The following is a 288358-nucleotide window of genomic DNA, read 5'->3' on the forward strand; positions in this document are numbered from 1 at the left end:
TGAGATTTTGGATGGCCAAGGAAGACCAGTACTGCATCCCTGATGCAAAATATGCCAGGCGCGACTTTGTACCCAAGCCTCCAAGTTAACCAGTCTCCCTCAGTCTGTTTCGACGATACGAGAAGTCGTAAAAACAACTTTTAATTTGCAGCAGAGGTATTTGCCAAAAAAAACCAGTACTTTTGGAACAGTGCAAAGCAACGGTGCCAGAACACCCCCGTCACACTAAGCCATCAAATCTGAAATTAGTTCAATTTTAATCGGGGCCGTTTCACGGAGTAATCATCTAGGTCGTTGTGGTGAGACCTAGTGAGTCTCGTTTCTCGTTAGCGAGACGTTTTCTTATTTTGATTCGTTAGAGAAATTTAATTCCTCCCACCGGGCTGCTTTTTTATATCAAAAATCTCAGCTCCACTTCACGATCAGAAACCGCAAGCTTTCGAGCCAGTTACAAAGATTTCACTACACGCCTGGCTCCGCGCGCGCCAACATTGAGCAAAAATCCTATGGGGCCTCCTTAAAACTTGTTATTTTTTTACAAACTCTAGCAATGTGGAAAATATCTTGTTTGATTCAAAATTTTATTAAAACTTTGTTTGACCGAATACCTGTGGTTTTGAACAAGTCCTAAGCGCTATCTAAGTCAAGTGTTCTTATCCACACTGGCCAAAGTGACGTCAGAATTCATCTTTACTCTCATTAGTCAGGTGTGAAGGACCCAATGCTGGAACTGTGTGAATATTATCAAAACAAACATGCTTTGACGTTTGGCTCCAAAGAACATTCAGATGTTGAAGAGAATCAAACAAGAACAGCAACGTCAAAAGAGTAAGCACGATTAAGGAAGAGACTCTTAGTTTCTGCCGCTGCAAACTCGAGAAGTTATGAACCATCAGAATCTAGCTCATCAGCCCACATGTCTGTGCACAAATCAAGGATTTTCTCCGCAGTGCGCGAAGACATTCCTTCGTTTTTAGAAGAGGGATGCACTGATTTACCAAAAGTAAGGGCTCGCAAAGTTAAAATAGCAGCGGTTAATGGTGGAAAAGATGGCAATGATAAATACCCCTCTTTTCACAGTCCAGAAAGTACGAGTAATAAAAGCGTTCAAATGGCCTTGTGGTACACAAAGACCTCCAACACTAAACAGGACAAAGGTATGGTGGTACATTCAGGCGGTAGGGCCAACATAAATGTATACAGGAACTTGCAAGAACAACAACGACGGCAGGCCACAACAGGAGTGAGGTGTGCTGGCTGCATTCTCCCGCCGACCCAGCCACCCACTGCGGTGTCACCAATGTCTCTACCCCCGGTAAAACCAGGGCCACAAAACAAACTGCCTGCCAGTACAGGCCGTCGATTTGGTCGACTAGAAATTTATCAAGAACCAAGAAGTCAAGAAAATCGACGGCAGGGTGTTTGTGAGAGCAAAGATGGCAGTGGCGTTGAACGAAATTTCGTTAGAGTTTTGAACAAAAGATTTTAGTCGATTGTTTCCGTGTTTCGTTTCTAACGAAGATACGTATACGTTGATATTCTAAGTCGATGTCTAATATTGATATCTCTCCTTAGAAAAATTTAAATAAGAAATCGATCGTTTTTTGATCATATTTGAACACATTTTAAAACTACATGATCTATATTGATATAACAGTCGACAGTGTGGCTGAATTTAGACTGTGAATTAATAACTGTGGTTGGTATCAACCGTGAAACTGTAAATAGAAAAATCAATTGTTAACATTCCCGGAGTAAAACATTAAAAAAAGGTTCAAAGATGCAGCGCTACTACTGCTGCTCAAAGGTAAGTCGTAAAAAGTCATGGTGATAAGTGAAAGTGTTGTTTGCAGAAATGAAAGAGCTAAATCCAAAAGCTATAATATGTAATCAGAGTATGAAAACAAAAATGAAACAAAACTAATGCAAAAATGACACAGAACAAAGCAAAGCCAAGAAATTTTTCTTTCAATATCCTTCGTATGCATCAGCATATAACCCATATTCATTTTTAAGAGGTTATGTCCAAGAATTTTCGCCTGCCAGACTATTACTCAAATTCCCCCGACCTCTCTTTATTGCGACCAACCTATTTCGTGCTTATAGCGCAAGAATTTCAATGTGAGAATGAGACTAATTATCCAATTCGTTACGTAACTGACCTAGTAAACGCCATCTTGAATTCCCCCCCCGCTACACATGCGTTTGCGGGGCGCTTACGAAGCGACGTCACACTACACAACCGGCCCACTATAATTGAGGAGAGCGGTTATAAAGTGCTTAAATTTTTAGCCTAGTGATTGTGGCTTAGATCTTCACCCACATTTTTTTTACATAAGACTGCTACACCATATGCTGTTATGAGGCCAGTTAGTCCACCATCTCCTTCCGTTCACTTTGTCCTATTCCTATAGCTTGTACAGCGTGTACACTTCTGTACATGACATACTAGATAGAACATCTTCAAACCTACATCTCATGCATCTTGTTTGATTCTACATTTGACTTTATTTCAAACTTGTTTTATCTGACCGAACTCCTGTGGTTTTGAACAAGTCCTAAGCGCTATCTAAGTCAAGCGTTCTTATCCACACTGGCCAAAGTGACGTCAGAATTCATCTTTACTCTCATTAGTCAGGTGAGAAGGAGCCAATTACAAGTCTTATAAGCGGTCGCGGTCAGTCACAGACTAAAAGTTAGCTGGTAATTGATTTATCAATTATTACATAACGATTAAAAAAACCAAAAAACAACCACAACACCAACGACAACAATAGCATAACGAAAATGATTACATTATGACCAAAACGATTGGAGAGCGATCTACGGAAGATTTAGGCGGGACAGTTTTTGATACCTCTCACTATAAGTAAGGAGTGAATCTGCCCTGCACTGGTGAAAATCCAGTATTTTCTTTTTTTGAACTCGTTATTTTTTTACAAACTCTGACCTTAAATTGCCACAAGATCACGTATTGTTCATCTTTGGCGGAAGATCAGTCAGCTCATTTTGAGAGTGCCAAAATGTTTTATTGTTCCATATACATATATATAGTACAAATATATTACTGTTTCATATACACATACAGCACTATTTCCACTATGCTATAGCTATGTACTACAAACCGTTAGCCGTAAGAGCCATCACCCAATTGAGACCCTCGTTGTTTCTCCACCCCTAATTTACAAAGACACTTTGAATGCTTCAAGACCTATGGCATTCCTGTTTTTCGAAAATACGTCGACAAACATATGGGTTACGTGAGAAAACGCAAATACCAATATTGGTCCCCTGCTTTCGAGGTCCGCTGGCGTGCGTTCCATGATAAGACTGAGTGACTTAGTAAGTCCGTAAGGCTTATTGCATATGTTTTGAAATAAATGTGGGTAAAGGGAAAATAACGAATGGATAAACGTAGAGTCTTCGAATGAGATAACTTTAAAATGCCAGAGATGAGCGAGGAAAATTTTTTTTCTAGTTAACATTATTGTTCCTAAGTAAACAGAGCTCACGTTTGAATTTCCAATTCATAAAGAAATTTAATTTGTAAGCCACATCTTGAGAATTATCGCACTGTTACGCTCACAAAAGGATGTTTAAGTTTAAAGTTTGGTTCTGTAAAGCAAATTAATTTCAAAATGCAACCGAACTATAATTTTTTTACCTCTTACACTACTTCTCATGTGAGTTGTTGCCCCGGCCAAATTTGTGTTATTTTTACACATACGAAATTTCAGTTTCGTCATTTAAGTTTCCGTTCAATTTAGTCTGCCCGCTTTTCTTATTCAATTTGCAAATGAATTAATTTATATTCCACTTACGAAATAACAGAAAAGGACAACATCAACATCAACCACAGTGTGAAACACAACGTTTGGCAAACATTACACTTTTTTGTGCTAAGGGGACCCCTGTTAGCCGATCGACCAACTGCAACCCGTGGAATGTTCGCAACAATACTCAATAACAGGAATTTTGGAATCACTAAACACTGTGAAATATGGCTAATATCGTTACTGTGGTTTGCTAGATGGTAATACTGGTAGAAATTGCTGATTGAGATCATTAAAGTTGTGCCATGAGGGGAATTTTGTTGGAAAGTTTTGGCGCGTAATTTTGTAGTGCTGGACGCTGATAGTGGGGTGTTATGGCGTCACGGAATCGAACCTCACTCTCCTCGACCGCTCGTAATTCTTCGTCGGACAAATCTTTGAGATCAGCGACGCCACCGCTTTTGGCATCGACAGGGAAATTAGCAGCTTCTTTATCAGGTAAAGTTTCTACGTAAAAACAACCGTTCAAAGGTCTAAAGTACACAGCTACGACACAACAGTTCCTCCATATCGTAAATTGTTAGTTAGAACAACTTCTTCAGTCTCGGAACCCTAACCAAACGAGGTCTTTCCAAACAGAAAGAGCCGGTTTTTGCCAAAACAAAGGGTCACTCATTGAATAGACTGGTGTACGAGATGTGCTTTCTGATATTTCATTAATGCCAGAAAGAATTTGATCATTTCGCATTATCTGAAACCTAAACCTCTTTACACCCTAACATCAGTATCTATATTCTCCATACTTTTCTCTGTACAATTCCTCTGGTACTGACAAGGAGAATTTGTTTGACAATCAAAGCTTCTAAAGTTGGTGATAATTTGCCTTATTCTCATTATCTCAATGAATGACTCAGCAGTATTATTGTAAGGAGAAATTAAATACTAATCACTCTCAGGGTTCAAAGGTTACAAACACAAATATCTCACAGTCTCCACGCCAGGTGAATTGTCAGTGAAAAGGCGCTCGGTTCAAACATTAGATTAACGTTCCACAAATAAAAGATTGTCCTGCGCTTCGTCTAATAGAAATCCTAGGTAAATCGGCCAACGAAAAGCGGACAAACTCAATAGGTAATTGATAACAGTTAAAAGACCTTATCCACAGGCGCTTACGTTTGGCCGTCATGTTCAGCGGGCCATACAGTCCAACAGATTCAGCGTAAGAGATAGACAACCAAATTTTTATTGGCTGCCTGATGTGACTGACGTATGACGTGTGTTGGAAAAAACTCAAAGGACGAAAAGAGATGTTTAAAAATATTTTCAAAGCAGGGCACTGAAGGCTACAGGTTATGGTAAGTACTGTCTGCGAAAACATCTGATTCACTACCATCAATTTGCCTAAACTGCATCAAACCTCTTTCAGTTATGAATTATGTGATAAATGACTTGGCGGAAGAGAATTCTGATATGTGCGATAGAAATTGATAGAAATTCATAAACGGCAAAGTCGCTTTTGACGTTTTTAACCCCACCTTGACCTACCAAACATTGACTAAATTCGACGAATTAACTGGTATTTTAACCGGCATTGGACATGATGATTTCTTTCAAGCTACTTTCTCTTAAAATTAAATTCCGACATCCTCTGAGTTCGCGGAAAGACTATCTATTTACACACTAACCTCGCGCAGAATTCCAACCGTTATGTGAAAAACATGAATTCATAATGCCCATTACAATAGCTTAAATGATATTCATTTTGTTCCTTGCACTGAAGGAAAGATAAGGACAGACGGATGTTTGTTATCCTACTTTTGAAGCGCCATCTGATGAAAATATATTTCGGTTTTTTACGTCTAACTTTTTTTACCGATGATGGATGTGAGCATGCAAAAATGAAACAATTTACTTTGGTTACAGGTGACATCCGGTCTCAGTATAAATTGTTTTGCAAGAACCGTTGGATTCTTAATCCAAAATTACAATCAAGACTTGTTACAGTGCTGAATTGGAGCTTCTGTCTTGAAACGGTAAGCTATTCGTGCTCGATGACTATCTCTTCATGAGCTGTTGATTTTTCAGTAAGTGCGATTTGCGTCATCGAAGGCAAACTCGGTAAATAAGAATAACGGCTGGGTTGATCAGTGTTGTACCCTTAAAGAACAACACATTGCTATTTGCGTTTATTTCTTAAGGGTGTTTATCTAAATAAGACGGAAATATTGTAACAATCACCTGATATCATGTTCGAGGGGCTCTCGTTTCATATAAGTGAGGATCAGCAAATAATATGTCTTTTAGGGAGGGGAGGGAAAGGGGAATAATGACCCTGGACTACTCTTGCAAAGCAGAATTTTCTTAAGAATGAACATCATCGGTCATCTATTTGAGTTTACGCATTCTCTTCAATCGAGCAAACGATTTAAGGTTGAAAAGTAGTGCACCGAGCGATTAGCCGAGTCAGTCAAAAGTTTAAAATCCCATGTGAGAGCCGAGGTTAATAATTATGCTCGAAAACTTGGTGAACGAATTTAACTTGAAAAGCCTCTTCCTGAATAGGTCAAGTTTTTTTCCACAGATTCTTTTCCTGAAACTCAACGAAACTTTCTTCAAAGAACGGGTGATTTTTCCTCAGGAACTCCCAATTACTCGGAATTTTCCGGAAGTTTCACTTTCCAATAGTTATTGGGGTGGGCATATTCTTAATGGGGAAGGGGGCAGGGAGGAGCTTTATAGCAGCATCCAACAAAGATTTAGGAGCAAACCGTGATGTTTCATTATCATTACTGATGGGGGAGCTAGTTACAAGCAACCGAAGATCCTTTTGGTTACCCTCCCGAGTAGTCTAAGCAGGTGAAGCCGTTGTTACCAATTTTTGATAACTTGAAGGAAAAATGAGAACTGTGATCAAAGATATTTAACTAAAACAGTGAAAACAGGAACTTATTGAGTATAATATAATATTTTAAGCAATTGGGGTTTTTTTTATCATGAAACTAATCCGTGACGTACGGGCCATTAATAAGAATACAACAAAGCTGGACACGATTTAAAAATCAAATATGTCTCTTACACTCAACGGATGATTCCCTCTCAGTTTTCGCTTGACCCTACAAAATCCAAAATTAAAAATATTAGGGTGTACAAGAGTATTGCCTTTTTACCCTGAAAGGAAAAAACCTGTGAAAAGTGGAACTTTTCGCTAGTCGTAAACATGACCTCCAATGATATTTCTAAATATTAATATGGCTGGTTGAGGAAGATATCATGAATGTATAAATATGTCAGCATCGAGAGATTGTTTGTCTCCGAGTCGTCAAATAATTCTTTGCCAGAACGCAACGGGTAACTTATCATTTCTACGGCGAACAAATTGGCCCCCCAAACTACATCCCATCAATTTTTGTCCGAAATTTGGGCGATCAACTATTCAGTGGAAAATATTTGACTCTGAAAGAAAGACTTTGCCAGATTGAAATAAATTTTCTCGATGATTCTTGGCTTTAAGCCGATTCAGTCCGTTTACATTCAGTTTAATAGCGTGACAATAAACAAAAAAAATGTTAATAAATTCCCGACTTTTCACCATCTTTTTTTCTTTTTTTTCCCTAGGAAAAAGTTGTCCTTCGAAAGATCTCATACAAGTCCCTTTACCTTCATCAAAATGAATAAGGAACGTTTCTAACTTCAAAAGGTAATTTGCATCGATGCTGACTGTTTTAGAAATCCAAACAACACTAGTATTGTTATGAAAGCTAAAAAAGAAAATTATAAGAATAACAACATTAACAGCATATAGAAATCTCACTGTCCTCCCCCCCTCCCCCGTTTTTGAAAAGAAACTACGACTTCTTCCATTGAATGAGATATATAAAGGAAATAACATCATTGAGTAGGTAAGGTTGTTGTTACCAATTTTTGATAACTTGAAGGAAAAATGAGAACTGTGATCAAAGATATTTAACTAAAACAGTGAAAACAGGAACTTATAAAGTATCATATAATATTTTAAGCAATTAGAGTTTTTTATTCTAAACGAATCCGTGACGTACGGGCCATCAATACGAATACAACAGAGCTGGACACGATTTGAAAATTAAATTTCTCTTACACTCAACGGATGATTCCCTCTTAGTTTTCGCTTGACCCTATAAAATCCAAAATTAAAAATATTACGGTGTACAAGAGTATTGACTTTTTACCTCGAAAGGAAAAAAACCTATGAAAAGTAAAACTTTTCGCTAATCGTAAACAACATATTTCTTAATATTAAAATGGCTGGGGAAGATATCATGAATGTATAAATGTCGGTATCGAGTGATTGTTTGTCTCCGAGTCGTCAAATAATTTTTTGCCAGAACGCAACGGGTAACTTATCATTTTTATGGCGAACAAAATTAGCCCCCCAAACTACATCCCGTCAATTTTTGTCCGAAATTTGGGCGATCGCCTATTCAGTGGAAAATATTTGACTCTGAAAGAAAGACTTTGCCAGATTGGTATAAATTTTCTCGATGATTCTTGGCTTTAAGCCGATTGAGTCCGTTTTGTTTTTCAGTTTAATGGCGTGACAAGGAACAAAAAAATAATGTAGATAAATTCCCGACTTTTTTGACCATTGTTTTTTCTTTTTATTTCCGGGAAAAAGTTGACCTCTTTCGGAAGATCTCATACAAGTCCCTTTACTTTCATCAAAACGAATAAGGAACGTTTCTAACTTCAAAAGGTAATTTGCATCAATGCTCCCCCCCCCCCCCCGTTTTTGAAAAGAAACTACGACTTCTTCCATTGAATAAGATATATAAAGGAAATAACATCATTGTTTATATTTCGGTTCCCTATAATACTTTTTCAAAAACATCGACAAATGATGCGCCTTTTACAACGATTTCCACAATCAAAATGCAAAATCATCAAATAAAGTTCATACCGCCTATTTACGGATAATTATAACAAACACTCTATAGAATACAGGACCTTCATTCAGAGGTAGCTAATATGGAACATTCTCCCAACACATGCAAAACCTATGAGTAATAAAATATTTTTAATTTAGGAAGCAGATCAAAGAAAACCTACTTTCTGATTTAATTTCTAGAAACGCGAACTCCTTGTAACGAAATGCGATTATTATTAAGATATGAGCTGGGCAGTTTAGAATTAGCAGTAAATAGGATGATGCAACACGAGCTCCCTTGAAAGTCCAGTAAATCGGTTTCGTTAAGAGCATTGCTCCTTCTTACACAATTGAACTGATTTACTGTCAACTAAATACGAATCAGCAGGTCAAATGAAACTTGTTGTGTTCTCTTGGTCTCTGATTTGCGTGACTGGCGTGACAGTGTAACGAATACTCCAGTAGAACAGGCGGCAAAGGTGTGTTCCTCTTTGACGGACAGTGTAAAAATCTGTAGACGAAAAAATAGGCTAGAGTCCAAACTCCGTAGAAAATATGTATTAAACTTGTTAAATAAACCACAACATTTAACTAAAATAAAAACTCCGAAACTTCTTAAGAACGTGTCCATATGAGATCCAAGCAATATCAAAATTTGAGTCCAAATGGTACCCTCCAGAATATGATACTATTCTGTGTACATACTGGTATTAGTCCAAGTTAAAAGCCCGCCGAATATTTTTGCCAAAGTTCGAACAGTTCACCAGATACAGTGGTTCGAGTAAAATGACACGCAATTTCAAGTAAAACCGTGGTAAATTCGCCCATGAAGTTTACAACTTGCTCAGAGACGATGGGGTGCAGATGTAATAAAGAATCTTTGCCAATTTCAAATGAATAGTATACTTATTCGATGCAACTAAATTTGAAGAGGATGCGATAACTATGTTCAAAAGTATTAATGTATTCAAGAAAACCTTCAAAAATCGAGATTTTTCATGACTCGAATTTTTAGTGAAAATCGCTTGAAATATCTCGGATGCGGCCATGTTTCTGCTCATAATTACTCCATTTCCATAAAGTTAATTTGCTTAGGAGTATATAGAGGTGATAAGATCCGTGTGAAGTTACGTACGCATAACCATGCGAAACATATATTTTGCATCGGTATTTCGCTCACGACGACGAGCGAATGACAAATGGGGATTATGACTGTGATCTGTTGACATCTAGTAAAACATGCTAATGATGCTGTTGAAGACATTCTGGGCTCATTTCATATTTGAATACACAATATTAGGTTTAAAAAATGCACCTGATGAAATAAATCTCATTTAGAGTGCTAATAAAAGTACACTTGCCAAGCTTGGTGTACGCGGGAAACAACCGGCCGGTCACTGACTTTATACACCCAACCGTATGCAATATTTTAGAATAATGGCTGCGGCTGGAAACTGCTCAGATATTCTTCAAGACTCACACTGGCCACTTGTTTGAATGATCAGTCGTTTGCATAGAGAAGATAAAATGCTTTACAGGGGGTCTTTACACATCGAAAACGATCTGTACCATCTGCACCTTTTGAGAGTAATAGTACCACAGGGTACCCAAGGTATCAGGGTATTATTATCAGAGGATTATCCCCTTTCTGGACCAGAAATGCTGATTTGATTTTATTGTTTTGTTTGAGTTGGGGGATATTATATCTATTTCTTTACATCTGGTTCATCCCAAACCCTTTCCAAAGAGTCTAGATCAAAAACGCTATATTCTAGTCCGCTACCCGTGCGCCTCTCCCTAAAGTCACTTCCAATCCAGCCTTACCACTCGGCAGGTTTTTTTAATGAAAAGGGAGGAACCACTGCACAAAAAGGCATACGATTTGAAGGACCAGACTGAAGACACCCCTTCCCAGAAAGTCCTGCATGCGAGGGTTCGCGATTCTGTAGTTTAAAGCGTGTTCACAGAGTTAGCTGATGTTTCACCCTCTCGCGGAGATTATACCGCCGAATCTCTCTTTCCAGTGGTTCTAGATCTTGGTGACCAATGTTGATGTCACTGGCCTGCGGCAATTTTCCGGTATTCTTTAAAATCGCCAGTCTAAAATAATAGCTTGAAATCTGCTGAGCTCTGAGCCTCTCCTCTTTGTCGAACAAGCGTTCGCCAGTACCCTCCCGACATAGTGTACGTATTCGTTTTAAAGCATCAGGCGGGGTCACCTTGCGCCCAGTCTCTTCACCAACAAGAAATAGTTCGAGAAGGAAGTTCTTCGCCTGTTCCGTAAGTCTACTGCACTTCCTTGCCTTGAGGGCCCAGCCACGAGGCACGCTGTTGGAGCTGTTGGCGGTAGAAGTACTGGAGGTCTTGTGGGTCTCTGGTATTTTTGCTTTCAGAGAGGAGCATTTCGCCGCCCATTGTCGTCTGATGTGATCGTACTGCATCTCCCGGTGAAGTTTGTACTGGCGCTTGCCGAAGTCGAGATGGCTGACAAGGTAGTGGTTAGAGCGCCAGACTTAAGTACACCCTTCTGTAGGACATGAAAACAAGGCGCTCGCAGTTTCTTCGCAGTTACGTTCCCTCACATCTTTCGCTGATGGTGGATTTCTCCACCAAGTAGCTGGCCTTTTCAACGCGCCTTTTGCAGTGTCTGGTGTCTAAAAGGCTTCAAAACCTTTATACCTGTCACTTGCTGCGTTGAATCCATGGGAATAGCCCTTTTCCGAGATCCTACTCCCACACGAAATGCGCGCCACACCTTGATACTACCACACTCGTACTAGGAATTATTTAGCTGACTTATGCCCGCCTACTTTACGGGTGTTAACATTTGCTTTGCTTGGTCGAGCCCCCGTACGAGTCAATAGCCTCCTTCAGCTGCGCTGCATTAGTAACATCATGACCTGCAAACCAATATCCACAGGCATGAGTAAGTACATGTTTGAAGCTTTAGGTGCTGTGGCCTATATGGGAAGTGCGCGAAGCATGCTGGATCTTCGAACATGGGCTTTATACTACGAGGCGCAATGTTGTACCTGTTACCACTGTTGCTTTATTTTCGATTTTTAGACTCCATTGCAGTTTTATTGATAATTGTAACCACGGACAGACAATATCGAATTTGTTTGCGTGGCGCATCAATGTGGCGATCTTACCTTCGTTGACATATCTATCAACGTGCGCCTTGAGTGGTGCGATCTTTCGGTCGCACACATCATTGCCACTGTTTGCCTCACTGAAGCTGTGGTCCTTCAACACAAGCCCCTGACGTGCGATAATAACGGCGGCCCTAAAAAGGAGAGCGGAAGCGCGAACCAATCTTGATAGCAGGCGTCAAAAATGTGGACCAGTGTACACACCTAATATAATGCAGGTAAAAAGCACAATTTTTAGTTGCCTGAAACAACTGTGCAAATCCGATATTGTCATGGTCCAAAATTTCCTTTTCCTGTAGATTTGAATAATACATCATACTATATACAGCTTTATAGAGGTAATTGACAAGTGCTGGCGATAATTTCTTCCTGACCGCTCCTGACCACAGTCTTTCTGAAAATTCAAATACCAATTGCCTCAAATTCCATATCCGTATTTTCTGTGCACGAAATTTAGAAAACTTTTATTTTGACCTCAGCAAGTGCAAAAAAAAGCCTGTATTGCTGAGCTTGGTGCCCACTACTGATTCGACATCGAAGGAAATGTCGATAACCTTTGCTCCTGGTTCATCAATTATTTGTTTTTTTGGACTCGATTTCTTCCCATAGCTGCCTTTCACGTTCTCCTGAAACACGTTTCAGCTCACGACCTCTGGCTCTCTCGTCTCGCTTGGCGGTAACTTTAAGATCGGCTTGAAGCTTTTCGACAGAACCACATTTCTGATGACCTAGATTTTCAGGTCGGAACCAAATCTGGATCGTAACGATCCCACAGTTTAGCCGCTTTTCCGGAGATAAAATGTTTACCACAGACACGGTCGTGGAAAGTTTCCGTACTTCTTCTCGTTGACTAGTAATGATTGGAGGTATTTTGCCATATTAATTCCTTATCACGACCACTTCGGGTCCCACGGCTACAAATCGCGCATAAAACAATTTTTTTATCATAAATACAACTTCTGGTCATATGTTTACAGGCAAGTGATGTGCACCAATATGGCGGCCAATTAAAATGACATCACGTGACTGAAAACCATCTATCGGTCGAGGGCTTGCTCTTTAGGTATGTCAGTCAAACACGTCGCGATCTTAACCTATCTGCATGTTTTATCGCATGCGCTTACTCAGTCTGACGTGTGAAGTCCATATGTGCCTTACTTCAAAGCCTTATTGGCTCGTTGTAGTTGTTATAAGTCTTTCTTTTTACTTGCGCCCAGTTTTTCGACGGTCATTTGAAATCTGCTTTGTTGCAGACAAACAAATAACTGTACGCGAGCTAAATGACTAACTCTGTGCATATAAGATATAAGTTACTGGTAGGGCCATGAAATCGCTGCTGAATAGCTGACTAGTAGTCACCTGATGCAGTTGATCGTATCCTCGCGTCTTTCACATATAATGTTATGCTGGTGCGTACAAGTGGCGTGGAAGTCTTTCTCGTCGGAAGACAGCGCATAAGCCTGGAAGTGATCTGCGCAAGGGCTTTCCTCGGTAACATGCAGCTTGTAATCGGTCTTAAGGTATACCTTAGCTGATCGGAGCTTTTTAACGGTGCTGTTAATCCATTCAGTAGAAATGCCTGCGAAAGAAATTATGACCAATATTAATCAAACCTAATGACTACTATGCACGTTTGGTCACTTTCATAAAAAATGACAAATTTGAGCAATTGCACCAACCTAGTGACTCGATAGTATGAAAGGCGGCTTCCTTCACTTGTCACGCTATCCAGGCCTGAGAGGCTCTTCTTTTCGATGCGACACACACCTGTTGAAAGATTGCATAGAACGATACGGTATCTTTTATTGAAAAGGCTAATCTACATATGTTAGTCATACCTGTCAACGCTGTGAGAGAATAATAAACAAGCAGATTGTACAGGGTTACTTATTTTAAGCACAGCGAAAAGGGTTGATCTTGTGAGAGGTTAAAACTCCACGTGGTGCGCACAGTGTGCACCACGTTTGGGATCTGTAACACCTCACCAGTTGACATTTGTAGCTTTTTGGTGCTGTACGCCACATCTTGGGCAACTGATGAAGCCCAGGAAGTGATCAAGTTTTTGGCTGTCGAGCCTGTAGCGATCCACAGATTGCCGCTCTTCAGTCACACCGACTCCAACCACTGCCGCGTGCTTCCTTGCGTGGTCTATCCGCCATATGGTTAAGCCTGATATCATCTGCTGTAGCTGCGATTTCGTGTAATGCTTAACGAAAACGGAAAGTACTGTCATCTTTGTGTATCACGAGGTCGATTCTTCATAAAGGGAAATCAGCTCCTTTATCACCTTGTTTCCAGGACTTTCGTCTTCTGGTCGTGCGGTCTGAACGGTAACAAGATCAAACAACTCTTCCGAATGCAGTAAAGGCTGGCGGTGATAGCTTCTGCCACTTTACGCTTTATGTAATACTGCGTACTCTTTTCGCACTCAGCTAGTGGTTGAGTAAGCTGGAATCGGATTGAGCCGATCCTTCCATCTGTTAACATGCTAATATTTCTATTTACTGCTTCTAAACCTGAGTGCCCTCTTCGCGTAGAGGTAGGCATGTAATCCGACTCTTCATCCTCCTCAACAACCAGCTGCGACATTTCGTCTTCTAGCACAGAAAGGTCAGGAAGCTCCAGTTCCTCCCTATACATACCCGGTCGGTTCTTAAAATACAAGAAAGCTATTTATATATTAGAGACGGATCGTTATCTTGCTGGCAGGGGGATGAAAAAGTTTTGATTGCAAACAATTTATTTGGTTTGTCGCTTGTGCAAATAATTTATTTCAGTGATTAAGGCTCTGTAAACAACTTATTTCAAAAGTTTTCAGCTCCCCCCCTCCACCCCCCCCAAACTTTGGGGGTGAATAATGGACCGTTGGGGAAGAATTTCGGGTGCCCTACAAGACTAGAGATATGTACATCCGGCATTGTCTCGGTCATACTAATATTGGATATAATCAAACAACGCAGGAACATTTTTCAATTATCGATAGTTTGACGGAAATAAGTCCGCTTTTATTCCAATCACGCCTTCCTAAAAAGTACATCCATAATGCTTTGACACTGTCGATGTTCTCATGTTTTTAAATTGTTTTATATTTATTTAGCCGGTCGTACGTAATCAATTTATTTTTGCAGGTGCAGCAGTCAAAATACTCACTTGTAATCTTGTGGATCTCTTTAGGGGTATATCCTCCACCTGGTGTTTTTCAGAACGCTCGATAGTAGGAGTCCCCTATAAAAATGAAATTTCTACAGTTTCTTTTGAGCGCACAAATATAAGCTATTAGGGACGGACCATTATTTCTCTGACGGGGGCGAGGGGGGATAGACAAAACTGATTATTCTGCATGGAAACAACTTATTATTTCCTTTTTGCAGCGGCAAACAATTTATTTGGGGGTTGCAAACAATTTACTTCAAATTTTCCATTTCCCCACCCCACTTGCAAATAGAGTATACATTCGACTTGCACTCGCTGCTAGGACTTTTCGAAATGAGAACTGTATGTGAAATGTTGCCTTATTGTTGCATTAAAGCCTAAAACTAAATTTATTGGGATGACTACCGGTTTACAAAAGCACTAATCTTTTAATTTCACAGTATTTTACCAGTGTATCACTAGTTATCTCCTTGGAGCAGCGCTCAGTCTCGCTGTAGTTAAATAAACATTTGCTACATATCCCTTGAAAACCAAACAAATAATGCTATCTTAACTCGGAAGCATGATAAAACTTATATTTTATCTCATGCTGTGTTCATTTTAAATGTAGCCGGTATTCCGAGACAACATTAAATTATTACAATGAGTTACCTTGTCCAGTCTCGCGAAGTACACCGAAGTGTAATCAAATTTTTCTCGACATCTCCTTGGAAATCCATCTGTACGGTTTCTGTTTGCTCTGATGCTCAGGATATTTACAAACTTTACTTGGCCGTCATCCGAAGCCAAATTCGTTCCTGTGCTCGGGACAAATTGTGAGATCTTCTTCGCACTCGTCGAACAATCCAAAGCGGGCCAAACATAGTTTACCGTCTTCCTCTACTCCTTCCCGGGGAGGCTTGAAAAACAACCATACAAGTGCTCTTTTGTGCTACTTGTACAATTCTTCACAATAAAAATGGATCTAGCGCTCTTTTTTCGAGTATAAAGGTTACATTCTTTCTTAGAATATTTCTGAAAAGAATCGAAAAGACACATTTAAAATCGCCCGTCTTTACGAAATGTCTGCTGGTATGGTTATACATGGAAAGCGTAGGAAATGTCGGTGTCTGGTGCGTGCCAAGCAATCCTCTCAGCGCGTTACCAAAAGAATGCCGTTGGAAAACAAAAACAGTTTAATTTATACTGATTGAATTCGTATTTTCGATATATTAGATGATTACTTTGCTTTTACTGCAAACAAATAAGTACTTTTTCATCTGTAACCGAGGTAGTATAAAAGGGCCTAAAAGTTGCGGTGCAATAAAAAATAACAATCAAATAAAAAGCGGCCTGGCTTCCCATATGATTTTTAGATAAGATAAAACTGGAATGAAACATGAAAATGGTTTTTCAAAATACTCCTAAAGATCTTCTCGAAGCTTTCCTTGCGTTATGGAGACTTATAAACAAACGGACTCTATATTACGATACTCTGGCACGTGTCACGTGACCCTCCAAGGCACGCTGGATTGCTGTATATCAAGAGCAAATTCTTCATCTAAAATGTAACATAACACACTGTTATTATTATCATTGCTTAGATCATCAATTACTCAAGCTGGAAAAAGCATTGAAATGAATCAAAACATGGCCGCTTGTTTGCTTTTTCTCGCTATTTTAGGGGTATTTTCCGTTATTTCGCAAAATGTTGAAAATTGTCAAGTTTGATTGATGGCTCACAAATATAAAACAGGACAATCATCTATATTTATATTTTGTACATAAAGAGCTAGGTTTCTACTTTCACTTAAGGAAATATCTTTTTGGCTTGAGATTTTGGAGAGACACCCACATCATGAATTCACTGCATTTTTGGCAAGGATTTTTGCACATTTTTTAACAAAAACTGAAAACTCGTACAGCCCTCTTAATATAAGTATATAGATAAACCGTTTGGTCTAGATTGTAGGTTCATTGTGGGCAACAAGTGAGCCAAATTTGAACTAAATCAGGGGAAGGAGGGGTCGTGTAGACTCGGCTACATGGCTGTCGGGTGGAGACAAAAAAAACACGGGGTTAGATAAACTGCGCGAACGAAAGCTCAAAAACAATTAACTAAACTCCGCTACTACGAGCAACAAAAGTACGCGAAAAATGTCCATGTCAGTTTTCCAATTCTTTGACGCAATTTTCTAACTGTGAAATCACGCGCGCCGCGCTGTGAACACAAAAGACTACAATGTAGGGAGGGGAAAATAAAAATTGTAATTTGAAATTTAAAACTAAAAGATTTTTTACAAACAGTCCGTGTATAAGTTTTGACTAATTTCTCTTTTTCTTTCAAACTGAGAAGAAACAGGGTCAAGATGGACAGCATAAAAGAAGCTATATCAGCTATCTCCATAGGTATAGCGGTCGCCGAGTTCCTTCGCAAAACTGGTCGCGTGTTGCAAGCCATCGAGGTGTACAGGGAGTGTTTGATCATATTACACAGTCAGGCGCAGGCTATTGATAGTTCATTGGCAAACTTTACGTTCCGAGCCATCTACAAAAAAATAATCTGTGCTTCCGTTTACATAAAGGATTACACAAGTACAGAAAAGTACATCAGGGAACTCCTCCTATACCTAGACTATAATGACACCGCTGAAAAAGGATGGCTACATTTAAACCTGGCAGAAATACTTCAGGTACAAAGCAAATTTATGGAGGCCTGGAAATTTTACGAATCAGCAATCAATATCATGACAACGATTGGAAACACACATGGCCAGGTACTATGCTACTCAATGCTCGGATTAATGTTCCGATCACTCGGTCAACATGACAAGGCCCGAGAATATCAGGAGAAGGCACTCGCTATCAGAATAGAAATTGGTGACAGAGAGGGAGAAGCAGCAAGCTACGGAAACCTAGGAACTTTGTTCGAATCACTCGGTCAATATGACAAGGCCCGAGAATATCAGGAGAAAGCACTCGCTATCAGAATAGAAATTGGTGACAGAGAGGGAGAAGCAACAAGCTACGGAACCTAGGAGCATTTTTCCGATCACTCGGTCAATATGACAAGGCCCAAGAATATCAGGAGAAAGCACTCCCTATCACAATAGAAATTGGTGACAGAGAGGGAGAAGCAACAAGCTACGGAAACCTAGGAGCTTTGTTCCGATCACTCGGTCAATATGACAAGGCCCGAGAATATCAGGAGAAAGCACTCGCTATCAGAATAGAATTGGTGACAGAGAGGGAGAAGCAACAAGCTACGGAAACCTAGGAGCTTTGTTCCGATCACTCGGTCAATATGACAAGGCCCGAGAATATCAGGAGAAAGCACTCGCTATCACAATAGAAATTGGTGACAGAGAGGGAGAAGCAACAAGCTACGGAAACCTAGGAGCTTTGTTCCAATCACTCGGTCAATATGACAAGGCCCAAGAATATCAGGAGAAAGCACTCCCTATCACAATAGAAATTGGTGACAGAGAGGGAGAAGCAACAAGCTACGGAAACCTAGGAACTTTGTTCCAATCACTCGGTCAATATGACAAGGCCCGAGAATATCAGGAGAAAGCACTCGCTATCAGAATAGAAATAGGTGACAGAGAAGGAGAAGCAACAAGCTACGGAAACCTAGGAACTTTGTTCCGATCAGTCGGTCAATATGACAAGGCCCGAGAATATCAGGAGAAAGCACTCGCTATCAGAATAGAAATAGGTGACAGAGAAGGAGAAGCAACAAGCTACGGAAACCTAGGAACTTTGTTCCAATCACTCGGTCAATATGCCAAGGCCCGAGAATATCAGGAGAAAGCACTCACTATCAAAATAAAAATTGGTGACAAGGATGGAGAAGCAACAAGCTACGGAAACCTAGGAACTTTGTTCCAATCACTCGGTCAATATGACAAGGCCCGAGAATATCAGGAGAAAGCACTCGCTATCAGAATAGAAATTGGTGACAAGAATGGAGAAGCAACAAGCTACGGAAACCTAGGAACTTTGTTCCAATCACTCAGTCAATATGACAAGGCCCGAGAATATCAGGAGAAAGCACTCGCTATCAGAATAGAAATGGGTGACAAGGATGGAGAAGCAAAAAGCTACGGAAACCTAGGAACTTTGTTCCAATCACTCGGTCAATATGACAGGGCCCAAGAATATCAGGAGAAAGCACTCGCTATCGAAGTAGAAATTGGTGCCAGACAGGGAGAAGCAGCAAGCTACGGAAACCTAGGAACTTTGTTCGAATCACTCGGTCAATATGACAAGGCCCGAGAATATCAGGAGAAAGCACTAGCTATCAGAATAGAAATTGGTGACAGAGAGGGAGAAGCAACAAACTACGGAAACCTAGGAACTTTATTCCAATCACTCGGTCAATATGACAAGGCCCGAGAATATCAGGAGAAAGCACTCGCTATCAAAATAGAAATTGGTGACAGGATGGAGAAGCAACAAGCTACGGAAACCTAGGAACTTTGTTCCAATCACTCGGTCAATATGACAAGGCCCGAGAATATCAGGAGAAAGCACTCGCTATCAGAATAGAAATGGGTGACAAGGATGGAGAAGCAAAAAGCTACGGAAACCTAGGAACTTTGTTCCGATCACTCGGTCAATATGACAAGGCCCGAGAATATCAGGAGAAAGCACTCGCTACCAATATAGAAATTGGTGACAGGGATGGAGAAGCAGCAAGCTACGGAAACCTAGGAACTTTGTTCCAATCACTCGGTCAATATGACAAGGCCCGAGAATATCAGGAGAAAGCACTCGCTATCAGAATAGAAATTGGTGACAGGGATGGAGAAGCAACAAGCTACGGAAACCTAGGAACTTTTGTTCCAATTCACTTCGGGCAATATGACAAGGCCCGAGAATATCAGGAGAAACCACTCGCTATCAGAATAGAAATTGGTGACAGAGAGGGAGAAGCAAAAAGCTACGGAAACCTAGATACTTTATTACAATCACTAGGTCAATATGACAAGGCCCGAGAATATTTGGAGAAAGCACTCGCTATCAGCATAGAAATTGGTGACAGAGAGGGAGAAGCAACACAGCTACGGAAACCTAGGAAACTTTGTTTCAATCACTCGGTCAATATGACAAGGCCCGAGAATATCAGGAGAAAGCACTCGCTATCAGAATAGAGATTGGTGACAGGGATGGAGAAGCAGCAAGCTATGGAAACCTAGGAACTTTGTTCGAATCACTCGGTCAATATGACAAGGCCCGAGAATATCAGGAGAAAGCACTCGCTATCAGAATAGAAATTGGTGGCAGAGAGGGAGACGGAACAAGCTACGGAAACCTAGGGAAACTTTGTTCCAATCACTCGTCAATATGGACAAGGCCCGAGAATATCAGGAGAAAGCACTCGCTATCAGAATAGAAATTGGTGGCCAGAAAGGGAGAAGCAACAAGCTACGGAAACCTAGGAACTTTGTTCCAATCACTCGGTCAATATGACAAGGCCCGAGAATATCAGGAGAAAGCCCTCGCTATCAAGAAGAGAAATTGGTGGCAGAGAGGGAGAAGCAACAAGCTACGGAAATCTAGGAACTTTGTTCCAATCACTCGGTCAATATGACAAGGCCCGAGAATATCAGGAGAAAGCACTCGCTATCAAATAGAAATTGGGTGGACAGGGATGGAGAAGCAGCAAGCTACGGAAACCTAGGAAACTTTGTTCGAATCACTCGGTCAATATGACAAGGCCCGAGAATATCAGGAGAAAGCACTCGCTATCAGAAATAGAAACTGGTGACAGGAATGGAGAAGCAACAAGCTACGGAAACCTAGGAACTTTGTTCCAATCACTCGGTCAATATGACAAGGCCCGAGAATATCACGAGAAAGCACTCGCTATCAAAATAGGAATTGGTGATAGGCTGGAGAAGCAACAATCTAACAAACGTCACTGCTTTGTTTCTCTCACTCGGCAAGTATGCAAAGGCTGACGACTATTTAAAGAAGGCAATGGCAGTTAGAAAGGGTATCGATGATAGAAGTGGAGAAGCAACAGTTTACAGTCACCTTGGTAGAATTTGTTTTAAGCGTGGTGAATATGACAAGGCTCAAGACTATTACGAGAAAGCCCTTACAATTGTCATGGAAATCGTGAGAGAGAAGGAGTAGTAGTCCACTACAACAATTTAGCAGTATGTTTCCAATCGCTTATTAAATATGACATGGCCGAAGAATACCTTAAGACGGCTCTTCTTTTAAGTAGGAATATTGGACACAACCTGGACGAGTTTTACTGCCTTTGTAATCTATCGGTGTTAAAGGTGTCACAATGTCATCTTGAAGAGGCTTGTTCGTATCTTTTCAAGGCATCCAAAAGTTCGACACTTTGAGAGGTTTTCCTTAAGAAAACGATCAGTTTCAAATAGCTCTTTTAGAACAGCACGGCACCTTTTCCTACAAGTTGTTCAGTAGGTTGCTGTCTTCCACTGGAAAACCTCAGGACGCCCTTTACGTCGAAGAGCTGAGAAGGGCAAGAGGCCTGGCCGACTTGATGGCAGCTCGATACTCTCTTCAAGAGCAGATCTCAAGCGATCCACAATCTTGGTGTGGCATTCAAAGGATCATCACAAAAGAAGCAGACTGTGCATGCCTGTACATTTCGGTTGGTGAAGATGAGGTACGGTTTTGGATATTTACAGCAACGGGAGCTATTCATTTTTTAGAAAAGAAAGTGAGCCTGGACAAAACAAGGTCACCGTAATAGTCCCTGAGTTAGATGAGTTTTTGAAAGAAGTCTTCCGCAGCCACGTCATTTTACCCGAACAGAATTGCGAAGATCGATCTTTAGATGACACCGAACTGATGTCACTTCACTATGATAACCGCTCAGTGCCTCGTGACCATGATACCGAAGATTTCAAAACAAGCCTTGAATTGTGTTACAAGATAATCATTGCTCTGTGGCCAGTTACTAAAGCAGCCCGAGATCATAATTGTCCCTGATTGCTGTGTGTACCAGGTGCCATTTGCAGCCTTGGCTGACGAAGGAGGCAAGTATTTATCAGAGACATGCAGGATTCGGATAATTCCCTCCCTGACGACTCTCAAGCTTGTTCAAGACAGTCCTCCAGACTATCACAGTCAGACCGGGGCACTGATAGTGGGTTGCCCCAGTGGTTGGAACGGTGATTTACATGGGAAGGTGCAGAAATATTACACCAACAATACGCAGGCAATGAAAGAAGCAGAGATGATTGGAGGACTTCTTGGCATTTTTAAGGCCCTTTGATAGGAGATTCCGCAACAAACACATTCTGTACTCCCAAGCGATAAGTTCAAGTGAAGCCTGATAACACATTGCTGCCCATGGTGATGCCGAAAGAGGGGAAATTGCTCTTTCGCCTATGCAACCCTACCCTACTCCACCTTTCCCTCGACGAAGAAGATTATCTTTTGACGATGGCGCGATATTTCAAACACTCAGTTGCGAGCTAAACTAGTGGTGCTTAGTTTGTTGTCACAGTTGCTCGTGGACAGATTAGAACCGAGGAGTTATTGGACTTGCTCGAGCGTTTCTTAGGATCGTGAGCTCGTTTCAGTGGGTTAGCGGCCAACGATGGGTCCCTGGATGACAGTAGCCACAGAGAAGTTCATGACTTGTTTCTACAAACATTTTTTTCCGCGAGTTGAAAAAAGCGCCCAGTGAAATCTCTCCACAAGGCCAGGAAAGTGGTGAGAAATAACGGCTTTGATAAAGTTTCTCAATGGGCGCCATTTAATGATCATGGGCGACAACGTGACATTTTTGAGTTTGGAAATTGGCCTGTGTGCCTAGCGCACCTTAAGAGCCAAGACTTTGATAAAACCTCTGTAGCAGAATGAATGAGACTTAGTAAAGCTTTGGAACTATTTAATTACTAGCCTGTACGAAAGAGGACACCCATCTGCGAAGGGGACCACTCGGATCGATACACAGAGGAGGGCAACTTCTGTAATATGCTCATCAGACATCTAAGTTTAATAATCCGAAATAAGATCAGCAATATAGTGTTATAATTCTTATAAGAGTCCCGTAAACTAAACAAACTTCCAACTTTTTTTAAGTCATCAGTCAGTGAATGAGCCAACCAAAAGTGGATAATTTTAGTTTTCGAACGACGATTAGTTCGTCAAGGAAAGAAAAATTTAATCCTTTTCCAAAGTTGATTGAGTTTGTCAAGTTTCAAGAGACTTTTGAAACAAATGTGTGACGTTTTGGAAAAGAAGTTTTTCTTTTTTGGAAATTTTCTTGCAAAGCTTTTGATAAGAAATATTGTGGTTTTGTAACAATTTGCTAAAATAAAGACATTAAAAAAAAGAAAAAGAGATACACTTGATATAGTAATGCAAACCCTTGTATTCTCATATGGATACCCCAGTAGTAACTTTATCAATTTAACCCCAAAGGAGAGACAAGCATCTAATTTCTCCTTTAAAGTGTCATGTTTTTTTCCATGAATTTAGGCATTAACCGTTATGAGAATAATGGAAATGATCAACACCTTGCGTATAGGAGCTCTTGACTTTATTAAGCAAAATCTCCTTATCAGCACCTTGGGAACAATGTATAGAAAACATTATGGAGAATAAGCATACTGATCATAGGATGTAAAAAAGGGTAATTGATACCCTGCTATGCGTAGATAACGGTGGTATCCTCACACAGGACCTCTTATTGCTTATAGATACTTTTGTATCCTCATTATTCTTCACTTTCCCTCTCTGGCCGCTACTATTTCACTCTGTTTTATCCAACTGAACGTCTCTCGAAAAAGGTTACTTTATTATAAAAGGACAATTTATGTAGATGGTATTATTTGAGATCAATATCAGTAGCGGGAACAGACCCTTATATAAAAAACTAACAAACCCAAGAAAGAAAGGTACAATTTTAACAAAACACACCCTTATATAAACTCGGCATTGTACATAGCGACTATTCAAGAGGTACAATTACAAAACCCCTGGATGTAAGATACGAATCTAAGACCCTGGATGTAACGAAAGCCATTCACGATCGATGTCCACATCTGTGCGCAGACCCCTAGATGTAAGAAGAAGCAGAGAAGCGTCTGGTAGAGTGCACCGGACTACAAAAAGTCCTTCAGATGCGCGAGTTTGAATTACTCTTAACATGTCCGAAATGTAAAGGGTTCTGGATGTAATTTTGCAAGGGACAGAACAACTGAGAGATTGGACTTTTAAGATTGCCAACAGATCATGGGTGGCAATTAAACACAAAAAGCTCCTTAAGTCAAAAACGAGAGGGAGGCCAAATTACCCGAACCTCTGCCAGGCTCTCGGGTTAATTGGAAATGAGCAAAAGAACGAAAATGGCGGGTTCATGCAGCCGTTTCCCTTAAACAAACACAAACAGTCGTTCATCGCTCGCCCGCCAGTGAGTTAGAGCCTGAAACAAGCTAAAATAACTCACACCTGATTAATCACTCAAAGGCAAAATAACATGTTCATCAAAATCTATTGATGAGTTACTAGTATAAACATAAATGTACAAAAGATTCGGCCCCGGCGATCACTAAACAGCAACATTATTGGATTTCTTTTATTTGACAAACAGCAAATCATAACGCCTAACGCTTATTTCTGCCACAGACGTGTAAAGGCTTCACTAATTCCATTTTTATCATGAATGGCCTCCACCGATTTTCTTCCGGTCAAAGAAACCATCGAAGTGCTTCGCCTTCTTTGAGGATCATAAATCCTCCAGGGAGTGATCTCCCTATAGGCCATCAGATTATCTGTTCATCAGTAATATGACAGCGAAGCTGTGGAAGGAGGAAACCAATCTTTATTTATTTCATTACTTTTCGCGGACGTTTAACAGCGGTGCCATTATGTGTTACGAGGCAATCCGGTGACCTAGTATTTTGTTTAGGGTATTGCGATTATCTGGTTTCCAAGACACAACATAACCAAGTTTCCTCCTAAACAGGTTTTATGAGACCATGGGTTCAGCGTTTTTATGATCTCTTTTAGTTCGGGTTTTGTGGTCTTTTTTTTCGGTTTTTCTTATTTCAAAGGCTTGGATATCCGGTTTCAACTGAAACATTCCGAAACCTTAGGTTGTTAGAGATTTTATCACGCGGTTTTCAAAGACAATTCCATGGCTCGTTCTTCAGGCGCTTTAATCTGATTTTCAAGTTTTCACTCTATCTTGAATGCGGATCGCCCCCCCCCGAAAAAATACGTATTTTTCAGCGATCTAACAATGTCACAGGAATACATTTCATTGTAGTGCCTACGCGCGGATGGTTACACGGTTTTTACACAGGAGATTATTCCGTTTCACTCAGCACTCTGTGAAATTTGGAAGGAAAAACTATCTATGAACCTGTTTTCACTTTCCGGATCTTCATCCAAATCCACATATTTTCCCAATCGTAAAATTTTAATTCAACAAACATTTTACCTTGCTAGCAAGTGAAATGGGGATCCACCTACCTGTGGGATGTCTTAGCAGCTGCCTCTAACCAATATTTGTTAAGTTGTGGATCCTCCGTTAAGTGTCCTTTGGAATTAAAGGAACATCCTTTAATAAGAGACCATAACGAGACTAGAGATGTACATATTGATATATTGGAAAATTACTAGACAGTCAAGGGGCCCAGCCCTCACTAAAGTTTGTGTTTTAAGTAGAGAAAAAGAAAGAAAGAAAAATTTACATTTATTCATTCTCTGTGAATAGAAATTTTCACAAGAGGTAGGATTATTTTTCACATAATTTAAGCTAAAAAATTAACTACATTGTACTTCGGCATGTTCTGTTTCAGGGCACTTTTAAGAACAATTTTTTACTTTGTTGATAATTTTAGCCCAACCTGATGAAATTGACACTCTCATCACTCCTCATCAAACAAGACGCACCACAAGTGCTGTCAGGGGTCTTGGTGGCTCTGTACAACAGCCTAAACAAATCAAAGAAAGTGGTTAAAAAGAACACTGCAAGATAAAAACAACCATGCACAGATCAACACATTTCATATTTTTAATTGAAATTTAAAGGCTACCTGGAAAAATTTTGCCACTGGTCAAATGTAAATGTGGCCCACATACATCTTCCTCCCCAAGGAGGAAGGTACAGCTAGTTGGACCTGCTGTAAGGGTCCTTCAATATCTGAAAACAATTTTTCAACCTGGTCAATCAGGGACCTTTACAAATGAGAACAACCTCTAATCATGATCTATGGTGACATTCAGTTATTACTATGAAGGGATAATTTAACAGATAGTTAGTGAAAATTAGTAGAGATGAAGGTTAGAGATAAACAGCCATTAACAGAAAATTATTAAATGCATACAACAGCTTGGAAGCCACTCACAGTCACAAGTGACACAGTAGCTATGAAATCCTGACTGAACACCCTAAATCTGTTTTCATTTAATTGTTGCTAGCCTGGACAAACTTGGTATCTACTAGCTTCTACTTTTCATAGAATGCAAAAAAGTGCTGAATGAGAGATCAAATTACATCTGGTGACATTTGTTTTAACCAAGCGTATAATACAAAAAAAAATGTAACAAACTGTCACTCACCAAATAGACTTCCAGCATCTCTCTATGTCACGCTTTTTGGCCAACTCACTTCTCCTCCTAGCAAGATTGAAAAAACAGATTAACAACCAAGGTGATAATTGTAATAACCCTACATATTTTAATAATCTAGGATTAAATAATATAAGTTGCAAAAACATTTGCCATAAACAACGTAATTGAAATAGCCATATAGGAATGTATAAACTAGCAGTCTTACAAACAGCTTGTAGCACTCACAGTTCACAAGCTGTGAACCAGTATTTAATGTGTATTTATACTACTATTTTGAGGGGTTTCATGGATTTTGTAGCTTGTAGCCTTTTTTTCAGTTTTCTTGGAATATAACTTTTCAATTTTAGTGATAAACTCTGTTGCTGAATTGGTCTGAATAACAGATTTTCTGGGATCCCAGGAGACCAATAAAATAGGCAGTTGCTCAGATTCTACCTTGCCAAACAGGACCCTTCAATGTTGTTATTGAAAGTCCCAAAACTTTAAGTGACGTAAATAAGAGACAGTACTGTATATTGTGTCAACAGAGGGAAATATTTTCCATTAGGTAAATTTGTATCCATACCAGACTGGATGTTCTCTCACTTATTTCCCGGGTTTGTGCCTTTGGTTGAGATTATATCTGTAAAAGGGTATCATTAAGTCAAAGCACGATTTCTAACTTCAGTTGCACATTAGATTCTTGGAACTTCCAAACCTTTCTAAACCACAACAGCCCGGGTTCGCCCAAAGCTAAAGAAAGGACAAAACCCGGTCTTCACAATGTCCCCCAGTACCGGTGGGCCTGCACCCCACAACAGCCTTATCAACTAAGGCCCCCCACCCCGTCTCCCTCAACGCAAACCCACGCTGAACCATGGAGCATACCCCATGCCCCCAACAAAGCAGGGAGACTATGTTTACAGGTGCAACTCCAGGATGTGCATTAAAAAATCAGGTTCTTGCAAAAAACAATTCACTCTTCAACAAAGTTTCCTTTATTTGAAGTGGAATGGTCAAAAACAATAAAATTCAACTACGTTTGAATGCTGCTTAAAGAGATACTTTCACAATTTTGGGCTTATGAACTTAAGACTTATCTGTTTTTTGCCATATAACTGTTCATACCTTTCAATACATCCATGATAAAAATTAATGTCTGGGCTGCAACAGAACAAAAAAACTGTCAGTTGTCAATTGCTCAGTTACTAGAGACATAGATCACATGCAAATTACTCAGTAATATTTGGAATCATTCATATTTAAAAGTAAGTATTTTTGGCATTGAATTTCTCATTAATTGCAAGAAATATATACCTTTTGAGGAAATTTATCACTTATGCGGAAACGCAAGACAAGGTACACTTGTAAGTATTTCTTGCACCTATTCATGCACAGACAAAATGTTTAAAGTAATGCACCAGTCTGATTGTTAAAACTGTAATATGATTGCGAAGCCATCAATCATAACAGAAATGCCTAGAATGCAAGCGTAAAGCTGTAAGCTCCCATGTAAACACCTTTTTACTTCTAAATAAATGCTACACAGTGTACAATGTAAAAAAAAAGACACTTGCCCACTTTTCATACCAGGCAGTTGGTTATGAGATCTAACAGACACTATTTGCAGATCTTGGGAATTGCTTTTGTGGCTGAGACCCACACCCTGTCCTGCAGACATCAATATAGACAACAGCATAATGCATTTAATAATCATAATTACAAATAATAATAAAAATACAAATTTTATAATTCTCTAAACAGATGGCCCATTTCACAACATGGTTTTCAACAGGGGGCCATAAAAATGAAATAAAATAACATGAATGAAAATAAAGTACAATACATATGACTTAATGGTAAATTGAAAACCTACTTTTTTATCTTAGTCTATCATAAAATGGTTTGGCACCAAACTGTAATAGCTGAAGTAGCTGCATGCATTTGTTAACATAATCTCTCGAAGAATTTGTACTACATTTTGTAAGTACAGTACATGCAGTTACAAGTCTGTGGATCAGTCTTGACAGTTTTTAACAATACCCATATATAAGTATGAGAGGGTTTGGAAAAAACCACAAAAAAATTCATTGTGTTGCACTTGCGTTTTATTGTTGATGTTTTACATGTAACTCCAAAATTTTGGAATCTAAAAACTCTGTCATAATTGGTATAATATTTCTGATTGCATGAGAGACCAAGGTAGGATTTCTCCTCACAGTATCAATAAGATGGCAAGTGATCAGAGTAAAGATGAATATAACTTAAGGGATAACTAGTTGATCAAATACCAAATTCTCTGAACTAACCTCATAAGAATTATACAGCAGACAGTAGGGAGATCTTGGGGTTGAGAAGGTTAATTGATAAGATTTTGAGGCTAGGTCACAAGAGAGGAGTTTGAGTAAATCAATACTATCAAACCTTGATTATCCAGATTATTTGATTATCTGTACTTGATTCTCTGGTCTTAAAGAAATAGTCCCTCTTGAGATCTGTGACAATGTTTTCCCATCAAACAAAGCTGAATTACTGAAACAATTTGATGACAATGACAGCATGAGATAGCACTTTAGGTGGTAAAAACAGTTTTGTAAATACTTTTGGCAAATATTAACAGTGAAGTACATTCATTAAAGAATGTACTTTTATTTCTTCTGTGGTATAAATCAAGTCATTATGATACATATAGGCTCATTAATATGTTCACAAATGTTTCCTCACCTCCACGATTCCTTCCCATTGATACGAAATACGTAAACCAGGTTTTGCTAATTTTGTCATGCACTGAGCGAGAAGCACAGAGTCGTCCGCTGAATAAAGGCATTCTGCAGCGAGAATGAGATTGAAATAGACCATCTTTTGTGAAATCTTCTGTGCTTTTCCCCCAACAATATTCCACAACCTTAATTCTACTCCGACCAACTCCAGTCACATTTGCTGCCATGTTGTCTTTAAGAGTTTTTACACAACATTTCTGATCAGTTAGAACGGTCATTTTCGCACCTAACAAACACAGATAATTCCCACTAAACTGCAGCCAGCTCCAAGCTCTAAAACTCGACATTCCTGCAAATAATGTAAAGGAAATAGATCTCGATTATCGAACATCTTAGCGAGTGCAATACTTCCATCCCAAACAGTTGTTCCAAGAGCTGTGTAGCTCTGTCGAAGTTTTATGAGAGAAATGCTATTGTAGAGTCCGTTGTCCCCTTCTCCTGATCGATCAGCGTCAGAACCCCTGTCAACTTCAAGTTCAAATGGATTTTCAAACCTTTGTTTTTCAGGTTTGTACTCTTGTCGAAGCCACATGATTAATGGGAATGACTAAGATTTTGGATGGCCAAGGAAGACCAGTACTGCATCCCTGATGCAAAATATGCCAGGCGCGACTTTGTACCCAAGCCTCCAAGTTAACCAGTCTCCCTCAGTCTGTTTCGACGATACGAGAAGTCGTAAAAACAACTTTTAATTTGCAGCAGAGGTATTTGCAAAAAAAAAAACCAGTACTTTTGGAACAGTGCAAAGCAACGGTGCCAGAACACCCCCGTCACACTAAGCCATCAAATCTGAAATTAGTTCAATTTTAATCGGGGCCGTTTCACGGAGTAATCATCTAGGTCGTTGTGGTGAGACCTAGTGAGTCTCGTTTCTCGTTAGCGAGACGTTTTCTTATTTTGATTCGTTAGAGAAATTTAATTCCTCCCACCGGGCTGCTTTTTTATATCAAAAATCTCAGCTCCACTTCACGATCAGAAACCGCAAGCTTTCGAGCCAGTTACAAAGATTTCACTACACGCCTGGCTCCGCGCGCGCCAACATTGAGCAAAAACCCTATGGGGCCTCCTTAAAACTTGTTATTTTTTTACAAACTCTAGCAATGTGGGAAAATATCTTGTTTGATTCAAAATTTTATTAAAACTTTGTTTGACCGAATACCTGTGGTTTTGAACAAGTCCTAAGCGCTATCTAAGTCAAGTGTTCTTATCCACACTGGCCAAAGTGACGTCAGAATTCATCTTTACTCTCATTAGTCAGGTGTGAAGGACCCAATGCTGGAACTGTGTGAATATTATCAAAACAAACAACATGCTGACTCGTTATTTTTTACAAAACCTTGCGGCAAGGACGTCAATTTAAAATGATCAGAAGAAGCAGCGTAAATAACATTTGAACGCGTAGGTACTGAGATGAGGCAAAATTAAGATGCGAGCGAGAAGAACTTGACGTTTGGCTCCAAAGAACATTCAGATGTTGAAGAGAATCAAACAAGAACAGCAACGTCAAAAGAGTAAGCACGATTAAGGAAGAGACTCTTAGTTTCTGCCGCTGCAAACTCGAGAAGTTATGAACCATCAGAATCTAGCTCATCAGCCCACATGTCTGTGCACAAATCAAGGATTTTCTCCGCAGTGCGCGAAGACATTCCTTCGTTTTTAGAAGAGGGATGCACTGATTTACCAAAAGTAAGGGCTCGCAAAGTTAAAATAGCAGCGGTTAATGGTGGAAAAGATGGCAGATGATAAATACCCCTCTTTTCACAGTCCAGAAAGTACGAGTAATAAAAGCGTTCAAATGGCCTTGTGGTACACAAAGACCTCCAACACTAAACAGGACAAAGGTATGGTGGTACATTCAGGCGGTAGGGCCAACATAAATGTATACAGGAACTTGCAAGAACAACAACGACGGCAGGCCACAACAGGAGTGAGGTGTGCTGGCTGCATTCTCCCGCCGACCCAGCCACCCACTGCGGTGTCACCAATGTCTCTACCCCCGGTAAAACCAGGGCCACAAAACAAACTGCCTGCCAGCACAGGCCGTCGATTTGGTCGACTAGAAATTTATCAAGAACCAAGAAGTCAAGAAAATCGACGGCAGGGTGTTTGTGAGAGCAAAGATGGCAGTGGCGTTGAACGAAATTTCGTTAGAGTTTTGAACAAAAGATTTTAGTCGATTGTTTCCGTGTTTCGTTTCTAACGAAGATACGTATACGTTGATATTCTAAGTCGATGTCTAATATTGATATCTCTCCTTAGAAAAATTTAAATAAAAATCGATCGTTTTTTGATCATATTTGAACACATTTTAAACTACATGATCTATATTGATATAACAGTCGACAGTGTGGCTGAATTTAGACTGTGAATTAATAACTGTGGTTGGTATCAACCGTGAAACTGTAAATAGAAAAATCAATTGTTAACATTCCCGGAGTAAAACATGCAAAAAAAGGTTCAAAGATGCAGCGCTACTACTGCTGCTCAAAGATAAGTCGTAAAAAGTCATGGTGATAAGTGAAAGTGTTGTTTGCAGAAATGAAAGAGCTAAATCCAAAAGCTATAATATGTAATGGAGTATGAAAACAAAAATGAAACAAAACTAATACAAAATGACACAGAACAAAGCAAAGCCAAGAAATTTTTCTTTCAATATCCTTCGTATGCATCAGCATATAACCCATATTCATTTTTAAGAGGTTATGTCCAAGAATTTTCGCCTGCCAGACTATTACTCAAATTCCCCCGACCTCTCTTTATTGCGACCAACCTATTTCGTGCTTATAGCGCAAGAATTTCAATGTGAGAATGAGACTAATTATCCAATTCGTTACGTAACTGACCTAGTAAACGCCATCTTGAATTCCCCCCCCCCCGCTACACATGCGTTTGCGGGGCGCTTACGAAGCGACGTCACACTACACAACCGGCCCACTATAATTGAGGAGAGCGGTGGTTATAAAGTGCTTAAATTTTAAGCCTAGTGATTGTGGCTTAGATCTTCACCCACATTTTTTTTACATAAGACTGCTACACCATATGCTGTTATGAGGCCAGTTAGTCCACCATCTCCTTCCGTTCACTTTGTCCTATTCCTATAGCTTGTACAGCGTGTACACTTCTGTACATGACATACTAGATAGAACATCTTCAACCTACATCTCATGCATCTTGTTTGATTCTACATTTGACTTTATTTCAAACTTGTTTTATCTGACCGAACTCCTGTGGTTTTGAACAAGTCCTAAGCGCTATCTAAGTCAAGCGTTCTTATCCACACTGGCCAAAGTGACGTCAGAATTCATCTTTACTCTCATTAGTCAGGTGAGAAGGAGCCAATTACAGTCTTATAAGCGGTCGCGGTCAGTCACAGACTAAAAGTTAGCTGGTAATTGATTTATCAATTATTACATAACGATTAAAAAAAAAAAAAACAACCACAACACAACGACAACAATAGCATAACGAAAATGATTACATTATGACCAAAACGATTGGAGAGCGATCTACGGAAGATTTAGGCGGGACAGTTTTTGATACCTCTCACTATAAGTAAGGAGTGAATCTGCCCTGCACTGGTGAAAAATCCAGTATTTTTTACTTTTAAATTGAACACTTATTGTTATTTTTTCAAACTCTGACCTTAAATTGCCACAAGATCACAATATATGTTCATCTTTGGCGGAAGAGTTTCAGTCAGCTCATTTTGAGAGTACTATCAAAATGTGCAAAATTTATTGTTCCATAGGCGCTGAACAGGTCATATATATAGTACAAAATATTACTGTTTCATATACACATACAGCACTATTTCCACTATGCTATAGCTATGTTTTACTACAAACCGTTAGCCGTAAGAGCCATCACCCAATTGAGACCCTCAATTTGTTTCTCCACTCCTAATTTACAAAGACACTTTGAATGCTTCAAGACCTAAGGCATTCCTGTTTTTCGAAAATACGTCGACAAACATATGGGTTACGTGAGAAAACGCAAATACCAATATTGGTCCCCTGCTTTCGAGCTCCGCTGGCGTGCGTTCCATGATAAGACTGAGTGACTTAGTAAGTCCGTAAGGCTTATTGCATATGTTTTGAAATAAATGTTGGTAAAGAAAATAAAAATAACGAATGGATAAACGTAGAGAGTCTTCGAATGAGATAACTTTAAAATGCCAGAGATGAGCGAGGAAAATTTTTTTTTCTAGTTTAACATTATTGTTCCTAAGTAAACAGAGCTCACGTTTGAATTTCCAATTCATAAAGAAATTTAATTTGTAAGCCCACATCTGAGAATTATCGCACTGTTACGTTCACAAAAGGATGTTTAAGTTTAAAGTTTGGTTCTGTAAAGCAAATTAATTTCAAAATGCAACCGAACTATAATTTTTTTACCTCTTACACTACTTCTCATGTGAGTTGTTGCCCCGGCCAAATTTGTGTTATTTTTACACATACGAAATTTCAGTTTCGTCATTTAAGTTTCCGTTCAATTTAGTCTGCCCGCTTTTCTTATTCAATTTGCAAAATTAATTTATATTCCATTTACGAACTAACGAAAAGGACAACATCAACATCAACCACAGTGTGAAACACAACGTTTGGCAAACATTACACTTTTTTGTGCTAAGGGGACCCCTGCTAGCCGATCGACCAACTGCAACCCTTGGAATGTTCGCAACAATACTCAATAACAGGATTTTGGAATCACTAACACTGTGAAACATGGCTAATATCGTTACTGTGGTTTGCTAGATGGTAATACTGGTAGAAATTGCTGATTGAGATCATTAAAGTTGTGCCATGAGGGGAATTTTGTTTGAAAGTTTTGGCGCGTACTTTTGTAGTGCTGGACGCTGATAGTGGGGTGTTATGGCGTCACGGAATCGAACCTCACTCTCCTCGACCGCTCGTAATTCTTCGTCGGACAAATCTTTGAGATCAGCGACGCCACCGCTTTTGGCATCGACAGGGAAATTAGCAGCTTCTTTATCAGGTAAAGTTTTTCTCCGTAAAAACAACCGTTCAAAGGTCTAAAGTACACAGCTACGACACAACAGTTCCTCCATATCGTAAATTGTTAGTTAGAACAACTTCTTCAGTCTCGGAACCCTATCCAAACGAGGTCTTTCCAAACAGAAAGAGCCGGTTTTTGCCAAAAAAAAGGGTCACTCATTGAATAGACTGGTGTGCGAGATGTGCTTTCTGATATTTCATTAATGCCAGAAAGAATTTGATCATTTCGCATTATCTGAAACCTAAACCTCTTTACACCCTAACATCAGTATCTATATTCTCCATACTTTTCTCTGTACAATTCCTCTGGTACTGACAAGGAGAATTTGTTGACAATCAAAGCTTCTAAAGTTGGTGATCATTTGCCTTCTCTCATTATCCTCAATGAATGACTCGCAGTATTATTGTAAGGAAATTAAAGACTAAGCACTCTCAGGTTCAAGGTTACAAACACAATATCTCACCGTCCCTCCACGCCCCAGGTGAATTGTCATGAAAAGGCGCTCGGATTCAAACATTAGTATTAACGTTCCACAAATAAAAAGATTGTCCTGCGCTTCGTCTAATAGAAATCCTAGGTAATCGGCCAACGAAAAGCGGACAAACTCAATAGGTAATTGATAACAGTTTAAAAGACCTGTATCCCCACAGCGCTTATACGTTTGGGCCGTCATGTTCAGCGGGCCATACAGTCCAACATATTCAAGCGTATAGGATAGACAACCAAATTGTTTATTGGCTGCCTGATGTGACTGACGTCATGACGTGTGTTGGAAAAAACCATCAAAGGACGAAAAGGAGATGTTTAAAAATATTTTCACTAGCGGGGCACTGAACGGCTACAGGTTATGGGTAAGTACTGGTCTGCGAAAACCATCTGATTCCCTAACCATCAATTTGCCGTAGAACTGCAATCCAAACCTCTTTCAGGTATGAATTATGTGATAACAGGACTTGGCGGAAGAGAATTCTGATATGTCGATAGAAATGATAAGAATATTCAATAAACCGGCAAAGTCGCTTTTGTGACGTTTTTTAACCCCACTTTGACCTACCAAACATTGACTAAATTCTGGCGACTCATACACTGGTATTTTTAACCGGCATTGGACATTTCATTTCTTTCAAGCTACTTTTCCTCTTAAATTAAATTTCCGACATCCTCTGAGTTCGCGAAAGACTATCTATTTACAACATCTACCTCACCTCGCGCCAGAATTCCAACCGTTATGTGAAAAACATGAATTCATAATGCCCATTACAATAGCATAAAATGATATTCATTTTGTTCCTTGTCCACTGAAGGATAAAGATAAGGACAGACGGATGTTTGTTATCCTACTTTTGAAGCGCCATCTGATGAAAATATTTTCGGTTTTTTGACGTCGAACTTTTTTTAACCCGATGATGGATGTGAGCATGCAAAAATGAAACATTTTACTTTGGTTTACAGGTGACAATCCGGTCTCAGTATAAATTGTTTTGCAAGAACCGTTGGAACTCTTCTTAATCCAAAATTAACAATCAATACGTGTTACAGTGCTGAATTGGGCCCAGCTATCTGTCTTGAAACGGTAAGCTATTCGTGCTCGATGACTATCTCTCATGAGCTGTTGATTTTTCAGTAAGTGCGATTTGCGTCATCGAAGGCAAACATCGGTAACTAATAATCACGGCTTGGGTTGATCAGTGTTGATACCCTTAAAGAACAACACATTGTCTATTTGCGTTTTATTGTTCTTAAGGGTGTTTATCTAAATAAGACGGAAATATTTGTAACAATCACCGGAATATCAATGTTCGAGGGGCTCTCGTTTCATATAAGTGAGGATCAGCCAATAATATGTTACGTTTAGGGAGGGGAGGGAAAGGGGAAAATTAATTGACCCTGGACTACTCTTGCAAAGCAGAATAATTCGTAAGAATGAACATCATCGGTCATCTATTTGAGTTTATACCGTCCTCTCGTTCAATCGAGCAAACGATTTAAGGTTGAAAAGTAGTGCACCGAGCGATTAGCCGAGTCAGTCAAAAGTTTAAAATCCCATGTGAGAGCCGAGGTTAATAATTATGCTCGAAAACATTGGTGAACGAATGTTAACTTGAAAAGCCTCTTTCCTGAATAGTCCAGTTTTTTTCCACAGGTTCTTTTTCCTGAAAACTCAACGAAACTTTCTTCAAAGAACGGGAGTGATTTTTTCCTCATGAACTCTCGCCAATTACTCGGAATTTTCCGGAAGTTTTCACTTTTCCCATAGTTATTGGGGTGGGCATATTCTTAATGGGGAAGGGGCAGGGAGGAGCTTTATAGCAGCCTCCAACAAAGATTTAGGAGCAAACCGTGATGTTTCATTATCATTACTGATGGGGAAGCTAGTTACAATAAAAAAAAAAAAAAAAACAACCGACAGATCCTTTTGGTTACCCCTCCCGAGTAGTCCTAAGCAGGGGAAGCCGTATGTTACCACTTTTTTTGATAACTTGAAGGAAAAATGAGAACTGTGATCAAAGATATTATAAGCTAAAACAGTGAAAACAGGAAACTTCTTGAGTATAATATAATATTTTAAGCAATTGGGGTTTTTTTTATCATGAAATCCTAATCCGTGACGTACGGGCCATTTAAAAGAATGACCAACAAAGGCTGGACACGATTTAAAAATCAAATATGTCGTCTTTACACCTCAACGGATGACTTCCCTCTCATTTTCGCTTGACCCTACAAAATCCAAAATTAAAAATATTATGTGTACAAGAGTATTGCCTTTTTACCCTGAAAGGAAAAACCTGTGAAAAGTGGAACTTTCGCTAGTCGTAAACATGACCTCCACTGATATTCTAAATATTAATATGGCTGGTTGAGGAGAAATCATGAATGTATAAATATGTCAGCATCGAGAGATTGTTTGTCTCCGAGTCGTCAAATAATTCTTTGCCAGAACGCACTGGGTAACTTATCCTTTCTACGGCGAACAAATTGGCCCCCAAAACTACATCCCATCCTTTTTGTCCGAAATTTGGGCGATCAACTATTCAGTGGAAAATATTTGACTCTGAAAGAAAGACTTTGCCAGATTGAAATAAATTTTCTCGATGATTCTTGGCTTTAAGCCGATTCATTCCGGTTACATTCAGGTTAATAGCGTGACAATAAACAAAAAAATGTTAATAAATTCCCGACTTTTCACCATCTTTTTTCTTTTTTTCCCTAGGACAAAGTTGTCCTTCGAAAGATCTCAGACAAGTCCCTTTACCTTCATCAAAATGAATAAGGAACGTTTCTAACTTCAAAAGGAATTTGCATCGATGCTGACTGTTTTCGAAATCCAAACAACACTAGTATTGTTATGAAAGCTAAAAAAGAAAATTATAAAAGAACAACATTAACAGCATATAGAAATCTCACTGTCCTCCCCCCCTCCCCCGTTTTTGAAAAAGACTACGACTTCTTCCATTGAATGAGATATATAAAGAAATAACATCCTTGAGTATGTAAGGTTGTTGTTACCAATTTTTGATACTTGAAGGAAAAATGAGAACTGTGATCAAAGATATTTAACTAAAACAGTGAAACAGGAACTTATACAGTATCATATAATATGTTTAAGCAATTAGAGTTTTTTATTCTAAACGAATCCGTGACGTACGGGCCATCAATACGAATCCAACAGAGCTGGACACGAGTTGAAAATTAAATTTCTCTTACACTCAACGGATGATTCCCTCTTAGTTTTCGCTTGACCCCTAAAATCCAAAATTAAAAATATTACGGTGTACAAGAGTATTGACTTTTTACCTCGAAGGAAAAAAACTATGAAAAGTAAAACTTTTCGCTAATCGTAAACAACATATTTCTTAATATTAAAATGGCTGGGGAAGATATCATGAATGTATAAATGTCGGTATCGAGTGATTGTTTGTCTCCGAATCGTCAAATAATTTTTTGCCAAAACGCAACGGGTAACTTATCATTTTTATGGCGAACAAATTAGCCCCCCAAACTTACATCCCGTCAATTTTTGTCCGAAATTTGGGCGATCGCCTATTCAGTGGAAAATATGTGACTCTGAAAGAAAGACTTTGCCAGATTGGTATAAATTTTCTCGATGATTCTTGGCTTTAAGCCGAGTGAGTCCGTTTTTGTTTTTCAGTTTAATGCGTGACAAGGAACAAAAAAATAATGTAGATAAATTCCCGACTTTTTTGACCATTGTTTTTTCTTTTTATTTCCGGAAAAAGTTGACCTCTTTCGGAAGATCTCATACAAGTCCTTTACTTTCATCAAACGAATAAGGAACGTTTCTAACTTCAAAGGTAATTTGCATCAATGCTCCCCCCCCCCCCCGTTTTTTGAAAAGAAACTACGACTTCTTCCATTGAATAAGAGATATAAAGGAAATAACATCATTGTTTATATTTCGGTTCCCTAAATACTTTTTCAAAAACATCGACAAATGATGCGCCTTTTACAACGATTTCCACAATCAAAATGCAAAATCATCAAATAAAGTTCATACCGCCTATTTACGGATAATTATAACAAACACTCTATAGAATACAGGACCTTCATTCAGAGGTAGCTAATATGGAACATTCTCCCAACACATGCAAAACCTATGAGTAATAAAATATTTTTAATTTAGGAAGCAGATCAAAGAAAACCTACTTTCTGATTTAATTTCTAGAAACGCGAACTCCTTGTAACGAAATGCTATTATTATTAAGATATGAGCTGGGCAGTTTAGAATTAGCAGTAATAGGCTGATGCAACACGAGCTCCCTTGAAAGTCCAGTAAATCGGTTTCGTTAAGAGCATTGCTCCTTCTTACACAATTGAACTGATTTACTGTCAACTAAATACGAATCAGCAGGTCAAAATGAAACTTGTTGTGTTCTCTTGGTCTCTGATTTGCGTGACTGGCGTGACAGTGGTAACGAATACTCCAGTAGAACAGGCGGCAAAGGTGTGTTCCTCTTTGACGGACAGTGTAAAAACTGTAGACGAAAAAATAGGCTAGAGTCCAAACTCCGTAGAAATATGTATTAAACTTGTTAAATAAACCACAACATTTAACTAAAATAAAAACTCCGAAACTTCTTAAGAACGTGTCCATATGAGATCCAAGCAATCAAAATTTGAGTCCAAATGGTACCCTCCAGAATATGATACTATTCTGTGTACATCCTGGTATTAGTCCAAGTTAAAAGCCCGCCGAATATTTTGCCAAAGTTCGAACAGTTCACCAGATACAGTGTTTCGAGTAAAATGAACACTCAATTTCAAGTAAAACCGTGGTAAATTCGCCCATGAAGTTTACAACTTGCTCAGTAGACGATGGGGTGCAGATGTAATAAAGAATCTTTGCCAATTTCAAATGATAGTATACTTATTCGATGCAACTAAATTTGAAGAGGATGCGATAACTATGTTCAAAAGTATTAATGTAGTCAAGAAAACCTTCAAAAATCGAGATTTTTTCATGACTCGAATTTTTAGTGAAAATCGCTTGAAATATCTCGGATGCGGCCATGTTTCTGCTCATAATTACTCCATTTCCATAAAGTTAATTTGCTTAGGAGTATATAGAGGTGATAAGATCCGTGTGAAGTTACGTACGCATAACCATGCGAAACATATATTTTGCATCGGTATTTCGCTCACGACGACGAGCGAATGACAAATGGGGATTATGACTGTGATTCTGTTGACATCTAGTAAAACATGCTAATGATGCTGTTGAAGACATTCTGGGCTCATTTCATATTTGGAATACACAATATTAGGTTTAAAAATGCACCTGATGAAATAAATCTCATTTAGAGTGCTAATAAAAGTACACTTGCCAAGCTTGGTGTACGCGGGAACACCGGCCGGTCACTGACTTTATACACCCAACCGTATGCAATATTTTAGAATAATGGCTGCGGCTGGAAACTGCTCAGATATTCTTCAAGACTCACACTGGCCACTTGTTTGAATGATCAGATCGTTTGCATAGAGAAGATAAAATGCTTTACCAGGGGTCTTTACACATCGAAACGATCTGTACCATCTGCACCTTTTGAGAGTAATAGTACCACAGTGTACCCAAGGTACAGGGTATTATTATCAGAGGATTATCCCCTTTCTGGACCAAAATGCTGATTTGATTTTATTGTTTTGTTTGAGTTGGGGGATATTATATCTATTTCTTTACATCTGGTGCATCCCAAAACCCTTTCCAAAGAGTCTAGATCAAAAACGCTATATTCTAGTCCGCTACCCGTGCGCCTCTCCCTAAAGTCACTTCCAATCCAGCTTACCACTCGGCCGGTTTTTTTAATGAAAAGGGAGGAACCACTGCAACAAAAAGGCATACGATTTGAAGGACCAGACTGAAGACACCCCTTCCCAGAAAGTCCTGCATGCGAGGGTTCGCGATTCTGTAGTTTAAAGCGTGTTCACAGAGTTAGCTGATGTTTCACCCTCTCGCGGAGATTATACCGCCGAATCTCTCTTTCCAGTGGTTCTAGATCTTGGTGACCACTGTTGATTCACTGGCCTGCGGCAATTTTCCGGTATTCTTTAAAATCGCCAGTCTAAAATAATAGCTTGAAATCTGCTGAGCTCTGAGCCTCTCCTCTTTGTCGAACAAGCGTTCGCCAGTACCCTCCCGACATAGTGTACGTATTCGTTTTAAAGCATCAGGCGGGGTCACCTTGCGCCCAGATCTCTTCACCAACAAGAATAGTTCGAGAAGGAAGTTCTTCGCCTGTTCCGTAAGTCTACTGCACTTCCTTGCCTTGAGGGCCCAGCCACGAGGCACGCTGTTGGAGCTGTTGGCGGTAGAAGTACTGGAGGGTCTTGTGGGTCTCTGGTATTTTTGCTTTCAGAGAGGAGCATTTCGCCGCCCATTGTCGTCTGATGTGATCGTACTGCATCTCCCGGTGAAGTTTGTACTGGCGCTTGCCGAAGTCGAGATGGCTGACAAGGAGTGGTTAGAGCGCCAGACTTAAGTACACCCTTCTGTAGGACATGAAAACAAGGCGCTCGCAGTTTCTTCGCAGTTACGTTCCCTCACATCTTTCGCTGATGGTGGATTTCTCCACCAAGTAGCTGCCTTTTCAACGCGCCTTTTGCAGTGTCTGGTGTCTAAAAGGCTTCAAAACCTTTATACCTGTCACTTGCTGCGTTGAATCCATGGGAATAGCCCTTTTCCGAGATCCTACTCCCACACGAAATGCGCGCCACACCTTGATACTACCACACTCGTACTAGGAATTATTTAGCTGACTTATGCCCGCCTACTTTACGGGTGTTAACATTTGCTTTGCTTGGTCGAGCCCCCGTACGAGTCAATAGCCTCCTTCAGCTGCGCTGCATTAGTAACATCATGACCTGCAAACCAATATCCACAGGCATGAGTAAGTACATGTTTGAAGCTTTAGGTGCTGTGGCCTATATGGGAAGTGCGCGAAGCATGCTGGATCTTCGAACATGGGCTTTATACTACGAGGCGCAATGTTGTACCTGTTACCACTGTTGCTTTATTTTCGATTTTTAGACTCCATTGCAGTTTTATTGATAATTGTAACCACGGACAGACAATATCGAATTTGTTTGCGTGGCGCATCAATGTGGCGATCTTACCTTCGTTGACATATCTATCAACGTGCGCCTTGAGTGGTGCGATCTTTCGGTCGCACACATCATTGCCACTGTTTGCCTCACTGAAGCTGTGGTCCTTCAACACAAGCCCCTGACGTGCGATAATAACGGCGGCCCTAAAAAGGAGAGCGGAAGCGCGAACCAATCTTGATAGCAGGCGTCAAAATGTGGACCAGTGTACACACCTAATATAATGCAGGTAAAAAGCACAATTTTTAGTTGCCTGAAACAACTGTGCAAATCCGATATTGTCATGGTCCAAAATTTCCTTTTCCTGTAGATTTGAATAATACATCATACTATATACAGCTTTATAGAGGTAATTGACAATGCTGGCGATAATTTCTTCCTGACCGCTCCTGACCACAGTCTTTCTGAAAATTCAAATACCAATTGCCTCAAATTCCATATCCGTATTTTCTGTGCACGAAATTTAGAAAACTTTTATTTTGACCTCAGCAAGTGCAAAAAAAAGCCTGTATTGCTGAGCTTGGTGCCCACTACTGATTCGACATCGAAGGAAATGTCGATAACCTTTGCTCCTGGTTCATCAATTATTTGTTTTTTTTGGACTCGATTTCTTCCCATAGCTGCCTTTCACGTTCTCCTGAAACACGTTTCAGCTCACGACCTCTGGCTCTCTCGTCTCGCTTGGCGGTAACTTTAAGATCGGCTTGAAGCTTTCGACAGAACCACATTTCTGATGACCTAGATTTTCAGGTCGGAACCAAATCTGGATCGTAACGATCCCACAGTTTAGCCGCTTTTCCGGAGATAAAATGTTTACCACAGACACGGTCGTGGAAAGTTTCCGTACTTCTTCTCGTTGACTAGTAATGATTGGAGGTATTTTGCCATATTAATTCCTTATCACGACCACTTCGGGTCCCACGGCTACAAATCGCGCATAAAACCATTTTTTTATCATAAATACAACTTCTGGTCATATGTTTACAGGCAAGTGATGTGCACCAATATGGCGGCCAATTAAAATGACATCACGTGACTGAAAACCATCTATCGGTCGAGGGCTTGCTCTTTAGGTATGTCAGTCAAACACGTCGCGATCTTAACCTATCTGCATGTTTTATCGCATGCGCTTACTCAGTCTGACGTGTGAAGTCCATATGTGCCTTACTTCAAAGCTTATTGGCTCGTTGTAGTTGTTATAAGTCTTTCTTTTTACTTGCGCCCAGTTTTTCGACGGTCATTTGAAATCTGCTTTGTTGCAGACAAACAAATAACTGTACGCGAGCTAAATGACTAACTCTGTGCATATAAGATATAAGTTACTGGTAGGGCCATGAAATCGCTGCTGAATAGCTGACTAGTAGTCACCTGATGCAGTTGATCGTATCCTCGCGTCTTTCACATATAATGTTATGCTGGTGCGTACAAGTGGCGTGGAAGTCTTTCTCGTCGGAAGACAGCGCATAAGCCTGGAAGTGATCTGCGCAAGGGCTTTCCTCGTAACATGCAGCTTGTAATCGGTCTTAAGGTATACCTTAGCTGATCGGAGCTTTTTAAAACGGTGCTGTTAATCCATTCAGTAGAAATGCCTGCGAAAGAAATTATGACCAATATTAATCAAACCTAATGACTACTATGCACGTGTTGGTCACTTTCATAAAAAATGACAAATTTGAGCAATTGCACCAACCTAGTGACTCGATAGTATGAAAGGCGGCTTCCTTCACTTGTCACGCTATCCAGGCCTGAGAGGCTCTTCTTTTCGATGCGACACACACCTGTTGAAAGATTGCATAGAACGATACGGTATCTTTTATTGAAAAGGCTAATCTACATATGTTAGTCATACCTGTCAACGCTGTGAGAGAATAATAAACAAGCAGATTGTACAGGGTTACTTATTTTAAGCACAGCGAAAAGGGTTGATCTTGTGAGAGGTTAAAACTCCACGTGGTGCGCACAGTGTGCACCACGTTTGGGATCTGTAACACCTCACCAGTTGACATTTGTAGCTTTTTGGTGCTGTACGCCACATCTTGGGCAACTGATGAAGCCCAGGAAGTGATCAAGTTTTTGGCTGTCGAGCCTGTAGCGATCCACAGATTGCCGCTCTTCAGTCACACCGACTCCAACCACTGCCGCGTGCTTCCTTGCGTGGTCTATCCGCCATATGGTTAAGCCTGATATCATCTGCTGTAGCTGCGATTTCGTGTAATGCTTAACGAAAACGGAAAGTACTGTCATCTTTGTGTATCACGAGGTCGATTCTTCATAAAGGGAAATCAGCTCCTTTATCACCTTGTTTCCAGGACTTTCGTCTTCTGGTCGTGCGGTCTGAACGGTAACAAGATCAAACAACTCTTCCGAATGCAGTAAAGGCTGGCGGTGATAGCTTCTGCCACTTTACGCTTTATGTAATACTGCGTACTCTTTTCGCACTCAGCTAGTGGTTGAGTAAGCTGGAATCGGATTGAGCCGATCCTTCCATCTGTTAACATGCTAATATTTCTATTTACTGCTTCTAAACCTGAGTGCCCTCTTCGCGTAGAGGTAGGCATGTAATCCGACTCTTCATCCTCCTCAACAACCAGCTGCGACATTTCGTCTTCTAGCACAGAAAGGTCAGGAAGCTCCAGTTCCTCCCTATACATACCCGGTCGGTTCTTAAAATACAAGAAAGCTATTTATATATTAGAGACGGATCGTTATCTTGCTGGCAGGGGGATGAAAAAGTTTTTGATTGCAAACAATTTATTTTGGTTTGTCGCTTGTGCAAATAATTTATTTCAGTGATTAAGGCTCTGTAAACAACTTATTTCAAAAGTTTTCAGCTCCCCCCCTCCACCCCCCCCAAACTTTGGGGGTGAATAATGGACCGTTGGGGAATTTCGGGTGCCCTACAAGACTAGAGATATGTACATCCGGCATTGTCTCGGTCATACTAATATTGGATATAATCAAACAACGCAGGAACATTTTTCAATTATCGATAGTTTGACGGAAATAAGTCCGCTTTTATTCCAATCACGCCTTCCTAAAAAGTACATCCATAATGCTTTGACACTGTCGATGTTCTCATGTTTTTAAATTGTTTTATATTTATTTAGCCGGTCGTACGTAATCAATTTATTTTTGCAGGTGCAGCAGTCAAAATACTCACTTGTAATCTTGTGGATCTCTTTAGGGGTATATCCTCCACCTGGTGTTTTTCAGAACGCTCGATAGTAGGAGTCCCCTATAAAAATGAAATTTCTACAGTTTCTTTTGAGCGCACAAATATAAGCTATTAGGGACGGACCATTATTTCTCTGACGGGGGCGAGGGGGGAATAGACAAAACTGATTATTCTGCATGGAAACAACTTATTATTTCCTTTTTGCAGCGGCAAACAATTTATTTGGGGTTGCAAACAATTTACTTCAAATTTTCCATTTCCCCACCCCACTTGCAAATAGAGTATACATTCGACTTGCACTCGCTGCTAGGACTTTTCGAAATGAGAACTGTATGTGAAATGTTGCCTTATTGTTGCATTAAAGCCTAAAACTAAATTTATTGGGATGACTACCGGTTTACAAAAGCACTAATCTTTTAATTTCACAGTATTTTACCAGTGTATCACTAGTTATCTCCTTGGAGCAGCGCTCAGTCTCGCTGTAGTTAAATAAACATTTGCTACATATCCCTTGAAAACCAAACAAATAATGCTATCTTAACTCGGAAGCATGATAAAACTTATATTTTATCTCATGCTGTGTTCATTTTAAAATGTAGCCGGTATTCCGAGACAACATTAAATTATTACAATGAGTTACCTTGTCCAGTCTCGCGAAGTACACCGAAGTGTAATCAAATTTTTCTCGACATCTCCTTGGAAATCCATCTGTACGGTTTCTGTTTGCTCTGATGCTCAGGATATTTACAAACTTTACTTGGCCGTCATCCGAAGCCAAATTCGTTCCTGTGCTCGGGACAAATTGTGAGATCTTCTTCGCACTCGTCGAACAATCCAAAGCGGGCCAAACATAGTTTACCGTCTTCCTCTACTCCTTCCCGGGGAGGCTTGAAAAACAACCATACAAGTGCTCTTTTGTGCTACTTGTACAATTCTTCACAATAAAAATGGATCTAGCGCTCTTTTTTCGAGTATAAAGGTTACATTCTTTCTTAGAATATTTCTGAAAAGAATCGAAAAGACACATTTAAAATCGCCCGTCTTTACGAAATGTCTGCTGGTATGGTTATACATGGAAAGCGTAGGAAATGTCGGTGTCTGGTGCGTGCCAAGCAATCCTCTCAGCGCGTTACCAAAAGAATGCCGTTGGAAAACAAAAACAGTTTAATTTATACTGATTGAATTCGTATTTTCGATATATTAGATGATTACTTTGCTTTTACTGCAAACAAATAAGTACTTTTTCATCTGTAACCGAGGTAGTATAAAAGGGCCTAAAAGTTGCGGTGCAATAAAAAATAACAATCAAATAAAAAGCGGCCTGGCTTCCCATATGATTTTTAGATAAGATAAAACTGGAATGAAACATGAAAATGGTTTTTCAAAATACTCCTAAAGATCTTCTCGAAGCTTTCCTTGCGTTATGGAGACTTATAAACAAACGGACTCTATATTACGATACTCTGGCACGTGTCACGTGACCCTCCAAGGCACGCTGGATTGCTGTATATCAAGAGCAAATTCTTCATCTAAAATGTAAACATAACACACTGTTATTATTATCATTGCTTAGATCATCAATTACTCAAGCTGGAAAAAGCATTGAAATGAATCAAAACATGGCCGCTTGTTTGCTTTTTCTCGCTATTTTAGGGGTATTTTCCGTTATTTCGCAAAATGTTGAAAATTGTCAAGTTTGATTGATGGCTCACAAATATAAAAACAGGACAATCATCTATATTTATATTTGTACATAAAGAGCTAGGTTTCTACTTTCACTTAAGGAAATATCTTTTTGGCTTGAGATTTTGGAGAGACACCCACATCATGAATTCACTGCATTTTTGGCAAGGATTTTTGCACATTTTTTAACAAAAACTGAAAACTCGTACAGCCCTCTTAAATATAAGTATATAGATAAACCGTTTGGTCTAGATTGTAGGTTCATTGTGGGCAACAAGTGAGCCAAATTTGAACTAAATCAGGGGAAGGAGGGGTCGTGTAGACTCGGCTACATGGCTGTCGGGTGGAGACAAAAAAAACACGGGGTTAGATAAACTGCGCGAACGAAAGCTCAAAAACAATTAACTAAACTCCGCTAATACGAGCAACAAAAGTACGCGAAAAATGTCCATGTCAGTTTTCCAATTCTTTGACGCAATTTTCTAACTGTGAAATCACGCGCGCCGCGCATGTGAACACAAAAAGACTACAATGTAGGGAGGGGAAAATAAAAATTGTAATTTGAAATTTAAAACTAAAAAGATTTTTTACAAACAGTCCGTGTATAAGTTTTGACTAATTTCTCTTTTTCTTTCAAACTGAGAAGAAACAGGGTCAAGATGGACAGCATAAAAGAAGCTATATCAGCTATCTCCATAGGTATAGCGGTCGCCGAGTTCCTTCGCAAAACTGGTCGCGTGTTGCAAGCCATCGAGGTGTACAGGGAGTGTTTGATCATATTACACAGTCAGGCGCAGGCTATTGATAGTTCATTGGCAAACTTTACGTTCCGAGCCATCTACAAAAAAATAATCTGTGCTTCCGTTTACATAAAGGATTACACAAGTACAGAAAAGTACATCAGGGAACTCCTCCTATACCTAGACTATAATGACACCGCTGAAAAAGGATGGCTACATTTAAACCTGGCAGAAATACTTCAGGTACAAAGCAAATTTATGGAGGCCTGGAAATTTTACGAATCAGCAATCAATATCATGACAACGATTGGAAACACACATGGCCAGGTACTATGCTACTCAATGCTCGGATTAATGTTCCGATCACTCGGTCAACATGACAAGGCCCGAGAATATCAGGAGAAGGCACTCGCTATCAGAATAGAAATTGGTGACAGAGAGGGAGAAGCAGCAAGCTACGGAAACCTAGGAACTTTGTTCGAATCACTCGGTCAATATGACAAGGCCCGAGAATATCAGGAGAAAGCACTCGCTATCAGAATAGAAATTGGTGACAGAGAGGGAGAAGCAGCAAGCTACGGAAACCTAGGAGCTTTGTTCCGATCACTCGGTCAATATGACAAGGCCCAAGAATATCAGGAGAAAGCACTCCCTATCACAATAGAAATTGGTGACAGAGAGGGAGAAGCAACAAGCTACGGAAACCTAGGAGCTTTGTTCCGATCACTCGGTCAATATGACAAGGCCCGAGAATATCAGGAGAAAGCACTCGCTATCAGAATAGAAATTGGTGACAGAGAGGGAGAAGCAACAAGCTACGGAAACCTAGGAGCTTTGTTCCGATCACTCGGTCAATATGACAAGGCCCGAGAATATCAGGAGAAAGCACTCGCTATCACAATAGAAATTGGTGACAGAGAGGGAGAAGCAACAAGCTACGGAAACCTAGGAGCTTTGTTCCAATCACTCGGTCAATATGACAAGGCCCAAGAATATCAGGAGAAAGCACTCCCTATCACAATAGAAATTGGTGACAGAGAGGGAGAAGCAACAAGCTACGGAAACCTAGGAACTTTGTTCCAATCACTCGGTCAATATGACAAGGCCCGAGAATATCAGGAGAAAGCACTCGCTATCAGAATAGAAATAGGTGACAGAGAAGGAGAAGCAACAAGCTACGGAAACCTAGGAACTTTGTTCCGATCAGTCGGTCAATATGACAAGGCCCGAGAATATCAGGAGAAAGCACTCGCTATCAGAATAGAAATAGGTGACAGAGAAGGAGAAGCAACAAGCTACGGAAACCTAGGAACTTTGTTCCAATCACTCGGTCAATATGCCAAGGCCCGAGAATATCAGGAGAAAGCACTCACTATCAAAATACAAATTGGTGACAAGGATGGAGAAGCAACAAGCTACGGAAACCTAGGAACTTTGTTCCAATCACTCGGTCAATATGACAAGGCCCGAGAATATCAGGAGAAAGCACTCGCTATCAGAATAGAAATTGGTGACAAGAATGGAGAAGCAACAAGCTACGGAAACCTAGGAACTTTGTTCCAATCACTCAGTCAATATGACAAGGCCCGAGAATATCAGGAGAAAGCACTCGCTATCAGAATAGAAATGGGTGACAAGGATGGAGAAGCAAAAAGCTACGGAAACCTAGGAACTTTGTTCCAATCACTCGGTCAATATGACAGGGCCCAAGAATATCAGGAGAAAGCACTCGCTATCGAAGTAGAAATTGGTGCCAGACAGGGAGAAGCAGCAAGCTACGGAAACCTAGGAACTTTGTTCGAATCACTCGGTCAATATGACAAGGCCCGAGAATATCAGGAGAAAGCACTAGCTATCAGAATAGAAATTGGTGACAGAGAGGGAGAAGCAACAAACTACGGAAACCTAGGAACTTTATTCCAATCACTCGGTCAATATGACAAGGCCCGAGAATATCAGGAGAAAGCACTCGCTATCAAAATAGAAATTGGTGACAGGGATGGAGAAGCAACAAGCTACGGAAACCTAGGAACTTTGTTCCAATCACTCGGTCAATATGACAAGGCCCGAGAATATCAGGAGAAAGCACTCGCTATCAGAATAGAAATGGGTGACAAGGATGGAGAAGCAAAAAGCTACGGAAACCTAGGAACTTTGTTCCGATCACTCGGTCAATATGACAAGGCCCGAGAATATCAGGAGAAAGCACTCGCTACCAATATAGAAATTGGTGACAGGGATGGAGAAGCAGCAAGCTACGGAAACCTAGGAACTTTGTTCCAATCACTCGGTCAATATGACAAGGCCCGAGAATATCAGGAGAAAGCACTCGCTATCAGAATAGAAATTGGTGACAGGGATGGAGAAGCAACAAGCTACGGAAACCTAGGAACTTTGTTCCAATCACTCGGTCAATATGACAAGGCCCGAGAATATCAGGAGAAAGCACTCGCTATCAGAATAGAAATTGGTGACAGAGAGGGAGAAGCAAAAAGCTACGGAAACCTAGATACTTTATTACAATCACTAGGTCAATATGACAAGGCCCGAGAATATTTGGAGAAAGCACTCGCTATCAGCATAGAAATTGGTGACAGAGAGGGAGAAGCAACAAGCTACGGAAACCTAGGAACTTTGTTTCAATCACTCGGTCAATATGACAAGGCCCGAGAATATCAGGAGAAAGCACTCGCTATCAGAATAGAGATTGGTGACAGGGATGGAGAAGCAGCAAGCTATGGAAACCTAGGAACTTTGTTCGAATCACTCGGTCAATATGACAAGGCCCGAGAATATCAGGAGAAAGCACTCGCTATCAGAATAGAAATTGGTGGCAGAGAGGGAGAAGGAACAAGCTACGGAAACCTAGGAACTTTGTTCCAATCACTCGGTCAATATGACAAGGCCCGAGAATATCAGGAGAAAGCACTCGCTATCAGAATAGAAATTGGTGGCAGAAAGGGAGAAGCAACAAGCTACGGAAACCTAGGAACTTTGTTCCAATCACTCGGTCAATATGACAAGGCCCGAGAATATCAGGAGAAAGCACTCGCTATCAGAATAGAAATTGGTGGCAGAGAGGGAGAAGCAACAAGCTACGGAAATCTAGGAACTTTGTTCCAATCACTCGGTCAATATGACAAGGCCCGAGAATATCAGGAGAAAGCACTCGCTATCAAAATAGAAATTGGTGACAGGGATGGAGAAGCAGCAAGCTACGGAAACCTAGGAACTTTGTTCGAATCACTCGGTCAATATGACAAGGCCCGAGAATATCAGGAGAAAGCACTCGCTATCAGAATAGAAACTGGTGACAGGAATGGAGAAGCAACAAGCTACGGAAACCTAGGAACTTTGTTCCAATCACTCGGTCAATATGACAAGGCCCGAGAATATCACGAGAAAGCACTCGCTATCAAAATAGGAATTGGTGATAGGCATGGAGAAGCAACAATCTATACAAACGTCACTGCTTTGTTTCTCTCACTCGGCAAGTATGCAAAGGCTGACGACTATTTAAAGAAGGCAATGGCAGTTAGAAAGGGTATCGATGATAGAAGTGGAGAAGCAACAGTTTACAGTCACCTTGGTAGAATTTGTTTTAAGCGTGGTGAATATGACAAGGCTCAAGAATATTACGAGAAAGCCCTTACAATTGTCATGGAAATCGGTGAGAGAGAAGGAGTAGTAGTCCACTACAACAATTTAGCATTATGTTTCCAATCGCTTATTAAATATGACATGGCCGAAGAATACCTTAAGAAGGCTCTTCTTTTAAGTAGGAATATTGGACACAACCTGGACGAGTTTTACTGCCTTTGTAATCTATCGGTGTTAAAGGTGTCACAATGTCATCTTGAAGAGGCTTGTTCGTATCTTTTTCAAGGCATCCAAAAGTTCGACACTTTGAGAGGTTTTCTTAAAGAAAACGATCAGTTTCAAATAGCTCTTTTAGAACAGCACGGCACCTTTTCCTACAAGTTGTTCAGTAGGTTGCTGTCTTCCACTGGAAAACCTCAGGACGCCCTTTACGTCGAAGAGCTGAGAAGGGCAAGAGGCCTGGCCGACTTGATGGCAGCTCGATACTCTCTTCAAGAGCAGATCTCAAGCGATCCACAATCTTGGTGTGGCATTCAAAGGATCATCACAAAAGAAGCAGACTGTGCATGCCTGTACATTTCGGTTGGTGAAGATGAGGTACGGTTTTGGATAATTACAGCAACGGGAGCTATTCATTTTTTAGAAAAGAAAGTGAGCCTGGACAAAAACAAGGTCACCGGAATAGTCCCTGAGTTAGATGAGTTTTTGAAAGAAGTCTTCCGCAGCCACGTCATTTTACCCGAACAGAATTGCGAAGATCGATCTTTAGATGACACCGAACTGATGTCACTTCACTATGATAACCGCTCAGTGCCTCGTGACCATGATACCGAAGATTTCAAAACAAGCCTTGAATTGTGTTACAAGATAATCATTGCTCCTGTGGCCAGTTTACTAAAGCAGCCCGAGATCATAATTGTCCCTGATTGCTGTGTGTACCAGGTGCCATTTGCAGCCTTGGCTGACGAAGGAGGCAAGTATTTATCAGAGACATGCAGGATTCGGATAATTCCCTCCCTGACGACTCTCAAGCTTGTTCAAGACAGTCCTCCAGACTATCACAGTCAGACCGGGGCACTGATAGTGGGTGACCCAGTGGTTGGAACGGTGATTTACATGGGAAGGTGCAGAAATATGACACCATTACCGCATGCAAGAAAGGAAGCAGAGATGATTGGAGGACTTCTTGGCATAAGGCCTTTGATAGGAGATTCCGCAACAAAACATTCTGTACTCCAAGCGATAAGTTCAGTGAGCCTGATACACATTGCTGCCCATGGTGATGCCGAAAGAGGGGAAATTGCTCTTTCTCCTATGCACCCTACCCTACTCCCACCTTTCCCTCGAGAAGAAGATTATCTTTTGACGATGGCCGATATTTCAAAAACTCAGTTGCGAGCTAAACTAGTGGTGCTTAGTTGTTGTCACAGTGCTCGTGGACAGATTAGAACCGAGGGAGTTATTGGACTTGCTCGAGCGTTCTTAGGATCGGGAGCTCGTTCAGTGTTAGCGGCACGATGGGCCCTGGATGACAGAGCCACAGAGAAGTTCATGACTTGTTTCTACAAACATTTGTTCCGCGGTGAAAGCGCCAGTGAATCTCTCCACAAGGCCAGGAAGTGGATGAGAAATAACGGCTTTGATAAAGTTTCTCAATGGGCGCCATTTATGATCATGGGCGACAACGTGACATTTGAGTTTGGAAATTGGCCGGTGCCTAGCGCACCTTAAGAGCCAAGACTTTGATAAAACCTCTGTAGCAGAATGAATTAGACTTAGTAAAGCTTGGAACTATTTAATTACTAGCCTGTAGAAAGAGGACACCATCTGCGAAGGACAACTCGGATCGATACACAGAGGAGGGCACTTCTGTAATATGCTCATCAGACATCTAAGTTTAATAATCCGAAATAAGACAGCATATAGTGTTATATCTTTATAAGAGTCCCGTAACTAAAAAAACTCCAACTTTTTTTAAGTCATCAGTTCAGTGAATGAGCCAACCAAAGTGTGATAATTTTAGTTTTCGAACGCGATTAGTTCGTCAAGGAAAGAAAAATTTAATCCTTTTCCAAAGTTGATGAGTTTGTCAATTCAAGAGACTTTTAAACAAATGTGTGACGTTTTGGAAAAGAAGTTTTTTCTTTTTGGAAATTTCTTGCAAAGCTTTTGATAAGAAATATTGTGGTTTAACATGCTAAAATAAAGACATTAAAAAAAAGAAAAAAGAGATACACTTGTATAGTAATGCAAACCCTTGTATTCTCATAGATACCCCAGTAACTTTATCAATTTAACCCCAAAGAGAGACAAGCATCTAATTTCTCCTTAAAGTGTCAGTCCTGAATTAGGCATTAACGTTATGAGAATAATGGAAATGATCAACACGTATAGGAGCTCTTGATTATTAAGCAAAATCTCCTTATCAGCACCTTGGGAAATGTATAGAAAACATTATGGAGAATAAGCATACTGATCATAGGATGTAAAGGGTTAATTGATACCCCTATGCGTAGATACGGTTGTATCCTCACACAGACTCTTGTATGCTTATAGATACTTTTGTATACTCATTATTCTTCACTTTCCCTCTGCCGCTACTATTTCACTCTGTTTTATCAACTGAACGTCTCTCGAAAAGGTTACTTTATTATAAAAGGACAATTTATGTAGATGTAATTATTTGAGATCAATATCAGTAGCTGGGAACAGACCCTTATATAAAACTACCGTACAATTTTAACAAAACACCCCCTTATATAACTCGGCATTGTTACATAGCGACTATTCAAGAGGTACAATTAAAAACCCCTGGATGTAAGATACGAATCTAAGACCCCTGGATGTAACGAAAGCATTCACGATCGATGTCCACATCTGTGCGCAGACCCCTAGATGTAAGAAGAAGCAGAGAAGCGTCTGGTAGAGTGCACGACTACAAAAAGTCCTTCAGATGCGCGAGTTTGAATTACTCTTAAAATGCCGAATGTAAAGGGTTCTGGATGTAATTTGCAGGGACAGAACAACTGAGAGATTGGATTTAAGATTGCAACAGATCATGGGTGGCAATTAAACACAAAAAGCTCCTTAGTCAAAACGAGAGGGAGCCAAATAACCCTAACCTCTGCCAGGCTCTCGGTTAATGGAAATGAGCAAAAGAACGAAAATGGCGGGTTCATGCAGCCGTTTCCCTTAAACAAACACAACAGTCGTTCATCGCTCGCCTGCCCAGTGAGTTAGAGCCTGAAACAAGCTAAAATAACTCAACCTGATTAATCACTCAAAGGCAAAAATAACATGTTCATCAAAATCTATTGATGAGTTACTAGTATAAAACATAAATGTACAAAAGATTCGGCCCCGCGACTAAACAGCAACATTATTGATTTCTTTTATTTACAAACAGCAAAACATAACGCCTAACGCTTATTTCTGCCACAGACGTGTAGCTTCACTACTTCCATTTTTATCATGATGGCCTCCACCGATTTTCTTCCGGTCAAAGAAACCATCGAAGTGCTCGCCTTCTTTGAGATAAATCCTCCAGGGAGTGATCTCCCTATAGGCCTCGATTATCTGTTCATCAGTAAAGACAGCGAAGCTGTTGAAGGAGGAAACAATCTTTATTTTATTTCATTACTTTTCGGGACGTTTAACAGCTGTGCCATTATGTGTTATGAGGCATCCGGTGACCTAGTATTTTTTTAGGGTATTGCGATTATCTGGTTTCCAAGACACAACATAACCAAGTTTCTCCTAAAAGGTTTTATGAGCCATGGGTTCAGCGTTTTTATGATCTCTTTTAGTTCGGGTTTTTGTCTTTTTTTCGGTTTTTCTTATTTCAAAGCTTGGATATCCCGGTTCACTGAAACATTCGAAACCTTAGTTGTTAGAGATTTTATCACGCGGTTTTCAAGACATTCCATGGCTCGGTTCTCAGGCGCTTTAATCTGATTTTCAAGTTTCACTCTATCTTATGCGGAGCGAAAAACGTATTTTTCAGCGATCTAACAAGTCAGGAATACATTTCATTGTAGTGCCTACGCGAGGATGGTTACACGGTTTACACAGGAGATTATTCCGTTTCACTCAGCACTCTGTGAAATTTGGAAGGAAAAACTTATGACATGTTTTCACTTTCGATCTTCATCCAAATCCACATATTTTCCCAATCGTAAAATTTTAATTCAAAACAGTTACCTTGCTAGCAATGAAATGGGATCCACCCCTTGGATGTAGTAGCAGCTGTCTAAAATATTTGTTAGTTGTGTATCCTCGTTAAGTGTCCTTTGGAATTAAAGGAACATCCTTTAATAAGAGACAATACGAGACTAGAGATGTACATATTAATATTTGGAAAATTACTAGACAGTCAGGGGCCCAGCCCTCACTAAAGTTTGTGTTTTAAGTAGGAAAAAAAGAAAGAAACATTTACATTATTCATCTGTGAATAGAAATTTTCACAAGAGGTGGAGTATTTTTCACATAATTTAAGCTAAAAATAACTACATTTACTTCTGGCATGTTCTGTTTAGGGCACTTTTAAGAACAATTTTTTACTTTGTTTGATAATTTTTAGCCCACCTGATGAAATTGACACTCTCATCACTCTCATCAAACAAGACCACCACAATTGCTGTCAGGTCTTGGTGGCTCTGTACAACAGCCTAAACAAATCAAAGAAAGGTGGTTAAAAAGAACACTGCAAGATAAAAACAACCATGCACAGATCAACACTTTCATATTTTTAATTGAAATTTAAAGGCTACCTGGAAAATTTGCCTGGTCAAATGTAAATGGGGCCCACATACATCTTCTCCCAAGGAGGAGGTACAGCAGTTGGACCTGCTGTAAGGGTCCTTCAATATCTGAAAACAATTTTTCAACCTGTCAATCAGGGACCTTTACAAATGAGAACAACCTCTAATCATGATCTATGGTGACATTCAGTTATTACTATGAAGGTATAATTTAACAGAGTTAGTAAAATTATAGAGATGCAGGTAGAGATAAACAGCCATTAACAGAAAATTATTAAATTCATACAACAGCTTGAAGCACTCACAGTTCACAAGTGAACAGTATCTATGAAATCCTGACTGAACACCCTAAATCTGTTTCATTTAATTGTTGCTAGCTGGACAACTTGGTATCTACTAGCTTCTACTTTTCATAGAATGCAAAAAGTGCTGAATGAGAGATCAAATTACATCTGGTGACATTTGTTTTAAGCAAGCTTATAATACTAAAAAAAATATTAAAAATGTCCTCACCAAAGACTTCAGCACTCTCTATGGCTTTTTGGCAACTCACTTCTCCTCCTATCAAGATTGAAAAACAGATAACAACCAAGGTGATAATTGTAATAACCTACATATTGTAATAATCTAGGATTAAATAATATAAGTTGCAAAAACATTGCCATAAAAAAGTAATTGAAATAGCCATATAGGAATGTATAACTAGCATTCTTACAACAGCTTGTAGCACTCACAGTTCACAAGTGAACAGTATTTAATGTGTATTTACTACTATTTTGAGGGGTTTCATGGATTTGTAGCTTGTAGCCTTTTTTCAGTTTTCTGAATATAACTTTTCAAATTTAGTGATAAACTCTTTGCTGATTGGTCTGAATACAGATTTTCTGGGAGAGACCAATAAAAATAGGCAGTTGCTCAGATTCTACCTTGCCAAACAGACCCTTCAATGTTGTTATTGAAAGTCCCAAAACTTTAAGTGACTTAAATAAGAGAAAGTACTGTATATTGTGTCAACAGAGGGAAATATTTTCCATTAGGTAAATTTGTATCCATACCAGACTGGATGTTCTCACTTATTTCCAGGGTTGTGCCTTTGGTTGAGATTATATCTGTAAAGGTATAATTAAGTAAACAGATTTCTAACTTCAGTTGCACATTAGATTCTTGGAAAATTCAAACCTTCTAAACCCACAGCCCTGGTAGAACAAGCTAAAGAAGAAAAACAGTATTCATTGTCAAAAGCTACAGGTGTGCTGAAACAACAAAAGCCTTTACAACTAAGACAAAAACAGTATCAAATAAAGAAAACCAAGCTGAACAATGGAGCATACACCTGCCCCCAAACAAAGCAGGGAACTATTTTACAGTTCAACTCAAGGATGTGCATTTAAAAAATCAGGTTCTTGCAAAAAACAATTCACTCTTCAACAAAGTTTACCTTTATTTGAATTGGAATGGTCAAAAACAATAAAATTCAACTACGTTTGAATTCTGCTGAAAGAGATACTTTCACAATTTTGGGCCTTTGAACTTAAGACTTATCTGTTTTGCCAATATAACTGTTCATACCTTTCAATACATCCATGATAAAAATTAATGTCTGGGCTGCAACAGAACAAAAAAACTGTCAGTTGTCAATTGCTCAGTTACTAGAGACATATATCACATGCAAATTACTCAGTAATATTTGGAATCATTCATATTTAAAAGTAAGGATATTTGGCATTGAATTTCTCATTAATTGCAAGAAATATATACCTTTTGAGGAAATTTATTACTTGTGCAGAAACACAAGACAAGGTACACTTGTAAGTATTTCTTGTACATTTTCATGCACAGACAAAATGATTAAAGTAATGTACCAGTCTGATTGTTAAAACTGTAATATGATTGCAAAGCCATCAATCATAACAGAAATGTCTAGAATGCAAGCGTTAAGCTGTACCTCCCGTGTAAGCACCTTTTTACTTCTAAATAAATGCTACACAGTGCACAATGTAAAAAAAAAGACACTTGCCCACTTTTCATACCAGGCAGTTGGTTATGAGATCTGACAGACACTATTTGCAGATCTTGGGAATTGCTTTTGTGGCTGAGACCCACACCCTGTCCTGCAGACATCAATACAGACAACACCATAATGCATTTAATAATCATAATTACTACTAATAATAAAAATATAAATTTCATAATTCTCTAAACAGATGGCCCATTTCACAACATGGTTTTCAACAGGGCGCCATAAAAATGAAATAAAATAACACAAATGAATGAAAATAAAGTACAATACAAATGACTGAACGGTAAATTGAAAACCTACTTTTTTTATCTTATGCCCCATTCACACCAAAGCTTAAACATGTTTAAAAGTTGTTTTGTTAAACACAGTTTAATTTTTTTTTTCTTCATAGAAACTATTTAGCCGAATATTTTTGACTTGAATGTAGCACATTGGAAATGCAAGTTAGCAAGTACTTGAATCCAATGGAAAATCAAGTTTTTCAGTTCTCTGTTTATAATTTTCATTCAATGAAAACCAGTTTAACAAAACATGTTTTGCTGGTGTGAATGGGGTATTAGTCTATCATAAAATGGTTTGGCACCAAACTGTAATAGCTGAAGTAGCTGCATGCATTTGTCAACATAATCTCTTAAAGAATTTGTACTACATTTTGTAAGTACAGTACATGCAGTTGCAAGTCTGTTGGATCAGTCTTGAGAGTTTTTAACAAAATACCCATAATTATATAAGTATGAGAGGGTGTGGAAAAAACCACAAAAAAATTCATTGTGTTGTGCTTGTGTTTTATTATTGATGTTTTACATGTAACTCCAAAATTTTGGAGTCTAAAAACACTGTCATAATTGGTATAATATTTCTGATTGCATGAGAGACCAAGGTAGGATTTCTCCTCACAGTATCAATAAGATGGCGAGTGATCAGAGTAAAGATGAATATAACTTAAGGGATAACTAGTTGATCAAATACCAAATTCTCTGAACTAACCTCATAAGAATTATACAGAAGACAGTAGGGAGATCTTGGGGTTGAGAAGGTTAATTGATAAGATTTTGAGGCTAGGTCACAAGAGAGCAGTTTGAGTAAATCAATACTATCAAACCTTGATTATCCAGATTATTTGATTATCTGTACTTGATTCTCTGGTCTTAAAGAAATAGTCCCTCTTGAGATCTGTGACAATGTTTTCCCATCAAACAAAGCTGAATTACTGAAACAATTTGATGACAATGACAGCATGAGATAGCACTTTAGGTGGTAAAAACAGTTTTGTAAATACTTTTGGCAAATGTTAACAGTGAAGTACATTCATTAGAGAATGTACTTTTATTTCTTCTGTGGTATAAATCAAGTCATTATGATACATATAGGCTCATTAATATGTTTCACAAATGTTTCCTCACCTCCACGATTCCTTCCCATTGATACGAAAATACGTAAACCAGGTTTTGCTAATTTTGTCATGCACTGAGCGAGAAGCACAGAGTCGTCCGCTGAATAAAAGCATTCTGCAGCGAGAATGAGATGAAACAGACCATCTTTTGTCAAATCTTCTGTGCTTTTCCCCCAACAATATTCCACAACCTTAATTCTACTCCGACCAACTCCAGTCACATTTGCTGCCATGTTGTCTTTAAGAGTTTTTACACAACATTTCTGATCAGTTAGAACGGTCATTTTCGCACCTAACAAACACAGATAAATTCCCACTAAACTGCAGCCAGCTCCAAGCTCTAAAACTCGACATTCCTGCAAATAATGTAAAGGAAATAGATCTCGATTATCGAACATCTTAGCGAGTGCAATACTTCAATCCCAAACAGTTGTTCCAAGAGCTGTGTAGCTCTGTCGAAGTTTTATGAGAGAAATGCTATTGCAGAGTCCGTTGTCCCCTTCTCCAGATCGATCAGCGTTAGAACTCCTGTCAACTTCAAGTTCAAATGGATTTTCGAACCGTTGTTTTTCAGGTTTGTACTCTTGTCGAAGCCTCATGATTCACGAGAATGACAAAGATTTTGGATGACCAAGGAAGACCAGTACTGCATCCCTGCTGCAAAACATGGCAGGCGCAATTTTGTACCCAAGCCTCAAAGTTTACCAGTCTCCTTCAGTCTGTTTCGACGATACGAGAAGTCGTCAATTCAAGTTTTAATTTGCAGCAGAGGAATTTGCCAAAAAAACCCAGTACTTTTGGAACAGTGCAAAGCAACGGTGCCAGAACACCCTCGTCACACTAAGCCATCAAACCTGTAATTAGTTCAATTTTGATCAAGGCCGTTTCACGGAGTAATCATCTAGGTCGTTATGGTGAGACCTAGTGAGTCTTGTTTCTTGTTAGCGAGACGTTTTCTAATTTTGATTCGTTAGAGAAATTTAATTCCTCCCACCGGTCTAATTTTCTATATCAAAAATCTCCGCTCCACTTCACGATCAGAAAACGCAAGCTTTCGAGCCAGTTACAAAGATTTCACCACACGCCTGGCTCCGCGCGCGCCAACATTGAGCAAAAACCCCATGGTAGGCCCTTCCTGATTATGCTAGCATTTTTTTGGTATTATGTGACTAAAAAAGCATTTTTTTCCATACTTTTTCTGTAAAAAGAATTGCTATATGATATTTAGCATTTTGCATAACTTTGATCTAGATTTCAGCACTCAAAAGAGTTTTAATGCTAAATTTAGAATTCAAAAGCATTGTGATGATTTGCCTATGTGTTTTAGAGAATGATTTCAGTAACTGTATGAACTGAGTGCAGCTGGTCAGTGGTTAACTTTCAGAGGCCGTTCACGCGCAGGTACAAACAAGATGGCATCGGCTAGTGCCACCCCATGTTCTCGATACTTGCAGCTCATAGAAGGAAATTCTGAAGGAGAACATAGACCAGTTCTTTCAACGATAGCTCGAGATCGATCTTTAGAATCAACCAGTGGAAATTACAAGCGGAGAGGAAACAGCGATACAACGAAAGTGACGTTATATGAGTGAGTTAAGCAGTTCCCAGGCGAGAATTTGATTGTCAGAGAAGGACTGAAGTTGTTTTGCAGTGGATGTAGAGAACTTGATAATTTCCTCCCAGAAAAGTGTTCTGAAAATCCATATTTTATCCAAGAAGCATCAAAACGGTAAAGAGAAGTTGAAAAAGTCGAAATTGAAAGACCAGACCATAATGGAGGCATTCAGAAGAGAAGGAATTTCAAAAGATAGCACGTTACCCGTGGAAGAATGTGCCTACAGACTCGAAGTTTTCAGTGAGTTTTTGAAGGCGGGTATCCCGATCGGTAAAGTAGACATGCTACGGTCTCTGTTGGAGAAGAACAGCTATCGACTCACTGGAAGCTCTCATATAGGGCAGTATGTTTCCATGACTTGTGAGAATTGATGTTTGCTCTAAGTCAGCCAATGCCAACGAACTAGCACAAGTTCTTAATCAGTGCCTGTCTGTTGATTATGGGGTTTACTGCAAATTCCTTGCTCGCAGCCATGAGAGACGGTGCAAGCGTTAACCAAGTAGCAGTGGACAGAATAGCATTTATATTCCCTAAGATGCTGAATGACGTGTGCTTCTCTCATACACTTGATAACGTGGGAAACTATTTAGTGATCCCAACACTGGTAGAGTTCGGAAGCCTTCGGATTAGAATGTTTCGCTGTAGTTGTAAAGCCAAGCCGTTATGGAAGGATCTAATAGGTCAAACACCAAGATCATACAGCGAGACTAGATAGTGGTCCAAATGAGAGGTGTATCATCAGTTGATGGTACAGTTTGGAGATGTCGCAAGGCTCATAGGAGAGGCAAAGGACGGAAATTTTGCCCACAGCACAACTTCAAGCAATACTTTCTGACCCACAGCGACTAATGAGCTTGAAGCTTGAGCTTGCCGCTACTATTGATGTTGGCGAACATTTTGTGAAAGCCACGTATTTTTTGGAAGGGGATGGTCCTTTGGTTTTTGCTTGTCATGAGAAACTAAGCGCCGTTTCCCAACTTTGTCAAGCTCCTTGTTTCCTTAACGTCCGTGCAATTGCAACTACAATTTCGGAAGACCCATGTCAGAACGTAACAGCACTTGAACGGAGTGCGAAGGCTTGTGTTGAGCCGGCAATTACGTGGTTTCTGAGAAAGTTCAATGTCGATCTTTATGATGTAGTGGTAGCATTCAAGGCTGCCAGACCATTCTGCCCTGTTACGATCTAGTGGCTTAAGCCCACAAATGCATTAGTAGAGACTCTGAGAGCATTTCCTTTCCTGGATAGTGATACTACCATCGACGGTCTCAAAACCGAGCTTCCTGCCTATTTGGCTTCCGCTGAAGATGTTGTTATCCCGATTGAAGAGAAGAAAGTCGAATTGTGGTGTGAGCACGAGGAGCAACTTCCTCGTTGGGCTTCCGCAGTGAAGCAAGTTCTCCTTGTCCAACCATCGTCTGCTACGGCAGACAGAGTATTTCAATACTGAAGGCGTCCTTCAACGAGCAACAGAATTGTGCTCTTCTTGACTACCTCCGAGCCAGCGTCATGTCACAGTACAACAAGCGCTAAGGACTTCGAACATTAATTAACTGTTTATCGTTGGACAAGTTTGACTGTACCAGTATTTATAAACAAACAATTAAAACACTTTTCACTTTATTCAGTTGCTGATACACACATGATGCCTGAGTTTCTACGTTTTGCTTGAAATTAAACAAAGCATTTTCTGAAATCGAAGTAGCATTATTTTGGGAATCGAGCATAATTTGAGCATTTTTTTTGGCGCAAAGCGGAATTTCTAGGAGCATAAAATGCCAGTTTTAGTATTATAATCGGGAAAGGCCTACCCTATGGAACCTCCTTAAAACTTGTTATTTTTTACAAACTCTGACAATGTGGCAAACATCTTGTTTGATTAAACATTCGATTTTATTAAAAGTTTGTTTGACCGAACTCCTGACATCAGAATTCATCTTTACTCTCATTAGTCAGGTGAGAAGGAGCCAATTACAAGTCTTATTAGCGGTCAGCGGTCGGTCACGAACACCAATGATCACATCATGACCAAAACGATTGGAGAGAGGTCTACGGAAGATTTGGGCGGGACAGTTTTTGAAACTTCTCACTGTAAGTAAGGAGTGAATCTGCACTGCGTTGGTGAAAATGCAGCATTTTCATTTTTTGAACTCGTTATTTTTTACAAACTCTGACCTTGCGGCAAGATTACTTATTGTTCACCTTTAGCGGAAGATCAGTCAGCTCTTTCCTATGACGTCTATTGAAATGATCTGAAGAAAGCAGCGCCAAAAGACTGAAAAACAACAACAACAACAACAAAACGGTTAATGGGAACAAGAAGTCAAAGAAACCGACGATAGATTGTTTGTCAGGGCAGGTATGGCAGTCGTGATGAATGAAACTCAAGTGATCATAAACTGTTCTTTTGCGAAACTTCACAAGAATTTTGGACAAAACATTTTCGTCAATTGACTTGTTTCTTTTTTTTTGTTTTTTAACAACCTTATGTCTATATCTATTTGAGGGTCTCAGTTGGTGTGGGGTGGGGAGTGGGGGCGGGGTAGCTTTGACTGCTGAGTTTAATCTGAGTTGATGGTTAATTTTTTCCGATTTTGACGGCTGAAGGTTAAATTCTAGGGCTGATGATAGAGGATATTTCTTAGATGATTTTAATTATTTAGCTATTTATTATTTTGGAACCTATTCACTCTTCCTTTGACGAATTAGGGTGAGTCGTACTTCTTGCAATAATGTATGATAAGTTTCAAGAATAACTTACTTCCACTGTTACACCTGCAAACCAAATAGATAAAATGTTATAGACCTCAAGCTGGATTAGACAAGGCGGTTTTCCGCAGCTGTTACCTCTTGCGGTCGATGTAACCATATTTGAGAACGTACGCCTGTTTATCACGCCAGTTTGTTGAAATTTTACTCAACATTAGTGCCTTCAGTGAGCTGTTGTCACCCATCCTGATGTCCAAAACTGCGAAGTCTTCTCCATTTTCTTTTCTTTTCCTCTTAATTCCACACTAGGTAATCCAAAAACTACTTCATTGCTCACGTAGTGATTCCACCTGATCTGAAAAAACGGCAGGAAATATTGTGATTACTTTGTGTTTTAAATCACAATTTTACGGAAGAAGGGTAATTTCCGGGAAATTTCCGTCGAAACGAAACGAACCTTTCCCTTTTCAATGAAATGCTAGGCGTTGAACAGGTCTGAATAGAATAGAATAGAATAGATGGTCTCAGGTAAACTGCTAACCGTAAAACGGCCAAAATTTAGCTGAGAGGCGTGAAAATTGACAAATTTTAACCCCTAGTCGTAAAAAAACTTTAGCCGTCAAAATTTTCCTATCTACGATTTATCATTTTGAGAGTGCCAAAATATATATTACTGTTTCATATACATACATTACATATATTACTGTTTCATATACATACATTACATATATTACTGTTTCATATACATACACAGCACTATTTTCACTATGCTATATTCCTGTGTATTACTTTGTGTTTGTATTTTTGTCGTCCTAGAATTGACTTAAGAAACTAACCGCCAACCGAAAAATGCCCAAAATTTTTAACCGTTAACCGTAAGAGCCATCCACCCCAGTGAGATCCTCATTGTTTCTCCACTCTAAATTAACAAAGACATTTTGAATGCTTAAAGACCTAAGGCATTCCTTTTTTTCGAAAATACGTGTACAAACATATGGGCTACGTGAGAAAACGCAAGTACTAATATTGGCCCTCGCTTTCGAGCTCCGTTGGCGTGAGTTCCATGATACGACTGAGTGACTTAGTAAGTCCGTAAGGCTCGTTGCATGTGTTTTGAAATTGATGTTAGTAAAGGGAAAATAACAAAAGCCCCCTCCCCGTTTTGAGCAGGAATGGATAAGCGTAGAGTAGATAACTTTAAAATGCCGGAAATGAGCGAGGAAAAATATTTTTAGTAGTTAACATTATTGTTCCTAAGTAGCCATCCTTAGAGATCAGTGCTCGCGTTTGAATATCCAATCCATAAAGAAATTTGTAAGCCACATCTTGAGAATTATCCCTCAGTTGTGTTCAAAAAAGGATGTTTAAGTTTAAAGTTTGGTTTTGTAAAGCGATTGGCGACGTCCAATCAACTTCGGACGAATCAGATAAACTACGGTTTTACAAACAATCGAAACAATAGAAAATATCCGAACAAAACAATCACACAAATAGTTATTTTGTTAATGATGGGCCCTTGGATAAGTCAAGAAACTAAGAAGGGAGTAAGTATCGATGAAATGATAAACTCCACCCCAAAGACATTTGAAATTCAGTTTTGTTTTAGCGTTCTTGATAACGAATTGAAAGATATTTTCAGAACCTGGCTTTTGTTGAAACAAAATGATACGCTAAACAATGGGATTATGACCTTTGCATTCCTTTTATTTTACAACTTGTTATGGCTTCCTTTAATTTACGCTTGATTGGAATAATTTTACGTGATGTGCTTTTGAGAGAATATCCACACTTTGCGATCACTATTAATTTCAAAATGCAACCGAACTGCAATTTTTTTACCTCATACACTATCTTTCATGCGAGTTGTTGCCCCGGCCAAATTTGTGTTATTTTTACACGTACGAAATTTCAGTTTCGCCATTTAAGTTTCCGTTCAATTTAGTCTGCCCGCTTTTCTTAATCAATTTACAAATTAAGCAATTTAAAGTCCATTTATGAACTAATCGGGAAGGAAAACATCAGCTACACTGGGACACAAAAACATTACTCTGTTTTTCGTGCCTAAGGGGACCCCTGCTAGTCGACCAACTGTGACCCGTGGAATGTTTACAACAATTCACAGTAACACGAATTGTGGAATCACCAAACACTGTGAAACATGGCTAATATCGTTACTGTGATTTGCTAGATGGTAATACTGGTAGAAATTGCTGATTGAGATCATTGAAGTGGTGCCATGAGGGGAATTTTGTTTGAAAGTTTTGGCGCGTACTTTTGTAGTGCTGGACGCTGATAGTGAGGTGTTATGGCGTCACGGAATCGAACCTCACTCTCCTCGACCACTCGTAGTTCTTCGCCGGACAAATCTTTGGGATCAACAACGCCATCGCCTTTGGCGTCGACAGAGAAATTAGCAGCTTCTTTATCAGGTAGAATTTCTCCGTTAAAATAACTGTTCAAAGGTCTGAAGTACAGAGCTATGACACAACAGCTCCTCCGCGAATCAATTATCATAAGCTGTTGTAAGCCTAGTTTGAATTATTTCGGTCGCTGTTTTTTTATTTTATTGATTACATAGTAAAAATAAGCTTAGTTAGCCTCAGTGATCCTGCAAAACCTGAAACATTTAGAAAGAAATAAACTTGTATCAGGAATTTTACAGGTTTAATCTGATTATCCGAAACACGAATGTGCCTAAGCCGTTTTAAGCTCGATGAGCACGTGAAATACGATGTGAAACTTTATTTCCGTTTCGCATACCGTACTTTCGGAATGAATGCAAAATTCGTGCGTTTTCATGTCGGGGCCGAATGTTTCGTCCTTATAACTCGTTTGTTGTGGCTTAAAGGAGTGTTAAAACTTCGTCAGCTGCAGAAGATCATTCAGTTCAAGAACGTTTATGGTTACTATGGATTCCAACATGGCTGCCGGACTCTTGGTTACTCTCTTAGGATTAAGTTAAGTTTGCTTTGTTAAAATCTTTTTCGTTTTAATAGAGGAACAATTATTGATACAGAAGAGGACATTTACAAGATGGATTAATCACTTTCTTCAAAAGGTAAGGGTTATTTGGTAATCCTCTTCCAATTTGTTAAGCTGAGTTAAATTTAAGTCAATTTGATAAGCATCAAAGGCAGTTTCAGGATTGTTATTTTGTTCATTAGATTATGACAAGACATCATTTTGTTAATTGTGTCAATTAGTCAAACTCATTCTGAAAGAATGAAGTCAGTTGGGAAGTCAGGAATGGAACCAGGCTCCTGGCTGTCCTTAGAAGCTAAGCACCTGCTTTCAGCTTTTCCTCGGTTGTCTTTGAATTTTCTTTCTGCTATCTATTCAGTCAGAGGCAGATGGACAGTCTGCTTTTTGGTCAGTTGGCAGGCAGTCAGTCAGTCATACTAGTATCCTGTTTGGTAGTTGTCAGCTTGTTAACTGATCTGTCAAACAGTCAGTTACTCATTCAGTCTATCTATGATTGTTTATTTTGTCTGTTGTTTCCTCCATTATTTCTTGTTTTGCATGTGTGTACCACACTTGAAAGATGTTTCTAATGTTGTTCTTAACTCTTACATTCTTCCATTATCTTGACATTGCTGATTCTAGTATTTAGCATGCACAATACTTTCCAGATATGAACTCTCCTGCTTCCCTGTAGCTCAGTTTGTAGAGCATCTGTTTACAAAGTCACAAATGATGCAGGTTTGATTCCTCACAGGGTACACAGATGTTTTCTTTGTCTCTTACTTACAACAAGTAATTAATGTCTTTCTTTTTATGAATATTTTGGTTGCTTGTGTAGCCAGTGGGGTGTTTGGCCAATTTATTTGTCTCTGTCAGTGTCCATATATCTACAACCACTAGTGAAAGTGATACTTCTTATTCAATGACTTATTTGGTGACAGTCATCATAAAATCAGCTGATTACTCAGTAATATCAATTTTGACACAATGAGAGACCAACTGATAAGTCTTCTAAGGAATTCTAAGATCCTTGTATTTTAGACAACTAGTTTTTAGTCATTCTCTTCTTGTTTGACAGTTTATCTAGTTTACATTTGAACTATCAAATTCATTTGCTTTCAAAACAGCACAAGCCTCCATTACATATTGATGAGTTAATTGAGGAGCTTAAAGATGGCACAAAGTTACTGGCTCTGTTAGAAGTGTTGTCAGGAGAAAACTTGGTGAGAATAACAACTGCAATAGTTATCTTGTTCCCATAAGTCTTGAAGAATGAGCCAAATAGGTTATAACCTAGCACATAACGGGGTAAAAGGGACAAGGTTTTTAAAGAGGCTGTGGTGTTGCATAGTTTTATCAACTAAGTTGATCATTGAATTGGCCACCATGAAGAGATTATAAAGTTAACCTGATGTTCGGAAGCATTAGCCCTGATTCACTTTGATGAGGGGCCAACACTTAAGCTCATGACACATTATTTCTAAACAACATTTCAACTGATCTCAGTGTGCATGTATGACTGTAATATTTGCACTTTCAGCCCAAAGAAAAAGGAAATAAGAGACCACATCACCTTGCAAATGTTGGAGCTGCCTTGAAATTTTTGACAACCAAAAATGTAAGCATATGTAATATAGAGAAGTGAAACTAAATGTATCAGTCATGAATATTAACTTTATTAAAATGTACTGCTCGTGGTTATAGGTAAAAAATATAGTTAAAAAGACTTTTAAGTTGTGTAAAGAAGGAAGTTAGGAGAACACCGATAGGTAAGATCAATAAACATTTTCTCAAGAGGTACAGTACATTTGTTAGTTATTAGTTAATGTTCATTTTTCTATGATGCTGAGGTCACAATTTTTTGGTGGTTTCGGCAGGCATATTCTGAGTAGTCTTTACTAACAGAGATGGTCTTAATAATCCAGTGATTGTGAAATGAACTCAAAAACCTTTTGCCTAACTTGAATGTATGGATTACAATCCCCTCTTTCCATATGTTCTTTTCAGGGATTAGAGAATAGTAACTAAGAATAACTGTTATTCTTACAAGAATTGTAATGTATAGGCACAGAGACAAATGTGTAAATTATGGTGAGATGTACACAGATATGGTTAGAGAACTTACATGTCAATTTTTGCATGTACTAGGTGAAAATTGTAAGCATCCACAGAGAATCTGTAGTTGATGGAAACCAAACATTTGTTCTTCTATTGATCTGGGCCATTATTAACCATTATCAGGTAAGCAAAGTCATGCTCACCCAAGTGGGGAGAGGTTTGGATTCAACAGGCATAGTTCGTTTGAAAGATAATTGGGTTGTGGCCACCTTCTGTTGATGACATCCTGTGTGTGTAAAATTTTTTCAGACTTAGTGTATGTCATGAGGAGGCAGTGTGGCTGAGTGTTAGAGACCCTACTGGCTAGGCTTGTAATCAGGTGGTCCTGGGGTCTGACAAGTCCTCCACTCACAGGGGGGCCAAGCTATCTATTAGAAGATAATATTATAAAGCTTTGTATGGGGGTTTAGGCTCTGCTGGAACCAAATAAATAATATAGCATATGAACTCCGACTCCTTGGCTGCACTTTGTGTATTGTCAACTGGTCTGCATCCTACTAGTTTGGATTTTTAACCTGGATGTTCATTTATTTATTCATTCATTCATTCTTCTGTATTATCCTTGAAAAGCTCCCTTGGGGGAGTGGTCAATTAACCTAATATCACTCCCAAGATCTCATGAGCAATTCTCCTTACTGCCTGTCATTAAATACTTATGATGTCAGTTTGGAGAATTTGGTATTGGATCAACTTGTAGTTCCTTAATGGAGTTTTCTTCTTTATTCTCAACACTTGTGTGCTTGAGAAGGAGAAATTCTTTCTTAATCACTCTTGGGAGTTAAAGGTTTAAGTATACATCTCAACATGACTATGGCTTGCCATTCTTAGCGAAGGACCTTTTTTTCTACACAATTAGTGTTTTTGTCTATGGAAACTTTTATTAATCAACTCAGCAACTCATTACTAAGATTAGACAGTATGTTGTCTGATAAACATTTATATTGTGTACCAGGTGGAAGGATTTTATGCAAACAAAAAGAAGTCTAGGACAAAGAAATCTCTCCTGGAATGGTCTCAGAAAGCTATCCAAAAAGCTACAGGGTAACTTCCATTTCATCTTCATTGTAATTTAGAGCAAAGATACTTATTAATATATTAGAGCAGTTTTCAAATAAGTAACCAAAGCCAAAGTAATCACAACTACCAGTCAGGACAAAGGTTACCAGTGTATATCTGGCCCCTGATGAAGACTAGCAGAGTATACTCATTGCAGTAGTCATGAATGCATTTGATAGCCTGACTCTAAATCAAGTGACATTAATGATTTTACAGATGTTTCATGTATTATGTAACTTCAGTTATCATATCGCCACAGGATTAGTGAAGCTGTGAAAAACTTTAACACCAGCTGGAAGAATGGCATGGCATTCCTGCAGATTATTCATGCATTTAGGTAAGATTGTACGTACAGCCAAAATTTATCATACAACCAGCCCTATCAATTAAAACTTATCAGTGAAATACTAGTTTAGTGATGTTCCCTGTGGAGATATTAGACATAACTGACATAATAACTGAACCTCATTAATGTATCTCAGTATTTCACGAAATTTGAGGTCGAATCTGCTCTGCCACCTGGCTATGTGTTCAGACATTTCACAGCCTCAACATTATTCTCCCAGAATGCACTAGGTAATGACAAGCACCCCGCGAGCAAAGTGAGTGCAAAGTTTGTTGTTTGTCGCGTGTTTGACGTTTCCGCTGTGTCTTTTAATGATCACCTGCTTCATCCTCCGCCATTTGGGAATTAAATGTTGGTAGAAATTTCTAGTTTAGTCGTTCTGATATTTGGAGGGACTGAATAAGCACAGAACTCTAAACTGCATGAACACTTGAATGAAGTTGCGTATTCGTGCTGTATGCTTATTTTTTTCCAAAATAAAACGATAATGAGGACAAAATGTACGATTTTTGAGGCATTTTTGGGCATATTTTAGTGATGGTGACTCGTTATGTAAAGGAGAGTTAAGTAATCAGGACAGTCTAATATCACTGAGTCAAGACGAACCACTTACTAAAAATCTTTCCTATCTTTTTACATACATGACGTTGTGCAGGGTACCTGTCACCTATCAACCATAGTACATGTACCTCAGCGATAGAAAAAAAGAGCATCTTTTTTTAGGGTTCTTTTTTGTTCAAGTCTGGGGTGTAAATTTTAACACATCAAGAGATCATGTGGAGTAGCCAGAAAGGTTTTCAATGCGTACAAAAAGCGCTCATTTTTTTTGTGTGTGCGTATGAAGTAGATGTATATATGAAATTTTCAAATTACGCACATTTTTAATGGCACGAATCGCTCTGCGTAAAGGGGTTTGGAAATGAAGATTAAACCTCATTTAAATACACTTATGGATCTGCAAGTAAATTAATTTGCAGGTGGTTTTGTTTTAATAGATGAAGTTATTTAATTAGTGCCGTGTTTGGAAAACATGGTTGTTTTCGCAACATTTCCCTTTTTGTCAAGTGTTGCGCTTGAAGCTTTAAACTCGAAATCTTTCGTTCTAACTGCAACCTGGAAATGGGCGGTTGTACAAGTTTGGTCAGTTGTTTACGAAGGCGGATTGGAAAGCGGTAAATTGGGCTAAAATTAACAATTAAAGAATGCATTCACACGAGAGGCATGAGGCTAGTCAATACCGATTCTTAGCTTTGGTCGACTGTCTCGAAGTGAAGCAGGCGCCGTGAGAATTGTTGCTCCTCTTTAGGAGGGTGCTAGCTCTCGTAAAATCATCACAACAAGGATGGTTGTCTCCCTGCTCGCTACAATTTACCTCAGAGTTTGATTTTGTTATATGATCAGCAGAAAAAACGTGGTCAGAAACGTAACGTCTTATGATATGCAACAGTGTTCGAACCCTAAACTTTCCATGTGTAGCATAGAGTCGTGTCTTTTTGGACTGCCGTACAATTGTGTGTATAACTCATTGAAGTTCTAACTTGCATATGCATTACTGTGGTTTGAATTTTTAGGCCTGATTTGGTGGATATCGGCTCAATGCAAGGTCGCAGCGACGTTACAAATCTGAAGGAAGCGTTCGATGTGGCTGAGACACATCTTAAAGTGCCCAAACTTTTGGATCCAGAAGGTGTGGGAATATTCCGTTAACTTACCTATGGTGAACAGTTTCAAATAAACTTCGGTAGGGTTAAGTGTAGCCCAGTAATGGAACGATTTTTCTGCGCAGTGAAATAATTGTCTCTGGGTCCACAACACAAGTGTTTTCTTTTCGTTGAAAACAGTGAAAAAAAAAACAACAAATTATGTTCTTCAAGAAAGATTTCTTAGTAAAAACCTTGCACTAAATTAGACACAGTCTTCAAACTAAACAAACACCAAATAGGATTTAATCTTGGAATCGATATGAGAGGAATCTTTTCGTAAATGGTTATGTTTTGAGAGCAAGCTTAATATCAACGTTGGTTATTCGTAGGCTCTTCTGTCAGATTCACACCTCCAACAGGTTCAATGGGTCGCGTGACTTTTCGCGTGACTTTCGTGCGACTTTCGTGCGCCTGGTACTGGCTTCGCCTTCCTTCTTTGTTCTCTGATTGGTCCGAGAGACCAGATACCGTTTCGAGATTGATAAAGTTAATCAATAGTTTAAATTTTGAGTTTTAGGACATTCTTTCAAGCGTGTGACGTTTTCTTCACAGACCTTACTGTGGAAAAACCTGATGACAGATCTGTCATGACATATGTGGCGACACTCTGTGACACTCTTGAGGCACAGAAAACGAAGTCCCCAAAACGACCTGCCTCACCGTCGAAAACCACACCAAAAAGACCGTCCTCGAGCTCTCCGAGCCCCTCTTCAAAAGGAGTCGGGACTAGAACTCTTAGTCCCGAACCCAGCTCTCCCGGGTCGCCGACAGAGCAAGCCAGAAGGAGCCCCTCTCCGGCAAGAACAAAATCAACAGGAACAACTTCTCCAACGAAGGGAGGTAACGAAAAGGCAGTTACCTCCTCACCTACCCCTCCCATAAAAACAAACGAACAGACTAGAAGAAGTTCATTGCCTCTGAAATCCAAAGATCAGAAAACTTCCTCCGCGGGAAATGAAACAGTCCGAGGAAAGCTGACTACACCCAACTTAAGCTCAGCTGCCAAGGAAAGCTTTAGAAACGGAACCCCAAGTCCTAAAACGTCTACTGTGGAGGAACCCATGGACATCTCTCCCACTAGAGAAACGAATCCCTCGCCGCCGAAGAGACGCGAAACTCGATCGCCTAGCCCTTCGCCAACTTCGGCTGCACCGAAAAAGCCTCGGGTAAGCCATGGGAAACTGTCAGTGGCATCGGATCATGCTGATAGGTTGAAGAACAAGAGGCATTCACTCGCTGTGGAAAGCAAGAAGCTGTCTGCAGCCGGCGATTCCGGCCGCAAGAAGAGGGCAAGCTTTGCCGGGTCGCTCAGTTCGGTGCGTAAGCTTAGCTCAACGGGACCTGCGCCGATGGATGTTGATTCCTCTTCGAGTGATTTGGAAGAGTCCGAGGTGAGATCACTTTTTCGATATTTTATTTTTGTTGTACTTGTGCGCCTGATAGTAGTTCAGTGAAACAATACGTGAGCGCACCAATCATCGGAAAGAACTAGCAAAGAACCATAAAAAGAGGAAAAAAGAAAGACAAACACACAGACAAACAGACAAGGGTTAAGAAAAGACACTGAAAGATGTGAGATTTCGCAAAAAAACATGCAGTTATACAAGTTTTGTGTAATTAATACTAGGGTCGCGGCGCACAACGACGGTCGGTTGAATTTTATCATAACAATAACAAAAGCAATGATAGTAGCAAAAAGGGGAATAACCCCGATTATTGAATTGAATTGGCAGCAAGAGTAAACTACCGCATCATACTCACAACACTGATGAAAAAAATATTGAAAATGAAGAAGTTAATAGATAAATGAAGATGGGAAAAAACAACAGCGGGCTCAAAAGCAATCATGACACCAACCTTTCAGCTGTCGTTTCCCTACCGCTAAAATTATGTAAGCGGTTATTAAGAATTTTTTCCTGGTTGTGTAAAATAGAATTTTATGCACGCTGCATTTTGAATTGCAAGCTTCTCCAGTGTAAAAGTTGCCGTTTAAGATGAAATTCGCGGCATATTCCTAGAGTTCATCTTTTCCTTCGTTTAAACGTGGTGTATTAGTTTTCTGTTAGACTTTGGTGCCGTTGATTTCAAATCTTTCGTGAATTATTTCATTCCCATCATCGTTTCTATGATACCACTCATCACGTCAAAATATCCCAGCTCTTATTAATATTTATGCTTCAAGAAAATCCTTCGTAATTATTGTGTTTATGCTGATGAATATACAACAGACATTCAAAATGTCTGCCTGCGGTGAGAACATTTGACGCGAAATCAGTTCCACAATTTGTGGCGATTTGGAGCAGATTTACAGCCTTCTTTTGCTAGAGAATGACGAAGTACGTTTTTCTTAGATATCTGCTGATAATATTAAGTGCACACGTTAAAGTTTGTTTTATTATATTATAGTTATATGCCTTGGAGTGTTGGCACAGTACATATTAATTGCGTTATAAAATTTAGTAAATCTTCCTCCAGTCGCGGGAAATTTCAGTCGATTGAATCAGTTATCGTAAAAGAGATTAATTTTAGTGTTTTGGAATGAAAACTTCCTCGTTAACATTCCTAATCGCGGTAGTAAGAAGTCAGATTCATCTCATTGGTGTCCATTAAAACTTGCGTTAAGCTTATTTTTATACAAATGCCGAGTGTTTTGTTTTGTTTTAATTATTTAAAGGCCAAATTCGTCCAAGATAGGCAAGATTAATTTAGAGGAACTGCTTCAGCTGAATATTGAATTGCGGTATTACGTAGACTGTTAAGTACCTTTAGCTGCACCTGAGTTAGAAAAACAGTTTTATTTTTAGACGTAAGCTTGTGATGTCCATGTTGTGACTGTTTCAGTTCTGTTTTGGTTATGTTTATGATTTATCATGGATGAAGTGGTGTTAACTTGCAATTGCAGTCTACCTACGATCTTGCTTTCAAATGCAAATACCGTGGAATATGCTGTAAGCTTTTCGCACAACCACTGGCAGTGAATTGCCTTCCTGAAGATGAGCCCTCCAGTTCGTTATGTAGCTTTGTGCAAAGACTTAATCCGTTCAAGACGAATGTGAAACGTCAGAAGAACAAACTTAACTTTACATTTGATTCGGAGAATATACTCACTTTTTTCTAACTTCGATTTTACGGACTAACTGCGGAGAAAATCTAGCAAAACATCAACTGGTGCGTTGGAAACGTGCGAACTTTTATAAAGCAGCCTATTCGAATATTGATCTTTTTCTCAATGAAAATACGATGATTCACGTTCATTGTTCTCGATACATTCCTGATGGAGTTATTATTTCTTATGAACTTCCATTCATTCTGAAATTTATATATCCAGTTGAATCCTATTTAGGATGCAAATCAGCTAATCTTTTCTCAGTTTTATTGCTGCTTCAAAGCGATATCCATTTTTTTTTATGCTTTTTGTCGAACAATGTGGTTTACATTCTAATTTACAAAGTCCTCCTCACCTCCCAAGGTTCGCATTTTGTTTTGATACGGAATATATATTATATCTGTATTGAATCGTTATTATGTGTCACGCGTCACAGCACGCGACGAGTCTTAAAAATCAGGTTCGGATATTCTCATTGTCACGTAATGTACAATTGACTATGCCATATTATTTACGTGACCTATGTGTTTTGACTGCCAGTTCACTTCGGACAAAGCTTAAGCCTGTACAATAGTTCGATGAAGTTACAAGGACATTTTTTTGTTACATGTTGAGCATTTTTTAATGATACTCCTCTCTCATTTGAAACTCTGTCAATTAACTTAGGATAGTCGTCGCCATGGCAAGGAATATTCCTTAAACTTGCATGTTCATTTATTAGCTGTTGATTTAACTTGAATTTGGAGAGATGAGTCTCCGCATGCTATCGTAATTATTTTTTTGTGATATTATTTATTTGAGGTATAAATGGTTCTTCAGTTCAAAATTCGCTACACGATCATTTCTGATCTCTTGTTCAACAAAGAACTGTGAAGTAAAGTTCACATTATCTCTTAGATTGGAGAAAGGAAATTTAAACAAGGTTTTGAAATTAAAATATATATATATATATATATAAGTGATTGACTTCATTCAAAGGCAGTCAGGGTCCCGCTATACTTCCGGCAAGAAATGAAGTGTCATTAAGTGGTGTAACATGTCTATTTTTTTTTCTCGGTCTTTCCGCATGTCAAATGTGAATTTCCAATGTAGACGTTGCAATGTTGAGGACAAAACCTTTTGTTTTTCTTTGGCCAAGGTTTGGGAAGAAAACAATTTTAAGATCAAAGCGACGTGTAAAATTTTCAAGCAAAAAAAATCGTTTAGTTTTAAAGTTATATTTTCTTAAGATTGTGCATTTGTAGATAGGCAAATCAGCGATAGGCATCGCTGATTTAAAAGGGTGTAGTTATTTCGTTCGATTTGAAATGCTGAAACAATATTTAATGTATAGTTCTTTGGTAATAGGGTTAAAAGTATGCCTCAGGCAACATCCTTGAATGGTTCAACACTTTAAAAGATTAATTGAGGATCTTCTGTCGTCTATTGAACGTTATTCAAGATATCGCCGAGAGAAAAAACATTTGAGCTATAAAATGTAGAATTCATTGAATTGACATTTTCGTCTAAGCTCTGTCATCTGTTCCTTTTTTGTCTTCAATAATTTTCTCCGCTAGACAGATGTTCAGACTTAAGCCTGATGAATATTCATGTATCGAGTACAATATCAAAACCAAGATGGCTCCTTCGTCAGGATAATGTTGACATTAGTATTTGGTTTGCATTTTATATTCAGAGGTGGGTATTAACTCATCAGATAAGGACTCTTGTGTAAGATATATAGGTTTTTAACTGTTTCTGTGATTGCTTTTCCTCCGACATAAGGAAATAGAGATTTATCAAATGGAAATGGAAATTCGAAGGTGAGAATGACAGTAACGCATTAAAAATTTTGGTAGAAATGTAAATTTTAGAGTTCAACTTTAATTTATACATAGCTTTGAAAGGGTACTTTATTTCAGTTACCTATTTTTTAAAAGAAGTCGCGATTAATTTTAAAGGCTGGCTCTTTTACCGTAAGAATATATACTGAAGTATTAAGGACATAATGAATTTTTGGTTAAATTTACGATGCAAATTAATCGTCAATGAAGTGACGATTGCCTATCGAGTTTTGACTTTCGTTTCTTGTCTGAAAGATTGAAAATATTTCTGATTATTTTAAAGTAAATATGGAAGAAAAGCGAGATGTGATCAAACACCGTTAAAACAGTTAAACTGTAAGAACCTTCATCTTGTCGTTTGAATATTAAGGTAAGGACAGACTGAAAAATAATTGAACGGGAAACTCAATTTCAGCGACCTAATCTTTACACTGTCATTCTATTGTATAAGATGTAGTTTCCGGGAACAGACTGAAACAAAGCTGCCATGACCTTACACATACATCGAACAAACTGTTGAGTATTTTTTACAATTTATGTGCGACAACTTCTTGGAATAATTTGTAATGTTGCCCTCATTGCTTTTGCTGTGGACAGCAGTATAATTCTGTAGCGAAGGTATGGAAATTTTTTTATCAACATCTGTGCCGTACAGAGAATAGCAAAGAGTAAGAAATGTTTACATATGAAGTATTGTACAAACTATTTTAGTAGGCTAATTTTTCGCTTCTTTTTAATACACTTTTATTAGGGTCGTCACAGTAAAAACACAAAATATATATACTTTCCGCCCAAATACTGACATAAACGATATAACTTCTTAATTGTTTTAAGAGCAGTTGAATTTGGAGTACTTAGGTTAAGCATTTCAGTAAAAGTACATTTAGTTTCAAGCAGGTTATGAACCGTGGTTCTAGAAGTGACAAATTCAAAAAACGATAGCGAACAACCAATACACACAAGCATATAACATTAACATTTTTTTTTTAACGTAAGACTGATATCGATACAAAAGCGAGCTGTAAGTCCATCGTCCTTACCATCATAGTGATGCGGTGTACAAGCTACATCTGATTACTCTTCTACCCTGAACTGTCATACTATGGCCCAATAGTATAATCTATATTATAATTACTTACCAATTTCAGCTTTTGAGATGCAGCAAGTAAATCTTGTCGTATAGGGTTCCATCCTTGGATACCGCAACTCGTTTCTAATTGCCCTCTTAGTCCCAAGCAGTGCAGGCTTCAACACTTACTGACTGCCCTGTCAGTTTACAGCGTAAGTGTAGATTGCGTACATCACGAGGAAATGATTCAAAGTCCTAAGTGTTTATTGATAGCACTCCAGGGTCTATCGACGGTTGTCAGTAGCTTGTGCTACAGTTTTTTAAAATCTTAAACTTCCAGAGATGGTTCGTTGCCGCTCTACTTAGACTATGATCGCTTTCCGTTACTATAGGTGGTGGTTTTTGTTCTGCTTGTTTGCTCAATTGGTTTGATTCCCGATTTCCGCAATTATTTCTTTGGCATTAAAGTTCTCTCCAGCAAAAATTTCTCAAAATCATCGAAACTGCAAAGGATGGTGGTTACCCAAGGAGGACAATTTGTTTACCATGTGGCGTGACGTCAAGCATGAGCTTCTGATTAAGAACGAGGTTTTTTTTCTTACTTTTTTCGCATGCTCTAGGTAACGAGTTAATTGTAATTAAGTTTAGTAATCCAGCTAGTGTGGTTTTGGAGTAGACATGCTAGTCTCAAGATTGGTTAATGAAACTTTTATACTTGCTGAAGAAAGGTTTTTAACCACTTAGTTTTGTGTGGCGAAAGTTTTTTCTCATGTTTTGACGTTAAAACGATTGTTTAAGTTCCATGTTTTCTTTATCTGTTTTAAGGGTTCACGACTCTGCCCTTGAAGTAAACTTAGACAGGTGCGCTTTTCATAAAAACTGTTTTCTAAATTTGCTTGAAACTTTGTGACTCTAAGATAATCCTGTGTACAAATGCTTCTTAAGTCCCCGTCAAAAATTAATTTTCTGGATGAAAGAGCACAATTTGATCAGCAGGTGAATTTTGACGTATTGTTTGATAGATCGTGTTTTTGCGAATGAAACCGATACGATCTCTTTTGTTAGCCTTTGTTGTTGTTTTCCATTTTCGCCGATGTACAACACAGCGTACCTCGTGTGCAAGGTACGCACCATTGTAACCAGTTTTCCAATTACTTTGGAGGATACTTAAGAACAATGCAACGGAATTTAATCTTCTTAAAGAATTCCCAGGAGAAATCTGGCCTGAAAACAACGCTGTGTCAAGGGTTAGGTAGGTTTGAGGTAGTGTCTGTTTTCGTGTCACTATCAGCAATCATCTTTCACGAACAAAGTTCAAGCGTAGCGATTGATCGAAGTGAACGTGTAATTTTTCCTCGCTTGAGTTTAGTATCAGCCACTCATGTTTAAAACGCATTATCATCAGCGTCTTTCTGCTGTAAAAGGTCTAAAAGCTCTTGAACGTTTAAGAAACAAACGAACAGAAAACGCTCTAGTCAAGGAAAGGAAAAGATTTCTCCATGATTACCTTATCAGAAAGTATCGCCATGGTAAGGAGTGTTGGGAGTTTTATTGTTACACTAGTCTAGTATTATGTGTACTCGTACAATGGGATAAACTGCGAACAACAAGAGGACATTAGTTACGCTCAGAAGCCTCGGTATAGAGCTTCCTACCGCACTGTTGTTTTTCTTATGTCGTTTAAATGGCGAAAGGTTTTCTACACTTGCAACGTTTAAGGAAAATCTTGTTATAGTGATAAAATACGCATTCTATCGCATGTGTTTTTTACACATCAAGCAAAACTTCTTCCAATTTCACATCTTATATTTAATTTTCCTGAAATTAGTTTCCTTACTCAACCGAAGCGATAAGCTCAAGGAAATACCTCACGCTTTAAATCACACAATTGCGTGACCGCTGAGAAGCGTCCAAGACATGGAAATGACTTTATCGTCACCTTTTGAGAGGATATTTTCACCTAAGGAAATAAATACCCAAAAAAACTCGCTCAATTTGAACTATGAATTGTCAATCCAAATAAAAGAGGAAAAAAAATTTTTTTTCTTGGGTGTTACGCAATTTTACACATTTCTTTATTAGAAGTGAAAGAAAGCTAGACATTTATTTCAATAGTAGCTAAGAGTCAAGGGTGCTCCGTAAATTTGGGATTTTAATTAAAATTTTTCACACGAACTGCACTCAAGCAGTAGATAAAGTTTTAGTGCGGCACAGAACATCAAAGAACACAGATATCGAGGATAACAAGGACAACAAGAACGCTTCCAATAAATGGAAAAAAATTCGCTTGTTGGGTTTGCAATATTGTAAATTGTCTTTCGCCAGCAAAATCAGTTGCTGAGAGTTAAGGCTATTGTAGGTATTCTTTTTTTTTTTTTTTTTTATCTTTTCCCCTTGACAAGAGGTGTACCTAAATCTTTCATTGGTGGGAGGTCGGTATATTTTCTTAAAAGTGCTCTGTGTTTTTTCTTTTGATGCTAAAGATAGGTGATGCATATCACTGGAAAAACTGGTTAGGTGTAGCTTCGGAAGATAGTGAATGGCTTTCATTATGAAAACGAAACCATTTTTCTACTTTACGTTTTCAGGATGATGGTGACGAGTTTGAGGTTGGATGCGAAAAGAGAGACGTTGAGCATGAATATAAGGAGATCATAGATTGGTTAAACGATGTGGAAAGTCGAGCTTCTCTGATGGAACAACAATGGAGCGAGGAAGGCGAAGAAGATGAATCCAAAAAGAAACGTAAAGGGGTGAGATTGAAATGTTCATCTGACTCAGCTAGCAGCATTTAAGTTGACGATAATTCAAACAAAACGAGAAAAACAAAACAAAAAAAACAAGCAAAAAAGTTCATGTTGATATCGCTCCGTGATGTTGTCGTTGTTTAGTGTTGAACTGTCATACGCAATTAGCAACAAATAAGGGGAAAAAGACGCTTAGGGTTGATTTAGATGTTAACAGAAACTGCATGGTTATCTTATCATACCCTTTTACTCTAAAGATCTCATTACTATTTTCCTCTCTGTCTTTCATACATTCTTATAATTTCAGCTTTGGGAATTTTATGCTAGAGCAGCTCAATCGAGCAATACCTCCTTGTTGAAAAATTTTCTTTGTTCTCATTACCTTACCGGCTGGTATTGTATTTCCATGCCCCTTCCTACAGTGAAGGGTGAATCTTCCACTTGCATTTAGATGGCATGCTCGATGCAGTTTTTGCCGAGATTCTGATAACAATCGCCAACATCCTGTCGGATCGTAAGTAAATGGGTGAAGAAGTTATCAGTGCACCTCTGTCTTACGAAGCAATCATCTGATCAATTTAATTCTGACATCTATAAGCATACGTGACTCACGGTTCTGTCTAATCAAGCTTTTAGTGGCATACGCTGAGTTGGTAGTCTGTTCAATGTGGTCCATCCCCTCCCTCAGCGCAATTTTTGTTGAGTTGTCTTGAAGTTCTTTCTAACATTTGTGCACTTAGCTCTGGTTTTCTGTCAGGTAACCAACCATAATCATAGATCAAATGTTGTCGATTATTCGATTTATTACACAGTCACACAAATGTCAATTTTTCTGTGGGTTTTACGTTGGGTGGCAGTGAAACACAAATTTTGAGGACACGAACATATAGAAAACACAGTGAAATTATCTCTTCGCATTATTGACCTTTAACAGAACTTAAATCAAACATAATCAATTATCTATCTGGCGATTTGAAATTTATGACGTGACGCGTAGGCGATTGACCGTATCCCCCTTACAAGGATGATGCAGTCAAAACGTGACGAACTACATCATTTGTGATTACGTGAGCCAAACGGTTCGGCTTTGTCACACTCCAGCGGTAATTTTACCAAGCTGACCGCCCGAACCTGACCTTTACTGAAATCTTAACAAAACTATTCAGGCACATCATGAAAAAGTAAAGAATTACACCGTTCGACAAGATTTAAAGATAAGACTAATGACTATACAATACAATTTGAAATTTCGTGGGTGAGTAGAAAAGGTCAATTCAGAGGCAGACACCACAAAAACAACTGTCTACCACATGACCCTTTTCCAGGCCCCAACGAATTGTATGGAAGACATTTTCCATTTATTTTATTTCACACTGGTACTGGAAAATAACACTTTTATATGTGATAACCAATCCGTAGCATACAGACAGAAAGATCAGGGCTTTTTGTTCATTTTTTACTGCTTTCCTTTTGTGAAGAAATTTGAAATTCGTATCAGTCAGCTTGTTTAGGATTTAAAATGTGCAGCATTTCATGCATTCACTCAAGCGTAGTATCTGTAATCACTGATCCGTTTAACAGAGCTATAATTACCAAAAACAACGCTTGCAATTTTCCACCTTTAGCGTCGCTTTTTAATGTTTTTCTGTTGAGTGATGTGTCTAAGCAACTGTTAATCCATTGTTTAATTTCAAGCTATTTTACTCACACAATAGGTAAAAACTTAGAAAAACAATTGCGACTTATCTTTTCACGTAATTTGCATTGATAAAATCTTCGACCATTTATGCACTAACATCGAAGAAAACGACAATGAGCCTGCTGTAAGCTGCCTTTATGACTCAAAATTACGATCGTCGTCGTTCAATGTACGTTTTTCTGGGCACATTTACTTTTTACGAACATGGCGCTCTGACTTCTGGTTACTGGATCGCTGCACGTCGCTGTTGCGATAATTTGTCGACAAACACTCTCGAGGTACGTTAAATAACTTACTTAGTCAACGAGGAACATTTAAACAACCTACTTAATCAAGTGAAGAGCGAAGCTCCGTCTTCACTCCACTTGACCAGACAAATTTCAAAACGTAACGGTATTCCTACTTTCACACAAACCCGAATGAATTTTCCGAAGAGAAAGGCGCTTTACGAAAACGCTCGTCATGGTATTAAAATTTGAATGTAGTGGATGTGAATGTACGGAATGTTCCAGCGTCTTTTTTTTGTTTTCCTTTTCAAAAATCTACCTTCGTTACATAACCAGAGGGCAATGGCAAACTTATGGCAAAATTATCAGGAAAGTTATACGGGCCACTTGAAGTCGTGACTGCACTTGTTAATTGAGGGTTAGATTGAAATCCAGAGCTCTCTTTCTGCTGATTGTTTGCTTGCAAAAAAGGCGAAAGATACCGACAACGATCACTTTGCCGCTTAAGTTGTTCACCGTAAAACACCGATTATACATAGATATTTTTGTTGTTATGGACATCGTTTCGACTACAATGCAACGGCAATCGCTGCATACATCGAGGGCATTGATGCTGATCAGGCGATAGGCTTGTAGCCAATTTTATTATGATAACCGTTAATCACTGTGTTATTTTGACACAAGTTGTAGTCGTCATACCACGATTAAATGTTAACACAGATTCTCTTAACTGCTTAATAGCTTGGAATGTTTGTCGCTTACCAATTTATACAAAAGGAAAACTGTAAAAAGTTCAGGTTACGTAAATAAGAAATTTGAAAGAAGTTATCCATGGATTGTTTTTGTGATAAATAACGTAATTCTGCTGGGTCGTTACATTGGGTCACGCTAAGAGATAATTAGGGGACCATTGTTTTCTCTTGGTCACGCACATGAAGCCACGCACTTTGGGACACCCAGCTTTCCGCGAAATGTGTAAGTGGAGAAATGAGTCGCGCTACATTCCCACATAATTCTAATGTATGTAGAAACCCACTGCTTGACCTTTGTCAGAAAGGCAGTTCGTATTGATCCAAGATTAAAAGTTTAACTTCCGGTACAGTAATTCCTCTTGAGGAAAAGTTTATAGTTTGGAGGGATTTTACAATGAAGTTCTTAACTTGGAAGGCATTATCATTTAGAATGTTTTATTTCTTCAACAGAAACAGATACAAATCTTTCGACAGCAAATTCAGCGCCGTGAGTATCACATTAGTCGGATTGTAGAGAAAAAATACCCCGAGTTCACCCTTGCTGAAGACAAACTTAAGGTGCTGGTCACAAAGTGGGAAATAGTCAAACAGAAAGTAACCGTGTTGGAAGAGAGGATCTGGGAAGTAGGACGTTACGTGAAGAAAGATGGCAAGCTTGGTAACCTGCTGTTGTGGTTACACGAAGCCGAGGCCCTTCTTAACTATTATGAATCGGACGAGAGCTGGCTTTGCGAGGTTCCCGCAAAATTTCTACTGAAGCAGCACGAGGTTAGCCTTAATAGGTGGCTTGAGGGTCTTTCTTTCGTATATTTGGAAAAAGAATAGGACGATTTTTATTCGACAGCTTTCTTGAGTGACATTGATGACATTGATCGTCTGCGAGGTAGTTTTATCAAAAATTTGCTTCACTCTTTAATTACTAAGAGTGACAAGGTTCTAATTTCTCTTCACAATCTATACCTTGAATCAAATGTTTAAGTCACGAGAATAAAGGAAATGATCAGAAACTAACGAAGCTCTCTATGGTTGTACAAATTCTCCTCGTTAGAACCTAGGAAATGTATAGAGAACAGTATGGAGAATATGCCTACTGATGTTAGGGTGTAAAGGGTTAAGGGCTGGACGAACTGGTAACGGTTGGGACTGGTAACACATTCATTAACATGTCCTGCGTTCACATTTCGTTTAAGTTCTTGTTCTGAGCAGTATGGCGAGCTTCCAAGATGAGACACTATGCCTTTTTTGTGATTTCTTGATGATAGAATTCGTGCTCGAGGCTACCAAGTTCACGTATAGAATATACACTCGAATGCAAAAGCGTTGAGACCCAACGGCATCATGGGAAGCTACATAATTAGTGGTTCACCTCTCTCACTATTTACTTTTAAAAAATATTTTTCTATGATGATCCTTTCTTTCAAGAAAGCTTTGATAGCTTTCGTGCAAATTATGGCAGTTTTCATCTTTATTTGACCTTCAAGGCCGTAAGGTCTCACCGTTCATTGTAAACGCTTTTAAGGTGTCAGTGATTTTGAAATCGAGCGTAGACAATTGCGCTAAATTTTAATCCTCCCCTTAATTGGTGAGGTTTTGCTTAGGGGACCTAGGCCTTAAGGGGTTTTTAACGGACGTAGAAATGATAAGCAATAATCTGACTTCCTCGGTGGCTATTTGTTTGTGATGAGTAACCGGCCTTGTCTTATTTCTATCCAGACTTTCTTCAAGGACTTAGATGAACACTGCAAGGGCCTGGATGCAATTCTTCAATCTGGCGTCGACGACGATGTTATGGTGGACGCATCTTTACTGAAAGAAGTCGACATGCGCATCAAAGCAGTCCAAGAGAAGTCCGCTGACAGGTTGTTGAGGCTCGCTTATGAGAAATCCAGGTCGAAAATCTTAGGACAGCTTGATGCTGGACGGAAGCAAATGAACTGTCAACCAATCAAGTACGCCTCGCAGGGTCACGTGGAGAAGGCTCTGAAAGAATACACGGTGAGTTAAGGAGATTACTGCCCCGAAGTTAAGAGACAAATCCTCCTTACTTCGTTACATAGTACTCGATTGTGTTTGTAAGGAGAACTACTTAGAAGCTGTAAGGATAATTCCTTCCCAAAATTACGTTAAAATTGTTAAGATGTGGTCTTCACAACAACTAGTCTTTCGAACTATTTGCTGATTTTGCCATGACAGTTTGCTAAAGCGGCATCTCGCCAGTTGACGTTTTCCAACCCTTTCAAGATGTGAAAGCTAACTGGTGAAGACACATTTCATTGTCTCGAGAGCATGGTGTCATATTCTAAGGGCATACTGCATCCTACTTTTGATAATTTTCCTAATTCCCATGAGCTGTCTGTGCGGAGAGCTAGGGAATTCAAACCTTATCACAGACGAGAGTGGAAGAATTAATTGACGATCCCAAAGCTATCAAATAAACCACCATTTTGTCGAAGTTCCTAGGCTTCTCATGAAAAAAATCCCCTTTTCTCTCTCTACAGATGTTTTTTGTCGACAAAAACATCCTCAAGAAATGCAAGAAACATCGGCGAGATCTTCATCACACTGCCGAGGCGTACATGAACATCCTTCCCGAGTCGCGCACGACGGAAGTCAAAAGCCTGGTATGGAACGTAGATCAACAGGTGGATAAGATCATGGAAGAGGCCAGTTCGCGACATAGACACCTTGAAGATGTTAACAAGAAGTGGAAAACGTTCGATACGTTGATTGAGTCTGTTTGCAAATGGATGGAGGATGCTGAAACGCTAATCACAAACGGAACTCTCAAAGCTTGTAAGGTGCGTACCTTATGTAACATCGTGCGGAATAGCGAAGTCCTAAGATTTGTGCATTAGACTATTTTCATGGAAGGTAGCAGTTAGAACAGCAGCAGTTAGAACAAGGAACCGAAGGAAAGCGACTTGTTTTGTTCTCATAGCATGTAGGTTAATGACCTGGGTTACTCTAAAGTAGTATATTTTATAGTTTATGCCTTGCCTCCAAGACTTTTACATAAAACGAGAGAATCAGTTCAGGGAAATCGACTGAAAGCGATTTTAATTCGCCCTGGTCATGAATTTTAAAGCCAACTATGCGAACATTTTCATGGAACTTCTCATCATTCTAAACTATAGGAATACTTGAAAGATATCGAGAAAATTCAAGCAGACGCGTCAACGGTGCAGGATTGTAGTAAAACAATCACAGTGTACTGCCAAGACCGGGTAAAAATTGAAATAAACCAGAGGCTCCGTGACATGGATCGACGTCTAAACCGGATCATCAGACGAAATTCGCGAATCATGAAATGCGACAAGCGTAACTCTAAACTGGAGCGGTTCGAAGAAACAGTCGACGGGGTGATGGACTGGATTTACGACGCCGAGCTTTTTGTGTCTTCTGCTGTAGAGGGGACATATGAGGCCGTCAGAGAACGGACTCACAGACTTGAGGTAATGCTTGTTTTTTGGCCTCTGTTTTGGTCGTATGTTTGTTTTTTGTTGGGGTGCGAGAGAACCGTGGACAGGCGTTAAATAAAATGTACTTTGCATGTGAAGGTGTCGGCGTGAACCCTTGCCTGGGTTATCGATATGTTCTTGAAAAACTCTCGGCATAGGGCTATAGTTGGGTGAATCTGGAGGTTTTGCTCCAACTAATTGAAAGATTTGGGGGTGAACCGGTAAAGGGAGGGGCACCAACTCGTTTTACTACAAGTGACAAACTCGTGCTCTTTAAATTGTCTTTGATTTAAATATGTAACTGATATCTATAGCTAAAAAGGACAATGTGTTCCTGCTTTTGGATACGAATTTATCTTCTGATGTCCATAAAATTGATAACCGCGCGCGGCCATGAAATATCCTCTGTTTCTCATGGCTTTAGGTGACACAGAGAGAAATCGGAGAATGTGAGTCAAATGTGAACTCGTTAAACAGACTCACTAAAGGCATACTCAAAGACTTCAAAACAGATATGGCTTCCTCCATAAATGCAACTCTGTCGAACATCAACAGAAGATTTGATAAAATTAAAGCTTCAGTTCCCCATAGGTGAGTTAACAGTGAACCTTCTTTAGTCTTAATGTGCAAAGTGAATATTTTGTTCAGAATGCACCTCAGCGTCCATATTGTGTGATCGAAGTAAAAACCATCAATGTATAGTACCCCTTGCGTCTTCTGAAACCTTACATGCTTCTCGATCGCGCGTAAGTCCACAAAAGTGCGTGTAAATATTTTTTTGAGATTTTGAAATCTTTTTTGATGACACTGCATTCTTCTTCTTCTTCAAAAAAAAGTACATTAAACGAAAAGTTCACATGTATGAAAGCTTTTCGTCGTGGTCACAGCAAATTTGAAACATTTATTTGACTCGGAACATTGTTTGGTTCTGGGTGTTTTCAGGTATCACACATTGAAGCAGATCCTACCCCAGCTGGAACTCTTTGAAACTGGTTTCGATGACGAATTAAAATGGTTGGATGAAGCAGTGGTGGGGTTGGAAGCGTATAAAAATGTGAGCACTTTGGAGGAAGTCGGAAGAGAACTTGGAAGACATACGGTTGGTGGAGTGCTAAGTCACCTTTAGTCCCATGTTTATAGATCATATAGTATCCGGAATGATTCAAGTTCGCTTTTCAAAATCCAAGCTAAGCTTCTTCATCCGTAACCATCCTCGTAGTGATTCAGTTTGCTTTGAGTTTGCTTGACAATTTTTAAGGTGAAATGGAATTGTACCGTGAAGTATGAAAAGCAAACGGAAAATCGTGTAAGCGTTACAAAATGGCCGTCATAGGTCAGGGAACGGTTAGAGAAAAACACAATTCTCCAAGCTCTAAAGAAAGAAAGCCAGACACTATTGTTTTGAGAGAGCAAAAATTCTTGTCCTGTGGAAACGTGTTCAAAATCGGAGGACCAAGATGCTGAGTGTTAAGCTCGATCGTTATGACAAGAAAGATGTTCTTCTTTTAATGAACTTTATACGGCTATCCAATCGGGAGAATCTGAGTTACTGAGTACTGGACCGCGAAATTTAGAGGTGTCGGGTCTCATTATTCGTGGAGGATTATTTCACGCTCCAAGCAAAGCGAATAACCATAACCTTTCCATTCTCTTTTTCTTCGGGGCATTTGATAACTTGTGTTCCTGGCGACTTTGGATAAACAACCGAACCCCATCATCTTACACTTAATATGAATACAATTTCTTTTTTTTGCACGTAGGAACTCTTCGAAGACATTGACCAGCATAGTAACTATGTGGAGTCCAGAAACCACCTGTACCTCCAGCTTCGAAACTCTGTGGCCGAAAATGTTGACTTCTCAAAGCCACAAGAGAAACTTCATTCCCTCAACACTAAGTGGAAAATAGTGCAAGGGGGAAGAGAAACACATTCTCAAAATCTAGAAGAATGTTATAAGCTGTTGAAACAGTTTGAAGAGGACGCCAAAAAAATGCGGTCGTGGACTCTGGAAGCAGATTTATCGAAGGTAATCCAAGTCCGCCAGGACTTTTAAAGAAAACAAAATGTAAATTTCGAAATGATATATGTGCAGCAATTGATGAAATCGAGGCTATGAATATGAAAAAAGGTATCTTTGTTTTTTTATGACTGAAACAGATTATTATATTTTCTTCCTTAACAGGCATCACACGACGAGCTAGAAGACGCACAGGCAACATACGAAGACCTTTTAAAAACACATGAACAACTCCGAACCATCATTCCCAATGAACAAGTCAAGCGACGTTTGGAGGGTGAAGCTTCCTTTATCACACAGGAGTGGGGTGAAGTGTACAATCGCGAGAAATCGCGAATGGTAAGAGGCCATGTTGAGGAGTTACGATCATCTTTAGATAGGAACATTCAGGCTCTTGATAAAGAGTGGGCTGAAGTGAATGAACAATTTAGCAGCCAAGGCTACACTGCGGACCTTCATGAGCGTTACCAGGTAAATATTTCCTTTAAGTTAAATTTTTCGGTGAGATTAAGTCCATAAGCTTTTTGGTCTTTTTTGCAAGGAACAATTCTGGAAGTTTTGCGTGTTTTTATTCTTACATAGAACAGTATTTGGATATCATGTATATATCCTCTTTATGCAAAAAAGTAGTCCCTAGAAGTTTTTGTCTTTACAGTTTTCCTTGAGGAAGAAGCTGCCTTTAAAAAAAATTGTCTGAATAGGGACATCGCCAAGGAAACTTTTTTTTGCAAATGATAGCTCTGAAAAACGCAACGCAATCTTAAGAATGTTCCAAACTCTGTGAAAAAATTACGAAGAACTTAATAGGGAGTTGACATCGAAGCCTTTTTGGGGGTAGCGGACTTATTAGTTCCAGAGTTCAACTTAAACTGTTCACGTAATTTTTGTAACGCATTTTCGTCCTTTCAGCGAGTGCTGTCTTCCCCAGAAGCTTTTCGTCGCATCGAGGAAGACTTCGATAACCTTCAGGAAACTAAGTCCAAGGTGAAGTCCCCACAAGAAGAGGATCAGTTTGAGGCAATAATGCAACAACTTCGATCTAGCTGGGAAGATGTGCAGGGCAAGATCAAAGAACTGCACCCCAAGGTCCAGGTTATGGCAGATGCCTACTCTGAATACAAGGAGAATCTACGGTTACTGACGGATTGGGTAGACAAGGTAGAAGAAGCCTGTGAAGCCTTGGAATGCGTGGAAGATTACAGTGAATTTCAACCTCTCATGGAGAAATTTCAGGTTAGTTTAAGCCTCATGGTGGAAAGAAATGAGATGAGCAAATGAATTTTATTAGGAAACATTAGGAATAGGAATATTAGGAATAAGTCTCATTATTTCTTAATGGAAAATGATCTTTATAAGGTATAATGTTACATCCTAAAAAGTGCGGAAGGCCACGCTCTTTTGTTCTCGTACTGCAGAATACACAACAGCCCGCATAAATTAGGGTCGCGTCAGGCCTGTGAATTTATTGATCAGCTTTACAGTTAAGCAATAAGCACAAATCGGTGTTAATTAGTGTTGATGTGAGAGCCATTGACTGCACATGAGCTCACGCTATCTGCCCTAAACTTGCAGACTATGTGAGGCGATATTCAATTAAAAATCTGCCAGTAATGTCTCGAAACCTTCTATTTGTTGCACAGTTTTTTCTTTTTTGTCGGAGAAACAGTTTAAGTCGCAAAACTCCTTGAAAAAAATTCAATCTGTTGCTTAACTTTCATTGGATTGATAAACTTATTTCGAGTATGATGATGCGCCAGTATCATACAACCAGGGACCGCGCAGAGGGAGGGGCTGGGGGGGGCTTTAGCCCCCCCACTTTTTTGCAAGAATAAAAATAAATTAAACAAAAAATAATTTAACAAAAAAATTTTCCTTTACGCATTCTTCTTTAGCCCCCCACTCGAAAACTTGCTGCGCGGTCCCTGACAACGACAAATTCTGCTGTAAATTCACCTCAGCCCGAATGGCGACTCAGCACGGCTATAAGTTTAATTGCCAGGTTTGGATTGGTATTGAGCTCTCCTAACTGCTCAACTTTTTTTTTTAAATGGAAATTGATGCTTTGTCTTTGTCTCCGCATCTGTTTGCTTGGTGATATGTTGATACTGATAGAAGACGTTACATTTCCTTTGTGTGCGCAGGCTCTCTCGTCTGAAATTGACGAAAAAATTCAATCACTACAAAGACTGAATGAGCTGTCACAAAATCTTGGGAGATCCTCGAATAATCAAGGGTTCACCGATGAGGTTCAAGGCGTTACACGGCGAGTACATGCTTCGTTACCTACCGTGCGTGACAAAAGTAACAGACTCTCTACCATGCTCCGGTGCTTTGAACATCAGCAGTGTACTCAAAAACATATCACGTTTCTCAAGGAGGTAAAAAGTCGCCTCGAGGTTGAGTTTTGTGTTGATGGCGTAGTGGATGCAGAGAACGAACTTGAGAATATTAAGGTGAGGAGTCTGGGTCGTAGAATGTCACTTCCTCGGGGCTATTATGGGACCAGGAATAAGTAGGAATAAAGAAATAACGATGAGAGGGAAAGTAACTGAAATAATAAAGTAGATAAAACGTTTGCAGGGGGTCCTGAAAATGTAAAGAGATCTTTGATCTTTGAATCCGTGGAACCAGTCAAATACTGTCGAACACATCTCTCTCATTGTCACGAATAGTATCTGTCATTTCGAATTTTTGCCTTGAAAATGTAACTCTCTTGGGTAAATCTTGACTTGGTGTTGCTAAATTCGAATCTCGGGTTGCGCTGCCTGTCTAGCGATTAGCGCTTTCTTTTAAAGCACACTAGAAGCTCACAGTGTCCCTTGCTATTTAAAGATTACACGATATGATCGAGCTATCAGAGAAACCTGTTGGGTTGACCTGGGATGAATAAGCATTCACTCTGGGAAAAATTTTAATGCCTTCATACCGTGTATGGTATGGCTCCGGAAGTTGTGAGCAAAAGATTTAATAAAATTTATCTTCATGCCGCAGGACATTATCAAATCTTTAGACTCTCACCAAACCCAAATCGAAGAGGAGATCGCCAAAGGCAAAGAACTCAGTCAAGTGGATGGCGTTCTGGATATGGTGCAGGCCAATGTGGCTAGGCTGGAATCTCTCTCAAGAGAGGTATCCCATGACTGTCAACAGAGGAACGAGGAATTGGAGACTGCGTTGAAGAACTGGACCCGCTATAATGCGGCTTTGGAGAGCTTTAAAGAGGCTCTCGCCAATGGGGAAGTGGAACTTATGCGAAGGAAGACATTGATTGTCACTGGGATCGAGACAGTTGAAGAACAGAAGCAAGAAATTCAGGTATGAAAATTTAAAAAAAAGATGAACACACCAACTCGTATAAGAGTTTCAACTAAATGTGAGTTGCTGGAGAAGAAAAACGAATAAAAAGCATTGATAAGTTGAGGATACGTGAGACTGCTCCCCGAGTGTGGTGATCCTGGCCACCGAACAATTGAGCAGGTGATGGGAAATGCACCCGTCAAAATGGAAAACGTTCGGATAACTAAACTCTTTTAGATGTTATTTAACCGCATATTTATAAGACAACGAAATCGAGTCACGAACACGTGCGAGGCAATTACACCATGTGGATACGATTGTAAAGCGCGCACAGTTAGGTGCAACTATCTCACATCCAACGAAAACGATTGGATGATTATTTTTATTGAACACATTCTAAAGAAATTATTCAACATTTGCTTAAAAGAGGGAATGTTTTGTTTATTCCGAGAAAACGTTCCATGGTATTCGAACTCCGATACATGATTAAAAAAGAAATGAAATTTCATTATGAAATAGCATGGCAAAAACATTATTCCTTAGCACATTTTCTCCAGGTCGTGCATTTTATACTAAATAAGCAAAGCGAAAGATAGGCACATAACCAAACAGACAGACTAAAAACAAAATCTAAAGGTTTTTTGTTTTGTTTACTAAGAGCCATCAAACTGCGGCTTGCGTGTCTTCTTATTTATCTTGTAGGACTTTCAACGAGATCTCCAAACTCAATTAGCGGAATTCAACTTCATTTTTTCTCTCGGAACTACGATCAAAATGAAAGCCAGTGAGGATTGCAAAGCGAGAATCGAGGACCAACTGAACAGCATTTCATCACTTAAAAAGTCACTCTTCGACGAAATAGCAGCTTTTCATGAAAACCTGGACAACAAAGCCAAACAGTGGGAAGGGTTTCAGGAACAGATGGACAAATTTGAGGAGTACATGGACAAGGTGGATTCCCGTTTGGAAAGGAGTCGCAAAGACAGCAGAGTGTCACAGGAATGGCTTGCTCAAGTCAAGGTAGGAGGAGATAATGTACCTTCTAAATCATGAGGAGCTTCGAAATTTTTATTCTGACGGAACTATGAAGAGGTCACGCGTCATCACTCTATGTTACCACATACCTGTAGTTTATGAATACACCTAAAGAGTGGTTATTATTTTAGTCATTTATTCATCTTCTTAGCATCTGCACGTTTCAATTGAAAGACCTAAAAAAGTCTTTGTTTTTCTTTTCTTGTTTTCTTTCCTCTTGACAGGGAGTATCAAATGAATTATTTCAACGTCGGCAAAGTTTCACCGTCTTCCAGGAAGAAGCCCGCAAGCTTTCCGAAGGTGTGAATGATGCGGGAACGATGCACTTCAAAGCAAAGTTGTGCAGTTTGAGAGAGCGATGGAATGAACTGTTCGAGAAGGCGAGGATGTCTGAAAGCAACGCAGAACAGGGTCTGAAGCCACTAAATGAGTATCAAAAAGTGTTTGAAGAATTCACTTCTCGGTTTGAAGAACTGGAAGAGAAACTGGCTTCCCAGGTTCCCTATTTTGGAAGTTCGGAAGAGGTCGCTACTTTCATAGAAGGAGATAAGGTATGAAGTAAAAGCTATTTGAAATGCGTCGAGCGTGTAAATTTTTACTGAGTGACGAAAATTATCCAGAAAACAGACACCACTAAGATGCTTTTTTAAAACCGATTGCGACTGGCTCACTTGCGTTCTTTTTGTCATCTTGTCCCCTTTTGGTTTTCTTAGACAATTTCCGACCCTGCCGATAATTTAGAATTATCACGTCGAAAATATCTCTTTTGTTGTTGTTGTTGTTGCTGGTTTTTTTTTTTTACGGCATTGATTTCGTTGAAATAATTGGAAAACTATGGACCAAAGGTTTTCATGCGGTTCATAATCGGCGAATCTATTAATAATATGTTCAATCTTTGTCAAGAGCTTTCACTATGAGGACTCGAACCCTAACTGCTTCCGATTCAAGGGTCGAATGTGCGCTAATAGTTATGAGGGTAAGCGTGACCAGGTATTAATTTATCATAGTAATGTCCTGATCCTCCAACCATTTTGGTGGCCATTTGTTTCAGATACTTCTCGCAGATCTGCGTGAATTAAGAGGTGTCCTCGACAACTTAATCTGGAAAGGTTCCGAGCTTTCGGCCAGCATGAAAGTCAAGGATCTTGATATCAAAGACACTCTGAAGCAACTAGAAGAGAAATGGAGCCAGGCCGTGCAAAATGCCGAGAAAAAGCTTGAAGACTTGGACGACCTCAGAATGGAGTGGGTGGACAAGGAAGAGATGCTGGTCAATATGGAATCTTGGGTAGTCCAAGCTGAAGACAAACTGGAGAGTGAAAGAGGATTGTCGAGTAGGGACGAACAAAGCTTGAGAGAGGCACTAGAATGTTACGAGGTAAGATAGTGAAAAGTTCTCACGAGCGTGGGAATGAAGCTGCATTAGAGATTCCAAACCCTTCTTTTCGGTTGCGATTTTGCGTTTTGCTTGGGACCTCCTTGATGAGCAAGGGGATAAACAAGGTTATTGTGTGACGGAAACTTGCATAGTACTGTTAGGGTAGAAAAGTGTTTATAATTTTTTAACATTTGGTTCTCTTCAGGTCTGGGCTAAATGTTCGAACCAAGCATGCAAAATAGTTAGGTACGGTATTTAGTGTTCGATCACGGAGAGGTGCTTGCAGAATGATACTGTGTACTCCCTGAAAATTGCAAGCGATCCTAAGTAATTACGAAGAACGAGGTGTTGAATGTCACTGTAAAACGTATATTTCTTCAGGCCATAAAACAAGAGATGGAAACCTGTGAAGGTGACTTCAAGTCAGCCGTTGAAAATTATCAAGAGTTGTCAAACACCAGCAAGTACATGTTTTACATCCAAGACAGGCTCGTGGACGAGAAGTGTGATTCATTGCGTAAAAAATGGGACACCCTCACAAACGGCATTCCAGAGAGAGTAGAATCTCTCAAGGAGGAACTGAGCGATTGGAGAAGCTTCCATGAGAAGTTGGATGCATTTATAGCTTGGGTCGAGGAAATGGAGGGGTTTACTAAGATTGAAAAACCACGTGATGAGACGGAGGCCATGCAACAACTGAAGGGACTGGAGGTAAGTACTGTTCCATGTGAACAATCGTGCTATGAGGAACTTCAGAAGAGTGCTTTTTTATTCAATGTCACAGAGTCAAATCCAAGTAAAGTAAGAAATACTGTCAATCAAAACAAACACAATGACAACAAATGACCATGTGGATTTTTAAGTAAGCGTTAGTGATTATGTCTCGATCGGTTTAAGGTTTGTTTCCGTTGGGTGAAGGTGGAAAAAATTTTTAAGACAGATTAAGAGAGATGTTAAAACAAAAACAAAAAACAGCACACTCCCGAAATGCTGGAACGCAGAATTGAAAATTGACCATAGGTCAAAATCTTATCTCGTATAGTTTTTCTTTTTAAGCAGTTGCAACTATAGTCACGTATTAAGAAACGTTTCAAAAATAATCCTGTATACGTTTCTGTTATTGCTTATGTAGTAAGTCATTGAGAACAATCTTCGCCTTATCTTGCCAGGAATTTCAGTCCAGTTTCAGAAGTCGTCAGGACTCCTTTGAATCGCTCGTGAAAGAAGGACGCGAAGTGCGACTTCAAGCTAGTAAAGGTGAAGAAGCCGAAAGACTTGGCGAGAAACTCACGAACTTAACCGATCGTTGGGACGAAATGTTGAGATGGGCTGCTGGAAGATACCAATTGCTTGTTCTTTCACGTCACTACTTAGATACGTCTAAGCATGTGGTGCAATATCTGGAAAAGATCGAGGAGAAGCTAAGTACCGCTAAAGACATACCTCCCGCAGTGCTGGAAAAAATAAAGGAAGAGTCAAGAAAAGCAAAGGTGAGAATGAAATGTTATTGGTGTTTTAAGTTGGGTCAAGGTAAACTCTGCTATACAGAAGCTCAAAATATCTATTTGTGGTCCCTCCCTCCTCTTACCCAACGCCTCTTCGTCGACCCTTAACTGGCATGGTTAAAGATCGTTGGATCTGTAAACTCTGGCTTTGTGGAAAATTTCCCTACAAGGGTAGTATTTTGAGCAGATGATAAAACTTTTTTTTCTCAATTTGTTAACGTGTGTTTTTCGACTGATTGATGCTAGATGTAGTCACTACCATATGTCTGAGAAATGATAGGATTGACCACGATTACGCAAACAGCACTTTGTGAAAGGAAGAAATGTGAATGAGTTTGCTGTGATTGAAAGCTATCTCAGATTGTGAAGAAAAATATGATTGCATGAAGCGCCTTGTGGACCTTAATTCGGCGAACTTCGACAAACCAAATTATTTGTTGTTTAAATGTTCATGCAGGCCAAGGTTGATATTTGGAAGCAGCAATGTCTTGATCTGGACGTGGTGGTGAAGGAAGGACATCTGATGCTGCAGCAAGAGTCAGGTGAAGCCGTTGCTTTCGACGAGAAGCTCAATAATCTCAACAGTGAGTGGCACACAGTCATACAGGATGTGGAGGAGAAGAAGAAAAGCATCGAGAAAACAGCCAAGAAGTGGTGGGACTTTACCAGAAATAAACTCAAAATGATTCGGTGGCTGAAAAAGAAAGAGGGGGACGCGGAGATACAGAACGCTGCTAGCTATCGCATCGATAGTGCCCAGGATCAGCTGACTGCTTATCAGGTATAACCAAATGCTTTTTTTTTCCGTTACCTCGAGATTAACATACAACTTAAACTGCTAATGCTGAAAACAAAAGTTGCGTAAAGGCACATTTCAAAAACCTATTTAGGCCTAAGTTCAGCTATACTGCTACGTTCAAGTATTTCCACTATGATACGAGCCGGTTGATTTTTTCATTGTTTTCTTCTTAGCGTAGTCGGGGTTTAATTTGATATGGTTGTCCTTTATTTTATTGTTGTTCACATTGATGCTTATTGTGTTCTTCTGTCATTATGTCGGCATTTTATTTTTTTTTACTCTTCCTCTGAGGTGCTGTTTGTGTCATCCTTGATATATTCATATTGATTAGTTGCCCTCCCCCATCTCCCTCCTCCCCTGCCGCAGTGAGTCACGTTCACCTCTAGTTCAATTGATTGTGCAATATGATATATAACATAGCTTGTAAACTCTGCTTCCTTAAGATTTAGATGGAATGTTGCTGTTGTCGTATTTCAGGCCATTCTTGACCGATTGAATGCACATAAGCGTGACCTAGAAGCACTGAACAAAGCGGCACAGGATATGATGGAGGTCGACGCAGACGGGAACGCAATGAAGGAGATCCAGGAGCTGATCGAGCGATTTGAAGCTTTGCAAAAAAACATCACGGAGAGGAGAGAGTTCTTTCAAAGGGTAACAGGAAAATGGCACAGGTTTGCTCAACAGAAGCACAAGATGAACGCGTTCTTTAAGAACACGCAAGGGATTGTTTCAAGGAGGCAAGTTAGGAACGCTGACGATTGCAAAAAGCAGATTGAAGAGTGCAAGGTACTGTTAGGCCTTTAACAGGAAATTTTCTTTTTATCATATGAGTCGTTTTATGCTAACTTCAATGAGGAGCATTGTGAAAGGACAGCAAGAGTGTAAACAAACAAACAAAAAAAAGTTTGGGGTGTTTCATTTGATAAACATGGAAGGCCCTCAGAAAATGAAATGGAAATACGCCATATCGCGTGATGTCTCAGCGCTGGAACTCTGATTCGGTCAATAACTGAGACAAACCACTTGCTCTTTGTTTTGTTGCCTTGAAATTTCTCTGGCAACTCTTTTGGAAGTAATAACGACCCTTGTAAGGAGAAACAAGCTACAATTGGATTTTGTGTGTCTGTCTGTCTGTGGTTTCCCTTAAATAGTAATTAACATGAAAGCAAACGTTTCTTTATGGCTGTGTTAACACGTGCAGTGGAACCCTACCTTTCATTGCGTTGCCAAGTATGCTAACTTTACCTGCCTTACATGGGAAGAAATGAATAAAAGGGGGAAGTTTCTCAAAAAACTGGTGCAGCGTCAGTGGGGAAGTATAACAAGACATTTTAGTCTCATCAACTGAGTTTATTATGTAAATTGGCCGCCGTGTATCAGAAAAGTCTGGTGAAGGTGCTGTGCATATCAGGAGTTTTGACTCTCTGTTTGCTGCTGTTTTTAATGTATTATTTTTTATGTCGTTTTCTCAGGCTGTAGGACAAGATTTGGTGGACAACGAGTTGGTTCTGGAAGCCGTGAATCAGGAAGCATTTGAATTACTGGAAGAACTGAAACAAGGACAGGGACTGGTAGATATGCAGGGATTCGAGGAACAGCTCAGATTGGTGAACGCCAAGTGGAATGAGGCCAAAGTTAAGGTAGAACATGAGTATCATTCACTTTTTTCGTTTTCTAGATTTGTTATCCTTCCTGTGACAAATATTGCTCGATATCTCTTGATTTTTCGCCTTGTATTCCTCAAGGTGGAGTCCCATAATTAAGAGAATAGAGTAACTCTTAAGTAGAAATAAATGGTTATCAGGTACTTACGTTTGCGTGAGAAGTTAACCTCAAATGTAACGAAGGCAGGTATAGATGACCCGCTAGAGGTCCGGTTTTAGGCTTCGTTAAAACAGTGTTTTAGGATGTACATTTTTTAAATTAAGTTTAAGGGACAGGTGTAGCCATGTGGCAAACAGAAAAAATCAAGGAATGGGTATTTATCATCCCAATAGGTTGGAGCTAGGCAGCAGGCGTTGGAACAAGTGGCTACTGAATTCGAAGTTCTGGAGAAAGACACACAGGAACTTCAACAGTGGATAATTGACGTCAAGAAGGAACTGGGCACAACCGCTGATCAAGAGGACCAGAATCCTGATGTTGTTATGCGAAGGCGCAAACTTAAGGTTTGTTCATAGTTAAAGTTGCCGAAATAACGTTGAACACGATATTAAATGAAATAGCAATGACCGTTGCTTGATTTAGCCTTCGAGTAGAATTGAATGATATTTCATTCTTCGTTTATCATAGGATTGATAATATTCACCTATATTTGTGTTGCAAGAGGGAAAGGGGTGCTGATTTTTAAGTTGCATGGATCAATTTTGGCTCAGAAATTTACCTGGCTTAAATCAATGACGAGCTTGTTACATGAGAAGATTTATGGGTAGAAGGCAAATTTGACGGAACTTGTGGGGAACAATTGACAATTGCTTTGCTTATTTTTTTTAGGATGAAGTAGCTTCACGCGAGAAACAGCTGAAAAGGCTCAGTCTTCAAGCCTTAAAGATAGTCGAAGAGTTTTCTGATAATGTCGATGTCGACGTAAGCGAGTCCTTCCAACCCTTCTTTCAAGAATGGGGCAGTGTACAAGAACTTGCCGGCATCCCGTTAGACGAGCAACAGAAGGAAACACTAGAAAAACTTAGACGTCCTGCTTCCGTCCCGCCGCAACTCAGTATCCAAGACGATAGTGAGGAGGAATTCCTTCCGGATAAACCCAACAGTGCTCCGTTGCACAGATTAGGAATTCGGAGTTTTTCATTCGGAAGTGAAAACTCTTTGGATGTTCGTGATCGTAAGAGTTCTTATGAATGCTCGATGGACACGCTCTGGAGCTCGAGTAGCACTTTCTCGATCAACATAGAAAACAAAGATGACGAGTTCGATGAAAACGTTGGAGTCTTCATCGAGAACGCTCTTCGAGGCAACCAGGTATTTGTTGGAGGCAGCGAACCGAATTTGTTAGATAGTCGCTCGAGAGAAGGCACTTTATCGGATCAAGACTATACTAAGGTGGGAGCTTCAAAATCAATGGACCATTCATTGGAGGTAGAGGAATGCTCCAAAGAGAGTATGGAGACAGTCACTGGTGAAGAGACATCAAGGCCTGACAGGACAGAGGACGAGATTAAATCCCTGCTGGATGACCTTCTAGAAAGGATTGTAGATACTTGTAAGAAACTCTCAGTGTGTGCTTACACGCCCGATGATTCTGTGGATGAAGTTCAGCGAAAACTTCGAGAGGGCAAGGTTTGCTCAAGTTCTTTCTTATTAAGCAATCTTTGATTGAATGTCAAAAACAGAAAAGAAAAAAATGGGATTGCATTCATTTAGCCGGACTCGATTTTTGTGATGATTTAAATAAGGCTCACCCTCATTTTAACCTATCAAATAGAAATCAAATGTGCTTCAGTCTGGCTACATCTCCTTTCTTGCAAGGCTACAATTAAACTGGTAGAAGAATAGTTGAATATATCCTTTGTAAATGTAAATATTCGCCGATTATGCAAACGGCTTGCAGAGGCAACACATTCTTTTTCAAATAAACGATTTCTCAAATATTCCGTGTTTGCTATTCTCTTTCTAAAATCCTCTCATTTTTCCCTAGATGTTAGAAGACGACTTGCAAAGTCAAAAAGTGGAGCTCGACGACTTAAAGGAGGACATGCTCAAGAAGAACTTAGACGTAGCGTCTGTTGACAAAACTTTAGCAGAAGCTGGAGTTAAACTTGAGCAGGCCATTCTACCCGCCCCAGAAATGGATGTGGAAATAGACGATGTAGTTGAGCAGTTTACCGGGTACATTGTTGCCGTGCAGGAGTGGGGTGCGTGGTTTGGTCCTGCTAAGGCCACACTGGAAAATTGCACAGAACCATACAAGAACAGGGAGAGTTTGGAGGATTTAAACGATCAGTTACAGGTTGGTGCGTCGAAAACAGTGTAGCCCAACTTTTTTAGTTCGCCATTCGAATTTCCTTTTCATTGTTCTTGTGTCTAACCCATCTTCAGTCCTCCTTAGTTTGTTATTACCCCTTTTTTGTTTCAACTTTATTCATGGCTCAAAAATCTAGTTTATCTTGTTCCTGGTTATTGCATATCACAATGAATTAAACTGACTAGAAATAGAGAATTTTGCCACGACATAAAAAATTATCTGTGTAACTGTCAAGCAGTGATTATCTTTTTTTCGTTTCAAGGTACTTCTAGACGAAATGGACAAAAACGACCAACTTATCGGTGAAGTTTACAGCAAGGGCGACACTGTGCTCCAGGTCATCTCGGGTCATAGTAAGGCCACCGTGGAAAGCGAGTTGAACCAGTTAGAAGAAGACTGGGCAGCGTTCTGTCAGGACACGTTGTCAATCAAAGGCGTGATCGAGGAGACCATTCAAATGTGGAACGAGTTTGAAGAGAACAGAGACAAACTGGCCGAGTGGCTGGGAGAATTGGAGCGAACGCATACAGGGTTGTTTACTGGACCGGCAAATCTTGAAGCGCTTAAGGAAAAGTTGGAGGAGAAAGAGGTAATTAACATGTGCATACTTGATAGTCAGTTAAGGCTAAAATGTATTTCGAGTGATTTAAATCTGTTTAAAGCACAATAATATTTTAGAGAGTTAAGATATCTGTAGATTATCCTCTTCTAGACAAATGTCAAAAAACGGCATGTCTTTGCATGTCGAGCCCTGGATCAATTTTTAGTAATGTCATATTATCTATCACATGGCTAGTTAAATCTTAAGTGTCGTTCTAGAATTCTTCCCTGTACCTTGTATTGCTGTTGTTAAGATAGATCGATAGACAGCCAAGGAAAATTAGGAGATATCGTTTCGTGAAGTTTATTTTCGAGAGGCTTTCTCTGGCGCGTGTATGTTGGGGCAGAAGCCTATTTGATAACTACAGTCGAACCCGTATGAAGTGGTCATCCACGGGGAATGGCGCTCAATACAGGTTGACCGCTTATTACAGGTTCCACAGATTAGGGATATTACCAAAAAAATCGATAACAATGTCAGTTTATGCCATAATTAAACCACTAAATGTACAGATTCTCGCTCTAAAATACTACTTACTTTGATTTTGGGAGAAAAACATGGATTAAAAACAACGTGAAAGATTATTCTTAATTTTATTTGAGTAGTCCCACTTTCAATGACCTTTCAATACAGGTAAAAGACAATAAAACAGGCCGTTGGAACTAAGTAAAGTGTGACTGCGACAGTGATTAAGGGAAAACAAATTCGGAACTTCGACAACTTACCGTTTAATACAGAGTGACCGCATAATACGGTGCCCCTTCACACAGGCTCGACTATACTATTTTACCAAATATTTTTTTTCAGAATTTACGCAAGGAAATGGACATCCAAGAACTTGGACTGGACTTCGTGAACGTGAAAGGCCAAGAACTGAGCAATAAAGTTGAAGAGAATCAATCCATAGAAGCTGATCTTCAGCAAATTAACGACATGTGGAACAACGTACAAGAGCTGGTTACAGAACGAACCGAAGATCTCAGAAGTATGGTAGCCGAGCTGAGTGAATTTGAAGAGGACCTTGGTCGTCTCGAAGATGTACTGAACTACACAGAAGTGTGCCTTCATGAGAGCGAGAGCTCTAAAGTTCCAGGTTACAATGGACTTCAAAATCAACTTGCTAAACTGAAGGTAAATTTACAATTTTAATTCTAGACTAATTGCAGAAGGGTCTATATTTATGAAATTAAAAAGAAAAAATTAAAAAGAGAACTATAAAGCAATAATAAATGCCAGCTGCTTCATTTTCTCTGATTTCGACTATTTTCATTTTTAAGCAATCGAAGTTTCTTATGCTTTTCCATCTGAATTTGATCTGCTGCTCGAAGTAAGATCAAAGAACGGGGACATAATGTTTGAAAAGGCACTTGGCAACTAATTTCCAAGTTTTCTTTAAAATGACTGCGCATACAGTGTAGAAGAGTTTAAAAGTAGCCTTAAAAGTAAACTCTGCGTTTTTCTTCAATCTAGAAGAAAGCGTTTTCTTGAGAAACTAAAAAGTAAAGGGGTGGATCTCAAAAGAAACTTGGTGCAGCGTCGGTGGGGGAGTAAAATAAGCTAATTAGCTTCTATCAACTGAGTTTATTCGCTCTGACGAGGGGCTAACGCTTGAAACGTCAGCTTTGAAGCTCTTTACGGTGGCCAATTTATATTAACAACTCAGGTGATGAAACCGAATTATCTTCTCTAAAAATGTTTTCTTTTCTTAAGATTTTGCCTTTCGCTTGTTTCTAGGCCGTTGCAAACAGTTTTGAGGGCCACGTGGCACAGTTCTCCGATGTACACGAGCGAGGCAACCGCCTCAGGGAACGCTGCAACAGCGAGGGAAGGGTGACAATCGACGGTAAACTTCAGACACTTCAACGCCGCTGGTCAGATGTAAGGGAAAAGATCTCCAGCAAAGTTCAGGACGTTGAAGGCGAGATTTGCGAATGGTCGAATTTTACAAAGGAGCTGGATCAACGGTTAACTGAACTGCGCAACTCAGACATAAGTCTGGGAGTAGCAGTTATCAGCACAGCGGAACTCAAAGTGTTAGAGGAGCAACTTGCTTCGGTTAAGGTTTGGCGCCAAAAAAATTGATTTTCTCTACCTGTTTCTCGTTGTTTGGTTGTGGTTTTTTTTGTTTGTTTTTTCATTGTTATGACAATATCACGTCTTAGAGATAAGATCTCTGTTCACGGTAGTGTGTTGACTTTTTTTACGCGTAGGCCCTTTGTGACCAACTTGAACAAACCCAGCCTGAAATCGGACAACTATTGACCAATGGCCGCCTTCTGTTGGACAAGGTCCCGAATGAAGACCGCGCCTTCCTAGAGAGCCAATTAAATGCTCTTGAAGAGTTGCAAGCCAGCGTAATTCGAAAGTCCTTAACAAAGCAAGAAGAACTTATAAAGTGTATCGTTCAGCAACAAGATTTTCAGACGCAAGTCCAGAGTTGTATGCATGTGCTGGAGGAGGTGGAAACATCTTTGGGAGAGTGGGAGCTTGGGATAGCTTCTGGACTGGATGAAATGAAGGAAAAGTTGTCTCTTTGTGAGGTAGGGAAGTGAACAAACCCTTTTACAGGAAGTGAGCAAGCCCTCTTACAGGAGCTATAGCATATGCTATAGTGTTTGAAAGTGTTGTTTTAAAAAAGAAAAAACTAATTAAAAAACTAGAGGCATTTTTTCATTTTGCCGTCTTTTCATCAATCGAGGATAATTTTGGTGCAATGATCAGAGAGAGCGTTTTTTTTAAGTACCCGTTTGTGTTGAAAGCAAAGTTTCATCAGATAAGTAAAAAATTATTTTCCCTGCTTTATTATTTTTTCAGCCTTTACTTGCGGAATTGCAGACGCAGAAAGAATTTGTCAACAATCTCAGCGACAAGGGAAAGAAAATCGTTCAAGATAATCCTCAAAAGAAACGAGAAACGTTAGAAAAACTGAGAGCTGTTGGCGATAAGTGGAAAAGGGTCCATAGGCTGGCCACTGAGAAAAAGGATTACCTGATCAAATGTATTGCAGAGGTGGAGACATTCGAGGTGAAATACAATGAATGTATGGAAGTTCTTGAGAAATTCTCAAACGATGCGACGGAAATGAATGATACAGATAAAGACTTATCGCACGTCGAGTCTTCGGTAGATGAAGTGCTTCGCGTTGGACTTCGAATCTCGTATCTTCTCCCGGAAAGTGAGCGGGAAATCTTGGAGGCGCGGCTTGAGAAGCTGCGTGTAACTTGGAAAGAGATGTGTGGCGTTCGCGAGGAATCTACGCGTGTGCAGGAACGTGAAGTCATAAAGAAGGAGAAGGCTAAAAGTTTAAATCAAGAAAATCAAGACTTTTTGCTTGAAGTGAGTGAATTTAGCTCGTGGCTAAAAGAAGCAGAGAGCACTTTACAGATAGACATGTTTTCTGTTCCTGAAGAAGAGCAGATGGACGTCATTCGGAAACAGGAGAAGCTGTATAACGAAATCCAACAACATAGTTTGCTTGTGAACGACATAATGACCAAAGGCAAAAAGATATCTGCTCGAATGAACGAGGAGGAGAGAGCCAGTATCAAAGAGCAACTTGAAGACCTGTCTGCACGATGGGACAAAGTTCGAACGCTATCCGATTTACAGGGTGATGAAATTGAACGGTGCATCGGAGAACAGACAGATTATTACGAACAATTAGAAACGTGTGTTCTTTGGATGCAAGAAGCAAGCGCCACCATAGCAGCCGACGGAGCTCATCCTAGTGATATAGAGGGTATTAAGGCCGAGCTGGGGAAGCACAGAGAGCTTTGTCAGGAATTAACACGCAGAGAGGAAATGGTGCAGGCGGTAATGGAAAAAGGAAAGAACCTTTGCGAAAAAATCCCTCCCGAGGAGAGAGCAGCTGTAATGGAACAACTGACTCGTGTTAAAGATGAATGGTCAAAGCTGCAATATGAATCTAAAGAAAAGGAAAAAGAGTTGAGGCGGTGTCTCGGGGAAACAGTCGAAGATGTGGAAGAGGATGATGAGAATATGGTGGAAGATGTGAAATCCTTTTGCCGAGAAGTAGGTAAATGGTCAGAGTGGGTAGAAGCATTAATGACTCGCGCCGAAAATTCAGAGGAAATGGTGGTGATGCTTTCCGAAATAGAAAACCATTACAATGATCTGGAGGCAACCATCGTTAAAGGAGAAGAAATGCTGGATAAAATGACTGCAACACCAGACAGAGAGCGGCTGGAGACCTTTCTATTGCAGCTTAAACAGGGCTGGAAGTCTCTAAAAATGAAGGCCGGATGCAAGAGACGTCGACAGGGTAGGTTGGGTAGTGAGCTTGAGAGAAAGAATGTCTTGTTTGTAGTAACCATGAGTGAGTTAAAGGGCTGGCTTATGGAGGCGCGCGAGAGAGCCAATCAAATTCATCCAACGTCAGTTCAAAGTATTGAGGGGTTGGAAGAAGCTTTGAAAGTATGTTGCGGAGTGAAGAATGAATTCCTTGAAAAGAAAGCCGCGTTTGAAGAACTGATGTTGACAGGAAAAGAAATAGCAGCCAGGTGGGAGAGCGAAAATCTGGGAAATGAGGAGGTCGTTACAGGCCAGATGGACGGACTAAAAACGGAATGGGGAAACTTCCGAGAAAGTATGGAAAAGCAAGCTAACGTACTTCAAGATGCTATTACTCAGGCTCAACAATTAGAATCGGATTTCGGAAAAGCGGAACGGAGTTTGGTGGATGCCCAGTTCAGGCTGAACAATATCTCGAATGAGGACGAATTCGAAGCCGTTGAATCGGAGTTGCAGAGCTTGCAAGGACTTTTATGTGATGTTGAAATGTGCGAAGCCGAAATTGCATCTATTGAGGCAGGGAGCCAGATGATGCCTTCAAGCTGTCAAGCAATACAGGATGCGTTCAACACCCGCGTTTGCGAATTGACAGAAAAACTTCTGAACGTCAAGGAGAGTATCTCAAGAAAGATTCAGCAAGACCAAGAGACGCTAGACCAGAGAGAGCAGTTAGTGACAGAGTTGCTTGAATGTAAAGGGTTGATTAATAAGGTGGAAAATTCCGCAAACGAAGAGTTAAAAATGGAAAACATACCGTTGTTGGAAGAAGGAGTTGTGTTCACAAAAGAAGCTTTGTCTTCTACAGAGAACGCGTTGGCTTCTGTTCACACCAAGACCGGAGAAGTTCTCAGTAAATTGAAACCAGCGGAGCAGTCTGCGTTACAAGCAGAAGTGAATGATTTGAGGTCACAGTGGGAGTACGTTGGAGAAAATACCTGTAAAAGGGTCGAGAATCTTGAAAAGCGTATTGCATCTTGTAAAGATTTTGGCCGAGAGTTGGAAAATTGCAACGAGTGGATCGTTAAAGCAACAGACGAAATTTCGCGGTCAGAGTTTGTTTCCGGCGATGTTGCCTCTCTGGAAGAGCATGTTGCAAGTTTGAAGACCATCATTGGTGAGAGTAAATCCTCCGAGAATGTAGTGAATGTACTGCTGGCGAAGAGCGACGTGTTTTTAAAAGATATCGACGATATGGATAAGGAAATGTACGAATCGCAAGTGGCTAAATTGAAAAGTTCTGTCAAAGAAGTAGAAGAGCGATCGGCAATGGAAATTGCTAAGCTGCAGGAGAGAATTAACGAAAGTAAAACTTTCCAAGAGGCTTATCAGGAACTGAAGTCGTGGGTTGAGAGTGAGTTGATTGAAACTTGCTCGGAAGAGGTCCAAAGTTCCTCCGTAGAGGAAAGACTGAAAGAACTTGAATTACGACGACAGTTGGTCTTGTCAAAGGAGAGCGAACTCAAACTTTTACTTGAAAAGGCAGAGAAACTATTGAACAACGCTGACGAAGCTGAAAACGAAACGTTTCAGTATCAGTTGTCAAACTTGCAGAGCTCCTATAAAGAGCTAAAACGCAAGGTGGATGTCAATCTGTCCTCACTGCAAGGTGAACATGAAAAAGGGAAAGAATTTGAAGCAGAGTTGAGACAGTGCAGAAATATCGTGCAGGAAATTGAAAACACCGTGTTGTCCGAGACGCCATGTTTTACTGACATTGAGGAAATGGAGGCTTACGTTGAAGAACTGAAGAAGAAATTTGAAGACGCTTTGTCTCAAAGATCTTTGATTTTTAGTCTTAGCGAGAAAAAAGATCAAATTTCGACATCAAAAGATGCCACAGATGGTTACTCAGAAGTTGTAGATAAATGGAAAATGTCACTCGCTCGCTTCTCAGAAAAGATAGCGGATACTGAACGTCGAATTGCTTTAGAGAAGGAACTTAATGACAGCTGTGAAGATGTTATCAGTTGGATAGATAATGTCGAAAAGGAAATATCTTGTGTGTCCGACCATGCTCAAGAAAAGGAGGAGGTCGTTGAACAAGTTGAGAGACTTAAAAGTTTAAGCAACGAGTGCGCCTCTTATGAACAGATGATGGAAAGCTTACGAGGTAAGGTAGAAAATTCGCCACTTGAATCAAACGAGGGTTTTCAATCAGCACAAGAAGGTCGACTTAGTTCGTTAGAGGCCAGGTTCGAAGAAATGCACAGGCGTTTGGCGGCAAAGCTCGGAGATGTAGAACACTGCGTGACCGATCTTAGTGACGTTACAGAGCAAATATCTTCATGTAAAGAGTGGTTATTGCAGAAAAAGGAATTGATAGCCAATGACGAACAAGTTTACGAGCTTGGAAACGTACCGCAGCTAGAAGAAAAGCTTTTCAAATACCAAAATTTAAGTAACGAGTCAGCCACAGCACTTCATGGTATTACGCAAGCCAAAGTGAAGGTTGGCCAAGGCATTGGGAAAGTTTCGACTGCAATAGAAGATTCGCTATCGAAAGAACTTAACAGCTTGTGCGACACTTTGACGGGATTACATGAGGAGTCGTCCGCCAAGTGCGTGGAATTGGAGAAGCATCTAAGAGAAGCAAAGGAATTTCAAGACAAAGTGACGCATTATGAAAATTGGTTGCACCAAGCAAATGATGTCTTGCAAAAGCCATTAGAGAGTCCAGTGAGTTTGAACACCTTGGCTGAGCATCTGAATGAGTTGCGTTATTTGCAAACTGATATGGATGATAAACAAGAGGAGTTCCGCAGTTTTCTTGAGAGGAATAAAGACCTTGTTGCACGTAGCGGAGTTCAAGTCAGGCTGGTAAAAGCAAGTGAGAAGTTTGAATATCTTAATAAAGAACTGCCCCAGCTTCTGAAGGAAACAGAGGCAAAGATCAACGAATACACAGAAAGCAAAAAACAATTAGAGGAATCGCAAGAATGGTTAAACAGTGCCGCCCAAATAGTTGATTCTGATATTATGTACTCTTTGGACGATACAAGAGCGGAAAAACAGTATGCTGAGCTTAAAGATTTGCTGCCCAAAATTGAATCATTTGAGGCTGTATTAACCTCGATGGAAGAGAAAAAAAGTAGTTCGGATGTTGTTGAAGAGAGAGATGACAGCAATCTTCAGGGAAAACTTGATTCCCTCAGAAAGAAATGGGAAACACTTAGAGAGGTTGCAGTTGATAAGGAGGAAACCTTACTGGCATTTCTTCAAGCGAGAGACAATTACCAAGCTTGCTCAGAACGTTGTCAGGTAGCTTTGGACGAGTTAAAGAACTTTTCTGTCGATGGTTGTCAATATTCAGCTGATAAAGACAACTCAAACGTCCAGCTCGAAAAACAGAGACAGCAAGTTAAGAAATGCCAGGAACTTGAAGAACAGATTCGTTTATTAGAAGAGGAAGGTGATCATGTGAGCAGCAGGTGCGAGGAACTGAGGGGAGCGTTGCAAGACAAGTTGAAGGAAGTTAAGGATGAATGGCAGAATATCAGTGCAGATGCTCGTATTAGGTATGAACAACTTGAATCCTGGATCTGCGAAGTGGGTGACATTCATTGTGATGTTGACGTTTGCTTAGCTCGCGTTAAAGCGCTGCATGAATCGCTTCAGAACTGTGATTCGGAGGGAACTGATATTCAAACTGCAAACGAAATCCTCGGTCAACTTAAGCAAGCGGCTTCAGAACTTGAATCAGAGAAGGCAAATGTGGACAGCCTTGTTGAAAAATGGGATGTGCTTTTGACAAGGGTCGATTCCAGGGAAAAGCCACAGCTGGAGAATTCGATTCGGGAGCTTCAAACAGCGATGAATGAGGCAGCAAAATATTCAAAAGAAAGAGTCCATCGAGCAGAAGAACGCATAACTAATATCATCGAGTTAGATAAAGAATCAGCTCGCTGTGAAAGCTTGCTAACCATTTACCAAGCGGCTGTCCCTGTTGATGTTTCTTGTACAGTGGAAACCTTGGAAGATCAAATGGAAAAGCTCAAAAGACTCTATGGAGACATGGAGTCACGTGACAATCACATGACAGCTTTGCAGGAGAAGGAAGCGAAACTGTTATCTGACGAAATCAATCAAAGCGGTGGCAGTAACCCTGATGCAAAAATCGGACATCTGCAGGGAGATTGGGGCAAGCTCAAGGCCTCAGTAGGAGAAAAGCTACGCGAACTTGAGCGTTTAGCTCAGACAAAGAAAGATTTCGAAGACGACTACAACACTTGCCAAGAAGGTATTAAGGAACTTGAAGCTGCAATCATAGCAAGGGATAATGATAGAGGATCTGTGGAGGAACGAGTGGAGAGAATGCAAGAACTCTGCTCTAGGATCAAGTCCTACCGTAACAAGCTTGATCTTCTTACAGATAGATGCGATGAGCTTCCAAACGTCGCTTATGATCAAAAAGATCTTGATCCTAGACGAAAGCTGGCTGCCGTTGTTAGGAGATGGGAAGAGGTTAAAGCCGAGGCCTTGGGAAAACTAAACGCTCTAGAGAAAGAGAAGGCCGAGATACAAAAACTTGCGCAAGATACCTCGAATTTGCAATGTTGGGTGCGGGATGTGTGTACTTCTTTTATCCACAAAGACCTTCCACCAGTAGTTCAGATGAACGAATTAGAAAGCGCTCTTATGGCTAACACTGAATTACGTTCAATTCTGGAGGCTAAGTACAAAATGTTTCAAGAATTGTTGGCTCAGTGTAGCAAGATCAAAGGGGAAGGACAGCGTAAAGAGACGGTGCTGACAAATCTTCAAGAGATATCCAGCAGTTTGAAAGGTTTGAAAGAAAAATTCGCAGACAGGGATGCTGAGATTAAAAGCCGCTGTAAGCAACATGCCAAACTGGTAACAGATCTAGACCGCACAAGGGACTTGTTGATGGAAGTAAAAAGCCAATATAACCCTGAGTCAGTTGATCTTGAAAGTGAAAACTGGATTGAAGAAGGCATTACATCACGGAGAGTTGCGTTGGTAAAACTTGATTCTTGTAAGCTGCTGTTGGTTTCTATGACCGATCAAATTGCTAAAGAAAGCCCAGAGCGAAAAGAAATCGGCGAAAATGCGATAGCAAAAGATATACGTGAGTTGACGGAAGATGTACATGTAACACAACAGCAGCTTGGTGAAGAAATAATACAGCTGGAAAAACTGCAGGACTTTGATAACGAGTGCATAGAACAAGTGACACTGTACAAAAACCTTTTAGTGAAGCTTGGTAACATTGACTTAGACGTTATTGCCAAAAAAGGCGAGATTGAGCAGACCGAGCAAGAACTCGTTGTGTGCCAGGCAGTTGATCAAGAGGTTTCGGAGAGGGAAAGAGATTACGAAGCACTGATTGGGAATGAGGATGTGGCGTTGAGTTTTGCTCCTCAAGAAAGGAAAGAAGAAATAAGAACACGATTTCGTCAGATGAATGACACGAGAATTAGTTTGAAAGAGTTGATTTCCAAACAAATAGACGAATTACGAAATCTGGTTGCCGAACAGCAGACCTTGGAAGGCTGGCTTAAAACGGCGGGAAATTTAGTCGCTGATGCGGTAATAGTGCTGGAGGAAAACCAGTGTAGCCAAACTCTTGACAGCTCCCAAATGTCCGAGAGGTTGGAGACTCTTGCCGCCCACATTGCCAAGATTGATGAATATCTCAAATATGGCGGAAGCTTTCAAGGTTGGGTTAAGGCACCCGAGGTTGCAAAAGCGAAAGCACGAATGTCTGAACTGAAGCAACAATTACAAAATGCCGATAATGATTGCAAGCATTTTAAGGAAAACTGTGAGCTGTTTGAAAGCGAGGCTAGGGAAGCCGCGGTGACGTTCGAACGATGTGCCACTGAACACCAAGTTCCTGTATCTCTACAAGAGGCTCAAGAAAAACTGGAAAATTTAAAGGTAAGCAAATATAAAATAAAATCAATAGTAAATAAAAGTTCAATTTCCCAATCTAGTTGCTCGCCAAAAGGCATTTACCTCAACAGAATTAATTAATCTTTGAAATAGAAGGTGAAGGAACAATGAGAAATGCCGCTTATTACACCATAGGAAACCGTTTATGGAAAAAGTTACTGAAACTCCTGCTGATAGTGATTTTTAAAAGCGAAGTCTAGGCTTGATTTTAAGTTAATTTCCTTTATATGAGTATCACTTTCAATAGTAGTCTAGTCTAAGATTTTAAAAAAGATCTTTAAAGAAGAGTCGGTTTTTCTTTTTTCTTTTTTTTTTCTTTTTTTTTTCGAGCTGAGCTGAACTGAGAACAACGGAGATTTTTCTTTCTCCTCATTCCTCTCGTAACACGGCCTCACAGCGCCTCAAACCGCCCTCTGAGCGAGTGATATAAGCTAACGCAATTTCTATCGCTGTTGCTGATGAAATGACAGGACGCGTGAGTTTTCAACGTGAAAAATAATCAACCACATTGTTTGAATTTCAAATGAAGTCCACCGCTTCCTCTTTGTTTTCAAAACAATAGCACATGCGATTGATCATTTTATGACTGCGAGTAAACTGCGAAACGACTACCAACCCCATGGACCGAAGATAAAGACTTGTTATCGCCTTTTCAACATGACTATGATCCCAGATATTTTTTATTTTATTTACCTTGAAGGAAATGCGGTGAGTGAACACGTTTTGTAATTCCGGTTGACATTTTGCTTTTGACGAGGACGATTGTCCAAGGGAAGCAAAACGGTAGCGGTCGTTGCTATGGCTTGAAAGATTGTCACAAAATATTTGCATCATCTTATCTTCAATAAACACTTTTAACTCGTTCTAAGCAGGGCAAAGAAAAATTTGAATATTGAACGTACTCGGAGGCCTTCTTTAATGTTATTACATGATCTTGCGTTTACTACGACAACGGTAGATCAAACCAGGAAACGACGGTGAATTCGTTAATTATTTTTTGTGTTCTTCAGCTGTTTCAGTGGATTTTGAGAAAACGTAGGACTTTTTTTGCCCTAAGATAGGGTAATTATTTCGTAAATTTACTTTCCATGTCGTTGAAGCTAAAAATTACAATGATCCCCATAGGCAGGTTAGTCAAGTGTTAAATGAATCCCGGTTCATTATTTCTGCGGTGTCGGATGTTTTCCCTCAAGTTTTTATTATCTTTTTGCCAATGCCCACTTTATGACCTTGTCATATAACATCGTTTAAAATGTTTAATTTAAAAATAGCTTCATTGTTGCCGACTGAAAGTCGGTTGCAGAGAAGAGAGTGTACTGATGACATCGTTTCCTTATTGCTTTTTTCGATGGCCGTCGTGTCTTCCTTCCCTGTTCCTCCTTCAAGTGTGTTTGTATTATGTTTGGTATGAGATATGACCATTTCAGTGGGAGCGCTGAACGATCTCGACTGTTCTTTTTCGAATGGAAGTGAATTAATTTTGTGTCAGTGTAGATTTGGAACTCCTCTGCTAGACAACAGGTTGTACAATATTTACCGGCAATGTTTACGCTTGTCAAGAGAGAGGTTTTATTAAGGCCTTGTTTTTTTGTGACGTGCGAGCAGGTACCTACAGTTCACTGCACTCGTCTGATCTCCAATTTTGTTTTAATAAATGGCGTGGGCAAAGGTTTTGAGAGCTACAGAGACCGCGCCAGATTAAAACCTGTGTGTCATTGGAGACCAAACCCGTTACGGATACGTTGAAGTAGTCTTAATTCTAATATCATATTTATACGATAACCTTGCATAAAAACAGGTAGCAAAGAGAATTTTGAGTTTGCTTTTACTTCTTATTTCTGTTTTGTAGGCAACGTAGTTTTAAGCTTGTTTTTATTTCAAGAAACTTTATTCAAAGTGTCCCTACGTGTCTGGTTTTCGCGTTGCGCACTGGAGGAAAAATAGACGCACTAGACTGATTTCTATTAGCCGCTATCTGTTTTGTTTTGGTGTACTTTGCTTGGTTGGTTTTGCTGTGCTTTGTTATATGGTTTATTGTGGTTGTTGTGGTCGTCATTGTTTTGTATTTTTATGTCACGCAGTATTCGTCATGTCAGGTCACCGTATGTCCTCTGAACACCGACAGAAATAACAAACCATCAAAAACGCTTCCTCTTGTAAAATGTGCATTGATAAGGATTTTTCCTTACCTATTTCTGTTTTTTATTGTGTTCCAAGGAGTTACAAAAAGACGTCGAAACCAGACAAAAATCCTTGAACACACGAGGTGAACAGGTCAGCGGAAAGTTGAAGAAGGTTGAGCAGAAAGAGTTCATGGACAGACTTCGAACGCTGAACGAAGAATGGCAGAAAGCGAAAGATCAGTTAGATGAACAACGTAAACATCTCGAAGATGGAATATCCAGCTGTATGAAGCATCTTGATATGCTGGAGCAAGCAAAGTCAAAAGCGAAAGAAATTGACGGACTGCTCGATGAGATAAACTCTAGTACGGAGGCAGACATATCAGCTTTGGAGTCGAAAACTCAGGTAATTTATACCTCAGAAATATATTAAAGGTAATTTTATTTAAATCCTTGTGGCTTAAACATTAGAAATACCTCTACTCAAGAACCGTCGACAATCTGTTGTCAAAGTTAAACAGTAATCACAGTAGTTTTCCACAAAGAAATCGTCTCCTTGAAGGAAACTTGGCAATTATTTTACAAGAAGGAAAAATTTACCCAAAATGATTGTTTTCTTTGAAACATTCTCTTGATCTCGGTGATCTTCATTATCATTACTCGTTCATCTTGAATCAGCGTTTGATTTTTTTAATGGCTAAATGTCTGTGTAGTTTTCGCCAAATCGTGTGAGCCTTCATTAGTTAGCATATTCAAATCCACAATGTTCCGCCAACCTCCTTGAGGTCATTTTTCCGGTTTTTATCGCGAACATAGCGAATTTTTCAATTTTTATAACCCATATGTAACCACTCGAGAATTTTACATTTACTTCGATCATATTCCTTACAATATATGCTGAACGTTGGCGAGGCGACCTTTTTCACCAGGTGAAGTTAGGTTTTGTTTACTCGCTCGTAAAACACAAAAATTTGCATTGGAAGCCAAAAAAACCCATACTCATTTCGTGCTGATATAAATATCGTTGTTTGACACAAGCATTGTTTAAAATAACAGACCGTGCGACGAAAGAAAGAAATTTATTTCAATACAAGCGTTTGGAAACGCTGAATACGTTTGAATTTACTTTAATATTAGCGTCTGGATACTGATATTCACAAAATGTTCTAAAATAAGAATTTACTTATCATTCGACAACCAACTGCGAATCTTCCGACACAGTTGATTGCCCCAGGATGAAGAAATGATAAATTGCTTCGTTATTTCCCGTTTTTTTAATGATCTCATTAGCCTACCCTACCCCTTGCCGTGACTGCATAGAATTTTTTTTATTAATTAAACGAGATTGGGGCAATATCCCGGGAATAAAAGATTTTGTACTTTGTGCATGTCTTATAAATCTTCCTGGGTATTTCTTCTGTAAATTGTCATTGAAAGAGTGGTCCTTCAATTAACTACCTAACACGCGAGATGTTAAGCAAGTTGGACAGTTTTAAGGCTTCTCTCTATAATCGCCGCATTTACAACAGGAAGATGGCGAAATATGTAACGTCAATATTCGGAAGTACATATAAACAAAAGAGAGCTAAAGTTGTGTCACGAAGAAACGCTAAGCGCAGCTTCCCCGTAAAAAAAATGCGTCCTTAACGCTTCAAGTTGTACTGAGCGGCAAAAACATTTACAGTAATGGACTGGTGTACTGATCGTGTACTGATCGTTTACTGAACTGGCCCGTGTACTGAATTAGAGCTTGAGAGAAACTTGTATCGAACTGGGTTAAATTTCAGCTGGATGTGTGACACATCTGTCCTTTCTGCTAGTATCAGTTTCGTCTTAAGCGTGCCACGTGCTCCTTGCAGTGAAAAAGGTTTTCAAGAGTGAAGAACTATTCCAAAATATGAGACTTCAATAAAGATTTGACCCCATCGTTGTCCATTTTCCTCCACTAAACTACAGGACGTTTCTTAGCGAGCTAAATCCTTTAATGATCAGGAAACGCGATCTAACCTGCGCCTAAGTTAAAACTGGCTCCGATCTGCCTCATTAAATTACCAGCGGCTGACATGAGAAAACATGCTCTACAGTGACTTGCTGAAGTCTTGTTTAGTACTCTGTAAGAATGATAAGTCGCTCGTGCTGGCCCTTTTCGAACTAAGTACAACTGAACAAATTCTGCTACATCATCCCGTTGGTGTTGGTGTTATGTATTTTATGTGTGTAGATATGTTATGACTAATATTTATTACACTCTCAACAATGCAAATACTTAACGCGGAGCACTTCATTAAGAAGACTAAAAGATTAGGAATGGTCGCTTGAGTCTAAAGCACCTTCAGTTATGACCAAAGTTCTTCCCATCAATGTTATATACGTGAAACCAAGAAATCTTTTGATTAATCAGTCAACTATCTCGGTGATCTTTATTGGGATATTTTCTCTGCACATTTAACTGTCATTTTGCTTTCTTTTTTTTTTTTTTTTTTGGAGGGGGAGGGAGGAGGGGGGCTTTAGGACATTTATGGGGGTTATCTTGGGTTTAATTATTCCCTGCTACTTTTTTAAGATATCCACTTTTTTTTCCTTTTCTGTAAGTTTGTGACAATCTGTTTATGAATGAACACCATTTGCTCTTTTTTTTTTTTTTTCAGAATCTCTAATTGTAAATATGAGTTTTTTTTTCCTCTAGGATTTAAGAGGGAAACTAGAGATTTTTGAATCTCTTATGGGAAGCATGACAGATGTTGCCTCAACAATACCATGGAAGGAGTCGATTGATCAAGAGTCCGCTGTGGTTAGTTTTGAAGCACTCCGGAACGACGCCAGAAAGAAACAACAAGAACTGCATGAGACTATTTCGTTTCACAAACAGTACCGCGAGGCAGTAGTTAAAGCAAATGATTGTCTGCGTGAAATAGAAGAGAAGCTCGAGGATGAAACGCGAAACAGATCCGACTTTGAGGTAAAATCTCGATTGTGTGGTATTTTTCCTCTGGAAAGTATCTCATAATGTTATGACCCATGCCGTTGATGCTTGATATTTTAGCCTCGCTCATTAATGAGCCCTTTAGTGCGGGTTAAAATTTACTCAAGCAAGAACCCTTTTCAGGCTAAGAAAATTATACTGTTTTTGCGAAAATAAATCAGTACCGTTCCGTGGTTTGTTTGTCCTTCAGCTCAATTCTGTTTTCATAGACATTGCTGTTATAGTTGCGCTCAAAGTTCAAGTTGATGAAGTTGTTAATATATCACTTAAAACTTCGGCGAAACCCTGCCAAGAAGAAAAATTCGTCGTTACTAATGTATGCATGCTAAACACGTATAAGATTATGCGAAGGATGTAGCTTTAGAATGACTTCAAGTATTCTTTGTCTGACCGTTGCGTCCAGGAATGCCGGCAACAGTTAGATGATGTCGCTCCCCTACTTCAGACAGCGAGAGAAAAAGCCAAAGTTCTCACCATGATGGAACCGTATGGATCGCAGGGAAGAGATGATGTACAGTTTAAAGTCGACGAGTTAGCTGAGATATGGGAGGCATTGCAGACAAAACTCCAGTACAAAATAGCGGAGACAGAGCAGTGTCAAGCAGTAAATGCTCTAAATGACGAGATGGAGACAGTTGCCAGAAGGTTAGACGAATTGGCAGCGTCAACAGAAGACCTAACAGCATCCAGTTATGATTGCACAAGAGTTTTAGAGCAAAGGGAGAATTATGAGGTAAGAGCTGGAATGTTCAGTTTAAACCCTTTGTGAGAGGGGAATTTTTTAAGAAACTTTCTTTCCTTTGAAAATGCTTCACCTGAAATTTGCTGTAAGTGAATCATTTGGGAAACACTCGATGTACTTAGGATGGCCACGATACCCAGCTTCCAGATCGCATTAGAAATGAATAAACAGAACCCGCGGGAAGAGTGCTTTTCCAAGCGCAAGGAATAGTCAGAACTCATTAAGTTAATCCACTTTTAGTCCATCAGCAAAGAAGTTTCTGATCTTCATGGTTCAGTCGAAGACCTGGATAGCAGGTGTCAACAACTTATGAACTCCGTTCCCCTGAAAGAAAGCGAGGAGCTTGGAGAACAGCTTGTCACGCTTAAAGCCAAATGCGAACATCTTGAAGATCACGTGGCCGAGAAAGAGGAGGAGTTTGAAGAGACACTTTGGAAGTGGCAGGAATTCCAGAGCGACATGGACACATGCTTTCGCAATTTGGCCATGATCGAAAAGTCTTTGGATTTCCAGTCCATTGATGATGGAGAATTGGAGGATCGAAGAGAGACACATCAGGTTAGGACGAGCTTTGATCGCGTTAGAACTAGTCAAGGCCTTAGTAAAAAGGTTCCAAGCGCGGGAAAACTTCAGAGCCTTATCTAACAATGCTCATTGTGTCCAATCGTGAAAACGTCATTCAGCAATTTTTTGCGGTTCGACTTGCAAGGTTTGACTGCCGAGAGAACCTTGAAAGCGAGGGGAAAGGGGCTTGGCTGATCATGCTATTGGCGAAATATTATCATTTTGCAATATTGTCAGGTCTCACAACTTTTAAATGCCGATACACCGGCGAGCCGTGTGGAAGGGTTTTATTGATTTAGCTTGAAAAGGGATCGTTTTCTTTTGTTATTATTCGTAGAGCTTAATTATACATTGATAACTTCTTCTTACATTTTTCGCATAGCTTGTTTGTATTTGATGATCTAAAGAACGGCTGTTGTAAATATTCATCTGTTTTTGTGCGTCCTCTCATGGTAAAACTTCACTTTCTTACCTTTTGCACATCATATTTTCAGATGCTCTCAGACAATTTGGACTTCCAGGAGTCTATTCTTCTTGAAATCAAAGACAAAGCAAGTGACGTCTTAGAGCTTTTCCCTCTCGCAGACGTCGATAAAGCTAAAGTCAAATTGATTTCCCTTGATCAGCGGTTTCTTCTTGTCAAAGAACGCCTTCAGAGAAGACAAGAGGAGATGCTGAAGTCTTCCGTCGACTGGCACGAGTTTGAGTGCGGGCTCAAGAGCTGTTTGGAATGGGCACTAAGGGCAGAAGATCGCTTATCGGGCGAGTTAAATTTGCTTGAAAGCGAGGTTGATGTTGAAAGGCTCAAGGTTAGTGAAGTAGGGTCTTTCGTTACGAAATCTAAACTAGGAAAAGCTAAGCTCTCGACTAAACCAAAAGAAGGGAGAGAGGCCAGAATGTTTTAAATTTTAGAATTTCCCAAGTTGTGTTTTACATCAGTAAGTTGACTTCGCGGCGGTATTTTAATACATAATTTTCCAAGCGAATACAAGCCAAAACAAATAAATTAATTTTAAAAAAATAGGAAAAAAAAACGAATTAAAAGTTTCTCAAATCTCACACACGCATACCTTTAATAGCCCACCTTTCCTGAAGTCTTATTGTGACCGCTTATGTAAGTGAAATTTAAATAACGTTAGTCGGCGAGGTATTTTTTCGCGCCTCTCTTCAATCCCAAGCAAGTATTTACGCTCTCCTCAGACTCTATCTTACAACGCGCTGACGTTTTTTCTTTCAAGTCACGAACAAAGCAACCCTTGTACAAAGTATTCGAAAAAGACTGTGGTTATGGGTCACTATTTACAGAGTTCAGCGCGCAGAAATCCGCGCTTGTTATTTAAAGTGTGATTAATGGCCCTACTTTCGATGTAGTAGAGTATTTCGACAAGTATTGCATAAATTACCGCGTTAAAGCAAACACAAGCAGGTGTCTCAATTCATATCCCTATGGCGGTACTGATGCATTTATTTTTCTTAAGAAGTCTTTAAATTCACCCGTTTTCCTCGAATTCTGAGTTCCCAGAGTTTTTACCTCGCCGTAACAGGTACAATAATGCGTGAATTATCAGTTAGAAGTGATATCGATAAAATTGTCTCTCTCTCAGCCAAAAGGAAAGTCTAGAGAATATAAGCTGTCTTGATCTTTGAAAACAATTTCTTCCATTTTCTCTTTGAGAAATGCATTGCTGGAATACTAGAAGTAATGAGATTTTTCATGTGAATAAACTCACAGTTACTATTTAGCATATTGATCGCCCTGTATGGGGTTAAATAAATCTTCCTTTACCTTTCACCGCAGCTCTAAAATGAACTTTTTATCAATTTTGATTGTTTATTTCACCTTTCAAGGTCGTTTTGGTGATATTTTTTGTCTCAAACACTGAGCGTGGAAATTTCTTTTGAACACGCCGGTATTAGGTGATATCTGAAGAAGAATTGCATTTATTAATTTAAGTCACACAATTTGTGAATCGCACCGATTAATATTAAATTCACTGAAAGCGCAAATCGAGGCTAAATCGGCATATTTACGCCTCTTTAGGTAAGTTTGATGTTGTGAGTGTACTAAGTTGTTGATTTTCTTCATTTGAATGGTGAATTCTGGCTTGTGAAAATATCTTTATTTTATATTTCAAAGCGCTTTTGGCGCGCCACGTTGCCTACGAGAATCGCGAAGCTTGAATTAATTAACGCATTGCGTTGGTTAATGTATGCGGATGAGTGTTAGCCATGTTTTCCTGGTTGTACAACAGCCATTTTAACTTCTTTGCTGTCGAAAATATGGTTTCTTAGCAGCAGAATTGACTTTAGACCGGTGGAGTATCAAATCTTTTATGGCTCATCGCGGTTTATTGCTTTTGAAACGGCGATCTCAATTTTTGGTCGATTACTAACAACAGTGGCTGGCCGAGCTTTAAACAGAATGGAATACTATATTGTTAGATCCTGCAGATCTTTTAGGACAAGAAAACGTGAACGATGAAGGCGACAGTGGCTGACTGAGAAATCTCATGGCGAGCAACAGTTCAGATTTGTACTTGCACTATTTTTATTTTCAGGCGTTTAGCGATGAATTGGATGTGCGGCAGGGTGATTTCGAGAGCATTCGCAGCCAAGGCGACCGATTGGTTTGCCAGCTCAGCGATCAGTCCGAACGAGAGGTGCTTCAAAAGCAGATGGATGACATTTCGGATCGACTGGATCGTATCCAGAATCTGGTAAATGACAGAGGACAGAGAATCGGCGAGAGAAGTCATTACGGAGTCGTAGAGTTTGAAGAGTCATTGAGAGTTTGCTACGATAGAATGGACCAGTTTAAAAGCAAGTTGCGGGAAATGGAGAATTTGGAATCGAACAACGAAGGGAAAAATAAGTCACAGGTGGGTCAGTTACAGGTAAACCACAGGTTAAAGTTTTGTTTCGATATTTTTCCGAGTCATTATTTATCACACCGCAAACCTTGTTTGCTGTAAACTGATCCGAAATAAGGAGAGGGAAGCAGCTGCGAATAATTTGGTGAAATTAATATGAGAAAGATTGAGTCTTATGATATGCATGATGTGCGTACACACCGACGGAATAGATTGTTTGAAAAACAACATTTTTTTTCGTTAAAGCGGTATCCTTGCTTCGCCCTTCAAACTATTTAAAGCGATCTAACGGGCGCTACAGGCTCAATATGGGAAAGTCGTATGTTACTGAAGACGAATCGATTAATTATGAGACCATGCTGCGAGATAACCGTCGCAATGGTTGAAATCAGAGAACTCAAAACATTCACGCACTTCTCGCTTTTGCGTCTTTAACCGCAATTGTTCTCTCGACCAAAGCCTTATTTCCTTTATTATCTTTTCATTCTCTTCTTAGTAATGACTAAGATTAACAGAACTTGCCCGACACGCTTCATTGAAGCGAATTTAAATACATTGTCACGCTCTGAGCCTTTGAGAACTCGTTAGGAACAAAATCCTTTCCCTGCATAGAGGGCGAATATTTGTTTATTATTTAATAGGTGTATACTTCTTTTGTTTCCATGTGAATCGCTAGGAGCTCAAATGGAGTTAATCTCTTTCTTTTGCTTTCAATTATTTTTTTTCTGTTTGTTGTCAAAATCACGCTCAATATGCTCTCGAAGTGTCCTCCTCATCAAGTGAAAATGTCTTCTCGATAATTCTCTTTCCCGATCATCAGCAAGTTAAAGCTGAGTACGTTTATTTTTCGATGGAACAGTTGCTTGAAGTCTCCAATGCGATGAGATTTGACTGCTCTTTATATCTCCTTTTTTGTTTACCGTTTGGGATTTATTATAGTTGTTTAAAGGAAAAGGTAATGAAGCGGAGTCTCTAAAACCAGAACCAGAATACCTTAATCGACTTGAAACAGTCATGTCTGCTGCACGAGGACTGGACTCTGATTTTGTTTTACTTCATTTTGCTAGTTATAGAATTGATTGAATTTATAAAAAAATGTCATTTACAACAAAAAAATCTTCAAGAAAATGGAAATACTTTTTGTGCAATTTTTTAATAATTTAACTTCCTGATTTTTTAATTTTTTTTAATGGATTCTTTGTCAAATCTCTACAATATTCTCTTCGGAGAGATAACTCATCCGCCTTTTTTTAAGTTAGCTCCAAAGACCGAGACACCGCTTAAGATGAAATTTCCTACCGAAACTATCTCTTCTATGAGTCTCACGAATTCAGACTCGTTTGACTTAAATTTCGTGGCGTCGTGTAGCTTTGAATTCAGCACATACGGAGCAGTTTTGTCTCCGTCGACAGTGACTACTCTCCTCTTGTGTCAGCCGCTACACCTAGCAGTAATAATTATACTTAAACATTGTCAGCATAACAGATAAAGTGCAAGGTAGAATATTTTAAGTAAAACCGTGAAACACAGCTTTCCTGTCTTCTGATAGGCGGTATTTTGGTGTGATATGAAGTAGCGGACCTAAATTGGATCACCACGGTGTAAAAGGTTCTTACTGTTATGTTGAAGTACGTTCTGCAGTGCGCATGACTTGCTTTTGGCTTTTATCGAATATGAGCATGCGTAAAGAGCAAGCAACCTTAATACACCAGTTTGTTTCTCAGAATAGGGCAGCTTGTGACGGAAGTTTGGCAATGAAATGTAATGATGCACCAAACAAACGGCCGTTCGTATGAAATTTTGACGACTTCCCCAATACAGGTCTAGTTTATAAAATATCAGGTGAATCAGTCTGATATGAAACTGCACAAACCAGAGGGTTTGGCATTTTTTTCCATGGGAAAGGCGTACACAGCAAATAATGCTCAAGAGAATTTCTATGCCTCTCTAAACAATTTCTTACTACAACCAAATAACGAGTTTTGGTTGACAATTGATCATCTCTGTCTGCTGAAGAAATAACCTTGGGTGGCAGTAATAACAGGCAGATTAGGGGTATTATGCGAAGGTGAATATCACAATTTATTTAGCCATAGATACGTTTAAGGAGTCCCTAGTAATTTTACAGTTGTTGATGTTTGGTAAACATAAGTGAAAAAGTACGGTTCGTTATTTATTTTTTACGTCCCTGTGTCATATGAATTGACACAACTCGGTTTACATTCCTACAAATTTTTTAATTTACCTATGGAGGATTAAAATTTAATTAAAGACAAACAACAGTTGAAATTGCCCTCAGAAGATTAGTTTGTACGGATTGTGTAGAATCGTCTTCTGATTCATTGAGTTAAACGTGCTATTATATCTCGATCTTGTTGCTTTGTTATTTATACCAATGTTTTACTTTTGATACAAAATGAGATCGAAGTGCGTCCCACGACTGGCAGTTAGAAATGCAACAAACCAATTTTTCTTCTTTAGATATTATACTTGCGTAATATTTTGAATTTCATAGTCACTATACTATTATTCTTGGATTGTTATGTTTATAGGATCTTCATTCAGAGGTTGAATTCCTCCAAAGTATGGCAAGAAATATACACGAACAAGGCCAAGCATTACTCTCAGAAATAACCGACGTAGAAAAAGACGCTGTGATAGAAAAGCTGGAAAGATTACAACGAGACATTGTTGCTCTTGGAGAGATTCCTGTTCTGTTGGTGTCTCAGCCTGGTTACGGAGAACCCCTAGGGGGTGAGGGTGCGTCATCTCTCGTTGGTCCGATGAATGTGCATGACATGGCAGAAAATGGAGATTCTGATTTAGGAGACTCAGAAAGCGGTGTCTCATCGATGGAATCCTTTGAAGTCCCACTTCGCAAAGAAAACGGACGGGCTTCGAACGAAAACGGATTGCAAGAAAACGGCGTTTCAAACTATCACCTTGAAAACGTAGATTTGGACGATAATGAAATTCTTGAAGGCGGGATCTCTGTTTCACCGGACGAGTATCAGCGAATACGAATGAGTAAAAGCGGGGAATCAAACGAGGAAATTATGGCTTCTTTTGAATCTGTCGGTTTGGAAAACGGCTTTCACGCACAGAATGTTAAAGAAATTTTACTTTCTGAGTCACGGAGATCAGAAGTTAACCTGCCCATCCTGACCGTTACAGACGAGAATGGGACACCTGCAGAGGTAGAATTTGCTGAGAACGCGACGGAGAAAAGTCTAGGTAAAGAAGGATTTGGTGATCAGGCGGGTGACTTCTTCTTTGATGATTTTGATGTCTATTATGGAGATCGCCCTTCGGTAGCTGTTGATAATATAGACGAGGTATCTGAGCGTTACCGCATGGCCAATGAAGAGATTGAAGGAGATCTACCAAAAAGTGATGCTGTTACAAACAAGGAGAGTAATTCGGACTCTTCACTCACAGATGGAGCTGTTGATCTTTCACAAACTGGTGGAAATTCTGGCAGTCATGTGAATGACATTTCAGAAGTTGCACTCACACCGAGAGTTAGTAAATTAAAAGATGATTTTGACATTTCCGATGACTCTGAACTTGAAAAGGACGTTTTGCGACATAGCACTCCTACTGAGCTTGTCGCGACAACCGCGGATAATGTGAACACCACTCCAGATCTATTGGAAAGAACTACTGATTCTACTGAGGTGTTTGCTAATGTTACTGAAACTTGTGTGCCCCCGTTGATTGAGAAGAAAATGAAAGGAGATACCTCTCTTGATAGAGATCTACATGCGGATTCCCAAAATCGTAATTCGACCGCAGACACAATTCCAACGAATCCACGCGACCCGGCTCCTCGATCCGATCTAGAACCAAGTTTTGTGAGTTTGGGGCCAAACGAAGAAATGGATCAACTCGACAAACTACTGAATATCAACGGGAATACCTCCGAGGACGACGTTAGAAACACTGAAGGGGAAAAACCACAAGACAAAATCGCCTCCATTTTATCACAGCGTCGTAAGGCGGAGGAGGCTGAAAGGCTCCGATTTGCAGAGAACTCGGTTAGAGACGCTGACTATGAGCTTTTCACCTCTCGGCCCTTAGACCTTATTGATAGAAGCTCCCCATTAAAGGATCTTGATGAGTCGGAAAATATTCTGCATGAAAACATGTCTTTGGATGCATTTCTTGTGGAGGTTGAAAAGTTATTGGAAAAGTTGCACTCCATTGAGGAACTGATTACGACTGACTTGGAGGATGAGGACAATGTGAAAGATGAGCTGGCTAAGCATGTGGTAATTTCAAGTTTCAAGTTTAATTCTTTTCAGAGTTTGGAGTATGATTAGTACCTTTCCGTGCTTGTGATTGATATTACAACTTTCCTCAAACGATGTGTACACATTTGGGAATACCCCATTTTACAGTTGTTTACTTAGTTGCCAAGCCTTTTACTTGGAGTGAGGCTGAAAACAAGCTTGTTGTGGTAGAGACCAGCATCTAGTTAGCATGATAACAAAGTAATTTACATTTGAAAAGCAGTATCATAACAAGGTCACCTTAGCCTCACTCCTGTTCATAGGCTTGGAAACCAAGCACGCAACTGTAAAATGGACTAGTGCTGTCCTTACCCTATCGCTTCCACTCCTAAAATATTTTGGGCTTTAATTGCATTTTGTATTTTTTTTTTCACATACATGTTTAGCCGCCTGAATTCCAATGTTTGCCCCTTTAAATATTGACGGTGGATGGCGCAGAAATATTCTCCGGTTACTGCACTGAAATATAAAACACTTGTGCTTATATTTATTCCCGCCTTCACGTTATTCTTTTTTTTTTCTTTTTCTTTTTTTTTTATTTTTAGGCTCTGTGTGTTCTTATGTCGAAGCAACAAGATCGTGTTGATCAAATGAACATATTGTCTAACAGTTTCCTTCATGGTAGTGCCAGTATGAATATCATTCTTGAAGAGCGACTTCGAGAGATAAACGCTCTTTGGAAAGAGGTTCAAATGCGGGCGTCATCGAAGCAAGAAGTTCTAGAACGCTGCGTCCAAGAGCAAACGCAGAACTTAGAGAGCACTCGACAGAAAGAAGTGACCGCGTTCACTGAAAACTTCTCATTTTTGAGGTCGCTTTATCTAACTGTCAACTGCTGCGATGAAGATTGTGATAGTAGGCGGGCTGATGCTCTTGAAGTAGAGACGCTTGAAGAGGTTTACGATCAGGAACTAAGTAATCAAATTGAACTTCATGAATTGTTCGAGGAATTGGCGTCCTTGGAGGAATGTGCTGTGTCCGAATTGGTAGTTGAAGGTGATTTAACGAAGTACCAGGAGCAGCTGACACGATTACAGGTGGGTGTAAATCAACTTTGTCTACTCATGATATTTTCTTTGCTTAGCAATGTTTTGGCATTGTTTGGAGAGACATAAGGTCTCTTACTGCGAGGGTGAAGAGTTGAATTCATCGGCGCACCAGGTGTTTATCCCTGTAATTGGGTGGTCTGTAAATGGGTGGTTATTTATGGAGAACTTCACGTGTGTTTATTCCTCAACTCCTGTTCCCTCAAACAGTTTTGCGAATACCAATGTAGGTTTGTTTTTCTTATTTATCATAAAGGAACTCATAGTGAACCTTACGCAATTAAAGCATAAGTTGGATGGCGTCTCGCGACGATTGTCTTCATCTACACCTAAAGACGAAAATCTCCGGCAGCAAGTTTCGGACCTTAACAGTTTAATGAAAGGCGTTATCAAGCTAGTCCTGTCCAAACAACAACACCTGCGGTCAGCAGTGGAAAAGATGGTGAAAGTTGAGACATCGTTACTGAATAGAAGAGATTTCGAAGCGAAGCTTCAGGAATGGTCACAGCTTTTGGGTGAAATGGAAAACTTTGTGGAACACTTTGGGCCTTTTAACGAGGATGACAAAGATTTGGAGTTTCTTTACTTCGAGGTAACAAAGTGCAAAGTTAAATTGGGGCAATTGTTTTGTTGCAATGACTACTTAAATGTCACTGTTTCTTCTGCGTTGAATTCCCGATCTAAATAGAAAATCGTGTCTTTTTTATGTACAGAAACCTATCACGGGGTAAAATGATTGCTAGCAAGTCAAATATCATGGAAAGTTCTCTCCTCATCAAAATATATTCCAGAACTTCAAGAAATTTAAATAGCCTGACCTATGGAAATATTATTGTTGGTTTACGGTTGGTTGTGGTCACCGTTTGTTTGCAATGCATCGTGGCTACATCATGACTTTGGAGTATAGTATTTCTTTAAAAGGAAGAATCTTTTATTTACACAAAAATGATCAAAAACCCTCGAAAAAGGAAACACATGTATAGAGACCCACAAAATCCTCGTGATGTAATTACAATTTTTTGGGCCTAAGAGAACTCTAAACCAAGGTAATTGGAATTCAACAACTCTTTTTTTTTTTGCATTTTGAATGCAAACATACCACAATATCTTGTACAGAAGCTTAATGTTGCTTAAGACTAAAGTAGAGTAGACCTAAGCTGCCGTGTAGAGTCAACCGATTTTTCTCCTTGTGTTCATAATTTCACAGTTCTTGCAGAGTCACGCGGTAATCCAAGAGTCCCTTCATGACTTTTTAAACAAAGAGTCCTCTGGAGGCGCCAGTCCTCACAAGAAGGCACGTCTCGCTGAACTGAATAAACGCTGGAGCAGAATACGCACCATTCTGCAAAATCGAGAGAGGAAATTAAAGGCTTTAGGTATGTTAATCTCCGAGGTGAAGACCCCTCCGAGACAACCTCTACAGGACGCTATCGTTCCTGAGAAGGAGGAAGTAGTTTTGGATTCACCGCCCAGAGAAATGAAAACGCCAGAGGCTAATGACCCAAGGGTCACTACCCCACGGAGCAAATCTACTTCTCCCGCCCGGGAAATAAAGACGCCCCCAAGCGTGGAAAAGAAGTCTCCAAGGACAAAAAGGAAACAATACGAAGAAGAATTGCGGGAATTTTCCGTGTGGTTGACAAGTCAAGAGAAAGCATTTCATGATCTCGTTGGTGATGAGAGTTTGCCGCCTACAATGGAAGCTTTAAAGGGAAGACTGCAGCAGTTCCAGGTAATCGAACGTAGAAGGAAGTTGTACTTTAATAATTGATTTCTTTTCTTGGTTAGAATATTTAAAGCAAAAAAAACCATGGTGGGTATCCTAGTTTTTAGACACGATACTTACTGGGAAAACAGAAAAAATCATGTTGAAATATTTCGTTGTTTTCGCTTCGTGAATAGTTAGTTTTCTGAGACTGCAAAACTAAAACGGCTGAAAACATTCAAGTTTTACTCTCTTTCTCAAAAGATATCGAGTTATCAGTATCTCTTGTTTTTTTTTTTTTTTTGGTATCATGGGGTCGTTGTTTCTCTACACTCTATTTTAGAAGGAAGTTGAATTAATAAAAAAAGGAGAGACCCGAAAAAAAGGTACTTTTGAGAAATAAGCATGATAAAATTGGTAACATTTCTCAGTTTTCCTGGGTTAAAGTATCCGTGTCTCCCAATTTTAAGTATCGAAAAGAGTTCAAAATTTGATCTCGATTAAAGCATCGCAGCTTTAAAGAAATTAAATGCTCAGGATTGATCTGTTGGGGTACTCAACCCAAACTCAATCTAAGCAACTTTACTGGGGAATCGTGTATTTTCTAGGGCTTTTCCCGAAGCATTCAGAGCCAAAAGTCGAGGGTGGATATGATGCGACACTATGCGACACAAAGCGGAGAACACGTAGATGTTGATGTCGTCGGCCCTAGGTACGAAGATGTTGCGAAGATTGCTGATAGCATGTGCGAAGTTTGCGAGGAGAGCGCCGAGTGGCTAAAGTCGGTATTAATCCAGTGGCATTCTTTTGAGGAGTCCTCGAGAAAGTTCAACTCTTGGTTGGACAACTTATCTCGGAAATCATTTGCTCTCGCGAGAGAAATGCGTGAAGATCATATTGATGCTGTATTGATCAAAATGATGAAGTATCGTGAACTAGATCGAAAACTTACGGAGCGACAGCCGAGTAAGGATGGTTTGGTGTATGAGGCTGAACAGGTTCTTACTGCAACAGGTAAAGGAGAATGTAGATGTATTGTTGGTTGTACTGGATTGGTTGGAAGAACTTTTTGGCAATCAAGTAGAACCATGTGATATCAGCAGAGTATATGTAACATAGCAGTGTAAGAAATGATAAAAATTAAATGAATTGGACGCGTCTATTTTACTACTGATACCAAGTCGAATTGGAATTCTAGTGTGGGTCAAGTCATAGAAAGGGGGTAAACATTCTGAGCAAGAAGGAAACTAACAGCAAATTTAACCCAATTGTGACACCAGCTACCAGAATCCAACACCAGTTATATAGCAGGAGGCGAGAGTTCTTACCTCTACGCTGTCACAGTTCTTCTTGAATTCTCCTCTTTATTATCCTTGTATCCCTTATTTGATTTGTTATCTTCATAGGCAATGCAGATGTCCAGGCTTCTCTTACTCAGTTCCGAGAGAGATGGCGCGCCCTCCGTCAAGAAACCCGTAGCGAGCGACAACGCATGGAACGGCTCCTGCAGCTTTGGCGGGAATATCAGACTGGTGTCGATGAACTGGTCGACTGGCTTATGTCCATACTTAGTCTGATGAGGAACGATGAGATCTGCGATGACAGTTTGGATATGTTAGAGGCGCAGTTGGAACAACTAAGGGTAAGTTATTTCTCTATGGCAACCTCCCGAAGATGTACAATTTTTTTGGCTTTGTTGTTGTCAAAAAAATATTGAGCAGAGCGCTCTTCGAGTGAGTGTCGTATAAACAAAACCAAATTATTTTATCTGATGTTATGCTAACGGGTACAGCTAAAGCGAGTTGTATTCACAAATAGATGAATTACATGTAAGTCATTTTTTTTTTATTTATGAATGAGTTTTGCGCCATTTTCTGCCAAGATCTCAAGGTAAATCACGGACACAGCCTGTTTATTCTGCACTTAAGCGAAAAAGTATTCCTTTAAGTTAGCATGGGCACTTCTTAACCTTTTAACCCCTAGGAGTGACTAGCATCTAAATTCTCCTTACAATATCACCCCCAAATGACACATTCAAGGTAATGAGAATAAAGGAAATGGTCACCAACTAGAGAAGCTCTGGATTATGAAACAAATTCTCATCACCACCTTAGGGAATGTATAGGGAGCAGTATGGAGACTATGCATACTGATGTTAGGGGGGGGGAGGGTTAAGAAATCATTAAAAATGCACGAGGAAACGCAAACCCCTGAAAAGTGCCACCTACTTCACAGCTCTAAGAAATTTCGTTTTAACAAGTCTCTCTGTTCAAAACTAGTGCCACAGTATTCTTTGTCAGGATGAGTTTAGCAAGGGACCTTGCTAGCTTCAATGTGGCCTTCATAAGCAGTTACACACTTGTTTTCTTTCGTTTTATTTAGCATTATCAAAGTGAAGTGGAGCGTCAACGGTCCATCAAAGACAACTTGGATCAAATTGCGTCGCAGTTGGAAGAAACAACTCGTGGACATGCGGAAGATTTGATAGAAAGTCAGTCCCGACTGAACGAGAACTGGTCGGAATTGTGTGCCTTACTTGAGGACCGTGAAAATGAGCTTCAAGGAGCACAAACCGATCTGCTAATCCTGAAGTGCCAAGACGATGTTGAGCAATTGGAGGCGTGGTTTAAAAGCGCCTTGGACACAATCGAGAAGCCAGTTTTGGTTCTCAGCAGCGCCACGTTTGAAGATGCTAAAGAACAGTTAGGGAAATATAGGGTGAGTATCATTAGACCATTTAGTGTTAGCGTGTATTAGGTATTTCATTCGAACACATAAAGCAATCTTGTTGATAAACGTTTACAAAGTAACAGAGGTAGAAGGAACTCAAGAAACATCAGGGTTAAAATTGTTTTTTTATTAACAGTGGCCTGAGAAGTACTTTCATTTCCGTCGTATTTCGTGAATTTTGTTTTGCAAATTGTCTGTCTACGGTAGGTATGTATCATTATCAGTAGCGTTTTGGGATTAAAAAATGAAAATGGCACTGATTATGATTTCTCTATAATTCAGACAATCGAAAAGGAATTCGACAGCAAACGGGAAATTCTGGAATTACTTAACAAGAGGGTAGACCAGTCACTAAACGAGAGGAGAAACGCGTCTGTAAGGAACGTCATCGGAGGATTGCGGCGGCTTAACGCGCAGAAAACACAACTCATGACCTTTTTGTCGGAAAAGGAGAAACAGCTTAAGCAGGCACTCAACCGTTGGGTGGACTTCCAGAAACTTTACAAGGAGCTAAAAAATATCAATGAATGGTTTGAACAAAGAGAAGAGACGCTGAGCAAGTACCAGAGGATTGTGACTCAGAGGGAATTCGAGATCGCTTTGGAAGATGTCAAGGTGGGTAGCTATATTCGTATCTTGATACTGCCAGAGTTCCCTGCACACGCTTTACCATGCTTCAGATGATGAGTCATCCAGAGGAATAGTCCTACCTTCTTGCTGATTGATAAAGGAAACATAGAAAGGATTAAGTTCACAGTCGCGTGGTTCCTTAAGGAAAATTTTAGATTTTTAAGCAAAGGGACCTCGTCGGCATTTGCTTCCGAAGATAACTTGACAAGATAAGATATTATTTTTCTTTGGTAAAATGAATTACGAATCAAGTCTTCCTGGGCAAGGTGCACACAATAGTCATTTCAAAGCAATTTAAACTTGCTTGTTGAAAGCGGTTCGGTATGGTATTGATTTTGCTTGACTTTGCTCAGTGATTGGTCCAGCTTACGCACTCCATACTTTCAGCCAATCATATTCAATACTGAAAACAATCGCCACCGGTCACTCGCTTTTTGAGGCACCCGAAATGAATTTTTTTGCAAGCTCTGAGTGGCAACCGGAATTAATTAAGTTTTTATTTTTCTCGTTACCAAGGCAATGAAAGGATTCTTAGTAACGCAACAAGAGGCCGTGAAGAACGTTGTGAGAGCGGCTGAACGTCTGCGTGGAGATACCGCTTTCGACCAGGAGGAAGTACAAGAGACTATTAAAACAGTTCAGGAGAGATGGTCCGAACTGACTACTAAAGTTGACGAATATGAGGTGTGGCTGGAAAGTTCTGTACAGGCATGTAAACAGTACGAAGCTTCTATTGAGTACATCAAGAACGTACTGGGCGATACCGAAGGGATATTGGAAAGAACAAACGATGGAAGTTTTCAAGAACTGAAGGCACAAATCGAACAGCTACAAGTAAGAAAATTTGTAACTTGTTTACGGCTTCCTAACTATTCTTTGTTAGCTATGTACGATTAACAACTGAATTCGTACAACTGTGACACAACCTTGATACTTAACAAATATGTAATGAAACTAAACGGTTAACACAGCCAGACCAAGGGAACTGAAATATCCCAGAGAAGCATGCAAGCACTTGCAGCTACAGTATACTCGAAAGAAAAGATGAGTTTTTTGTTCTTGTGTCGTTTTTACGTGTGTGGGCATTGTTATCATGAAGATCAAAGGATGTGATTATTTGTCATATCGTAGCTTTGCCACAGTCTTTCTGGAAATTCACCCTAAAAACATATGTGACGACAATTAAATACCTTTTCAGCGTCTTAAAAAATAACTCTATTAATTTGGGTTCGGTATCAACACTGCTAACGAACAATTCGTTTCTTTCAGCAAGCGTACCAAAAGCATTGTCATATGTTGATTCGAGAGAGTTCTTTGCTCCAAATAAAAGACGGAAATTTGCGTTAACACTTGCGAATATTACAGGAGCAAAATATTTGTCGTAAGGTCAGGTTGAAGTCATATGCAGGGGCTCTCCAGTTTCAGACTGGCGATTTCCTCCAATTGACGCAACCTCTTGAGCAGATTCGTTGTGAAGATGAAGATTTTTTAATGACTTTTTGACTTTTCCTTAAAGGCATTGCGAGTTGACATTGGGGAAATCAGTGGACGAGTGAGCGAAGTAACCGAATTAGCGACAGACTGGGCACAAAACAGTGAGCCTTCGGCGTCGCAACGCCTGACGAATGAAATCACGTCACTGACAGATCGTCATGGCTCAGTATCTTCTCGTCTTATCAAGAAAGAAAAGGAACTGGAAGACGTTTTGTTGAAGTGGCAGAGGTTTGAGACATCGTGCGCGGACATCCTTGCATGGATCGAGAGTCAAACAGCTGTGCTGAATGAGTCTGTTACAGTAGACGTGTCACTCACCGAACAGTTAGAACAGCTGGCTATTTGTCAAGTAGGGAAAATTCAACTTATTTTTGAAATAACCTTTTAAGCTCTCGAGATTGATAATGCAAATAAATGCAAACAATTAAGCCTAGTGAATGATACTTTAAAACAAAGAAACCCCCGCTAAGGTAAACTCCCCTCTCTATGAAACAGAAAAAAGGAGTCAAGAAAATTGACTTTCACAAATGCAATGCTCCATGAGAAAATAATTTCCTTAAGTCTTCAGTGCATTCGATTTTTTTTTCCTTTCTCAAATGTTCTGGGGAGGCTTCCTTCACCTTCGATGGCCTGTTCTTCATACCTTTACGTTGGCGCACGAAGTTAGCCTTGGCCAATCAACGCCAACAAACAATCTGTCTTTCAGAGAAAGAATTAATTTTATATAGAACTAATGTTTCCTATGCCCTTGATTGATTTTAGCAAGTGCGGCAGGATTTGGAACTTCACCGTGATTGGCTGACATCGATTAACACAATGGCAGACTCACTGAGAGAAAAGATCCAATCTGGAGCCAATCACATCACCCCGCTTAGGAATGAAGTCAATCAGTCATTTTCCTCGTTTGAAGAACAGCTTCGAACCAAACACGAGCAGTGCGTATTATTATTACTATTATTATTATTATTATTATTATTATTATCATTTTTACTATTTTTATGTTATGATTATTATTTCTAAATGCCACCTCTACTTTTCTATCTTAAGAAAAAAGCTTGATTATTACTAGTGCTATGATAACAAAATAAATCAGCAAATGCGTTTACAAGATCGAAAAACACGGCGATAAACCGTTTAAGTAAGGACGACAACCAGATGAACCTAAGCCACATACGGCCACATCTTCTCTGTTCTTATATATCCAGTTGCCCCTCCCCCTCCATGTACGCTCACTAAAACAAGGTTTGAGGAATGTTCCTTTTTTTATCCATACTTTATCTGCGTCAGATTTTATTCAGTAAGTATTCATCACTCTTCTTTCGATCCCATTCACAGGATTGCGTTAGCCACGCGCAGCTTCACGCAACTACAAGAGTCGGTTAACAGCCTTATCACTTGGCTTGATGACGCTGAAACAAGAGCCGTAAACGAGAGAGATTTGGAAAATTCTGAGAAACTGGAGCTACAAGAGGTGAGATTGCCTTACTCCTGCTCAAAAACTCTGTGATCTCACAAATTTCTTTTAATTCCACTTCTTGAATAATTTAAGAAACCAGGAAAAAGCAATAAAATAAGGAAAAGGGAAGAAGTTGAACTTCTATGATACCCATGTGTGTGGGTTGTTGACAGCTACCAAAATAATATTTCAATGTTTCAAATGTAGAATTCGCCTTCTTTCAAGGTCTTAGAATAAGTAAAATAATACTGATCCTTTACTAATGAAAGGGGCCTATGTCATGATAGTCTTTTGAGCTACAAAAAAGAAAATACAGAGATGTACTTACAAATCTGAACTTTTTAAATTTTCTTGGTTTGATTAGGAACTTTTGAAAGATCTCGACGAATCGAATCATAGACTGGAGTCCTTGAACAACGGCATCGATGATATGATAAATGGAACTCACCAGAAAGAATTTCAAGAGATGAAAGATCAGGTAGCACAGCTTGAAGAACGCTGGGATCAATTCAGAAGGAAACTCTCGTCTTCTATTGAAGATAACAAACGGGCGATCAGGAGACAAGTGGAATTTGATCAAGAACACCAGAAAATTTGTGCAGTCCTACAAAATGTTCTGCAAGGAACGGAGAATTCGAGCCTTGATCAGACAGATGTGGCTGTGAATCATGATCGTGTAGAGGTGGGTATTTTATCTGTCCATATTCTGCTACTACTGCTGTCGTCGTTGTTATTGTTATTGCTATTTATAATTAATATTTTCGTTGATTCAGACGTTTATGTTCACTTGTCCCAGTATTGGAAGCAAGTTAAGGATATTCTCCGAGTTTTCAAGTTTTAATCCCTTTTCCGTTTTGGTTTATTGTTTTTTTATTCTTGTTTTATTGTTTAGTTTTTTTGTGGTTTTTGCCGTCATTGTTGTTATCATTATGATTTGCTGGTTAGCAAAGATCGTAGGCTTCATGCAGTTGCTTGTATTTTAATTTCTTCAGTCGAACGTCACTTTTTTATTTACTTACTTTGTTTTGTCTTTTTGTGAAGGATTTCCAATCCAACTTCGAAAGATACCGTGTGGATTTCGACTCTCTGCTTCGTCAGTCAGAAGATCTTGATCAAGATGCGCACACAGGGAGTAATTACAAGACACGCCTTGATGATAACATGTCGCGCGTTCGTCAGTTATGGAGCTCTGTGCTGAAGAGAGCAGATGAACACAAAGAGCAAGTTGGTCGGCAGAATGAAAGGTTGAAAGAATTTCAAGGTCTGAGTTCAGCGTTGATAAAGTGGATGGATGGAATTGAAACGCACAGCGGATTCACAGTTCCATCGTCTGCGAGCATTCAACAGATGAAGGTCCACTTTGAACATGTTAAGGTAATAATGTTGAAAAACAAATCTTCAAGTTCATTATTTGGAATTCATACCAAACTTTGCCACACTTCTCCCTTTTTTTTACTCATTTTTTCATACCCCTCAGGCTTTTGCTCCCAGGACAAACAAATAGATCGTAATGAAATAAAATAAGACTGTTATTTTAACTTTAAGCTGATAACAGGTAACAAAATTATCCCATAAGGTCAACTACAATTAAGGAAATTTCTGATTTTTTTTTTAATTGCATTTCACTTCCGAGGATCATTCCGTTACCTCTCTAGCGCTATTCTGTTTTAGCAACCCTTAATGTTTACCCTATACTGAATGGAAATAACCACGACGCCAAATAACTACTGGATATGTCATGAAGTAATTATCAGCGGCATAACGTACATAGTCAGAGAAAAGTAGTGAACTCTATCTGGATACCATCCCTCTACTCTTGTTTGCTGGCTCAGCGCGTCATCGTTCTTAACACTTAAAGTGAGAGTATGAAAATAGGTGTTATAGTTTTGCCAGGAATAGTTGATTTTTTCTACTAGATGTGCCAAAAAGAGATCCATGCTCACAGACCGGAGTACAACAACTTCTGCTCTACTGGTCAGCGAATAATCGAAGAAGCACCAGGAAATTTAGGTAACAAAGCCACCAGTGAACTCGACAAGGTAACGAGGCAATGGGTAATGATAACAAATCGTGTGACAGGCAACCAGCAGCAATTGGAGCTTTCACTAAAAGATTGGCAGGAGTACACGTCACTCAGTGAGAACCTGATGGTGTGGTTGAGGGAGAAGGAAAAAATACTTAGAGCGCAGTCCAAGGCCCTAACGGTTCGTGACGTTGAGAGGGAGCTAGGCACCATGAAGGTACCTTGCTTCTTAGTGTTATATTTTTCGATTGAACGTTGATGCGTATTTCGACATGCGTTTTCAGTTTGCTCTGGTGAAAAGAAAACAAGCTTAATCTTGACAGAACCTATCAGTGAAAGCGAATTTCGAACTAGTACTTCTAATTGTATAAAACAAAGAACATATGAATTTCAGTGACCAGTCAAACTGAGGGAAATAGTAGATGCTATCAGCAGTGTATTACTTGGAGGAAGTTCCCCTCATACTCCACCGATGATCGAGCGTTTTCTTGGACCAACCTTATCTCTCATATCAGTCGTGTGGAAAATTTCCATCTATTTATTATTTATTTATTTATTGGCAACATCATACATTAATTCCAATATATAAATTATCTAACAAAAAATTACTTACAGCGCATAACTTACTAAGAAACTTCCTCGCAGACTCCGAGTGCCAGTTTAAACGATAGGTGAAATTATCTCGCTCTGTCCCTTTTTTGAAATGCAGGTTGTCAGGGAAACCAACACTCTGTTGGTGAGAAAGGTCATAGGAAAGGCTGCATCAATAATTTATCACAAATACCGAGCGCGGACGGTGGATTCTTGATGGATATGAACGTATTTCTTTATTAGCTTTTTTTTTATTCTGTTAGTCCTATGATCTGAATACCCCTTCTAGTTGCGAAAATTTTTCTTTGCAAGAGAATTTGATGTTTCTTCGGGATAGCTTTAGCTGATGAATCTGCATAATATCCTTACATGTTTGCTGTATGATTAAATGATGTTGTGAAGAGCAGCTATAAGTAAATATTTATTTGGGAGTTAAAGGATAAGTAAGTTTGCGGTTAAAAATTCTATTTACCATCCATAGGCTATCGCTGGAGAGATCGATGAACGGAAACCTCAGCTGGATAAAATCGCCTGGCGGGCGGAGGAGCTTTCGAAATCAACGGACCAATACGACTCAGAACGGATCAAGAAACAAGTTTCCTCCATGACCACCCTATGGGGAAGCGTTTGTCACCTGTTGTCAAGTTCCATGCAGTCCTTGGCTGAGATCATAAGACATTTCCAACTGTTTAGTCAACTACATGGATCCCTCTCTGATTGGTTGGTTAATGTTGAGTCGTCGGTAACACGTGATCTTGAAGAGTCGTTTCTCAGTATACCGGATGATCAAGGAGATACTGTCTTTCAGGTTTGATGTTTTAGATCTTTGGCTTGTTTGTCTGTTTGTCTGCACCGTTGATAATGTCGCAGATTCCAGTCGGAAACATATTTACTTGCATGCATGTAGTGGTTGTGTAGTTATTTTTCTTCAAAATGTTATTCGGTATACTTTTTTATTACGCAGGGATATTATTTCAAAAAGCTTTAATTAACACTTTTGGAGCTGTATCCACCTTTTTGTCACCACAGAAATCACCTAAGGAAAGCTCTTCAAGAGAAACATGGTGAAACTGTGGCATATTTCCTTCGCATGGAAGTTAACCGTCGTATTTATTTTCACGCAGGTTTATGTAGCTGACATAGAAGGTCACGAGAACACTAGGTCGACTCTGAACGAAAGTGCGTACTACGTCATTAGCAAGGCGGGTGGTACGCCTTACGCAGGTGCAGTTGCTGAGAAACAGAAACACCTGAATGACCGTTGGCGCGCTTTGTGTCAGCAGTTGGGAATCACATACAAGAAGGCAGAGGAAACTAGATACGGATTGAAACTATTGGAGATTCAACTGAAGCAACTAAATACATGGATGGCCGAGGTGGAGACGAAATTGAGGGAGTTTTCTGTCGTGGGCTCGTGTATTCTTCCTGAGCTTCAAAGGAAAGTGAAGGAAATGAAGGTAATTATCAAAATGTCGGAACACACCTTTTCTCTGTTCTTGCTGATCGTCATTTCATTGTGTCGTTCATTTAATACTCACTCCTTTGTATTCCGAAAACAAGCTGAAATGAAGTCGTATTTGAACTAGTACAATTTTGGCAGGCGGTACGGTTTAAAAACTTGTGAGAAGTTTTTCCTTCCCATACTTTTCAAGAAGTTTTCGCTTGGCAACCTTTCTATCGCAGTGCAGTTGTAAATTTGATTGTTTTGGCATGTTTTCGTTTGGCAATATGAAAGAGGGAACTACCGCAGGGAAATTTCTCTTCGACAATTGTTACCTTGTGCGGAACATGCCAAGTTTTGAACACCAATGCTTGTCACGGAAAAACGTTTTTTAGGGGACAAAATTTGCCCAAAACTTGGCAAGTCAGGTTGAAACGTAGTGACTTGACCAACACACTTATCATAGAACTTTTGAGGGGCTTGAATGAAATTCCACTTTATTGTGTAGTACGTGTAAAGGTAAACTTGTGCTTTTAAGGGAAACATGTCAGCTTAAAATCTGACCAACTGACCTGAGTTCACTTAAGGATGTGCTAATGAACTGTTTATGTGAATCTAGGATACTGAATCAGATGTAGAGCGACGCGCCGTTGACGTACAAACGGTTCTTCGATTGTGCGAGGTATTCTTTAAGTGAAGAAGCATTTATTATTCAGTAATAACTTTTATCATATAAACTACGGTGTTACTCATGGAGTTTACTACACTCTTTTTTTAAGTACACTTGTGTACTTTCTTGTTTTGATGTTAATTTTTCTCTGGCCTTGAATATTTAATTTCGGTCGCCACTATTACATTTGTAAATTTTTGCTAATCCACTCGATTAATCAGGAAGCCTATTCGGCGGCGTGACTCATTCGCAAGTGTTCGGATATTTCTATAAGATGACAAGGATCAGCATTTCACCTTTACACCCTTAAATAATATTTCATATTCTCCACTCTGTTTTCTCTACTTTTTCTATGGTAATGACAAAGAGAATGTGTTTGACAATCAGGAGCTTCTTAAGTTGGGGATCATTTCCTTTATTCTCATGCCCTGTAAATTTTATTAGAGAGTGATGCTGTGAGGAAAAATAAGAAGTCAGTCACAGTTAGGGATTAAAGAATTAACAACAATGTCGGTGATTTATAACAAAATGTATGTCTGATTCATTTCTAGAAACTTCGCCGGGATCGCATGGCGTGCCCTTCAGAAGAGGATCGTCAAAGTCTGCAAAGGACTAAGGAGAGTTTTGAAAACCGCTGGATAAATGTTCGTCGCACTGTCTCAGCGAAGAGAAGGCAAGCGGAAGAAAGAATGGTGCTGTGCAGAGAGTTTTGGAACGAGTACGAGAAGTTTGTGGAGTGGATTGACGAGACGGAAACCGCTGTCAAGAAATCCGAGGCAGCAATGTCATCAGACTTGGAGGTCTCAAAGAGTAAATTGAAAAGATTTGAGGTGAGGCTGACCTAATAGTTGGAATCCTGATTATTCTGCACGATTATAATCAGCCATTTTTTTTTAGCTCGGTTTTTTTTGGGGGGGAAGATTTTGACCCGACTTAGAGTGTCCATTGTTTTGAAACTTATCATTTCTACGACAAATTAGGATACGCAAATAATTCTGTCTCTGATTTTCCTCTAGGAGTTTCTGGAAGACATAAACTCTCATCGTTCGCAGCTGGAACGTATCATCAAGCGGAGTAAATATCTGCAGCTGGAAGCCAATACTACTTCTGCTTCCGATATCAGACTTGGAGTGGAGTCAATACAGAGCCGGTGGGGAGCGATTCGTAGTCGCGTAGAAAATCTTGTCCACCGCCACAGCAAGTTGTCAGATAAAGCGGAGAAATTCGAGGTTCTTCGTCAAGAGGTGTACAGCTTTTTAACAGAAGCGGAACTCAAGCTGATTACCCTCGATCCTTATACTTCAGAGGTGGAACCAAGAGTTCAGCTGGAGAAACTTAAGGTACTAAGGCTCTGTTAACCCTTTAGCTTCCAGAAGTGATTGACAAGTAACTTCTCCTTACAATATCCATAGAGCTGACGCTTGGTTCCGAATGTCATACAGAGCTGTGTATTAGCTCGTCCTGACTTTGACGTCATTTGCTGAATAATAGATCTTGCATAGCTTCAAAAATCCGAACGCGGGCTTTCTAAAAATGAGAAGAATGTACTAGACATCATGATCCATGTTTTTATCTCAAGTTGACATTTATTCCCTCTCAGGGCTTACAAAGACTCATCAATATGAACTATGCGAAGCTTAAAACTTTGCTTCAAGAAGGAAAAGCCATGCGAGAGTATTGTTCACCGTCGGAATTCCAACCAGTACAACAGACGATGGACGAACTTAACTCCAGATGGCAACAGGTACCGTTTAAATCTTGATCAGGGCTGTCACTAATTTTGAACATGGAAGGTGCATAAGAAGAAGAAGGCGGTCGACGGTGCTGAGTAACGTTCGCGCATTGTCACAAATACGCTTATAAATCCGCAGCAACAGATACGTTGATAAGTATGGGGGTAATTTTTAAAATGTCGAAATCCTTGATATCCCTCATCCATTAAGACATCTATTAAGCATACTTAAACATACTACTGTTGAGGACTGTCCAGCTCTCGTATCGATGTTGTTGTAGCCCAACCTACCCTAAAGTATTGTCTCATTGGATTGTCATTTCTGTAACAAATATGGTTTTTAATTCTCTCTATTTGTGTTTGTTCAGGCCCTCCACTGCTGCATGACGTGGATCTTGGATCTAGCAATTCCCAGTCCTCGCTCCAGTGCTGCGGCAGCAGCTGAAACGAATTAATTCGTCCCGGAATAACATGTTCAATGTTTGTGAGTTTTGACTTTAATTGTCCTTTTTGAAATCTTGGAAAAGATGGCAGACAATGATTTCCCCGCTAAACTCCACCTCGTTTGTGCCTTTTTATTTTTCTTGAGCGTGACATTGAGCTCTTTCTGTACCCCGCACAGTACCCCTCTACTCTAACTTAGGATAATCAATGGGTACTGGTGAACTTTCGGGAAACTTGACGAAACTGCTGGAGGGCGGGAAAGAGGGTAGGGGGGATTAAACCGAACGCCATCCAGGAAGGTTCTTCGCAATGCGATTTTGCGGAAACCGGAATACTCTCTTTCCATTTTTAGCCACTAAGCTTGTGCGAGTTAGTATGTTTTTGGAATCATTTGTCGTGTGAGACCATAATCATGCTACCCGTCTTGAGATATTTCTTGTTATAAAATTAATGAGATTAAACGTGCGCCCTTCTAGGTTGATAGCTTTGTTTTGATTGGAGAATAGTCGCTCTGTTGCGAGGCGTAAGATCCACGCCCATTTATAAAAGGCCTGGGGGTTGGGAAAACCCGTAACAGATATGCGAACCCTCGAGTGTGGGTCGCGTGGGGGTTTGGAAAACCCGTGACAGATATGCGAACCCTCGAGTGCGGGTCGTGTTTGCATAACTATCGTTAATTCTTGCTACAACTCAGCTGATTAGTTGAAGCTATCTGAAGGCAGAAAAAATCATGTGGCTGAAATCTTTTTCACAAGCAGCATCCACGATGATTTGCTGCCGGCCAAAGGAAGCTGAGCTGTACTGAATTTTTTTTCTCTCTTTTGTTTTAGGTTATACTTGCAATTAAAGGAAAAAGGTCATGATTATCTCCGTTTGGAAAGTACTTTTTATGACTATATTTTTTTCGACGAATGATCTTGTACATAGAGATCAATACTTGGTTTATAATTGTGTATATAAACTCCCTCCCCCCCCCCCCTACTCACGCAATACGTTGACAACACTTTGTTATTTCTACGACTGGCCATTTCTATACAGCAATGTGCTTGTTAGGTTATCTTAGAGTTTTTAAAGGATATTCATATTATTATTTTCAGTGTATTCGGCTCGGCTTTAATCAGAGGTAATAGATTTTCTTCCTTCACTGAACGAGTGTAGGTGAAGTATTTTTACAGGACTCTGTACTTAATATGACATAGTGTCCTCAGATACGTGTATATTAGTTAATAGTTTAAGAAATGCAAAGTTATTTTTATAGACTTGTCTAAAATATTGTTGACTCAGAAGAGTAACCTTTATATCAAACGATGTTTGTTCATTAAAGACACAAGAGACTAGTATTTGTTTGCAATGTGCCTTTTGCTGCGTCAATTATTCAGCTTAAATTATTGGGGACTGCTAAAGCCCTCTTCCACATTCCAGAGACTTTTAGAAAACAATAACGACTTTGCGTCAACACTTCCATTGTAAAATGATTGAATCTTCAAACTATCATATCTTGAGCATAAAATCTCGCGGGTCGTTAAGTGTGCGCGAAGATTTTTTCCAAGGTTAGACTAATCCAGGGTCAGGCTGAGTACAGGCTTCACCAAATAAACAAATTTCAATATAAAACTTTGGGGCCCTGTTTACCGAGTGCTTTGAGGAGCTACGTGTTTTTTGTACATGATTATTCGCTTTTTTTGATCGAATCCATAGGTAACGAAATGCAACGGGTTAAATGAACTTACGTCTGAGACCACTTGTAAACCAAATAATAAATTTTGACGGTTAATTTGCATATTGTAGATAAAACTATAATTTTGGATCAAAAGCCTAAGAACTGAATGCTGCAGAAATACTTAACAGATTTTCACTTTAGAGTGAATAGTTCTTCATCGCCTGAAGAAGATTAGCAGTCGAAAGTGACCACATAGTGAGAAACGGTTACATTTCTCTTATGAAAGTGTTATTTACCGCGATGACTTACAAAAACGTATTTTACTTTATAAGCGAGTAGTTGTCTGGGATCATCCAAGCTTGTTTTATCGATTAGTATTGGACATGCCTGCATACATTATTTCCATTGTCGACTAATAATGGAAATTCCTTCACATATTATTGAAATTACATTGACGTCTGATGTCATCATCAAACTGATTGTCTGAAACATCGCACAAGTATACATTGATGAATAGATCACTTTATTCTACCTGAAGTACTCATCAAACAGGCAGGTTAAATGAGATACAATGTGTTTGGTGTATGTCGGGGGAAAATGAGATATAGGTATGTTATTTTTATTGTATTCAATTGTTTTGAGATGTTTAGGCTTGGATATACATGAGCACCAGTGTAAGAGAGTGGAGTAGGGTGGAGTGAACGGGCCGCCCAACCATCCTAATTTAGCTGTTAACCAATCAGAAAGCGGTAATCAGACCTAACCCAGTCTGACCGGTTCTGCTCTCTGAAACTTTGCATAGTGACAGACTTGCGAGTTATCGAAAATGGCGGACATATCTTTTGAGCGACACCGTCAAAACTTGTTTTGAGGAGATTACAGTTTAAACTAACGGAAAAAAGATTTTTTAAATATATTATTAAACAACAAAATAAAGAGTGGATCAAAAGAGTTAGAATGATAGATCTTCGCTTTGGATATGGGTGCTGAACATCATTTTGAAATCCTTACAATTGAAAGACAAAGTCACAACTTTCATTATTTGAACCTTGGTAAACTTTGATAAATTGTGCATGAATAAACCAGATCACTACGAAGTCGAAATCTTGATCGAATAAGATGCCATTTACTTTATGAACAAGCAGAAATTTTCGCGTCAGCTGATTTTTAATTTTAAAGTTATTCGTATAGTCAGAAGATTGGCTCGGGAGAATGAGTCGGTAACACTTTGTCCACGACTAGAATAATGAAACCTTTACGCCGTGGTATTGGAGCAAAAGGTGAATTCATAAAAAGTTACCACTAAGAATTTATCCAATAGAGCCTTATTGGGTTGACGGACCTGTCACTAAGTTCTTTACTAAAGCAGAGTTCTAAAATGAATAAGCACAATCTACATCCCTTTCAGTGAAGTTTATTTCAAGAAAGCCAGTCCCTTTAGAGAATTACTCGTACACATAAATATCCCATCGTTCCCTTCAACTCCATTGACATTTCTGTTATCCTTTTTTCTCCTTTTCAGCCCAAAATTTATCTCTTTTCTACACTATCAGTGAATATATGTCCCTTGTTACTTTTCGTTACGGAGGAAGGGCAAAGAGACGCGACAAGGCGCGGCGACGGCGCTTCTTCTTCATTTCCATGATCTCACCATTTTGGTTCACAAATTCTTCATTTGCGTGTGAAGGTGTTGATTCGCATGCCTGTCTCCCGCATCCACATTCCGTGATGATATCCAAGTCGGCCGTTTTTCTCGTTGTTTCATTTCCATTTTTGCAGATCAAATTGATTGTCACAATGGTATTATTAGACGGCTTGCAACACTTGCAGTTTTTACTTCCGTAGCCTTCTGGCAGAGTTTTTGCGATAGTGCTCGACTCACAATTACCTCTGCATTCAGTGAGACTAACCTCGGATTCTGATTCACAGCCGTCAGGGAATTTAAGGATACTTGGCGCCCTATGGCCGAGTTTGCAGATGTTCTCATCGTCTTCCGTTTTTACTATAAAATAAATTAAACATATCGTCTTTATACGAGCCATTATTGTAAACTAAATCAGCGTCCTTTAAAACGTCGGGCCTGCAAAACCACTGTAAAAAAAAAGATTATTTCTAGATTGTTTTAATAGGTTATGAATGATACTACACTGGAAGGTTTGAAAGAGAATGGCACTTCGTTGCCAACAAAACAGTGAATTCGGTTTATATTTTGAGTTGCTGGTTCGAAAGAGAAATCCATGTACACGACCGATCATGTTAATCCCACCCTTTCCCCTCCCCCCCTACTTAGAAATAATTGTATGAAGAATAGAAATACAAACCGCATTGTGGACAGCATTGATCCTTTGATGGTGGTCGTTCGTATCCCTTCAAAGAGGAGAAAATGTTTGTTTTTAATTTTTACTCTAAGCTGCATTTCTCAAACGTGAATGACTTTCGAAATTTTGTCAATGAAACACTTTTTCGTAATGTGGCGCTCTGAAAAACTTAGCTCCCAGCGATATCTACCTTAGTGACCAGCATTAAGACATTTATGTAGAAATGATATGTGTGGTTTGGTTAGGTGCAACTGTAGCACAACATGAACGCAGACCGGTTGATCGGAGGCTTCAGATGATGAATTCGAGCTGGGTTCGGCTAATCAAAAGCTTAACTTTGTTAAATCAAACTAAAGTTACTATTTACTTGGCTTTGAATGTAATGGACTGAAGTAACCATAGTAAACCAACGGTCAGCTACTGCTATAATTGAGACTACTTTTAAAGAGTAGGAATTAAAATCTCGAGCTCCGATACTTGAAGAATATTGTATATTATCGCTGATGGGTGTCGTAATGGACTAGTGGTGGCTAATAATTAAAGCTCTATCTAGGTGTTTAGCCAGGCAACATTTCGACAGATCTACAAACTATCTTGACAAAGTAAAAAATAGAAATGCATTCAATTTTAATAGCAATCCACTTACCTTAGGACACTCAGAACATTCCTTTATGTAGACTTCTATTTGAGCGACTTGGTTGTTTTCAAAGCAATCATTAAAAACCATTTTACATTTGACAGTCTTGCAAGGCCCATCCGTCCAGGTTTCTCCCTCCTATAAGCAAACGAAAAATGCTTTAAAATAAGTTACCAATGCAATCGTAAATTGAAGAAAGTGCTATTCTTGAAAACAGTCAGTCGTGAAACCAATGTATAACACACATTCTTAATGTGTGAGTTTGGTGGGTAAGGATCAGCAGAATCTCAATTTTACGAAGTAACGACTGATACTCCTCTCATAATACCGATTTCACTCCTTTCACCCTTTAACTCCCAGAAGCATTAACTTGTTGCTTCTCTCTGTCACATTCATGCATCACCTAGCACTTTGGTATTAAGAATACTCAAACTTATCAAGTAGATTTTATCGTGATCCAACACAAAATTCTTGTGACTAATTAACAAGGAAATGAGTAGCTGAGTAGCAGCCAGAAGGAGAATTGATCAGATCTTAGGAGAGGGAGGTTGACTCAGTCACGCTTGGCTCAAAAGTTGGTTGAGTATTCGAGAGCCCGATGCTCTTATATCAGCATTATGTATCAGAATGTTGTCATGGATTCACATGTTATGACCACCTGACTAACAAGGAGGTTCATGGAGTATACAGGAACAAATAATCTTTTTCAAAAGTGCGAGAAATATGTGGTAACAGTTATAAAAAGATCGGGATCTCAGTCTCGACTTACGTGATGCTTTTCAGTTTCATTGAATCTATTTGTGTATACACAAATCGGACAGATCGAACCTGGAAGCCAAAGAAAAAGTGAAACAAAATTACTTCCAAAAAGTGTGGGAATTCTGCATTTCAGAAATTGTGACGTGCGTACACGACAAAACTAGACACCTTGAGAGAATTACCTCCTAATTTGTTCAAAAAAGGTCAGTTGTGGTTAGAAAAGAACCTCTTTTTTTGGTATGGGTACTTTTCAATTTTTAATCACAAGTGCAAATGTAGCTAAAGGGGTTTTTAAGGCGGCATGCCGTGACAATGGGATGTGAAAAACATTTAGTTCGATCTAGATTTGTAACATTTCAGCAAGTGTTGTTGCTAAAAAAATAACGCCCCGACAAGAAAGCTTTCACAATAAAAAAGTCGAAAGTTATTTAAAACCATTGATTAACGCGAATAATTTTTCATACATAGGGCTTTAAGCTTTATGAGGTGGGAGGGGGGAGAATTTGAAGGGAAGTGTGATACTCAAGAAAATTCCTCTAAATAAAGATTAACGATTGCTAAAATATTTGAAGCACTTACTACTTGAGACAGATGTCGAAACTGACGAGGATGTAGTCGGTGAGATTGAAGAAGAAATTGAGGAGCTAATACTCGAGCTGCGAGGAGACAATTACATCAAACTGTTAAAAGCTATTTCTTTCAAAGCATAACTAAGAATACGTTTGGTTTGTGAGTTTTTGACCACTAAAAATCTGAATAAGTTTCAGGTAACAACGGTTGAAAGAATGAAACGTACCTTGATGACGTACTAAGAGAAGTTGAGGTCGGCGTTTTACTTTATGAAATAAAAAAAAATGAGTTAAGATTATCAAAAGCTGCGTATTTCTTAAATGTTTTCATTTACTGAGTTGCAACAAAAGCTTATGGCGCAGATCACCGATTCCTGTTAAATTCCTCTCCAAGATCACTGCAATTACTCACTGAAGAGAAAGTGAAGGTTCAATATATTACTCCCCTTTAAGCGAGATCGCAGTCGGGTTCATTTTAAACCACAAAGTTCGTTCCCGATAACAAAATAATACTCTAAAGCACCCAAAACAAGCTTTGGGAATCATCATACCTTGACGAGGTCGACAGGCTCGATGAGCTTGAGATTGATGATGAAGTCGACAAAGAACTTGATGTCGAGACAGAGCTAGATGTGGATGCTGAACTTGATGTCGAGGCAGAGCTGGATGTAGAAGCTGAGCTGGATGTCGAAGCAGAGCTGGACGTCGACACTGAGCTCGATGTCGAGACAGAGCTAGATGTGGATGCTGAACTTGATGTCGAGGCAGAGCTGGATGTCGAAGCTGAGCTGGATGTCGAAGCAGAGCTGGACGTCGACACTGAGCTCGATGTCGAAGCAGAGCTGGAAGTTGACACCGACGACGAAGTTGAAACACTCGAAGACGTCGAAGCAGAACTTGATGTAGAGACACTAAAATGTGTCACAATTTATTCAAAATGATGACTGGTTATTTAAAAATCTTTTGAATAAAAAGTAAACTCTCGCTTCATGAAACTATATATCTGAAGGGCAACTTAACTTCATCATAGAATTAGCAAACAAAGAACAAGACAAAGATGTTGAAACTCACGACGGAGTGAAGAAAGGCTACTTTTATACAAAGTTTGAGACAAAAGTCTATATATCCCTTTCGTGATGATTATGTTAAGCCGTAAAAAGAATAATCAAAATAAAATAAACACCTTAAGAGATCCAGGAGAAAGGTCACTAAAATGTCATTCATACCTTGTCGTTGTTGGTGTCGAAACACTCGATGACGTCGATGATGATGTTGACGCAGAACTTGAAGTTGAAGCGCTGATTAAAAAATACAACGTTCACCGATAAATTTATACCATCTACTATAAATTACGAAAAAAAGAATAAAGTAACAGTGATCAAAATAGTCCTCCATAGAATGATGGATAATTTGCTGATACCTTGAAGAGGTTGACACACTTGATGAGGTTGATGCAGAACTTGAAGTCGATACACTAGAGGAGAATTAAACGATCTCAGGCGTCAGAAAGGCAGATAAATACGGCCTTGAAAAACATATAATAATATCTGTTTTTCATAAACATGAAAATTTTTGACCAATCTTCAATACCTTGAGGAAGTTGACACACTTGATGAACTTGACGTGGACACACTGAAAAAGAAAATCGATCAGTTCCTTGTGTAAACTGTACACGCTTAATTCTTTGAAAACTTACCAAAATTTTTACAAACAAAACTTGCTTTGTACGGAGTTTTACAATCATTAGAATGGCGCATAAGAGTTTTTCAATTGCAGGAATAACGAGACCCTCGGCTTATTGCTTGAAAGTGTAAGCGTACGGTCTCGACTTGTGATAAAATGAAATCTTGCGAAACAGAAGACGTCGACACTGACTATGATATTGAAGCGCTTGAGGATGTTGATGCCGACGACGATGTCGAGAATCTCAATGAGGTCGAAATTGATTACGATGTTGAAACGCTAGATGATGTGGACATCGACAACGATGTTGAAGTGCTTGATGATGTTGTTGCCGAAGAAGAAGAGGACGCATTATATCTACACTTCAAGAACTTTAAAAAAGTTTACAGTATATAAATTATTTTATTCCCATCGATGGAATTGTTTACTTCTAAATGCCTAACTTAGATTTTTTTCGATCAAAACTTTAGTTTCAATATCATAATATCATATTATTGAAAACTAAAGAAGATTAAGTCCTTACCTCGTCGTAGTTGGTGTCGAAACAGAGGAGGATGTCGACACTGACGATGATGTTGAAGCGCTTGATGAAGTTGATGCCGATGATGATGTCGAAATGCTCGATGAAGTCGAAATTGACGACGATGTTGACACACTTGAGGAGGTCGACACTGATGATGATGTGGAAGCACTTGATGATGTCGACGCTGATGACGATGTTGAGACAGTTGATGATGTCGACGCTGACGACGATGTAGAAGCACTTGATGATGTCGATGCTGACGATGACGTTGAAACGCTTGATGATGTTGACACAGAACTTGATGTAGAAGCACTTCAAAAAAGCCATGAGAAAATATTAAAGGGAACAGTAACTTTCAAACAAAGCTTCATTTGAAAAGATTAAAAGAACAAATAGGTTAAACTCCTACAATTTATCTCTAGACATAAAAACATTATATAGATATCTGAACATTAACGTCTACAGGCCAGAAATAGACACTTTGACATAAAATTAGAATAACGAATGACGAATAAAAAAAAAGGTTGACTTCGTCCACAGATATTAAAATTAAAGTGATTTGAAACAAAAAAGGTTTCTTCTTAAAAACTAAATGAAAAAAAGTAAAAGGTTGCTTCAAAATATTAATAGTAACCTGTAAGAAGCGGATGTACAAGGTAATGATAACGTAAGGAAGCAAAAGTATAATTTATACCTCGTTGTTGTTGGTGTTGAAACACTCGATGACGTAGACGCCGAAGATGATGTTGACGCAGAACTTGAAGATGAAGCACTGATTGGAAAGTAAAATTCACCAAAATATATAAAGGCAATGATCTAATGGGTCCTCATACTAATAATTATTGACACAATGGATTATTTTCAATTAAAATAAAGATCTAAAGTTTTTTCTGTTCTTCTTACCTTGACGATGTTGAGACACTTGACGAAGTTGACGCAGAACTTGATGTCGACACACTACGGGGAGATAAAAAGATTCCAAGTGTTGAAAAGGCTAGTAGAAATAGTCTATCTTTAAAAAGATTCCAAGTGTTGAAAAGGCTAGTAGAAATAGTCTATCTTTAAAATCTTTAAATCAACCTGATGCAATCTGTGTCTGATGCATTTCAACTTTGAAAAAAAATTTAAATACCTTGAAGAAGTTGACACACTTGATGAACTTGAAGTAGAAACACTGAAATAAAATCACGGATTAAAATTTCAATCAAACCTTGTACGTCTTTCAACAAACCATGATCATTTTGGTTACAGTGAAAAAAGCTTTCAACCTGCCTAGAAGTTGTATGGTATCATCTAAGATATACTAGAAACAAAAGCACACCGGTCAAAGTTTCAATTGTATTGCTACTACCTCGAAATGTGAAAATATTAGTGCGAGTCTCATACGAGATTGAACTGAATCCACGCAGCGCATACCTCGTTGTAGTTGGTGTCGACACAGAAGATGATGTCGACACTGATGATGAAGTTGAAGCGCTCGATGAAGTTGAAGCCGATGACGATGTCGAAATGCTCGATGAAGTGGAAATTGACGACGACGTTGAAACGCTTGATGAAGTCGATACTGACGATGATGTCGAAGCACTTGATGATGTCGACAATGAGGAAGATGTTGAAGCGCTCGATGATGTCGATATTGACGAAGATGTCGAAGCACTTGATGATGTTGATACTGACGACGATGTTGAAGCGCTTGATGATGTTGATGCAGAACTTGATGTAGAGATACTATAAAGAGATTTTAATCATTCTTTAAGAAAAGTCTCTTTCTTAAAAGTTTAATTTAAAAAACCATACTGTCAAAGAAAAAAAAAGATGTCAAGGCTTTAACTACTTCTACTTCTTAACTATAAACGTAAAGAAAATTTATAGATTCTTGGAAACCAAAAATCCAGAATAATGCAGTAGACATCAATGAGTACCGAGTATTTAACTTCAGTAAATAATAGAGATATTAAAAGTGACGTTGATCTCAAAAAAATCATATTTACTCTTACAAAGAAGTTGAAGAGAAAAAAGTTGACATGTTGCATTAAATTAGACTCTGTAAAGCAATATAAAAAACATCAACAATCACCTTGAAGAAGTAGATGCACTAGATGATGACGAAATCGACGATGATGTGGACGCGGAACTCGAAGTAGATACACTAAAAACCAACACGTTTACTTTTACAAGAAGTTAAGGGATATAATCTATGTATCTATTTTTCAATGTCTAAGATAAGTCGAGAACAAAAACATATTCACCTCCGGAAATATTGTCTCAAATATATCATTTATACCTTGTTGTTGTTGGAGTTGAAACACTCGATGAAGTCGACGCCGAGGATGATGTTGTCGCGTAACTTGAGGTTGAAGCGCTGATTATAAAGTAAAACACAACAAAATGTAGGTAATATTTTACAAATAAGGTGCAAAAACAAATTAAAACAAGGACAACATCTACAGCAGTCCACTAACTATACACTAATCAAACTATGGATCGATAAATGATACGATCGACTATTTGCAGTTAACATAACGATCTCACGTGAAACCATCATGGTTTTTCCTACCTTGACGATGTCGAGACACTTGACGAAGTTGATGCAGAACTCGATGTCGACACACTACAAGAAAATTAACAAAATTGAAGTGTTGGAAATTTAAGAAAGGTAGTTAATCGTTACATATTTTAAAGATGTTACCACAATTAAATCTGTGTTTGATGCGCTTTAACTTAAACACAACTTCTAAATACCTTGAGGAAGTTGATACGCTCGACGAACTTGAAGTAGACACACTAAAAAGAAAAACATGGAATAAGATTATGGCTCAGAATGTATACAAACAACTCAGCTTTAGACATAAGTCCTTTAAAAACCCATCCAGGGGGGTTCCTAGGGGTCTTTCAAGAATTATGTTAGACTACAATAATAGTTTGGTTAGAGGGAAAAACTGATTTAGAAAGTGTAAAATATTAACCAACATATAATAGAAACAAGAGCAAGCTGTTTATGGTAATAATTGTATTGCTATTGTCTCGAAATGTGGCGATATGAGATTTGAGTATCATATCGTCCTGTGAGATTTAACTAAATCATAGTGGTGTATACCTCGTTGTAGTTGGTGTTGAGACCGAAGATGATGTCGAAACTGATGATGTTGAAGCGCTTGATGAAGTTGACGCAGACGACGATGTCGAAATGCTTGATGATGTCGAAATTGACGACGATGTTGACACACTTGATGAAGTCGACACTGATGATGATGTTGAAGCACTAGATGATGTCGACGCTGATGACGATGAAGAGACACTTGATGATGTCGACGCTGATGACGATGTAGAAACACTTGATGATGTCGACGCTGACGACGATGTAGAAGCACTTGATGACGTTGATGCTGACGATGACGTTGAAATGCTTGATGATGTTGACACAGAACTTGATGTAGAAGCACTTCAAACAAAGCCATGAGAAAATATTAAAGGAAACAGTAACTTTCAAGCAAGTCTTCACTTGAAAAGATTTAAAGAACAAATGGGTTAAACTCCCACATTTCATCTCGAAGACATGAAAACATTATATAGGTATCTGAACATTAACGTCTATAGGCCAGAAATGGACACTTAGGCACAAAATTAGAGAAAGGACTAACTCACCAGCTTAGGATAAAAAAAAAAGTTGACTTCGTCGACAGGTTTTAAAGAAAAGTGATTTGAAACAAAAAAAGGTTTATCCTTAAAAACAAATATGAAAAAAGTAAAAGGTTGTACCAAAACATTAATAGTAACCCTCTAAGAAGCGGATGTACAAGGTAACGATGACGTCAGGAAGCAAAAATATAATTTATACCTCGTTGTTGTTGGTGTTGAAACACTCGATGATGTAGATGCCGAAGATGATGTGGACGCAGAACTTGAAGTTGAAGCACTGATTGGAAAGTAAAATTCGCCAAAATATATTACGACAGTCCATTAACCACTGAGAAGTGATACTATGGATCATAAACATTACCCAATATCGTAAAAATAAAGGCAATGATCCAATGGGTCCTCATGCAAATAATGATTGACGCAGTGGATTATTCTTTGCTAAACTAAAGATCTAAACCTCTTTCTGTTCTTCTTACCTTGACGATGTTGAGACACTTGACGAAGTGGACGCAGAACTTGATGTCGACACACTACGAGGAAATGAAAAGATTTCAAGGGTCGAAAAGGTAAGTAGAAATAGTCTATCTTTAAAATCTCTAAATCAATCTGATACAATCTGTGTCTGATACACCTTGACTTTGTAAACAAAATGTAAATACCTTGAAGAAGTTGACACACTTGATGAACTTGAGGTAGAGACACTGAAATAAAATCATGAATTAAAATCTCAATCAAACCTTGTACGTCTTTCAACAAACCATGATCAGGAAATCTGAGGGGTTTCTCAACAATTATGATGAGGCATAATATTCTTTTGTTTACAGTGAAAAAAGCTTTCAACCTGCCTAGAAGTTATATGGTATCATCTAAGATATCAAAGAAACAAAAGCATACCGGTCAAAGTTTCAATTGTATTGCTACTACCTCGAAATGTGAAAATATTAGTGCGAGTCTCATACGAGATTGAACTGAATGCATGTAGCGCATACCTCGTTGTAGTTGGTGTCGACACAGAAGATGATGTCGACACTGATGATGAAGTTGAAGCGCTCGATGAAGTTGAAGCCGATGACGATGTCGAAATGCTCGATGAAGTGGAAATTGACGACGACGTTGAAATGCTTGATGAAGTCGATACTGACGATGATGTCGAAGCACTTGATGATGTCGACAATGAGGAAGATGTTGAAGCGCTCGATGATGTCGATATTGACGAAGATGTCGAAGCACTTGATGATGTTGATGCTGACGACGATGTTGAAGCGCTTGATGATGTTGATGCAGAACTTGATGTAGAGACACTACAAAGAGATTTTAATCATTCTTTAAGAAAAGTCTCTTTCTTAAAAGTTTAATTTAAAAAACCATACTGTCAAAGAAAAAAAGATGTCAAGGCTTTAACTACTTCTACTTCTTAACTATAAACGTAATGAAAATTTATAGATTCTTGGAAACCAAAAATCTAAAATAATGCAGTAGACATCAATGAGTACCGAGTATTTAACTTCAGTAAATGATAAAGAGATATTAAAAGTGACGTTGATCTCAAAAAAATCATATTTACTCTTACAAAGAAGTTGAAGAGAAAAAAGTTGACATGTTGCATTAAATTAGACTCTGTAAAACAATATAAAAACATCAACAATCACCTTGAAGAAGTAGATGCACTAGATGATGACGAAATCGACGATGATGTGGACGCGGAACTCGAAGTAGATACACTAAAAACCAACACGTTTACTTTTACAAGAAGTTAAGGGATATAATCTATGTATCTATTTTTCAATGTCTAAGATAAGTCGAGAACAAAAACATATTCACCTCCGGAAATATTGTCTCAAATATATCATTTATACCTTGTTGTTGTTGGAGTTGAAACACTCGATGAAGTCGACGCCGACGATGATGTAGACGCAGAACTTGAAGTTGAAGCGCTGATTATAAAGTAAAACACAACAAAATGTAAGTAATATTTTACATATAAGGCGCAAAAGCTAATTAAAACAAAGGCAACAACTGTAGCAGTCCACTAACTATTGGCTAATAAAACTATGGATCCTTTGCGAAAGACAATAACATTAAATTACAGCAAATGATCCAACGGGTTCTCTGACGAGTGATAAATGACACGATCGATTGTTTTCAGTTAACATAAAGATCTCACGTGAAACCATCATGTTCTTTCCTACCTTGACGATGTTGAGACACTTGACGAAGTTGATGCAGAACTCGATGTCGACACACTACAAGAAAATTAACAAAATTTATGTGTTGGAAAGCCAAGAAAGGTAGTTTATCGTTACATATTTTAAAGATGTTACCACAATTAAATCTGTGTCTAATGCGTTTTAACTTAAACATAAATTCTAAATACCTTGAGGAAGTTGATATACTCGACGAACTTGTAGTAGACACACTAAAATGAAAACATGGAATAAGATTATGGCTCAGAATGTATACAAACAACTCAACTTTGGACATAAGTCATTTAAAAACCCATCCAGGGGGGTTCCTAGGGGTCTTTCAAGAATTATGATAGACTATAATAATAGTTTGGTTACAGGGAAAAACTGATTTAGAAAGTGTACAATACTAACCAACATATGATAGAAACAAGAGCAAGCTGTTTATGGTAATAATTGTATTGCTGTTGTCTCGAAATGTGGCGATATGAGATTTGAGTATCATATCGTCCTGTGAGATTTAACTAAATCATAGTGGCGTATACCTCGTTGTAGTTGGTGTTGAGACCGAAGATGATGTCGACACTGATGATGAAGTTGAAGCGCTTGATGAAGTTGACGCAGACGACGATGTCGAAATGCTTGACGATGTCGAAATTGACGACGATGTGGACACGCTTGATGAAGTCGACACTGATGATGATGTTGAAGCACTAGATGGTGTCGACGCTGATGACGATGTGGAAGCACTTGATGATGTCGACGCTGATGACGATGTAGAAGCACTTGATGATGTCGACGCTGACGACGATGTAGAAGCACTTGATGACGTTGATACTGACGATGACGTTGAAATGCTTGATGATGTTGACACAGAACTTGATGTAGAAGCACTTCAAACAAAGCCATGAGAAAATATTAAAGGAAACAGTAACTTTCAAGCAAGTCTTCACTTGAAAAGATTTAAAAAATAGATAGGTTAAACTCCCACATTTCATCTCGAAGACATCAAAACATTATATAGGTGTCTGAACATTAACGTCTACAGGTCAGAAATGGACACTTAGGCACAAAATTAGAGAAAGGACTAACTCACCAGCTTAGGATAAAAAAAAAGTTGACGTCGTAAACCGGTATTAAAGAAAAGTGATTTGAAACAAAAAAAGGTTTTTATCCTTAAAAACAAATATGAAAAAAGTAAAAGGTTGTATCAAAACATGAATAGTAACCTCTAAGAAGCGGATGTACAAGGTAACGATGACGTCAGGAAGCAAAAATATAATTTATACCTCGTTGTTGTTGGTGTTGAAACACTCGATGATGTAGACGCCGAAGATGATGTGGACGCAGAACTTGAAGTTGAAGCACTGATTGGAAAGTAAAATTCGCCAAAATATATTACAACAGTCTATTAACCACTGAGAAGTGATACTATGGATCATAAACATTACCCAATATCGTAAAAATAAAGGCAATGATCCAATGGGTCCTCATACAAATAATGATTGACGCAATGGATTATTCTTTGCTAAAATAAAGATCTAAACCTCTTTCTGTTCTTCTTACCTTGACGATGTTGAGATACTTGACGAAGTGGACGCAGAACTTGATGTCGACACACTACGAGGAAATGAAAAGATTTCAAGGGTCGAAAAGGTAAGTAGAAATAGTCTATCTTTAAAATCTCTAAATCAATCTGATACAATCTGTGTCTGATACACCTTGACTTCGAAAACAAAATGTAAATACCTTGAAGAAGTTGACACACTTGATGAACTTGAGGTAGAGACACTGAAATAAAATCATGGATTAAAATCTCAATCAAACCTTGTACGTCTTTCAACAACCCACGATCAGGAGATCTGAGGGGTTTTTCAGGAATTATGATAAGACACAATATTCCTTTGTTTACAGTGAAAAAAGCTTTCAACCTGCCTAGAAGTTGTATGATATCATTTAAGATATACTAGAAACATAAGCATACCGGTCAAAGTTTCAATTGTATTGCTACTACCTCGAAATGTGAAAATATTAGTGCGAGTCTCATACGAGATTGAACTGAATGCATGTAGCGCATACCTCGTTGTAGTTGGTGTCGACACAGAAGATGATGTTGACACTGATGATGAAGTTGAAGCGCTCGATGAAGTTGAAGCCGATGACGATGTCGAAATGCTCGATGAAGTGGAAATTGACGACGACGTTGAAATGCTTGATGAAGTCGATACTGACGATGATGTCGAAGCACTTGATGATGTCGACAATGAGGAAGATGTTGAAGCGCTCGATGATGTCGATATTGACGAAGATGTCGAAGCACTTGATGATGTTGATGCTGACGACGATGTTGAAGCGCTTGATGATGTTGATGCAGAACTTGATGTAGAGACACTACAAAGAGATTTTAATCATTCTTTAAGAAAACAGTCTCTTTCTTTAAAGTTTAATTTTAAAAAAACCATCCTGTCAACGGAAAAAGATGTCAGGGCTTTAACTACTTCTACTTCTTAACTATAGACTTTATGATATTTATAAATTCTTCGAAACCAAAAATCCAGAATAATGCAGTAGACATCAATGAGTACTGAGTATTTAACTTCAGTAAATAATAAAGAGATATTAAAAGTGACGTTGATCTCAAAAAAATCATATTTACTCTTACAAAGAAGTTGAAAAGAAAAAAGTTGACATGTTGCATTAAATTAGACTCTGTAAAACAATATAAAAAACATCAACAATCACCTTGAAGAAGTAGATGCACTAGATGATGACGAAATCGACGATGATGTGGACGCGGAACTTGAAGTAGATACACTAAAAACCAACAAGTTTACTTTTACAAGAGGTTAAGGGATATAATCTATGTATCTATAAACATATACACCTCCGGAAATATTGTCTCAAATATATCATTTATACCTTGTTGTTGTTGGAGTAAAACACAACAAGATATAACTAATATTTTACATATAAGGTGCAAAAACTAATTTAAAAAAAGGCAACAACTGCAGCAGTCCACTAACTATTGGCTAATAAAACTATGGATCATTTGCGAAACGCAATAACATTAAATTAAAGCAAATGATCCAACTGGTTCTCCGACCATGATAAATGACACGATCGATTGTTTTCAGTTAACATAACGATCTCACGTGAAACCATCATGTTCTTTCCTACCTTGACGATGTTGAGACACTTGACGAAGTTGATGCAGAACTCGATGTCGACACACTACAAGAAAATTAACAAAATTTATGTGTTGGAAAGCTAAGAAAGGTAGTTAATCGTTACATATTTTAAAGATGTTACCACAATTAAATCTGTGTCCAATGCGCCTTAACTTAAACACAACTTCTAAATACCTTGAGGAAGTTGATACGCTCGACGAACTTGAAGCAAACACACTAAAATGAAAACATGGAATAAGATTATGGGTCAGAATGTATACACAACTTAACTTTAGACATAAGTCCTTTAAAAACCCATCCAGGGGGGTTCCTAGGGGTCTTTCAAGATTGATAGACTATAATAATAGTTTGGTTACAATCAGAATAACAGAAACAAAAATCTTTAATGCTAATTAAGAGAAATGTCCAGCAACGATACCTAGCTACATATTCGAATATGATCAAAAACCACTGGCGAAAGGAGGCGCGTAAGAATGTTCATTGATGAATCTCTTAACTTTGTTTTTAAGAAAAGACCTTTAGAGAAGCCCTCCAGGCAATGTGGATTGAGTTGAGACATCTTTTTAGAACAACAAAATTCTTCCTCCGTGAAGGGTAATATCAAGGCCAAAAAATTAAAAATGAGAGACTATTAACGGTTTTCTTTTAACAGTTTTCTTTCTGATCCGGTACATGCGGATTGGAATACACCTCTTTCTGATGTGCCCGAAAAGCTGTAAATACGAATTCAAGTCATAAAATGTATGTGTAGGTACGGAAGGAAATCTCTCAACTCACCTAGATGTTACTGGAAAAACTATTTCGGAGGATTTCGAAGGAGTGTACGGTGAGGGAAACCTCGTCGATACCTTTGTTTCTGTCTGAGGTTTAAATGAGGTCGACACAGCCTTTGAGGTGGATACACTAAGAAGAAAGCAGCATAGATTAATCGGAATACCAATCCTTTTTAAGAACTGTCATGTCCTTAAAGGAGTACAATATATAAATTGTTAGTGAGACTAACGAAGTCTAAAAGCAAGTTCATTAAGGTAGATGTCAAGGTTGAAGAAGTTGACGCAATTGACAAACTCGAACTAGTGGAAACTCTGAGAAGGGAAATAAAGATTCATATCAGAAAATGGATACAGGGTGTTAAGCACAGCTTAAGTCTCAATATTTTTAAACAAAATATGTGGCAATCATGGGGTTATTCATGTTTACTCTCAGTAAAAATGAGGGCCGATATAACTTTTTCACGACTCCCATAAATTAGTACCGTGGTTTAGTTGGTGACGAAACAGGTGACGTTGAGACTGACGATGATGTCGAGGCGCTTGATGATGTTGATGCCGAAGACGATGTTGAAATACTGGATGAGGTCGAAATTGACGATGATGTTGAAACACTCGATGATGTCGACACTGAGGACGATGTTGAGACACTGGATGATGTCGAAGCTGATGACGACGTTGAAGCACTTGATGATGTAGACGCTGATGATGTTGAGATTGATGATGATGTGGATGCAGAACTTGTTGTAGAAACACTACAACACAAATAAAGTAGTGTAACAAACAGATGAGGATAAAGTTGTTTTCTAACAAAGTCAATACTGAAAGTTCTTTAAGACAATTTTTATACCTGGTCGTCGTTGGTGTTGAAACACTCGACGACGTCGACGCCGAGGAAGATGTTGACACCGAACTTGAGGTTGAAGCGCTGAAAACGATAATTTTAATTAAAATAAATTGGCATTTTAACGGTTTTATGTCGACGGTATAGGAAATAAAACGGAAGAAGGTTTACAGTACTCAAAACGATGCTCTTTACAAACTAAAAGTAAGACAATTTAACATTTAAGTAAGCATAAGAGGTAATGTAAAACAATCGTCTTTCGTTACCTTGACGAAGTTGAGACACTTGACGAGGTGGAAGCTGAACTTGATGTCGACACACTTGTAAAAAATGAATAATAATAATATGGCGTTAGAAAGGCAGCTTTTAGAGTTTCTCTGATTGCCTTTGAAGTTTTGTTCACGGAGTAATTCTGATTTGATAATTACATCTGGGGATCGAGTAAAATTATTTTGATACCTTGATGAAGTTGACACACTTGACGAACTTGAAGTAGACACACTTTAAAGAGGAATAAAAAGTAACATGAGAAAACAACTACAACATATGTAAAGTACCACAACTTGAGTTAATAGAGTTTTTACTGTGCTATGCACTTTAAAAAGTCTTAAGAGTATAATGTTATAGTAAAAAGGCCTAGAAAAAAATATCCATTTTAACACCATGTGAACGTATTTACTTATTTGACAAAGTTTATTCAGTATGGAAATGAAGACCGATGATACTTATGGGAATACTATTATTTAGGACTACTACTTTAGGAAACAAGGATTAGATCAAAATCGTTTCTGTTGTGAGCTCAGTATGGATAAAGTGAACCCAGCTTTTCGATGTAATATTTCTCATGAACGCTTTCCTTGGCTCAGACAACTGAAGTGGTCAAATCTATTAAAAACTGAACAAAATTAAGTCCTTACCTCGTCGTAGTTGGTGTCGAAACAGAAGATGATGTCGACACTGACGATGATGTTGAGGCGCTTGATGAAGTTGATGCCGATGATGATGTCGAAATACTCGATGAAGTCGAGATTGACGATGAGGTTGACACACTTGATGAAGTCGACACTGACGATGATGTAGAAGCACTTGATGATGTCGACGCTGATGACGATGTTGATACACTTGATGATGTTGACACTGACGATGAGGTTGAAGCGCTCGATGATGTTGATGCCGAAGACGACGTGGAAATGCTCGATGAGGTCGAAATTGACGAAGATGTCGAGACACTTGATGATGTCGACACTGACGACGATGTAGAAGCACTAGATGATGATGTCGATGCAGAACTTGATGTAGAGACACTACATAATATTACAGGAAACAGTAACTCTATTGAAAATTTATGTAAAGTCAAAACAAACTTCATTTACACAGAGTAAATGATGACATGGGTTAGATTGCTGCTTTTTAAGTCAAACTGACATCAAAACATCATAGGGGCACTTAAACATTTTTGTCTACAAACCAAAAAAGTTCACTTCGCCAGCCACTGGTGACATACCAACTTGAGTATGTACTAAAAAAGTTGTCAATTTTTGTAAACAGGTATTGAAATCAAAATGATCTGAAACAAAACATGTTTATTCTTATAATAAAATATTTAAGAAGAAAGTAACACGCAGTATTAAAACGAATTCCCTCAAGTCATATCAGAAAAGGGAAAATATCATCAACAGTAACCTTGGAGAAGTGGATGCATTAAATTATGATAATATAATGACTTAGCAGACTCGCGAAAATACAAAAGGAGTTCCTAGAGTGGTCCAGAAACAAGGACTGAAAAATATCTTTTATACCTCGTTGTTGTTGGTGTTGAAACACTCGATGACGTGGACGCCGATGATGATGTTGACGCTGAACTTGAGGTTGAAGCACTGATTTGAAAGTTTAATACACCAAATATATGTCATATTTTACACACAAAATGAAAAAAATATTAATACAAAGGCAATGATTACAACAGTTCACCAACATCTGCCAGATGACACTATGATCATTTGCAATACACAATAAAATGAAAATAAACGCAATCATCCAACCGGTCCTCTTACAAATAATCATTGACACGATTGACTATTTCAGTTATAATAAAGATCTCACGTAAAACCACCATGTTCTTTCTTACCTTGAAGATGTTGAGACGCTTGACGAGGTTGATGCAGAACTTGATGTGGACACACTACAAGTAAATTGACAGATTTTAATCGCTGAATAGGCAAATAAAGTAATTAATCGTTAATTGAATCTATAAGACAAGTTAATACAATTAAGCGTGTCGAACGCACCAAAATTAACAGATTTTAATTGTCGAATAGGCAAATAAAGTAATTAATCATTAAACCTTTTGAACCTGTTTTAAAAAATTACGTGTGTGATGCACCAAAATTTAAAAACAACTCTTAAATACCTTGAGGAAGTTGACACACTTGATGAACTTGAAGTAGACACACTAAAATGGAAACATATTTAAAATCATACATCAGAAAGTCTGAGGGTTTCCTTAGCAATTATGATAAGACATAATATTCTTTTGGTTGCATTTAGAAACGCTTGCATCCTGATTCAGAGGTGGTATGGTGTCAACTAAATATGATAGAAACAAAAGCATACTGGTCAAAGTTTCAATTGTATTGTTACAACCTAAAAAGACGACAATATAAGATTTGAGTCCCATACGAGATTGAGGTGAGTCTATGAAGCGCATACCTCGTTGTAGTTGGTGTCGAGACAGAAGATGATGTCGACACTGATGATGATGTTGAAGCGCTAGATGAAGTTGATGCCGACGATGATGTTGAAGCACTTGATGATGTCGATACTGACGACGATGTTGATACACTTGATGATGTCGATACTGACGACGACGTTGAAGCACTTGATGATGTTGTTACAGAACTTGATGTAGAGACACTACAAAGAGATGTTAATCATTATTTTAGAAAACAGTCACTTTCTTGAAACATCAGTTTCATAATCAACACAAACTTCACTTTCAGAGACAAAGTTTAAATTGTTTCTTTTCGAACTATAAATGTTAAAACAATTTCTACCTTCTTTTAAGCCAGATAGAATAGTGCAGTGGACAAGAGTGAAACTTGTGTCAACACACGTTTAAATGGCACATCTCAAAATAAACATTTTTTCTTTGACAAGGAAAAAGGTGACATGTTGCATTGAATTAGACTCTTGAATGATGAATAAATCAACAGAAAAATCACCTTGAGGAAGTTGATACACTAGATAATGATGATAGCGACAATGATGTGGACGTGGAACTCAAAGTAGATACACTAAAACCCAACAAGTCTACTTTCACAAAAGAATAAGGAGAAGAGTCTATGTATCTTTTTTCCTTTTTCAGTCCAAGTTAAGTCGAGAACAAAAAAATTGGACACCCTCAGAAACATGGTCTGAAGTATATCATTTATACCTTGTTGTTGTTGGAGTTGAAACACTGGATGACGATGATGATGTTGACGCTGAACTTGAAGTGGAAGCGCTGATTACAAAATAAAACACCAGAATATATGTCACATTTACACAATACAAACAGGAAAAGTTGAAACAAAAGCAAGAATTGCAACAAGCCACTAACCACAGACAAATAACTAAGGATCATTTGCGAAACACAAAATAAAAAAGAGGCAATGATTAAACTGGTCCTCTAACGACTGATAAATGACACGATTGACTGTTTTCAGTTAACATAAAGATCTAACATAAAACCATTATTTTCTTTACCTTGACGATGTTGAGACACTTGAAGAGGTTGATGCTGAACTTGATGTGGACACACTGCAAGAAAATTATCGGAGTTAAGTTGCCGAAAAGGCAAATTAAATAGTTAACCGTTTGAACATGGTTAAAAAAATTACATGTGTCTGATGCACCAAAATTTAAAAACAACTCTTAAATACCTTGAGGAAGTTGACACACTTGATGAACTTGAAGTAGACACACTAAAATTAAAACACGGAATAAAACTATCGATAAAACTGTGTATACAAAGCACAACTAAAGTTTAAAACATAAGTCCTTCAAAAAGAAATGGCGGGGAATTCACAAGGGTCTTTCAGCAATAGAGTATAATATCGTTTTGATTACAAGGAGAGATCTGGTCTAGAAAGTGTACAATATCATCCAACATATGAGGGAAACAAGAGCATAAATCTCAAATTATTAATTGCATCGTTATTGTCTCGGAAAGTGGCAATATCAGTCCCAGATCGTCCTACGTTCTTTAATTCAAACATTGCAGTATATACCTCGTTGTAGTTGGTGTTGAGACCGAAGATGATGTCGACACTGATGATGAAGTTGAAGCGCTTGATGAAGTTGATGCAGACGACGATGTCGAAATGCTTGATGAAGTCGAAATTGACGATGATGTTGAGACACTTGACGAAGTCGACACTGATGATGATGTTGAAGCACTAGATGATGTCGACACTGATGAAGATGTTGAAGCACTTGAAGATGTCGACGCTGATGAAGAAGTTGAAGCACTTGATGATGTTGATGCTGACGAAGACGTCGAGGCACTTGATGACGTCGATGCTGAGGATGATGTTGACACCGACGAAGATGTTGAGGCACTTGACGATGTGGACACAGATGAAGATGTAGAGATTGATGATGATGTGGACGCAGAACTGGATGTAGAAACATTAAAATACAAGTAAAGTATTTTAACAAACAGATGAGGATAAAGTTTTTTTTAAAATAGGTTCATAAGAGAAGTTCTTTGAAACAATTTTTATACCTGGTCGTCGTTGGAGTTGAAACACTCGACGACGTCGACGCCGAGGAAGATGTTGACACCGAACTTGAAGTTGAAGCACTGAAAACGATAATATTAAAAAAAAAAAGGAATTGGCATCTTATGGCTTTATATCTACAGTTTGAGAAATATAAAGGAACAAAGATATCAGAACTCAAAACGATGCTCTTATATATAGAAAAGAAAACGATTAAAGAATTTGAGTAAGCATAGGAGGTAATGTAAAACAATCGTCTTTCATTACCTTGACGAAGTTGAGACACTTGACGAGGTGGAAGCTGAACTTGATGTTGACACACTAATAAAAAAAATTACAAATTGAATTGCGTTAGAAAGGAAGCTTTCATAGTTTCTTTGATCGGCTTTGCAGTTTTATTCACGGGGCAATTCTAATTTAATGATTACATCTGGGGATGAAGTAATACTGTTTTGATACCTTGATGAAGTTGACACACTCGACGAACTTGAAGTAGACACACTTTAAAGAGAAATAAAAAGTAACATGAGAAAACGACTGCAACATATGTACAGTCCCTCAACTTGATTTCATCGAGTTTTTGCTTTGCTATCAGAAATTCCAGTTTCTTTTCACTCCTTTAAGCTACTGAAAGAGTTATTCATTTAAAATTGCTTGTAAGTTGGATATCTATACTTCCGGCACTTTTGAAAAACTTAGAGTATAATAAGTATTTAAGGCCATGGATAAAACTTTTTCATGTAAATGCCTACTTTTAATTTTTGCGATCAATGTTTCAGTTTCAATACCATATATATGTTTCTTGTAAAAAGGCTAGGAAAAAGAGTCTATTTTAAGCCAAAGTGAACATATTTGCCAAAGTTTGTTCAGAATGGAAATGAAGGCTGAGGATACTTTTGGGACTATTTTTATTAATGACTACTACATTACAAACAAGGCTTAGATCAAAATCATTTAAGTTGTAAGCAAGGTGTGGAGGTAGTGAGCCCAACTCTTAGGTAGAAATATTTCTCATAAATGCATTCCAAAGGTCAGACAAAGTGATCGACTCTATTAAAAACTAAACAAGATTAAATCCTTACCTCGTTGTAGTTGGTGTCGAAATAGAAGATGATGTAGACACTGACGATGATGTCGAAATGCTCGATGAAGTCGAAACTGAGGACGATGTTGAAGCGCTAGAGGACGTGGAAACTGATGATGAAGTTGAAGCACTTGATGATGTTGACACTGACGATGAGGTTGAAACGCTCGATGATGTTGATGCCGACGACGATGTGGAAATGCTCGATGAGGTCGAAATTGACGAAGATGTCGAGACACTTGATGATGTCGACACTGACGTCGATGTAGAAGCGCTTGATGAAGTTGATGCCGACGATGATGTTGAAATGCTCGATGAGGTCGAAATTGACGACGAAGTTGACACACTTGATGAGGTCGACGCTGATGACGATGTTGATACACTTGATGAAGTCGAAACTGAGGACGACGTTGAAGCGCTGGATGATGTTGATGCCGACGACGATGTGGAAATGCTCGATGAGGTCGAGATTGATGAAGATGTCGAGACACTTGATGATGTAGACACTGACGACGATGTAGAAGCGCTAGATGATGTTGATGCAGAACTTGATGTAGAGACACTATCAAGAGATATACAATATTACAGGAAATAGTAACTTTATTAAAAATATATGTAAAGTGTCGAAAAAAACTTCATTTACACAGAACTAATGATGACATGGGTTAAATTGCTAATTTTTAAGTCATTGACATCAAAACATTATATGGGTACTTAGACATTTATGTCTACAAACCAGAAAAGTTCTCGTCGCCACCACTACTGACATACAAACTTTAGTATGTACTAAAAAAGTTGTCAATTTTTGTCAAAAGGTATTGAAATGAAAATGATCTGAAACAAAACATGTTTATACTTATGAAAAAAGATTTGATAAGAAAGTAACATGCAGTATTAAAATGAGTTCTCTCAAATCATATCAGAAAAAGGAAAAAAACATCAACAGTAACCTTGGAGAAGTGGATGTATTAAATAATGATGTAATGACAAAGTAGAGTCGAGAAAATACAAGAACTCAAAAATATCATTTATACCTCGTTGTTGTTGGTGTTGAAACACTCGATGACGTAGACACCGATGATGATGTTGACGCTGAACTTGAGGTTGAAGCACTGATTGGAAAGTTTAATACACCGAAATATATGTCATATTTTACATAAAAAATGAAAAAAAAATGCAACTGAAGGCAATGATTACAAAAGTTCACCAACAACTGGCAATTTACACAATGATGCATTTGCAATACACAATAAACTAACAATAAACACAATTATCCAACCGGTCCTCTTACAAATAATCATTGACACAATCGCCTACTTCAGTTCGAATAAATATCTAATGTAAAACCATCGTATTCTTTCTTACCTTGACGATGTTGAGACACTTGAGGAGGTTGATGCAGAACTTGATGTGGACACACTACAAGAAAATTTACAGATGTGAATTGTCCTATAGGCAAATAGAGTAGTTAATTGTTAATTGAATCTTTAAGAAATGCTAATACAATTACATATTTTTCTGATGCACCAAAATTTAAAAACGACTCTTAAATACCTTGAGGAAGTTGACACACTTGATGAAGTTGAAGTTGACACACTAAAATTAAAACATAGAATAAAATTATAGATAAGACTGAGTATACACAGCACAACTAAAGTCTAAACATAATTCCTTGAAAAACTCATGATGGGGAGTTCACAAGTCTTTCAGCAATAGAGTATAATAACGTGGTTACAGGGAGAAATCTGATTTAGAAAGTGTACGATATCAACCAACATATCATGGAAACAAGAGCATACCAGTCAAGGTAATAATTCTATCATTATTATCTCGAAAAGTGGCAATATCAGATTTGAGTCTCATATCATTTTACGTTCTTGAACAAACATTGCAGTATATACCTCGTTGTAGTTGGTGTTGAGACCGAAGATGATGTCGACACTGATGATGATGATGTTGAGGCGCTTGATGAAGTTGATGCAGACGATGAAGTTGATGCAGACGACGACGTTGAGACACTCGATGAAGTCGAGACTGACGACGATGTTGAGACACTCGATGATGTCGACACTGACGACGATGTTGAAGCACTTGATGACGTCGACGCTGACGACGACGTTGAGGCACTTGACGATGTGGACGCTGATGATGATGTTGAAATTGATGATGATGATGTGGACGCAGAACTTGATGTAGAAACACTAAAATACAAATATAGTTGTTTAACAAACAAGTGAGGATAAAGTTTTCTTCTAACGAGGTCTATAAAGGAGTTCTTTGAAACAATTTTTATACCTGGTCGTCGTTGGTGTTGAAACACTCGATGACGTCGACACCGAGGAAGATGTTGACACCGAACTTGAAGTTGAAGCACTAAAAACGATAATATAAATAAAAAGAAATTGGTATTTTAATGATTTTATGTCGACGGTATGAGAAATAAAAACGAACAAAGATGACAGAATTGAAAACGATGCCCTTAACAAACTAAAACGATCAAACATTAAAGTAAGTATAAGAGGTAATCTGAAACGATCATCTTTCGTTACCTTGACGAAGTTGAGACACTTGACGAGGTGGAAGCTGAACTTGATGTCGACACACTAATAAAATATTTTAAAAATATTTCATGGCGTTAGAAAAGCCGCTTATATAGTTTCTCTGATTGCCTTTGTGGTTTTGTTTACGGGGTAATTCTGATTTGATAATTACATCTGAAGATCTTGTAATATTGTTTTGATACCTTGATGAAGTTGACACACTTGACGAACTTGAAGTAGACACACTTTAAAGAGAAATAAAAACCACCATGAGAAAACAACTGCAATATAAGTACAGTACCACAGCACGAGTTAATTGAGTTCTTGCTGTGCTACCAACAAGTCCGATTTCTTTTCATTCCATTAACCCACCTGTAGAGTTATCCATTTAAAATTTCTTTTAGTTAGATGTCTATACTTCTGGCAGTTTTAAAAGCCTTAGAGTGTAATAAGTATTTAACTCCACTGCTAAAATTCCTTTATTGGAAATGCCTACTTTTAATTTTTTCGATCAATGGTTTAGTTTCAATATCATATATATATGTTCTTCTAAAAGAGATAAGAAAAAAAAATAAGATTTTTATCCTGTGTGAACGTATTTACCTATTTGACAAAGTTATTCAGTATGGAAATGAAGACCGATAATACTTATGGGACTACTATTATTAATGACTACTACATTAGGAAACAAGGTTTAGATCAAAATCGTTTCAATTGTGAGCTCAGTATGGATGTAACGAACCAAGCATTTCAGGAGTAGTATTTCTCATAAAGGCTTTCCTTAGCTCAGACAACTAAAATAGTCGCGTCTATTAAAAACTAAACACGATTAAGTCCTTACCTCGTCGTAGTTGGTGTCGAAGCAGAAGATGATGTCGACACTGACGATGATGTGGAGGCACTTGATGACGTAGACACTGATGATGATGTTGAAGCACTGGATGAAGTTGATGCAGACGACGATGTTGAAATGCTCGATGAGGTCGAAATTGACGACGATGTTGACACACTCGATGAAGTAGACACTGACGATGATGTTGAAGCGCTCGACGATGTTGACAATGACGACGATGTTGAAGCACTTGATGATGTCGACACTGACGACGATGTTGATACACTTGATGAAGTTGATATTGACGATGACGTCGAAGCACTTGATGATGTCGACACTGACGACGAGGTCGAAGCACTTGATGATGTTGATGCAGAACTTGATGTAGACACACTAAAAAGAAATAGTAATCATTATATTAAAAAAACAATCACTTTATTGAAAGTTTAATTAAATTCTTAAAACAAACTTCATTTTTAGAGACAAAGCTTAAATTGCTTGTTTTAAACTATAGACGTTAGAACAACTTCTAGCTTCTTTGGAGCCAGCAATATAGGATAATGCAGGAGACAATGAATAACGAGTGAAACTTGCCTCAAAACTCGTTTAAAATGATATTTATCCTAAAATAAACATTTTTTCTCTTACAAAGAAATTTGAGAAAAAGGTAACGTGTTGCATCGAATTAGACTTCCTCGAATAATATAGAAATCGTCAAAAATTACCTAGAAGAAGTGGATACACTAGATGATGATGAAATCGACGATAATGTGGAACTTGAAGTAGAAACACTAAAAAACCAACAAGTATACTTTTACTAAAGAATAAGGACAAGGATCTAGGTATCTTTTTTTGCAGAGTCTAAGTAAAGTCTAGAACAAAATGAATGGACACCTCCAGAATCATGGTCGGAAGTATATCATTCATACCTGGTTGTTGTTGGAGTCGAAACACTCGATGACGTTGACGCCGATGATGATGTTGACGCAGAGCTTGAAGTGGAAGCGCTGATTAAAAAATGCAACACACCAAAATATATGTCACACTTTACATATATAATACAAAAGAAGAAAAATTAAAACAAAAGCAAGAATTGCCACAAGCCACTAACCACAGATAAATGAAAATAAGGATCATTTGCAAAACACAAAATAAAAGAGGCAATGATTCAACTAGTCCTCTTACGACTGATAAATGACATGATTGACTGTGTTCAGTTGACATAAAGATCTAACGTAAAGCCATCATGTCCTTTGTTACCTAGACGATGTTGAGACACTTGACGAAGTTGACGCAGAACTTGATGTGGACACACTGCAAGAAAAATTACAGATTGTAATTGTCGAGAAGGCAAATAAAGTAGTTTATGGTTGAACCTTTAGGACATGTTAATAAAACTACTTATGTGTCTGATAAAAAAAATTTACAACAACTCCTAAATACCTTGAGGAAGTTGACACACTTGATGAACTTGAAGTGGAAACACTGAAATAAAAACATGGAATAAAGTTATATATCAACGTGTGTATACACAGCACAACTAAAGTTTAAAAATAACTCCTTCAAAAATTTATAATAAGGAGTACTCAGGGGTCTTTCAGGATAGAGTATAATAACGGTTCGGTTACAGGAAGAAAACTGATTTAGAAAGTGTAAGATGTCAACCAACATATGATAGCAACACGAGCATACCGGTCAACGTAATAATTGTACTATTATTGTCTCGAAATGTGGTAACATGAGATTCAAGTCTCATATGTTCATATGAGATTGATCTGAATCATTGAGGTGTATACCTCGTTGTAGTTGGTGTTGAGACCGAAGATGATGTCGACACTGATGATGATGTTGAGGCGCTTGATGATGTGGATGCCGAAGACGATGTTGAAATGCTCGATGAAGTCGAAATTGACGACGATGTTGAGACACTCGATGATGTCGACAAAGAGGACGAGGTTGATGCACTTGATGACGTCGACGCTGACGACGACGTTGATGCACTTGACGATGTGGACGCTGATGAAGATGTAGAGATTGATGATGATGTGGACGCGGAACTGGATGTAGAAACACTAAAATACAAGTAAAGTAGTTTAACAAACAGACGAGGATAAAGCTTTTTTCTAACGAGGTCTATAAAGAAGTTCTTTAAGACACTTTTTATACCTGGTCGTCGTTGGTGTTGAAACAGTCGATGACGTCGACGCCGAGGAAGATGTTGACACTGAACTTGAAGTTGAAGCGCTAAAAACGATAATATCAATAAAAACAAATTGGCATTTTATGGCTTCATGTCGACAGTATGAGAAATAGAAACAAGCAAAGATAACAGAACTCAAAACGATGCTCTTAACAGATTAGAAATAAGACGATTAAAGAATTTAAGTGAGCGTAAGAGGTAATGCAAAACAATCGTCTTTCGTTACCTTGACGAAGTTGAGACACTTGACGAGGTGGAAGCTGAACTTGATGTTGACACACTGATAAAACATTTAAAAATATATTTAATTGTCTTTGAAAAACAGGTTATATAGTTTTTTTGTTGGTCTATGTAGATTGTTCACGGGTTAAAACTAATTTGAAAATTACGTCAATGGATTAGGTAATACTGTTTTGATACCTTGATGAGGTTGACAAACTTGACGAACTTGTTCGCGGGGTAAAACTAATTTAATAATTACATCTAGTGATTAAGTAATATTGTCTTGATACCTTGATGAAGTTGACACACTTGACGAACTTGAAGTAGACGCACTTAAAAAGAGACAAAAAGTAACATTATAAAACAAATGATACATATGTGCAGCACCTCAACTTGAGTTGATCGAGTTGTTGCTGTGCTACTTGAAGAGATATCCATTTAAAATTGCTTTTAAGTTGGATATCTATACTTCCAACACTTTTAAAAAACATAGACTATAATAGGTATATAAGTCCATTGATAAAAATACTTTCTTTTCAACGGCTACTTTTGATTTTTATTAATAATGTTTTAGTTTCAACATCGTATATATGATCCTGTAAAAAGGCTAAGAGATAAAAATAGGTTTTAATCCTATGTGAACGTATTTACCAATTTGCCAAAGTTTCTTCAGCGTGGAAATAGAGGCCGATTCTCCTAAAGGGACTACTTTCATAAGCTAAGTGTGGCTGTAGTTAACCCAGCTCTTCGGGAGCACACTCACAACTCGTTTCCGCTTGAAAACCGAAATTGCCTATAACACGCTTGCTGAGCACGCTAGAGCACAATTTTGTTTTATATAACACACTAGAAACATTAGAACGGGCGCTGTTGAACAGTGAAGCGTGAGCAAGAAGTTAGTATGTGGGCAAACACAGCACGCTAGTGTGTAACCAAGTGTTCAGCCCGCAAGTCAACTGAACGTAAAGCTAGAGTAATCATTATACAGTCAAAGTACTCTAATTCTTGCAGTAATATTACTAGGTCAATCAACTAAAGCTCGTATTAGTGTGTTATAGTTATCAACTTTCTGATCAGAAAAAAAACAAAGTTGAAACATTTCGCCGCGAACAAGTTTCAAGAATTTAAGGCAGACACTTCTTACTTTTTTATGTGGAGAAGTGACTCTCGATTTTTTAGTAGCATGTTGAAGACCAAAATCTAACCCACTGCCAGAACGAAAAATTTGCCACGATCGCGCAAACAACTAAACTTACACAAGATACTCAAAAGTCACCATAAAAGACAGCCATAAACGGCCAAAACGTCTGTGTTAAAGTATAATCCATCCGAATATTCCATCAACGGCCAGAGTGGTGTTAAGGGGATGATACGAGACCCAAAGTGAGAAACAATGTTTGTTTCGCATTTTGAAAACTCATGCGGACGATAGTCATGCGCTCAGTCACGTGCCTTAAACTCCATTCAATCAATGCAGTAAAAAAAAATAGTGAAAACCATAATGATCCTCAGAAATATACATCGTTAAAATTCATTTCTCTCACTCGTCTGTTCACCAATATTCTAGTTTACTTATCACATTTGGGTGAAATTGAGTTCTAAAGAAAAAGCTTTGGATAAACCAATAAAATATTCAGCAATATTTCGTTTTCGTGTGTTAAAGTGTGTTAACTTACACGCTAAGCGTGACATCGATCACGCTTAACCAAAGAAAGACCAAGCGTGCTAACTTGACCGAAACAAGACAGTGTCTTTCATTGGCTAAAACAACATATGCGTATATTGGACACGCTAAACGTGTTGTGTTGGTGTGTTGTTTGCGTGTTATCACCTTTCTCCCTGAAATCGTATGGCGGGGTCACAAACGGTCGCATCTCCTGTAATCTAAACAACATTAGGTCCTTACCTCGTCGTAGTTGGTGTCGAAACAGAAGATGATGTCGACACTGACGATGATGTTGAGGCGCTTGATCCCGATGATGATGTCGAAATGCTTGAGGAAGTCGAAATTGACGATGAGGTTGACACACTTGATGAAGTCGACACTGATGACGACGATGTTGACACACTCGATGAAGTAGACACTGACGATGATGTTGAAGCACTCGACGATGTTGACAATGACGACGATGTGGAAGCACTTGATGATGTTGACACTGATGATGATGTTGATACACTTGATGAAGTCGAAACTGAGGACGACGTTGAAGCGCTGGAGGATGTGGAAACTGATGATGATGTTGACACTGACGACGAGGTTGAAGCACTCGATGATGTTGATGCCGACGACGATGTGGAAATGCTCGATGAGGTCGAAATCGACGAAGATGTGGAGACACTAGATGACGTTGATACTGACGACGATGTTGAAATACTTGATGACGTCGATGCTGACGATGACGTTGAAACGCTTGATGATGTTGTTGTATAACTTGTTGTAGGGAAACTACAAAGAGATATTATACAATATTACGGGGAACGGTAACTTTAGTGAAAATCTATTTTAAGTGTCAAAAGAAACTTCATTTGGAAAAAATAATTGATGTCATGGGTTAAATTGCTACTTTTTAACTCATTGACATAAAAACATTATAGGAGCGAGGAAACATTTGTGTCTACATGCCAGAAATGTTTACTTCGTCAGCCAATTACAGTGAGTACTGACAAACAAACCTAAGTTTGTACTAAAAAAAATTGTCCAACTCCGTCAAAAGGTAATTCATATAAAAATGATATGAAACAAATCATATTTAATCTTCTTAAATAATCTTGAGATAAAACTAACATGTTGTACAAAAATGAATTATCTCAAGAAATATTAAGGAAAATTTTAAAATACATCAACACCGACCTTGAAATAATAGATGTATTTAATTATGACCATGTGATGACAAAGTAGAGTCGAGAAAATACAAAACGGATTCCTAAAGTGGTTCAGAAACAAGGACTCAAAAATATCATTTATACCTCGTTGTTGTTGGTGTTGACACACTCGATGACGTAGACGCCGATGATGATGTTGTCGCGTAACTTGAGGTTGAAGCACTGATTGGAAAGTTTAATAAACCAAAATATAAGTCAAATTTTACATACAAAATGCAAAAAAAAAAAATAAAAGTTCACCAACAACTGGCAAATGACACTGATTCATTTAAAATACACAATAATATGAAAATAAAGGCAATGATCCAACTGGCCCTCTCTTAAATAATCGTTGATAAAATCGACTTTTTCAGTTACAGTTATGAGCTAACGTAAAAACACCGTGTTCTTTCTCACCTTGACGACGTTGAGACACTTGACGATGTTGACGCAGAACTGGATGTGGACACACTACAAGAAAATAAAAGGATTTGAAGTGTTTTTATAATAAGCAGTTTATCTTTAGAAGCTTAAAATAAAGTAGCTGCAGCTACATCTGAGTCTGATCGATCTTAACTTAAAAAAATTTCAATACCTTGAGGAAGTTGATACACTCGATGAACTTGAAGTAGACACACTGAAATAAAAACATCGGCAAAAATCTCAGATCAAACTGTATATGTCCTTAAACAAACCATAATCAGAAGGTCTTTCTCAGCAATTCTGATAAGACATGATATTCTTTTGGTTACATTGAGAAACACTTGGATCCTTATTTGTAAGTGGTACGATGTCAACTAAATATATTAGATATAAAAGCATGCCAGTCAAAGTTTCAGTTGCATTGCTATTACCTAAAGAGTTGACGATATTACATTAAAGTCCAATACGAGATTGAAGTGAGTCTATGAAGCGCATACCTTGTTGTAGTTGGCGTCGAGACAGAAGATGATGCACTTGATGAAGTTGATATTGACGACGAAGTTGAAGCACTTGATGATGTCGATACTGACGAAGAAGTTGATGTTGAAATGCTCGATGAGGTCGAAATTGACGACGATGTTGAAACGCTCGATGAAGTAGACGCTGACGACGATGTTGAAGCGCTCGACGATGTTGAAGCACTTGATGATGTCGACACTGACGACGATGTTGATACACTTGATGAAGTTGATATTGAGGACGAAGTCGAAACACTTGATGATGTCGATACAGAAGAAGAGGTTGAAGCACTTGATGATGTTGATGCAGAACTTGATGTAGACACACTAAAAAGAAATATTAATCTTTTTTTCAGAAAACAATCACTTTGTTGAAGGTTTAATTAAATTCTCAAAACAAACTTCACTTTCAAAGACAAAGCTTCAATTGCTTCTCTCGGAACTATAGACGTTAAAACAATTTCTAGCTTCTTGGGAGCCATCAATATAGAATAATGCAGTAGATAATGAATAACAAGTGAAAATTGCGTCAACACACGTTTAAAATGACATTTATCCTAAAATAAACATTTTTTCTCTTACAAAGAAATTTGAGAAAAAGGTAACGTGTTGCATCGAACTAGACTTCTTCGAATAATATAAAAATCGTCAAAAATTACCTTGAAGAAGTGGATGCACATGATGAAACTGACAAAAATGTGGACGCGGAACTCGAAGTAGAAACACTAAAAACTGACCAGTCTACTTTTACTAAAGAACAAGGACAAGGGTCTGGGTATCTTTTTTTCGCAGAGTCTAAATTAAGTCGAGAACCAAAAGAATGGACACCTCCAGAAACATAGTCTGAAATATATCATCATTCATACCTGGTTGTTGTTGGAGTCGAAACACTCGATGACGTTGACGCCGATGATGATGATGTTGACGCAGAACTTGAAGTTGAAGCACCAATTGAAAGTAAAACACACCAAAATATGTCACATTTTATATATACAATAAAAAAGAGAGAAAATTGAAACAAAAACAAGAATTGCCACAAGCCACTAACCACAGGCAAATGAAACTATGCATCAATTGCGAATTACAATAAAATAAAAATAGAGGCAACGATTCAACTGGTCCTCTTACGACTGATAAATGAGTCGATCAACTGTTTCTAGTTAACATGAAGATCTGATGTAAAACCATCATATTCTTTGTTACTGTGTTCAGTTGACATAAAGATCTAACGTAAAGCCATCATGTCCTTTGTTACCTAGACGATGGTGAGACACTTGACGAAGTTGACGCAGAACTTGATGTGGACACACTGCAAGAAAAATTACAGATTGTAATTGTCGAGAAGGCAAATAAAGTAGTTTATGGTTGAACCTTTAGGACATGTTAATAAAACTACTTATGTGTCTGGTACAACAAAATTTACAACAACTCCTAAATACCTTGAGGAAGTTGACACACTTGATGAACTTGAAGTGGAAACACTGAAATAAAAACATGGAATAAAGTTATAGATCAACGTGTGTATACACAGCACAACTAAAGTTTAAAATTAACTCCTTCAAAAACTTATAATAAGGAGTACTCAGGGGTCTTTCAGGATAGAGTATAATAACGGTTCGGTTACAGGAAGAAAACTGATTTAGAAAGTGTAAGATGTCAACCAACATATGATAGCAACACGAGCATACCGGTCAACGTAATAATTGTACTATCATTGTCTCGAAATGTGGTAACATGAGATTCAAGTCTCATATGTTCATATGAGATTGATCTGAATCATTGAGGTGTATACCTCGTTGTAGTTGGTGTTGAGACCGAAGATGATGTCGACACTGATGATGATGTTGAGGCGCTTGATGATGTGGATGCCGAAGACGATGTTGAAATGCTCGATGAAGTCGAAATTGACGACGATGTTGAGACACTCGATGATGTCGACAAAGAGGACGAGGTTGATGCACTTGATGACGTCGACGCTGACGACGACGTTGATGCACTTGACGATGTGGACGCTGATGAAGATGTAGAGATTGATGATGATGTGGACGCGGAACTGGATGTAGAAACACTAAAATACAAGTAAAGTAGTTTAACAAACAGACGAGGATAAAGCTTTTTTCTAACGAGGTCTATAAAGAAGTTCTTTAAGACACTTTTTATACCTGGTCGTCGTTGGTGTTGAAACAGTCGATGACGTCGACGCCGAGGAAGATGTTGACACTGAACTTGAAGTTGAAGCGCTAAAAACGATAATATCAATAAAAACAAATTGGCATTTTATGGCTTCATGTCGACAGTATGAGAAATAGAAACAAGCAAAGATAACAGAACTCAAAACGATGCTCTTAACAGATTAGAAATAAGACGATTAAAGAATTTAAGTGAGCGTAAGAGGTAATGCAAAACAATCGTCTTTCGTTACCTTGACGAAGTTGAGACACTTGACGAGGTGGAAGCTGAACTTGATGTTGACACACTGATAAAACATTTAAAAATATATTTAATTGTCTTTGAAAAACAGGTTATATAGTTTTTTTGTTGGTCTATGTAGATTGTTCACGGGTTAAAACTAATTTGAAAATTACGTCAATGGATTAGGTAATACTGTTTTGATACCTTGATGAGGTTGACAAACTTGACGAACTTGTTCGCGGGGTAAAACTAATTTAATAATTACATCTAGTGATTAAGTAATATTGTCTTGATACCTTGATGAAGTTGACACACTTGACGAACTTGAAGTAGACGCACTTAAAAAGAGACAAAAAGTAACATTATAAAACAAATGATACATATGTGCAGCACCTCAACTTGAGTTGATCGAGTTGTTGCTGTGCTACTTGAAGAGATATCCATTTAAAATTGCTTTTAAGTTGGATATCTATACTTCCAACACTTTTAAAAAACATAGACTATAATAGGTATATAAGTCCATTGATAAAAATACTTTCTTTTCAACGGCTACTTTTGATTTTTATTAATAATGTTTTAGTTTCAACATCGTATATATGATCCTGTAAAAAGGCTAAGAGATAAAAATAGGTTTTAATCCTATGTGAACGTATTTACCAATTTGCCAAAGTTTCTTCAGCGTGGAAATAGAGGCCGATTCTCCTAAAGGGACTACTTTCATAAGCTAAGTGTGGCTGTAGTTAACCCAGCTCTTCGGGAGCACACTCACAACTCGTTTCCGCTTGAAAACCGAAATTGCCTATAACACGCTTGCTGAGCACGCTAGAGCACAATTTTGTTTTATATAACACACTAGAAACATTAGAACGGGCGCTGTTGAACAGTGAAGCGTGAGCAAGAAGTTAGTATGTGGGCAAACACAGCACGCTAGTGTGTAACCAAGTGTTCAGCCCGCAAGTCAACTGAACGTAAAGCTAGAGTAATCATTATACAGTCAAAGTACTCTAATTCTTGCAGTAATATTACTAGGTCAATCAACTAAAGCTCGTATTGGTGTTTTATAATTATCAACTTTCTGATCAGAAATTAAACAAAGTTGAAACATTTCGCCGCGAACAAGTTTCAAGAATTTAAGGCAGACACTTCTTACTTTTTTATGTGGAGAAGTGACTCTCGATTTTTAGTAGCATGTTGAAGACCAAAATCTAACCCACTGCCAGAACGAAAAATTTGGCACGATCGCGCAAACAACTTAACTTACACAAGATACTCAAAAGTCACCATAAAAGACAGCCATAAACGGCCAAAACGTCTGTGTTAAAGTATAATCCATCCGAATATTCCATCAACGGCCAGAGTGGTGTTAAGGGGATGGTCAACGGGACCCAAAGTGAGGAACAATGTTTCTTTCGCATTTTGAAAACTCATGCGGACGATAGTCATGCGCTCAGTCACGTGCCTTAAACTCCATTCAATCAATGCAGTAAAAAAAATAATGAAAATCAAAATGATCCTCGGAAATATACAGCGTTAAAATCCATTTCTCTCACTCGTCTGTTCACCAATATTCTAGTTTACTTATCACATTTGGATGAAATTGAGTTCTAAAGAAAAAGATTTGGATAAACCAATACAATATTCAGCAATATTTCGTTTTCGTGTGTTAAACTGTGTTAACTTACACGCTAAGCGTGACATCGGTCACGCTTAACCAAAGAAAAGACCAAGCGTGCTAACTTGACCGAAACAAGACAGTGTCTTTCATTGGTTAAAAAACAATATATGCGTATATTAGACACGCTAAACGTGTTGTGTTGGTGTGTTGTTTGCGTGTTATCACCTTTCTCCCTGAAATCGTATGGCGGGGTCACAAATGGTCGCATCTCCTGTAATCTAAACAACATTAGGTCCTTACCTCGTCGTAGTTGGTGTCGAAACAGAAGATGATGTCGACACTGACGATGATGTTGAGGCGCTTGATCCCGATGATGATGTCGAAATGCTCGAGGAAGTCGAAATTGACGATGAGGTTGACACACTTGATGAAGTCGACACTGATGATGATGTGGAAGCACTTGATGATGTTGACACTGATGACGATGTTGATACACTTGATGAAGTCGAAACTGAGGACGACGTTGAAGCGCTGGAGGATGTGGAAACTGATGATGATGTTGACACTGACGACGAGGTTGAAGCACTCGATGATGTTGATGCCGACGACGATGTGGAAATGCTCGATGAGGTCGAAATCGATGAAGATGTGGAGACACTAGATGACGTTGATACTGACGACGATGTTGAAATACTTGATGACGTCGATGCTGACGATGACGTTGAAACGCTTGATGATGTTGTTGTATAACTTGTTGTAGGGAAACTATAAAGAGATATTATACAATATTACGGGGAACGGTAACTTTAGTGAAAATCTATTTTAAGTGTCAAAAGAAACTTTATTTGGAAAAAATAATTGATGACATGGGTTAAATTGCTACTTTTTAACTCATTGACATAAAAACATTATAGGAGCGAGGAAACATTTGTGTCTACATGCCAGAAATGTTTACTTCGTCAGCCAATTACAGTGAGTACTGACAAACCAACCTAAGTTTGTACTAAAAAAAATTGTCCAACTCCGTCAAAAGGTAATTCATATAAAAATGATCTGAAACAAATCATATTTAATCTTTTTAAATAACCTTGAGATAAAACTAACATGTTGTACAAAAATGAATTATCTCTAATAATAAAGAAAATTTTAAAATACATCAACACCGACCTTGAAATAATAGATGTATTAAATTATGACCATGTGATGACAAAGTAGAGTCGAGAAAATACAAAACGGATTCCTAAAGTGGTTCAGAAACAAGGACTCAAAAATATCATTTATACCTCGTTGTTGTCGGTGTTGACACACTCGATGACGTAGACGCCGATGATGATGTTGTCGCGTAACTTGAGGTTGAAGCACTGATTGGAAAGTTTAATAAACCAAAATATAAGTCAAATTTTACATACAAAATGCAAAAAAAAATGTAAAAGTTCACCAACAACTGGCAAATGACACTGATTCATTTAAAATACACAATAATATGAAAATAAAGGCAATGATCCAACTGGCCCTCTCTTAAATAATCGTTGATAAAATCGACTTTTCCAGTTACAGTTATGAGCTAACGTAAAAACACCGTGTTCTTTCTCACCTTGACGACGTTGAGACACTTGACGATGTTGACGCAGAACTGGATGTGGACACACTACAAGAAAAATAAAAGGATTTGAAGTGTTTTTATAATAAGCAGTTTATCTTTAGAAGCTTAAAATAAAGTAGCTGCAGCTACATCTGAGTCTGATCGATCTTAACTTAAATACCTTGAGGAAGTTGATACACTCGATGAACTTGAAGTAGACACACTGAAATAAAAACATCGACAAAAATCTCAGATCAAACTGTATATGTCCTTAAACAAACCATAATCAGAAGGTCTTTCTCAGCAATTCTGATAAGACATGATATTCTTTTGGTTACATTGAGAAACACTTGGATCCTTATTTGTAAGTGGTACGATGTCAACTAAATATATTAGATATAAAAGCATGCCAGTCAAAGTTTCAGTTGCATTGCTATTACCTAAAGAGTTGACGATATTACATTAAAGTCCCATACGAGATTGAAGTGAGTCTATGAAGCGCTTACCTTGTTGTAGTTGGCGTCGAGACAGAAGATGATGCACTTGATGAAGTTGATATTGACGACGAAGTTGAAGCACTTGATGATGTCGATACTGACGAAGAAGTTGATGTTGAAATGCTCGATGAGGTCGAAATTGACGACGATGTTGAAACGCTCGATGAAGTAGACACTGACGACGATGTTGAAGCGCTCGACGATGTTGAAGCACTTGATGATGTCGACACTGACGACGATGTTGATACACTTGATGAAGTTGATATTGAGGACGAAGTCGAAACACTTGATGATGTCGATACAGAAGAAGAGGTTGAAGCACTTGATGATGTTGATGCAGAACTTGATGTAGACACACTAAAAAGAAATATTAATCATTGTTTCAGAAAACAATCACTTTGTTGAAGGTTTAATTAAATTCTCAAAACAAACTTCACTTTCAAAGACAAAGCTTCAATTGCTTCTCTTGGAACTATAGACGTTAAAACAATTTCTAGCTTCTTGGGAGCCATCAATATAGAATAATGCAGTAGATAATGAATAACAAGTGAAAATTGCGTCAACACACGTTTAAAATGACATTTATCCTAAAATAAACATTTTTTCTCTTACAAAGAAATTTGAGAAAAAGGTAACGTGTTGCATCGAACTAGACTTCTTCGAATAATATAAAAATCGTCAAAAATTACCTTGAAGAAGTGGATACACATGATGAAACTGACAAAAATGTGGACGCGGAACTCGAAGTAGAAACACTAAAAACCGACTAGTCTACTTTTACTAAAGAACAAGGACAAGGGGTTGGGTATCTTTTTCGCAGAGTATAAATTAAGTCGAGAACCAAAAGAATGGACACCTCCAGAAACATAGTCTGAAATATATCATCATTCATACCTGGTTGTTGTTGGAGTCGAAACACTCGATGACGTTGACGCCGATGATGATGATGTTGACGCAGAACTTGAAGTTGAAGCACCAATTGAAATTAAAACACACCAAAATATGTCACATTTTATATATACAATAAAAAAAGAGAGAAAATTGAAACAAAAACAAGAATTGCCACAAGCCACTAACCACAGGCAAATGAAACTATGCATCAATTGCGAATTACAATAAAATAAAAATAGAGGCAACGATTCAACTGGTCCTCTTACGACTGATAAATGAGTCGATCAACTGTTTTTAGTTAACATGAAGATCTGATGTAAAACCATCATATTCTTTGTTACCTGGACGATGTTGAGACACTTGACGAAGTTGATGCAGAACTTGATGTCGACACACTACAACAAAATTTAAAAATGTCGGAATGGGAAACAAAGTAGTTAATTTTTAAAATCCTCACAGCATTTTAATACAATTAAATTTGAGTTCGATGCACCTCAACCTCAAAACAAATTTCAATCACCTTGAGGAAGTTGACACACTTGATGAACTTGAAGTAGGTGCATAAAATAAAAACATGGATGAATTTTTCGGATCAAACTTTCTATAAACAGCATTTTGTACTTAGCAGACGCTTCAGAGAGCGCTCAGTATTTATAAATTGAATTTCTGAGCAAAAAAATTGTCATTCTATTAAAACGCTTCAGTTATGCAAATATGGCATACAAGGACACAGAAAATGTTAAAACTCTTCAAAATGAAATGAACACTTGAGAAGAAGACTCGGAAACTTAAGAGCAAAATTTGAACTCATTAAGAAAAAGATGGAACACCTGATTGAATACCAAGGCCATGCAGCGTTTTTTCAGAAATAATTTCCTGACAGTCGTCGTTTAGTTGACTATTTCTTTTATTCTCTCTTTTATTACTCAAGTTATTACAACTGGGACTAGCTCTGATCTCTGGGAAAGTGTGGGTCACCGCTTATAAAGGTGACACTTACGGAGCTGTCAATCTCTAACCTTTGTCATGCCTTTACACTTAACTATCGAATTACAACTTCGCGATGTTTACGCTTTATGAAATGTCTTTCTAATTTCAATCTCTCAGTCTTACGGTCAAGTTCGGGTAAACAAAAACAAGATTGACAAAATAAAAATCATAACAAACTTACTAACAGAATTAAAATCATACTTGAAATAATGTCTCAAGAGAAAATAGTCCTTGAAGGCTGTTGCATAACAGCAGAATAAACACAAAACCCGGAGAAGAAAGGGCACACCCAAGGTACCACCCCTGAAAGAGCTACGTGCTAGCCCCATAAGTTATCTAATCACAACTTCATTGCTGAAGATGAAAAGTACTACATGTTTACACCTAAAGTCACCTCTAAGTATAAGAGGTGTCAAGCGTGCTAAATTACACCTATAAGATGAGACCGCCAAAAGGAATAAGAAATGATCAACTGGCTTATTACAATTTTTTACAAAGTGGCTTATGTGCTAATATATTTTTTCTATTTATTTTCACGTTCAAATAAGTCAAAAATCACCTATAATGAAAATATTTGCTCGATGCCAATTTTGTCTTTTAACAGTTGCTTAAAGGTTAGATTTTGCTAATATCAAATGTAGACAAGATAAGCAAAGCTGTTGGTAAAATACTGCATCGTAGTTATCAATACAACCTCAGGGTCGATGGCGTACCACAGATTAAAGAAGAGAAACCAGCTCATGAAAGTTGCTCTCTGACCCTGGAGTCGATGTCTTGGCCACAAACATTGACAGGATTCTATTTCGGAATGCCACTATCGACAATGGCGGCCAAAGACAACTACACCTTATCATTTGCAAATTTTCAAAAAAGATGGCTCGGAGTGTTTTAAACTTTAAGAGGTAACGCTTGCCAACTTAATACTGTGATTTGGGGCATCATTCTTCACCTGTGATCCAACCAATTTACGATTTATAGTCACCTGACGCCCAAATTACGACATTTGTTTTGGGCTGCAAAACAGTGCACAGTGCATATAACTAAAAATAGTGATAGGGGATGCAATCCTTCTCCTTGAGAGAAATTCATTGGTGCCCATTAGTCTTAATCACTTAAAGACCTATCCAAGCTGAGAGAGCGAAAACTTTCTGTCTCTCCAGCAGATTTAGTGTATCTTGGCGGGTAAGTAGAACTTAATATCATTACGCGTAGCATTTAAATGAAATGTAGTTCTAAAACCAAAGAAATTCCATTTAAACAAAACACTTAACATATTTTAGCTGTGGAAGAGATTTAGCTAAAATGCATGGCCAATTTAATAATTCCTCCTCGATATTTCTGAAATCTAAACGTGAGCAAGACATACTTAGTAGTTTGTTTGACTTATTTCTGTTTCCTTTTAAATACAGCTTAAGATTATAGTTTGAATTCTAATGATAATCCTGTCAATAGAAGAATACCCGGTCGGTATTTCTTAACACTTAGTTTAAGGCAAATGAAAATCAAGTTGTTAAAGGGCACAACTGAATGTGTCCCATCAATTTTCCACAACAATGTCCTTGGTCTGAACCACAACCTTGAAAGTCTTAAGACTTCCCTTTTGCATGAATACGACTTTAATTTCAATATCACCGGAGTGACGGAAACAAAACTCACCAATGCTAATGAACAGCAGAGATACAAAGCTGCATGTTCGAGGGGGGAATCCTTGAAAACATGTGTTAAAAATGGGAATAAAGAGAAAGCTATTTGACATTATCGCTCACCCATAAAATCATTCCAAAGTTAAAGCTGCTCTAAGACGTTTTTATTGATTCTAGTGAGTTTTGGGCCTGTCAACATGTTATATTCCTATTTAGTCCTGAGGAGGTAACTTTTTGGAATCTAAGTAATCAAATTTATGTATAACTATGGAAGTAAGTCGTCAACTCACCTAGAAGGCAATGAAAAAACGGTTTCGGAGGCTGTCGAAAGAGTGTACGATGAGAGAAACCTCGTTGATACCTTTGTTTCTGTTTGAGGCTTAAATGACGTCGAGACAGACTTTGAGGTGAATACCCTGAGAAAAAGGCAGCATAGATTAATCGGAATACACATGATTTTTTTAAGTAGAGACACTGAAAACCAACGAGGCAACTTTTACAGAGAGCTGAGGTCAAGGGTACTTATATTACTATTAGTCCTAACTAAGTCGAGAAAAAAATGGATAAATGTAACAGTCCGGAAATAAGGTTTTAAAATAATATTCATACCTCGTTGTTGTCGGAGTTGAAACAATAGACGAGGTCGACACCGATGATGATGTGGATGCTGAGCTTGAAGTTGAAGTACTAATTGGATAATAAAACATACCAAAATATTGTCATAGTTTACATATAAAAAGCCAAAAACAACCAAAACGTAGGCGACGATTTCAACAATCCGCTTACGAAAGGTAATTGAAAGTATGGATCATTTGCAGAACAAATTGAACTTGAAATATTGGCAATGATCCAACTGGTCTTCTTACGACTCATAAATGACGCGATAAACCATTTTCAGTTAACATGGAGATCCAACATAAGAACATGATCTTTAATACCTCGACAATGTTGACACACTAGATGAGGTTGATGAAGAACTTGATGTCGACACACTACAAGAAAATTACCAGATTTCAAGCGTCGTAAAAGCAACTGAAGTATTTTATCTATAAAGTCTTCACAACATGTTGATTTAATTGTGTCTCGTGCACTTTAACTTGGAAAAAAAAGTCTAAATACCTTGAAGAAGTTGACACACTTGATGAACTTGAAGAAGACACACTGAAATAACAACAAGAACAATTAAAGTTTAAACGTAAGTGCTTAAAAACCCATTTTAAGGTTGTCTAACGGGTTTCTCAGAAATTGTGGTGAAGCGTTAAATATTTTTTGGTTACGGGGAAATGGCTAGCAACCTAGCTTAGAACTTGTCTGATATGAAAGAAGATATTACAGAAACAAAAACACACCTGTCAAAGTTATAGTTGTACCGCTATTGTCTCAAAATGCTACGATATGAGATTTTGAAATCCATACTGTTACACGAGAATGAACTAAATTTATGCAGTGTGTACCTTGTCGTAGTTGGTGTTGAAACAGAAGATGATGTCGACACTGATGATGATGTTGAAGCGCTCGATGAAGTTGATGCAGACGACGATGTCGAAATACTTGATGAAGTCGAAATTGACGACGACGTAGAGACACTTGATGAAGTTGACACTGACGATGATGTTGAAGCACTTGATGATGTTGATACTGACGACGACGTTGAAGCACTTGATGATGTCGATAATGACGACGATGTTGAGGCACTTGACGATGTTGATGCTGATGATGACGTAGACACAGAACTTGAAGTTGACGCGCTGATTAATAAAAATTTGCATATCGACTTTGAGGTCTAATACCCAAGAATATTGATTTCTGTTGAAGACAATCTGACTAAAACCGTAACATTTTTATGGTAATTATTTAACTGTCCTAGTTTCAGCAGAACTTGCCCTTGGAGAATCATCTTTTAATTTGTTTCTTAAAGACATTGATTCGATAAAAAAAGAATACATTATCAACTGTGTAGAAAATGTTATGAAACAATGGCTTCCCAGATAAGGTGCACATTCGTCGAAATATGAAGCACTCAAAAAGATTGGAGAGCACTCATCAAGCTTGAGTTGCTCTCGGTAACACCTCCATCTCGATGAGTAATTTTAAGGCGTGGTTCAAACGAAAGAGATAAACCGTGGAAATTTTTTCTTTGGACAGCTTTGAAGTCTAGACAGAAGGTCTCTTACATATCATTTTACCTCGTCGTGGTTGGTGTTGAAACACTTGATGATGTCGATGCCGATGATGACGTGGACACAGAACTTGAAGTTGACGCACTGATTGATAAAAATAAAAACACAAATGAACTTGACGCAATCTCCTAGTTCAATAAAAACAATAAAATGAAATAAAGCCGATGGTCAGAACGGTATTTTTACGATTAATAAATAAAAGATGGATCATGTGAATTTATCATAAAAATGTGAAGCAAAACAATCGTATTCTTCGCTACCTTGACGATGTTGACACACTTGACGAAGTTGACGCAGAACTTGAGGTCGACACGCTTGAAGAGAAATGAAGGAATTTCAATTGTTGGAAAGGCAGATATTGAACAACTTTTCACCGAAGTGGAGGCGGTTATATTTACCGAGCGGCAAAAATTCGTGGTGAAAATCCAACGCTAACCACCAACACTGCGTTGAATAGTTGTTCTAAAATATACTAGAACAATAAGATAATTTAGCAAAAAAAAAGTTTTACAATTATAATGTGTTCGAATTCTGGTGTTCAGAGGTAAATGGCAAAGGATATTTAGAGTTTGAGTCACCAATCAGAACGCACCTTCGATGCCATCCATAGTTTCAAGTCTAGACTAATGTAGTTTATCAATTAGCTTTTAAAACATGTTGCTATAACCATACACACGTGCTTGATGCACCCTGACTAAACCAAATTATGCGAATCAGTACCTTGAAGAAGTTGACACACTGGATGAACTTGAAGTAGACACACTGAAATAAAGATATCGATAAGGATCTCACTTCAAACTATAAATACAAAGCACAACTTAGATTTTATCAAAAGTTATGAACGATCTATTTTTCTGCGGGCTAACTGACGATTATGATGTAGCTTTAGTTGCAGGGAAATATCTTGCAACCTAGTTAAAAACTTGGTAGGAACCACTAATTATCAACTACTTAATAACCTCGACCGGTCATTATAAGAAAATCTCTATTTGACATTTTGCAAGATTGACCTCGCTGTCACTCGGTCAACGCGGCTTGGCAGAGGTTTGAGATTTTCCAGTAATGAGCTAGTGGTCAAGGTTATCAAAATGTATAGCATATGACTTACAAACAGAAAAGGCAAAAAACGTATTTAAGAGGCAGTCTTCAATTCACATTTGACGATGCGCACATCTACCTATTCAGTACGGAACTCAAACCCCAGGTCGAATTTTTCAACGCAAGCCCGTGGAAGACACCACTTCTTTACATGTTCCTTCCACAACACACATTCATTTTCTCACAGCCATGAAAAAGTATTCTAGTATAGAGGTGTTCCAAATTTAAATAGAAATTTGGTGCGATTATTAAGGTAACGTTAGTGCGAACATAAATGACAGAAAATTGCTTCAAAGTACTCCAAACACGAACGGATTCTTGATAAAATGAAATAAAAATGTCTTAAAACGCACAGCCCTGTCAGTGTTTGCTTTTGCTTTCGATAATATATCTTCACCTTCCGAGAGATTCATATATGATCTTAACAAGACTTTTAAATATCTAAACTAAATCAAAAATTCTGCTGCCAACAAATATTCTCTCGGCTGCTTACGTCTGATGTTGCTGGCAGCTAATTTAAAACTTGTTTACTTGCGAGGGAATCTATCGATGAGAAACACCAAACCATGTGTGAGGAGCTTTGATCTTTAGTCATTTGTTGTCACTTAGCGATTCATGCTTTAGTTACGAATCGGCAAACTTTGATTGTCCTTCACTCGTGCCCTCAAGGTTACCAGCCATTAAATCAAAAACCATTTCTTTACATGAGATATTAAGGAAAAATTTTTGTGGATTGTCATCATGTCACTGACAGCTTTCCGATGTGAGTTATTAACGATATTTGTGTTTCTTAGTCGCGAGCTTGAATGTGTTCTCCTTTGTTTACCTCATTCTTTCTAGCGCAATCTCGTGGTTAATTTAACACGACACCTTTGCAGTTTTTCTAAAATTTTAACTACTTGTATAGGATTGAATGTACTTCTTCTGGCAGTTTATCTGCCTTCATAGTTCTCATGGCTCACAGTTTCAAAATGCACAAAAAGACGCTGCGGTACTTGTTTGACATTTTATGCTCTTATTAATTTGTATTATCCGTACTCGGCCCTTGGCATTAGTGCTGTATTATGTTTCTCTCAACTTGCTCTCAGCCAATCAGAGTGCACGTTACATTGGCCACAAGCCAAAGCCATGTAATAAATGATAGAAACATACGCACACCAATAAAAGTGAGTTATATTGAAGCTGTTGTCTTAACCTAAAGAAAATTTTAAGGCGCCTGGGATGAAACTATGCAATGAATACCTTGTTGTAGTTGGTGTCGAAACAGAAGATGAGGTCGACACCGATGACGATGTTGAAGTTCTTGATGAAGTCGATGCCGAAGATGATGTCGAAATGCTTGATGAGGTCGAAATTGACGAGGATGTTGAGACACTTGATGATGTCGAGACTGACGACGATGTTGAAGCACTCGATGATGTTGAAGCACTTGACGATGTAGATGCTGATGACGATGTTGAAGCACTTGATGATGTTGAAGCACTCGACGATGTCGATGCCGACGACGTTGTTGAAGCACTCGACGACGTCGATGCCGAAGACGATGTCGAAGCACTTGATGATGTTGACACTGACGACGATGTTGAAGCACTTGATGATGTTGAAGCACTCGACGATGTCGATGCTGACGACGATGTTGAAGCACTTGACGACGTCGATGCCGAAGACGATGTTGAAGCACTTGATGATGTTGAAGCACTCGACGATGTTGATGCCGAAGACGATGTTGAAGCACTAGACGACGTCGATGCCGAAGACGATGTTGAAGCGCTCGACGATGTTGAAACTGACGACGATGTCGAAGCACTAGATGATGTTGACGCCGAACTTGACGTCGAGACACTATAATATGTTTCATAATTTTTAGGAATGTTTTGAATGAAAAGGTCACCATGATTACAGGAGCCTTTGGGTATTAAAGGGAAATTAATTACCTTTTATCAGCTAAAGACTAACCAAAAGGAAAGCCACGATACTTTATGGCAGAAATTTTTTTTCTCTCGTAAAAAAATAAAGGTAATATGTATAATATACTTCATTTTTCTAAAGTAAAATTGAAATAAAATCAACACACACCTTGAAGAAGTGGATGCACTAGACGATGTTGAAATTGACGATGACGTAGACGCAGAAGTCGATGTAGAGACACTGAACACCAGAAATAAAACGTTATTTAACGAGAGCAACAGACAAAGTTACAATATATGTGTTTCTCAACTATTAACTCTAGACTAGATGGGATCATCTTGATGAAATAAATACGTCCGAGTGTTAAGTTATGCTGTGAAAAAAATTGACTCGTTAAGAAATCCAAAAACATTGTGTCAAAAATATCCTTCATACCTCGTTGTAGTTGGTGTTGAAACACTGGATGACGTCGAAGATGATGTTGACGCAGAACTAGATGTTGAAGCGCTGATTGAAATGTAAATCACGCAAGAGATGTTGTTAGAAGTATTAAGAAAACAAAAGCTGAATCAGTTTATGCCAGAAGAAGAAAAGCTGCAGCAAGGGGAAGGTAAGACTGAGGCTGTCTCCCTGATACAGCCCACGGGCGGCAAAGGGTGTTTAAAAAACAAAGGCGAGCTCTCAGGTTGAGGCGAACCATAAATGATATTGTGGAATACGAAACAAGTACACATCTCTACACTATTAGGGTAGAGTTAATCAATAACTAACGGATGTAACATATTTTACTGCCATGAAGTGGTAATCACATATGAACCAACATAATCCAAGCACTGGGGAAAAAGACAATTATAGAATAAGGTTGAGTATGATATCATGAATAATCATGAAGCCTGCGTTATCTGCCGAAGCCGGAAGGCCGTGGAAGCAGATGAAAATGCTTGAGGTTTAATAATCCATGATATCACACAAAAACCGGATTCGATAATTGTTTTATGATGCATTTTTTAAGAATATCAGAAAAGACACCTTTCTGAGTTTTGAAAGTATAGGAGCAGTACATGGAAGAGGCGCTTGGAAACTTTGAACTCGACACGATGACAGAATATCTACAGATATTTGGTTATCATGTCACCTTTACACGATACTGTATATTGACTGTATGCTCTTGACCAATAAAAATTTGCAAAGTAAGTCTAACTTATGATAATTCATATATCTGTTATCTGCCCGAACAGACAGAGCTGCCTTAAGCCTTAGGAAGGTAAAACCTTGGCTGTTCCCACCCTCAGCGGCTTGCCAAAACCACTAAACGAGAGAAAAGAACGAGAGAAAATGGGAAGGGATAAAAAGGGGTGGGTGGTGAAGGAAAGGCAAAGCTGAAAGGAGAGTTCTCAGGTTGAAGACGAACTTCAAGTGAAATTGCAGAATATGAAACGTGCAAACATTAAAATAAAATGCTCACAGATCCATACTACGTCTTAAAACGCCACTGAACGGTATTCAATGTCTCAAATTTGCACATTTACTAAAAAATACCAAGCCATTGAAAACAAGAGGCAATACTCAAAGGAGCCCTTCAAAAACTATTAAAACAACGATCATTTACAGTTTACATAAAAATCTAATTCAAAACAATGATGTTCTTCCCGCAAAAAATTCGTGTAGCGCATCATATTAAACATTCGCCCTTTTTTCCCTTTGTCAAATCTCCTTTTAGCCCTTTTGTTTAGCACGCATGATTGACATCGACATTATTTTACTTTTTCCTGCATAAATTTGTTCATACGTTTGGTGGATATTCCCTACTGTTGATTTTATTCATTAAAATCAATCTTTCAAATCATTCGATTGTTTTGATAGTTTTCATTGTTCCTGATCTCACCACAAGTGACCTTATTTGCTGTCTTTTGTCTTTATTTTCTCTTTTGATAAATCTTGATTTCTGAATCTAAAGAACTTTTAATTGATCTGTTTGTAGCAACTGCTTTAATTTGATTTACTTCGCTTCAATTTGCTCTAATTCATTTCGTTTAGTTTTCTTTGTATCTTCAAGGTGAATAAAGGAGTGCACTAGAGATGTAACAAGTGTCTTAGCTACATTACATCCTTTTCGTTACCTTGATGAGGTTGACACACTTGAAGAGGTTGACGCAGAGCTTGACGTCGACGCACTAGAAGAGAATTAAAAGATTTCAAGCGTCAAAAAGGGAGATAAAAGAGTTTTTCAGTTCAGTCTTTTTTGTCTATAATTAGATAAGGGTGTGATGCAAAAAATTCTTATAAAAATTCTTCATACCTTGAGGAGGTGGACACACTTGATGAACTTGAAGTAGACACACTGAAACACAAAAAAAATCAGCCATCTCTTCACACTAAGCTATAAAATGTCACATGAAAGAGGTCTCATAAATTTTGCCTAACAAACCATGGTATTTTTACCAGCGATTATGATGAGGCACGTATTTTAATATAGACTAGAGGGGCTTGCAACCGTGATGAATAATGAATGGTATATCTCTATTTCAAGTGCTAAAATCTATTTACAATGGAATCTATAATTCTATACTCTTTACATATGTCGATTACAATAAAATTTGAAATATGAATACATTCATATGTAATACTAGTAAGGCTTACAACCTGGTTTAAAAGTGGGTGTGTTATCAGCTTAATTATAATGAAGCATTAAGATTTCAACTTCAAATTGTGAGAATTTTGGTTCAAATTATGACAAATAAAAAGGTCTTAACTGAATCTATGCGGTAAATACCTCGTTGTAGTTGGCGTGGAAACAGATGACGAAGTCGACACTGACGATGATGTCGAAGCGCTTGATGATGTTGATGCCGATGACGATGTCGAAATGCTCGATGACGTCGAAATTGACGACGATGTTGAAATACTTGATGATGTCGATACTGACGACGAAGTTGAGGCACTTGACGATGTCGATGCTGATGATGAGGTTGAGGCGCTCGATGATGTCGACACTGATGATGATGTTGAGGCGCTTGTTGACACGGAGGACGATGTTGAAACAGAACTAGATGTTGACACACTAAAAATGACAGAATTGATGAAAGAGAATGTTCACTCTTACGATGTTATGGTACCAGTGTAAACAATTAAAAGATAAGAAACAAACTCTTTTTTCAAAACAATGTACTTAACCAGCTTTCGATAAAATAAGTGGCCATTTTGGATAAGTTTGAAAATAAATTTAAAGCTAGGTTCCTCTTTACCTTGACGAGGTTGACACACTCGACGATGTTGATGCTGAACTTGTTGTTGACACACTAAGAGAAAGTTGCAAGATTCAGTAGAATTAAAAACTGGAGCGAAATTTTCTATTTGTTGCCTTTGCAGTTATGATCTGGTTTATTCTAATTTATTAACCTTATCTGTGAATTGAAGAATTTTTTTAATACCTTGAGGAAGTTGACACGCTTGAAGAACTTGAAGTAGACGCACTAATGAGGAAATAGAAAATTGAAAATATATGAATCTCAATTAACTTTTGCTTAAAAGTTCTAAACGAGGGAAGGTTGCCCTCTCGGTGGTAGTCCGGTCTATTGAAAGCAAGAATGAAGAGCAGTGGTATTTTTAAGTACTTTGTTAACCACTGTTGCAAAAGGAAATTTTTTTTGATTTTAAAATGTGTGTGCTAAAAAACCAGGTAGTCCGAAAGCCAACATTGTGCACAATGGTGGAATAATATATCTTTCAACTCTCTTGAACCCCGACAAAATGGGCGCATCTTTTGTGTTATAATATTGTAATTTTCACGCCCTGTGTTGAATTTCATTTGCACGTGCTGCTAGACTCATTATGTATTCAGTTTCGTTTGTACCTTCGAGGCACTTGATAGAGATTAAATGTCTGTTCAGTAACTGTTTGAACGTGTGGATCGCTGTGCTATTACATTTTGTATCCAAACTAGATAAATTCAGTCAGTACCTCGTCGTAGTTGGTGTCGAAACAGATGATGATGTTGACACTGACGATGATGTTGAAGCGCTTGATGATGTTAATGCGGACGATGACGTTGAAATACTTGATGATGTAGAAATTGACGACGATGTTGAAATACTTGATGATGTCGATATGGATGACGAAGATGAGGCACTTGATGACGTTGACGCAGAACTTGATGTAGAGACACTGAAATATGTTTTACGATGTTTCAGAAAATAATAATTAGTTGATTTAAAATCTATCGAATAAGAAAACATAGAATAAATATACTGAGACTCTTGTTTGAGAGGCCAAAATGTGACTGATTAGCAGCAAAAATAACTGTAACCAATAGCTAACTCAACGATAACGCAAGTAGAGATTAACAAATATTTACTTTGTTCATTGTGTTGAAAATCAAAACGGTTTTAAATAAACCATATGTATTCTTTAAAAAATGAAAATTTAAAAAGATTGTGTGTTGCATTAAATGCATTTCTGCGATATAACATAAAAAAATCCAAAACTAACCTTGAAGAAGTAGATGCACTAGATGATGTTGAAATTGACGATGATGTGGATACGGAACTTGTTGTAGAGAAACTGAAAACCAACAAAAAAAAAACTTTCAGAGAAAACAAAGGACAAAAGTCAATATATCGATTTCGTAATGACTAAGTCAAGGCCGAAAAAAAATTACCCCTAAAATAAAATGTCATTCGTACCTGGTCGTATATGGTGTTTAAACACTCGATGACATCGGCAAAAAAAAGATATTCTCACCATTTAATTATGATAAGCATTGCAATGAATATGAATGGAATGATCAAGTTGGTGTTGAAACGACTGATAATAAGAACGATGGACCCTGATTAAATTTGCACTGAATTAAATAATACAAAACCACAATGTTCTTCGTTACCTTGATGAGGTTGACACACTTGACGAAGATGACGCAGAACTTGATGTTGACACACTGAAAAAAATTAGGATTTTAAGCGTCGGAAAGGCAAACAAAGGATTGTGTTCATAATGCCCTTGAAATATCAACTTTAAGAGCTCCTCACAGCTAAGAACACTACTGAACTAGTAGTAGAGAATAGGACCTGAAAAAAATTCAGGCCCGTACAGGATTTGAACCCATGACCTCTGCGATACCGGTGCAGCGCTCTATCAATTGAGCGAACGAGCCAACTGGGAGCTGATCAATATATTGGGTCCAAATAAACCATCCAAGTGATGAATAATGATTTTAGATATATGAAATTCATATATTTGCAATGTGAAGAATCAAATTAAAGAGCTCCTCGCAGCTGAGAACACCACTGAACTAGTAGTTGAAAAGAGGACCATCTAAAGCTGTGACTGATGCACAGTCACGTGTACACAAATTCTTAATACCTTGAGGAAGTTGATACACTTGATGAACTTGAAGTAGACACACTTCATTGAAAGGAAAAGAGGAGATAAATAACTCACATTAACCTGTATCTAAGTAACACGACTAAAACCTTATCAAAGTCCCATAGTTTAGAAGTTGATATGGTATCAACTCAGTAATAATGGGCCATGTACTTTTCAGTCAAAGCTGTTGGGAAGTGTCTCAAATTATGGAACTATTCAGTAAATACCTGGTTGTAGTTGGCGTCGAAACAGAAGATGATGTGGACACTGACGAAGACGTTGATGCACTTGAAGATTTTGATGTTGATGCCGATGATGATGTCGAAATGCTCGATGACGTGGAAATTGATGACGATGTTGAAGCACTTGACGATGTCGACACTGATGACGAGGTTGAAGCACTAGATGATGTCGATACCGAAGAGGAAGTTGAAGCGCTTGATGATGTCGACACTGACGACGATGATGAAGCAATTGATGATGTTGATGCTGACGACGATGTTGAAGCACTTGATGATGTTGATGCAGACGACGATGTTGAAGCACTTGACGATGTCGACACTGATGACGAGGTTGAAGCACTTGATGATGTTGACACAGACGATGATGTCGAAATGCTTGATGACGTCGACACAGAACTTGATGTAGAGACACTATGGAGAGATCAATTACTGTTACAGAAAACAGCATCTCTCCTGACATCTGATACATAATCACATCAACAACTCGACAATAGTTTCTATTGAAAATTTTTTTTTTAACTACTGTAATGAATTTTTAGTTTTCAACTTGATATCGATAACAATTTGGGCCAAGAATTTGATGTAGAAATACTAACGTACAATAAAACTTGATTAACAGAGAGATAAATACATTGGTTAGGATATGTTTTTCAGTGAAAGAAATGTTGACATCTCTGGAGGTTTTTAAACAAAAGGTCTCCCCGTCTAAAAGATTTTACATATACCTGGTCGTGGTTGGTGTTGAAATACTCGAGGACGTTGACGCCGATGATGACAAAGAACTGGACGTTGACACGCTGAAAACAATGATGTAAATGACTATATTTTAGCAGTGTATAAACATAACATAAAACGATAGGAAGAGTTCAAAGGGATGTACTTAACGAAATATAGATAAAGCGACAAACCAATCTATTTATATATTAAAAAGCAATGGAAAACAATCGTCATTTCTTACCTTGACGACGTCGACACACTTGATAATGTCGATGCTGAACTTGATGTTGACACGCTTAAAGAAAATTAAAAGATTCGATTGCTCTAAAGGCACATGAAGTATGGCTTTGATCTATGACCAGTAAATTATCAATCAACAGGTTATTTTGTTCAAGTATAACTATTGTTTATCTAGCGACTTTATGATCAAAACACTGAAAATACATTTTACTCTCAACATACTACTTACCTTGAGGAGGTTGACACACTCGAGGATGATGTATAAGTCTCACTACAAATATAATTATACAAAGATATTGGAAATTCATTATAATTGTTTAGGGGTCATATTCAATCATTACTAGGTTGTAGATGATAGCCATTTCTATCATAAAGCAAGTTGGCTGTATGTACCTACGTATTTGCAACTCTTGTGAAACGAATGAGGCATGAGATCTACTATTTTATTTCCGTATGCAGACCAATTTCATCTAATCTCCTACGACCATACTGAATTTCACAACGTTTAAGTAAAGAAAAGCATAACTCAAAGACAATAATTGGTATATTCAGACCGTACCTTATTGTGGTTGGCGTGGACACACTCGACGACGTTGACGCTGATGAAGATGTCGAAGCACTGGATGAAGTTGATGCCGATGATGATGTTGAGATACTTGATGACGTTGATATTGACGAAGATGTCGAAACACTTGATGATGTCGACACTGACGACGATGATGAAGTACTTGATGATGTCGACAATGACGACGATGTTGAAGCACTTGATGATGTTGACAATGACGATGATGTTGAAACACTTGATGATGTCGACAATGACGACGAGGTTGAAGCACTTGATGATGTTGACGCAGACGATGATGTGGAAATGCTTGATGACGTCGACACAGAACTTGATGTAGAGACACTAAGGAGAGATCAACTACTGTTACATAAAACAGCCACGTTCCTGACATCTAATATATAATCACATCAACGACTCGATGATAGTCTCTATTGAAAATTTTTTTTCTTGAACGACTGAAATGAATTTTTTAGTTTTCAACTAGATATCATCGACAATTTGGATCAAGAATTTGATGTAGAAAAACTAAAGTACGATGTAACATAATTTACAGAAGGATGAATGCATTGGCTAGGATATATATATTCCTGTAACAGAAATGTTGACATCTCTGGAGGTTTTTAAACAAAAAGTCTCCCCGTCTAAAAAATTTAATCTATACCTGGTCGTGGTTGGTGTTGAAATACTCGAGGACGTTGACGCCGATGATGACAAAGAACTAGACGTTGACGCGCTGAAAACAATGATATATATGACTATCTTTTAGCAGTGTATAAACATAACATAAAACGATAGGAAGAGTTCAAAGGGATGTACTTAACGAAACATAGATAAAGCCACTAACCAATCTATGTATATATTAAAAAGCAATGGAAAACAATCGTCATTTCTTACCTTGACGACGTCGACACACTTGATGATGTCGATGCTGAACTTGATGTTGACACGCTTAAAGAAAATTAAAAGATTCGATTGCGCTAAAGGCATATGAAGTATGGCTTTGATCTATGACCAGTAAATTATCAATCAACAGGTTATGTTGTTCAAGTATAACTATTGTTTATCTAGCGACTTTATGATCAAAACACTGAAAATACATTTTACTCTCAACATACTACTTACCTTGAGGAGGTTGACACACTCGAGGATGATGTATAAGTCTCACTACAAATATAATTAGACAAAGATATTGGAAATTCATTATAAATGTTTAGGGGTAATATTCAATCATTACTAGGTTGTAGATGATAGCCATTTCTATCATGAAGCAAGTTGGCTGTATGTACCTCCGTATTTGCAACTCTTGTGAAACGAATGAGGCATGAAATCTACTATTTTATTTCCGTATGCAGACCAATTTCATCTAATCTCCTACGACCATACTGAATTTCACAACGTTTAAGTAAAGAAAAGCATAACTCAAAGACAATAATTGGTATATTCAGACCGTACCTTATTGTGGTTGGCGTGGACACACTCGACGACGTTGACGCTGATGAAGATGTCGAAGCACTGGATGAAGTTGATGCCGATGATGATGTTGAGATACTTGATGACGTTGATATTGACGAAGATGTCGAAACACTTGATGATGTCGACACTGACGACGATGATGAAGTACTTGATGATGTCGACAATGACGACGATGTTGAAGCACTTGATGATGTTGACAATGACGATGATGTTGAAACACTTGATGATGTCGACAATGACGACGAGGTTGAAGCACTTGATGATGTTGACGCAGACGATGATGTGGAAATGCTTGATGACGTCGACACAGAACTTGATGTAGAGACACTAAGGAGAGATCAACTACTGGTACATAAAACAGCCACGTTCCTGACATCTAATATATAATCACATCAACGACTCGATGATAGTCTCTATTGAAAATTTTTTTTCTTGAACGACTGAAATGAATTTTTTAGTTTTCAACTAGATATCATCGACAATTTGGATCAAGAATTTGATGTAGAAAAACTAAAGTACGATGTAACATAATTTACAGAGGGATGAATGTATTGACTAGGATATATATATTCCTGTAACAGAAATGTTGACATCTCTGGAGGTTTTTAAACAAAAAGTCTCCCCGTCTAAAAAATTCAATCTATACCTGGTCGTGGTTGGTGTTGAAATACTCGAGGACGTTGACGCCGATGATGACAAAGAACTAGACGTTGATGCGCTGAAAACAATGATATATATGACTATCTTTTAGCAGTGTATAAACATAACATAAAACGATAGGAAGAGTTCAAAGGGATGTACTTAACGAAACATAGATAAAGCCACTAACCAATCTATGTATATATTAAAAAGCAATGGAAAACAATCATCATTTCTTACCTTGACGAGGTCGACACACTTGATGATGTCGATGCTGAACTTGATGTTGACACGCTTAAAGAAAATTAAAAGATTCGATTGCGCTAAAGGCATATGAAGTATGGCTTTGATCTATGACCAGTAAATTATCAATCAACAGGTTATGTTGTTCAAGTATAACTATTGTTTATCTAACGACTTTATGATCAAAACACTGAAAATACAATTTACTCTCAACATACTACTTACCTTGAGGAGGTTGACACACTCGAGGATGATGTATAAGTCTCACTACAAATATAATTATACAAAGATATTGGAAATTCATTATAAATGTTTAGGGGTCATATTCAATCATTACTAGGTTGTAGATGATAGCCATTTCTATCATGAAGCAAGTTGGCTGTATGTACCTACGTATTTGCAACTCTTGTGAAACAAATGAGGCATGAAATCTACTATTTTATTTCCGTATGCAGACCAATTTCATCTAATCTCCTACGACCATACTGAATTTCACAACGTTTAAGTAAAGAAAAGCATAACTCAAAGACAATAATTGGTATATTCAGACCGTACCTTATTGTGGTTGGCGTTGACACACTCGACGACGTTGACGCTGATGAAGATGTCGAAGCACTGGATGAAGTTGATGCCGATGATGATGTTGAGATACTTGATGACGTTGATATTGACGAAGATGTCGAAACACTTGATGATGTCGACACTGACGACGATGATGAAGTACTTGATGATGTCGACAATGACGACGATGTTGAAGCACTTGATGATGTTGACAATGACGATGATGTTGAAACACTTGATGATGTCGACAATGACGACGAGGTTGAAGCACTTGATGATGTTGACGCAGACGATGATGTGGAAATGCTTGATGACGTCGACACAGAACTTGATGTAGAGACACTAAGGAGAGATCAACTACTGTTACATAAAACAGCCACCTTCCTGACATCTAATATATAATCACATCAACGACTCGATGATAGTCTCTATTGAAAATTTTTTTTCTTGAACGACTGAAATGAATTTTTTAGTTTTCAACTAGATATCATCGACAATTTGGATCAAGAATTTGATGTAGAAAAACTAAAGTACGATGTAACATAATTTACAGAGGGATGAATGTATTGACTAGGATATATATATTCCTGTAACAGAAATGTTGACATCTCTGGAGGTTTTTAAACAAAAAGTCTCCCCGTCTAAAAAATTTAATCTATACCTGGTCGTGGTTGGTGTTGAAATACTCGAGGACGTTGACGCCGATGATGACAAAGAACTAGACGTTGACGCGCTGAAAACAATGATATATATGATTATCTTTTAGCAGTGTATAAACATAACATAAAACGATAGGAAGAGTTCAAAGGGATGTACTTAACGAAACATAGATAAAGCCACTAACCAATCTATGTATATATTAAAAAGCAATGGAAAACAATCGTCATTTCTTACCTTGACGACGTCGACACACTTGATGATGTCGATGCTGAACTTGATGTTGACACGCTTAAAGAAAATTAAAAGATTCGATTGCGCTGAAGGCATATGAAGTATGGCTTTGATCTATGACCAGTAAATTATCAATCAACAGGTTATGTTGTTCAAGTATAACTATTATTTATCTAGCGACTTTATGATCAAAACACTGAAAATACATTTTACTCTCAACATACTACTTACCTTGAGGAGGTTGACACACTCGAGGATGATGTATAAGTCTCACTACAAATATAATTATACAAAGATATTGGAAATTCATTATAAATGTTTAGGGGTCATATTCAATCATTACTAGGTTGTAGATGATAGCCATTTCTATCATGAAGCAAGTTGGCTGTATGTACCTACGTATTTGCAACTCTTGTGAAACGAATGAGGCATGAGATCTACTATTTTATTTCCGTATGCAGACCAATTTCATCTAATCTCCTACGACCATACTGAATTTCACAACGTTTAAGTAAAGAAAAGCATAACTCAAAGACAATAATTGGTATATTCAGACCGTACCTTATTATGGTTGGCGTGGACACACTCGACGACGTTGACGCTGATGAAGATGTCGAAGCACTGGATGAAGTTGATGCCGATGATGATGTTGAGATACTTGATGACGTTGATATTGACGAAGATGTCGAAACACTTGATGATGTCGACACTGACGACGATGATGAAGTACTTGATGATGTCGACAATGACGACGATGTTGAAGCACTTGATGATGTTGACAATGACGATGAAGTTGAAACACTTGATGATGTCGACAATGACGACGAGGTTGAAGCACTTGATGATGTTGACGCAGACGATGATGTGGAAATGCTTGATGACGTCGACACAGAACTTGATGTAGAGACACTAAGGAGAGATCAACTACTGTTACATAAAACAGCCACGTTCCTGATATCTAATATATAATCACATCAACGACTCGATGATAGTCTCTATTGAAACATTTTTTTCTTGAAAGACTGAAATGAATTTTTTAGTTTTAAACTAGATATCATCGACAATTTGGATCAAGAATTTTGATGTAGAAAAACTAAAGTACGATGTAACATAATTTACAGAGGGATGAATGCATTGGCTAGGATATATATATTCCTGTAACAGAAATGTTGACATCTCTGGAGGTTTTTAAACAAAAAGTCTCCCCGTCTAAAAAATTTAATCTATACCTGGTCGTGGTTGGTGTTGAAATACTCGAGGACGTTGACGCCGATGATGACAAAGAACTAGACGTTGACGCGCTGAAAACAATGATATATATGACTATCTTTTAGCAGTGTATAAACATAACATAAAACGATAGGAAGAGTTCAAAGGGATGTACTTAACGAAACATAGATAAAGCCACTAACCAATCTATGTATATATTAAAAAGCAATGGAAAACAATCGTCATTTCTTACCTTGACGACGTCGACACACTTGATGATGTCGATGCTGAACTTGATGTTGACACGCTTAAAGAAAATTAAAAGATTCGATTGCGCTAAAGGCATATGAAGTATGGCTTTGATCTATGACCAGTAAATTATCAATCAACAGGTTATGTTGTTCAAGTATAACTATTATTTATCTAGCGACTTTATGATCAAAACACTGAAAATACATTTTACTCTCAACATACTACTTACCTTGAGGAGGTTGACACACTCGAGGATGATGTATAAGTCTCACTACAAATATAATTATACAAAGATATTGGAAATTCATTATAAATGTTTAGGGGTAATATTCAATCATTACTAGGTTGTAGATGATAGCCATTTCTATCATGAAGCAAGTTGGCTGTATGTACCTACGTATTTGCAACTCTTGTGAAACGAATGAGGCATGAGATCTACTATTTTATTTCCGTATGCAGACCAATTTCATCTAATCTCCTACGACCATACTGAATTTCACAACGTTTAAGTAAAGAAAAGCATAACTCAAAGACAATAATTGATATATTCAGACCGTACCTTATTATGGTTGGCGTGGACACACTCGACGACGTTGACGCTGATGAAGATGTCGAAGCACTGGATGAAGTTGATGCCGATGATGATGTTGAGATACTTGATGACGTTGATATTGACGAAGATGTCGAAACACTTGATGATGTCGACACTGACGACGATGATGAAGTACTTGATGATGTCGACAATGACGACGATGTTGAAGCACTTGATGATGTTGACAATGACGATGAAGTTGAAACACTTGATGATGTCGACAATGACGACGAGGTTGAAGCACTTGATGATGTTGACGCAGACGATGATGTGGAAATGCTTGATGACGTCGACACAGAACTTGATGTAGAGACACTAAGGAGAGATCAACTACTGTTACATAAAACAGCCACCTTCCCGACATCTCATATATAATCACATCAACGACTCGATGATAGTCTCTATTGAAAAATTTTTTTCTTGAACGACTGAAATGAATTTTTAGTTTTCAACTAGATATCAACGACAATTTGGACCAAGAATTTGATGTAGAAATACTGAAGTACGATGAAACATGATTTACAGAGGGATGAATGCATTTGCTAGGATATAATAACTCTTTTAAAAGAAATGTTGACCTCTCTGGAGGTTTTAAACAAAAAAAATCTCCGTCTAAAAAATTTAATCAATACCTGGTCGTGGTTGGTGTTGAAATACTCGAGGACGTTGACGCCGATGATGACAAAGAACTAGACGTTGACGCGCTGAAAACAATGATGTAAATGGCTACATCTTAGCAGTGTATAAGCGTTACATTAAATGATAGAAAGTGTTCAAAGCAATGTACTTAACCAAATATAGATAAAGCGACAAACCAATCTATGTAGATATGAAAAAAGGCGATGGAAACAATTGTCATTTCTTACCTTGACGAGGTCGACACACTTGATGACGTTGATGCTGAACTTGATGTTGACACACTTAAAGAAAATTAAAAGATTCGATTGCGCTAAAGGCATATGAAGTATGGCTTTGATCTATGACCAGTAAATTATCAATCAACAGGTTATTTTGTTCAAGTATAACTATTATTTATCTAGCGACTTTATGATCAAAACACTGAAAATACATTTTACTCTCAGCATACTACTTACCTTGAGGAGGTTGACACACTCGAGGATGATGTATAAGTCTCACTACAAATATAATTAGACAAAGATATTGGAAATTCATTATAAATGTTTAGGGGTAATATTCAATCATTACTAGGTTGTAGATGATAGCCATTTCTATCATGAAGCAAGTTGGCTGTATGTACCTCCGTATTTGCAACTCTTGTGAAACGAATGAGGCATGAGATCTACTATTTTATTTCCGTATGCAGACCAATTTCATCTAATCTCCTACGACCATACTGAATTTCACAACGTTTAAGTAAAGAAAAGCATAACTCAAAGACAATAATTGATATATTCAGACCGTACCTTATTGTGGTTGGCGTGGACACACTCGACGACGTTGACGCTGATGAAGATGTCGAAGCACTGGATGAAGTTGATGCCGATGATGATGTTGAGATACTTGATGACGTTGATATTGACGAAGATGTTGAAACACTCGATGACGTTGACACTGACGACGAGGTTGAAACACTTGATGATGTCGACACTGACGACGACGTTGAAAAGCTTGAGGAAGAAAGTGACGACGAAGTTGAAGCACTTGATGATGTCGACAGTGATGACGATGTTGAAGAGCTTGAGGAGGAAAGTGACGACGAAGTTGAAGCACTAGATGATGTCGACACTGACGACGAGGTAGAAGCACTTGAGGAAGATAGTGACGACGAAGTTGAAGCACTTGATGATGTCGACACTGATGACGATGTCGAAAAGCTTGAGGAGGAAAGTGACGACGAAGTTGAAGCACTTGATGATGTTGACGCTGATGACGATGTTGAAAAGCTCGAGGAAGAAAGGGACGACGAAGTGGAAGCGCTCGAGGAAGAAAGTGACGATGAAGTTGAAGCACTTGATGATGTGGATACTGATGAAGATGTTGAAAAGCTCGAGGAAGAAAGTGACGACGAAGTTGAAGCACTAGATGATGTCGACACTGACGACGATGATGAAGCGCTTGAGGAAGAAAGTGACGACGAAGTTGAAGCACTTGATGATGTGGATACTGATGAAGATGTTGAAAAGCTCGAGGAAGAAAGTGACGACGAAGTTGAAGCACTAGATGATGTTGATACTGATGACGATGTTGAAAAGCTCGAGGAAGAAAGTGACGACGAAGTTGAAGCACTAGATGATGTCGACACCGATGACGATGTTGAAGTGCTTGTTGAGATTCCCGAAGAACTGGCGACCAAATAAAAAATCGTTTTGATGGATGAGATATCTATTTATTTTATTTTTTTATTACAGTTTATTCCATCTAACAGAACAAATGTAATATCGTTAATATTACTTGCAAAAATAATTAAGGTAAAATAAAAACGTTACAATTGTGAAAGAAACAATATAACATAATATAGTACAAAAATATAAATTCGCATTGTTGTGGAATGCATGCATAAGGCATATCATGCATAAGGTCAGAAGCTTTTCCACTAATATTTACTTTTTTCTTAAGACGATTCTTAATTTTTCATTTTCCGTCAATTAATAAAATAAACGCGTCAATATTTTGCCTATAATAAACACTCATAGTAATTGGTTTTTGTAGTTGTTCCAAATAATTTTCCGAAGTGCGATAAAGATAAAATGCATGCATATTTTACAATAAACCGATTAACAGCTTCCGGAAAAAATTCTTGATTGTAGTGAAATACCTAGAAAATGTGGAGAATAGTGACTGACAAATTGTGATATAAAACCTTTTTCCCTCGCTTTGACCATGTGTGCATAAGTCTTCTCGGTGACATTTAGTCTATGCTGTAACTTAAAATCAAATTGTCGTATTTTTTTCTTTACATGCTTTGCCAATTGCTGTAAAATTTGATTTCCAATCGATGCTTTCTTTTTTTGTATTTCATTACAGACGGTCAGTGTTTAGTAAAGGGATAAAAGGAAAAAGTTATTTCTGCAACTGTAAGGCTTCCTGGCCTTAAAAATCTGGCTATGCGTAGTTGATGTTCATGTAACTGTATATTTCTTAGGAATTCCATTATCATCCAGGTTACCTTGAGTAAAAATGTTTAAAGAAAAGCTATTTCCATCAATACGATGGAATAAAGTCAAATAGTTAAATAGAGTTAGATTTATGACCATTGCCATTTTTGTAAAGGTTCATCTAGTCCAGGATGTTTTTCGAACAGTCCGCTATATTGTTGCAATAGTTTTTCAAGTTTCTGCGACATTCAAGTCGGATGTTAAAAAACCTTGAGATCCGGGTTAAACGCACAGATTTAGATAAAGTATGTGGATCCGGCACCTGCAAACTGGTGCACGACATTTACTTTTTATTGTTTCTTGTTCCAAATAAAACTAAAACGGCTAGAAGCCGTGTATACAAACATGAGTCAGTTATACGTAAACATTGAAAAGAATGTCCAACATGCAATCACTCGAATTTTTTTTATTATTTGTGGAATTATTTCAACAGTTATGCATCTTCGTTACTAAATATTTGTCAAAAAGATGACAGCCTTGAAGAGAAAAACCCTTTTTTTTCTGCGAACGTAACTATCATTCAAAAAATTAGTCAATCAAAAAAATGAAAGCTTATTATTTACAATCGTTAATCACAATAAACTAAAGACTCCAATGTATGATTTTCGTGTTGTGATTGGAGTTGAGTGAGAATAGAAGGTGCTTTGTGAACTCACCTGGAATACAATGAGAAAACTGTTTCGGAGGATTTCGAAAAAGTGTACGTTGAGGGAAACCTCGTTGACACCTTTGATTCTGTCTGAGATTTCTGGGTAGAGAGAGAACTTGAGGTGGATACACTATAAAAGGAAAAATCATTACTCACGTAAATTTTGTGCATTTTTTTATTCTCTTATTAGTTCCAAAAACTATCCGAACTTTGATATCTGATAAAACGCTACTATGCAAAAGTTCTTTAGGCCCTTTAGATGTGAACAAAAAAATCAAATCGAACTGCGAAAGCAACAAAATCAGTCGGAAAACATACAAGCACAGAAGTGTTTAATAGCTAAATTGCATTGAAGCATTGATGTCAAAGTATGCCCATATTACCTTGACGAGGTTGATACACTCGAAGATGTCGACACTGACGACGAGGTTGATACACTCGAAGATGTCGACACTGACGACGAGGTTGATACACTCGAAGATGTCGACACTGACGACGAGGTTGATACACTCGAAGATGTCGACACTGACGACGAGGTTGATACACTCGAAGATGTCGACACTGACGACGAGGTTGATAAACTCGAAGATGTCGACACTGACGACGAGGTTGATACACTCGAAGATGTCGACACTGACGACGAGGTTGATACACTCGAAGATGTCGACACTGATGACGAGGTTGATAAACTCGAAGATGTCGACACTGATGACGATATTGAAGTACTTGATGACGACGGTGATGATGAGGAGACACTGAAATATCGATTGTCACCTCGTCAGTTTTTCCATCACTCATGATAATGTACATTTTAAAATTCAAAATCTTTCCTAATCAGAATTGGTATTTGAAAACCATAGTGACTAAACTACTAATACAATGGTGTAGTTATGCGCAGTTGGGAAAAAGATACCCATAAGGAAAAAAATTCATCATACCTTGATGACGATAGGCTTGACGAAGAAATGCTAAAGAAAAAAATAGTGATTTATTCTCTCCTTAGAATCATCAATATCAGCAATGTACATCAGTGTCAAATTCCAGTTTTACAGATGTGTTAAACTGTAATGTTCTATGGAAGAAATAAGCCTTAGGGTTTACACAAATAATGGTGTCCATTTCGTAATTTTTATCAATAACAAAAATATACGATCACTGCTCACTTAAAGTGAAGGAGTTTTAAATTGTTTCTACCTTGTACTTCCTGATGACAGTGAGGTGGAGACAGTTGTAGAAGACGCACTGGTGGAAAGTGATGATGTGGAGTATGTAGAGCTTTGTGGGCTGCTGGAACGTATAATAAACAAAATAAAGTAATAAACTTATTAAGATTATTTAGGAGGTAGCTAACAAACATAACAGAGAAGTATACTGCCTCTAGCATATTCACGTATTTCCTTCTCTTCTTTAGCCATGTAAGTAAATATAGTTCTGATTCCTTTGTGCCCTACATCCATAAGGCACTTGAAAACAACCTTGTCTATGAAAGAGCTTCCAGCGATTGAAGTAGGATAATACACCATAACACGAATTTTGACCTTTTCTATTCTATTTCTTTAAGTGTTTACCAAAGGTTATTGAGATATTTAAGAGCGTGTATATATCTTTGGGAACCTTACCTTTTATTTTTGCTATCGTTGTTTTGTAATGATGAGGAAATGTCTCACAGTCGATACTGACGACGATGTCGATGAACTCAACGACAACTGGTGTAACTTAATTTGGACTGAGTATATACATTTACCGTTACACGTACCTTGAAGACGTTGACACTGAAGAGGACGTGGAAACAGAACTTGAAGTTGATGCACTAAAAGTAAACAAACCCATTGTGAGCATCGGATTCCTTCAAAGGCTGTTTTAAAATGAGAGGGTAAGTTTCTGAAGAAACTGTACTGCTGCTGTGTGAAAATATAACAGGGTAATTTGGTGTTATAAACTGAGTTTATAACCTAAATTGGCCACCGAAAATAGTTTCGAACTTTAGCCCTTCGTCAGAGCGAATAGCGAAGGGCTAACGTTCGGAACGTCAGCTTTGAAGCTCTTTACAATGGCCAATTTACGTTATTAACGCTGTTTAAAATGTTCGATATTACGCTCTAATCCAAGCAAAGTAAAGTGAGCATTTTCCAGTTTGGGACATAGTATAATTTTGGATTAGAGATTCTTCTACCCTGTTGCAGCTGGTGTTGAAACACTTGATGAAGTCGTTACCGACGGTGAAGTCGACGCAGCAAGAACCAAACAAGACTTCTCAGATGTGAGTCGCTTATAAAATTGTAGTTTTTTTGTTGTTGTTGTTTTTGGAGTTTCTGTCATTTACCAACTTTAAAATATGATCATGAGTCAATCTTGTCTCCTTTTTTTTTTTTTTTTCATAGATATAACATTATCATTGGAAAGCTTCACGAAGCCTTGAAATAAAAAGGAGTGGTTAAATTAGAGATGTCGAGGTATATAATTCTGATGCTGGAATCAAACTGGAATCAAAAATTTGAGGAGTGATTCCGTTTCAGACCAAATGCATGCCTTTCAATCTATTTAAATATAGTATATGCAGATTATCCTTTGTTGCCAGATATGAGTATCAAAATGTTTAAATAAGTTTATGCTATATTTCACTATTTTTATACTCTTTCTAGCTAAATTTAAGTGATTATATTCTATTCTAGAATTCTTTGTAATTTTACTGTAGTAATGGTAATGGCCAAATCGACAGCTTTCGCTTTTTTGGTAACCATAAACTTTTCCCTTATTTCCTGTAATCCTCCATTTCTTACAAGTTTATGATTTTTTTAAAGTACATGAAATGTGTGTAGCTGAAGCGTAAATAAATATAAATAAATAAAATTGTAAAAAAATAGTATTACCTTGAAGAAGTTGATAAAGACGAGGATGAGGATGCTGATGAAGATGTCGAAATCGAACTTGAAGTGGACACACTGAAATGAAAGATTTTCAGCGCGAGCTTTAAATGAGAAAATTATTTTAAAATATCTCTTAATCTGAAATGGAAAAATTTACTGATGGTGGATTGGTCGCCCTTGCAGAACGCAACCGTGTAAAAAATTCAAAGATAGACATTTGAAATAGGCATTCGCCAGTTTCCTTAGGTGTACACATTATATTACCTTGATGATATTGAAGACGAAGTGGAGATTGAACTGTTTAAAAGAAAAAGAAAACAAAACTTATCGGAAGAATTTCATGGTTGATGAAGACAGGTTGGTTGATTATAAAAAAGAAATTAGAATATTGGAATATTAATATAACCTTAAAAATTAAGTCTCGCCTCTAACTAAAATTATTTTCACATGTATCAGTCAAAGAAATACATTTTGAAAAGCAGCAAACTTTATTACCTTAATGATATTGATGACGAAGTGGAAATTGAACTCGACGTAGATACGCTTTAAAAAAGATAGAGAAAAACCATCTGATTGGAGTTCTCAAAGAAGGTAACATAGTACTGTATAATGGGCCGAGGGCATAGAGGGTATGTACTTCTGCTGCTCCGCTTCTGTATTAACTCATCTTAATTTTTAAAGCTTTTTCTAATTCTAAAAATCATATAATATTAAATATTTATATGATATGTTTGTATTTGATATCTAGATTTTATTGTCCATATGTATTTCGATGGTTTTTTATATATGTATCAAACGCTCATTTGGTATATTTGTCGCAGTTTCCTAAATCAGTTTTCAGCTGCTAAATATACAAACCCAAGGTTATTTATAAAGTGAACATTGGTGAAGAAGGTGGAGTCACAAACTAAAATTGATCGGAAAATGAAGTGGTGCAACCTCTAGAAAATTTGTAAGTAACAATGTAACAGTCAAAACAGTTTTTTTTTGTTTAAAATCTTTGCCGTCTTGCACGATGATTGTGAAGTTGAAGATTACAGCCTTAAGTTAATCTTATCAATCCCTAACCAAGCCAGCTCCTTGCAGCTTTTATTAAACATTTTGGCGTTTTTCTCCATTACCAAGCTTATCTATTCTTTGAAAATGTAGTGATCTGCTCGATGCAAATAGGTTTCAACATCTCATATTGTATAATAACCCTTTTCTTACCGAGCGAGAGGATTGTCCAAGGTCATGGCAATACGGACCGAGCGCAGTGAGGACCGCACAAAAACTACCTAGGGCAATATTTCTACATACGGCTGTAGCAATTTTAATAAGTAGTTTACTATATGACAGTCGAAGTCAACTTGTTTAGTTTCTGGTTTTCGCGAACAAAAAATAAAAGGCCCATGACCGTTTGCATGGAAACAGTCCATATGGCAAAAAACTGAGCCAATAAGAATCATTTACTTCCGGGCTACCTTCCCATATAGTAATGTACCTTACATGGTTCTATACCAACCTTGTACTTGACATAGATGAACTACTGGTGGACGTACAAGGCCGGTCGCAATCACCCTTCTGCTCAACGCATTTCTTTCCATTGAAGTATGTCCCATTAGGACATGAACAACCCTCAACTCTTGTTCCACGACAGCATCTTTCGTTCGCTACAGGACATTCGTCATTTATTTCGCAAGCAGAAGGAATGGTAATGTTTGCTTCATATCCACCACTGTTTGCACAGGGTCGGCAACAAGGAAGCTCTGTTAAAATATGGACCAAATTTATGCTGATTGTTAGAGAAATTTTTAATTAATTGTTGAAAGTAATCCAAGATTGCACCTATTTTGCCTATTTTTGCCACCTTATTGGTTTAGTACATTTACCCTAATTGCTACGTTGATTAGAGGTGAGGCTGAACCAATTGCGACCTATTCACCAACGTTTTGAACATTCTAAATTCCAATTCGACCTGAAACAGTAGACAAGAAGAGACACCTCGTGAAATCAGTGTCCACTACTGAAATCTCATCCCATAATGTTTCCTTACACTTCAGGTAGAATGCTTCATTTCATTTTTCATTCATCATTATCCTAGAAGGTTGGAATTTCATTGATTTTGGTCATTCCATCAAATGGTACTCTAATGAACGAAGGACACTGTCAATAGCTCTTAAAATCAATGATTTAAACTAATAGTGGAGGTAAGAGTTGCAATGCTGCATACCCTTTTCGGACTGACATCAAGACATGACAGCCTGTCTATTCCAGAATGGCATAGACTTATAAATGACAACGTTGACGCATCCAAGCTAAAATGTCCCCAGGCTAACTTTGAAAAGAGGGAGTAGACCATTTGATATCTATATCTGGCTTTAAAAAAGTAAACACGCGGACCCCGCCACTCAATTCAAATGTCAGAAAACAAAGCACTGCGTTCACAAATTGTCGCTGCTTTGGTAATCCGTCCTTCTGTTTTCATTGTGCCCTCTCTTCAAGTCTGATGAAACGATTCGAGTGTAGCTCTTCATTGAGCTTGGTGATAGCTAGGGGGTGTTTGAAATGACTACGTGCACGGTCGGATTTTGTAGGAACACAATAAAAAAAGATAAATCTCAATTTTCTCTTGGAACCTTAAGACACGACCAGTGTCATAACTTCATTCAGATTTTTAAATATAACGGAGAGAAAAAATCTATTTCAGGAGTTTAATAATCTTTCTTTGTTTTCTAACGAGGCGAGTTGATTGGATAGAAACATCATATAGCAGTATTATCTTTAAATGTCACTCTATCCAGCACTTACCACAAAATCCTTCTCGACGCCACGTGATTGAGATTCCATGCTGATTACAAGCTCTCACATAAGTGGCAATAGCCGCACAGTAGCATGCACAGTCGCCTCCTTTGTTGCACAAACATGTTTCGTGAATACAGGCGTCATAATATGCCTGTGGTGGAACAACCGCGTGACAGGCGGAAAAGTTCTTGTCCGACATGAGCATTCCACATCCTGCATAGAAAAGTGAGACAGACCAAGGATTAATTTTGTATTTATAATGGTAATTGGACAGAGGAGTCCAATTCGGTCTGTAATCATACCAGTGATTAACAAAATCGGACGACCGCTAAGCGGGAGTCCGATTTGTTAATCACGAGTATGGTTACAGTTAGAATTGGACGACAAGAAGTCTTGTTACCGATGAATGAAAACTGTGACAAAATTTGAGAAAGAAACTAGAAACGGGGTATACGTTTTCAGAAAAAAACAACAACAACAGCTAACTGGGGAAATGCGAGACAACAGCGCGCGCACGTTACGCTTACACAAGTATGACATTTCAATTGTCCCTTTAACTGCCCTGTTACACTGTCCAATTACAAGCAGGACGCGCTCACTGTCCTATAACACTGTCCAATTATAAGCATGGCGCGTACACTGACCTACGAGTGCTCAAATCGGGCTGGTGATAACCAATAACGTTCGAGAATTTTGTTATAGTTTTGATTACTACATGTAATAAAAACTTTGATATAAAGGGTAGTCATAGTCAAAGAAAAAAGACCAGTTTTCAATTGAGTGTCGAAAGTAATACTGCATTGCTTTACTCCACTCTAAAATTCGTCCAGAAACTTTGCACTACTTTCTCAACCAATCACATGCACGCGTTTTCCTGCACTTTGGGCAGTTCGCTTTGTTATTACTAAACGAGAGTGAATGTATGAAAGTCATATATTTGAACTGTGGATAAAGACGTGAATATGAAAGCGATCTTCGCAGTAATGAACACTACTTGAGCAGTTGTGAAAATAAGGCGAGTTTTGTTTGGCTCTTTAGGGTATTTTCCCTTATTTATTGCCCGTAGTGATTACTTCGGTTTTGCTTTTACGATATTATATACTTGTTTTTGAGCATCTCTGTAAACATCTCTAAGGAAACTTGGAAATTTATAAATATAAAACTTTCTGAGTTACTTCATATTTTCCAATGTTTCCAACTTTTCGATTAACCTATGTTGCCATTGCCGTCATTGTTCTTTCGAAAATCGTGGCTGTATCATAGTAATAAACAACTCCCTGATCCATGGGACACCAGAGATGAGAGCTAGAGCAATTTAGAGATACTACGACACTGGTGAACACTGGTTAAGTTTCCTTTATAAAATACCCTTTCAGCTCACCTTTTACTGCCCAACTCAATCGGTCAGTGTTATTTACACACACTTGCCAATAATCGGTGCTTACACTATTTTCGCATACAGGGTCAGCGCTACTCCTCCAACTATCACCAAATTCTTTAGGGGTCTTCGCGGGTTCGTAATTCCGTAACATAACGTCATCCCCATCCTTTCCGTTAAAGTTACCGCAAATTCCAACGAGTTTATCTTGATTTTTAAACTTGGAATTGGGGGTAATGTAGACTCGGTTACCTTTGTCGAATTTCACCTGTAGTAAGAGACGGAGAATAAACAAATTCAAAGTTGTGATGTAACGGTAATATTAGACCTTCATGCAGTTGAACAAAACGATGCTCAAATTCTACATAATTTTCTCATTCCATAGCTTATCATATCTTTTCGAATAACTAGCTGATGATTGGTTAGGGTTTGTCAGCCTCAACCTTCAATTTTCAATCCCAGTTCTCAAGTTTTTACCAAACAGGAATTCTGAATTTCAATCATGATTGACTGCCGAGGATAGAAGAAGGCGGCTGTTACGATGAAACGGCCAAAACATCTCGAAATAAAAACAAATAAATCTAAACCAACTGCAATGATAGTCCTTATGACCTGCAGAAACTGGCTATTATTAAAACCTCTGAGTACTGCTCCACATAAAGCTTAAAAGGAGAACTCTGCAAAATGTGATTAATCAGGAAAATAAAGTTACAACAATTTTGACAAACCTCAAACAAGGGTTTGAAAGGCTCGTTCGGGTTGAACACCCGCACGATGATAAATAATCCCATGCTGAAAATCTCTGCATTGTCTAACACACTTCTGGTGCATGGTTCAGGGTAGGTCCCAGGTACATATTGTGTAGACGAGTCTTCGGTTTCGATTTTTATAGTCCTCTGAAAGAGTTCGATTGATCCTTCTCCTGTTTCAATCACTACTTTCTTACACATTTGCAGCTCTAGTGAGTCCACGCATGGCTCGTTTGCAACGCTGACCGTATTTTTGGTGCCCTTTATCAGCATGAGTTGGTATTCGCAGAGTTCGAGGCTACTAAATCTGATCCATCTGCCGTCAAATGTTCGGTAATGCTCCTGACCGAACGCAGCGCATTCGTATTCAGGTAGTGGATCAACACCAGGCTGAGGAATCCATGTTCGTGCGCCAGAACATTTGCTTTAGGAAAAGACAAGATTAGTCGTTATGATTAAAAGAATCACCTTGGAATGTGTTCTTTCTTAGGCTTTTAACTCAAATTTCACAATAGTTACGCTACTTATATTTTATTCCATTTAAACAGTTTGCTATATTCGTCACTAGAATGATTCAGAACATGGTGAAGCGCAATAAGACCCCTTGAAAATAACAAGCTAGACTCTCCCTTACTCCTTTTTCCCCACCACCTACATCCTACCTTTGACGTACTAGTACTTACGTTGAACATTCCAATGGTGAAGGTTCGCCTTTTTCGTAATATTCATTTTCGTGGATGCATCCACATTGGTCCTTCTGGACGCACTTCTTTTTGTATTCATTCCAGTAAAGACCATCCTTGCAGTGGCATCCAGGTTTGTTATCCACCGGAACACCATATTCCAAACCCAAACAAGTACGTCCAAATGAATTGTACACCTGATCCTCGGCTTCACACTCAACTAGAAGGTTTCATACAATGTAAAAGAGTTCGTGTTAGATTTAAAAAAACTTGCAATAGACCTTGAGCTCGATTGCTGTTTCCATGAGTCAATTGATGTCATTAAAAGCATCATTTTCAAATTCAGTGCTTTGGGAATACTGTATGATTAAAATTCATAAGTCTGCATTTTAGAATCAAGGCATGGGTTTGGTTTACGGTGACTACTGAAGGGCTTGATCTAACAATCGAATAACATAGCGGTCAAACATCGGGCATGCACAGATCGACTGAATTTAGCCAACAGGGCTCCAAAATTATGCGCATGATTTTCAAGGAATAACCAACAACCAGAGTAACGCAAATTATGAGAAGAAAAAATTGACCAACGTTTAAAACAACTGTCAAATAAGTCAAAGGCAGGGCAAAGAAAACTCGACACTCAAGACCAAGCTTTTTGATAACGAGAAAAAATGACGATTTACCATTTGGTTTCGAGCTTCATCGAAAAAGTTATATGCTTTAAAACACAGACGGGAGACTTAGATGCACAGCCATTTCCTGTGACGAAGGGAAAACGGTCAATCGCCGAGATACCATTACAACGATGCATTGTATGTGTTAATGATATTCATTCCTAGCGATTTTTGTCCCCTATTTTTTACAATCTTTTTTCTTTGATGTCGTTTTATGCTTAAAAGTAAAATATACCAACCCGGATGTTCTGCACATTCATCTTCTTCAATACACTCGTTTCCCCTCAGAACCGTGCCGTTCTTTTTACAAAAGCAACCTTCTATGCATCCACGACTGAAAAGGAAGAAAGGAAATAAACGAGCAGTTTTTACTTGCTAAAAATAAACGAAAAGGTATTTTTTTTGAGGGGCTGTGCGGAAGTACTGTACACTTTATTTTAATGGTCTTGTTATGGTTTGGTTAGCTTTGCAGAGTAAGCCCTTCCCTGAAATTATGAAGTAGGATAAGACTAAAACTTTCGTAGTGAAAACCAGAAGCTACAACAAGAACTTGAATAGGTAACCTCTTCTTTTTGTTCATCGCTTTTTTCTCCGTAAATGAAGATTACCTATCCACCGCCCTGATTAGCCTTTTTATGGTATTGGCGGTGAGAGAGTATGTATAACTTTGTATTTCCGTAAACAGTCATTGCGACTCAGAAGAAACGCCTGAGTATAACATCTTTGCCGAATTTATTGCTACCTCAACTTTATGGGAAAATAAGTTGTTTCTGAGCTGCTAAGTAAGCATGACCGTTAAATGAAAGGTAAATGCACAATGACCAAAGGCTCATACTCACAAGTACGCTAAAACCCTTTTACTTCATCAGATTTGTTTCCAGAAGGTAATCAGTGCTGTTCCAAACTCGTAAAATGTACATTAGATGACTAGGGCTCAGATGGGCTTTGTGCAGCTGACATGTCAATTGTGAGGATATGACATACCTTGAATCCATTTAACTAACAAATTTTTAAGATTATTTAGCAGATCTGTCAGCTTGAATCGGCCGGATTGATTGACGTTGCTGGTTTTTAGATAACTGAGATACTGCAAGCGACTTAATTGGCCTCTGACTAGGGTTTATTGGTTTATTGTTTGAGAAATCTTACATATTTGGTCGATGAACGGTAGACCGTCAACCCCACTCAGATTTTTTTTGTTTTTTTGTTTTTTTTTAATGGTATAAACAATGCAGTATAATGTAATAGACCAAAAGGAACATGAAATATTAACAAATTATCGTTTTTCCTTCGTAACTGGTTTTGTGTTCAACCCTATACCCGCTTGAATTTCAAGGTTGGTCTTAGAAGGTAAGTCCTTGCCTGTACTTTGCCATTTAGGGGCGAACCTTAACACCTGTAAGCTACAAAGCTGTGAGACTTACTTCTGGCAAGCTTGTTTGTTTTTAAGATCCCCACATGTCTGCGGGCAAGTTGCATCACAGTATCTGAACTCTTGATCACTTGGACAACTCGCTGCAAGAAGAAATAAAGTAAGCTGGCAGAAAGCAAAGAAGGACAGAGAAACCCATTTAGCAGATCATGTACATGAACGAGCTGACTCGGTTGTGCTTCATTCAAACTTTGTGTTGAACTCTTTATCAAACTGATATTGGAAGAGCTAGTAATTATTTGATCGCACTCGAGTGAGTTCAAGGTTTTTGGCGTATTTGGCAAAGACTTGTTGTTGTTAACTTCTCATTTGGGAAAATGAGAAAAATTTAATGTTGGAGACAATCTCGCTCCTCTTCAAATGAAAACATCTTTAGAAGTTACCTGTGTAGGACCTTCATTTGAACACGAGAATGAAAACATAAAAAGAATCAAAATAAAAGATTTACGTACGCTCTTGACATAGATCTATGACCTCTCTTCGTTGCCTCCATTTGAGCACCACAACACCTTTATCTCCGCAAGCTTTGGCGTATCCGGCTATGACGTCGCATAGACTAACAGAGTGCCTACAATAAGCTTCTACGGCATTTTCGTAAAAAACTTCTTTTGGCACCTCTGACCAGCAGGCTTGAAACGGACTGTCTCCGTTAATTAGAATAGAGGCGTGCTTTTCGGCTGCAGGTTCAAGCTCATAATTCCGTCTGCAATAATCCAACTGTGTGGGACTAGCGAGGGCAGGGTCGTCTCCCAGTTGATTTTCCATGCATTTATCTGAATTTTCATCGTAGAAGTTCAACCATTTCTTTAAGAACTCGTTCGGTGTGGCGGCTTCCCCCTTGTCGGGTTTGCGGAAATCATCGTTGCCGTTTCCGTTGAATGTACCGCACAGACCACATGTCTGATTTTGTAGATCAGGAGACACGGATAAAAAAAGGTTTTGATCGGTTGCGGTCATTTGAAAATAGCGAGTGGACAACACTACACTCTTTCCACCAACGTTTTCCACGGACATATCTTCATCCAAGGAACCGTGGGTTACAAAGATTTGGGGATCTGATTTGAGTTTCCTGACAATTTTTATAGCTGTTTTATTTTCACCAAAAATAACATCTATGTCTTGACTATTGCAGAACGGACGCACGATGGTTTCCTCGCAATCAGTGTTTTTTATTCTGATATCAAATTCAGATTGTTCGTTGTGACAGTGTCGCAGCAAATGAAACTCACAATCCATTGGGAAAACCCTGTACCTTTGGCCATCAAACGTCTTGATATTGGTACTTCCCAGAATGGTACATTCACCTTTTAAAAAATCCACATTTCAAACAGCTTACAAGTGCTATTTCATTGTAGCATTAGTTTAGTTATCTTTTCTTGTCTTATTTTTGTCTACTTTTGTCTAGGTTTCAAGTCAAATGTGTACGATCTCGTTTTTTATCACTTCTACCGACCAAACAAAACTGAGACCTAAAAAAAACCAATACAATATCTCAACAAAGCTATATAATCTTTTAGAAGAGAAAGACGGATCTAAGTAAACGGCAACTAACCGACACCGCTTAAAGAAACTAAAACTGGCAGCTTCGCTAAGGAAAAAACACCATAATGACGACAAGTTCAAACTTAATCAAGTCTTGATAATGAAGAAGAGTTTTTTATTTAATAACTTTATTACCAAATAATATTCCCTATTCATCATTTTGATTTCTCAGTTGGCCACTCTTCGCCTGAGTTCTTTAGTCTCCAATCTTGATCGAGGAGACAAACGAGCTTAAGCATAGGAAATATGACATAATACCCACCTCTACAAGGAATGGAAAAACAAGTCCACTTTCCTCCTTCGCACTTGCTGGAAAATGGAAAATACTTTTATAAGAGATGTTTAGAGGAAAGTGAAATTCTTTAACGCGTTTGGAAACGAGGGTTTCCTCTCTCCCGGATTAAACACAACGTCATCTATTTGTAGAAATTGCAGCTCACCAGAACATTTAGTGGTATGTTGAGTAGGTAACTTGACTAACGGAATAACACAAGTCACGAAGTTGGAAATACCGGCGCTTACTTAAAGGAATGGATATTTTCGCTGCCCAAAATTTGAGTCTCCAGAATATAACGTAAAGGTAAAGTTTCAGAGAGAAGCCATGGTTTACTTTTTTTCTGAAAATTGCATGTTTCTTAAAGAATATAAGATGTTGCAAATTCCGTTTTAGAAAATAGTTCCGTCTTAATTGAAATACTACCACTCAACGACTTTGGCTTTTAGGCTTGATATTTTAAGAAACGAACTTTTAAACGTATTAGATTTTTCCCTTGGTCACGAAGAATACTTGGACGGTTTAGCATTCGGGTCAAATCCCGCTGATAACTAGCTTACACTGTTTGCCATCATAACTCGAGTTCAGCTATTGTTAAAGAAGGCGGATGGTTTGCTTCCGATTCTTGCTAAACAGTTTCGAATATTATTTCATATTTATTTATGTAATCAAGTCAAAACCAAATACGCTGCGTTAGAGCTGTTCAGCTTACCAGGCTTCGCAATCTTCGTAACGAAAGTCTCCGTGTTCATAACGTGTGTTATCGTGGTAACAGGAGCATTGAGACTGCTTCACGCACTTCTCTCCGTCGTGCCACATCTCAGCGGGACAAGTGCAACCTGGCAGGCATTTAGCGGAGCATTTTAGTATGTCCACATTTTTGCATGTTCTAGGACATCCACTGGCACATTCGCTGTACTCCATAGTTGCTGGACAGGTTTTTTCTGAGTGGCGAAAGAAAACAACACTCTTCAGATGGCTTAAAAATGCAACCGCACACTTATTCGTCTAAGCGAACGAATTATTTGTAAATTCCTGGGTAACTAGTTGATTGAGCTGTCACCAACCAGCCAACTGACTGACTGACTCAGCAAATGGCTGACTGTCTACATGTTCGGGATGTTAATTAAACTCAAGGACCGATTCACTAAGTTGCTGACCTGAGTCTTGAGCGACTAATTGATTGAGTTGCGAGCGAACGACCAACCAACTTATTGTCTAACCCGGCTCACTTACTAACTGGTCATTATCTGACGGAAAGAATAGCTGAACAAATGACTGACTGCTTGACTTATTTGCGTTTGCAAAATGCGTTTTACTTACGACAGAGGTTCTCTGATCTCCAGGTCAATTCTGTGTTATTCCAACTGCACTGTCGACTGTAGAGGGACAACATCGCACATCTTGTCTCATCGACTAAGAGAGGTGCTTTGACGGCAGTAGCGCAGACGTCTAATATGCACATTTTTTTGAAGATTTCAGGATCCACCACGCTATGGCAGGCCTCGAAGTCTTTAGTGTCCAGAATTGAGCACAACTTTCCCGCCTCAGACTCGTTTTCATCACAGGTGTCCCCTATCGTAATTTCATCTGACTTACACAGGGTGTTGCCAGGGGAGTATATGAAACTATTAGCGAAGTCGTACACCTTTTTCATTAACTTTTTTGTATTGGATTTCAGATCGTCAGTGTCGTCGTCATTGAAACTTCCACACAGCCCAGACGTGTCCCACTTTGACCTGACTGCCTCTGGCAGGCGGATGTCTACTGACCTTTCTCCGTCCCATATGACTGTGACCCTATCTTTTGTGGTTACAAGGATATGATGCTCTGCACCTTTGAATGGAAACTAGAAACGAAAAAAATTACTCTTCCTGAGGGAGTTTTGAAATAGCTAATTTTCTTGTTGCCATTATTTCTTCTTGGCACTCGCTTATTCATTCACAGTACAATATAATATGAAATTACTAGATATTCTTCCCCGCTTGGAATTCCTAGAAGGCGAGCAGCGCCGCGTGGGCTATAAAACCTTGTTAGTGTCCGACAGGCGCGAGTTTAAATTTCTTTAAATTGATAAAATGTTATGTGCCTGCATGTGCACTCTACAGTATCTTAAGGATAGCCTGTGGATCACTCATTTTGAGTCAGTTGATGTGACGCAAAAGGAAATCTCAAAGGAACATGGTCTTCTTTACGACAAAGTCCCTCTACCTCTTACCCCTAAATTTACTCTTTACTTTCAATTTAGTTCGCCCATCTTCCTTCAAGGAGCTTTTATCACTTTACCGGAGGATTACCAAATAGTTTTAATCTTGCGGTCGGCCATATGGGAAATGATTGTCTTGGGTAAAACTACGAGGGAGCGAAAGTATATGGCCTTTATTAACCCTTGAATGCAAAGTTTTAGTTTGACTCGAGAGCATCAAATCATTCCAGATTCTTTTGAATCAATGAATTTTTCCCACCCTTGCAGAATTTTACTGGTATTTTCAGCTAACGTACAAATCTCAGGCAGCTTGTTGCGTAGTGAATAAATAATGTGGAATTTGATGGTAGTTTCTTTCCTTAAAGATGCATAGACTCCATCTTCAATAGATAGTGGGGAACGTATTTCCCGGTGTTGTGGCCTTGCCTTTAGATTGTATGCAATGTGTTCAAGCCCCCATTTAAGCTAGTTTTAAGCTGAACTAGGCGAGCCTGTCAAAATATCGCGAATAAATAACTACATACTTGAGCTTGAATGTGTACTGCTTCAGTCGGATCTCTGTACGGAAATGAGACTGGAGAGCCTCCAACTTTGACATCAAACTTTCCACCTTTCTTAGGTCCAAGTTCAACGCGGACGCCGTGAGCGAAAAGAAGCACGGACTTCTGACACGCTAACGTGGGGTCGCATCCAAAATCATTTTTTAAGACTACTTTCAAATAGTCGGGATTATTCTCCAATTGAACCAGGGTGTAATCGCATTTGCCGTGAAAGGCATAAGTCACGTTATCAAAGGTGTTGAAGTATGCGTTTCCAAAGACTGAGCAAGTTGCATAACCTGAGAATTCGCAAAAAGATAGTCGACGTTACGTTATAACCTTAACTTCAGGAAAAAGTTGAAAGAAGGGAGAATGTGGATGGAGCTCCTTCCAGAGTTCAGAGTAGCATTTTAGATGGGTCATATTGATAAGCTGATATGTTTTAATAGTCTAAGCACTTGCCTACAATATAATTTGCTGATTGTCTAGGATGTAATTACATGGTAATCCTTGCTGGGAGTTACAAAGATCCCAGGAATGATCGCTACGTTAAGGAAAAAAATTGTTTCAAAACTTACTCTTTATCGCCCCCTTTATCGGTTCTGTAAATTTGAAGCCACCAATGGCTTCATCGCCGAAGATAGATCCTTTTACTGTGAAGGTCAAGCAGGATAAAAAAAGTGAGGTATAATTTCAAGGCATGGCCATAGTTGTAACTACATTAGGACATATAAAAAATTAAGGTCACCCTCTCTTACAAATTATTCATGAAATAAATGTATTCTGTAAACGACGGAAAAGCATCGGTAATCAGGACATTACAGTAATAAGCACGTGAAAGTGGGTACATACTTAAAGATAAGAAACAGCCGTTATTCAATAACGTCTATTGAATTTTTTTGGTACTTTTTGAAAAAATCGATTTAGGTGATCTTTGAACCTTCATTTGAGTATTTGAATCTTTTTCTCTACCTGAAGCTATTCTCATACTAATAATCAAAATACCATGAAAAAGTGGGAACGAGAAGCAATGATATAAAAGCAATCGGAGAACATTTTTTCAGAGTTAGACAGGATCTACCCAAAGATCTACATGTTTCTGTAAATGACTCATAGAGGAAAGGCAAAATTTATAGACATAGGGATTAAATTACCTCTCACTCCTAAGGAAAAATCTAGTAAGAATGGTGATCAAACTTTCGAACAAACTAATGTCACGCGACCATGAAGTGCATACTTACAGTTGTTCTCCGCTAGACAGTCTTTCAGAGTGGCATATCTATTTTCGTTTCCGAGACAACCTCCGTAATCAAACTGTAAGCACGAGCGAGTATCAGATTTGAAATACCAGCGCTTTTCAGTTTTAACATTGACTTCTCCAAATTCCTCCGGCTCCCATAGTTTGTAACAAAGACCTCCTGTTAGTCTTGGTACTAAAAGAAAAAGGAAATTCTCGAAAAATGTATCTGAATTTAGCTTCTAATCAGTTCCATGATGAAATCACGAAATGTTTGAATAACTAACATAAGATACCATTTCGAAAAAGTTGCACCGACCTTAATAGAGCCACTGAATATGTCATCCTAAATTTGCGAATAAGTCTGTTTTTGTGGCCACTGGTTGGACAAGATATCACTGAAAAGGTTCTGGCAACTGAAGGCAGATTGCCTTTGACCAGTGGAACAAACGTGTAACTTTCTCTGTTTAAGATTTTATGCTTTTATATTATTATCATTTTTTATATTAATATTATTTATATTCATATTATTATTATTTTCATTGTTAATATTAATATAATCCTTATCGTTCTGAATCTCACATTTTGCGGAAAGAGTAATTTTGTACGCGCAAGTTTTTCGTTAGAACCATAAATCAGCGATAAAACTTACTACACTCGGTTACACAGCCTCTTTTAGTGTAAATAGAGTTGTTATCGTCACAGTTCTGGTGTAGTTGCACTAGATATCTGAAGCAATGGTCGGTATTAGCCGAATAGCCACGTTTCCGCAGGATACTGTCAATGGCTTCCAGCAAAAAAGCCTTGTTTACTCCTGAATCTGGTGCCAGGGATGATGCCTGTTCTGGTTTTAGTGGCGATGACGCATCCTCCACTGTGAAGGCGATAAGACAATATTAAAGGATTTACCAACAAGAATACATATGTTTTTTTTAAGGCTAAAAGGCTGATTTGGGTGGACTTTTCTCTTTATCCTTAAACCAATTGTGCTTACACTCTTACGGAAATATCGAAATTGAAATTGACTAAAGGTTCAGATATCACTAAGAGCATTCTAAGTCTCAGATATTGTTAAGAACATTTCAAGCGTATTGCAATTTTTTGTTAATTACCTTGGTTAAACCTTTCAAAATTAGTGTTCCACAAAACTAGCAAGTGAGACGATCAATCGCTCACTACGGGAAAGTCTGTCCATACTGTACTATTTATATGTAATATCTTTTAAACGGAAGATTTCCCTGCAAGCTTCCGCTTGACATCACTCTCTGCTGAAGTTTTTTCCTTTTTAAAAAATTCAGTCCATTTAGAGTCTTGCCACTTTTCCAAGGCAGGTAAGATGATAAGAAAACACCGTTATGCAATCAATTAGGTAACATATGCGACTTTTTTTGTAAAGTAAATCAAACGTTTTTTACCTTGGATGGGAGGAGAAAAATAACCTGAACATTGCTCAGAAAGCAAATATGAGAGTGAAACAATTCTCAAACAAAATAAATTACTTTTGAATTAAGCCCTTGAATGGAGGACTGGTATTTCAATGGAGGAATGTTCGAAAGAAAAAATACTCCGTGCTGTGAGTAAATCAGAATTCTTTAGAAGCAGAAAAGTGCTTTATTTTTGTATATTCTGGTTTTTATAGCACAAAGAACTCTCTAACTGAACTCATATTTTCTATGTTTTGGCGGCCTTCTGTCGCTCTTTCTGACTGCATTACCAACCATGTCCTAGACTTACGAACTTTGACAGTCCGCCCCACACAATTTTCATATCTTGCAAATAGGTAAACAGGATTCGCTTAATTTTGCCCACAGTCACTCTCAGTGATATAACATAAAATTTTAGAGCTCAGTAATGCCAATAGGGGGCTATACTGCTGTTAGAAGCACAAACCTTAAGTTCTTGCGTGTGCGAAACCTCACTTCTTGGCCGTTCGTTACTTTTTAGACGAACAGAAAATTGTGCAACTGTTCGTGGAAAAATCTGAAATTTATTTGTACCCAGGTCTTCTGTCAAAATGGAACTTTCAAGACGTCCACATTTAGTTGTAAAATCTAACGGGCAGTAGAATTTTCCAAATGCAACACAGTCTTACTTGGAGTTAGTACGTTTGGTTTGATTTTTAGCCTTGGACAGCTTTGTTTTGTGAATGGAAGTAGAGTGAACTCCTTACTTGAAACCTCACCGTAACTTAGCTTTCAGTTATCCAATTAGTTTGGACTCGAACATGTTAACGAAAATGAATTTTTTTTTACATTTTCCCAACGCCAGCAAATACCGAAATTTGCGTTTAATACTCTACCCTCAAAGCTTCTCCAGATTCTAAAAGCAGCATCTTGGATTGACCTATGCCCTTGACTTCAAGACCAATTTTTTTTTCGGCCAGATGGGTTGCCATGTTTTCTTAGTTGTAAGGCCTCGCTGTGCGTACTTTGCTAAAAAACTCGACGCGACAGTACAGTATATCTCCATGCATTCGAGAAATAATTAGGTCGAAAAATAGAATTATTCAACTTGATTTTGCTGGCGAAAAAAGGTTTGTAAAATGAGTTAGGCATGTCAGACGTTTTAGAATCTTCACTGAACAATTCAAAGAAATTAATTAAACAAAAGATAGAAACACGTATCATAGAAGTGTCTAAATCTTCGGAAACAGCCTGCCGCTTTTTCTAGGCTACTCATCTGAAATGCGAAGAATCAGAGATATATGAAAATAAAAATAAAGCAAGCAACCAACAAAAAAGTTATGTTTCTGAAATCTTCTAAAAAAGCTCAGAGAAAATAAAGTTTGAGGCACAAAACTTGCCAGGAAAATCAGTTAGCTGGCTCTTTTTCGACTGATCTTGGACCTCGCTGGTTGAGAGGGCAACGAAAGAAATCTATTGAAATGTGAAGTTGTTCACTGCCCAGACCCTAACTTGCCTCATGTTTTTAACAAGCCTCGTTTGATTTAATTTTCTTCTGAAAGTAACGCACTTTCATGCGAGGAACCAAGTGTAATAAGGATGTCAAAACTCTCGCTTATTTCACATTCTAATATCGAAGAGCATCCAAACTGATACTTTCTCGCTTTGATAACCCCCGGCAGTAGGACAAACTCGTGCTTCTGGGAAGAATTAGTAGGGTGGACTACTAATTTTGATGTGGATTATGCGATTATGTCATGAAACATGGTAAGAATATGAAAAATTTTTTCTTTTTTCTTTTATTTCAAACAATGAAGCAAGCACTGGAAAAGTAGAATGATTTGACACAAAATTTGAAAAAAAAATTCCAAAAAAAATTGGATGAAGATGATTGACTGAGACTGTACACTAACCCAGTAAATACAATTTTTCACCTTCTTTCTTAATCGGAACCACTTTAAAACACCTCCCACATCTTGGAAATTCCGAAATTATACATTTTGCGGGTTACAAAAGCGATTTAAAAAAAAAAGGAAAATTGATTTAGATTCTGGAAAAATATCAAAACCAATAACAACTTGGCATCTAAAAGCGAATCCACAGACCTTTGCTTTTGGATGCCAATGACGTTTCGATCTATTTTGGCCGTCGGCGATTACTAATTTTATCTATACTCTCATGAAACTATTACGAAACAGCACAAATTGTTTTCGAAAAGAAAATCGGTTTAGACTCTGAAAAAACCCATTTCAAACCATTGGTACTGAATTTGACTATTGACTATCGAGCCTTCTTTAAAACGTTTGTCAGCGATAAGGTAGCTACAGAGAACTGGTAGAAAACTGTCTAAAAAAACAGCGAAAAAGAGTTAAAGGTTGTTAAACTGTTTCAAATATTTCAAATGCTTTAATTTTTTATTAATATTTATATTTCAGACTTTGGTATAACTGAATTTTATTCACCTAATATAGTATCTACCAGCACTTTAAATATATATTCCTTAATTTAAGTTCGTAGAGATGCCACTGTTAAGAATAAATTAGCGCCAAACTTTCCATTCTTTAACCAATTGATTTAAACGTAAATCGATCCACCGACCAAGAGAAAAGAGGCAAGAAAAATTCAAGAGATAACGCCAATTGAACAATTTCTAAAATGAGGAAGCGATTGAACAACATTTGAAATAAGGAGAAAACCATAGATGTACCCGATTGCAATCTGAAATTCTTTAAATTGTTTTTGTCGTTATTATTTTATCGAGTTTATCTATGGTTTTTTTGTGAATTTAATGGATGATGCCCAAGGGTGATTTTCTCTTAAACATCGTCAAGGTTTGCTGCCAATAATCTGCCAGTTTAACAATGGACCCGACTGAATGCTCCAATTAGGAGGACAAGATACCCTCAGAGAGATTCGAGTTTTTTTTTGCAGGAAATTGGGAATCAATTGTCTTGATTTGGTCTCGCAGCATGCATTCAATACAGGGTTGAGGTCCTATTGTAAACCGGCAACACATTCTCGCCGCCCAGGTGGCGAAAACCTATGACCTGTTAGCGCACGATAATTTGGGAAAGAAACGACTCCATTCTATGCAAGTGAAAGTCGTCGATTGACTACGTGATGTGTTATGCAATTCTCCTAAATTGACTTCAAAAGATTACAATGTTCCTTGGAAAGGTTTTGTACGTGATCTTAACGCTTTTATCACGGACAAAGTTTCTGGCGGTAACAAAGCAAGGCCTCAAAAGGACGTACAAGAGACATGGTTATTAAATGAAATAGTAGTCTACAAGAAGAGGCGTTTAACGAGTTGACAAAACGCTTTGTCTCAGCGTTTGGCGTTTCTTCCTGCGTGCCACTCTACTCTCTCGTTTTTCTCTAAGAAAAAATAATTAAAAATTCTGGAGATCCTGTAGAGGATATGATTAGGAAATAAACCAGTACTCAAGGTCTCATTTGATTCACGTGAACAGCTCGTGGGATTGTCTAATTGAGGAACGTAAGTATCATCGAAAGATACTACAACATGAACATCAAAAATGTTTGTGAAAATATATCTATAGATATCTAGAAGAATATCCTTAATAAAGCTCAGAACAACAAACTTCTCCACAACTTTTTTCGCTTTTTTTCTCATTTCTTCTTTCAGCTAAACAGAATCCACTCAAAGTCTCTGCCTAAGGGGTTGCCATGTAAACTGAAAATTTAAAACAAACCTGCAAATGCAATTATGCAGTTACCTCCCTTGATCCGATAAATTCATACCACTCAGATATTTTTTTATCGGGTAAAAGAACAGCTTGCTTCAGTAAAATTCGACAGTATATATATATATATATATATATATAAATATATGTATATATATATAGCAATTTCATACTATTTTAAAACGGTAGAAGTTTCATTTGCCTTAATTGTCCCATCCCATGCAAAATGTTACTAAGGAAAATATTTTTCGCCGATACTTACGGCTTCTTAAAGATCGTTGATTTTCAAGTTGTACAAGGCTATCGACTTCTGTTTCAAATGTCTTTTCCAAAGTATACCTGGCGGACAAAATGTCGAATAAATTTTCAAACAAACATTTCAAGAATCTAAATTTCATAACCTGATAACTAGTAACAGTAAGAAAATGCGGTAGTTAAGAACAGATGAGTCGAATTTTCGCAGAGAACGAAAAATAAAAGGTTGGAATTTTCTGAAGAAGGTTGATTTATTTAACATTTAATTACAAATAGAAAAAATATATTTCTCCCTCGCAACCTGGATGATGCTAGAAATCGACCCTCTGGCATCAATAAAAATTTCTTCATTCCGATAAGAGTTTCTTTCACTCGGTTGGAATATTATCATGACTTTTTTAGTTTTCTTTTACAGGTGAAGAGGCTCAGTAAGTTTTAATAAGCCTCTTTATATTCGTTTCACTGATCAGTTAAAACCCTCGGAAATAATGAATTCATCAACTGAAAATTTCGACCCACAAAAATTTAAGCTTCTTCGAGGGTGTTTATTCACTCCAGAATGATATTCAAACATAGTTATTTATTGCATAACATATGTTATCCTTAGGTATAAGAAGCGCCTGAAAATGGCTTTGAATTTTGCGACAAATTTTCGCGAGACATTAATACTAGTTTCCAAATTCTTGATATACAGAAGAACTTTTATATGATTAAAAAACGCTGTTTCAGTGAATTCACAGGGTTTACCACATCAAATCAATTGCTCTGTTCATTTATTCTACTCGCGTACCCATAAAATGAAACCCTCAAAATAGAAATATTCGCTTTTTCCAGCGAGTTTTATGTCATAATGTATAGATCCTAGATGCGTTTAACTCCTAAAATTATTGGAAAATAAAACAGAAAAGCCAAAAATTGACAAGAGGAAATTTATGCGATATATGAGGCGGTTTTTTCACTAAAATAAGAATTAGTTTGCCAATAAATTTCATACAGTAACACTGAAGTAAGAATGAAAAAAATATCGTTTTTACACTTACCCAAATGCACTGACTGTTTGTATTCCTTCTTGAAGCAACGCAGCGAGAAGAGCTAGTAATAATACTGAAGTGCCCAGCTTTAGTTTTACTCTTTGGAACATTTTAATAAACAACCACCTTACTTCTCCTTTAACTAGGGAACCTTTTTTTAATTCTTTTTTACCGAACTGTATTTCAGAGGAAAGAAAATTTCCCTGTCTGATATGAAAAGTTCGTAAGGTCTACCCCTAGCCGAAGCTTAGTGGAGTATGCTTTGAGTAAACGAATTAGAGGGTTCTAATATGGGTAAACATTCTTTTCCAAAACTTTAAATATCTTAGTGATAACCCACAAGTCTCACTCCAGGTGATAGCAATCCTTTCAATTCACAATTTTAAAGTTTCCTTGACAATATTCAAAACTTATCTGTCCAGAATTTATTTCTTTAAATTTCTAAAGAGAGTAAAAAAAAAAAAATACGTTGGGTCCTGTATTTTATTTTGGTTAGGGTTTTTTTTGCCACAATAAACTTCCAGTGAAGGAGTGTATTCGTTACTACACTACGGAATATGACGGAGAAAGTTGCATTTAGTTTGGCCTGTAAGTGATATCTTGAAGTGGCATCTCTACATCGGGACAAATCCTTTTGTACCCAATGACGTATTTTGCAGCAACAACTTCATAAACTCTCCTTTAATAGTCGAATAATTTTTGCATGTTCTCATGTTTCTTCTTCTTTTATTTTGAAATAATTAGTTATGGAAAAACACAGTCATATTAAAATCAGTAGGTATCGTCCATCAGTCCGTGCTCCTACGAACAACTCGTACAAAACAAAAAAATTTCGTTTTTAAAAAACAATTTCAACAAACGCGTAAACGCAAGATATTGCAATTTATATGTAGACGGCTACAGAAAAGAAAAATTGATATTAGCAAATTAAAAAGTATGCAGAAAACAAAAAATAAAAATAAGCCTTTGGTAAATAGGATCTTGCCTAAAAACTGTTGCGTTTCCCATCGATGAAAAACACGAATATTTTCATTCGCTGTATCATTCCCTACCATAAGCATTTTTAGAGTGATTAAAATCGCCCATTTTAAGTCGTTCCAAGTTGAAAATGTGTTCCTGATTATGTTTATGTAATTTTCAAAATGCGAGACCATTGAAGACTTAAAGTCACAAATCACTTTAAGTTTATACGAAAACGCTCAAAGCAATCAGTGGGAAACTGTAATGACTTCAAGATGACAGTTGTGACCAATTTAACGGTGAAAGAAAACTAAATATAAAATTCAGAGATTATATCAAACAGATGAATTGAAATGATCTATGGCTTCGATTAGTAAGTAAAACGGATCTTTATGTTTAGTGTTAAAGCACTCATTAGCATTTAAATGGAACTTTTAAACTAGCCATTACTGTAAGAATTTGTAATCACGAATTGACAGATTTCTGTCCCTTTTTTGTTCGCGTTCACAAAGACCTTTGCTTAGCCATTGGCTTTTTACTTACAAGACTGTTGGTGACCAAATTTCACAACACCATTAAATTGAAAATTCTGCATATTCTTCCAAGTTCAAACCAAAAGATTATCGGAAGAATTTTATTTATTCAATACAAATGGAAATTAAATTGTACATTCACATGAATTCGACCGAAACTGTTTAACATGACGAAGAAGCATTAATTTTCTTTTTCTTTAATTGTTATTTCTTTCATTTCATCGAAAAATTCGAAAGAGTTCAATGACGGCGAAAATGCTAATTCTCCTTTCATGTTGAAAACGAATTTATTTTTGTACCTATCATTAGTAGATTTGACGCTTAGTTACCATTTACAAATATTTCATTTATGTCAGACGTCAACAGCTACTGTGAATTAGGATAATTATTTTTTCAGTGTTTTCACGAAGTGCTTTCTTCTTTCATCTTAAAATTGCTTCGCTTTTCGACAGTTTCATATTTAAAAAAAAGAAGGTTCAATGGTTTGCAGTCCCACTTAAAATCTTTCTTACGTTTTAAAGAAACAGTCACAAGACCTAGGGAATACCTTTTATTCCGTAGAGCAAAATACCAGTAAGGAAATAAAAACTCGTAAATAGAGGAGAATGGCATGGTGTCTTCAACTTCTGATGCTATGATATGTAGGTCAGCAAATGAAATACCATTACAAGTGAATTAATTAGTTGGCTTACGCGAAGTTAAGGGCTTAATCATATCATATTTATTATTTTTGGTCCAAATTATTATAATTTTCCCCGATAACAAGAAAGAGTTGAGTTGAGCTTGGAATTAGACTCCTCTCAAGCTTATGGAAATTATCCATCACTTTCACGTTATAACGTTCACGGTCGCCACGTAATTTGGGTATCGCTCTGAAGAACTTCACAAAATGACCTCGAATGACCAATCAGGTGAAGCCAATCACGTGTTATCAAGGCGTCTAACAGGAGGTGAAAGTTCTCTTGATTTCTAACATGGTAGACGAAACTTCTAGCAAAAAACTGATGTGATTTTGAATCGTGATAGTGATGGCACAGAATCTTGTAGAAAACAAAAAAATTTAGTTTTAGATAAAAGGAAAAAGTGTGACCTAGCATTTTGTGGAAAAGCATGGTACCAAAAAGTTTTTAAGTGTATTTATAACGATTGCATCGAAATCAAAGTCCTCTACGTGAACTATTTGTGTTTATTTAGGAATTGACCAATGAAGAGAACGAACCACGTGAAAATAACGCGTAGTTCACGTGCACGAGTCCTCTCTATCATGAAAAGTTGTCCTTCATACTTTACATCGAAAGATCCTTCCTGGGAGATATTCATAAATCAGTGTGAATGTAGGTGAGAAAAGTAAGAAACGATAAAAAGAAATTATGCCATTTACCTTGCATGAGTAGATTGGAAAAATATGATCGAATATTACTATTTAACCATTTACTCCCACACTCTTACATTTTGATCCTTACTCCTTACATTTCCTATCGTTCTGAAAAGAACGATTTGACAATCGAGATATCTTCAAATTGGTGATTATTTTTTGCATTCGCATATTTTCTTTTATTGATTCAAGAGTGTTACCACAAGGAAAATTAGAACCTTGTAATTCTGAGGTATTAAAGGGTTAAACAGCAGAGAGACACAACAATCGGAACCTTGCCACGTTTCAACCTTGTTCGGCAATTAACTGGATTATTATTAAAGTAAACGTAGTTCATAATGAGTGACTCATTGGTTTCTTCCTGAAAAGGCCACGTTATGTTACTTGACTCGAGCTCAAAAAGAAAATATTATCTGAATTAAAATGCAAAATTTCAGCATTTCCTAATAAGAAAGCCAATGTTAAGACAGGTATCATTTAACATTACTCTGTATTATAGTACGGAGAACTTCTGACGAGCGGGGTTTACATATAATTTAGATCACTAGGTAACGTACTTTATTAGCAGGGGCATGAATCCTCTTGGAAGTCAATTCATGCATACCTCACCATGAATTATGAAAAGGAGCAAACATGCAAAATTGTTAATTAGTTATTTGTAACAGGGAGGAGGCACCTAGTTGAACTGTTAAATAAATTGTTATTATTTTTATAATTATTATTGATCTTATTTTTATTTCTTTCATATGGTATTTAACTCGATCACTAACAAGTCGAGTAAATATACATATGTATATAGGAATGCCCTTCTCCCTCCCCTTCCAGTGATAAATTCCAAAAACAGTCAGACAAAATCGCCCCATGATTATTCTTGGATTCAGGTGTTTTAAGTAAGTGTCAAAAACGGGGACCGTTTTCATCTTCTCCTATTCAATTGACATGAGAGTAAATGAGACAACGATAATGACTAGATTAGATGTGCAAATACCCAAAGGAGGATAAATAAAAAGGTGAACATGGTCTGCACAACTCTCATGTGTTAATGTTTTAGTCTATCAAGCTAAGGTACTCATATTACCGCCTTCGGCATCAAGTGGATGCTAATTAATTCAAAATACGTCAAAATACAAAAGGGGTACCATTAATCTATGTGCCCTTGAACATTGGAGGGTCGAAGTAATGACGCAAATTGAAATAAGAGGGGCTAAATAGTTTTGTCCCCTTAAAAGGAGCATTTAGATTCCCACTTTTTACTTAAAACTCACAAATCTCGTGACCAATTGCTTACATCAAAGTTTCCTTTGTGGAACAGGTATCAGCAATTGTTGCACTTATGAAAGCTTGAGGCTGAGTTTTGAATGCCGCTCAAATAACATTAGATACTGTAATGCAACAACTATAGCAACATTGTAATTGTAGTCTCACAATTCTACACAAAGGAAGTCAGGTTACAGACTGGCCTGCTACAATTTTCGAGTGCTTGAACTACAAAGAAGCTACTGTGGTAAACAGTTACAATCAACATAAAGTTGAAAGTATGAAAGCTTAAGGATATGCATTACAATCATCCGACCCTATGCATCCTACCAAAACTACCGCTTCTTCTTTATGCTTACCAGAAAATCTTTCATTTTTGTCAGTAGGTACCACTCAGTTCTTACAATTGTTCTGCTTAGCACAAATACATTATTTTTAGTTATCTCTGGTTTTATTGAGAGCATATTCCTGTATAAGGACTGAGGGCAAAGAAAGTCGACCTTGTGGCACTTTCATCATACAGAAGGTTTGACGTCGGATTATAATGGCCTAATACCTAAAGGTCATCGCTATGCCAGTCATACTCGCAAGTTCTGGGGGTACAAACATTTATGCGTACCAGAACGTTTCAGCAATACATCCAGAACTACTCAACCAAATAAGATAAAGTTGAGAGGCGATGTATCTTCAACCAAATAAGATAAAATTCAGGGGCGATGTATCTTTAGCAGTTGTTTAATATGGTAAAATTTCGGTTGGCTAACTATTACCATGGCAATGCTCGCTTTGGATACCAAGTAATTTTGAAAATAATAAAAAAAACTAAAAAGAATAAACGGCAGATATTTTTTCCTCGAAAAAATGCGGTGGAGATACAACGAGCTCTGATAATGGCCTTCAACCACAAGAAGTCTGTTGGTCGGTCTGTTGGAAGTCTGTCGATCGCAACAACATTCTCGGTCGATTGGAGAGTTACTTAGCTCTGATGAGAGCTCCTGATTGCAAAACGTCTATTGATTGATCGGGAAGTCAACGTGCTCTTATAAGAGCTCCCGATTGCAATAAAGTTCTTGGTCAATTGGGGAAGCACTTTGCTCTAATAAGAGCTTCTGGTCGAAAAGCGTTTATTTATGGATCGGGGAGTCAACGAGCTCTAATAAGAGCTCCCGATCGCAATAACGTTCTTGGGCTATTTGGGAGTTACTTAGCTCCGATGAGAGCTGATTGCAAAACGTTAATTGACTGATCGGGGAGTCAACGAGCTCTAATAAGAGCTCCCGATCGTAATAACATTCTTGGACTATTGGGAAATTACATAGCTATGATAGGAGCTCCTGAGTGGCAAACGTTTATTGATTTATCAAGTAGACAACGAGCTCTGATGAAAGCTCCCGATCGCAATAACCTTCTAAGGCGATTGGGGAAGTACATAGCTCTGATAACAGCTCCTTATTGCAAAAATTTATTAATGGATCGAGGAGTCAACGAGCTCTGATAGGAGCTCCCGATCGCAACAACATTCTTGGTCGATTGGGGAAGTATTTAGCTCTGATAAGAGCTCCACGTTGCAAAACGTTTATTGATGGATCGGGGAGTCAACGAGCTCTAATTAGAGCTCCCGATCGCAATAACGTTCTTGGGCTTTTGGGAAATTACGTAGCTCTGATAAGAGCTCCTGAGCAGCAAACATTTATTGATGAATCGGGGAGTCGACGAGCTCTGATAAGAGCTCCCGGTCGCAATAACGTTCTTGGGCTTTTTGGAAATGACGTAATTGATCGCAATAACGTTCTTATTCGATTGGGAAATTAATTAGCTCTGATAAGAGTTCCTGATTGCAAAATGTTCTTGGTCGATTGGGAAATTACTTGGCTCTGATAAGAGCTTCTGATTGCAAAACGTTGATTGACCGGGGAGTCAATGAGCTCTAATAAGAGCCCCCGATCGCAATAACGTTCTTGGGCTATTGGGAAGTTACCTAGCTCTGATAAGAGCTCCTGGTCGCAAAACGTGTATTGATGGATCGGGGAGTCAACGAGTTCTAATAAGAGCTCCCGATCGCAATAATGTTCTTGGGCTATCGGGGAATTACTTGGCTCTGGTAAGAGCTGATCGCAAAACGTTTATTGATAGATCGGGGAGTCACTAAGCTCTGATAAGAGCTCTTGATCGCCAAACGTTTATTAATGGATGGGGGGGGGGGGGAGGAGTTAATTAGCTCTGACGAATGCTATTTGCAACTCTAAGGTGGCATAATTGGAGATTATGACGTTTATCTGCCGTCTACTCTCTCTTAGTACAAACTGATAAAATTAGGCGCAAACATCATCAGTTGACTTAAAAGGAATTTGGTCCTTCCCTTGTAATGCAACTGGATCAGAAATAATTTAAATGGCATCCATTACCAACCATTACCATGATAACGGCTCAACCAACCGAAATTATCCCACATTGAGTAGCTGCAAAAGTTACCTGTACAGTGAATTGTTTCATTTTTGCATGCTCACATCCATCATCGGTAAAAAAGTTAGAAGTACAAAACCGAAACACATTTACGTAGATTAGATGGCGCCGCTTTAAAAGTAGGATAACAAATATCCGTCTCTCCTTATCTTTCCTTCATTGGAAGTAAAACAATAAAGTTTACTTAAGCTTTTGTGATGGACACTGGGAATTAATTTTTTTCACATAACGGTTGGAATTCTGCGCGAGGTTGGTGCGTTAGTAGAAAAAAATCCATGGTGAAAAGTTGGGAATCTATCAAAATTATTTTTTTGTCCCTTGTCACGCCATCAAACTGAAAATAAACGGACTGAATCGGCTTTAAGCCAAGAAGCATCGAGAAGATTTATTCCAATCTGGCAAAGTCCTTCTTTCGGCCTCGATTATTTTGCACTGAATAGGCGATCGCCCAAATTTCGGACAAAATTTGATGGGGTGCAGTTTGAGGGGCCAATTTTGTTCCCTTTCATACGTTGCAAATGTAATGAGCGTAAATGAAGTAAATATTGTTTCTTTTTGTCATAAAAATAATAAGTTGCCCGTTATGTTCTAGCAACGGGTAACCTATACCCACCCCACGGGTCCTATACCCACCCAGGAGCCCATTATACCCAGTAATGGGCTCCTGACCCACCCCAACTATCCATTACTATTGGAAAGGGAAACTTCCGGTAAATTCCGAGTAATCAGGAATACCTTTGAAGGATCTTTGAAGGAAGTTTCGATAAGATTTAGGAAAAGAGTCTGTGGAAAAAACTTGACCTTTCCAGAGAAAGGCTTTTCAGGAATTTGAAAAGAATTTTTAAATTCTTGAAAAATATCAATGTGTTATCTTTTAAGGGTACAACCCTTATCAACCCCGCCGTTCCTCTTATTTACAACTTTGTCTAAGATGACGCAAATCACACTTACTGGAAAATGATTCATTACTGTAACAAGTCTTGGTTGTAATTTTGTGTTAAAAATCCAACGGTTCTTTCAAAACAATGTATACTGAGACCGGATGTTACCTGCAACCAAAGTGAATTGTTTCATTTTTGCATGCTCACATCCATCATCGGTAAAAAAGTTAGACGTACAAAGCCGAAATACATTTACGTAGGTTAGATGGCACAGCTTTAAAAGTAGGATAAAAAATATCTGTTTGTCTTTGTCTTTCCTTCAGTGGAAAGAACGTAATGAATTTTATTGAAGCTTTTGTAATGGACATTCTAATGTCATATTTTATTTTTCACATAACGGTTAGAATTCTGCGCAAGGTTGGTGCGTTAGTAGAAAAAGCTCCATGGTGTAAAGTCGGGAATTTATCAACATGATTTTTTTCTCTTGTCATTCCATCAAACTGAAAATAAACGGACTGAATCGGCTTAAAGCCAAGAATCATCGATAAAATTTATACCAATCTGGCAAAGTCTTTATTTCGGAGTCAATAATTTTGCACTGAATATGCGATCGCTCAAATTTCGGACAAAGATTTTGTTCCCTTTCATAGACTGCAAATGTAATGAGCTTAAAAGTGATTAATTTTTTTTTTTTTGCCATAAAAATGATAAGTTACCCGTTGCATTCAGGCAACGGGTAACCTATACCCACCCCACGGGCTTTATATCCACCCCAATTATCCCCTACTATTGGAAAGTAAAACCTCCGGAATATTTAGAGTATTCAGCAGTACCTACCATCAAAAGGAAAAAATCACTCGTTCTTTAAAGGAAGTTTCGATGAGATCCACGAAAATAGTCTGTGGAAAAAGTTGACCTATTCAAGAAGGGGGTTTTTCAAGAATTTAAAAAGAATTTTTAAATTCTAGAAAAGCAACAAGCTACGGAAACCTGGGAACGTTGTTCCGATCATTTGGTCAATATGACAAGGCCCGAGAATATCAGGAGAAATAGAATTTTCAACTTTTGATAATTCGGCTAATCGCCCGGTGCACTAACTGTTCAAGTTTAAATCGTTTGCCCGAATAAAGAGAATATAGAGACTCAAATAGATGACCGATGTTGTACATTCTTTCGAAAATTTTTCCTTGTAAGAGTGGATACGGTTCATTATCCACCTTTCCCTCCCCTCCCTAAAAGAGGTATAACTTGTTGATCATCACTTATAGGAAGCTAAGCGAGATCCTCTGGAAAATGAACAGCTCATAAAGAGATAGTCATCGAACACAAATAGCTTACCGTTTCAAGACAGAAGCTCCGATTCAGTACTGTAACAAGTCTTGACTGTAATTTTGTGTTAAAAATCCAACGGTTCTTTCAAAACAATGTATACTGAGACCGGATGTTACCTACAGCCAAAGTGAATTGTTTCATTTTTGCATGCTCACATCCATCATCGGTAACAAAAGTTTGACGCACAAAACCGAATTACATTTACGTAGATTAGATGGCGCCGCTTTAAAATTGGGATAACAAATATCCGTCTGTCCTTATCTTTCCTTCATTGGCAGGAACATAATGAATTTCATTTAAGCTTTTATAATGGACATTGGGAAATCATATTTTTCACATAACGGTTGGAATTCTGCACGAAGTTGATGTGTTAGTGGAAAAAAACTCCATGGTGCAAAGTCGGAAATTTATCAAAATTACTTTTTTTGTCTCTTGTCACGCCATCAAACTGAAAGTAAACGGACCGAATCGGCTTAAAGCCAAGAATCATCAAAAAAATTTATACCAATCTGGCAAAGTCTTTATTTCGAGGCCAATTATTTTGCACTGAATAGGCCACCGCCCAAATTTCGGAAAAAAATTGATGGGGTGTAGTTTGAGGGGTGTTACGGGAAAATTTACTGATTTTCCCGTGTGTGTTATTCGGAGCATATTTATTCGTAAACTTTTACATTTAACCATTTCAAGTCCTTTCATTTTAATAAATCAAAAAATGTATAAAAACCACAGTAGCTTTTGAATAGATTTTTGTTGTTACTCGCTTTCATCATATGCACCTGCTTGTCGGCACTTTTGTTATTTATTACATGGTTTTTTTAGGTAAATATAAGTGTTAATGGTCTTTCTGGAAACATTGGTTTTCATGGTAGATAGCAGCTGAGTTTAAACGCGTAAATCTAATTTCTTTTCATGCAATGGTTTCCAAACCAATCTTGTATAAATAAGCAGAAACTTTTAATTGCTTTTTCGTTTTTTTATTTCCTGAGCTGCGCTACTGCAATTAAGATAGGTATTGTTTTCTATACCAGAGCTGTAAATTCGCACCCAGGTTTCCTACTTTAATGGCCTAAAGTTTATTGCATCCGTCTTTTTAATTTTGAGATTCTTTCCGCCGTAGAAACAGATGGAATATTTAAGTAGTTTTTGTTTAGCTTCAAAGAGACTTTTTTCCGCTCCTTTGTGTCCTTATTCAAATATTGCGATTTGTGTAACAATAGCACCTCGCACCAGTTACTTCTTAAGCAAGTACCTTGTACAGCTTTGATGATTACAAACTAGAGTATGCTAGAGGTCATGTCGCTTGTTGGCCTGACCTAGAATAAAAGTACTGTGGAACCAAAGATTGTCTTATCCTTGACGTCCGTATAAGCTCGCTCGAAGCAGGTCTCCGTGTACCAGGAAATCGTGACGAGTTTCCGTTCTCGCTGCCAAGTCGTCTCTACAGAGTTATTTCCCCCAGTTGTTATTGTGCCGTCCGCGAAGATTCAGTTCCCCAGTTTTGGGGCGAGAAAACACTATCGTCACAGTGGTGGAGGACCCGGGCACTTCTTGGAGCTTCCAGGACGTTATCAAGGTCAAAGAAGACGCCAAATCCAGTTTCACGCCAGCCGATGTAATCCCTTGAGCGCCGACAAGAAAGAACCGCTCAAGTTACGTGAGTACCAGAACTTTCCTTTGTCTCTTTATGAAGTCCGTGAAGAGAGTTTTTACGAAGAGTTTGCCGCGTTATAATTTAAGAAGTAGAAAATCAGCCGTTCCCGTTGCCAGAAATAGTACGCCAAAAGTAAACAGAGAAGTGCAGGCTTCTTTGTCTGAAGAAGAAAATTGTACATTGTCATTTGAATTGCCATTCCACCCAAGTTCCTTGCCGCCTACGGCACACGTCACCAGTTCCAGCGAAGAAATAGAACCTATTCAGTCCAGCGGCCTTCCGAGATTTTCCACCGCATTTTCCGATCAGAATCCAGCCAACAGAACGAATACCGAAGCGATAGATATTAGTATTGATCCGTGTGAAGGCCCATCCATTGTTCAGCAAAGTTTACCAGAGCCAACGACCTCCTTTGTCCCGCGTCAAGAGAGCGACGCAGGTCCATCCGAAGATTTCATCCCAAACCAGTCCAGTCAGTCACACCACGGTCCCCGAACCGATTTAGAAGTTGAGGAAACCAGCGATTCCGAGGTCGACGAATCCCTAGAAAGAAGATTTTTCCAGTTAATTAATTCACCAGAGCATTTTGACGCGTTGGTGCGAAAAAGCATTAATTACACAAAACCAAAACAAACAAAAACACGAAAGAGATTGCGCTACGAATCCAATTTGAGCAGTGACTCTGAAGACGAACCAAGCGAGACAGAATCAGAAGCTATTGAAGAATTTTTTGCCGAAAACGCTGTCGCAAACGAAGGTGTGTGTGAAGAACCTGATAGTGAATTCGAGCGAAACGACCCTTTGAGGGACGAAGAAATTAACACTTGGCACGATATGCAAATGAACTCTGACGAAATGAGTGATCTCCGAAGACAAGTTATGGATATCCAGCAACAGTTGTGTAGACAAGTGCAAACAGCAATAGAAGGAGCAACTGTACCTGAACCAGCCTTGGCGAAACCTGCACTATTCCATGGCTATGAGAATGAAAACGTAGATCGCTGGCTCCAGCGCTTTAAACTATATTTAACCAACAGAAGAGTCAATCCAGAAAGCGATCAAGCAGCCATCCAGTTAGCTTTTCATCTCCAGGGCCCAGCTGAGTCCTATTACTACAATCTTCCTGGCGACGTACAAAGTTCCTTCCGATGCTTGAGTACTGCCTTGAAAGAGAGGTTTTCGCCTGCACATCGCTCATTAAGGTTACGACAGGAACTTTCATTCAGACGCCAGGGTTCAAATGAGTCCATTGAAAAATACCTGGCCGACCTGAACGACAAATTTAGCTGTCTCGATTTACGCGATGAGGATAAGTTGAGTTATTTGATTCAGGGCCTCAGACCTGACATCCAAGCCGACGTACTAAAGAAAGAACCTAAGACATATGCTGCCGCAGAAGATACAGCACGGTTGATTTACTCAATCCAACAATCCGTAACCCAGCGACGTGAAGACGACATATCACGGATTGTCCTGCAGGAAAGATTATCGAGATCACCATCCAATACCAGTCCAAGTAATCGGGAATCTTCCGCATCAGACCAGGCAGTTTCAGCCATAATTGAACAACTCCACAAGAACAATTCACAGAGAGAAGACTCGATTTTAACCAAGCTCGAAGCCCTGTTGGCAAACAACAGTGGGAAGAAGTCTGACGAACAAAAAGAACCAACTCTTTTTTCCAAGTTGAGTGAACTCTTGAATAAGGCCCAAGGTTCCATGGAGGACTCGCCAAAGCAGCTCGTTGAGCTTCTCGTAGCTTATTTAGAACCAGAAAGACGAGGGACCCCGGATTATAAACATGAAATCCAACGCATGGAAGCTAAGTTGGAAGAGTTCTTCCGACGCGTGGATGCTCGAATAAATGGCCTGTCCAGGCGAAATCAAAATAGCCGCGAAGAACCACCAAGACAGCGAACACGAGAGGGACGACCCATTTGTTACTCTTGTGGACGAGTTGGCCATATGCAGCAAAATTGTAACCAGAGATCTCCACGCGAACCCACTCAGAATTTCGAGCGGTACCAGCCAAACTACCAACGACGCCAAGAAAGTGGAAATTATCCTCCCCGCTCCGGTTATAATCAGCCACAACTAAGGGATGACTCACCTTCTCGAAATCCAAGAAGCTCTCACTTAGCCGCCATAGATAGCCAAGGTCATGAAAACGATAAAATGGCCCCACTAGGACAAAATCACCATACGTTTCCACAGCGCGAACGCGAGTTCCTGGGAAAGGACTCCGGTGAAGACGACGCTCAGGCCGATGAGGAATTGTACCAACAGTACCAAAACGGGTCACGATTTTACCCAGCGACAGCCAGATATGATGAAGTAGCAGAAAACAAGCTCACGAGCGCGCTTCTGCCAGCTCTAAAAAACCAACTGAGCGTTTGTCAACAAACCGTAGAGGACGCTTATGCAAATGATGGAAATTATGGAAACACATCCGCTGACCACTCTGAGAATGACCTACCGGGAGGTCTGGTGACGAAAACCGACGCAGATATAGCCACCCGTCCACTGGGACCGACAAAAACTCTCAAGGCAGAGAAGAGAAAGCCTGACAGTAAGAAAAAGTGCCAGCCAATTAAACTTATTTCGTTCCCCGGGGCTGTTCGCAGAGCTCAAAAGACGATTAAAACCAACACCAGTCCAAGTATGAACCCTGAGAACGAGGCGAAAAACGGCTCATCTCCAGATCCTTCTCCGCCACAGATTAGCACTTCCGCCGGATGTGAACCTGAATCAGTCATCTCAGTTCCAGATCCTTCCCTGCCACCTCTTAGAACTTCCGCCGGATGTGAACCTGAACCAGTCACCTCAGTTGCAGACCCCTCTGTGCCACCACAACAAAGTACTTCCGCCGGATATGAGGAAAATTTGCCACCCAGTGGCCCAGTTCCTGACGAGACCCCATATGAATCCATTGAAGCTACCGCTGTCCAATGTAACGTTACGTCCGATGAGCCCAGACCGCGTGATTCTATGGTCACCGCCCAGTTGAATGACAAAGACTCAGGGCTACTTTCAGACAATAGAGCAAACATGTTTGCCATTGATGAACAGTCCACCAGAGACCTATTTCACGGAAAATTACCAAGGTTACAGAAAACCCCCCCTGACTGCCAGTTATCAGATCTAGTAGAGGACGTTAGATGCTTTGAAGATAGTGACAATCTCAGCCCTTATCTTGTTCCTCACCAATTTCCAGACCCAGACTTTAGGATTTTTGCCATGCAAGAGCAAATTAACGAGCTTGGAATGAAGCTAGATGGAATCGTCCGGAATATAAAGCCTAAACAGGAAGTTAGTTATAAATGGAGGAAGTACAGTTTCAAGACTAAACCCGTATGTTATCGATGTGGACGCCGTGGCCATATTCAGTATTACTGCAACTATAACCAATCTAATGACGGTTTCCAGAAGGAGAGACAGGTCCTACATCGTGCTACCAGACCAACTTACACTCAATCAGAAGAATCTTCCACCCACGAAGAAGAGAACCAATCGTATGCTGAGGGGACTGCATCACATCTCGAGAGTCAGGAAAACGCCACAAACAACCCTGATTTACTACAGAAGATGAAGCCGACACGAACTAGTAACCGGATTAGAAAGCCGAGAAATCCAAACCAGAAGCCAAGAAAGTTACAAATACCAAATCAGTCAAAAGTCCAGCTACCCCTCGTAAATGAAGCAGACGCGTACCCTAGCAACCTGATCACTAAAGGTAAAATAGCAGGAAAACCTGTTCGTCTAATGTTGGATACTGGTGCAAGCGTTTCAGCTATAAAAGAAGAAGTTTTAAAAGAGATCTACGGTGACGTTCCCTTTTCCACAGTTAAGACTGGGAAAGACAACCTACAGCTAAGAAGAATTACCTTGCCGTTATATCTTAAGGAAAGTCAGTTCCCTTGTGAATTCCAGGTCGTGCACAACCTTACTTATGACGCCATCCTTGGTCGCGATTTCCTCCAAGTAAACAGAGCTATGATTGATCTCGATAACAACACCATTACTCTAAAAGAATCAGCAAATCAACAAGAGCAAGCATGTTCAGCCTCAGTGCCTTTGACAGGAACGTTTAAACCTCAAGAAAAGAATGTCAGAGGAAATGAACACGCCTCTACTAGTGAAGGTTCAGTGAAGCCTTCTGCAGGAATTTTGCCTTCCCGTTCTCCAAACAACAAAGAAGTTGCAATATTATTGGTATTAGTGCTCATTGCTGTGTCCCTGTCCGCAACATTTCACACCGACGCAAATAGTAACTTCAGGTCTGTTATCCAAAAACCACCACCGTCCTTCGCACAGGTGTCACAAAAGAAGGTTTGGCACCAAGGCGATCTTTCTAATACCCCAGCCAAAACTGATTACAGAATGGAATCTAACGAGGGATTTGATCAATATCAAGAAGCACCTCCAGGAATGGAAATGCCTAAGTTCATGATGCACCTAAGGAGACTACTTATCCTCAGACCCATGACTGACTTTAGCAACAAGTAGAGAGTACCACTTAGCTGTTGACCAGGAAGTAAGATAGGATCAAGACGATTGTTAACTTGTTATTTTTTAAATTCTTCCAAGAAGTATGTTAACAACTCCTTAGTAAATAGAAGATTACGCGCAGTAAGAAATACGACATAAGGGCATGCAAGAAGAGAAATACTGCTTTAACTCGAGTTAATGGTTATAAGAATGCCAAGTGCAATGGTCACTACGACCTCTAAGTTTCTAGGAGTTTTCCTCGACCAGGAGGTCTCGATTTAAGGTGGGAGGAATGTTACGGGAAAATTTACTGATTTTCCCGTGTGTGTTATTCGGAGCATATTTATTCGTAAACTTTTACATTTAACCATTTCAAGTCCTTTCATTTTAATAAATCAAAAAATGTATAAAAACCACAGTAGCTTTTGAATAGATTTTTGTTGTTACTCGCTTTCATCATATGCACCTGCTTGTCGGCACTTTTGTTATTTATTACATGGTTTTTTTAGGTAAATATAAGTGTTAATGGTCTTTCTGGAAACATTGGTTTTCATGGTAGATAGCAGCTGAGTTTAAACGCGTAAATCTAATTTCTTTTCATGCAATGGTTTCCAAACCAATCTTGTATAAATAAGCAGAAACTTTTAATTGCTTTTTCGTTTTTTTATTTCCTGAGCTGCGCTACTGCAATTAAGATAGGTATTGTTTTCTATACCAGAGCTGTAAATTCGCACCCAGGTTTCCTACTTTAATGGCCTAAAGTTTATTGCATCCGTCTTTTTAATTTTGAGATTCTTTCCGTCGTAGAAACAGATGGAATATTTAAGTAGTTTTTGTTTAGCTTCAAAGAGACTTTTTTCCGCTCCTTTGTGTCCTTATTCAAATATTGCGATTTGTGTAACAATAGCACCTCGCACCAGTTACTTCTTAAGCAAGTACCTTGTACAGCTTTGATGATTACAAACTAGAGTATGCTAGAGGTCATGTCGCTTGTTGGCCTGACCTAGAATAAAAGTACTGTGGAACCAAAGATTGTCTTATCCTTGACGTCCGTATAAGCTCGCTCGAAGCAGGTCTCCGTGTACCAGGAAATCGTGACGAGTTTCCGTTCTCGCTGCCAAGTCGTCTCTACAGAGTTATTTCCCCCAGTTGTTATTGTGCCGTCCGCGAAGATTCAGTTCCCCAGTTTTGGGGCGAGAAAACACTATCGTCACAGGGGGCTAAAGTAAATTGTTTCATTTTTGCATGCTCACATCCGTCATCGGTAAAAACGTTTGACGTAAAAACCGAAATATATATTCATCAGATGGCGCCCCTTTAAAAGTAGGATAACAAATATCCGTCTCTCCTTATGTTTCCTTCATTGGAAGGAACACAATGAAGCTCATTTACGCTTTTGTAATGGACATTCGGAATTCGTATTTTTCAAATAACGGTTGGAATTCTACTCGAGACTGGAACGTTAGTAGATAACCCTTCGGCTAACTCAGAGGATGTCGGAATTTAATCTTCAGAGAAGGTAGCTTGAAAGAAATCATCTTGTCCAGCGTCGGTTAAAACTGCCCAGTTAATTCGTCGAATTTAGTCTGTTTGGTAGGTCTAGGTGGGGTTAAAAACGTTAAACCGACTTTGCCGTCTATGAATTTCTTTCAATTTCTATCGCACATATCAGAATTCTCTTCCGCCAAGTCATTTTATCACATCATTCATAACTGAACGAGGTTTGAAGCAGTTTTTAAAACCGATGCTCCAAGCGAAAGCGATTTCCTCCTGTAGCCTTCAGTGCCCAGCTAAGGAAATAATTTTAACCATCTCATTTCATCCTTTGAGTTTTTAGCAACATACGTCATATATCAGTCATATCAGGCAGCCAATAAAATGTGGTTGTCTATTTCTGTTCGACTGTCGATTCCGTAGTCAGTCTCTTCCCCAGGCACGATGAACGGCCAAACGTAGTGGAAAAGTTCCTTTAAATATTATCAATTATCTAATAATTTTGCCCGCTTGTCGTTGGCCGATTTACGTAGAATTTCTATTACACCAAGCGCACGACTTTTATTTGTGGAGCGTTATTCTAATGCATGCACTGAGCACCTTTTCACTGACAATTCACTTGGCGTGGAAACTGTGAGAAACTACAAACCATGAAAATAGAAATATTCTCCACCGTTAGATATGAAATAATGAACAACCGCTAAGCTTATGAGGCAAGTGAGGAAAACTAATGAACTCGCTCCAAGGACAACTGGAGAAGAAGCAAGGAAGTAAATGAATTTATTTGTTTTCATGTTAATTGTCCTGCAGTAATTCGTTAGGGGGAGGAAGCTTTCTCTTTTCTTCCGGGTCCTTTTAGAGTAAGTGGAGACAAGCCTGGGGCGAGTAAGAGGAAGCATGTGAGGATGCCGAGCCTCAAATCGATGCTTTTGAACGATTCTTTCAGATTTCTGATTGGATTGCTAGGTTTTCATGACAAGGGAATTTATAGGTATTCAGTAGTTTTTTAAGTAGATATATGCGTTTTTAACCCTTTGAACCCTGGGAGTGACCAGTATTTAATTTCTCCTTACAATAATACTCCTGAGTCATTCATTAAGATAATGAGAATAAGGCAAATGATTACCAACTTAAGAGGCTTTGATTATTGAACAAATTCTCCTTGTCAGTACCAGAGGAATTGTATAGAGAAAAGTATGGAGAATATAGATACTGATGTTAGGGTGTAGAGAGGTTTAGGTTTTAGATAATGCAAAATGATCAAATTCCTTCTGGCATTAATAAGAATAAACTTATATACACGCATATCCCAATGCTAGGGAGTAAGTTCTAGAAATCATGCATTTGTATCTGGTCTGGTTTAGCCAATTTCAGCTGTTTCAGAAAATCACTGATATTCTGACGCTGGTCACCTTGTAGCTGTATCACCTCCCCATATTCTGGGTTTTCAATGACAGTTCCATTTCAGTTGAATTCCTTCAAAGGCGAAAAAAGGAAAAAATATTGAACACATGGCCCTTTTTGTTTCAAGGGTAGTTATCGCTATCTACTGCACTTCCATGCTACAGTTTGCTTGCATTCAGAATATGGCGGTTTCAGAACACGCCAATGAAACAGGACATTTCCTGTTTAGGACCACGTTAGGTACCGTATTTATTCACTCATAAGGCGCACCATTTTTTACGAGAAGATATGCTTGTTTGATCAAAATCTGCTCAAAACTTGGGGTGCGTCTTATAACCGAGTATTTTCGCGCAACAAAATATAACTTTTCCAAATTTTACTAATAAACTGACGAGTATGTAAATAAATACCGGTAAATAAATAAATAAAAGACAAACAACGTTGATCATTGACCTTATCTGATTTATTGGTTTTAAAAAGAATCGGGGTTGCTATGAAAAGACCCGTTTGTTTGAAAGCTCGTTTGAGCTCAGCTACTCGTCGCCTTCGGCTTCGCTGTCTGTCTCGAACTCGTTGTCAATCCGCTCTTCTGTGTCTTCTGCTTCTTCTTCCTCATCATCCCAAAGCGCACCATCTTCAGCTCCATCGAGAGCATTGCTGATGCCACAGGAAATGAACGATCTCGTTATCAACTCAACTGGGACCTCTCTCCATGCTCGATCGATCCACCGCAACACCATCTCTTTACTGGGCGCTAGCTTCTTTCCGGAAGGCGTGTAGGTAAATGGGCCGTTAACCATCCGGGCTTTGTACTGCGCACGGACTTTTGCTTTGAATGGCTTACTGATGCACTTATCCAGGGGCTGAAGAACTGGAGTGAGCCCACCGGGAATTACGGCGGTATATTGGCCATGATTCTCCTTGTAACACATGAAGGGTTAAAGAAGCCAATCACATTAGATTTAATCCTAATAACATCAATGGAGATAACTGAATTGAAATTCCTTACGTGTGGATGCCTTACTAACAAAAAGCATGATAGCCGATAACAAAGTGAACCTATTAAGGAAACAACTTCCAGTTTTCAGAATAATAATGAGGATCAAAATGCACCAATGACAGTGCACCAAAACACTAACAATAACCAGGTGTTACAAATAGCCACACCAACTTTCAACTTCCTTACCTGACGAGGTATAGCAGTTGCAGCATCACAATCAACACACAGTTGATTAACTTGACTCCTACATCTTGGGACAAATGATTAAATTTCAATTCTCAATAAAAACAAAACTTTCTATAACTTTCCATAGCATAGGTAATGGTAAAACAGGGAGGATAAAAATGAGTTAAGTAGAAAATTGTGTTTGGTATTTTAGTCAGTGGGTCAGTGTCTTTAATAGGTGTATTTAGTGGTGCAAGAAAATTGATTATTTTAAATTATATGGATAATAGTGTTGTTGTTGTTTTTTTATTAATTGTCAAAGGGACACTCTTGTTTGACCTTGATTAGTAAATGATGGGTGGCTATGGTTTGAGCTCTTACCCAGGCTATAGTTATAAGGTAAAATATTTTGATAAATACAATGTATGTGAGAAATATGACCTTTCACAAACCTTTTTAGGGAGGCTTCCTCTTGCACAACTAAATTACAGAGATGCCAACTCAAATCTGGAGATTTTTTTTCAGACTAGCACCCCTCCCCCGACCGAATTTGCCAATGCGGCCCCTCCGGAAAATTTTCGATTTGGACCCCTACAAGCAATTTTGCGGGAAAAACGTGGATCTATCTGTCAGGGTCTTCAATTGGTTGAATACTCATCCAATCAGACTCTCGCTTATATAATGGAAGGGGACAGGGGAGCCGGAGCCCGGGAGAAGAAGGGGGTACCCAATGAACAAAAAAATGAACCAGAAAATGAACAAGAATGTTAAGTTTTAGCACAGTTTGAAAGTTACACCCGGGTGTCTGATCCTCTTGATTAAGCTGAACACTGGAGCGATACTATGAAGGGTGGGAGTCGGGAGGTAAAGGAGCACAAAAGTACGGGAGGCGGGAGAACGTGGTACGGGAAGCGGAAGACTCTGGTCCCCCTGTCTCCCTCTACCCCCCCCCCCCCCCCTTTCTAGGAGTAACAAAGAAGAAACTTTCTTCTTTTTATTCGCAACGAATAACGTGCATCGCGCAAGAAAGTGAAGCCAGAAACCGTAATACAAGCATAAGAAGCCAGATAATTTTAGAATTTTGGAACATATGGAGCTTAAATCTTAGTTTTTTTGCGGGCAACTGGTCCAAACTTTCTTTGATCCGGGAGCTTTGGTCACCCGTAGGGAAGAGTGGGAGATTGACTCTGTATAAGGGAGACACCCCGATAATCCGGGGGAGTTGGCATATATGAAATTAGAGGCATTTAATTTCCACAAAGACTTTCCTTTCAAGTTCCGACGCGACTGCGACAAAACACAAAACCTTAACTAGATATCAGTTTAAATTTATAGATTATACCCGTTTAAATTTTAAAATTGAGTTGGTCTGGTAACTACTATGATGGGGAAATGGCGCCTTTGCTAATTTTAGATTGTTTTGAAATTTTGCGCCACAATTTTCTCGTCGATCGGGCGATCGATCAATCAGTTGTACTCTCGTCGACTAAAGAGGACCATTTAATTCTGAGGAGAGTTTTCCGTAGCTGAAACGTCGAGTTTGGAAGGAGCTTTTGCGCCAATTGCCATCTAAAGGTATGCGACTCTCCCTCGGGGATCAATGTTTGACTTAGTTTGTAAGTTTCTCTGACACTCGGCAATTTGATTCCCACTCCCAATTACTTTTGGTTAAGAAGTCGAGCTTTTGAACTGTAGAAAGAGAATATGGGAAGATTTCCGCATAGATTTATACTTGGATAAAGAAAACAATAGCGAAAACAATAGATTGCCTTTAACACCACGGCTTTATCCAAGAATCATGAGTATGGAGTTTTTCAGAAATCTCTGGCTTTCTTTTACACAATCCAAAAGGATCCATTTCGCACAAGAATTAAGGATAACATGACATCGAAAGATTACTGCAGCAGTCATAGAGATGATGAATTCTTCAGTACCACTGTTGCGTATCAAAGATGACAAGTTTGACTTCGGAACCGCAAGCTTTGATCGGGTCAATCTAACACTTCCATGAAAGGCAATCTATGACTGCTCGTGCCTTCTGTTGTATAGTTGTAGAGTATTGCAATAATAAACCTAGTGTGGTTTAAAATGCAGAGGGTTAATGAAAAGCTCATGTGGATGTCAAACTTGTGACAAAAAGGGAACTTAGCACAGAGTTTGTACACAGGTCAATTGACAGGCTGGGGACAAGGAATGAATTTAATAGAATAGGTACACTTATTAAATGTGCATCAAATTTATTTTACTTCAAAACTTCACATCTCGTCCACTTTGCATACCTGGCACTATGGATAATACCTACTCGTCCAACTCTGAAAGTATTAGGTTTGAGCCCTGGCCACATCAACTTTTATTTGTCTTTTTTTTTGTCCTGTTTTTTTTTTAATTTCAATTTAAATTATTTTTCATAGGATTTGCTGAATTTGTTCAGAGTAAATGCACATGCGCGAATGTGTGATGACTAAGCTGTTATGTTCAAATTGAAAACCATGTTGAAATGAGGAGGTCAGACCGTGTGAAAAAATTTAACTAAACCCCAAAAAAGTGAATACGAATCCTAAGAAACCACAGTAGATCTGTTCCACGATGGCCAGTATCAGAACTGAACCAGGATGGGTCACAAGAGATGTAATATGAGTGTCTCACAATAGTCCACCATTTTGAAAACTGTGCAAGGTTTGGGGGAAGGTTTACAGACGTACAGGACACCATGACATAGTGTCTATGGCCCTCCCAGAAGGATTGCTCAGTAGGCATAAAAATGGTGGCTTAGTGCATTTATTTCTATGAGGGACCTCCAGCTCACCCCACAGGCAACTGAAAACTCATTACACAGGGAGGGTTTTGTTCCCAGGTTATGCTGGAGGAACAAACTACAGGAGCAAAGCTCTTTTGCATGTATCAGTTGGGTATATTTCATCCTCTGAGGCAGAATTTTCATCCCATAAAATGAAATGGGCCATTAGATTAACCGGATCATGTGTACTATAGGTGGACTCGGTCGACATATCGGCCGATACATCGGCCGATATATCGGGCATAGGTCAACTATCGGTCGACCATCGGTCGACAGTCGACCGACTATCGGTCGATAGTCGACCAATATATCGGCCGACAGTCGACCGATAAATGTGTCGACCAATATAGTCTTAAACCATCGATACTCGACCGATACATGACCGATACTTGACCGATACATGACCGATACTTGACCGATACTTGACCGATACATGACCGATACATGACCGATACTTGACCGATACATGACCGATACTTGACCGATACATGACCGATACATGACCGATACTTGACCGACACTTGACCGACACTTGACCGACACTTGACCGACACTTGACCGACACTTGACCGACACTTGACCGACACTTGACCGACACTTGACCGACACTTGACCGACACTTGACCGATACTTGACCGATTCACGACCGATTCACGACCGATACTTGACCGATACTTGACCGACACTTCACCGATACTTGACCGACACTTCACCGATACTTCACTGATACATGGCTGATAATTCATTGCCCCCCCGGGGGGGAGGGCTTATTCTACGATAAAAGATATAAAACTCTAATAAGCAATATGATTACCTCATAATTTAGATGTAAATTGCGTGTCTGGAATCCAGTTTTAAATTTCTCTTGTGCCGGCCATGGCGCGTGTCGTCTCCGGCAGCGAATTCTAAGTCCTTACAGCGGTGAAGTAACGAAGAGACCTTAGACCATGTTTTGTACAACTTACTTTAGGTATCAAAGCATATTTGTGCCCCTTTAATTAAGATGCATGTTCTTTACTTGAAATGAATTAGCTGTAGTGGTGGGTGTCTTCTTTTGAAAACATCTGTCTATCGTAATTAACATATCTTGGGTGAGGCGACCCTTTAATGTGTTTTGTAAACCAATTAAATTGAGCATTCTTTCTTAATGAAAGGTCTTTGCTATAAATACATGTCATACCTAAGTACACGGTCCTTTACCCTCGCTAGTTTTTCAAGTACATTCAACCTATTGACTTTGCCTGTTATTTTTCCGGAGATAGATGTGGTGTGAGAATTAAGGATCTGTGTTCACTTACAGTAGATCAAAATTATGAGATGTACAACGCACGATGTTTATTGCGATAACTTATTTCCGATAATGTAGTCTTCAACGCTGGTGTACTAAATGGTGGTGACGGTTGAAAATATAGATCTGTTTCGAGATATTTGTCCGACAAAAGCTTAAAAGCGTATGCGACAATACCAAATGGCTTTATGGGTTAAAGTAATTTACCACTGCTTGGTCGAAGTTCTCGTTGCTTCAACGCAATAGAGAGACATAGCATGAGCACGCATGTTCATGGATTCTCCTTCCTTCCGGCTTAGACTGTGAGCTTCGATCAAACAAAAGCAAATAACCGTTGCCCATACAACCCGTCGGTATTGTAGCGCACGATTTTACGCTCTTGTATGACAATCTTTCTTGAAATGGCTGTTTACACTCTCTCCTCCGTAGCGGCCTATTTGTGTCACAAGTAGGCTGGGAAGAGAGGAAAGAAAGCGCGCTCACATTTCTTTGGAGGGGGGACTGGTGGAATAAAGGGGGGACATAAACGGTTACTCCGCGTTCGAGAGGTTTAAACACGAATTATAGGTGCACCAACAATTATAGGTGCTGCACGATTTGTGCGTCGCAATAAACATGGCGACGAAGATCGCTCCGAGAACCTGGAAAAATAAATGATTTATGGAGCAAAACAATGGCTGTTTGCAAGTGTTTTAAAAAACATTGGTTAATTTCATTACTGTCCTCCGTAATACAAGATGTATACTGGTAACTGCAGTTTGTCATCCAAAAAAAAAATTACATTCCAAAACTCAAATGGGAAATGGTTTTTGATCGCATGCATTTTAGGGAAAGCTTAATTGACTTTCTTTCCTTTGATTTGTAAAAAGGCAAGATTTTCGAGTGGTAAAACTGAGCTCTCCAATTTGAGTGGATGGAGAGGGAACTACTCACGCGCCAAGAGAGTAGCGCAGTAAAAGTTTTGTTTCAATTTTTTTTCTCCCAAAGATGTGCTAGGGTTTTCCCGAAAACTTTCCTCTGTTGGAAAAATGAGGGGGAAAAAAATGCTTGCAGCTCGAAAATTCCGCTCAGTCCCCTCCCCCATTTAACATTCTTATTTCCGTCCATTAAAAATAATGAGGATCGTGGAGATTAAGATAATAATTGCTTCACATTGCTTCACATCTTTCAATCATTAACTTTATTTCAGGATAATAATTTGTTATGTAATTTCTTTTAGTTAAAATTTTACTCTGTTAACACATTGCTAAGTATAAACTGTCCGTGGAGATGAAAATATTATAAAAAAACAAATACACAGAATCTTATTTAACCTAAAACCCAAAAAGTAACAGCGTCGAAGAATTCGAGCGAGTAACACCTAATAACAACAAACGTTCTAGGGGTCATAGCTGGAAAGAAAAAAAAATTAAACAAAACTGAGACTAATAGAAAAAAAAATCAATAGTGGTAAATAATCAATAAAATCACCGTATTTACTCGTTTGAGCCCCACCCAGAATGAGTGCCGCATCTAATATTGCCGGCGGCACTTATTTGAGGAAACTAATTACATTGGAACATAACCATAGTATAATCTTTTTCAGTTTGAAAAGGCTATGGTTATAATTTCCTTTATAGCCATCTCTTTTTTTTTTTTTTCCCAGAAATATGATGGTTGTTGAATAAGCTCCGCTCTCTAATGAGCGTCCCGCACCGAAAAAAAAAAATAAAGGTGGCGCTTCATAGAGTAAATACGTTAAGATAATGGATGAACTAGTTTAATTAATTTCTTTAATTATTTTCCCATATAAAAATCATCCTCTGGATAAAACGGGAGAAGCTTTTGCTTGGTTTTTAACCTACTTGATTGGGCGCGATAATCACTGAGCGCTTCCCTACATTTCGATTCAATTAATTTCATCGACACTTTACCCGTCTTTTCCTTAACCAATTGGACCACTCTCTCGTATTTTTCTTCGTCGATGATTCTGAGTTCGCAGATGCCTATAAAGTCCCTGAGGGTGTTCCGTGGGACACCAGAAAGTCGCATGGCCTCTGCAAGGGAGCACTGGTTCTCTTTCATTGTTTCGAGAACGCCTAAATACCTGTCATGAATTCCTTGTAAATTGGATCCTTTGACAAATCCTAGAATATTAGAAAGAAAAATGTCCTTATTCAGAATTTATTGCCATTTATTACCACCCAATCCCGCAGTTAGGCGGTCCAGGCGTAATTATACAAATCGATGAATCAAAGTTTAACTACACAACATGACCCCAGGTATCAAGGTTGCCTTGAAGGGTGACCAAAACACCACAAGAGTAACACGAGTAACGTAACAGTAACATACAAGTACCTGCGTGTACATACGAGTAAATACGAGTGACACACGGGTACAAACAGATACATACGGGTTACATACGAGTAACATAGAAGTGCGAGTACATACGAGTCAGATATGGGTACATACAGATACATACGAGTTACATTTTATTACATACAAGTAACCTACGAATATATACGAGTAACACACAGGTAACATACGGTCAAATGTGGGTAATACGCACGAAACCTACAAAGTAAAATACGAGAAATTGGACCTTTCTCGGAAACCTTCGATTTCTTTTTACTGCTCGGTGTATTCATTGGTTCAAATGATATAGATATAGAATGTGAACCGCGAGGCACCCGTAATATAAATTATAATATTTTTTTAAATAAATGTTTGGGTGCTGGAGGAAGGCAATACTGCCGATACAATAAATCCCCCTGGGTTACTACCCTTTTAAAGGAAATTTGGGAGTCCTCACGGGGCAAAGAAAATTTGACCAAGTGGGGATTGAAGCCACGACCTCCGAATTAGATCTACCGACTGAGCTACGAGACCAGTACGGGAGCAGGTCGGGGTAATTTAGGTAGTCAATCGCAATAAATGTGCAAATGATATCATATGTACAAAACGGGGTAGTGTGGGGAGAAATTAGCATTTGAGGGTGTGTTTGCGTGTGCTTCGTGTGAGCCTATTGCTGCATAAAATAGCAATAACATAAATTAATAATAAGAAATATAATGAAAATAAAAGAAATGAGAAATAATGAAATAATAATAAAAAATAATAAAATAATACATATCTCGTTTCTCCTCAGGAGTCTTTGCATGGGTAGTTATTTGAAGTTGCCCAACCCCCTACCCACGGGAAAAACTGAAAACTTCAAACATTTTCCACCCTTGGGTCACAAGGGCCGATCTTGTCCCGGGTATTACCTCGGGAGGGTGGTAACCGTAGGAAATCAGCGTTGTTGTTCAGCCTACAGGATTGAATAGTATTTGAATTTATTATTAGTTTTGTTATTGCTATTTTATGCAGTAATAGGCTCACAGGAAGCATTAAGGAAGGTCTCTTCCCAGCCCCCCCAGCCCCAGCACACACGCAGACACACACACCCTCAAATGCTAATTTCTCTCCATACCGAGCAGTGAAAAACAAATCGACGATTTCCATTAAAGGTCCAATTTCTTGTATTTTACTTTGCAGATTTCATGCGTATTACCCACATTTGACCGTATGTTATCTGTGTGCTACTCCATGTATTCGTATGTTACTTTTATGTTACTCATGTGTATCTGTGTGCGCCCGTATGACTCGTAATTACTCGTATGTACTTGTATGTTACTCGTGGTGCTCGTGTGGTGTTTTAGTCACTATCCTTTGAGGATCAATTGAACACATGTAAGCTTATTTGCACCTTATCTTCTTCTCGCAAATGGCTATAGCACGTTTTATTCTCTTCTCTTCCATCCCAGCAAGTCGATCTCACCATAGTGACTTCAACAGAAAAAATAGCGCCATCCGAATTATTCCCAAAATCTTCGGCAAAATCTGTAGCCAGATTAGAGCCAAAATGCCAAAAACTGTGCGCATTTTACCTTGAAAATGTTAACAATAAATGTGTAATCAAGAAATGTGCCCATGAAGAGATTCACCTCGATGCCTCGTATACATTATATTTCATTTAGGTTTTTTTTTACAACAGAAAACATATCAACTAAAATACATAGGAAACATTACATAAACCGCATTTCAGTTTATAATACCCACTTATGTCCTGCACCTGCTAGGAAACAGTCTTTCTTAATTTGTTTCTATATATTCAACACGTTTTAATGAAATTTGTCTCTTCTTAAGCACAGTTCCAAAGGGGACGTCGAACTCGAGGAGAGAGATGGGTTCTTTGGCTTTTTGACACACAGTATGACCCCGCTCGACCGTATTTACAGCTTGTGAGAAGGCGAGATGCGCGTACTCTTTTGACCATTATCCAAAGACACGTACAACCAGGCTCTTTGGTTTATACTGATGAATGGGCGGCATACAGGCAAATGCAAAGGGTCTTGGGTTTCAATCACCAAACGGTTAATCACTCGGTTAACTTTGAAGACCCAATCACCGGTGTCCACACACAACACGCAGAGAGCAATTGGTCTGCAGCAAAGGACAAATTTAAAAAGATGAAAGGGATCACAAATCCTAACTTCCTACAAGAATACCTTAAGCAATTCATGTGGAGAAGATGGCATGGTGAGCTTCACCCGAATGGCTGTTTTGGACGGTTGATGAAGGACATAGCAGAACAATATCCACTTTAAATACCCAGAGGTGGGGGTACTCCCATATACATGTATGTGCCGCGGGGGTATTGTTTTGGCGGTTATCGTTTTGCCTCTGTTATCATTGTGTTTTCGTTGTGATCTTTAGATAGGATATGTAAATTGTATCGGCTAAAAAAGTGCTGTGTGTAAATGGCCAGCTAAACAAAAAGAAAATTCCGCTAAAATTGTCAGCAAAGCGATTTTATCGAGATTTGTGTTTTGACGCGGGTGGTTAGCCGTTGTTTAGTTATTGTTTTTCCTTGAATAGGGTGTCATATTTCGTGTTTGGACAATTCTCGTTTGTTTCATCCTTAAAGTGGGACAGGGTTTAAGACTCTTCGAGGCACACACTTATTCAAAATTTACGGGAGTACCCCCCTCCCCCGAAACGGGACAGTTCCTGTGATCTTAGTGCAACATTGGTGCAATTTGGTATTTTTTTCAATTTTAGACTCAGAAGCATATACGGTAAAAACCCGCTTATGGGAACCTAATTTTTTCCAAGCAAGGCTAAGAAGGTTATTATAAAAGATGGTGCTTAACTGGAAAATTTGGCTACTCAGTTTCTTTAACAGGTTCTTCCTTTCCAATAGACTGCGAGCAGTCTCTTTTCCTGTGAAATCCCACTGGAACGAACGGGGAAAAAGCGGACGTGATCGACGAGCGATGAGGGGCGAAGCCGTGATCTGCGAGCAGCAGGGGCGCCAGTCACAGCGAAAAGAGATCGCAGCTTGGCCGCTCACCGCTCGTCGATCGCGCCCGCTGCTCGCAGTCTAGTTTTCAAAATAAATGAGTTGTTTGTCATTGGAGGGCGTGGCCTATTTTTTGTATTGTATGCATAATATGTTAAAAATCCAAGCATATATTTACCAAGTTTACAAAGCTATCCAAGATAAACAGAACAAAACGCAACATTAATACATGGAACTGTGTTGTTGCTTTGACTGAATTTCTCAAAAAAAGAACCTGCTTCAAAGTTGTAGGCTAAAACAGGTTCTCGTGTAAAAGGAGTTTTAATGGACAATTTTTGTCTAACATTTTCAGTTAATCTATTTTTTCCTTAAAATCTAGGTTCTTAAAAAAGGGTTTTTTACTGTACCTGTAATAAACTCAAACATTGCAATAGTCTAGCACACTCGAGTTATTTTACGCGAGGTATTTTGAGCATTTGACGTCATTTTTCCCTAATTCTCAACCAGGCTATAATTGGAACGAGATAAAGAAATAGCGACTGCAACTTCTCGGAAATAAAAATACAAATAAAAAAAAGATTTCTAATGGTCGTAATGGATTGATATTTAGCAAGGTATTTTAGACAGTCATATTTTACACGAAATTATAAAAAATGGATATCGACAGTTTGATCGTAGTAGCACTTAAAAAAACATTACTTTCCCCCTACACTTCTGGAGGTGGAAGTCTACGAGAAGTTTCCACTTACACATTTTTCATTTAGCAATTTATTAAAGCTTTGAATATCTATCATCTTGAGGCCTCCTTTATCGTAATCATTAATCATTTGTGTCCTTTTAATTTTGTCCCCTTTGCTTTCCCAGAGAAAGTCATATAGCAGGGTATTGATTTCCTTAAGTGCACCCTGATGCGTTGGAAGAGAGGTTAAAACATGTACAATTTGGGATACTGCCAAAGCTTTTATGATCGTGATTTTACCAAGAAGAGCAAGTCTCCTAGCAGACCAGCTGCTTAGGATGTTTTTTACTCTCTCAATTTTTTCTGAAAAAATGGCATCGCAGAACACATCAGAAAGCTTTAAAGGTAGTTCAAAATGCGATGGAAAAGTTGGAGCTATACGATGTTTGGAGAATTTTTAGACCAAATGGCAAGAGGTTTATCTGGAGGCAAAGACAACCAGATATTCATTGCAGACTTGATTTCGTTTTAGTAAGTCAAACTACACTACTTACCCGCTTATAAGAATCTGAGTTCTCAGTTCTAAATGTACACGTAGGGTGTACTCATGTGAATTCTAATTCAAAACCAACATGTACATACTACCGTTTTTCATAAATTATTTATACCAAATTTAGAGATTTTTATAGTTCATACATGTTTAAGTTCACTACTTTTGAGAGTCATGTCTTTTATCTTTGCCTGAAGATCTTTAAGGTTAATTTCTAAAACAGGAACCTGTTTCAAATTTAGGCTTAATAGGTTCTTATGTAAAGGGGGTCTAAATTGATATTTTTAGGCTAACAGTCTTATAAGTGGATTAGTACTGTATTTCCGATAGGTGGGTGCCGCGGAGTTCCCTATTTAAGGATAAAAAAAATTGATACCGTTGTTGAGGCCCAAACACCCAAAAAGACGCTCTATTCTAGGTAAAATAACAATAATAAAAAAAACCAACAACGTCTGACCTCGCACTGCAAAAAGAAGTCTTTATTAAATCGCTTTGCTTGAGTTTAACCGCCTAGTTCAGTTTCAAAAGATCATTTACTTTTCGTTTAGCTGGGCAGTTACACACTGCAATTTTAGCTGATACAATTTAGGTGCCTCCCATCACCGACATAAACTGGACAGTTAATATCGGTAACGTTGTACAAGCAATATAACGTTGAGGACCTGTTAGAGCTATCAGAGCTAAGGAATAATAATTATTTTAGGTATGTTTGATTAAGGGCAGCATGACATCAGGGATAAAGCATAAGCCGGGTAGTTCTAGGAATAATGGAAATACGTTAAGGTACAACATTAATTACACAAGAGCGACCAACTTTACAATGTATTTTGCCATTACCAAATCGGAACATATATCGAAAAAACCTCGCACTCTTTCTTAGCCGATTTTCTTCTGAGCGATATGCTCGGTAAGTGAACCATACTTGGCCGATACTTGGCCGACACCTGACCGACACCTGACCGACACTTGAGCGCTACTTGACCGATACTTGACCGGCAGTTGATCGATACATATCGGCCGATGCATCGGCCGACAGTCAGTCGATAGTCGGTCGATCGTCGACCGATAGTCGACCGATATATCGGTCGACTGTCACCCGATATGTCGACCGAGTCCACCTATAGTACACATGATCCGTGACGGTTTGGCAGGTAATGTCAAAGGTCATTTAATCAATAGCACAGCTCAAGTCGATGAAGGTTTAAAATAAGCAATACTTTTTTTTAAATTTTTGACTCGCACAGCAGAAATGTTTGGGGGCAATTTGATACATCAGGAACTGCAGTACAATTGAGAATATTGTTAGCTATATTGAAGCAGTTTATCCTTACCAAACAGTTGTGCCATTCGAAATAAGGGGTGTTAGAGTTTTCACAATGGACTTAGAGGCTGGCACTATGCATAATAATTTGCATAGGATTGGAGAACCATGTCAGATAAGTGACCCAATCACTATGCATGAACCTCACTGAGTCAAAGTGCAAGGTTTGTAATTACTGAATAGACTTGAACCAGAAAACAGGAAGAAACTAATTGATAAAACAAGTGAAAGGAAAGCAAAGAGATTGGAAAATCAGGCTGTCTATAGAAAAGAAAAGAAAAAGAATGAAACTGCAGAACAAAATCTGGGTTCAATTTGATCAGCAGTGTATTGGTAAAAAAACCCGTCAAGAAAACATGCAACTATATACTCAAGGCATTGATAAGGCATGGACACCAGTGAAACCCATAACTACACAGTTTAATGTTGGCAGAAATAAAACTACTTCTATTGTGAGGAAACAATTTCCATTACACTCAGCAGCAGCTAAAACTGTCCATAGATCTCAAGGTAACACTGAAAGAGAATTTTTGTAGATTTGGAAAGCCCCAAAGAAATTCCTCATATCCATTATATAGCCCTCAGTAGGGTTACGTCAATAGAAGGACTCCATATACGCAATTCAAGTGAAAACAACCACGCACAACTTTCATCTTCTTTGAAATTCATCTACAATATTCCAAATGACATGATCAAAATTTCTTTTCCTAATACCCAATCCTTACATCGGCACTTCTTGGACTTCAAAAATGATTTCAATTTACAAGCATCTGATTGTAACATTATCTGTGAAACTAGGTTTTCTCCGTGGGATGATGATTCTGTATATCAAATCAATAACTTGCTACTATTTAGAAATGATGATGTAGTCAAAGAGCAAGGGGCGAGACCCTACTATGGCATGGCAATCTATAGTAAGAATATATTTGCCCTTGGTTATCCTAAAAAGAATAACCTTCATGGAGTTGAAATAACAATTTTTAAACTACATGATTATAGAAATCTGATTATTGCTGGTATTTACAGATATCCAAAAGTAACTTTACAAAATTTGTATATGGCCTTGTCCGAACTCATTGATTTATTGGCTCATGAAAGGTACTCAGTAATAATGGGCGACTTTAACAATAATTTGTTTGATGTTTCACAAACTCATACCATTTTGAAAATGATGTTTCAACAATCAGGATATCAGCAGCATATAAATGAATATACAACTGACAACAGAACACTCTTAGACCACATATGTAGTAATCTACCCCTCCAAAGTACTATTAGAGGTGTTTCAGAAACTTATTACAGTTATCACAAAGGGGTGTACATTGCAATTGATAAAGGTCAACTAAGCTAAGCAATGTCTTTGCAATGTCTTTGTTTAATGTGTCACTATGCCTGATGTAAATCAAGTAGTGACACATTACACTTGCACAGAAAACAGAATAATTTAGTGAAAAAAAGCAGTTGCTGCAATCAACAAAATGATCATTACAGCGACTGCATTTTTTGGCCCTAATACCAGTTTACTGCACTAAAACCACAATAAGTTACTTTAAGGTTACATACAACAATCATAACTGCGCTTAGCGACAATCCATCATTCTTGGGTATATTTCAAAACTATCTAAAATCCTCTTTCAACTATATAACTTAACGTAAGTAAAACAATTATTGGTTATTTCCCTGTCATTTAATTGCTCAACCCCTAACCTTCCCCTCCCCTAGTTTCTTGTTTCATCCAGTTCTTAAGAATGAAGCTTCTGATAATAAGTATCCTCTCTAAGCATTATAGTTAAAATTTTCTTTCTTCTTACAGATACATTCTGCTTTTTCACCATGTCATCAGGGAAAAAAAAGCCAAAAAGCACCAAAAATGCACCTCCAGTTGATGTCCAGTCTAGAACTGGCTTCAGAATTGGTACTGTTACCAGTACTAGGACTACCTCTGACACTAGCACTTTCACAGTCCTTCGCACAAGCTCTGCCACTACCACTGTTAAAGCTACAGTCACCAGCTCTGCCATTAACACTTTTGCAGTTCCTCACACAAGCTCTGTCACTAGCCCTCTTAAAGCTACTGCCAGAACCTCTGGTATTAGCAATTTTACAGTTCCTTGCTCAAGCTCTGCCACTCGTACTCTCGAAGCTACTGGCACTACTCCTGGCATTAGCACTTTTACAGACTGCCTGCCGATTATAATCCCTTTTGTTACATCAATCATCAATGCTTCTCTTTCATCTTCAACATTCCCAGGGATCTGGAAAACAGCCGAAATCACACCTATTACCAAACAAGGCAATCACAAACTTCCTAACAATAATAGACCAATTTCGCTACTACCTTTGTTGTCAAAGTCTGTGAGAGACTACCACCTATTTGACAACAAAGAAGAGACTGACGACAAAACAAAACGGAAGCAAAAAATGGCACTCTACCGAAACATCATTACTTCGCACGACTGATGCATTTCTTAAAGGAATAGATAATCAGAAATTAACTGCCTGTGTTCTTCTAGATATGAGCAAAGCGTTCGATAGTGTCGACCACCAAATACTGTTACGAAAACTACAAGACGTTGGCGCCTCAACTGGTGTGTTACAATGGTTTAAAAGCTATCTCACAAATAGATATCAAGTTGTACGAATTCACTCCACTGTTTCCAATCCAATACCAATTGAATATGGAGTATTTAAGGGTAGCATCCAGGGCCCCTTATCATTTCGTATATACGTTAATGATCTGCCAGAAGCTCCACGGAATTGCTCTACTGAATGCTATGTAGACGATACAAAATTGTTTGTTTCTTTTCATTCACAAGACACCCAACGGATTGTTGAGGAGATGAACGAAGACCTCCTTGGTGTGCGCAACTGGTGCTTCAGAAATCGGCTATTACTAAATCCAGACAAGATGAAATTAATTGTTTTCGGGAGCCGACAGATGACTTCGAAGCTCCATGAGTTTCGTTTGTCTTTGTTGGGAAAGGACATCTCCACTGTACAATCAGCCAAAGATCTCGGCGTGATTTTGGATTCGAACTTGACATTTGATGATCATATTAAGACCACAGTATCGGAGTGTATCGCACGCCTCGCGCAAATCAGCCGTGTCAAACACTGTCTTGACAGAACGTCTTTGTTAACTGTGATAAACGCCTTAGTTTTCAGTAAGTTGTATTACTGCTCGAACGTCTGGGCAAATACCACAGAGAAAAGTATACGGAAATTGCAGGCTGTGCAGAACTTCGCATGTCGAATCGTTAGTGGCGCGAGAAAGTAAGTTTGTCTTGGTTACCCGTAAAGGGCCAACTATACTACCGCCAAGCTACCATGGCTTTTAAATGCATTTCCGGACACGCCCCCAAATATCTGACGTCACAATTCATTACCCGCGAGCAAGTTACCAAGCGTACAACTAGGAGTGGCCAAAAGCTTAATATACCTCTTTTTAAAACAGTCTCAGGACAAAGGACATTTTATTACAGAACTATTGGACTTTGGAACAATTTAGACCCCTTTTTAAAATCAAGCCGTTCGGTTCAAGTTTTAAAGATCTTAAAGAATAAGCTTTTAGACAATTTTGTAAATATTCCCTAAACTTCATTTATTTTCAGTTTTTCTCGACTACAAAGTTTAGATAATGTTGTAAATGTTTCTTAAATTTAATTAATTTTAATTGTGTAATTATTAGTAACTTTAGTAATTTAAATAATTGTTCCTGAAAAGCCCCATTGGGGAGGTAACAATAAAGTATGTATGTATGTACAATACAGTATGTATTGTTGAAATAGAATATATCATTAAGTCGCATTAAAAACTGTCAATATTTATTGCTGAAAGTCACCCGTGGCAGCCACACCTACTTTATTTCTTTTGCAGGCTCCACTTGATGCTGCATTTGAGCGAGTGCCCAGAAAGAACGGTATAGTGCCTGGCTGCACTACCATGGTAAAGCAGAGGGATGTACTGCAGCACTCAATAAATGCAGCCTCTGCCCACATTGTTCTGCAGGAAGAAGAGGTCCAGCTTCTGCAGTGCCTGATGCATTTCCAGGTGAGATGCTTGAATTACAAGAATATAAAAAAAAAAAAAAAGATGTGATATGAATATGAACTGAACATTCGGTTTCATTTCAGAGAACCAAACCACAATGGATTTTAGAAGAGAAAGGTGTCTTTTCCTTCTGCTGGAGTGGAGAAAAGTGGAGTGACGTCTGGGAGCCACACCTGTACAGCACTGAGTCTAGGTGCTCGAATGGAAACAGGTGGAGGGCGCATCTATGATCTGCGGGAATGTCCTTGGAGCTGGAATCCGAAGCGATGCCAGTGGTAGAGGAACAAGGTTAGTGAATCATTTAATAATTAAGGATAGAATCTTGCTCTTGACTCTGGAATGCAGTTTAGAAGATAAATGATCACTGCTGACAACAAGCCAAAGTACTTGCATACAGCTAACGTACTTTACAACAACTATCAATTTCGTAGGAGTGAGGAAATCTACCACCATGTCTAGACTGAAACTCCGACCCTAAAATCTGTTAAAAAGATAATCAACTTTATCATGATTCACCACAGATCATTTATGACTTTACGCTTTATGTCTATAGAATAGCGTTGATGCCTGATTCATGTGAAGGAAAGGTGTTCCCTTTCCCGGCGAAGGATATCAGGAAGCAGGAAGTCACAGCAAATGTCCTTCTTTCCTGATTATTGTCAAGTTTTTGACAATTTTGAATTTGTCAAAAAAACAAAAAAAACCTTTCCTTACATGACATGAATTAAAAATAGTTTTTTTCTTGACAGGACTGGGTACTACTTATTCCATAAGCGGAAAGGAGGTAAAAGGGGTTGGCTGCTAGGAGAGAGGGGTGTGCTGGGGAAAGGATTGGAGAGGGACAAAGCTAGACTTGAGCCTGCAATGCTGGATGGGTGGTGCAATTGTCAGCGGAGTTATTTATTGAGGTGTGTTGTGCGTGCCATAGTCTAAGAGATGTTTTTTGCTCATATCAATGTTTCCTTTTGTTTTATTTATACTTTTTAAAAATTTTTGAGGGATTTTTTTGATACCTACGACTTTTACCCACACCCACACCCACGACCCACAGCTTCCACCCACAACCCATAACCTGCGAAAGTCAGCCATATTGCCGGTCCTTTCAAACAGAATCTTCTGCCTCGTGATCTTGTCATGTCACCATTACAAACAGTTCACAAGTGCATTTCCTCCGAATGGCACGTTGTGATGGATCTATGTTTCCAATATGCAGCATCTGTTAGTAGCAGCATTCTTAAAGATCACTATTTAGATTATGTTCGGAATCAATTGGTTGCTAGAATTTATTATAAACAAAGGAACTGCTCGTTACATAAAGAAGAAAGACAAAACGAGCATACCAGGAATTCCCAATTAATCCAAAAGATTATAAATATCTTGGCTTTCGGTGGGACAGTTTTTTGCATTTCTTCATTTCTTTCTAGGTGCCTCTTCAGTATGTGTTCATCTGCCCTGTCAATTAAAGAGTTATTTGGCAAACTGGGTCTATAATCATTTCCCGAAAAAGACTGTCCCTTACGTGGACGATTTGCCTGGGGCTTCTCATAGATACGTAACAAATCCTCTCAGAGGTACCTAATGATCGTTCATTGGAACTTCATGCGGAGTTTTTGCAGTGGCTCCAACTTTCCACCTTCACAAGGCGTAAATTGCAGTTATCACTGGGAAAACGTTTCTTTGTCACTGCTTGCATCTGGCTAGGTGTGGGCAAGGAGAGGCAAATCAGGTCAATAAGAAACATCATGAACAGTCGGAACAGTATGAAAGAACATGCTAATCATCTTGACAAAGAATCGCTGAAGACGTTCCTGTGTGAAGCTGAGTTCGAAATCAACAACAGACATTTGAGCATGGAAACAGTAAATGACCCTCTTTCAAACCACCTTTATCACCAAGTATTCTGCTCACAGGAAAGACAAGGCTTACGCTGCCTCCACCTGGCGAGATTAAGAGAGGAGACCTTTACTGTAGCAAGAAAGGGAGATGTACACAGCATTTAGCACAAGAGTTTTGGTTAAGGTGGAGTAAAGAATATCTCCAGCAGTTGCAAGCAAAAACTAAGTGGGCAAGGTAGTGTCTGATCTGTCACAAGTAACAGCTCCAAATTGGAAAGATCCGTTAGCAAGCTTGTGCTGCTCGTGGAAATGCAATAGGGATTGGGATTCCCCAAAGAGGAGCTGCAATTTTTCAGTATCCCAGGAACAAGTGAAGCAGTGATGATGAGGCTTGCACAATTTCAGCAACTTTAAATTCCATCTTGATAAAATTTTTTAATGAGCATGTGGTATTTCAAAGCTAGGGAGACTGCACATGGCAGGGTAAGCTTTGTATGCCTGAGAACAATCTCTTGCCTCTCTTTCACTAGCAACAACTCTGCATCAATAATTTCAAGGCGTTGATATTTGACCAACACACTTTAAAAGCAATCAATATGAGTAGTCTTAAGTTTCTACAGGAAAAATAATGATAAATGCTGTCACTGAACAGTGCCCAGCCCTGTTTGGTTAATTTCAAAACGATAAAAGTGAGTACCATGCCAAAGAGGACTTTTTCACTTTGCAATTTAATGTCTCAGTGCAGAAATTGGTGTATCAGGTAACACAGGGGAGTCTGGAGCGACTGTCATCACTGTGATATACCAATGAGTGTGCACGCAGTTGGGAGATCCTTATCTCTTGCTTATTTACTTCTCCCACTGGTACTTTAGATGAGACAGAACAAAGAGAACTTCCTCTCAAAGTTCTTCATTCCTGTTTATCAGCTGCATAATTAATACAAAGTTCACAAAGAAATTTATCCAGGTGACTTATTCACATTTGAAATATCAAGAGCCATGCGAATTTTTGTTCAAGATTTGTAAACCGAAACTTCCTGTACTTGATTATGGGTGTATAGTTATGGGGTATCCAGTCATTTCGTACCTATGGATCTTTCTTGTCCAGACGATTTGTACCCAGGCTCAGACGTTTCGTACCCACTTTCGATCAGTTCACACCCAACCCTCTGGGCGATTCGTACCCAACAAAATTATGACACAAAATGTTTAAAACAAACGTAAACATTCATCTCATTTATCCCAGTAATCGCAAAATAATTAAGATGCACGCTCGCATGCGCAAGGTATGTGTGTGATCTTATTTGTTATATTGTTGAACTTTACTTAACAATAAAAGTGTCAGTGACCCACATAAGGTAAGTGTTATTTGCTTTTCTATTGATTATACTTGCGAGTTTCTTGACAATAACAGCTAATTATTATCGTGCGCAAGATAGGTGGGATTTTTTCTCTATCATTTCAAAAGTATTAAATCAGAATATTGTAACAAAGCGAGTAAACAACACTAGCATTGACTAACGAAATGGTCAGAATTTCGATTGTTTTGGTCTGAGGGTCCACCTATAAACATTTTTGAAGGTTTTGCTTGCAAAACTTCTTAAAACGATTAAAATGCAAATAATATGAGCATTGACCAATGAAATGACTAGAATTTCGATCTATTTGGTGCAAGGGTCCAGCTATAAAAAGCTCCGAGAAAACTTTCTCAATATTCGTTCATTTTTATCGCTTAGAAAAACTTTCAAGGAAAATGGCATATCAGTGTACCAAGTGTAAAAATGTATGCAACCTTCGACAGCCTAAAACCAGAAGCCAAGATGGAACCTCTACAGAAATTTGTCAGTTGCATCGAGGAAAACTGGATTTGCAGCACAGTTTGGCCGCCCAAGTGCTGGAGCGTATTTACGCAATCAATCAGAACAAACAATAATATTGAGGGCTGGCATCATAGCCTAAACAGAAGAGCTGCTGGTTGATGGGGTCTGCCCCTCTACATGTTTGTGGCCCTACTGTACAAAGAAGCGAGACTAGTGTTGCTACAAATTCATCTGGTCTCTGAGTGCTAGCTTGAGTGAATGCAGGAGTCCACCTATCGTGAAGTGCTGAGGCGGCTCTTCAAACTTTGGGAGGCCGTCAACAAGAAGGAGATGTCACTCAGGCAGCTGCTCAAAGGATGTGCCAATATAAACAGGCCAGTGATGCACTGAACTGAACTGAACTTACCACTAGGATTTTTATTTACTACTGAGTAGAATAAGTACGGTTATTCATATAGGTGCTCTGCGGTAATGGGCAAACATTTTAGGATAGGTCAGCTAGGGCAACTATCTCATGATTGTTTAAGAGTAAGATAACTTTTCAACATTACTATGATTTAGAAATAAGTTTTTTTACTGAGTAGAGAAAGTACGTTTAGTCGTAGGCGTTGCGTGGTAGTAGGCAAAATATATTAGGATGGGTCAACAAGATCACGATTTTTCAATAGTATTAACTAAAAGATAACTCTTCAATGTTTCTGTGATTAGAAATTAGCTTTTTTGCGATTACTAGGATAAATGAATACGTGTTTATGTTTGTTTTAAACATTTTGTCTCATAATTTGTTGGGTACAAATCGACCAGAGGGTTGGGTACGAACTGATCAAAAGTGGGTACGAAATGTCTGAGCCTGGGTACAAATCGTCTGGGTACAAAAGATCCATGGGCATAAAACGACTGGTAAGCGATTGGGGAGATTGAGGCAAACAGAGTTCTCGGTAATTGTGCAGAATAGCTCCCCTCCACTGACAGTCTGCCAACTGTTGGCCAACAGTCTGCCGAAAATTGGCCGACACTAAACTGACAGGCCACCGACAGGTAACTAACAGGTTAGCGACAGGTTGTAAAATAACTTTACTAGTGCATTTTTGCACTCAAAAATCGATGTAAAACTTACTATAAATGCTTAAAATTTTTTAAAATGCCACTTAAACTTAAAGGCACACGAAAATTCCCTGTGCATTAAACGAAAGTGTGTTAATATTCTCCATCGAAAAGTGCAGTAAAGAAGCGCCCTATAATGCAATGCAATCCCAGTTTTTGGTATATTGGTACGTCATATATGTATAATACGTTGTGCGATTCTTGACAATTTTGGTCTTCTTATCAATCCAATCAGGGGGATGCCTTTGTGAAGAGAAATACAATCATTACGTATATATTCACAAACAAGAAACAATGTCTCAGCGACTTTTGAAATGTACTATCTGCAGCGGCGACCACTCGATTTTTCATTGTATCAACAAGTGTGGTGTCTGTTCTGGTGATAACCGGCAATGTTCTTGTCCAGCTCAGCCACCTCAAAAAAAGAAGAGGAAGGCCTCCCCAGAGCAATCAACAGCCTAAAGATAAGCCAAGCTACCAAGAGCTTAAAAAAAGTACGACACTTTGTGAAAGACCACGAGAGGGTGGGCCAGTCAGTGCAAAGCAAGTGAAGATGATTCAAAGTTAGATTGCATATGAACTGATAGTTTCCTCAATAACCAAGGAGGGAAGTATGACAATATTACAAACAAAAGAGGTGATGCAAAACCTAGAGAAATCACCTTAAGACACAGCTCTGACTATGAAAGAAGTTGAAGTACTATTTTCCCTTTCAACAGATATTATCATATACAACTTCTACAAGTATGCTAGAGACCATTTCTAGCACCTATCAACTCACAAACAATCTCAGCTTAGGTCTGGACAGGACAGATGTGTGTAGAACTGGTTGTTCCACAAGAGCCTAAACACTTGCAAGAAGGAGAAGGAATGTTTTGCTTCTTATGCAAGCAACAAAAAATTTTCACGCCACACCCTGTGAACAGTTTATGAGATGATCCAGCAACACAAAGATCCCATTGAGTCTGAAATACAGGGAAAAGTCTCTATATTTTGTTACCAAAAACTGTGAACTCTACATTTCATTAAAAAAAAAAGTGCAGGAAAGGAAACTCCACAGAAATGACCTCGTGTTTAAGGCATATAGGGCAGCATACTGGCTTGTCAAAGAGAAAGTCTGAAATCCAAATTTCTCATCATTGGCTAATCTGCAAACATTGTTTGGTTTTCATGAGAATTTCCAGTACTCAGCACAGAGTTCCATTGGGGTAATATTTTTCGTAATTAGCAGCTCTTTTGATGACAACTTGTTGGGGAAGGTATAGAGAGCAAATTGCTCTGGTCTTTCAACTGCTAAGGTCAAAGATGTATCTTTCCTGGGAACAAAACAGAGAACATTGAAACACGTTCATTGCGGATTGAAATGTTCTGAAAAACTACACAAAGCCAATGCAAAAACCACCTTAACCCTCCTCACGACTCAAAGAAAACACGCTCTGTCTAAAGGTGAAAGACTGTAGCTCTCTGGTTTCTAATAGTGCAACACTGATAACTGGTCACTTTAGTGGCATGGCTAGTCATCGAAAGAAAATAAATCCACTGTAACCTCACTGCACTGTTTGTGCCACAAGCTTGCATCAAAGTACTACAACAGCTTTCATCAAAAATTGGCAATGGGTGGGCTTTGTCAGATGACAAGTTTTGTGGCAAGAGGCAACATCAGAGGGTCCATTTAGGTAGCATGTGTGCAAGACAACTAGATTCTGCTATTAAGGTTCTCTGCCACTGCTTGAACTTTCCAATTCAATAAGGTAATAACAAGAAAAGGAATGGTAATAAGATTATGAGAAATAACCCAAATTAAATTTAACTTTTTTTGGTCCACCATTCTTTACCAACACCTTTTGAAAGATTTATAAGCCCTCAGAGCATTAAAAGAATACAGCAGCCATACAGTGACATTATGACCACCATTGTCACCATCAAAATTTCACAATAGCTAAAAGGGAAGAGATGAGAAGCAGATACCATTTAAAGTATTAACAGTTTGTTACTTTCACTCAAGTTTCATCTTCTCAGTTACTAATTTAATTGAAATATATCTCTAGCAAAACAACTGTGAAATTTCTTCAACAACAGTTACACAAAGCTAACTATTGAAAGGAAAATTCTGACAGATTAAAGTAATACTTTCTGAGTTTTGTCGAGAGAGGCTTGTGTTGCTGATTTTAAAACATGTACAAACAACCACAGTTACTAATTTAACACATCAGACTACAGAACAATTAAGGAAAGTAACAAAAATGTATTGCTGCACAGTCTAGCAAGTTTATAATATAAATACCTCCAACATCATGAATGTATCCTAACTAAAGTATCTGTGCATCTCTTATGATGCAATCTGTTACACAACAGTCTATTGACATGTTGCTAGGTGGATGTATCTATTTACCACTCAGTTTTATCTCATTTGATCTTTCCAAATTTTTTCACAATACAAGGAGAGAGGAAAACATAAAGCTAACAAAAAACTAGGTTTTGTAGAATAAGGAAGGCCATATGAACCACCACCACAAGCTCAGCCTGTTAAAAGGAATACATTATCCATGACCCATGCTCAACTTTTTGACATAGTTGTCAGTACGGTGAACTGCCTCAATTTGGGAAGAAAATTTGGATAGGATCAGATGCATAACAGAAGTGCGCGTAATCATCAATTCCAACCTCACCCTAAATACTATACAAACAACTGACTACACTATAATGGTTTGGTTAGTTTTTGTCATCATTGAAAAATCTCTGCGAGCACTATTATCCAAAGTGCTTATGCCAAACCTCGCTATCATCTGAGCAATGTAAATTTTAAGTTCCTAGCTTGTAAACTTGGTCTAACCAACTCTTTAGCAAATTATAATGGTTGATTTGCCTAATTGATGATTTATTTACAAATTCTGAATCCAGAGAGGATTAAAAAACATTTAAATACCACCTTTGGTGAGTAACAAGAGTATTTGTGTAATCAATGCGAACATTACCAGGAGAAGGGTAGACCAGAATATTTTACTTTTTGTCAATATAAAAGAGCAAACATTCGACTCTCCTGTTTCTTATGTCAACACCTGGTCTTCTTATTCTTCACCTTCGACCATGAGTTCAAATCAGTCAAAAATCTGCACTGGCCGAGAAGGGAAGAGCATATGCCGACAAATAGCCAGGACTGCGAAGAGAACAAGTAACAAGTCACGAGGCTCGACAAAAAGGCATTTGAAAGCTCAAGACTTCAGAAACACACAAGCTGACAGAACCCAACTAAACGGGTAAATTTGACAGCTGAAAGGTAAAACAATTCCTTATTTACCACCAACCTCGTTTTTCCAAGTCAAAGTTCAAGAGTTTAAGAATTCAAGAGTTTAAGAATTCAGATATCACTTCTAATGTTATTGACTTTACTCTTGTCAACAACTGACCAAGTATTCACATGCCTAATTAAACTGTTTATATTCAAGCAAAAGATACCTGTCTATTTAAAGGAATCCAAGAAGCATTAATGCTATGTTTTAGGAAGTGTGTAAACAAACTTTTATGCTAGTAACTAAAATTTATATTTATTATATGCAGATAGTAGTATATAATGCCTCCTAAAATAGATTTTTTAGCACTTATCGCAAAAAGAGACAGCACAATAGCTTCATTGAATGACTTATTTGAATTCCATGTGATTTACCAAGTTGAACCAAGTTTGAGTAGTCTTGAAAATGTATATAAACAAGTTAAATCTAAATAGAGAAGTGTTAAAAAGCAGCAAGACACAATTGCTGACAGACTTACTGAATCAGCGTCAGAAGAATTACAAACAAAGAATCAAGTAGTTGGTGATGAAGCCAAAGCTAAGTTTTTAAAATACGCAGAGCGATTTGAAATTTATTAGAAATCGTTTGTGATTGAAAAGCTGCTGTTTAAATAGGAAGTGCTTAAAGCAATGACATCAGTAGTAACAAAAATGACCGATGTTTTGAGTTTGCAAAAGTACACAGGCTAGAGAAATTGTCAGTTCCCACGTGGGATGGTGTTAGAAAATCTTACACAACTTAGGAGCACGAATTTCAGTATTGAATGAATAAGTGCAAACAAGACAAAGATTAACAATTGCAAAGGCTTCAGAAAGCGTTACCTAAAAACTGTTTTGGTCGGATCAAGTAAGGCAAAATGATTGAGCAGGCGGGGAAAATTCTCAATACCAAATTTGGAGATCAAAGGAAATTAATGGATACACCCTTAACTGAAATTACAAATCTCCAGCCAGTGAAGTGCAACTCGAAATTGCTTTGTCACTAAGTGGCTAGAATTCTTGGTTTCATAAACAGCATGGATCAAATGGCTGCGCAGTGGCAAATGCCTCAGAAGCACCGTTTGTAATGTCTCAGCTTTTATCAAAGTTAGATCCAAAAGATAACATTGAGTTTGGCTAAGAAATGTATTTCTCAGCCAAAAATGAGAAATGCATTGAGTGGTTGGATTATCAGAGGAGAGAGAGCCTATGGTTCAGCCATATTCCTCAGATGGAAACTCACAGATGGCAGTTATTGCATTGTTGAATCCTCTTCTCAAAAAGCCCACACTTGATGTTGAAGTTTTTTCGAATTTTCGTCCTATCTCAAATTTGACGTTCATGTCTAAACTCACTGAGAAGGTGGTGGCATCTCAGTTGATTAATCACATTTCTAGTAATGGACTTGATGAAATACTACAATCTGCATATAAACAATGTCATAGTACCGAAACAGCTTTAGTTAAAGTTTTTAATGATATTATCCTAGACGTTGATAGGAATAGGACTGTTATCTTACTTTTATTAGATCTATCGGCCGCTTTCGATACGGTCGATCACACTATACTGATTGAGAGATTAGCAAACCGCTTCGGTCTTTGCGATCTAGCTCTGGCCTGGTTTAAATCATACCGGAGCGACAGAACTCATTTTGTGAGCATTCGTGGTGCGCGGTCTGTCACTTGTTCGCTGTCGTGCGGAGTACCACAGGGCTCCGCGCTTGGACCAATTTTATACCTGCTCTATACCTCCTCATTGGGGGATATTGTCAGACAATACAACATGGGCTATCATTTCTATGCTGATGATACTCAGTTGTATCTGTCTTTCAATTCTCTCAGTGGGAATGATCAAGCTTATTCTGTCTCTCAGGTTGAATCTTGTGTTAGAGATATCGACCGTTGGATGTCTTGTAACAAACTTAAGTTGAATAGGGACAAGACGGAACTGCTCGTTATCAGTTCAAAATATCGGCCACGCCCATCTTTAGATAGTATCCTGGTTGGTGATCATCGTGTAGAGCGGTCTGACAAAGCTAGGAACATAGGAGTTGTTTTCGATGAGACCTTGTCACTGGATAAGCATGTGAGTTCCGTTTGTAAATCTGCTTAATTTCATCTTCGGAATATCGCTAAGATTAGAATGTATCTGACTTCTGAGAGCACAAAGACCCTTGTCCATGCTTACGTTACTTGTCGACTGGACAATTGTAACTCGTTGCTCCTCGGGTCACCGGACTATATTATTCAGAAGCTCCAGCGCGTTCAAAACTGCGCCGCACGCCTTGTAGCTGGGCAACCTAGGGCTGCGCACATTCGCCCCGTCCTTAAGGAGCTACACTGGTTACCTGTGGAGCAGCGAATTACCTTTAAAGTATTACTGTTAACTTTTAAAGCTCTCAATAATCTGGCGCCTCCGTATTTAAGTCAACTTATAGTCCCATATAATCCTACAAGAAATCTTAGGTCTGCTGGCAAAAATTTATTAGAAGTACCGAATGTGCGCCTGAAGAGTTATGGGGACAGGGCCTTTTCGGTCGCTGCCCCAAAGCAATGGAATGATATTCTCTTAGACATTAAATTAAGTGGCTCAGTTAATGTTTTTAAATCTAGATTGAAAACTTATCTTTTCAGACTCGCTTTCATTTGACTTTTTGTTTTAGTGTTATTGTTAGTTAGTTATTTTCTTTTTTTGATTGTAAAGCGATATAGAGCTTTTGTATATACCGCTATACAAATAAAGTTATTATTATTATTATTCCTGCATACTGCACGTGGTTAAAGCATTTGTTGCCCCTTCAAAGAAAAAGTCAGTACCGTGCTTGGAGTTGACGGGGTGCCTCTCAATTGCAAGATTATACGTTACATGTAAAGAAGCACTAGAATTTGCTGAAAGAAGCACTAGAATTTGCAAGAAAGAGTTCTGGATTCATTCTCAGACCATGTTAACCCGGCGTAAAACCTCTCCAAGAAAGTTCAAATTGTTTGTTTTGGTAAGAGTAGCTGAAATCCAGGAAACAATGGGCTTTGAAGCGTGTAAATATATCAGATCTGATCAGAATCCTGCTGACGTCCTGATGAGAGGAACTCGGCTAGAAAAGTTGAAGACCTGGTATGAAGGTCCTCCATTCCTGAAATGCCTAGAAGAAGAATCACCCAAGTTTAAAGAGAATCCTAATGGATGTGGTGAAGAATTGTCAGAGGAAATAAAGCCGCTCAACAACTTCAAAGCTGTGAACACCCTAAAACAAGTAGATTGCTCAGCTACATCAACGGAGTCGAAAGGTAACCCTATTTTGGAATATTTGATGAAATCTTGTTTGACGTTCGCCAAGGCAAGGAAAACTTTGGCCAACGTTCTACGATTCACCAACAGCACAAGATTGAAAGTAAAAAAGAGACACCATTTTACAGAAGAATTGAGAGAATCTAAACTGTGGTTATTCAAATGGAGTTAACAGACAATCAATGTATATACTGTAGACAAGAAGCTGATTCCAGCATCGGATGAACAAGGTGTGTTATGTGCACATAGGAGACTAGAGAACATCGGATCGTTACCAGATGAGATGCATAATCCCATTATCCTTCCATGGTCATCAATTAATACTCTTGAAACACCTTTACTAAAAGCAAGCACATTGCAGTTACAAAAGTCTCATCTATGAATCAAGCAAGCGTTTCTGGATCGTGGGTGTGCAAAATATGGCCAAACAGGTGACTGGTAAATGTCTGACCTGCAAGAAGTTGCAAAGTCAAATGATGAGTCAGATTCTGAGACTAAACATTGCAGCAGGTCTCCCAGTGTTCAGCAACACAGCAATTGACATGTTTGGACCTCTGCAAATAAGAATCAGAAAAACACTAAAGGAAGCACAAGAAATCATATTTACATGCAAGAGTGGTCCATCTAGAGCTTGTAACAGACAGCTCATATATGGCTTTTCAGAGATTTGCCTCACTCAGGTGATATCCCAGTAACTGTTGGTTGGATCGAGGTACAAACTTTGTTGACATACAAAGTTATTTGAACAAAACTTTGCAAGGCTGGGACATTCCCAAACTTCAAAATGTCTTATCAGAAGAATTTTCATGCTCTTTCCACTGGGAGTGGAAAATACCACAAGCTAGCCATCAAAACAGAGTGATAGAAAGTCTCATCAAATCAGGAAGACAAGCCTTAGATGCTTCATCAAAGAATCACACCTTTACAGAGGAACAGGGAAGAATGTATCTGGCAGAAATGACCTATTTGATCAATGGGTGTCCTCTCTTTCCTAGCTCTGTCTAGATCCAGGAAAATCTGCCTGTCACGAAAAATGACCTCTCAATTGAACACTACTTTCAGCCTCCTTTGCTGGAGCCAGAACAGAGTGTTAGCCCAGGACAACTCAAGAGTAGCACTAAGAAAGGAGTACAAGAGTTCTGGAGTTATATTTTGCCCCAAATTTACTACTGAGGAATAAATGGTACAAGAAACGCAAAAACCTTTAAGAACAAGACTTGGTGTTGGAGATGGAATCCACCCCAAGGAGAACATGGAAGATGGGCTTAGTAATTCAGACGTATCCTGGACAAGATGGACTCCCAAGGAAAGCCAGGATGTAGACTGCTACATCAGTTTATGACCTTCCAATTCACAAGCTCTGCTTAATCGCATCCAAACAGGAACTAAATGCAGTATAAAAATTGAAATTTATTTAGTTGCTCAGTCTATTCACAAGTATAAATAAAGATTTGCTCAATTAATAATTTATTTATGCAAGGACTGTGACTAATCTCAATAGGATTCAGAAACATGGAAATGTGCTCTTTGGTGTGTACGGGGTTAATTGTGTAATCAATGCAAACATTACCAGGAGAAGAGCAGACCAGAATTCTGGACTTTTTGTCAACATAAAGTGCAAACTTTAAACTCTTTTGTTTCCTGTGCTGACACCTGGTCTTCTAATTCTTTACCTTCGACTATGATTTAGAATCAACAGTTAAACAACTTTTATATTGCCATACAAAATATATAATAATAGTCATAATAGAATAAGTAAAGGCTATGGTTTAGTAAAGATATCTCTATAACTTGATTTAAAATATTATTGTGGCTATTCTTTGTAACCTTACAAGTAGTGACTTATCATTGTCCTGATGTAGCTGTTTAGGGTTTCACATAAGTTCTAATGATTTCATTGCTCAGTCATTTGTCATATTTTTGAAGATGCCACCAATTTTGATTAGGACTTCTATAATGGAGTAGTTAGTGTCCTTGCAGATTATAGGCTTCCCATGAAATTGACAGCAAGGATTGTGAGGATTGTTTCCTTGAGTTGTAATTACTTTTCTCAACAGATAAATGGACAAATCAAGAAACCAAACCCTCACCATTAACTAATTAGGATGTATACAGATACATACTTTATTTATGACCAGTTTTCTTTTTTCAGAACGATTACAAGATGAGAGCGATAAAGGAACCTTACTGTCCATGATGCAATAGCTGGTATCTCTTAATTGGCCTTGGAGATATATTCCAACATCTAAGAACTGTTTGTTGCAGGAGACAGTGAATTGACTATAGATGACATCAAGGGTTTTCTACAGTTCCCAGAAAATTTCAAAGAATATTTGCTTAGGTTCTCTCTAGGATACGTTCCTAGTCGAGGTGGAGTCCTTCTCAGTCTTTGCCACAAGTTCACCATGCCTACCTCAGATTGGGCTAGGTATCATCAACATAGAGTTCAACAATATCAAATTTATCTTCTCATCCACATTCATTTCACGTAACATTACAGAGGTCCTTCCCAGACCATGTAAATTTACTACTTCACTCAAGGCTGTATGGGAATCAATGCAGAAGCCTTTTCTGGCCTTGTTTAATTTCCATAGGTATTGCTTTAAGATGGATTCCAGCTTTTTGAGATATAATATAGTTTGTCATCATGCATTTTATATTTCACTGTAACCACAACTAGTCTTTTCCCTAACATTGCTGTTTAGGGTTTCAATTAAATTCTAATGATTTCATTGCTCATTCATTTATTAGGTTTCTGAAGATATCACCAATCTAAATTACAACTTCAATAGAGAAGAAGTTGGTGTCCCTATAGACTGTTGGCTTCCCATAAAATTGACAGTGAGCATTGCTAGGATTGTTTCTTTGAGTTTTACTTTCTTTTTAGAAAAGATTAAAGAACAAATCAAGAAACCACATTCTCAAACTAATTAACAATGAGTTGGAGTCCTTGCAAGTCTTTGCCACAAGTTCAACATGTGTACCCTAGTTTTGGCCCAGCGTCACAAAGATTAAGTCTAACAATACAGAAGTTGTCAAGTTCATTTTGTACAACATTACAACAGTCCATCCCAGACAAAGGTAAATTTCGAATAGCCTTTTCTAGCCTTATTTAGTTTCCATAGGTATTGCTGTATGGTGGATTCAAGCCTTCCAGATAATAATTCAGTTTGTTTTGTTTTAATGTTTTTTATTCTCATTTTTTTTTAATTTCAATTTTTAATTAATGTAATATGCACTGTAATGCAATATTCAATGTATGTACATCTTGTAATTTTTTGAGGGCTTATTTTACCTTCCATATTTCTTTATGTACTTTGTTATACTTCTACTATTTTAAAAGGCTCCCACTCAATTTATGCTCGATACTGAACTTTTTGCTCTTAAAATTGCTTGACATATTTTGTATACTTAAAGTTTTCTCTGCAGGCTCCCATTCAATCGAGCTTGCCAGCCTGGATAAGTGCTTCTATTAATAAGTATAAAAAGTAAATTTTCACTTTCAAACTGTAAGCATTATAAACTCGTAATTGGATTCATAGAATCAGCTTTGTTAAAATGTTAAAACTTTTGTTGGACTTTTTTTCTTGTCATTATTAATTATGCTATATATATTTATAAATCCATTTTGTAATGGAGACCTCAACGAGGTCAGTTGGAACCACACTATTAAGAGGTTTAACTGTTCTCCATGCAGGCATTCAAATAGTAACTGCAATGTTTTCACTTCACAGCACTGGGAATGCCTGTGATGTATGTGTTCAACCAACAACAAAAATGAAGAGCAAGTATAGCTTATTTATCAGCTATGAATCAGGAAAGAAGTTTGGAATAACTGAGTAACTTAATAAACAACCCTTTGCCTCAAAGGAATTCCCAGCTCTTAATGTATTTAAAGAAAAACAATTTGACTTCATGTTTGGTCTATGGTGGGCAGAGAATTCGACTGAAAAAAGAACAGTCATGTTTCTTTTTAAAGTTTCACCACCTTTAACAGTTACAACTGAGACTACCCCTTGCGGTTCCTAACACATGAAAATTACAATGGTACAGGTAAGAGTAAGTCTGTTTCAGAAATATGGCTAATCAGGGCAGTGTTTGACTCCATTTTCCAGAGCATGAGTTGACTTAGAATATTCTGGAATGAGCAGCCTCAATTTTCATATTGATTTACACATCTGTGTTACTGCTGTGTCTATATACAGTGGATTGTTCATCTAACGTCCCTAATGTTACAAACAATGTGTTTTTACATCATTTGAATTTTCTTTATGCATTTTTTTTTCGTAAATGCCATTGCCAATCAGATCCTGTAGCAGCCCAGCTACTTTTAAGAAATATCTCTAAGAATTTCTTTTTAGGAAAGAGCTCAGTGCTAGTTTAAAACATTTGACGTAAAATAAAGCACTTTTTGAATATTTACATAGTTTTAAAAGCTATATAAATTTCTCTTATTACAATTATAAAATATTCTGGATAAATTCAACTGTAACTTTTAAATGTTAATCCATTTTAATTCTGGCTATCTGTGGCCAGACACTTCTTATAATAAAAACAGTTTCAAAGCTCTAGTTCTAATTGTAATTTGCTAAAAGATAGGCTATTATTTTAACCTTCCTTGTTCCTTATTATGTTAAACACAGAACACATAGGATGAGAAGTTGATGAATATTCACACGTGATAATTATTAGATGCTGCACACCCACCATGATGAACAACACCAACCCTTTTTACAGTACATGGTTATTGCCATAATTGCTATGACTCCTGCGCATTTCGAGTCTACTTTTTCTCCCCGCATGCTATTTAACTGTTGTGTATGGAAAGTCTTTTTGTTTCCTTTGTGATGATTTTTGTCCTTCTGCAATTGATCATTTTCACTGTTGCGCATCAAGAGAAGATGCTCAGTGGATTAGGTTAAGAAATTATAATGTTATGGGAGATAGGGTAAGGAAGCACTTCTCCAATTTTTGGGTCTCGTTGTTTTCCCCAACTTTAGCTATTCGTTGAAATGTTTTGTGCAAATCTTTTAAACTGTGGGAATAAATTAGCACTTCCAGGGAAAAAGAGATTGTGAGATTTTTCTAGTAACAAAAGACAAAAGGTTTAAATATTGAATAACATACCCATGACTAACAGAGGGTTAAAAAATAATTAGGCCATTTGCTTTCAATTGAAATAGTTTATACTTTCCCAGTTGTCTTTCTGACATGAGAGAAATGCTGCTCCTTCAACAGGAATTTGACCAACTACATTTATGTTTTGTGTTTGTTATAACTCTGAGTTATAAATCATTGCTCCATGATTAAATTCCACTTTCCTTCAACAACTTTTACGATTGTAGCTGTTTGAACTGAATTCCTTGCTAGCAGGGGCCTCTTTGAAGGGCATTACTTGATGTATCAATACTAGTTTTGAGAGGAAATGTACTAATGTAATGTAATCTTTTACTTTGAAGCCTATCGACAATGGTGAAGCCTCTGACTCTAGCATTTGAACATTCAGGCTGTTGACACTGCCTGGTGAAACTCATAGACATTGAAACTATCCCCAAATGCCCACTTTGCAAGGCTCCCATCGGAATAGGTACTCTTCACATCAACATTGCACTCAACGACATCATAGGAAAGTTTGATGTCAAGTGTGAAAGTTGTGGTTGTCTATGACAGGGAAGTTTCACGGGCACAAGCAACACTTAAAAGCATATGGAAAGTTCACAATGCAGTGTGCAAATGAAGGGTGTGGAGAGATGGTGGCAAGGTAGGGGATGGCAGCATACATTGCCTAATATGCAAAGCACAAGTTCCCTTGCCAGGAATGCGGTAGGAAAGTAAAAAGGGAATGTTTAGAGGAGCATGCTGCTTCCCTTTGTTCTAATAAGAGAATATTATGTCCACTAGGCTGCGGAACAAACCTTCTACAGAAAGCTATTATCAATTTAATTATGCAATCAAATGTAAAATGGTTATCTAGGCCAATAAAGTATCCAAAAGTTGCACTAGCCAGCTCATCTCCGGTCCCTACTATAGAACACAAATGTCTTTTTCTTTTGTCTATTGTTTTTCAAACAAACAACGCTGATTACAGTAAAAAGTTTCGCATGCACTTTGCAATGTAACATAGCAAGTATTCAACATATTGTGTTCGTTGAAGTTGTTAGTTTTACTCCAGAGGTCCGCTTGTAATCATATTTCATATTATATTTATTCTGATCATATTTCATCATGTCGCATGTCATGCAGCCTCTTTGCCGTTTGGCATTAATTCAGCACTAGAGCATTCCAGCAAATATGAGTTTTGGTATTTTGTAAGCTTCATCATTATTTTCATTGTAATTTTCCTAAGTGTATTTAGTTTAATTTAAATTGTTATAGGTTTTCACTTTTCCACAGCTTCCACCCACAACCCATGACCTACGAAAGTCAGCCATATTGCCAGTCCTTTCAAACCGAATCCTCTTTCACAGTTCACAAATGCATCTCCTCCAAATGGCACGTTGTGATGGATCTATGTTTCCAATATGCAGCATCTGTTAGTAGAAGCATTCTTAAAGATCACTATTTGGATTATGTTTGGAATCGATTGGTTGCCAGAATTTATTATAAAGAAAGTAACTGCTCGTTACATGTAGAAGAAAGACAAAACGAGCATACCAGGAATTCCCAATCAATCCAAAAGACTACAAATATCTTGGTTTTCGGTGGGTCGGTTTTTTGCATTTTGATACTAGGTGCCTCTTCAGTATGCGTTCATCTGCCCTGTCAAATTAAAGAGTTATTTGGCAAACTGGGTCTACAATCATCTCCCGAAATAGACTGTCCTCCCTTTACATGGACGATTTGCCTGGGGCTTCTCATAGATACGTAAGAAATCCTCTCAGAGGTACCTAATGATCGTTTATTGGAGCTTCATGCGGAGTTTTTGCAGTGGCTCCACCTTTCCACCTTTCCACCTTCACAAGGCGTAAATTGCGGTTATCCCTCGGAAAACTCTTCTTTGTCACTGCTAACCGTAACCCACTGCTTGCATCTGGCTAGGCAGGATTTTTATGTTGTGTCTTTCAAACCTGTGAACCTTGCTTAATTTTAGTTACTGTTTTGTTTATGTGCTTCTCAGGGCAAGAAGTGTTGCTAACAGAGCATGCCCTCCAGCGGAACCAGAAAAAAAATTGAAGAGCTTCCTCTCTCCCTGGCTAAGTGATATTCCAAGGTAGGCTCTGAATCTCAGATATCGATTAACAGCATTTAAACTGTCTGTTAGCCCACAATTATGGTGCATAACTTAGTTACATAATCTTTACTTATTATGTTATATTGTATTATTTGTATTACCTCATTACTTGTATTAATTTTAGCACTTTTATAACTTGCAACTTTCAATGTTATTTATTGCTTGAATACATTGAATGGACAAATATCATAAGCTGCTGTTGGGTTATTGTTATTATTATTGTTATCGTCGTCATCTTCATCATAGAAATGTGAGTTCTTGGCTTGCATGTTAAGTTTCTGAAGCACCAAGTCCAAATCGTGGACCTTAGATGATCAGTTATGATGCTGATGATGATACTGCTGATGATTATCATTATTATTATGTAACCAAGCAGTATGTAAACATCGATGGTTGTCTGTCAACTCTCAGAGATGCAAACCTTGGAGTGCCTCAAGGGAGTATCCTAGGACCAGTCTTGTTTCTTGTATTTATAGATCATCTACCACAGATACTGGAAAATTAAGCAGCAGACATATATGCAGATGATACTACCATCAGTGCTAATGTTGATTAAATATAGATCAGCACTGATAGCCTTAAATCAAGTTCTTTAAGCTGACATTGGTAAAGTTGCACAATGGACCACAGACAATAAAATGGGACTTAACGAGTCCAAAACTAAAACTATGTTAGTAGCTGGCAAACGCCTACATAAGAAGACGAACAGCACCTCCCTCACTGTCCATGTCAACTAAGTTGAACTCGAATAAGTCCAGTCTCAAAAACTGTTAGGCGTAATTATTGACACAGCTTAATTTTAATGAGAATATTGATAATCTATGTAAGAAGCTAACACAGCGTATTGCTTTTTTGAAAAAAATCAGGCATCATTTACCTTTAGATCAACAAATTCTTTATTACAATTCCATGATAAAAGAAATAATTATGGCTCCAGTGTGTGGGTTTCTACATCTGTTGATAATTTAAATGAACATTTGAACGGGTTGTGTCCCGATTATATGTTAGAATTACTCAGACGAAACATCGACATGTGTGCTACTGAAAGACAAAGTAGATATGGGTTATTTAATTAATTTGTCTAAGTATAAAAGAGAATCAGAAGAGGGGCTACGACATTTCAAGTATCAGCCACTAGGTTTTGGAATTCACTGCCCAATGGAATTAAGAGTAGCTCTAGTTTAGAAATTTTAAAGAAGCATCAGGGTTGAATGCCTTTGCCTCCATTTGCAACTGGATTTCTTCTGAGAATTAGGTATAGACTCTGTGGTTGATCTGTGCGAAAACGATGAAGAGGCAGAACCTACCAACACCTGGTTAGCAGTGGAAAAGGACGAGGAGAAGACAGATCGAGTCTGTGAAGAAAAAGGAACTATAATGACTTTTGATCTGGAATTAGGAGTTCTCAAAGATCATCAATGAATTGCAAGCATTGCTCCTTTAAAGGCTTCACCTTTTAGCGAGGATATCTGTGTTGGGGAATTCTCTTAAGAGCTGAGCCAGAGCACATTTAACAGATGAAATGGAAGTAATGCTTGAAGGTCAATTCTTCTTGTTGTTTTCATTTTCTCTAGAAATGGAGTTAGAATTCCTGATCTAGGGCCTCTTTCACACAATATGCATTGCATTGGTTACTTGTCTGTTTAAGAATTGAATTCAAATTACTTATTTTAGCGTTCAAGGCTATCCACGGGCTGGCACCTCAGTACATTACGGATCTAATTAACGTTAAGCAACAATTCGGACGTATGATGTTACGATCTCAGTCTAAACTACAATTATTGCCACCCAGGACCATAACTAAGAAAACTTTAGGCGATAGATCATTTATGGCATCTGTTCCTAAACTTTGGAACAGATTGCCATCAAATATAAGGGCAGTAAAGGATCTTATTTGTTTTAAAATACTTCTTAAAACACATATCTTTAGACAGGCATTTTCATGGTTGCTTTTATAGTTCGTTTTCATACTTTTTTTTAGTTAGTCAAATTGTATATTCTTAACCTTTTATAGTTCGTTTTCATATTTTATTTTGCTTAGTCTTATTGCATAGCGCATCAGATCATATCCACATGTATTTTGCGTTATATAAGTAATAAATTATTATTATTATTAATATATTTAGGATGCGTTGCAGCTGTATACAATCAGGAAATAGGATGTACGACATTTGCCGCGACTGCCTACCCAACAGACACCTCTCCGTACAAGAAGCTGCCACCCTGTTGTCCTATATATATATATATGAATACTATAACAGAACCCTTACCTGCTTGACTAGAAGATGACTACGAGCTGTCCACAGTACGTGGTTAGCTTGTAGCCTCAAGGTTAACAAAACATATTTCCCAAACATTATTTTAAACAAGACCTCCTTATTTATGGTAACTCCTCTACGGATAATGTACATTGATACACATAGTCGCAGAGCTCATTGTGCTGTAATTGTTTAAGGGTCCACTTTGAATTTAAGAGCCTTCTGCGATTATGTTTGGGAAATGGAAGCCCACCACAAAAGCACTAATGGGAATCTTTCTGCTTCAGTGTTTTCTTAGCCTAAAATGTGTTTCCTATAGGAAACCATTAGCCCAAACAGTCATTAAAGTTATTGTCACCAAAGTGTTCAAAGCTGTAGATCTCTACCATTTTATTTACTATTTTCTAATGCTGTGTAAATTTTAAAGGTAGTAGTGTTTTCTTTCTCTCATCAGATCACAGGAATTGTAGCTGTTAATTCTGTTTTATTTCCAATCATAGCTTTTCATCACATAAAGAGATCAATTGAGAATGATCAAGATCCCATGTTCAAGTTGTTCATTTCTTTGTTGATGTACTTTCAAGCTACTGTATAAAATGACTACTGCTATCAATTAGCTTTGTTCACCTTTGCTTTTTGTTATTCAGTTGCTTTGGAAATGCATTGAGAAGAAACTCTACTAGGTATTGCTGCTGATTGCGAAGATAGCTGTGGTGCTTTGCTTGAGACATAAGCGATATAATGAAGTCATATCTAAAGGGAAGGAGCTCAGTGATGGTACATCCGAGCATCAACCGACCAAGGACACCTCTGCTAACACAGGACCCAGTGCTGTCAACTTAAAGGAAGCCAAAGCAGAGATAATAAAGGAATTGCAAAGAAACGTATTTCCTTCAGAAATAAAAAGTCTCCAAAACATCCAAGTGATCGCCAAGTACGGTAGTTGTGCACTGGACAAAGAAAAGAAAACTGTGTCAAGGAAGACAAGTTCTCTTCACAAACTGGATCCATTTCTAGACAGAAACAGCATCACGAGAGTTGGTGGACAAATACGGAAGGCAGAGGCTCTGAAGAACCTGATCATCCTGCCAAAGTCAAGCCATGTCACAAACATGGAAGAACACGCCATAGTGGAAAAGGGATCACTGTGAGCGAAACTTGTGCCATTGGCTACTGGATTATCAGCGGAAATACAATGGTGAGACAGTTTGTTTCCAAATTTGTCACACGTCGTTATCTCCTAGATACCATGGGAGAAAAGATGGCTGACTTATCAAATCACAGCAGTACTTATAAAGCTAGCAGATCTCCTTAGAACCAATTCTGTCATTCAAGCACTGAGATGATTCATTGGTCAAAGACCTGTCAGAGAAATCCACAGCAATAGAGGAACAAATTTCATTCGCGCAAAAACCAAACTTAAAAGGACTATAGAAGAAATTAATGATCAGAAGATCAAGGCAGACCTTGTTAAAGCCAAGGTGTGGGCAAGGAGAGGCAAATCAGGTCAATAAGAAACATCATGAACAGTCTTACGAAAGAATATCTAATCATGCTAATCACCTAGACAAAGAATCGCTGTAGAAGTTCCTGTGTGAAGCCGAGTTCGAAATCAACAATAGACATTTGAGCACGAGTGACTTTGACCGCAACAATTATCATGCCTGGCAACTCAGAGTTTACCGGTCACTGTTGGGGAAATTTATTCGGAATGGCGTGATCATAAAAATGTCGTACTGCAGGTGAAGGTTTTTTTCAACAATGAAATATTGCCTCCCTAACTTTTCAAGTACTTTCAAACGTTCGAATTCCCTGTGGAACAGTCTACTAAATAAAATTAGTTCTTTAGATGCCTTAAAAAAACAAATGATGAGCTGTACTTTTCATAAGTTTTTTAACAGAGAAGTGCTGATTACAATGCGAATCTTGGAATGTACATTTTAATTTGTTGTCATCTTCTATTATTATTTTATATAAGCATATTTAACATTATCCTTTAATCGTTCTATTCTTTATAGTTCTTTATATTTATTTTGTTTATTTCGTACATCTCCTTGTACCGCTTTCTGAAAATCCACTCCAAGACGGAGCCAATAAAGTTGTTATAGAAAAAATGCCCCCCCTACATAATTACCTACCATAAAGACCCCTACCTTTTTCATTTTCTGGCGCTGTCCTTCCCAATCAAATGAACTGATAGTGTATCGCAGGCTTTCTGCAGATGATCCTGGAACCTTACGCCAAGAAGCGGCGACTAAATTCCGGTCAACATCTCTCGACCGTCAGTAATTACTTGTACACCATTTTATGCATAAAAATTTAAGGAAAAACTAAAACCAACCAGTCAAAATTTTAAAAAAAGCTTTAAACCAACGAGTTAAAAATTTCAAAAAAAGCTTAAAATTTATAGTTAATTTACGCTTACTATCAGTCCAGTTGTTTATTTCTGAAAGGTGAGGGCCCAACATCTTTCTTCCTGACATCCTTTTTTGTTTCAACTTGAAGACTATCCCTTTTTTTCCTCCAGGCGAGAGAACCATTCTAAGAAAGTAAAGACAAAGTGTACAAATACATGCGCCAAGTTGGTAAAATCATCCTATATGTGAAATAATTTATTAAGAATGGCTGCCTGTTAGGATCGAGAATCGTTCGTCAACAACCATTTTAGTGAATTGCTTATATTTTTCCCAAAGAAACTCTGGTAAACTATTTTCAAGTACAAATTTTGCGAAAATCTGAAAAGTTAACCGCGAAAATCAAGCCTCGTTGAAAGCTTTTTTTTCAAAGAACATTGATGGCAGTGAAAAACGGAGAATATTTCAGGCGATGAGAATGTACCAGAGGCTCTTTTGCCTCAGTAAATTGACTTTCCCGCTGGGCAATACTGTTTGGTTCGAGAATTAAACTTTATTATTTTTTTACGAAGTATCTCAGAAGACTGGGG

At 38.5% G+C, this 288358-nt stretch overlaps 4 protein-coding genes, 2 long non-coding RNA genes and 6 pseudogenes across 7 annotated transcripts; 3 read left to right on the forward strand and 9 right to left on the reverse strand.

Annotated features, from left to right (window-relative positions):
- Positions 1 to 20, reverse strand: part of LOC136277860 (protein N-lysine methyltransferase METTL21A-like) — a 3286-nt pseudogene extending 3266 nt beyond the window's left edge.
- Positions 21 to 10634: 10614 nt separating this feature from the next.
- On the reverse strand, positions 10635 to 12254 carry LOC136277677 (uncharacterized; annotated as a pseudogene).
- Positions 12255 to 27141: 14887 nt separating this feature from the next.
- LOC136277770 (uncharacterized) lies at positions 27142 to 28514 on the reverse strand. Its single transcript, XR_010716044.1, has 3 exons — positions 28094 to 28514; positions 27645 to 27680; positions 27142 to 27159 (listed from the first exon to the last, which is right to left on the reverse strand). It is a non-coding gene; the product is annotated as an uncharacterized lncRNA (long non-coding RNA).
- Positions 28515 to 28549: 35 nt separating this feature from the next.
- LOC136277769 (protein N-lysine methyltransferase METTL21A-like) lies at positions 28550 to 29863 on the reverse strand (annotated as a pseudogene).
- A 10889-nt stretch (positions 29864 to 40752) lies between these two features.
- On the reverse strand, positions 40753 to 44580 carry LOC136277562 (uncharacterized; annotated as a pseudogene).
- A 2866-nt stretch (positions 44581 to 47446) lies between these two features.
- LOC136277857 (tetratricopeptide repeat protein 28-like) lies at positions 47447 to 53216 on the forward strand. The gene is made up of 2 exons (XM_066160612.1): positions 47447 to 50332; positions 51293 to 53216. The coding sequence occupies exons 1-2, from the start codon at positions 47447 to 47449 to the stop codon at positions 52856 to 52858; spliced, it is 4452 nt and encodes a 1483-aa protein (XP_066016709.1). The 3' UTR covers positions 52859 to 53216.
- A 300-nt stretch (positions 53217 to 53516) lies between these two features.
- LOC131798324 (uncharacterized) lies at positions 53517 to 60132 on the reverse strand (annotated as a pseudogene).
- Positions 60133 to 60712: 580 nt separating this feature from the next.
- On the forward strand, positions 60713 to 64893 carry LOC136277563 (uncharacterized; annotated as a pseudogene).
- Positions 62861 to 64587, reverse strand: LOC136277899 (uncharacterized). The gene is made up of 3 exons (XR_010716074.1): positions 64459 to 64587; positions 63761 to 63977; positions 62861 to 63188 (listed from the first exon to the last, which is right to left on the reverse strand). It is a non-coding gene; the product is annotated as an uncharacterized lncRNA (long non-coding RNA).
- An 870-nt stretch (positions 64894 to 65763) lies between the features above and the next one.
- Positions 65764 to 142402, forward strand: LOC131798326 (nesprin-1). 2 transcript variants are annotated; one of them, XM_059115988.2, is made up of 66 exons: positions 65764 to 66051; positions 66619 to 66680; positions 67711 to 67806; positions 68124 to 68201; positions 68732 to 68824; positions 69654 to 69742; positions 70017 to 70094; positions 71675 to 71790; positions 72359 to 73197; positions 80393 to 80557; positions 83680 to 83997; positions 84943 to 85224; positions 85728 to 86027; positions 86364 to 86681; positions 87112 to 87278; positions 87630 to 87786; positions 88448 to 88714; positions 88871 to 89176; positions 89615 to 89938; positions 90847 to 91158; positions 91697 to 92020; positions 92705 to 93022; positions 93262 to 93588; positions 94089 to 94415; positions 94797 to 95126; positions 95585 to 95905; positions 96378 to 96701; positions 97197 to 97508; positions 98195 to 98362; positions 98720 to 98890; positions 99216 to 100016; positions 100375 to 100686; positions 100964 to 101290; positions 102110 to 102433; positions 103037 to 103363; positions 103513 to 103842; positions 104117 to 111511; positions 113744 to 114055; positions 116336 to 116608; positions 117036 to 117365; positions 117615 to 117932; positions 118433 to 118747; positions 120497 to 120817; positions 123361 to 125079; positions 125646 to 126137; positions 126403 to 126738; positions 127354 to 127878; positions 128460 to 128865; positions 129258 to 129493; positions 130234 to 130569; positions 130864 to 131196; positions 131728 to 132045; positions 132728 to 133054; positions 133468 to 133640; positions 134041 to 134176; positions 134526 to 134843; positions 135203 to 135535; positions 136078 to 136401; positions 137257 to 137583; positions 137900 to 138232; positions 138836 to 138898; positions 139438 to 139716; positions 139903 to 140226; positions 140487 to 140630; positions 140987 to 141102; positions 141893 to 142402. In XM_059115988.2, exons 1-65 carry the CDS (start codon positions 65928 to 65930, stop codon positions 141071 to 141073), a joined length of 26967 nt encoding a protein of 8988 aa, XP_058971971.2. In that variant the 5' UTR covers positions 65764 to 65927; the 3' UTR covers positions 141074 to 141102; positions 141893 to 142402. The 2 variants fall into 2 exon arrangements, with proteins under 2 accessions (XP_058971971.2, XP_066016492.1); XM_066160395.1 differs by lacking the exons at positions 65764 to 66051; positions 66619 to 66680; positions 67711 to 67806; ... (4 more) ...; positions 71675 to 71790; positions 72359 to 73197 and adding exons at positions 76538 to 76589; positions 76677 to 76714.
- Positions 142403 to 144120: 1718 nt separating this feature from the next.
- LOC131798322 (platelet binding protein GspB-like) lies at positions 144121 to 182849 on the reverse strand. Its single transcript, XM_066159939.1, has 90 exons — positions 182794 to 182849; positions 182615 to 182668; positions 182277 to 182342; positions 181392 to 181739; positions 181067 to 181108; positions 180898 to 180951; positions 180587 to 180664; positions 179604 to 180068; positions 177985 to 178026; positions 177699 to 177752; positions 177439 to 177516; positions 177069 to 177344; positions 176716 to 176757; positions 176532 to 176585; positions 176143 to 176208; positions 175256 to 175603; positions 174931 to 174972; positions 174753 to 174806; positions 174441 to 174518; positions 173380 to 173919; positions 171764 to 171805; positions 171478 to 171531; positions 171218 to 171295; positions 170848 to 171123; positions 170495 to 170536; positions 170312 to 170365; positions 169981 to 170058; positions 169777 to 169842; positions 169061 to 169444; positions 168423 to 168464; positions 168229 to 168282; positions 167975 to 168052; positions 167581 to 167880; positions 167234 to 167275; positions 167045 to 167098; positions 166714 to 166791; positions 165678 to 166241; positions 165055 to 165096; positions 164863 to 164916; positions 164601 to 164678; positions 164104 to 164490; positions 163756 to 163797; positions 163580 to 163633; positions 163269 to 163337; positions 162545 to 162748; positions 162246 to 162287; positions 161964 to 162017; positions 161635 to 161712; positions 160753 to 161139; positions 160295 to 160336; positions 160102 to 160155; positions 159842 to 159919; positions 159477 to 159746; positions 158999 to 159124; positions 158396 to 158437; positions 158211 to 158264; positions 157776 to 157847; positions 157113 to 157424; positions 156783 to 156824; positions 156600 to 156653; positions 156323 to 156400; positions 155579 to 155926; positions 155225 to 155266; positions 155040 to 155093; positions 154707 to 154784; positions 154500 to 154571; positions 153840 to 154151; positions 153510 to 153551; positions 153327 to 153380; positions 153050 to 153127; positions 152309 to 152653; positions 151954 to 151995; positions 151769 to 151822; positions 151496 to 151573; positions 151289 to 151360; positions 150628 to 150939; positions 150344 to 150385; positions 150115 to 150168; positions 149906 to 149983; positions 149212 to 149523; positions 148596 to 148637; positions 148426 to 148479; positions 148232 to 148303; positions 147557 to 147916; positions 147233 to 147271; positions 147016 to 147092; positions 146447 to 146505; positions 145687 to 145815; positions 145044 to 145089; positions 144121 to 144724 (listed from the first exon to the last, which is right to left on the reverse strand). Exons 1-90 carry the CDS (start codon positions 182847 to 182849, stop codon positions 144303 to 144305), a joined length of 11607 nt encoding a protein of 3868 aa, XP_066016036.1. The 3' UTR covers positions 144121 to 144302.
- A 1951-nt stretch (positions 182850 to 184800) lies between these two features.
- On the reverse strand, positions 184801 to 229828 carry LOC131798321 (pneumococcal serine-rich repeat protein-like). The gene is made up of 70 exons (XM_066159940.1): positions 229613 to 229828; positions 228580 to 228656; positions 223860 to 224081; positions 223212 to 223403; positions 222549 to 222623; positions 221956 to 222269; positions 220549 to 221074; positions 219938 to 220169; positions 219214 to 219260; positions 217862 to 218713; positions 217402 to 217492; positions 216217 to 216311; positions 215304 to 215523; positions 214600 to 215044; positions 213875 to 214139; positions 212500 to 212706; positions 211214 to 211457; positions 210205 to 210252; positions 209974 to 210006; positions 209713 to 209784; positions 208599 to 208652; positions 208037 to 208129; positions 207781 to 207810; positions 207226 to 207597; positions 206850 to 206972; positions 204502 to 205380; positions 204172 to 204213; positions 203944 to 203997; positions 203710 to 203781; positions 203045 to 203392; positions 202715 to 202756; positions 202487 to 202540; positions 202254 to 202325; positions 201586 to 201936; positions 201256 to 201297; positions 201028 to 201081; positions 200795 to 200866; positions 200128 to 200478; positions 199798 to 199839; positions 199570 to 199623; positions 199337 to 199408; positions 198670 to 199017; positions 198340 to 198381; positions 198112 to 198165; positions 197879 to 197950; positions 197212 to 197559; positions 196882 to 196923; positions 196654 to 196707; positions 196421 to 196492; positions 195681 to 196106; positions 194972 to 195025; positions 194581 to 194652; positions 194053 to 194256; positions 193524 to 193565; positions 193338 to 193391; positions 192866 to 193153; positions 192392 to 192433; positions 192213 to 192266; positions 190528 to 190599; positions 190261 to 190332; positions 189427 to 190026; positions 187807 to 187848; positions 187347 to 187400; positions 187093 to 187170; positions 186361 to 186654; positions 186026 to 186067; positions 185845 to 185898; positions 185516 to 185593; positions 185197 to 185322; positions 184801 to 184924 (listed from the first exon to the last, which is right to left on the reverse strand). Exons 1-70 carry the CDS (start codon positions 229711 to 229713, stop codon positions 184801 to 184803), a joined length of 11535 nt encoding a protein of 3844 aa, XP_066016037.1. The 5' UTR covers positions 229714 to 229828.
- Positions 229829 to 288358: the final 58530 nt, after the last annotated feature.

The sequence above is a fragment of the Pocillopora verrucosa genome, chromosome 13 (genome assembly GCF_036669915.1).
Source record: "Pocillopora verrucosa isolate sample1 chromosome 13, ASM3666991v2, whole genome shotgun sequence".
NCBI classification, from domain to species: domain Eukaryota; kingdom Metazoa; phylum Cnidaria; class Anthozoa; order Scleractinia; family Pocilloporidae; genus Pocillopora; species Pocillopora verrucosa.

Excerpts from the sequence above, each read along its gene's own strand:
- LOC136277857 (XM_066160612.1), top strand. The coding sequence starts at position 47,447 with ATGGACAGCATAAAAGAAGCTATATCAGCTATCTCCATAGGTATAGCG. Across the intron at positions 50,333-51,292 it reads CCCGAGAATATCAGGAGAAA|GCTCTTCTTTTAAGTAGGAA; the intron begins GCACTCGCTATC and ends TACCTTAAGAAG.
- LOC131798326 (XM_059115988.2), top strand. The coding sequence starts at position 65,928 with ATGGCGTCACGGAATCGAACCTCACTCTCCTCGACCACTCGTAGTTCT. Across the intron at positions 87,279-87,629 it reads AAAGCTTCAGTTCCCCATAG|GTATCACACATTGAAGCAGA; the intron begins GTGAGTTAACAG and ends GGGTGTTTTCAG. Across the intron at positions 137,584-137,899 it reads AAGGAGATACTGTCTTTCAG|GTTTATGTAGCTGACATAGA; the intron begins GTTTGATGTTTT and ends ATTTTCACGCAG.
- LOC131798322 (XM_066159939.1), bottom strand. The coding sequence starts at position 182,849 with ATGTTTTTATTTTATGCACCTACTTCAAGTTCATCAAGTGTGTCAACT. Across the intron at positions 168,283-168,422 it reads AGTGTGTCAACTTCATCAAG|TGTGTCGACATCAAGTTCAG; the intron begins GTATCAAAACAA and ends ATATTTTATTAG. Across the intron at positions 149,524-149,905 it reads TCAACACCAACAACAACGAG|TGCTTCTACATCAAGTTCTG; the intron begins GTATAAATTATA and ends GCTTTTTTGAAG.
- LOC131798321 (XM_066159940.1), bottom strand. The coding sequence starts at position 229,713 with ATGTTCCAAAGAGTAAAACTAAAGCTGGGCACTTCAGTATTATTACTA. Across the intron at positions 199,409-199,569 it reads AGTGTGTCGACCTCGTCAAG|CGCATCAACGTCTAGTTCTT; the intron begins GTAAGAAATGAT and ends CATTGTTTTCAG. Across the intron at positions 192,434-192,865 it reads TCCACGCCAACTACAACGAG|TGTGTCTACTTCAAGTTCAT; the intron begins GTATTTACCGCA and ends TTTGTGTTTCAG.